This window comes from Xiphias gladius, chromosome 16 (assembly GCF_016859285.1).
Source record: "Xiphias gladius isolate SHS-SW01 ecotype Sanya breed wild chromosome 16, ASM1685928v1, whole genome shotgun sequence".
In the NCBI taxonomy this organism is placed as follows: domain Eukaryota; kingdom Metazoa; phylum Chordata; class Actinopteri; order Istiophoriformes; family Xiphiidae; genus Xiphias; species Xiphias gladius.
The window spans coordinates 2925027-3210000 of NC_053415.1; the positions used below are offsets into that span (position 1 = coordinate 2925027).

Here is a 284974-nt window from a genome sequence, read left to right on the forward strand (position 1 = left end):
ACGGACATAAATGCTCTATGAATGAAAACGACTTGGAAGTGCCTCCCAAAGTCTTCGCTGCAGAAGAAGGAGAAACACCGGTGTCACAAAATGTCTTGAGCTCAAACTGACTGAAAAAAGCGAAAAGCCAAAGAAAATCATTTGGGCCACTTCCAAGAGCTTGATAGAAGAGTGTGGGAGTATGTGACTGATAAACAGGATGAAGAAGTAGCTGTCCTTGAGAACATAAGTGGACAATTTACACAAATCTGGGATTTATGCCTTGCTTTAATGGAGTTATTTCATGTTTCACTTTTTCAAGAGAAAAGGCTTCAGAGATGAGGACTTGCCAATCCTTAGAGTCCTTGTATTTTTGGGGGAAACCTTCTCAGCCGGACTAGTTTGATCAATTGTTTTCCACATTCAGGAAGAAGTTTTTCCAAAAACAAGTGTCAAAAAATCATGGTGGTCTCATGTTCAGGCCAATACATTACTTTCTGTTGCTCAGCCCAGCTCAGGTAAAAGTGCCTTCAAACAACTGCAAAGCTGCAACACTCACACATTACATCTTACTGTATTTAACATATGTAGAAATTGAAAAAAAGAACCTTTGGTTTAACAAGCAGCAGGTCTATGGTTAGAAGATATTTGCTGACCATCAAGTTGCTAGGTTAGGAACTTGGTGACCTCGCAGCACTCCTAAAGTTAAGTTTGAACCAAACCCAGCTGATTTGTGACTGCAGGATTACCAGTGGCTAGCTGGCAGCTAAGAAGACAAAATATATAATTAAGACAACTTTGAAATTACCAGAGAGCGCATTCTTCCACTTTTGATGGAGGTTAACTTGCACTTTTAAGCCAAAAGAACATGCCAACATGTTCTGCATGCATCCATCCACTGAACAGAGACCAAGCTGTTATCAACCCAACAATCCACCTCATAATAAGACAATAAACTAGCTGACCCCTAAAATATTAATGCATAGGAGAGTTTTTGGGATTTGTAAATGTAATGTATTAACTTAATTTCAAATTCTGCTCCCTTACTCTACTTATTACCTCCAACAAGGACATATTTTCACCTGCATTTTTTTGTTGGTTTGTTTGTCAGCAGGATTATGCAAAAAGTACTGAACTGATTTGCACCGAACTTGGTGTAGGGACGGGGCATGGGAAATTAATTTTGGGTGAAATCGGGATCATTACCATCAGATTAAATTTTTTTCTCTGAAGTCTGGTGATTGTTGTTTGACACTGGCTTTGGTAGAGGTCTACGCGCTTTGTGCTGTAGTGCCCCTCTAGTTTGTTTATTGTCAGCAGGATTGTGCAAAAACTACTGAACCGGTATGCACCAAACTTGGTGGAGGGATGGGGCATGGGCCAGGGATGAACCGATTAAATTTTGGTGCAGATCAGGTTAAAGGGGCGGATCCAGGAATCTTTTTATCACTTTCCGTAAAATTGTGTGAGATGGCATTTTTCGACATTTTCGTCAATATTTGGCCTTTGTGGAGGTATGCACTCTACTTACTGCCATTCTTGTTAATGAAAAAAACGAATCACATTGCTGTAGTACATTACTCAGTGGTCAATTGTTCACTGTCCAACAACCCATATAACCATTCCAAAAACATCCAGGATGAGCATTTTCTGATCTGCTGCCTTTATCGTTAAGGTCAAGCTTATGCAACTGAAAAGTCTCCCAGTAAAGGTTAAGAAAACATTATTTTCATGGTTACAATAAACCAATGTTGACAGCTGGTACAAGATTCAAGATGTGAATTGGTCTTTGACAAAGTAACACACTTAGCTAACCCCAACCCCTGTAACTTCTTTTTGCAATGTCATGTTACTTTTGCCTTTGCTAAAGTAGATAGATAGGACATTAATCACTGTCAAGAGGGCAAGTGGGTTTTTTTTTCAGAAAAACATAAATATCCTGTAAGTTGTTTTAGATATTTGAAAAAATGACCAATGCTGCTGATTTTTGGTAAAGACAGTTTCCTTTTTCCTTGAATTACTCAGACAAAAACATTCTGGACAATAATTACATTCTTTGTGCTTGAGGACTTTTCTTTCCAAGGACCTACCTGAAATCAGATGTTTAGAAGAGCAAACATAAAAGCTTTTGTTAACTATGTAATGATGTATGTGACAGGAAGAGTATAGATAGTCATGTAATACTTAAGAATTTATCACTTCAAATAAACACAATGTTTTTTTTTGGGGCGGGGTGACAACTAAGGTAAACATACATACAGGCAACCAGCGTACACATACATTGCTCCATTCAACCCAATAACTGGAGTAAATCACCAACCTTCATGTTAATACATGGCTGATATCAAATCAGCATGGGGTTGTGGAATGACATGTTTCCCTGAAGTGTTGATGATTGTTTTGACAGCTGTCCCCTTGAAGGAACATCCCAAGGCGTCTGCAGCCTGAAAGCAGCGTCCAGTAAAGGCTTTTTCAGGGATCAGCAGGCAGGACCCTGTAATCTCGCTGAGCAATGGACAGTTACAAATCTGTTCCATGGGGATCTGATGAGGAGGATCTGAAAGGGGACAGACAGACAGTAGGTTGGGGGAAGCCTGGAGGGAAGATGTGTATGGCCTGAGACACAGGACATGTGGTCAAACACCTGCACTGAGACTGGACTGTGGGTTGGGCTGCATGTGTGTGATCTCTTCTTAGGGGATGAGGAATAAATCTCGGCTCTGGACGGACACACTCTGATTGTAAAAAAGTACTGGGGCTCCCAGTGGGAGGTGTGCTGTGGTGGCATAAGTGATAAACTGCGTCATGCTCTTATACAATGACAAGGTGAGATATGGTGTCAGCAGCACAGCATGAGAAAGGTCAGACAAGCTACCTTTAGTTCTGGGTATTATGGGTATTTCTGGGTGTCACTCTACTGACACTTTTACTGAAAATAATTCTCATATTTTATGTGATTATCTACTTTATTTCTGTATTTTTGTTTTTGCTGATTTACTATAGTGCACATTTGTTGCAGCAGCTTCACGAGTTTGTTGAAATCTGTTAAAGCTAGTATGAACAAATCACTCCCACTGAAGGAACATTTGTTTGCGCCACATCTAAACACTTGGTGCACATTTCAGGCAGCACTTTTTCTCAGTCCAAAGTAAAAATATATTACTCCCAACAAATCCAAAACTTATTTACACAATGTGCTATATCTTGTCTCTTTCCCTATCTTGGCTAACCACGTCCTGACTCCAGCTCTGTGCTTAACCCACAGACATGAGATTTAGATCATTGTTCTCCCTTTCAGACAGAAAGCAAATAAGTATTTCCTAAAATGTTGAACTAATCCTTTAAGTGTCATTAAAATCCTGCAGTGAAACACCTACTTGGAATTCAAGCCAAGTATTGTGATTTGTAAACACTGCTATATAGTACAAATGCTCACTAAATCAGAAAAGTAATGTCTGAGATATTGTGTTTAATTTTTCAAAATCTAGCATTGTGATAGGTCAATCAGTGTAACCAAAACACACTGACAGAATATATGTGGTAGTGATGATCAAAATATCAAAATCAGACCAATGTTGTCTATCACAATGGACAATAAGAGATAAATTGACAAACCACAGTGCCCCACACCCATCTGATTTAGCTGTGTAGGACGGGTGTGAAAAGTGCCAATTTAATCAATAAAATGTGAAGCTGAAAAGACTGCCCTTTAAAAAACGAGCCCCTTGGTCTACTGTGCAAGCAGCTTATTATGACCCATAGCTACGTTTTTTTATTACGTGACCCATAGTAAGTATAAGGGGAGCATGACTGGATGGGCTGACAAAACACAGGACTTTGACACGGGAGACCACTGTTTGTTTCCCATTTGAGACCAATAGTCGTCATTGTTTCTTTTATCTATGACCATTCCATAACCTTAACCATTTGTTTATTATTGTAACCATGACAACAAAGGTCCTCTAACCTTACTTTAACCCAAATCACATTTCCCTAAACTTAACCAATTAGTTTTTGTGCCTAAACATAACCAAACCATGACCATTCCATAAGCTTAACCGGATGTTTATTATTGTAACCATGACGATGAATCTCCAGCACGACTGCAACCGAAGGCGTGCTATTTCAGGAGAACCTCCAATGGGTTGTATCACAGGCTAGGGACAAATGAACTACATGGTTGTTCAAGTTGGAGGGCTTGTTGAATGTGACACATCTGTGGTGTGTTTGCTTGTGTGTGTATATGTGTGTGTGTGAACCAGTGTTTCCTCCAGACAGGATGATGACTGACTGTTTCATAACTTCCTGGAATAATCCAAAATATGACTGACTCAAAGCCCAAATTAATAAATAATGAATAAGCTTGAGCCTGAGTCAACTACCCGACTATTCTGCAATATGAACGATGAAATAAGCTTTTTTTCATCAGAAGTAAAACCTGAATCTTTTTTTTTTCAGTTTGGTGATGAGATGTTGTAGATGAGCTCATCTTTAGTATCTTTGACTGTTTCCTCCCTGAAGGAATCCTGATACAATTATCTATTTTCTAAATATACTGTTGCTGCCTTGACTATGTTTGACAAAGCAACCATTGTGAGCTACCTGCTTGACTGAAAATAAACAAGCAGAGGAAAACCGAGATAAAAGAATAGATTGTTTATTCATATTTTGGGATTTCTGTGGGATGATCTGGCACAGTGAGAGCAGTATGGCAGGCTCCTTGAAAGGGTAATCTTATGAAATAACATTTAGGGATTAGCTTTAATTTGAGGTTGTGCCCAGCACACAGCAGTGTCTATCATCAGAGGATTTTCTAGCATTGGCATGAAAGAAGCTTCACATGATCTACACCGTCATTAGATGATGATAACATGCCTGATTTTAGATACTCCTTAACTGACCATGATTCCTTAATACTGGCTGAGGAAAATAATTCTCCACAATGGTAGAATAATATTTTTCTAAAGTATTTTTGTTTTGTTTTTCTTGATATTTTCACAGTCTTCAAACTTCTGTACTTAATGACTACGAATATAAAATAAGAATTAAAAATTCCATCGTCAGTACTAAAGCTACGTCTCACTTTAAAGATTTGTGAAAACTGAAGGCAACTTTTCAGCTTAAAGATGTGATCATTTACATTTACTTGTAGCAGTTGGCAGAGCAGTAACAACTATTTGTTTTACTCTTCAGTAATTAAAATAATTTCCATTGCACAAATAGCAAGCTGCAGCTAGTAGAATATACTCACATATAAGGTGGATAAGATTTATGTTGTGTCAAATGTGGACCTAAGTGCAAACAACTCCATATATGCTATTTATTTAATCTGTACAATGGCCATTGAAAAAACTGATGTTTTGACAGGAGTCCATTAAAATCTTGTAAAAGGTCACCTCAAGCATATTTCTAATCACTTTAAAGGATAAAGTTGGTAATATTCTATGTTTTTATTTAATTTTTTATTTATTTATTGGTATTTCTTATTTACAACAAATTCCACGGGAAGACCAAAACCAGCAATTAATTTATCTTGTTTACAAGAATTGTGCTTGTATCCAAAGTCTGATATATTTTATTCCTCTTTGCCATTGAGCTCCATTGTTTCCAAAAACTATTAAGATCAAATCAATGAGCCACACTGTTGCACTGGGTGACATGTTCCTTCATTGCCATGAACAAATACACTGTAGTTTATTCTAAAAAAATCCCAAACACACCATATAGCTGTTGGTAATATTGTCGTCTAGAGCAACAAATGTGGACTGATATAAAATAAAGAGCGCCCAGCAATGTCAGAAAGTACTGAGTGACAGACTAACACATTGTTGGTTGGATAAGGTTTCACTTACATACAATAAATAAAATGCCCTTTTTTCACTTTATGCCTTTATGCCATTGTTTTAAATTAAGGTACTGTATATTACAGAGGTCCTGCGCACTTAAACATGTGTTTTGAGCTGTAAACTAAATGATATGACTCTACTGTGTTGAAGCACATCGATGCTGGTGTAGATATTGACTTTTCTTACCAAGTTATAAAAATCTGCATTTCATGGGTTGAAAGTTACTCAACACGTCATCTACTGTTTTAAATGATCCTGAACCTTGCAAGGCCAGCGCTGACATGGAGCCAACCCTTGGGGACTCCTTTCCGTCATGAAAGTTATAAAAATAAAAAAAAACAATGTTAACACCATCTAATCAGAGGTGGGTGGCCCACCCTTCCCAGCACCCGTCCTTGAGTGGGAGTCTCTGAAATCAGTTCAAATATATACTGATCGAGACTCATCATTCACAGTAAGTTCAGGAGTTCTATTTTTGGCTAACCCTGGTTCGGACATGTGCTGTAGAAGCACCACTGGACTGTATTCTTTCCCTCCAGACCCTCATATGGATCGCAGTGGTTGAAGATGGCAGCAGGTCCCTCGATAGCAACACATGGCTATGTTCACTTGCAGTCAGCGTTTTTCACGACTGTGCTTCTAACTGCATCTTTGACTCTGAGAGCTCCGGCTTCAGACATTACTGGGGCTGGGGCCAACGGCTGAAACTGATATGGTGCTGGAACACCATGGTCCTCCACCACACTAATGTCCGCCTCAGGGGACTCTGAAGGGGAAAAGACCTCCACCTCAAAGAGCCCTCTAGCATATGTGCCTTGGGATTCTGTGTCACTCTCCATTATTCTCTGGCCTGGGGACGTCACTGAACAACTCCTGCCTCCCACATCCATGACCCCCCCCCAGCCTCTTGCCCACTTTTTAGCATTTTCAAAATTATGGAGTGGGTTAAGTAAGGCTCAGAGCTGAGGGTTTAAAGTCCATGTAACTATGGCAACAAAACTTCAGCTTCAAGCTACGTTACCACTTAAAGATGGCCCGGGGAGTTTTGCCAGAGCCTTGTTTGGAATACATTCAGTGTTACACTCAATGTAGTGAACTTTTTTAATGCATTACCTTCCTCATAAATCATTTGCAAAGGTAATACTTTGATAATTTAGAAATCTACAGTCTTTACATCAGGTAAATTTGCAAGCAGTGTTTTTGTTTCTTGGCATGTTACCAAAGATAAATATGGTGTAGGTAATGCACATCCCATCCGAAAACCTCTATAGGTGCTAGATCGACAAAACAAATTGAAGGCAAAACTTAGACCAAAGGTCTGCATACTGCACAGATAGCTCCCACCAAGTTTCAGTCTAACAGAGATCTTTATCAGGCATTGTCAACTGAACACCACAAAGCAGAACAGGCAAATTATAGATCCAAACACAATAACACTGTCTGATACTCCCACTTCGGGTACAAAGCCTGCCTTTATGGAAAGGGTTAAAATAGAAAAATACATGAAAAAGTATCGTACAAACCATATTAAATCTTGGTGTGTTACAGCCACCTGTGGAACAGTGTGAAACGATTGGCAGGAATGTGTATTGTGTCACCTGCGTCCACAAAACAACAAACAAATCAACAAACAAAACTATGACCCCCTTATAGACATTTTGGTTCCAGCAGTCAAAAACTCGACAGGTTACTTTTAGTGATTTAACCATTGCTCAAACTATTTACAAACTCCTTTCATTAGGTAAGTGTAATAAGACCAATAATGCAGTCTCAAGTGTGCCAATACCAGAAAATACTGCACAGCGCAATACTATTTATAAGGGGGGCATTCAAGATAGAACAAATTTGTTTGATATGGGTGGCCAAAATGGAGCTGCAGAGTAGTTCTTGCACGCACAGTGGTTATTTTAAAATCAGGTTCCATACACCCTCCAACCATGTATGTCCACAATCTATCTCTCACAATAGGTAGTCTTCACTTGTTCTCTGCTGCCTGCTTTTCAGTAATGTAACTCTCTCCATTCATTCATTAAATGTCTGTGTATCGCAGGTTCTGTGTGGAAGTTTGTGAGCTCAGGGAAAGTCTCTGTCAATATTGCTCAGATTGAGCAGAGCCAAACTATCAAACTAAAATGCATATTATTGAAATAAATGGTTAAACCCTCGATGGGATCATCATGGTAGAAATGGGTGAAAAGCAGCATATTGGGTGAATATCAATTACCAAAATGGAGGTTCTTGGTTGTCATTGCATTAAACAGTCGATTAAGTGTCTGAATATACTTGAACAGTTCAACTAAACTGAATAGACATTATTTTCCATGCTGTTTTTGGGTGGTGTGAACCAAACAACCTGACAGAGAATTTTTGAAAGCACAGGTCTCTGTCATACAAATCGACCACATGACTGTGACTGCAGATTTGAGATCAGACATACGTGATTTTAGCAGAATTTAAAAAGCAAAACTACTATTAATCATCTGCTGAATTTAACCTGTTCAGAAATCCATGTAAATCATTTGGTAGCCATGGTAATGCATATGCGTGTCAGCACATGAATTATGGGATTTTCCCCGATATATGAGAGAGTCAAAAGCAGGCAAAACCACACGTGTTGTGTTTGTATCATACTCTATGTATTTTGGCAGTGCATCAAGCCAATTAAAAGGTGTGTGACATAGTGATCCCACAGTCCATGCAGCGTTGGTGGGGTGGTGTGGACCAAACAGGATGACAGTCACCAAACTGTCCATTTAATGACTTACCTGTCAGTCTGTATAACTTAATGTTTTCTCCTCTTTGTTTCTTTGTAAAAAAAAAAAGTAAGTGTAAATGCACAAACCAGACCAGAACTTAAAGGCAACTTTGTAATATTTCCTTCCTTATTCTGGACTAAATGAGCCAAACAACTAGGTGTGAAGGTAACCTGAGTCACCCTTGTTGTAACACAGCTGATGAATGTACATGTCATTGCTCTGTTATTTAGTAGAACACATCAGTAATAAAAATCTATAATTTGTAGCATTTTTTTCAGAGATGCAGGTCTCTGTGTGGTGTGGTGTCACAGTAAAGATCTGTCCTGGGCCTGAAACATATTTCTTCCTGTGTAATTAGTTTAGGTCAATTTTTTGAGCAAAGTCAATTTCACAACACGTTTATCTCCACATGAAATGTTGAGGATAACTGCGACGCTTTGTGCGCAACAGAGGAAAATCCTTGAAGGAAACATGGTACTTTGTCTAAAGATGTCTAATATAATAAAGCAACAGTAAGAGTAATTTACAATATCAGCGCCAACACTTAAAATACTTGAACTGCTGAATGTATAGATGAGTGTGTAAACTGTTCCATCCAGCTAAAGGGCAGTGCGTGAGGTGTTCTCAGAGTGCTCTCTCTGTCTTTATGCCACCCCCAAAGCTATGTAAACAGCCATTACAAAATTACAATCTCCAACCCAAACATTAAGGCCTGTGAATTAAACAGAGAAATCAACTGGAACACACTAAAGCAACACTGCTTTCTCTGTGGGATTTTTTTCCTGTAAACCATAAACTTCATAATAGATGAACATGTTCATAGTAGTGTCGCAATAGAAAAAAAAAACTTGCATGTGTCATCCGAGGCCCATGAGAAATGTCAAGCTTAAATATTTGACACCCAAACTTAGACAAGGCAGTACAGTGTATGTATATGTTTACATATATATATATATATATATGGCACAAATACAAAGCAGACCATTCTTCTTCACCAAAAATTACAACAATTCACTTCTTCAGAGTCCAATTACGATCAAAGGAGACTAAAATATGCTTGTGACATTTTAGTGACATTTGTCACATTCCCGATCTGAATTATGGCCTATGGTGGGGCACATTTGTTTTCTGTTAACACACATAAATATCTTTTATTTAATTTGGCAGTGCTTCTTGTGATACTTGACCTCGATCCCAGAAATGAGGAGTTAAACAATACACACACACACACACACACACACACACACACACACACACACACACACACACACACACACACACACACACACACAGAGCTCTCAAAAACATTAAAGTGAGGGCATGCTCATACATGCACATGAGCGTATAGTACAGTAGCGTGAGAGGTATTTAGGCAATGTTTTTAAAATGTTTTCTAAAAATAAAAATGGAGTTCCACTAAAAGTGGTTTTTAGTTTCATTGTAATTAATTGCAGAAAATATAAAGTATTTTACTGGAATTTAATTGTTTTGTAATTGTTTTTTTGTTTTTTTGTTTTTTTTGTTATCCTAAGGATGTAAGTGTTAAACCAAGGACTTGTGTTTAACAACCCAAAACAGACTTGCAATTGACAGCAGAAACAATCAGTTCACAAAAAAGCAGTAGTGGTCTCTTGGAGCCATTTAATGTCTTCTATGTCAATCACAGGAACATGCCGATTTAAGAGTTGTTATTTCTGTTGACTTAGAACAACCTGTGCACCCACATCGCTCTCATCCATTCTTGTCGCAATTTCTCTCTATCCACTTCTTGATGATGTAAACATTGCTCATTACAAATGTTTAACTACTAGACACAAGATGTGTCCTCCTTCACTGAAAAGTCCATTCTCACTGTATGTGTGTTGGAAGTTTCAAATTTCCAAATCATAATTTGTGGAAGCTGCATAAACTAGTTGTGATGTCACAAAATCCTGTGCGTACATCCACATGATAAAATTTAAGGTGAGCACAGAGGAATTTTCCCTCTTCAGCAGACGAATGCGAAAACAGCCATGTAGTATCCAACTCTGTACATACATCACTGCACAGTAGAGCTCAAACATCCGAGAAAAGTAGCAATAAGTAAAACGTGTTTTTAAGTGGTTGGGGACTTTGACTTGGGGATATTTATATTCCAGAAAGTCTGATTTTTTTTTCATGTGGGAAGATAAGTCGAGGTATTTCAGCAGAGTTTTCAACTTTGCATGATTCAAAATCACCCGAGAGGACACAAACCAGTCTCCACCAGTTTATCCTCAATGTTTCAGCTAGAGCCCTAATGACAGAGAGACAAGTTCACTTCACCCCTACACATATAGTAGCTCATCAGTAAAGGAGAGGTCTATAGTCAAATTAAGGTAGCTCTATCCTTAGTCCTGCAGCTATGTAGTAATCATGTATAAACCCTTATTACAGCATATGTCATTAAGGTGTGGTGATGTTGTTTTAGATGTTTATTATAACAAAGACCCAGATGTGACGCTATAGGGGTTCCTTTAAAGTTGAAGGTTTTTAGTCTAGGGCTGTTTTCCAATTGCATTGCCTTTTTATGAACTTTCTGTCTCTTCCTCCTTGCGCAGGAGGGCACACTTTATCTGTCGCCATCTCTTGCAATTTTCACACAGTGTTATACAGTGTTGCTGTAGCTGCTTAGAAAAATATGTAGTTTTGACTTCTGTTGTAAACATTGATTAATTGGTCTTTAGTATTGTAGTTTTTTAAAGAAAATTAGTAATAGTTGGTACAGAAATTGCTATAGTGATTTACACAAAAATCTTTAACAGTAGTATGACATCATTAAGCATATACAAGAACTTTCTCTGAGTACCCCCATATTTGGTTGCCCTTCTCATTGTCCTTTTGAGAAATTTGGGTCTTTATAATAACTCTGCAAAAGTTCCATCCTTGTACTGTACTGGCATATTACAAGGAAACAGCATTAAATTTTGATGAGAGAACAACGTTTTTATTTCCCTTTGTACATATCATGGCATAGTAACAATAAATACTTTCACTCAACTGCTGACTTGAGCAAAAGCATTTTTGATTACTGGTCAGTACCTATTTGAAACACATTGCTGTTTTAGCAAGTTTGAATTTCTAAGCACTCATCACTTCCTAAGTGCAAAACACCCATATCTTAGTATTATTATAAACGTGGGGTTTTTTTTAACATTTGTAAACACTGAGCAAAAGGAGGACAGTGGTAAAAGATTCAGAGAGAACATTCAGCCTTAGGGATTCTCTCACTTGGCAGGAGCTGCGCTGCCTGGGAGATAGTCCACAGGGAGACATAAACCGCACAGAGGAGAACAAAGGTCACGACTCAGAGACCAAGGTCTAAGCCCCCCACACTATTCAGCCATGGTCATCATCTTGCTCACTCTTTGGCACCCACTGATCCCAACAAGCTCCCAGCTACAAGGTCGAAAAGCCAGAAAGTGCACACCATCCTGCTGTGGTGTTCTTCCCAGCGTAACTAAAAACTTCCAACGTAGGCTACGCCCTTCATGTGTCACCGGCTGGGCCCTAAGTGGTGTACATATGCCAAATGTTCGTCTTTAATGGTGGGTAATTTATAGACACTGACAGGAGCAAATTTGGACTTGTGGCCAGAGGTGTTGATTACCCTTTTTATCTGGCCGTTTGTTTGGGAGCATGATCAAAGCCATCACCCATTGGCCATCATGTGCTATTCTTCCCCCCTCTGCCCCCTGCTAAAACATTGGCACACAGCCATGCATTAGCCTACTTTTCTTTGTTTTATTACTTCAAAAGGTTGCGCCTCACTCCATTCATCACAGCGCTCCCATCAAAGCTGTAACAGAGTCAGATTGTTCAGGCATTTGGGCATCTAACAAAGCACGGTTAGCATCTGTAAATCTGATGTAATTCAAGGAGGGATAATTCAACACGCTGGGAGTCATCTTTGATCTGTGATCTGTACAATATCTGCACTCACACCCATGGTTCATTTTATCATGCATTATTATGCCTTTGATATTTCATCTCAACAAGCCCATTTGAACGTATAACCTCAAATTAGCATTGTGATATGGGCAGATATTTGTTTACTGTTTATGCTCATTTCTGTTTTGAAGAGCTCATTTTATCACAGATAGAACAAAGAATGGAAAATATCCAGAAAGGTTCATGACAGGGTGTAGAGTTCAGTTTTAATATGTTTGTTACAGAAAATACCAGCTGGGTCTCTAAACTTCTGGTGACACATCTCCAACCTTCAGATAACTCTGTTTTTGAAATATCATTAACAAGTGTGTCCGTTCCTTCAGGGTTGCTTTCAAGCAGGGCTCTGGCTGGATGGATTTGAGCATATGTATCTTCCTGTTCTGCCCTTATTTGTGCAAATGCTGGCTGTGAAGGAAAGGCACATGAGGCAGAAGAAGCCACACCGGCGCTTTCTGAGGCACCCTGCCCCTATCTTGAAGCTTAATCCGATGAGCTCACACTCAGCATGTTCCTCTCGTGAGTTCTGCATGACTTGCGCTGCCCCCAGAGATAAAGGACGGATGGGGTGCTTCTGTCCTCCTGGATAGGCGGGTGGAGAGTGTGTGTGCGTGTGTGTGTGGGGGGGGCTTACGAAGAGGTGGGAGGGAATGGGTGAAGAGTTGGGGTATGGTTGTGGGCTAAGGGGCATAAAGGGGACATACTAAGACCTCTGAGTGCATGTGTGGGGGAGTCGCATCATCCACCACCTCTCCCGCCCTTAGACACTGACCTCTTTGTAGGATTCATATTAAAAACTCCGGCCCTGTGAAGATGACCCCCCGAGACTAATCCTGTGACCTCTAGCGCATTAAAGTGACCGTTAGTGGACATGGCAAGGACAGTCTGTCATTTCAGAGTCCCAGTGGAATGATAGTGGTGTGTGCGTGTGGTCAATGTTTGTATGTGAGCAAGTGCAAGGTGGGGTGCAGGGTCTTTTATCGGAGTGGGGTATTGCAAGCAGCATAGATTTAGTGTTTTTAAGTCTCATCTTTGCTGAGTTTGCTGTGTTTTGGAAAATAGCAGGGCAAGAATTCTGATTCGTCCAATATGTCTTTAATTTTATGCTCTTTGACTACTTAAGCCAACTTCCACATTCATATTTGTAATATAAAATATACTGGAAAAGTTCCAAATATTTAATTGAGTCAAGTTCATCAAAATGTTGTAACTCAGTTTATCAAAACTAGTTTTGTCTGCTTAAAGAACTTCCCAAAATAATCTGAACTAACTGGTTAACCACAGAGTCATCCATAAATGTGACTTTATTTTTCAACTATTTATAATCAGCAATAGAAAAACCCTTAGTATCTGCAGTTAGTTTCTTAGTAGATGGCTTACAGGCTTTTTGAACAGTGCTCAGACCTGAGTGACTCCTTTATAGCTTTTGAAGTCTGTAACCAGCCAGCCATTTGGTTGGTTATGTTCAATGACAGCTCAAAGCACCGACTTGTTGTCTCTAGGACCTGTGGATATCTTCTGAAGCTATTGGAGGCCACTTTATGTGGTGATAAAAAAAGGGCCCAATAAAGCCTTCTCACCAGCGGCAGATCCTCCCAGCGCAGCAGTCCTTGTTAATCACAGCAAACAGTTGGAGATCCTGTCAAAGGGGATTATATCAGGGTCAGGAGCATTTGGACCTTAATTACCCTTGACATAATGTTTGACCATTCTGTTACCATTGGGGAGGGCAACACTTATTAAGGGGACATGGGACTAGGGGTCAGAAGGGTTACTCAGGTCAACACTGCAAGCACAGCCCACCCCAATACCCCAGGAAACTTCCCTCACATTTGAATGACTGAGTCCAGCTATGGATCTCTGAGCCTATACTCCAACAATAGTGATGTGTGATGAGCCCAGAGAAGGAATCTGGTTAGTTTAAGAGCTGAAGGGTTTGGACACTGTGTTGTTATCATATTGAAGACCATCAGCTGGGATGGATCTCGGACAGCTGGGCTCAGCCATAATGTGCAGACACATGATTTGGAGGCAACTGCATGCAAAGGGTTAGAGGTCACTGCTTCTAATCCTCAGACTAGAAAGATACATCTGTACTTGAAAGCACCATATCTTCGTTTCAGTTGCAACTTTCTCAGTTTACAATTAGAAAATCACACATACCTCACTTTTTACATACAAAGCAGATTTACTGTTCTTATATTGTGAAGTGTATCTGCTATTGGTGCAATGTTAAAGAAATGTATTCAAATGTATTTCAAGTTCCGCTTTACTGTCCGTCATCCTTCATGTATCAGTGCATCAGTATCACTTATTAGGAGACATAGGAAATCATTGCAGTCTGAGTCGACAGAAAACATTTAAATTTAGCATGTAACATTTATTAACCTGAAATCCTGATGTATTTCTCTTTGAAAAGAAGAAAGAGCACTAATGATAACTGAGGAACCCCACTGTAAAATCACTATGAAATGCACTTTGTAGAGTCAATCTAAATCCTAGAGCAAGACATAAAATATTTAAACTCACTACAGGCAACTTCATACTGGCCACATGTCGGCAACTGCCCAAATCCGGCCCAAAATAAATGACAGACTGCACAGACTTGACGCACTTAAAAATGTGTCGAACGGCTCAACATACATCAGGGCCCTTATTTTGTTTCTGCCAAGGAGCTGGGTAATCGGCTTTTCTCTGTACAGTAACTCAAACAATGAGAAAATTTCACTCAGAATCAAGAAGAGATTTTTATATTGTCGTCAGTATGCAGCATTTATGGACAGAAGAGAGTGAGACATTTACAAAGTGGGTGCAGTATACAGATGGGAATGAAGTCGACCAGTTGAAAGGGCCTCCTCCACTATCATGTTTTCTTTTTGATCCCCATTCTCTATAAGACACCTTCATTTTGTCAAACATCTAATAAGAGCCTCTTTTCCGAGTGTCCTAATAAATTTCCTCGAAAATCCTCAGAAATCTGTAAAATATAACTATTTCCAAGTCTAATCACCAAACAATGACGCAAAAGACCAGCTACCAGTCTGATATCTCAAAACGCACAACGGATGACACAAAAAAAAGAATTAAGCTAATGCAATTGCAAGCTTATATCTCACAGGGTGTTGAGTATAAAGCATATACACATAGATAGACACAGCCAAAATATGATGCAGATAATATAAAACAAGAGGATAGATGGTATGTATTCCAAACGTCCAATCTGCGGGTGGCTACTTAATGTTTACATTCTGTCAAGGTCATCTACAGACTGGAGCACATTCCCATGTAAACACAGCACAATATTGTGCTGTGTATCATGGGAGCTTTTAGCTGCTCTGTTGCAGTTTTTTAAAGAAATATACACCAATGAGCCCGAACATTATGACGACACACAGATGAAGCGGATAACATTGAGTATCTCGTAATAACGGTGCATGTAAAGGTCTAGGATATATTAGATGGTAAGTGAACACCAGTCAGTGCCCATGCTAATCCCTGTTCATTGCCAAAAGTTCCTACAATTACCACAGAAGCATCGAAACTTGACCTTGGAGCAATGGAATAAGGTTGCCCAGTCTTGGAACTTAAAGGACTTTAAAGATCTGCTGCTAACATTCTGCTGCCAGGCACCTATAGAGGTCTTATACAGTCCTTGCCTCAGTGGTTTGGAGCTGTTTTGGCAGCATGCGCAGGACCACCAGGGTATTAAGCAGGTTGTCATGTTTAGCTTATCAGTGTAAATATCTGGGGCCACCTGAAATGAGACAAAAAATCTGTGACATGGGTGGTGTTGGTAGTGGCGGTCCTATTTTGCTGCTACATTTGCTCTAAAGTTTTAAATTTAAAGTTATTTGCAGTCAATACAGCTTTTTTCTTAATCAAATCACTCTGTACCTATCTGTACTACAGTCCTGGCTGACATTATTGGTTCCCCTGAATTTTTTGTACAGAATTTAGAATATCTTCAGAAATAATTGCAAATTAACCATTGTTGTATAATCAAAATATTTTAATAAAATGTCAACAAATTAAAAAAAAAAAAACTTGCATAAAAGTGAAATAATGCAAATGCAAAATGTACCTCAGACATAATTATTGGCACCCTTTACTAATATTTGGTTGCAGAAACATTGGCAACAATGACAGCCTCCTAACGTTTCTTGTAACTGGGGGGGTTGAGAAAGGATTATGGAAAGGTGGGGAGGGCGGGAAGGAGGAGAAGGCGGGGGGGTAATCCGTAATTAGTTTATAATTGCATCTTAAATGTTTCAAATTGCCGTTATGCTATGATCCATGACAGATAGAGGACATGAATCAACTTAGTGACATATGGTTTTCACCTCAACATGGAAAAAAACCGTGACACATAATACAAGACCCATTAAGAGCCATCATTTTACAACTGCTTTTGAGTTTCCATAATAATTAACATGAATACACGACTGCTTTTATTTACTCTGTTTATTTTAATGCCTATTTATTTCAACTTTAACAACTTAAATGTTTTCATGGTCAAACTTATAAACACAAAGCTTTAACACAGTGAAAGAGTACAAACAAACACTGCCAGCAATCGGATGAGGGTGTACCTAATGCTATTTACATCTGCAGGCAAGGCATCTTGGTCTTATTCCAGAAATTCCTCAAAACTCAACAACAGATTACATTATTTCTCACTGCACTCAAAAGAAGATCCATTCGAGTGTTTTCTTTACTTACTTGAAAAGGTTAGGGAAAGATTTTGGTTTAAGTTAAAAACAATTATTTTGTTAATTTTGGGGAGTGTTTGTCAACATGGTTAATTTATAAACTATTAGGTCATTTTTAGGAAGCAATAGTGCTCAGGCTTACAGGATTATTTCAACTTGGCTTGTATTTTTGTAACTCTGGCCATTTGTTCACACATTTTATTATTATTATTATTACTGTTATTATTATTATTATTATTATAACTATTATTATAACTATTATTGTTTATTATCATTATTATTACTATCCAATAAAAGTGTCTAGATCTCAGAAACTTTGAGACTTATAGACACCAAACTTGGCAGATACGTTCAAAAAGTTTACCACTAATCAAGCAACCAAACTCACATCAACTGACCTGATGGTGACACTAAACTTCTGAACCACACAAGCTGGAGACAAAATTCTTTTTCCCCTGGATTTGAATTTTGCAACTTTTGTTACTCGAATGATGACTCACCCTCTCTGATCTCATGATTTATGCATGAGCTATGTCTAAAACCTTTAAAAGATTTCACAGTTTTGAGATTTGATTTAATCCTCCCCATATTTCACACATGAAAAGTTGGGACGGAGATGTACAAAAGTTATCACTTTTTATTTTGATACTCCATTCCTTTTTGAGTTGTACATTTTTAAAATTGTGTTGTTAGTTTCATATACGAAACATTCATCCATCCATCTATTATACCATCTACTATACCCCTTAGTATTTGAAGGTTGCTGTGACGAGGGTCACAGGCCAATCCCGGGGTACGCCCTTGCACAGGTCTCCAATTTAAAGTCACCAATTAACACAACCTGCATGTCTTTGGAGAACATGCAAACTCCACACAGAAAGGCCGTGGCTGAACCGGGGCGCGGACCCAGAGCCTTCTTGCTGTGAAGTGACAACTATGCACCACCGTGTCGCCCCATATACTTAGATATACATATATTTAACATAAATTAAATTTGGTTTAAGCTAATGTTATCAAATTTGGTGTACATTTTGGGAACCTAGCCCTGGTCTTGGGACATTTCGCATCACAACTTCAAAAAGTTATATATTTCGTAATTTATTGCGTGTATTTCTTCTGAATCTAATATGCCATGATCATGATCATGTTGGCATGTGAATTCTGGTTTCGACTGATCAAAGAAAGAGGGATATATAAGCAAGTGTTCAAAAGTTTAGCCATACAGCACTCAAAATTGAGGCACAGATCGTTTAGAGTCTGGAGAAGAAATGTGGCAAAAAGTTCTGTTTAAAAACTGAGGAGTCTGTCAGGTCTTTATCTGTAAAATTTAAATTTTGATGAATATTTAAATTTCCACTGCATTAATTTTCATCGTCTCCTGGTGTTTTTAATTTTCAGGTTATGAAAACAAAAGACCAAGTTAATAGCTGATAGTCTAGTGGTGAGGGTGCTGACTATGAAGCACAAGGCCCCGGGTTCAAATCCAGAGGGAGTGTTACCACTCCACTCTATCCCTTGATTCCTGCTGCTGTCCACAGGGTGTTAAAGGTGTAAGAGGCCACTAAAATAATTGACCAATTTCCAAACTCAGTGTGACATACTGATCACAGCACAATACTTCATCAGGTCATTAGGTTATTCACTCTATTTGACTTTGGTTTCATTACTGATTGTATCTAGAATTATTTGAATGTTTAGTGTCCATTGTTGTCAATGTAAACTGTCTTGTCCTGATGGTCTAGTGATCTAGACACATGCCTTATAATACTAAGTCATATGTCATGTAATACAAAGTTATATGCTTTCTTTGGAAAGGCTTTATCACAAATAAAAAATAACTGACAAAATAATAGAAATACAGATCAATAGAGATTATGCTATGGCAGCCCACCAACACAAAACAATTATAACTCCTACTAGTGGATAGGCCAGAAGTTTTAGACACATTGCAGTCATTTACCAGCATGTAACACTATAGCAACTCAAAATAATAAATTATCTGCCTTACTAATTAGTATATCACCTTTGCCTTTTCCAATATCAGCCACATGAGTTGAGACAGTTATAAGCCACAACAGAAGCTTACAGGCACAGTCACAATACCCTTTTAGAGTAGGAGTTATGGAAGAAGTTTTTATCTGTTGTCACACGAAGGTCATCATCTTTCAACAATGCAATGGCATTGTATTTTAGGGAGCTCCTCTTTCGCAAGTTTTTGCTTTATTTTATCCATCACTCACTGCTAGCTCACGGGGCTAATGCATTGGGTACACTCTGTCTGTCTTCCTGTATTGTGCATCTTCTCGCAACACATGACAAACATTAATGCAGAACGGTTGGCAGAGTCAAGATATGGAAAGATTCAGGTTGCTGAGCTCAGCAACAGAATGGTCAAGGTTAGGTAAAGATCATAGTTAAGGCAAAGAAACTATGGTTAAAATGTGCTTACACTCAGGCAACTGAAAGACTTGGTTGATGTTAGGAAGAGATAGATGTGATGGTTTCTAAAAAGGAGGACTAATTGAAGGTGAGTCACTGAGAGTCGCTGCCTGCCTAACCTTAGTTAAATATAAATGTAGCACACACTAAGCATTTGACAAATAATTAATACTGTCGTTTTTCCTTGGACAGCAGTCTCCATGTTCTCATAAGAAGTCAGGCCTTAGTGTCACATCTTGATTCTTACATGAACAAGCTGCCCTTTCATCGTAAAGAATAATTAATTGAGAGTGCCCAGTTTGACCTTGAGTGACACAGAGTACTGTGTCTGGCTAATTTCTGAGAAGGACACAGTCGGGCCGGAGCAGCATCCAAGATTAATATGTGTAAATAAGTGCTGGAACATACTGCAAACAACACATTTCAATATGAAAGCTGACCGTAGTTTAAGAAGCTATAATAGTGGCATGATGCTGTAACGGCCTGTCAGACATTTGTCAGGGAATCAAAATGAATAAACGTTTGTATTAACCAAGCAATCAGAGACGGGAAAACACTTGTAACTTTTATGATGGTGCCACAAGGGAAATTGACAACATACAAGTCATTCATCGGAGTCTCGGGAGTGGTTGCAGAAAAACATTTTCCCCTAATGAAAATGACAAAAGTGCTAAATGTGTACAGTGAGGTGCTGTTTTAGAAGCTGCTTTATGGCCTCCATTGAATTTTACATGAGACATGGTGGCTAGAGTGCAGAAGGAAATAATGAACAGATACTGGGGCTGCATTTAAACCAAAGCCTTTTTTCCACATGCTGCCAGAACAAGAAGAGTGGAGCTTTGACTCTTGTCCTCATAAATCTTTCACTGGATCTGTTAAGTGATCCTAAAGCAGGCATAGGGGCTTTTGTTTGTTTTTTGGTGTGCTTTATAGTCGTTGATGTTGCTAGCAAGTGGCAATTTGAGAGTGGGGTAAATTAAGGATTTTATGCACTCTGGTCTACGTGGTTTTATTGCAACAGTGAAAATAAGCATGGTAATGTTTCCAGTGGCACATTCCTTACAAGTTCACAATGGAACAAACCACATTACAAATATTAATCTGTGTATTAATGAATTCCCAGTGGGTTCTGGGAGAGCTAAAGAGGCAAGGACAAAATCACATTTTTTCATCAAGTTTTCCATGTAAGTTCACAGGCCAAGAAAAATTAGGAGAGTGAAGGAAAATGAACATATTGTCTACCTGCTTGGAACCGGTAGCAACTAAATCTTTGTGGGGAAAATCCCTCTTATGGTAAAATTCAACACTTGTTGTAAGTAAAACGCTGAAAAGCTAACAGTTGCTGCAGTGGATACTGTAAAAGGCTACTACTTTGTATGTAACAAAGGCCTGAGCATAATGCAACTCTGCAAGATCAAATCATCACATTATCTGGCTATTGTACTGTACAGAACCAATATACAATACCTGACATACTTTCATCTGCTCTTTATTTATACGCTTGTCAGAGTTAAAAGCACAGTAATGGCTCTTTCATGCAAGCACACGCAAGAGCACATGTGTCCATACATATTACAAAATGCAGTACATTTAAGTACATTTAACTAAATACAATTTTTGTCCTTGATCCAATATATACTGATTATCCAGCTGGTGCCATTTTTAATAATTTTGGGTATTTCTTTGTGCTTATATATATATAGATATTATTATTATTATTATTTCATATTGATACATATTTTCCATAAATATATTAATACATTTAACATATTCTTTAAATCATTCATACGTTTTCATAGCAGTAATTCCACACAAAATTTTATTGCTTTATAGTGCAAAAACACCTTAACAGCAGTGTTCCAGGCACACTGCTCTTTGTCAGACTAAAATGTCATTGTTTGCGTATCCCAAAATGCATCCACAGTCTGTCTTGAATGCAGTGTGCATTCTATTCGTCTTTTTCATGTCATTTTCATGTCATGTCATTTCATGTCCCTCTTCTGTCAGCAAACATCGTAAAACACGCCTGTGTGCTGTGGATCTTCATTACTGTTAATGACATTATTTCGGGATGTCACAAACATCAAAAACTCACTCACTGGGCAAATGCTGAGAGATGAAAAATTTTGTCCACCAGCTCAGACTCTAATTTCTCCAAATTCTCTCTATATGTAAGCTAAGACAGAGGTCTTGCAATCAAACATTTGAGCTCTTGCAATATGAGACGCAGTTGGTTTTTTTTGTTTGTTTGTTTTTTTTCCCTCACACTGCTAAGATCTGTGTGCATCAAAGAGGAACTGCTGTCACAAGCTTAAACAGACCAACAAGTTCTTTTTATGTCTGTTTAACAAGACATAAATTGCTAATTGTCATACCACATAGTGACAGTGTTTCCAATGGTGATTCAGTTCCTTTAAAGTTTGTCTTTTAAGTCCCTGTTTACTTTCTAGATACTTTCTTTGAAAACATTGGCAACATTTTCCACTACTATCTGGAAAACACCACTATCTTATGACTAATTAATAGCGAAAGACCTCAAAGAGGCTTCTACATTATTAACAACATATACTGTGTCTTCATAAAATATCCGTTGATACAGTAGCCAACTGACAGTCTGTATTGTTTCAAATACTGCACTGTCCTCCTGTTTCTAACTGACAACGACAGATCTGAGAACACTCTGATCCTGACAGCCAACTATTTGACAAAGTCTACAACATGTCACATCAGGCACAGGTGAGCCATGATACAAAAGGCCAGGGAGGAATTAAGAATCGGGAAGTGAGCAGGAAATAGGGAGAGACTGAGAGAAAGCCCTATTTTTCTTTCTATGGTTTTCATAAAGGCAAGCTCTCTGATTGCCAGTGTCAAAGTGACAGGGTCTTTTATGAGCACTTGGCGGGTCCCCGCCCTGGTTTGTGTAGCCAGGCAGTGATAGCAGTGCCCATTGTTGGGCTACAGAGAGAGGAGCTGCCCTGTGCTATTGAGAGGGGAGGGGCCCAGCCCTGCTTGCCCGCCCTTTGCAGTGTGTTGGCTGAATAGGCAGCTAAGGTGTCCATGCCCCCCAGTGCCCTTCAGTGTGGGAAAGCTGGTGCAGAAAGCACCTGCAGCATATTGACAGCGGCTGACAGAGGATTGCGTGCTAGCTAAAGACGCACAGGCCACCGTGAGGTGACGGTCCATGCTGACGGGTACAGTAGGAGTGTCAAACTCCCATGCTGTATTAACATCTCCTATCTGAGATCAAACAGATTAAGTTCACATGCACTGTAAAGTACAGTACATGCTACATTGTGCAAGCAGGCACTGTGCATGCTGAGATATGGATTATTGTGTATAAAGTGCACTGACTGTGTAATATGATACTCTGTACAATACATACACAAATGCCACACATGTACTTACATAATCATATCAGTGTACATGTATACATGTTATACAACTACAAATTACAGTACATAATGTTTCATGCCTCTAATGCTTAGGGAAACTAACACACACACACACACACACACACACACACACATACACAAATCAGATAAGACGCTACCTGTTTAAAAAGCTCTTGGGAAAAATATGCTCTACTGGTGAAAAGTTTTAGAACACCTCAATTTTTCCAGATGTTACTGAAATTTACAGTGTAATGTCTCAGTGTACTATGCATTTAAACCATAAAACAAATAAATAATAAAGATGTTTTTGTTTTTTAAAAAAGGAATCATGGAATCTTAAATCCTGAATTTAATCTAAATTGTTGACTCATTCAGCAGCTGAACACAATCGTGGTGTTCTTTCTACAATGCAAATCAAATATTGCTCAGAAGGTTCGTTCCAACGCTGTTGCAGAAGTTCCCACAAATAGTTTGCATTTGTAGTTTGCTCTGCTTTCACCTTCTGTCCAGTTAATCCCAAACCAGCTCCATGGGGTTCAGGTCTGGAGACTGTGGTGTTCTTCCTCATGTGAAGCAACCATCTGGTTCTTTTCTTGTAATGTTCTGGTTCATTATCTTGCTGTAGGTGAAGCCCTGACCAACCAGTCTGTCTTCCTTTGTTATTTGCCCTTTTTCTCTCCATTCTGATACCAGTATACCAGTAACTACTTCCTGCAGTACAGTGGTATCCTAATGATACATCAGAGGGTGTAGTAACACAGTTTGTTCCAAGGCTGCCTTTGTACAGAGGGTTTGTATGTAATCAACAAAAGTTGGGGCACATGTAGGAATTTTTTTCTGTAAGTTATCCAATTTCTTCATCTCTGAAAAAAGTACTGTTGAAATGTACATGATTTGTCAGTTTTTTGGCGACCTAAACCTTTTTACCTTGAGCAGTATATCACTGACCTTTGTATCATTTAAGGTTATTCATTAGACTTGAACTGCTGAAATTTCAATAAAACGTTCTAAAACTTTTGACCAGTAGTGTAAACTATATTTCCAAAAAAAACCATTTCAGCATTAAATGATCCTTAATATTACCAATATTTTTCAATATTTATAATCTATAGTAATGTTGTCAGCATGTAAACCTGTGACCAGGGTCAGCAACTGAGAAAAATTCCATCACCACTGTTTAATATTGACTTGCTGCATCAATCAGTCTCTCATTTATTGCTTGGCATGTCCCAAGTGATGCGTCTGTGTTACAATGTTCCCATTCCTGGCATTCCTCCCTGGAACGCACAAATAGGACCCCACAGAATGGGATCGAGACAGCAAAACAAGACAACATTCCTGAGGCAAGTTTTAACAAAAAAATACTCTGCTGCTTTATATACTGCAAGTAACACATGGAAGAGAGATGGATGTCTTTGAGGGATTGTTCCTGTTGCAGACGCGTTTTGATTTTTATAGGGGGAAGAAAGCTCCCTTTGTTTTCTTTTTAGTTATCTTTTACAACCAGTATTTGTCTTCTTTGTCACACATTCCCCTTGCAATGATTCTCTGATAGTTGGTCAAGAAATGATTGCACATAAAGCTGTCATAAAGGGCATGTAAGGTAATAACTTTTTCCAGCGTGTGGACAAAAAAATCTGAAATGTTTCAGTTGATATTTATAATGTTTCAGTGTCTTTGGAAGGATTAATATTATCGGTCAATCTCTGAAATGACTCCTGATTAGCATTGATTGGTCACAGCTTTTTGCTGGGGCAACAAGTGAGTGGCAAAGCTACTTGACACATGACAAGCAGCTTGAACTAACTTGTTTTCTAAGGGAGGAACTCAACTGGGTTCACCACAGTATGGCTGTTGTTCCAGCGCCCAAAGATTACAATTAACCAGCCACTCCTGTTGGGGCTTAATGACCAAACACTGCAAAAGCCAGCAGCAGGGACACTTCCTGAACAGTGCCGGGTTAGCCCTAATTGGTTCTGGCAAAGCAATCCTTGCTGATTATCTCAAAGCCAGCTGAGAAAAATCACCTGTGAAGTGTGAATCAAAACATGTTGATTGCAGGAAATTCAGATTGAGCAACATACCTGATGAAAAGGCTTCTTGTTATGGTATCATACTCGGTCACAGTTCCTTGATTTTGTGCTCCTGTCCTTCATGAGGTCTAACTGCTTAATTGCTGTTGTGACTATATAAATGAGATGCAGGATTATATTAACAAATCCAGTCTTCCTGGAGTGATCCTTTGTTTCAATGCTAGTTTTGCCTTATACAAGGCTTTGAAAATAAATAAATAAATACACACATACATACACACATACATACATACATACATAATAAACAATAACATTTGAAGAAATCATGGAATCTCCTTGTTTTTAATAGGACCAAGCCAACACATGTCCAATCTCAGAGTCAAATGGGGCAGGGGGGGTTTGGATGGGAGGTCCAGAGGATTTGGGTAAACCATCTGTTGACCAAAGCTTTTGGGAAAGAGCACTAATATGGATTTAGGATATTATTCTCTCTGCAGGTGGGATGGTCAAAACCCCTGTGGATTTCTCTGGGAGGAGTGGGTGAGCCTTTGGAATAAAAAAAAAAAAAAAAAAAAAGATTTCTAAAGAGGGACAGGGCAAAATAGACTGGACAAAGATGGTGTATTATTGAGCTTTTCCCTAATCCCCACAACTCATTCGTAACTCAGCGGAGTCAGGTATGAGGGTTCAACAATGGGACAGAACAGAAAAGGAAAAACTCATGAGAGGATCAATACGATTTTTCACTGCAAATATCCACACATATATAAGGTGGGGTTTCCTTCCTGCCACAGTCCTCACACAGTCAGAACAATAACAACAGGAGTTGTAGGACCTGGGTGGCTCTCCACATGAACCGAAACAGCACGCAGGGTGGACTTGGGGAAGCCCAGAGACTGACCCTTGTGTCAGGTAGAGAAAGAGGGATTCTGGATTTAAGAGCACTCTTTGGTTCTCTAGCCGCTGTGGGTTATCCCAACAGCAGCCGTCTTTACTGGGCTTAACAGTGATTTGCCCTCTTTTGCTTACTTGTTTGTTTATCAGGATTGTACAATCAAGCTTTAAGGCACCAGGTGCTTTCACTATATCATGGGGGGAAGATGCACAGCTGCAGAGGACTATATTCTCTGTGGACACAAATAGGCAGGATGGCTCGTACAAGTTTTTAATAAAATCATAATCTGCTTAAACTCCCAGACTAGACTGACTTCCCTGTGACCGCCTAGATATCAGTTCAATCTGCTACCTACAGCATGTATGCCAAAACAAACCATCAATGGTATTTTAGAGAAAAATGCATTTCTTATTGGGCAGATTTTCCATTCTTTCATGTCATATGATGCCCAGCAATTGCCCAACAAAAGCAACTGGGACTTTGTATGTAGTCAAGTAAGGAGTGTCCAGACAGAAAGGTAAGTCATCTTCAAGACTATGCCACAAAGCAAGTCCAGTTGCTTTTTTTAGCCTGAGACAGATGCTTAGCAACTGTGAAATAATGAAGACCCAGAATGCCAGGTTGTCAAATGCACAGTACTGTACATTATCTTTAAAGTCCAGCATTTCTATGAATTCAAAATTAGAAGTTAAATAAGAGAAGTACCAGAGTTCCATACCCTGAGGGCGATCACCCGAGAAAGAGGTGGTGATGATGCGAAGCTCTTTCACAGCTTCCAGTCAGTAAATTACATCTTCCCGCTAATCCGGCTCTGATCCCAACCTCCCCCCTCTGCCGCATCCCCCCTTCCACCAAGCCATTTCCCAATCTGAGACACTGAGTGAATTGATTCCAGGAAATGTCTATTTCGAGGAACAGATTGTGGTATTGTTGTTGACACAATGCATTAACATGGAAATGGGAATGGTAATGGCTAAACCACAGGATTAAGTCAGTATACATCACACAGAAACTGTCTGAAATGTTGCCTTCCCTATTCTGATCTGTCATCTTTAAATACAAAATATATTTCAATCACACCTGCAAAAATAGATTTCTCAAGTGTATCAAGTGATTTTCAAATGATTTTCAAGTTTTCAAGTGTAACATCATCATTGTGGTGTTCCAAACTGTAATGGGCTCATTACTGCCCCCTGAGGCTAGAGTTAAGCTTGATCACATGTTAACATTTGCTAATTAGCACATGTACATCTGAGGCGTATGGGAATGTCCTTACTTTTACAGATATTAGGTCAGAGTTTCGGACAAATTAAAATTTTGTCCTAAAGATGATGCAAGATGACAAGTCAGAGGATCACCATAATTATTACAGTTCATGACGGAGGAGCATGGATATCAGTTCCAAATTCTAATAGTTGTTGAGACATTACACTCAGATCTACAAGTCACCTCACAGTGGTGCCAAAGTCAGACAGATTCATCCTTTAGAGACCATGAATATTTAACGGCAATCCACTCGATAGTTGTAGATATTTCAGCCTGGACCAAAGTGGGGGACCGACCACCTGACAGACTGACATTGCCAATCCCTTGAGGCACACTGCTAGCATGGCTAAAAATAGAGAAAATTTAAAAATTAAAACAAAAGATCCATGTGGTTTACAATTTCACTTGTTGAAAGAAAGCTCGTAGACAGATTAATTGCTCATCATTAAGCCATTATACGTCCATCTCTTTCAAGTTATTTGTGGGGGTCCTTAGAATTAATTCATGGTCTATAAAGACAACTTAAAGCCTGATTAGTGGACTTTGTACCTATTAGATACAGGATCTAGCTGGGGTGATCCCATGCGTAAGGATATGTGAATCCGGCCACTTAAGGGGCTCTGTGGTTTTGGGTTGATTAGTTTCACGGATGTCCTTCCTGATGCTGTTGGGATATCCTGCTGATTTCTGGTAAACTACACATCTCTGGTGGTACAATGCAAGAAAAAAGTCCCTCCCCAGTAAGCAGTTTAATCAGAGCCATGTATGATTTTTTTTTGATCTCTTAGTCAACTTAATTTTGTATTCCACATTTGATTTTTGGCAAATGGCCAGTTTGAATATTTGGAAATCTCCTTGTTAGCCATTAAAGACAGAAGGACACGTCAAAGTAAAATGCAAGCTTGATGAACCAGGAGAGCCGTGTTGATGAGGGACACATGGGACATAAGTCCTATTGAGCATGCAGCTCCCACTGAAACAAGACAAGGAAATACAGTCTCTAAAACTGTAATTCATTATAATAGGCTAACTTCCTCCAGGGATGGTTCTTTTTGACTTGTTTAATTGTTTGCAGACATGTGGGTGAAGTAACTGGAATCTGGTTAGATTTTTCTCCCGGGGATTAATGAGGAGCACGTTGGGAGGAAACATAAGAAGGGTTTTAGAATCTGGACAGAGTAACAGCTTGTCATTACAACAGAAAAATGGTTGATTGGCATCTTGTGGGACTGCAGAATATAGGCACTATATTGATGTCTAACTGATTGATCTATTGTTTTTCCCTCTGAAAAAAATCTAACATTTAATCCACTTTTAGCACTGAGATCAGCCATAAGCATCATACAATGTACTATAAAAGAATGTATTGTTGAGATTTTTAAAATTGCCATTGTCCAATTTAGATACTTAATTTTAATCCTAATTATTTGACTCTGTTTTATTGTGGCGATATCTCTGGTGAAAACTGTTTTGAACTGAATGTGCCAGCCCTCGCTTGGAAACCAAGTATCCATTATAGTGTATATGTCAATGTCAATATTTATATAAAACAATACTTGAAAAAACTGCCACTCCTCACACTCCATAACTATACTCCCTGCACATTCAGTCAGGTCCCATAATGAGGTTACTCAAAATAGTAGTCAAAATAGTCTTTTTTTAAAGGCCCCTTACTTTCTCAAATAGGTGATTACTGTGATTAATTGGCTCCTACGTGAATACAGAATAAACTGCAAAAGTTATTTCACATATTCAGATGTTTTTTTCTGTGCTCTTCTCACTATTTTGAGGTGGGCAGGACTCTGTAAAGAAAATGGCAATGTCATACACTTTGGTGCAGCAATCAGAATTTAGCAAAATTTGCATCAAAATGTGATGAGAGTTGTGAGATTTTTTTTGGCTTATGTTTCCAGGACACAATAAATGAAATCAAATCAAAACTACACCCACACGCTCCTGATAAGGCCGATTATTACCTTGAGTTGTTTGAGTGTTTGAGATTTTTGAGTGTTGAATTTTTGATAATAATACCAAAAAAAAAACTTAAGATTTGTATTGTTTGTATTGATTTGTTTGTTCTGTATAATACAAAAAATAGTGGGTTCCAACCAAACAAACACAAGCAAATGCAGGGATACTGCGAATTATTTACTCATTATTTAAATCATTATTATTTTCAGTGGTACATGGAAACATATCACATGGACTTGAGTGAGTCCAAGTGTTTTCCATGAGGACATCACCTGGGATCAGAGTGTTCTTTGACAGGACGTGTTCGCACACGTAGGCTATCCACTGAGTTTTGGTTACGCCCATACAGCTCTATCTGGAAGTGTTTCCTAGCTTTGAGCTCTCTGGGAGTAAACAGCCAAATGTACAGTTTGTGAAAAAAAGACAGAGGACACCAAAACACAGTGCTGGGAGCTTATTTTGTCATATGATGAAAATGATAGAACCCAGCCTTGGGGCTCTACATTCTGGTTGAAAAAATATTCTAAAACAGTAAATGTTGCTGCTTGACTACAAACAACCACACTTCCAAGCAACACTGAAAGATAAATATTTGCTATGCACAAGGTATTTGATGTATGTGTTATGTACGTACTGCTGGAATTAAGCTGACCAAAATATTAAGGCCCCAGAGAGCAAATATGAGACACACTACGCTGTTTCATCACAACCCACACAATCAAACTCCTCATTATATACCACACAACTGACCGCACGTGAATTATACATCCCGAAATGTTGCTGGCTGCAGCTACTGTATATCTGTGTCATGGGTTACTTGAGAAGCTGTGATGTGACACTGGATATAGAGTAGAATGTGAATATTGAATATTGCTGTCAGCCACATAGTGTCCATGACCATTTTCATGTCAAAGGTTCTTTCACCAGTGGTTTATGGGCCGCCATTCAGGAAAATGTCAGACCATTTCAAACAGACACTGGCTGTTCGCTCTTCTTGCTCCTGTAGCACCAACTCTGTATCAAACTGTCTTTGCTGAACAGTTTAAAGGATAAGGTTCTATACTTTTCCTGTTGTCAATAAATCCTGCGAAAAACATTTAGCAACAATGGATTGATCCTAATAACAAGTATCATCTGCGTAGTTAAAACTTGGTACATCTTATTCCTCTGTGCCTTAGAGCTCCATTGTTGTCCAAATAACTGTTAAAAACACATAAATGAGCTGCACTGTTGCACTGGGTGACATGTTCTTTCTCGACCAAATAGTCCCCAACAAATGCACTATTTACTCCCATTATTCTCTATTTTTCGTACAACAACAAATTCTATGAAGAGACCAAAACCAACACTCAATTGATCCTAGTAAGTATTACCTGTTTAGTCAAAGCCCAGCATAGCTTATTCCTCTGTGCCACAGAGCTCAAATGTTGTATAAAATCAATTCATTAGGGCTTCCTCTCAATAATTTCAGGCTTCCCTATTCTTTCTGTGGTGCACAACACAAAGAGCACTAGATATAAATCTTTAAAAATGGGTCACAAATGTATAGTCTCATTTTTAGAAGGGCTCAGTAATTTCCTAAAACAGTGGGCAATGTAGTTTTTAGCAAATGTTACTTAAACTGGGGGAAATTGTGCATTTGTTTGGGATTTTTTAGCTGTGGATTCATACACATTGGGTACTCTATTCAGTACTTAATGGGGCAGAAAATTGCTTGTGGGACTGAATCAAAATAAACTACAGTGTTTGTGTTCATAGTAATAAGGGAGTACGTCACCCAGTGTAGCTCATTGATGTTTTTAATATATATTTTTTTAATAGTTAGAAGAATATTTCTTGGATTTTTTTTTGTGGGTTTTTTTTTCTTTTTTTTTGGTCTCTTCATGGGGTTTGTTTGTAATAAGAATATTATAAAATACTGCCAGTCTTCTGCACTTGGTACCATTGAAATGAAATTGGCATCTCTTTCAATCTCCTGCATGAACTGAACAGTCAAGCTAAACACTTCAAAATTTAAATGAACAACTCAAAACATGCTTTAAATTGCTCCATAGCTCTTTTCCCCTAATACACATGTACACACAAACAAAACACTATTTGCTATGAGTGTATGTTTCAACCTGAGCAGGTTTTCTCACATTATCCTCGTTGATCTTGGGTTTTTACACACCTCACACCTGGAGATACTGTTTTATTATTAACAGTAAAGAGTGCAGAAATAATTCAGCACATAATATATTTCTGTCATATTTCAGCCAACAGATGGCAACAGATGGAATTCTGGGGAATTCTCACCCTTCTCCTGTGAAAGATATGTAGCATGTGTGTGCTTGTGTGTCTGGATCAACTTTATCTGCGGTGGATTACATTTCTCCAATTTCTTTTCATGCTAAATGGAAAAACACAAGAATACTAGAATAGAAACAGAATAAGTATGAACAAAGCACAGTAAAACAAGATCTATACAGGTGGTTCAGTGAGTAGCCTCCCAGGAAATCCCAGGAAATCTTTCAACCTTAAGTCTCAATTAAACTCCTCTGTGGAAGCGCACATGGACAGCTGTGGACACCACAGACTTTTAGTTGTTCTTATCATATTACTTTCTAGTGCACTTGGAGTCCACTTGGTGCAGACCATCAGTGCCCTCGTAATGGAAGTGGAAGTGTCACAAAAAATTGGAGGGTACAAGGACGTCTGCACAGAGCCCTGTGTACACTAGCCTTAGTGTATAGTGATCCTGACACAGAACAGAAATGCCTGATCAGTTAATGATTGCATGCTATAGCTGAGGGATTTTACCTGGTGAATGCTGAAACATTCAAGGGTCTACAGCTATGTTCGCAGCTCTGTTAGGCTGTATTTTGGCACAGTGGCGCTTTGAGCTAAATGCAATGCTCACATGACAATGGGAATATGCTGATTTGGGGGTACAATGTTTACCATGTTTGCCATCATATTTTAGCATGTTAGCATGTTAACATTTCCTTATTAGCACTAAACACGAACTACAGCAGAGGCAGATAAGAATGTCATTAGTTTTGCGGGAATCTGGTCATAAAGTATTAGGCAAATGGAATTTTTGAACTGATAATGGAACTAGGTGAAAGATTAAGGGATCGCTAAAGTCATTGCATTTCATCCTAAGTGGAACATGTCTGTACCAAATTTAGTCGCAATCCATCCAACAGTTAATGAGACATTTCACTCAAAACTTTAAAACTCAACCTGCTGGTGGTGCTAATGAAAAGTCAGATGATCAACAAAATCATTAGTCAAGGCACCATGGATATATGCTCCAAATTTCATGGCAATCTGTCGAAAAGTTGTCAGACAAGTCACTGAAAATAAAAGATGTCAACTTGCTGATTTCACCAGAAGAAAAGTCAGTCATTTGGATTCATCCTCTGGGGACCATGAACGGGTGTATAAAATTTTAATAGTTTTTCAATAGTTTTTGCAATATTTCTGTCTGGATCAAAGTGGCTGACGAGCAGACGGACACACCCTCCATTCATACCGCTTAATTATGTCATCTCATTGCATCCTCTGTAGTAGTGGACGGAAACACAAATAAATTAGCATTTTCTTCTGCCAAATTTCCATTTGGAAATTGAGCAAATTTGACAAGGTAAGATTTCTTAGTCAGTTCGTTCCTTATTGTTAAGTTAGTTTTTCCTGTTTTCTGAATACATTGGAATTTTTTACACTAGGCATATGACTATTGAAACTATTTCATCGGAAGTGTACAGCGCTGCACCATCTTTTCCTGGCACCACTAAGGTCACAAGTTCAGCGCATGCTGTCGCTTTGACAAATACTTTCCGCACTGGCAACAGTCCAGAACATGCTTGAGTAAGGAATTTTTTGAATTCCCAAACTCAATCACCTAGGGTTTTTACAGGTAAACTCATAAACAAAAGCCAGTTCATAACTTATAAGCCTAAATACCGCTGCTCCTCTTATTCTCCCTCAAAGCTTACATTTATGACTATGCAATTAATTTCCTGAGGTTAGATTTTCCCTCTGCTTTGAAGTAGGAAACAATATAATTTTTTGTACATTCTTAATACCATCACTTCTAGTTTGGTGAATTTACATAAAAGGTATTTGTGTAAACAGCACTGTGTGGCAGGAGGCCATTTTTACAGTGGAATAAAGCAGTGCTGGCTGTTTTTTTTTTTTTTTTTTTTTACAGTTGAGGAGGCTGATCCTGAACCCCTGTGTTTCAAAGCTTCTGGAGCCCTGCACAATCCTCTACCCTGCAAAACCCCCACCCCCGCTCCTGTGTAGAGCTGCCTACAATAGGCCCTCATTCACCCTATCTGCTTTTAAACACCAATAAAATCTTTTACATTTCCTGACCAGGCAGTTAAAATTTGGCTGACTACTGTGCATTCCCCATGCACCCTGCAGAATCCCTCCATGTTTGCATGTTTGCATGTTTGCGTTGTTGTCTTGTTGATGTTGTTCCCTGATTTCACATTTCATTACCCTTGCTTTAACTCTAGCTAACCTTGAGAACATAACACAAGAGAAAAAGAAGCTTATTTTAGGGTGCCTTGTTTGTTTTCCCAGCTCACCTTTTGGCGCTGAGGCGATACGTTTTGACATATGAGAAGGCTGCCAGGCCTTACGTATTTCACAGCTGGGCGGCCATTTGTACAAGCTGTTATGAGCACACTTTCTGACTGCATGAAAGTGTTCCGATCTCATCCTTGCTCTCTCAGCCTTGATTCCTTTCATCGTCCATTTTTCCTCCTCCTTTGTCATGCCCATCTTCCCATCTGCCTGCTCCTCCTTACTCTTTTTCCTTCACACTATCCACTCTCGTTTATCTCTTTGTTGTCCCATCTGCCTTGCGTCCTTTTTCCGAAGCCCTCCTTGCTTCTTTCCTTCCCTTCCCATCTTTTTTTGTTCTGTTGCCTTTATCCTATACTTCCTTCTCCATTCCACAACTATACTCTTCTTGGCCTGTGGCCTCTTCCTTTTTTCTATGGCTCCATGCCACCTTCACTATTCTTCCCCATCCCTTCCTTCTTTCTTTCCCCTCCTAATTCCCCTCTTCAGTTCATTTTTTATTCCAGACCTTCTCCCTATTGCCTGTATATCCCCTTGGTTTCTTTTACTTACTCTTCGGTCTCCCTCCCTCTCTCTCTTTCTTTTCCCCTTCTTTATACTTCCCTTCCTTTCCCTATTTCTTCTCTGTATTATCGGATGTGTTCAATCATTACCTCTACCCCTAAGCCCCCCACTCCTTCCTTCCTTCCAGCCTTCTCGGTCCACGTGGCCCACATCATGAGAAAACCCTCATGACAGTACACTCTGCCAGCTCTGCCATGCGGACAGTTACAACTCATAAACAAGGAACTGTTTTTGCACTGAGCTCCTCGGGCAGGATTTGTCCCCTAACCCCAGTTAACTGTGAAAAATTTATAGCTTGTTTCCTCTGCAGGAACTTTTCCATGAACGCAAGAAGCTTTTTTAGGACCTCAGGAACCTTAGCTGCACTTTGACCAGAGGACCCAGGATCTTAATTTATCCCCTGTTAAGTTCAACAAGTCTTCCGAATTAAACAAAATAAGTTGATTGTGCCCTTCAGAAAGACACATAAAAGCATTTTCTGATTTGATGTCTCTATCATCAGGACCACATCATTTGTCTATGCCATCATGACAATGGAGGGCTACCATTCACACATTTCAAGGCATTATCCGCCCAGTTATACTCAGGTATTAAGAGTATCAAGGGTATTATGAGTACAAGTTCCGACAATAGTTTTGTCAAAGGTCTGACAGAATTTGATACAACACTGTTCAGATGCATGGGTGTTAACCATTGCACACCATGAGGCATTTCTAAAATGAATGTAGCCTACCATTAGCCTCGCAGTGAAGATAATACAGCTTCCTCTTTCCACATGTTAGAACCTGAGAGCCAATAGGAGCCATAAAAGTCCACAAAGTTCCCATAGCCAGCCGTTCACACCTGGCAGACTGCTGTTAATGTTAATGAGGTGTGATGGCAGGCTGCTTGGTTGTCAAGGTCAAGGCTAGCATAGCTAACAGCACTGAGAAGGACCTAGGTTGAAGACAAGTGGCCCTGCACCTCAGCGCTGCTATTACAAAGCAGAAAGGAAGAGAGTTTTTGTCCTTGTATTTTGCCTGGTTAAAATCTGTGGATCATAGGAAAAAGGAAAAGAGATTTACTACTTTAACTAAATCTATATGATAAAGAAAGATAAAAAAAATCTTGCATACATATATACTGTGTGCAGATGGGCCACATCAGCAGAAGACCACATTAGTTTCCACTCCTGTCAACCAAGAACAGAAATCTGAGGCTGCAGTGGGCACAGGCTCACCAAAACTGGACAGTTGAAGATTGGAAAAACGTAGTTTGGTCTGATGGATCAGGATTTCTGCTCAGGCACACAGGTGGTAGGGTCAGAATTTGATATCAACAGCATGAATCCATGGACCCAATCTGCCTTGTGTCAACAGTCCATGCTGGTGCTGGTGCTGTAATGGTGAAGGGGAATATTTTCTTAGCTCACTTTGGGCCCCTTAATACCAATCAATCACGGTTTGAATGCCATGGTTGTCTTTGTATTGCAGCTGACCATGTGCATCCCTTTATGGCCACAATTTACCATCTCCTAATGGCTACTTCCAGCATGATAATGCTCCATGTCAATAGCAAAAGTCGTCTCAAACTGGTTTCATGAACATGACAATGACTGCAGTGTACTTCAGTGACCTCCCCAGTCACCAGATCTGAATCCAATAGAAAACCTTTGGGATGTGGTAGAACAGGAGACTGGCAGCATGAATGTGCAGCTGACAAATCTGCAGAGATAATGTGAAGCAATCATGTCAACATGGACCAGAATTTCAGGGAGGGAAGAGCAGTACCACCAATAACAGGATGCGAAGCAGCAATCCTTGAAAAATGATGCTACACACAATTCACTATTTAAGTAACCTCATATTGAAAAACAGATGGGTAAGGCCTTCTGACTTGGCACAAGGATTATCCGTGGAAATCTGTGTTTCAGTGACTGATCAGACAGTACGAAGGACATTGCATGAAGTCAGCCTCTATGGACAGCGTCCAAGAAGAAAACCATTAGGCCCAAAACGGCAGATTAAACTTTGCCAAAGAATATGAAAAGAGGCCCGATGAATATTGGCAGCACATTCTTTGGTCAGATGAAACCAACATTAATTTGTTTGGATTAGACAGGGTCCAGCATGTTTGGCGTGGACAACTACAGTGACTGCATATTGTGGACCGTGAAACATAGAGATGGGAGTGTGCTGATATGGGGCTGCATGACTGCAAAAGTTCTGGGGGAGAGGACATTTATAAATGGCACTATGAATGCAAGTTTGATTACCTGACTACTGAATGAAAAGATGACTCCCAGTGTCAAGAAGTCTGGCAGGAAAGGAATTTTCCAACACGACAATGATCCCAAAACACTGAAAAAGATCACACAAGAGATTTTAAAATAGAAAAGAGTGATAAGTATGAGCTGGAAAATTGTGTCCCCTGACTTGAATCCAACAGAACGCCTTTGGAGTATTTTAAGTGGAAGGCAGAGCAACAAAATCCCTCCAGCAAAGAGCAGCTGAAAAGAATCATCTGTCAAGATGATCTCTCCACAGATTTGTGCAAGACTGGTCTCATCAATGCCCCAGAAGATCAAATCTGTCATCAAAAATGAAGGTGGACATACAAAATATTAAAAAAAAAAAAAGACTGGAATTTCACTGGTGAAGGGTGTACTAATTTTTGTTGCAGTTGGTTCTTTAATATGGGTCTTTCATTATAGTTTAATTGGTAACATTTCTGTTTTCCAAATGAATTGGCTTCATTCGTCTTGGGCTTTGGCTAAAAACAATTACAATTGAATTAAATGGACAGGATTGTAAGTGGCAAAGTGAAATTATGCCACTTACAATTTCTCTAAGCTCAAGGTTTTAGTTTTGAGTCCATAACCTAGACATCAGTTTATTGTCATATAACACAAAGAAAAGCAGTGAATCTTCACATATTACAAAGCTGGAAAAGGGGAATATTTGGCATTTTAAGCTTGAGAAAATTGGAGAAACTTTGAATCGATTACAAAACAGTTGAAGACTACTTTTCTATAGATTGACTAATCAATTAATCAACTAATCGCTGCAGCTCTAAAAGTATGGAATAGTCTGGTATTTTTTCATCTTTCAGGAAACAGTGAATTAAGGAAAAGTTATTAATCACAGGTCTCACAGTATGTTAATAAAAGAAGAGACAAATGGAAAGAGAGAGAGACAGAGGCAGGGTTATGAGCCATATGGGGGAAGCATTTCAACTGCTGTTTACACAAATTCACTCACACAAATTCAATAAATAGTGTGGAAGTTCTACAACAGACATATTTTATGTGTATAAATACACAGTCAACACAGTCCAGGTTCTGTACATAATGGCTGAATTCAGAAAATTAGAGTGACCCAGCAGTGAGGCAGGTTCTTATCTTTTGTCATGATAATCCCACAGGAGATCCTAACAAGGTCAGGTCACATATTTGACCTTTGACCCCCGCACCACCTCTGAGGGGGTCTGCCAGGAGAAGCCACAGTCTGGGTCCAGAAGGGAGAAGAGAAAGGGAGAGAAAACATGGAGACAGGGAGAGAGTGTGTGTTTATGTCAGAGTAAGTACAATGTAAACAGCTTGGATGCTGTCTGTCACCACAGCCCAGTAACACGGTTGTCCTGTTTTCACTGTCCCATTTACAGCTGTTATGAAACTTCTTTTAGGGGCAGGGGTTATGAAAGCATCCCATATACTGAAGCTGCACCCAACGGTTTTTCCTCTCTTTGTAAAAAGGAACAAACTGTGCATGCTAAGGTTTGCCAGAGGTTAGAAAATCTCCAAACCGATGGGATATGTTCTTGCACCTAAAGTAAAGTTATCCCTGGGTCTTCCATCGCTGGCCAGTGAGAAACTGCTCTTCAGGAGGTGCTCAGTCACCAAAACTCTCCTTTGATTCTTCAGGCTGTACACTGTATACCATGCAAAAGATTAGGCTTTTCTACACCAGTTCTCAAATATATACATATTCTGAAATGTCATATGAACTAAAGGCAACAGCACTGACAAACTCAAATTCCCACTTTTCCCCAGGATAAACTAGAATAGCAAGTGGATTTTGAGTGTCTATCAGAAGGCCAACAAGCTATCCAATGAAGAGAGTAAATAAGAACATTATAACCGTCTATGTATGAATTACAAGTAGCATTAATGATGCAGATATGGCAACATTTCTATCAATCCTTAAAAGGGTACACCAGTAATTTTAATAAAGCACTTGCATAAAGTTGGGGGAGTTTGCGAAAGACACTTTAGAAAAAGAATGGTCAGAATCAAAGTAGCAGAGGCTGAACCTGAGTTTTAATCCCTAGTAAGGGTCTATCCCAATACCCCTGGATTCTACATTTCCCAAAATGCAACTCTGAACCATCTTTTTGTCAGACCCTCTGCCTTGTAAATGCTCACATCTTTGATATTATTATTCAGTTTGTAACAGACTTTCTGTAAAAAAAAAAAAAAAAAAAAAAATTTCCAACCTTAAAATGAAGAGAAGCCTACAAGCCAGTTCATGCAGTCAATTTGAGTCCTTCACTACTAACTACACTCAACTACTACTCAAAGGGGAATACTTGTTGGGGAGTACAACTGCATATGTGAAAAAAGTTTTATAGAGTCTTTTGTGTCTCCAAACGGAGCCCTGTGAAGTCAGAAATGATGTCAGACCACAAGTTTTAAAATGAAAAAAATCTAACCACATTAGCTACTACTAGCATAACACACACACATCTCTGACCAAACTGTTGGCGTCTGAGTCGCACTGTTTAATGTAAGTGTCAGGTTTTGACAAGGAGGAAGAATGCATGGAATAAAAAAGACATCACTGGTATCGCTGAATTGAAACGTGGAAGGTGGAGCACCCTTTTTAGCCTTCAGTGGTTTGCTTGTTCTTTTTCTGCCACTCCTGTTGCCACCTGAAAGCTCATCTGAAAGCTATGATATTGTCACTTGCTAAAAATGCTTAATGCAGTGGTGGATTATACTTTGGAGTACTATGACAACAAGTCATTTCACTGTGGCGGTTGCATGTATTTATCAGAACCAGAGTAAACGGACAAGCAGCTAAATCAAACATGGAGAAAGGCAACTGGACCATCCTGAAAGACAACATACCTTGGAAAACAGGTGGTGTTCCTGCAGTCACTGCTCTCCACAGCCTACTTGAGAGGGAAAACTTTTGCTTCAGAGAGTGGGAAATGTTGATAATAGTAATTCCAGCAGTGTCTCTACAAGAAATGATTTTGCAGTGCTTATCAACATTGCCAACTGGAGACTTATATTTTACCTCCCCAAAATCCACTGAAGAAAACACAGGGGCCGGCTGGACTAATGCTCAGCTCTCCACATGGTGAGAGAAGGAATTACAACATGTAAAACGCTAAGTGAGGGATTACATTATGTATGTCCCACCAGTAAAAAACACCAGCATCTGGTTACATTCCTGTACCCACTATGAGCTGAAATTACAATGGAAGCCAAGAGGAAACGGTCACAATGGTGTTCAATAATTAGAAAATAAAAATAACAAAAAATCTCAAAATATAAAGAATGTGAAATCTCAGAGCAGTGATATGAAGGGTGATTAGATCAGCCAGCCCAGATTCCTATAAATTAGCATTATGACCGTTCCTAGCAGTTACATTCTGTGGTTACTTTCATTCAGACAGCAAATGTGGACATCCATAGATCACAAGTAACCAACCAAATACTCAACCCTTTAACCAACAAGCAAACTCAACCAATCCATCATTCAGTCAATTCATAAGCTAATCAAACCAACCGAAACCTCTTAAAAAGCGTTAGTAAGTGGTCCATGTAGATTATCCAGTCAGGCCAAACACAGTTATTCCCCACTGCACATTCCATTTTAAAGTCCAGGCAACAGTCAAAGCACCCAGGCAATTACAGTGCAGCCACCTGCGTCACATTTTTGTTTACTTCCTAAATGTTCAGAAGTCTGTGGGCCTTTTGAAGTCATTTCGTTGTTTTTGGAGGCTCCTCTTTTCTCTGAGGGGAAGAAACTAGCCGTGAGCAATGTGCACAAGTCCAGCTGTATGCCATATTACCAACTTAATCACAAATAGTACGGTCTCCATTACTTTCACCTTGGCAGAGGAATCGCACAATATGCTGGCTGTGTACCAGTTTCAGAAAAGTTGATTTTATTATATTACAATATAGGGTATAGTAAATCATAATTTAGAGTATTATGGCAAAGGTTTGTTCTTCTTTAGTATATACAGTTTAACTGATCTTCACCTCAAAATTTGACTTTTTAAATGGTCCAGATTGACTTTAAGTGTTTTTCACCCATAGTTATGAATAATTTACAGAAGATTTGGGGCTTAAAAAAAAAAAAAATGCAGTTGACCTGTTAATTGTCCACTAGCATAATTTAGGTAATGGAAAAAAGCAATGAATGGTTTTACTACAGAGAGTTTGCATTATGAAAGGTCATGTCCTGCACACCTACGCAGGTGTTCTGAGTATTCTGTTTGTCCTTGTCCTCAGAATAAAGATAGTCGGAGCTGGCAGTTTGCTGAGGGCACCATACAGTATTTTCAAAAGATTCTTAAAGGTATAAATTGTCCTGGCTGAACAGATGTATGGATTTGTTAATCAAGCAGAGTCTGTGCACACTTACACAGTCCATGGAAGAAGTCTAATCAGCCAAGTGAAATCACAACAGAATGCTTGCTTTTTAGATTTTTCAAATCGGATCTGAACCCACAAATAAAATCCTAGATGTTCTTTCATTTTTTAATTAAACTAGAAATAATGAGTCTGACTAACTATTGCTTGTTACTGGCCTCTAAGTTCCCAGCAGTAAACTGTCTAGAATTTACTTTACATTATCAGTGATAAATGAGTATAAGTGAAATGACATGTTCTGTTATCAAATTTTTTGAACCATGTACAAGGTGTTATTTAGGCTATAAAGAAGAGATTTATCAAAGAAAGTTATGTTATCCAGCCATTTTCCTTTCATTTCTATTTGTGGATCACAATGGTTGCAGGCTCAGCACGGGAGCCTAGATGTCCTCCCCAGCCACCTCCTCCAGCTCCCTCTGGGTGATAACAAGGGATTCTCAGACCAGGCAGAATATGTAATCCTTTTAGCATATTTTGGGTCTGCTCTGGCATCTTCCTCAGTGAGGCTGCCAGGAGGCATCCTGATCAGATGCCTGAACCTCCTCAAATGGTCAATTTCTATGCAAAGAAGCGTGCATTCTGAATTCCATTCTGATAATCTTTTCTAAATGTGAACGCAAACAGCCTGTGAATGAATCTGATTTATCTTATTCTTCTGGTCACCAATCAGAGCTTATCACAATAAATGAAGACTGTTCCATTTTTAACCCAAATCATGTAACCTTTCCATGCCTATTGCACATGTGCAGGACACATAGATGTGCACTAACACCCCAGGTAGAAAAGCACAGATATCTGTTCTCTGCCTTGCTGTATTCTGAAATTTTCATGTATATCAGGAACTTTTTCTGAACAAGACCAAAGGTACTTGAAATCTTGGGGCAGAAACTTGCGCGCTTTCAACAAAAAGCAGCCACATCCATTTTCCCGCAACTTATTTGTGTCAAGTAAGGCAGCCCATACGTCTCTCTCCCCGGTGCCATCTACCAGCCCTTCCTAGGCGATCCTGAGGCGTTCCCAGGCCAGATGGGATGTCCAATATATTATATATATATATATATATAATGCGTCCTGGGTTTGCCCCAGGGTCTCCTCCCAGTTGAGATGTGCCCAGAATACCTCCAGAGGTAGGTATCCAGTATGTATCCTAAAAGATCCAAAACCACCTCAACTGGCTCACTCCAAGGTGAATATATACAGTGAAAGTTTTGATTAAACAAAATTTTGATTAAATAAACATATAAATTAAACATATAAAATGTGAATATATTGAGGCATGTTATGAGATGCCTCAAAGGCGACTTTGAAATCACAACACTCAGAAAGGAGACAGTGTTATTTTCTACAGATGAGTGGCACAGTAACTGATAAAGAAAACCCATTTTTCAAGTGGATCTGTTATTAAAACAGAGACAAAAATCCTTTGTATGTTTACAGATCTCTGCTGCAGGAAATGTTTTCTGCCATGATAATTCCCCTTCTTTATCTGTGGAGCAACCGAAACTGCCTGTGTCATAAAAGCTTTGTTGAGTTTAGGGCCTATAGGAAGCCCCGGGCCCTCAGCCAATTCAAGCAAGCTGCTCCCAGCAAGTGAAACCAGAGAAATGGCAATGCTCATGGGAGCAGGGATAGTGATTCAAAGACACCCATTCAGCAGCCAAACACTCTTCCCAGGGGTGTAAGCCATACAAGCAGGACTTTACAAGGATCACACATTCTCTGTTGTTACCTAAATGGAGTTATTAATCCATAATTTTAAGTGTTCATTCTAGCAAATTCAGCAAATTGTTATTACACAATCTTTGACCTTTATCAACTTTTGAGAGGTTGGACTTTGGTCAAAAACAGAGTTTACGCTGATCAACAACCACATCAGCATAAGGAAATATTATAATTATTTCGACTGTCATATAAACATTTAAGTGTTAAGTAATCAATAAGTATGTCTGATTTACAGACCTTAGATACTAGTTAGTTTTTAAATTTATGCTTTATGTATAACATAGTCTGGCTGTAGACAGTAATATTATTATTATAGTTGGCATTTATTCAAAAAGTGTGTGGTTATGATTAGCAGTCATGGGACAATACAACCCACTTTTTGGGCCAACAGTTAATTGTAAGCCTCTTTCAATAAAACCATATGCCAAATTAATGTAATTGGATTCAATTGTTCAGAATGCAACAAAGATCAGTAATATAGCTTGTAGTAAAGCTATAATCCTTAAAGGTACCTTTATGGAGTTTTCTTGTGTCTCACCAAACATATCACCATTGTAAAGCATGTGTCCTTGAGGCTGAAAAATTGTTGGCAATTTTCAGCCATGATAGCGGCATCGCTTTAGGGATGGCAATGTTGGTCTGTTAGTCAGTCGGTCCACCACTTTGGTCCAGATTGAAATATGTCCACAACTGTTGGACAACCTACCATACATTTTGCTTAACAATAAAAAAGTAAGTGTGGGTCATAATAAGCTGCTTGCACAGACGACATATGGGGTCGATTTTTACAGGGGGGCAATCTCGAACTAGCATCACTGTAGACTGAGGGCATTTTTTTACCTTTAAAGTGCAATGACAAGCACAAGGTGCTAGATCTTGTGTGCACAGACAGTGTGGGCATCTCCAAGTGCACCTGCTATTTATTTCCATGTAGGTACAGAAGCACAAAGTACAGAAGGCTGGCTGAGATAGAGATATAAATCGGAGGGTGTGATCTTATTGCTCTCAAACAGCTGTGGCAGTCACAGTACCCCATGATGACAACAGATACAGAAATGTAAACAGGATTCTCCGGGAAATTATATTGATGTGTGGATGGTGCAGAACATCATGATCTGAACACACAGCATCTCAAATCAGCAGCCAGAGGCAAATGGTGTCTGTCTTGTGCAATGATGATGGAAATAAATAATAACAAATGTTGATGAAGCCGTTTCTCTGACCACATCAAACTCACGCTATCTAAGTTTTATTTCCACTGTATCTCACATCATTAATGGTTACATCAAAGTGTAAAATTAGACACAACAGCGTTGGCACCGTAATACATTTCAAGAATAAAACGTGAAATTCTACATGTGCCAAAAAGAAAGTTGGAAAGGAGGCACTGACACACAGGATTGATGAGCCGCTGTCATCCACATCTCCCACTTCAACAACAGAATACAGAGTCATAACTGACCAGTCTGATGTGAGTAGTATTGTATAGGGTTACTCTGCAGCAGCCAGGTGTTATTTAAAAGTGATTTAATGAAGGTCAACACAGTAGACAGCCGTGCGTCAGGGCACTGTGCTCTGGAACGGCACTTCTCAAATCAGAGGGTGCAGGTTTATCGACATGTGTGTCCTGCTGCCTTCAGATGCTGCAGGGATTTAATGAAATGAAGGAGAAGCTTTTCATACATTTTAGAACAGCTGTGGAAGATGATACTGGAAGAATAACTCCTAATTTACAGCAAGTTCCTGCTTTAAAAACATTAATGTTATGTTTTTGTGCTGGTTTAAATGATTCTAGATGCGTTGGAGTGATTTATTAAAATGGTTTATACACATTTTAAGTATTATTCCATCATGCTGCGTATTTTCTCCCGGTATTTAGTTTGCTTTTGTTGATAAAGTCACCAACATGGCAGCAGATTGATGCTGAAACATTTTTAACCAGATTTGGAAAGGAAGCAACAGCTCGCTTTGAGCTGCCTAAATTGGCTGAACGTCCCGCCTGTTTGCGCTTCTCCTCCCAACTGTGCACCGTGTGCTCTGCACTTGGTCCCAAGTTCTAAGGTCAGGAAAATTACCACAGTATCAGAGCACCACTTGTGCTGGCCGTTTGCACTGCCAGGAAAATAGCGTCTGTAATCTTGTTTGAATATGTCAGAACATGTTCGCTAGCAAGCAGTCTCCTTCTTCCCTGTCTTTTGCTGATGTATTTCTATGTTACTAAGCATCTAATTGCCACCAACTTTCAATTTTTGGATCTTTTGTAGGATCCTCTCAAAGAAATGGTGCTCCATAGCACTAATAGTAGCATAAACTTCAGTGAGGAACCCTTAAGCTGTCAGTCCTTGTTTATTCGCCAACATCTGCATTTACTGGTGGTAAAGGGAACAGAGTTTTTATTATACAGGTCCCTGAGTTCCATTCAGAATAACACATGTATCGGCCTCTGGAGCAGCAATCATGCCTTGAGTGGCTTTGTCAGCAGTGCAACAGGAAATGAGCAATTTGTGTATCTGTTCACAATGCATCCAAATTAACTATGAACTGAGCGGATTCAGTGTCATTGCTAAAAAAAAAAAGCCAACAGTGTTTTTTAACTCAATTATCTCAAATTGAATAATCAAATTTCTTACACATCATGGTATATGAATATGAATACTCTGCTGAAATGTTAGACCAGTGGGCTAGTAACAGGTCAGTAATTACACAGTGTGAAACACAGTGCTATTGCTGAAAAAACACAAAAAATGGGTTTAATATAGTAGAACGCTTAAGGATTCTAACTTTAAGGTTTTTTAAGTTCAATTTTCACATTACAATCCTATTTCTTGTTTCTATGTTCCCTTTTGTTGGGGTTACTGCAAATTATGTAAAAGCCTTAAATCTAGCTTTTACCATAATCTGGATAATAATTCACAGTAATCACATTGTTTTTGAATGCTCTGTGTGAATATTGCTTTCAAGTATTATGTGACTCATATTTGACTGAAATAACCCTGCTACCCACTGCCCTCCCAACAGAACATCACACACTAATCAATCTGAATCTTAAAACACTGTAATCTGTCTGCGCGGCTTTCTCTGGGTGCAGGGGAAAAAAGTCCAATACCCAGGTCTCCGTGCCCTACACCTCACACAGGCTGTGTGAGTCATTTGTACACATATAGCACATTAAACAATTAGGCTCTGAAAAGAACCCAACCCCCCCCCCCCCCCCCGGTTCAACAATGGGACTACACATACAGTATGTGCATTCAGGCTGACAAGAGAGGGACAACGCGCTGATCAAAACCATGCACATGTGAAAATGAATAGATAACCTGTACATGCCAGCCTAAAACAAAACGTGACTGTCTGAGTGTTTGCTCGGGTGTGCATCAAATGCGAAATGTAAAGAGTGGGTTAGGTGGGAATAAGTAACAAGGGTGTGGGTGAGGACGGGGGTGATCACTGTTTGGAGTTTTGGTGGGGGCAAAAGCAGCAGAGAGGGTTTAGCAGCAGCTGCCCAGAGAGTGACGAGTGTCCAAGAGCAAGGGAAGGAGGAATGGAGGGAGGGACAATGGAGAGAGGGAAAACCATGGGGGGAACAGGAGGTAGGAAGGGGACGATACTTAGCTGGCAATTGAGAAGAGGGAGGAGGAGCTGATGGTACTCTCCAAAAAAACAAAAAAAAAGTGAGGGAGCTTCATGTTTAAAAGTATAAAGGTCTTAGATTTCTTTTTAAAGTTCAAGAAAACAAATGGCTACATAAAATACAATGTATCTGTCTCTTTTCAAATACTAGCTGGGTGTGCCAGCTTTACAATCCTTTCCTGTTTATTTTCAGGAAAAGTGTGTAGCTGTTTTGTGATAAACTTACTTAATAATATAACTTTTTTGCAGCATGCATGGTTTCCATGCTCCCGATCCCACCAGCTGCCAGGAGTGTCACAGGGTTAGTGGGGCCTTGAGCCACACAGATAATCAGCTTTATTAGTGCTGCTGCTAAAACCAATTTAAGAGCAGACTACAGGGATCAGACGGGCCAGCTGTCCACACCAGCGCCGTGGCAGGAACCCTGGCCCCGGCCCACACAAAACACCAAAACAACAACGAGCCAACTGTGTGCGGTGCCAATTAAACTGTGAGCAAGCTTATTTCCATTTCTCAAACACTAGCCCAGAGAATGAAAATAAAACACAGCAATTACAAAATGTATTTTCATTGATGCATTTGAGATGATTCATGTAAAGATTATGGAAATAATGTTTAAGGTTAATTTAAAGTAGACTTGTTGGTGTATTTTTAATTTTGACCCATGATTTTTTTTTTTTCCTGTGTTGAGTCCAAATCCAACCACTTTCTATTCTTTCCACAGGTCAACTAACTCAATACAGTCAAAGTATCCTTGCTTCATTAACAAGTCTCTGACCCTGACAGTGACCCAACACCAGCCCGTGACCTCATGGCTTTTCCTTCCCACGTCCCACGTCTTCGAGCCTACCTCCACTACTAATTACAGAGTGACGAAAGGAGGCTAACTCCATATTAGCCAGGACAAGTGTGCAACACTTAGCTTCAGGCACAGCTTCAACCTTATGTCACGGCTGTGTCTGGGAGGAGAGCGAGACAGTGGGAAGGACCGACAAAATTAATCTCGGTCACAGCCGCATCCTTTACACAGTGCCAGGTCTCGTCCACTCAGACAGAGATTTCAAGACCAGATAAGCCAGGAAAGGGCAAGTGAAAAACAGGACACAGTAATAACTTGGCCCTTCAAAATGCTGTCTGAATACCTATGTATATTCTTTTGATATACATTGAGGTAAAACCTTTTTTCACCAAACTCTCCAATGTGGATAGAAAAGGGTTGCACCATGTCGAAGAATAGGCAACCCCTCAAGCTCATGGTCAGATTTGTGCACATGAGGATTGTGCAGTGAAAAAGAGTTGACATATGATGAGTTAATGAGTGGTTGATACAGAATATACAGCATGTTTTTTGCTCTACTTAGGTCAAGATAAAATTTTCCACTGCTGACCGGAAAGCCCAACATGACAATTAAACAATTCTGTATCTCCCAAAAACTCCAGTCACACAAAACTAATTTGCTGAAAATTGGAAATGCCACCCGGTTTACATTTTTTATCATGTGGAAACATTTTTGCTCTTTCCCTCTAATATGTAATGAAGTGGCACTTCAGTGTTCTTCCCCGCTAATATCCTTTCCTGAGAGCGAAGCATAATTAAATGATTTTTTGGCTTTTTAACATGCTTTGTGCAAGCTGAGCCAAAGATCATTAGTGAGGGACAAGAAACACCACAGTGTAACGCCACTCATAAGTGGACTTTGCGTTTACATTGTTTAGATTATATATGTAAACCTCTGAACCATTGAATTTTATTCATTTAAACCTTCACTTAAAAATGTTGAAATCTAAATCTAATAAGATTTGATAAGGGATTTGAAAGGATTCAGATTAGATAAAAATATTTTATATTGGATTGGGATCAATGAAATGCTGCGATTTTGAACCTAAACTCTACTCCTGCCTATATTGGCCATGAAGCAATCCCAACTTCATACTAGTCTGATGATTAGGCTGAATTACCATTTTGTTTTACTTCATTCATTTATCCTGACATTTTTATTATTTTGTCCTGATATTTTATTTCTTACTTTTCTCTACTATTACTACTACTACTGTTTTGTTTTGCCCTAATCAATCAGTAGCAAAGGACATATCTGTCCCACCAAAGTCATTTTCAGTCCACACAGAATGGTTTTTAGGAGTAGTTCACATTTTTCATAATGATGAATTAATTATATTGATTTCAGAGATGTTATTTCTGTAAGTCCACAAACAGCAAGCACATACAGGTGCATCAATCTCATTCAAGCTTGTCACCATTTTCTGTTACTTTTTTTCATGAATGTAGAGAGGTAGCTAACTAGCTAACAAGGAAGAGGACATCCCCATTCTTATTCCTGGGCTTTGACTGAGCCAAGGCAGCACATGTCTCTCTATTTTGGGAAAAGAACTGTCAGCAAGCACAGCACAAGACTATTTGAATGAATGAACCTTTTGTGTTTACCAATTCCAAATTTTAATTGTAATTAAACATTGTAATTAAATGTAAAGTTGGCTATAGATTATTATATTTCTTTTAAGTAAATGCTGCACAATCATCTGAGCCACTGTATGGCAGGTCTGTATGATTTGTGTATGATTTAATACTGTAAGCTACCATTTCAGTCTCCCTGTTGAAATCTTGGGTCATCAAATTGGGAGTAGTTCAGGTCAGCTCCATCTTAGGAAATGTGGTTGAGGAAATGGGTCCATTGTGTAAAATGAGTTTGAGAAAGTATGAAAAAAACACTGATGGTTTTCCTATATTTTGTTGAGATAAGATGCAAGATAATACTTTTGTCTATGAGGTGACAAACTTTCAGTATCCGCCTAATCCCAAATATCTTCCCTATTAGATACATTAACAATACATCAGGGAGCCATTAGAATCCAAAATTTGGGTTACACATGATGGGCCAGGCCTAAACTCCAGCAGTAATGCTCAAGGTGAACACAGGGGTGCTAGGAATCGTGTGAATGATCTACATGTTTGTGTCCATGCACACACGTAGCAGCTTATTCTTCAGATGTCCGCGTGTGATTATGTATGTCCATGCCATGTACATACATAATCACGTGTGTGTCTCTGTCAACATGTCTATATCATTCATGCATCTGTGTGTGCATGACTGCTGACTTGTAAATTCATGTGTGCTTGGGTGAGTGTGCGTGTGCTTGTTCCAATGCGCTTGCATGCTCTTATTTGTGTATGTGTGTGTATGCAGGATTTGAACGGCAGATTCTTCGAAGCCCGGGGCACAGATCTCATTTAATCTGCAGTTAATGGCTGTTTAAACAACCTCCATAAATGTTCAGCGGTGCTGCCCATACCGTATTGAATGGAAGGCATTTTACCTCGTGCAAAAACAGGCCACCAGGGGCCTCAAGGGCCCCCCTGACTTGCATTTAATGTGTGTAAGAAGGCAGCCATTATCAGTCTTACAATGACACAATTCACTCTGCCTGTGTGTCTGCTATCCCATTTGGTTTGTAGCAGGGCCCCAGTCCTGCTGATGGCTATCTAATTGTAAGAGTTAATCAAGAGCTAATGTCATGAATTGATGCGTTCACGTTTTCCAGTCTAGACTGTTTCCTCTGGTAATGCTTCATATAAAAGATTTGATGAAGCAGAGTTAGATAGATGATATTATGTACAGGCTGTAAAAAGTAGGTGATTGGTCACAACAAGAATGAGAATTTGTTATGTTTTTTTATCTTTGGTGGTGCTCTTTATTTGGTCTAAGTTGAATTCACATTTTATTACAAAATTTGTGTTGCAGATGGTTTTTTCTTTTTTCTTTTCCATATTAACTCAAAGCTATTCTTATTACATGAAACAGTGAAAATAATATATTGAAATTTGAAATTATTATACAAATCTTTTGCAGGATCAAATTACATTAAAAGCTTTGATAAAACTTTGATTATAATGTAATATTTCCTATTACTAAAACATCAGTTATTAAATTGAGCTTTGTTTTCAATTTTAATAGATTAAAAAAAAAAACATGATGGGACAATGTTTTAAGCTGAAGCACCATACTGCCTTGTCCCTTTTTCTGCTGTATTTCCATGTGTATCTGCCTGGAAGTTGTTACTGGTACTGTGTATTGTGTGTAAGTCCATTCAATCAGTCAAATTCCTTCTATGCTCAAACATACTTGGCCAATTAAAGCTTATTTTGATTCTGATCTGAACTGAAAACAAATATGTAAGTATACAAAAGCATACATATATATATATATATATATATTTTTTTTTTTTTTTTTTTTTTTTACAAGATTCTGGTTAGTCTGACTTTTGGGAAATATGCATATTCACTTTCTTGCCAATTGTTAGGTGTAAAGATGTAAACAGCTCTCATAACTTATCTGAACTTAGCTAACCACTAGCCACAGGCTGACCGCAAGTTGTGGTTTTACAGACTGTTATGTTGCTAATTCCATTTCTTAGCCAGGGGCAGTGACTACGCACACACATAGTACGTGCATGATTATATGGATCACATTCATCATAACCCCTGATCATTGGACATCTTATTCTTAAGGGGACCTTTAAACATAAAAACGGTAAGAAATGGGGCCTCTGCTACTGGTACTACTGAACACACACACAGAGAGAGAGAGAGAGAGAGAGAGAGAGAGAGAGGAGAGTGGTGAGTGTAGAATGGTGACCAGTGCATTTAAGAGGGCATTACTCCTTCCACTCACCGCTCTAGGGGAGCACAGTGATTTACTGTTCCTCTCAGCAGTGTTATAAACGCTGCTCCGGTCCTTAATGAGCCTCTGACATGCTGCATGTTTCCAACGTGTTTTCATTTGGCTCAGTGGCGACGACTGCCTGATTGCTGTCCCCATTAAGAGGGCATTCCCACTGACACCAGCGCACGCCTTCAGCCCTATGCACTCAGGCATTACAAGCAATCAACTAAGGCTAGGTAATAAGGGGATATATACAGCACCTGCTGTGCTACTGGTCAAGCCGAGAGGATATTTATGATATTTTTTTAAAAAGTATGACAGACAGTTTAGTGTTTTTGTCCAATAACAGCATCTTATTCTGTGTGTGTTCCAATCATAAGAGGCTAGAAAAGTCTTAGACGTGCAACAGTAAGCAGCTTATATCTCCTATAATGTGATTATTTGGCCTCTCATTCCTATAATTTCCCTGCAGTATCAAGGTAGTGGCTACATGAGTACATACTCATGCAAACACATTGCAATACTAAACCCTGATTATGAAAAATCTGACTTACATTTAGTGCCACAGCAGTAGTAACAACAAACACAAGCAAGTCTTAGACAATTATATCATGCAAGAATATTACAATGTTAAAGGACAATCTACTGGGATACTTTCACGTTCAGCCTAATGGGTTTTAGATTGTGCTATTTTTGTCAGTTATAAATAAACACTTTTCAGAGACTGGACATGTTGTTGGCTAATGAATTCCACTCACCACAGATATGTGTTGGACATGTACATGCTGGTGCTCCAATGATTCTCCTAATCCATGGAAGTTGAAGAATACATTTTTAAAAATCATCCTTTTGAAATCTGGTGTTCCAGTCATGTAAAGTATATAACCTGTCCCCACACTCACAGTCCAAAGACCTGCCACACAGCCAGTATAGAAGCCAATCCAGCACAAAGGCAGGTGGTGGCTAACTGACAGCTGCCAGCACAACAACTGATACCCAGTATCTGCACACAACCAGCTGCAGCTGGACTAATGGGTCGTAGCAGTAACCATCGCTGGGTCAATCACGACTTATTCAATAAGTCCCAGACTCCACTCTGAGGACCATGGATCCCAGTGTGCCCCAGTTTCCCACTGCTGCCTGACCAAATCCCCTCTCTAGGTCTGTCTGGACCTGCCGTGCAGAGCTGCCAGTCCCAAGGATGCTGTCCAGACGACATACGACGCCTGCACTCTCTCTCCTCACAAGGCTGGATTACTCTTTAACCACCTGGACATCAGCAGGAATCACAATGACCAAGTTTGAGAACAGTTCACTTTAAATTCCATTCAGAAAGTACATTTTCTTTTAAATTTGAAAGACATCTGAAATCTTAGCATGCTTTTTTGTGAGATCATTAGTATATGAATTAGCATTTTGTGTTCTATGTATGAATATAAGAATATATAAATTATCATCTTGTGTACTGCTTTGTGATCTATGCACATTATTTATGCATGTGCATATTAAAGGTTTTGCAAGTATTACAAGGCATTTGCTTTTTGCTTGACACTTTTATCCAAAGAACCTGTAGCTTTTCTATCATACACCCGCCTGGATCATCTTCTTAATACATATTTACAATCTATCTATAATTTTCTTATCGTGATTTTTTTTTTTTTTTTTACTGTAATTTTGTTATTTTTGGTCTTTTCTATACATTTAACATCTATAGCATCTATCTTTTCCTCTGCTGAAGGGTTCTTCTGGGGGGAGTTTTTCCTTATCCGAATCAGGGGTCTAAAGATAGAGGGTGCCATATGCTGTATGGATTGTAAAGCCCCTTATGGCATTCTGTGACTTGACTACCTGCAACTAACAAAAGATCATAAGATAAATGATTTGCAGATATTTTTATTGTTTTTTTTCTCCAGGTTTTGAGATGTTTTTCCCTGCATATTCTGTGGAGATAAATGGAAGTGTGTTTTCATGCTCTCAAAGTATTGCAAATCGACATAAAAAATTCAAAATCAAGATCTCTTTTCAAAATCGAGGTCCTCTTACTCTGGTTAATCCAGAAAAAATGTTGTCTATTGTTTTCATGGGAACTATTTCTTCAGTAGAACGTTGTAGAAAGTGTTCCTGGAAACACACGTTGCTGCTGAACTTTTTCAATGAAGGTTCAGAGTAGAATTAGGTCTAGGTTAGGGTAAGGGTTTGGGTTAGTTATTTATATGTTATGGTGAGCTAGGGAATACATTATGTCAATGAATGTCCTCACAAAGATAGAAGTACAAGTATGTCTGTGTGTGTGTGTGTGTGTGTGTGTGTGTGTGTGTGTGTGTGTGTGTGTGTGTGTGTGTGTGTGTGTGTGTGTGTGTGTGTGTGCGTGCGTGCGTGCGTGTGTGTGTGTGTGTGTGCGCCCATGCATACATGTTGGTGTATATGAGTGAATACAATGAAAGCGTGCATGCATGAGTCTGTGTTTGTGTGTGTGAAAACTTATACCTGCCTTTCCTCAGGGGGGTAATACACACTACCATGACACATCCCTCTGAGGAGTTGCTGTATATTGAAATCTGAAATATGTGTCGCATCATGACCAAAACACAGAACAATGCCTTTATAATTCACATGTTATTGATACTACAGAGGGACACAAGTAACAAGGAGCCAAATTATCACATTATAGGAGAAATAAGCTGAGCACTGTTTCACAACAGAGACCTTTCTGGCTTCTCACACGAGTGGAACAAAGACACAGAATGTATTGCTTTTGGAAAAAAAACAATGCACTCTAACAAAGAATTAAAAAACAAAAAATCATATTTTCATATTGATTGGCATACATATCTTAATTTTATCCGTGAGGATTTTGCCTCTGGCAAGATGAAAAGTCATGTATCCATAATGGATGGGACTGTCACCTAAAATCTCTTTAAATAACCACTCTTAACAAGAGGATACCACAAGGGCCCCCATTATAATTTTCAACCAAACCTCATAGGTTCCAAAAAGTACTAGCCTAGGGCAAAAATGACTGTGGTGGAGAAACAACGCTGCATTGCCCCAGAGTCACCAGCACAGAGCCAATAGATAGCAGGTGAAGGATGAGAAAGAGCTATGCCAACACTGCAATTGGAGCGCTCCTTTGGCAGGCCTCCAGATATGCTTAGCACTTCAAATCAAGTGGTACTTCAGTGCTCTGCAACATGTGCATGTGGAGAGAGACCACTGAGGGATGTCCAAGCCCTTCATCTGGCTTTTGGTCAGCCGTCTCGTGTGGAGCAAAAGATTATGTGTATGCAGAATTTTAACTGGTATTTGGCATCTAGGCCATCACCTTGTCACTCCCTGCAAAAATACACCAAATTCAGTCCAGCAAAGACTGGGAAGTAACGATAATAATTACACTCTAGGTGGATGTTGGGGTGGAGGTGGAGCTAATGGCATGCTATTTCAACAGCAGCAGCAGTTGCAGCAGTAGCAGCAAGTGATTATAGTAGTTAAAGTAGAGTTTTCAAGTGGGGAGTGCAGCAGGAAGCAGGACACATTAAGGGAATGAACACAAAGAACTGAGGTCTTAAATACACCACCCTTGCAAAGTGTGTGTTGGATACATGGTACAATGACTAAAGTATTTCATTTTTGGGCATAGAAGTGCAACCAGGTTGTCTACCTGAACTAACTTGCTTCTTTAGTACAACACTCCAAAACATAGGTGCATGTGAAAGGGCTTTTCTAAGATACAGTGGGGGTCAAGAGGCACTACTGGGCTCCTCCGTTAAAGAAAATATTCAACAGGTCTCCAAAGGTTATCTATGGTAGAGAAACCATAGATTACTATCAGCAATCTTTTGGTGGAGGAACAAAAGGCTCCTGTGTAGAAAGATTGGGTCTACCCTTTAATATCCAGTAGCATCAGTTGTAAACTGCTGTATCTAGACTACTGTTCTGATACAGTGTTTTTTTGTGAAAATAACAGTGGATGGTAGCATGTTAACAGCGCAAATGTATTGGACAAAAGACATACTGAGGATTTTGTGTGTTTGGACTATATAGGAAGCAAACTGTATACATGGTGCAAATGCATATAAAGCTGAAAGAAAGATGCTAGTAGGCACAAATTGAAGCACGTTTGCTCTAGGTATGGAGAATTGAGGTGAACACATTAAAACTGTTTACCTTGAGCAAAAATTTGCACTCATTCTAATGCTAAAGAAAAAGGAGAAAGACTGAAGGGTAATAACAACTGGAATTCCTTGAGAGTTCTGACATCAGTTATTGGCTACGTACAAAAACACACACAGACACAGTCTACACATGGAGTCTGTGCGCACATTGCTAGCTAGCTACTCTACATTTGGTACTTTCGTTGTTTGGGAAAAATAAACACAAGCTGCAAAAACTAGAGCCAAAATTTTGCATAGCGTTGAGTCTGAACACACCTTAAAGGTAAAATATGATCTATCATAGCAACACACCAACAGTTAGCACCGCTTTATTTGGTGGTAAAACCAAAAGTAACCACTGTCATTATGTAAATAATCCTTCATTGCACTCATAAATTTCGAGTGGTATGTATGGTTGGTCAAAGTTAACCCTGGACACTGTCTCGATGTTTATGATCGACAACTTTACCATTCTCCTGTGGCTAACCTGGGGGTTTGTTCATGTGTTTCTTTAGCTGTTGGACCTATTTAAGTGATGTCACTGTGTTATGAGATCTCAGCAATTCCATTGGTGAGTACAGTGTTATAATGACAAATAGAACCAGCCATGGGGTCATAATTTTAAATATCTTGGATGTAACCAAAGGTTTTCAAAATACCAGGAACCAAAGTGTCTCTCAGTTGAAAACTTTGACCTGATGGTATTCAGGGGTCACAAAAATTATAAGAATAGTTCTTTGTGGACCATGAACACACAAGTGTGGCCAGTAGCTGTGATGATATCGTGTTCTGAACCAAAGTGTGGACTTAATGACCAACACATCAACCTACAAACATCATAATCCTCATGCCCCACGTCCAGCAGAGCAAAAACTGGAGTATCATATCCATTTTATAAATGAGTACATAAGCTCTGCAATTGATTGATGTTTTACATCAGATATTAGACCCTCTCTCTGAGGACACTTTGTCATTGGTATTGTTTTTACTTGTGCTACATTTTTCACTGTAGTGGTGCTGATGCCCTCCATTTAAGGACAGCGGCATCCTCATCATTGATGAAAACACACAAGGACATGTCAACTCATGTTCATGATGACAGTTTTAACTTCAGTTTTGCATAGAAAATCCAGAAAAACATTTTCATCTGCCTGTGCTACAAATACAATGTGTCCCTGTGCGCTCTAATCCACGTGTTTGTCTGGAACATGTCCTGCCTCATAAAGTAGACTATTAAGCACAATCAATCTACTTTGATGAGAAATAAGAGGGCATACTGCTAGGATATGGAGGGGGAAAGTTGAAAAGCAAAACAGAGTCGGTAAATGAATGCAAACCATGGACATACACAATAAAATTCAGCTTAGTGAGACAGTTTCCACTCATTCATCTCTTATGCTTTATTTTTAGAGAGATCAAAAATCCTCTGTCCACGCTGTCCTTTATCATGTAGGGTTATGCTGTGGTTTGATTTTGGTGGACTTTTGGATGGGGGTTAGCTGTGTGTGGTCGTGTGTGTGTGTGTGTGTGTGTGTGAGTGTGTGAGTGTGTGTGTGTGTGTGTGTGTGTGGTGGCAATAACCTCTGGGCTTCTGTTTGTACGTGTGGGAAAAATAGAATGGTATATAATACACTGATTTCATTATGAGTAGAAAGTTTAAAGAACTGCAGAGATCACGCTGTCTAGACTCTGGTAGTGCTATAATTGGATTCAGTCAGATTACTGTGATTACACTTGTAGTTCTAATACAGGGCAGCTTTCTGGGTAGCAAGAGGGCTTCGGTTTCATTCACTTGCGTGCCATGTTGAATTATTCAGTGGCTCAGATCCATCCTACTTACAGGGAGGACTTTGCATTTTCTAACTAATGTTGGTGTGCCCTTGAGAGAGTCATCTTCTGACACCCAGTTCCACCAGTACAGTATGTGAAAGGTCCCCATTCTGTATTACCATTTAAATCTTTCCTTTTGACGATATCCTCAGCGGTACTTAACGTAGGAATACGAGACTCTCCTGAACAACGTAACAATCATATACAGTAGGTTTATGCTTTGGCCCCCCATTAATGATTAATTAGGATTTAAACTTTCTTTCCCAGAACTCATGTTTTGTCTATCCTTTTGGTGTGGCAGATGGCTCTAAATACTTCCCCCAATGAGCCTCAGCAGCCCTTGCCAAATTCAAAAATCGCGCAGTTATCATCAGATGCAGTTGTCAAACCATGTGCATTGTGTCATAATTCCTGAATTCAAATTAGAAAATGACCCAGAAATCAAAAGTGAACTGATTTGAGCTTCAGATTGTATCCTCAGTTATTTCAGCACTGTAATCTTCAGCTTCCATCCGCCATAAGCGGCACACATTACAGATTTTAAGCTTGGTGTTTGGATGTTTCTTATATACAGCAAATATACCTTGAGAGTAATAGCTAACTTCTCCCCTGAAGTTTTTATGTCCACATTTTAAACCTTTGACTTTTTAATCAAAGAAACACATTTTTTAACGCAGTTGTTTATCCTTTGGACTAATGTTTCAACCAGAGTTCCATCCCAATCCAAGTCGCAGACCTGCTCAGATTGTGAGTCACGTTACATTGTCTACAGGAAAAATGAATGGAACTTTTACTCTTACTTACTACCAGAGTAAAAAGAAACCAGAGTAGCTCCTCCTTCTTTGTAACTCTGTTCACCCAAATAACAAAAACACATACTTTGTGACTTACCTCTAGTGGTATCTAGCCATGCAGAAAGTTTAGATTTGATCTCTCTTCTAGGTTTTGATATATTTGTCTCTAAGCTTTCTTCTCCCTAACCTATACAATGGAGTTGAATGGAACTGATGTTCTTCTCTGTGAAATTGTGCTCACAGAATTATAAAGACCATGTAACTTTTAAAAGAAAATAAATTGGAACATCCCTCTTACAAATGAAAAGTTCTATTCATAAGCAATGAAACACACCTTTTGTCAATTCAACAGACTGAGAAGTTTTGCTGCTACAACTTCACTTGGTCTGGTATGACCAGAAGCTAATGGTGGCTAATGTTAGCTAATGTTAGCGAGCTTTAGATAGATATTGCTGTGTAACAAACATTACAGTCAGTTTGCTAACTACATTTAAGCATGTTACAGATGAACTGTTTAATGGATTTAAAGTAAAACAAGATGGAAACACAGTGTACCTCTCCAGGAGTCGTACTTTTTGTTTCCTGATTGCGGTCCCATTCCACTCACTCACAGCCAGGTCGTCTAAAGCTTATCTCTTTAAAGCAACTGACAATAATAATCTTAGGAAATTCATTCGAGAGATTCAAGAGAATCTTGAGTGAATTCAGAAAAAGTTAGAAAAAAAAAAGAAACATTTTAAAAATTCATCAGTAACATGGCCCTGGAGAAAAGATGTTCATGCTACACTGAATATTCCTCAGATGTACAGTTTTCATTGAAATTACTTTCTACTGATGAAATAAACTGTTGACAGCTGGGCTGTGTATTATTCAGAATAACAGGGAAATCGTATCTGAAAAGACATACCACTGTTAGATTTTTTAAATGTAGTATTTCAATGCTGTGAGGTCCATAAATAAGATTCTATTCACCTCCATTGTACTGGAGTGGTGGGAGAAATATCACAGACAGATATCTCAATACCTGTGCAATAAAATCTGCATGGCTACATATCATGAGAGGAAACTGGTGGAATACTGGTCCTTTAAAGCTTAAATAAAACATGAGATAGGATAGGCATCAAGCCATTGGCACACACACACACACACACACACACACACACACACACACACACACACACACACACACACACCACTCAGGTGAGCGACTTTAAGTGAATCCTGCCAAGTGAAGGTGTTAAGATTCTTAAATTAGGGCATCCAGCGTCCCATGTCCCTCCTGCATGCTTAGTGGACAGTTGTCTGCCACTGTAGAGACAAGGTAAACAGGGTTAAGATAGTTGAGACGGTCACTTAGGGAATAACATGAAGTCCCAGACAGTGCCCCAGTCTGGCTGACTCACATTAGAGATGCCTATGGCCTACAGGTCATGTTATGGTGTAAGACCTGTTTACTCAGTTTCAATAGCTGCCCCTACACTTTAGCTTCATGTTTTAAAGCGAATAACATGTCTTTGCTTTCTAAAGCAACTGCTTCAGGACTATAAAAGATCTTTTGTTCTCAGTTCTTGTCCTTAAAATACCTAGTGACACACAACACAGTATATGTGGGATTAGGTAATGTGATAGGAGGCTTCTGTTTGCTTTGTGGATATGTATCAATAGGGAGTGCTTCAGTCACTGCAGGGTGATCTCTCTCAGCTATCAATCACACGTGTTTTTTCCACCTATGTACTTCAAATGTGTATGTTTCCCAGACAACATTAGTTAAGTAACGTCTCTATGCAGGCATAAACATTTGATACATAAGACACTGTGTGACATTAAAGATGGTCACCTGGGACTTTGACTCTGGAGGTTTTAAGTGCGCTCTTGAAGCAAATCCCATTTGTTACTCCTTCAGATACCAAAAAATGTTTTTACAGTAGGTCTGAAACTGGCCTTCAGACCTACTGTAAAAACATTTTTTGGTTGAAAGACAACAGCCTCAGGACAATGCAGAGGCTGTTGTCTTTCATCATCATTCACCTGTCTGAGAAAGATACTGTACCAACTACCCACCACCCCATTGCCCTGTCACTTGTAAGCTCATTTAATGGTACATCAAAGCACCTTTTCCTGAATCACCAAAGCTGCAGTGAGACACGACAACAAAAGCAAGGAACAGAGGGGGAAACTCCCCAACTTCTGACTTTTTTCTCTTATTAGACTCCTCATGAATAATCAAAGTTCTCAGATGTGGTACACATGAACCCCTTATTTCAATCCCCAGCCCCCACCTACCCCATAAGCTTTGGTTGCATTTAACTTTAGCCAAGGTGAGGTCAGTAATGGCAACTGACTCATATCTGAGAGAGAACAAGCGGATCCCCTGGAGACCACAAAATGCAGATTTCAGAGAAAAGTAGGAAGCAGAGAGTCCAAGTTCAATTTCCTTGTCTGTCTTAGCATTTGAGGTTCTCAGATGGTTTGGTCATATGAGAAAAACAGCCAGGTCTTTCACTTGAGAGGATTCATCAAGCTGGCCAGTCATGGAGGTTGCTGTGTAATATATCACAGGTCAACTATAATGAACAGAGGGAGGAAGGTATGTCAAAAAAGAATGGCCTTGATCTCATACGTCTGCATAGTGTTTAGGTAACACCATTTGGACAGGTGTCTGAAAGCTCTCAGATGAAGTTCAGATTGGAAAAGTAGACACTACTAGGCTTACAATGCTACAAGAATACACTTTGGTATTAAAGATGAGCTATTTTTGTAGCAGCAATGTTTTACTGCTAAACTCCAAATCATGAAATAAAATAGAGCTGGAAACAATGGTAGAAAGTAATTAAGTGCTTTTACATAAGTATAGTACTTATGTACAGTTTTAAGGTACTTATACTTTACTTGAATATTTCCATTTTATAGTACATTTACATTTACATTTCATGGGTAAATATTTTACTTTATAAACTACATTTACATGATAACTCTAATTTACAGATGAAGATTATAGAAATTAAACACATGAACAACTTCTAAAATATGATGCATTTTTACAGATTAAACCATAGGATGTAAAAAAAAAAAAAAAAAAAAGGATTATACTTTCCAACAGCATATAAAGCGTTACAATTAGCTCCACCTGAACAAGCTACAACATTTAAATGCTGGTTAAGTGTTTCTTGCATCAAACGTAACAGTCAAATAATGTGATAATGTATATATAATAATGTAATACGGACAGGGGCCATTCTGCATTTACTTGCTTTATGTATGTTTTTATTTTCTAACTATACTTTTTTTTTTAACTTAGTAAATTTCTTGTAATGCAAGACTCTTGTGAAAGGGAATCTTTACATTATGGCATTTTACTTTTACTGCAGTTAATGATTTAAGTAGAGCCTGAAATATTAATCCAATAATTGACCAACCCAAAATTAAAAACTTTTGATAACTGATTTGTTGTTTAAATAATTTTTCATGCAAGAATACCAAAAGTTTTTCTGTTTAAGCTTCTCAGATATGGGCAGTGGGTGTTTTTCTCTGTTTTTTCTTCATTGTAAACTAGATCTCTTTGGGTTTTGGAGTGATGGTTGGACCAAAAAATAAATTTGAAGAGCCAGGGGTAAACAGAGAGCCGAAAGAGTTACAGAAAGGAACACTGAAAGCAAGCAACATGGGCAAGAGATGGAGAGATGAGGGACAGTTTATTCCTTTCCTCTCATCTGCTGTCCTTTTATTCTCCGAGGCCCAAACCAGTGATGTCTATCTAGATCTCGCCTGCATATTTTGGCCTGATCCTTCCCTGGGGTTCCTCAAACTGGCCCTCTGTGTTTGGGCAAGCTTGAAAGAGAGCTGATAGTATTCAAAGTACCATGACAAGAGAGTGACGCACACAGTCACTGAGTTTTATCTCAACATCGGCAGCTGGGAGCACAGCTTCAACGCATGCCCGAGATCTCACGTCTCTGCAGCAGCAGTACCAGATGCAAAACGGGCCATGAAAGGTGCTTTATAGGTCAATGACTAGGTGATTTATGAGACAGTGAAGTACAACACGATGATGAAAATACACAGCATGGTGTCACCTGAAGAGATGCATTGAAGGTCTTGAAATTTCATCAGCTGTATCTCTTTTAAATCTCTCTAAATCTTGCAGAAACCCTTGAAGACCAGTCAACTGATAAGTTAATTATGTTAATGTGCCAAAGTGGTTAGTGTAATTTCAAACAGATTGTTCTACTCAAAGAACAACAGGATGTTGTAATTTAGACCAACCAAGATGCTTTCCTGCATTGCTGTCAGGAAAATTGGCAAACAACCACAGCAAAAATCAAAATCTAAGAACTGAGCGGATGTTGCTAAAATGGCCTTAGGTGAAGATGTGTGTCTTTCTTTTCCTCATTCATATCAGCACCAGAGATCACTGAAGATTGCTTGGAGGTCTCTCACATACAAGGCAGGTCATTCTCTACTGGCTGCAGTTTGATCAACAATGATTGTGTTTGTTTGATATCCTCATCTGCTGTTAAGTTCAGTGACAAGGCAATTTATATCTATCTCTAGATATTTCAGTAATCTTGTTAAAGAAGGTCTAAAATAAAACTCCTCATCAAATGTAATTAATGCTCTATTCTGATATGTATTCTAACTGAATGTGACAAAAGAGGTCATTATAAATACAGACACATATGTTACGGAGACAAAGAGAGGATGATTTCGAAAAAGTATTAAGGACACTGTGGTGTAGTTTTGGGAATATGCCAGGGCCCCAGTTGATTTTTGGTAATTAATTAATTGCAAACTTGGCTGGTCATATGCACCACTGAGGCCATGGGCAGATTATGAGACAATGGGCCCGTGGGCACAGACATGTAAAAGCATCTCTTTGTTCTACGTATCTATGTGGTTGTTTTTTGTCTCTTTGTGATTGATTTGCATCTATTCTTAATGATTTTGCTTTGTGGTTGTTTTGTTTCTCTTTGAAGTCATTTTTCCTCTCTTTGTAATCCTTTTGTGTCTCTGTGATTGTTTTGCACTTATTTTTAGTCATTTTGAATGTGTTTGTGGTCACTTTGTGCATCTTTGTAGTCATTTTGTGTCTCTTTGTGGTTGGTTTGAGTATATTTGTAGCTGCTGCCATCAACATGGGAAAGGTGTGGTAGAAGGGGTCTGATTCTGTTCGACCATCTGACAAGAATTTTTTCTGCTGAAGTATGCTGACATCCTTGAGGCAGTTCTTCCAACAGACTGATATGTACATATCAAACTAGGGCAAATAGTATTATTCCAGCAAAGGAATACTGGTTGGTTTCTTGGCCTTAAGGCAAAATATAATGAGTGTAGCCTGCTTTGTGAATTGTGCTTCTTGAGTACTTACAGGTAACAGGGTACATACACAACTAACAAAGAGTGGAAGTAATGAGGGGATCAATAACAGTGCATGGATCAATTTAGCCCAGGATAGCAGGTTAACCCAGCCCTGGTAACTCACAAAGCTTTCATTAGCAAAGACTGAGAAACATTGCAGACTGGTTGTGTCAAATTACACAGTCTGTACAGTTACAATCAACCTCCTACAGGATACTGTAGTACATGGCCTATAGGTCAAATATGTTTACGATATAACAGCAGTTCGAATCCCAGTTTGAGTTCTGCCCATTACTTTTGTTGCATGTCATCCCCCTTTCTCTCTCTCTGAAGGAATGTTGTGTCATCACTGATTTGGAAGGAATATGTACAGTGTCTGTATTTTAGCAAAAACAAAGTATATAGGATGTCTTTATCTATACTGGCTAGAAAAATCACTAGAATATCAAAGCAACACACAGAAAAGAATTTTCTATTCGTGGTTTTAAAAAGTTGTCCTGACCACTGGCAAAAATAGATCACTGGTACCTCCTAGTGCTAAGTACAGGTAATGCACCTGACACAAATCTAAGTGAGAATCTAAACTCAGAACAAACAGTAAAAGAACATTTATTACTTCTATAAAATAAAACACTGGCTCCAGCTGTAAACCTTTCTCTAATGTGTGATTTTGTTACTCCTCTTTACCGTAACAGCAGGGGAAACTTTTTACTGGATCATTTGGAGACATCACAAAACTCCCTCACTGATTCCTCCCCTGAGAGAGACTGTTAGTGTGTGATTAGTGGTCCGGGTATGTTGACGTCTGATGCTCTTCCATAGGCTCTGTGTCGCACACTACCGTGACTCTGAGAGCCAGACTGGGCCGTGAGTCAGAAAAGCCAGGGCATTTGTGGCTTACTATACTGCCAGCTCACTCAGCAAGCTGTTGCTGTTGCAGGGAGGTTTTGGCTGAGGACAGCCACTGTATCTGCTGCAATCTCCGGTCACCAGTCTGGGCCTCAAGTGACCAGGGCTACGTTCTGATGGTCCTCAGAGGGGAGATGAAGGAAAGCCCAAGACAAAGTCATCACAGAGACAAGCAGCCTTGTAATTCTTCCTGCACTATGGTATGGAGAGTAAAATTAGGGATAGGAGCAGTTCAGTTCGGATCTGAAGTCTTAAAGACTTTTTCCCACCTGCTGAATTCTCAAACCTCAATAATGACAACATCTTGATCACATCTCCCAGTTAAGCCAACAAAATGCCTGGGCCGGATGTTATAGACCGGGTCCTTTGAGGTTGACCGTGAGTCACTGAAAGGAGACAACACCCTCCTTCCCCCCTCTTTCGGTCCCCTCCCACAGCTTTGAAGTGGTGGCAGATTGTGCACAAACAACATAAACCTCCCTGCAACAAACACTGTGATTTACCACCCAAGGCAAGGAAATGGCCACTAAGACAGTTCTATTCAGTTTATAGGGCTATTTTGTAGCTTTCGTACCTCCGGACGGATGCTCTTTTGTGATGGCCACTTTGAGAATGCTGGTAATGAGGATTCCCAAAGAGGAGCCAGAACAAATGTCTGGCCAGAAGCCTAACTGAAGCTTACAAGCTCAGGACAATTTTGTCACAACAAAACTCACACTCTCACTGCTGTGGTCAAGACATCGAAGGGCCAATTGTCACTGAATTCTGGGGTTAGATGCTGCTCTTTCAGTTTCAGGATTCACTGAACTCAACTGTAAAACTGTATGGCTCCTAGATCATTGGAAATATTTTGAACTTTTTACCACTGTAGTCCACTAAAGTTGGAGCTGATTTACCCAGAGTCCAGTTAAAGGATATAAATTTTAATCCAATCCCATAAATTAGAAATCTTTGGTCACAAAAAAATATGTCGAAAAGTAACAATTAGGTGGGTGTAGTGTTTTTTGTCATTAAAATTCATATGCAGTACTGTGGAAAAGTTTTTGGCACTTTTGAAAAAATGCTGTAATTTGAGGATGCTTTAAAAAACAGTGCCATGAATGTTTTTTATTTATCAGTTAACTTCACGCAGAATGCAGTAAACAGAAAAGAAACCAAATCAAATCTGTCTTGATATTATTATAATTATTGTTGTTGTTGTTGTTGTTGTTGTTAGTGGTAGTATTAATATTATGAATTGATGCTGCTATCATTGCTGCTGTTGTTGTTAATAACATTATAAGACCTATACATATCACTGTTATATATAACAACCGGTCTGACAGAGCTTAAATACAACAGAATATACAGCTGTTCCTGGTCTCTCTCTCTCTTCTCTCTACCCCTCTCTCCCCTTTCTCCTCTATCCCCTACTTCTCTCGTCTCAACCGGTTCCGGCAGAAAACGGGCCACCCTGAGTCTGGTTCTGTTGGAGGTCTCTTCCTGTTAAAAGGGAGTTTTTCCTCTCCACTGTTGCCAAGTGCTTGCTCATGGTAGGAACTGTTGGGTTACTCTCTATAGTAATGTAAAGTCTTCATCTTACTATGTAAACTATAATGTATGCTGTGATTTGCCGCTGTAAAAATAAATTTGAATTGAACTGAATTTGGTGAGATCACCCTTTGCCTTTAAAACAGCGCCAGTTCTCCTCCGTTCACCTGCGCACAGTTTCCCAGGTACTTGGCAGGTAGGTTGTTCCAAGCATCTTGGAGAACCTGCCACAGTTCTTCTGTGGATTTTGGCTGTCTTAGTGTCTTCTGTCTCTTCATGTGATCCCAGACTGATTCCATGATGTTGAGATCAGGGCTCTGTGGGGGCCAGACATCTGTTGCAGGACTCCTAGTTCTCCTTGTGTCTGACGATAGTTCTTTATGATTGTATGTTTCAGGTCACTGTCACGCTGCAGAATGAATTTGGGACCGATCTTACTGCTCCCTGGTGGTATTGCTTGATGGTGAGAATCTAAAACATCTGAAGTTTGATTTCACTAATTGTGTAATACAGACATGTCACATAGATGTTTTCTTTTTTGTATATTTAAAAAGGCCAGAAAGAACATTATCCTGCCCAGTGGAATGCAACTAAGTAGTATAGTACTATAGTATGTGAGTACTTGGTACTTGAGTACCTCTATTACTATTTACTGAGTCACAGTTCAAAGAACCCTGACCACATTTTATAAATAATAAGGTTCTCTAATCACATATGTAGATTATGTGAATCTATGGAGAAACAGATTTATCTGTAAACTGCATATGCATCCTGCTTAAAATTGCAAGTGACAGTAAAAAGATAATATGCACACAGGATTGTTTAATGTGTATATTATTCTTTAATATATATATATATATATATATTATGACATGAACATACCGCAAAATGATTTGGTATTGCAGGGTTATTACAGTGGATACGTTTTAAACCAAAGGGTAGCCTCACTTCCAAAGTTTCCTATGATTCCCAAACTGGTTGACAGGTCTTTACTATCACTATTAAACTCTAAGATGCTTAAAAGGTTGCAAACACGATAGTAAATACGCTTTTATTTTGGTTAGGATCAGATGAGAAATATAATTATTTTGATCTAGAAGCAAAACTCTTCAAATACTTAGACTGTGTGAGAAAACTTTTCATTTTGATAGAAAATGTACTGATGGAGCCTTTAATTTCAATCACTGCAATATTTTGAATCAGCATTAGAGGGCAGCATTTTCTAATAAATTCATGCCATGGCTTCCTTTCAGGTAGCATACTGTAACTGATTGAATTTATTCCTTTTTAGCTGAATAAGTTGGTTGTTGAAAGTACTTTTTAAAAATAATAGCACTATGATATGGTATCGCACATTGGTTCACGACCTGGTGGTTTGGATTCCTTAAGGGGTCCCAAGAAAAAAAACGAGGGCTCACCAGACACTTCTGTGACACGTTTTTCTCACCCTAATTTTAGCTTTTTGTGAAATACTAAATACTGGGAACAAACAACCTGAGAGGTAAAACTCACTCTTTGGTTCAACTGCTCCACATTAAACCCAAAACCTGTAATGAGGGGCCATAAACCATATGACTGTCCTTTAAGGGTCACAGGCCAAAAAGGTTGTGAACTGCTGGTATAGTATACCATGCTGTACTATTCTATGGTACTGTAGGGTATTGTGAAATAGTATAAGTTACCCTAATAGTAGTAAAAAAGGGAGAATAACGGGCAGACACATAACCCATTTCACTTAAAGCAATGTCACTAGTCAAAATTTAAATCACATAGTTACATTTTTACAATACTCAATTATTATTTTATGTTTACATTACTTATTGGACCATTTAAAATGAAATGTTTAACATACTGTCTTTTTGCCCTTTATTTCCCAACTCAAAACTCATGTTTTACCACTCATTTATACAACCTGAACCTTTTCACTGTGCCTGTAAGACACAGGTAGAGGATAACCCCCAAGAAAACAGTGCAATGCCATCAAGGGCACAGAGAGTTTGCGTGAATGGACTGTCAGGGGCTCCGAGATGGGCAGATACGAGGACAAAGTCGCTACTGTGCTCCACTAGAGGGCTGTCTCACGTACCTCATTTATTACTCATCCACTCTACATGGATGTGAGTGAAGTCAGTCTTACTTTATCGAGGGTCTAAGGACAGAGGGTGCTGTATGTGATACAGATTGTAGAACCCTCTGAGGCAAATTTGTGATGTGGGGCTGAAAAAAAAACAAAAAAACTTGACTTGGCTTTTAATACCCCATGTTACCACAGTGATAGTTTGTCTTTCAGAACAGTGCTTTCTAACTATTTCATCTCCATGTGTATCAAACATACATAATAACAAAATAATCAGTAGACAGCTTTTATGTTTTGTACTTGTCACTTTTGCTGACACTGTGTCAGTAATAGTGGAAGATAATACAGCATATTTATGACAACTTAGTGTAAGAATTGGCTAATAGATTGTATATCCTATACTTTTATGTGGAAATATTTCACTCATCCAGTGTCTGCAGATATTTTTCAGTTATAGGCATGAAAAACATGTTAAAACCCCTTTGTGCATCAAAAATTGCACTAAAGAAGCAGCATTAAACTGATTTGTATTTAGGCCTCAGAAAAAACATTTAGGTCATCCTTAAACACTGACCCTCAAACACTCGCCCTTAAGATAAAGAATAAATTTCAATAAATATAGTTAGAAGTGCTAAACAAGTGAATGATTAAATGGGCAAAGAGATACATTTTGATTACAAATATGCTGGTACATTCATCATATTAACATGGCTCAAGAATAGATATTGATCTCTAACCTATCAATATATCAGTCAAAACTACATAAATTGTAAAGACATAAATTGATTGACCATAACTGACATCTTGACCACGAGATCACATTTGAATTTTTTCAGATTATCCACTAACATGGGCGTTGAGATTATTTAAACAATATGTACCCCATAAACATTTGGATGAATAATGAGTTGCACCATCGCAGACTGCAGATGTTTTCACAAAAGAATGCATGAGGTAATATGATCAAACCATAATCTTACGATCTCTTATGGTCCTATCAAACTTCAACTAATGGCCTCTCTTCTCCTCACTTCTTCAACTTTATTCCTTTTCCTCCTCTTCCTTCTTTGATTCTCTGTCCAACAGTACTGTCAGTACTTTGCAAGTTACATTCCTGTATTCCAATCAGAAAAGCCCAACCAGCTCATTAAAATTCCTGCTTGTAAGACCATAGTAGCACGGGAGAGAAGGCCAGTGAGCCCGACACTGGCATTAACTCTCTTTTGAGGCCTTGCACAAGCCCAGAGGCACAGGGAACTACAGAGGCCGCTCATGTGCACAGGCTGGTGTTGAGAGTGGGCACTCAAGCGTGCAACCGTAGAGAGAGACAATAGATGGCAGCACCTTGAGCCCTAAACAACAACCAGGCCTGAAAATCCGTCTGTGACTACGTGTCTTTTCAACCTCCCCATCTATCCACCTCTTTTCCTATCATGTCTCTGCTGTGGAGCTGAACAGCAGCTCAGAAGATTGTACTGCTCTCTCTCATGAATCAATGACCAAAGAGCTTGATTTCCATGTTTGAGTCAGTTTCTTCCACATCTCTCAAATACCAGTCAGGTCGCTTTGAGATGTTAAACTGTCTCTTAAGAGTTCCTGTTTTTACTTGTATGTGTGGGTTTTAGTACTTGTGATTCATGGATAACCTAACACCATGACAGCCTAAACACAGAGAGGAGCAAGTAGCAGAGAAAAAATGAAAGAGTCTGAAGGCCACCAAGGGATGAGGCTTCATAATGACAACTTGTACAGCATTGTTTCATTTCAGCTCTACTTCCCAGTTACCAGTGGTGGAAAGAAAGGAGGGATTACCTCAACTGCTGTACATGTGTACAACTTGTACAGCAGTTTACTTTATAGTTTACTTTAGTAACTTGAGTTTACTTTATACTGCTATTTCACAGCATTTCAGGGGAAAATATTGTACTGTTTGCTCCACTGCGTTCACCAAGCAAAACAAGCAAGAGTTTATTATATAAGATGCATTTTTATGAAGTACCAAACAGTATATAAAACACTTAAAATAGACCACCTACAACACTAAAATGTAATTTATTTTTATATTATTTTTATTTATACTAACATAAAACACCTGAAATGGGCTAGTACCTTTATTTTTGATACTTTAAGTACAACTCTTAAACAAGGTAGGCTTTGTCAGTTATGCGAGTAAAATAAAATAGAAAGATTTGAAAGATGCTGAAATAATTAAAAATACACTAAAAATATATTAAAATGTGTTTTACTCTGTTTGCTTTGGTTTAGGGCCATATGCTGTAGAGTATAGTATGTTACATATAGCAACGATTTGTCTTTCTTTGGGACTTGACTGTCAGCTGTTGGAAGTCTGTGGTATTGACAGTTGTGGTGTTGATATGGCTGGATTACCAGACCTGTGACTCTAGAACACCAAAGGCCCCCAAAGTGCTGTCATTATGGTGCATATCACACATGACTAAATTACACAGTACTGCATGGACACCATGCTGACAACAGGCACTCGATTCATTGGAAGTAAACTCAGTACCCACAATCCTTTAGTCTTATAGGTCTATAGTCAACTACAACATCCACTGTATTAGATATAATACAGTTATAAGATGTACAATGGCTGGGGTTGAGTGCCCAGTTGCATGGTGCAGAATAGTCGGTGTTGTCCTACAAGCACAAAGACATTGTGCTATTACAATTGAAGAAAATATGATAACTACTATCCATTACTTGAATTCATCAATTAGACAAAGATAAACCTGCAGATTAGTCTAACTTGCCCTCACGTCTGGTTAAACCGGGCCTGACTGAGTCCCATCTTTTGATGTGGAACATAAGGTATATTTGCTCAAATACTATACTTAAGTAGAAATTTGAGGACCTTTTTCCTTACTTGAGTATTTCCATTTTCTATTCTATTCATATTGCACATTTAACTCCTCTACAAAAATGCCTGTACTTACTGGTTCCTTTGCAGATTAAGATCTTATTTAAAACATATGGCCATTTTATAAATTATGATGCATTATCATACCTTGAACTACCCAAAGGTATTTAAATTCTTCACCATGACCTGCTACAACACCGAAGTCCTGTTTGCACAGAAATGTATCAGCATTAATAATCAACATAATAAATAATTAAACTGATGGGGCCATTTTTTCTGGATAATGAGAAATTTTACTTTAAATACTGTAAGTACATTTTGCTGATAAAACTTCTGCGCTTAAACCAAAGTGGGATTCTGAATTCAGGACTTTTACTGATAATGGAGTAGTTTTATATTGTGGTATTGATGCTTTTACTCAAGTAAAGGATCTGAATCCACCCCTTTCATGATTTTTTTTCGTCTCTTTACTTTCCTCAAAACTAACCATTACTTATAAACTAAATGAGCATTTAAATGCACAGTCAAGAACAGGGTGACTTTAGGTGAAGTCCACATGAATCACATGATAAATGCTGTTTGTCCGCAACACATCACTGCCTACTGCAGGACTGGCCCTGCTGCACTGCTGAATCAAAGGTTCCAGCTAAGATGAAAAGCCTGGATCCGAATAAACAAAGCACGAATTATGAAGATTGTTTGCTGTCTACTTTTGAAATCAACAAGCTATGGCTTTAACCATAGGGTTTGGATGTATTTGTTGGTAAATGTGAGTTTGGTTTGTTCAAGATCAGAGGATGCTTTGATTATCCGTCTCCCCCACCCCAAAAAATCATTGCTCCTAAAGAAAAAATACAATTAGAGCCCCGAGAGCTCCAACTGAAAGAAACTTGATGTAATGCTGTCAACAAGCGCACTGGTTTCTCGAGCACTACCGCTGGAATTTCAATTTGTGTTTTCCAACTGTGGTAGCTCAACTGTAAAACCCGGACAAAACTGGTTCCAACAGACATTCATAACTATAAAGTCCGTGGAAAAAACAATCGAGCAATAAATGAAACTTTATCTAACTTTTCCCCCGTCTACAACTGCTGGATTGAGTTAGCCCGGCCCATCTGGTGCAGCAAATGGCCCAACTCACCAGGGAGCAAGGCGAGTGAGAGAGGAGGAGATGGTAAAGGGGTGTGTGTGTGGGTCTGTGTGTGTGTGTGTGTGTGTGTGTGTGTGTGTGTGTGGGGGGGGGTGAAAACAGATCAGCAGCTTGAAGATCTCAACACCACCGCATGTTTCTGCAACAACTGCCCAGTGAAGCCAAACCGCTTTTGAATCCCAAACTTTTATGAGCAGGCGACGCGAGAGAAAAACCGATCCTTTAGGCATCATGTTAGTTTGCTGAGGAAGCGCGCAAAGCACGCACGCAAGAGCGCACCTCTTGGAGAAGATGGATTGTAAGAAAAAGTTAAACGCGACTTCTGCTCCGCACTGAACAGAAGGGGTGGTAATGCCCTGCAAACTTTGCGTGTTTCCAAACTTTTCTTAACTCGGTTCATGGAGTTTCGCGTCAAGTCCGCAGAGGCTTGTTTGCGCTTTTTGCGTTCAATGGTGGTGCCAGCTTAGTCCTAGTTTACGGGAATCCGACTCCAGGCAAAGTTTTCCTCGGACAGAAAGACTGAGTGGAAGAGCTTCGGTTTCGACGTGAAAAGAGAGGGCAGAGACGGTAAGGACACTTTGTGGTGATGCTGACAGCAGTGGAGTTGGGGAGACGTTGCTTTAATTTTGCTTGTATGTTCTGTGTTTTCTATGTCTTTTATGTCCATTCTGCAAGGCTGTGAAAAAGTGCTGGACTTTTGATTTTCTCCCCCTCTCCTCCTTTTCTGTTGCCTTGCGTGTCAACGGCAGATGCGGCTTAGGGCAGCTTCACATCTCATTTGCACTTTGAACTTATCTGACACAGGAATCCAAAAAATTTTTCTCCTGCAACTTGATCCGTATGGGAAGAGATGTGATCAGAAAGCTCGGCGCCAATCCCTCTACATGGCTTTTAATAGTTTTACAGAAACGACTGCGGTGCTTTCCATTGAAGTCTCTGAACTGTAAAGCTGCTGGATTTTGATGCTTAAATCTCAGATAAAAATCCGGTGAAACTACCCTACAAATTAAGAAGAAAACACCTTTCTTTGCTTTTTTCACAGGGTTTCAGCTTTGTATCCTCAGAATGAAAACAATTACAATGTCACCCACTGCACTACTGCAGTCACCCACACACTCTTTCCTCACTTTTGGAGCACTTTACTTTTTAATCTCTTAATGCCACTAAGCAAAGAAACAAACCATCAGGCAGAAAGTGTCAGGAATGCAGTAGCAGCATGGACACCTACTGCCTCTGACAGGGCTGTGGGAGATGTGTACTTATTGATGAAAGATTCAAGGTTTACTATTTGCTCTCCTGGCTGAGCAGTCAACAAACACTTGACGCCTTTGTGGGCCCCTTAACCAGCTATATTTGCCATTGGCTTTTACCCCTATCTAACAGGCGCTGCTAATGATCTCCAAACTCATGTGTGGACTTTCGAGTCCCACTTTTTTGTTCTTTGTTTTGACCTGCATATTAGTGCAAAAGAAAATATGTGTTTTTTGTAAAAGCTTTTTCCATATAAGTCACATTTGAAAATCAAATGGGTCCTGCATGCTGATGAGACACAGACCTAGAGAGTTTGGAAGATCGTTGGGGTATAAGATCAAGAAAAGGAGCTTTAGGAATAATTCAAGTGTTTGTTCTTTTTTTAAAGAATGAATGTGTAAAGTTTTAAATAATACAACATTTGTGATCTTTTTTAAAATTGAGTAAGAATACATGTGTGTGTGTTTTCCGCTTCACATGATGTAAAACCCAGGCAGGGCTGAGGTGATTTGCATGAGAAAAAAAGAAAAAGTTTTAGTGCATTTGCCTATTGTAAGGGATGAAGAGTTCCAACAGTTAGGGCCTACGGAGAGTGAAAGGAGTAAAGAATGGATGAGCCTATTCAGCTCATTCAGCCTCAGTTCGGGGGCTCTGCTCTGCAGCGTTCAGAGACCCATAGTGGCCATGTCACTTTCATCTCCACAACCCCAGCCCCTGTGTGCTGTTGTATGCATGCTGCTGTAGCCCCCGTTTTCACACATCGCCTCTGTGCACAGGCCCCACTTTATTGATCTAGTTTCTTTTTTGCCTCTTTTCTGGAAATCCACAGAAAATTTAATGAATCAAATACTGGAAGAGGAGCGACCGGGTTGTGTGTTTGTGTGTGGTGTGTGTGTGTGTTGGAGGGGTATATGGGGGGGGCTTTTTTTAAAGCGAATACCGATGAAGTCTAGCGTACAGGGACAGAGAGGAGGGTTGGAGGAGAGGGTGAGGAGGGCGAAGTCTGACTGACTCTAAGGAGGGGGAGGAGCCCCCCACCACCACCCTCCTCCTCCTCCTCCACCACAACCACCCACTCCTACTGAGTAAACTCAGAAGTCGGAGAAGAAAAAAAGAGAATGCCTTCAACCCCAACTCATCCCACTCTGACCCTCATTTCACTGAGCTAAGACACTGTACTGTACCAATGAAGCCATTCAACAGCCTGTCACCTCATGATGGGGATGCATTAGGTATGGTGGGGTAGAGGGAGGCTTGTGGGGCCTCGGTGGTTTGGCTGAAAAATATTTGCACTGGAATTCAGTGGCTGTCGATAAAGGGTAGCTGCTGCCTTTCCCTTAAGCACTGTATACATCTCTGACCTGCTGCTGAATATACTATAGTTAAGAGTCAGCACAAAGTTTTCCACAATATCTGACTGACTGCAAATCTTTTTGTACATTAACGTTTAGTAAGTACCCTCGTCAATGTGTTCTCAATGTGTTTCTGAAGTTATTTTGGGATGAACTGTTGTTTTGGTTTACGAACTTACCTCATTCACTTCAATTAGTTGATTTCCTACATTTCCCACACCTTTATACAGCCCAGAGAGTATGGATGTTTGGATGCTTGACTGTGGGTGGTGGAGTTACAGAGTTATACAGCAAGAGGTTTTTCAAGCTGAAAAAACCTGAGGGGATGCTGCAGCATATCTTGTGCCTGCAGCACAGTCTGGTCTATTGAAGACGTATAAATTAGTTTCTCTGCTTGTTCTCTGAAGGCGTCTATCGTTCTAACTGATGAACGTAATGTAGGCTAAAAATGGTGAAACTTGCTCTTTGATCCTGAGGGACTGACACAAACACCTTGCATTATCCATTAATGTTTTAGATAGCTAACACTGTGGATTTCTCCTTAAGGTCAGTCAAAACCATCTTGCGTTTTTTGAGCCCAATTTAATTTTTAGGCACAGGAAACAGGAAATCATAATAACAGTATCAGGAAATATCAAACTTTCTTGAAAGGTTTTGTTGTCCCTTTTCTTTTAAGAAAAACACACACACATGCTATTCTTCAATATATCATTCACGCAGATGTACTTTAAGTGAGATCATATACTTGCCACAGAGCAGGTTGTGTGCCATGACTAGGCACTATATTAGTTTTGAGTATCAGTGTTAGGCTGCAAGTAATCATTAAATGTATTGATACGTTCTCCTGTTAAGCCTATTAGTAATGTAGTCAATAATGGAGCTGCAACTAAAAATTACCATACCATAAATTAATCTGTTTTTTGAAATTAATTGTTTAGTCTGAAAAAAATGAATTTCATACATTACATACATCGGAACCGCTAATTAGCCAGACCAATAATTGGTCTACCCCGAGCCCAGAGAGGTAGGGTGTGCTGTTGATTGCTAAGACTTTCATGGCTATTTAGGGGGCTGTAAAAGGCAGCTACGTGTTGAGCAATGCCACGACAAAACCGCGATCGTTCACAGTCTGCACTTCAGAAGCCGGAAGAAGTGGAAGAACGAGAGAGATGCTTGCCTACATTGATCTGTAGAGCCCTTCACTTAATCCATTGCTTCTGGAATAAGGACAGCACAGGACAGTCTCTGCTTGTTTTAACGCCTGTTGTTTCATCCTGTCGAGGTGTCCTGTTCATTCTCCCTCAAGTGTGTGAGGTTAAATAGGCTCACATCTTGCCCAGGTTGGAGGGTGAGGTTTGGAAGTGGGGGCTAGCACATTTCACCCCCACACCCTGCGCTTCCCTAGCTTTATACTAGAGCAGCTATGAGTGGACTCTCGAATCCCAGCACAAAACCCGAGGTCATGGTGGATTGTAGCGCTGCCGTCAAAATAACACGTTCACATCGTATGGCCTCTAAAAACACACGTCAGTGGAAAACAGAGTGGAGGCTGATGTGTGTTTAACAAGCCATTTTAAGAGCTGTACGGTAAAATAACTGACAAGCTCATTACAGGCCGATTGACCTCATCAGTCACTCGAGGCACTCTCCTTCATCTAAAGCAGGAATGCACATTTGCAGTGGAAACACAGTAGATTTACTCAGGAAAACTATTTTTAAGTCATGCAACTAGGCCCTAACAACCCTATTCCTATTTGTGTACCTCTGTGTTGTAATGCTTAAACTGCAGAAGAAGAAGAAACACAAGACCATAGCCAGCTCCATTATCTCCAAAAAGGGAGGAAAACTTAAACAGATTCAGTCTTGTATACAGTGAACCCCACGTGATGCATGATGTGTCATCGCTAGCACAGTACAAAGATCTTCCCATTATGTGCTGGCCGAGCTGTTCACACACTCCTTAACTCACATTCTGACTCATCGGAAACTGAATTTCCCAAAAGCATTTTAGCAGTAACATCATCATTGTCTATCGGCCTACAACAGAACAATGGTGGTTGTAGCTCTGGTCTTCTGGGGGAGCCCTGCCCAGGTCACAGGAGGTCAGTCAACTTGTGGGAGGGGGATGGTGAGACTGATTTCATTATCTCAAAACAAGATAAACTCTCTGGACAATGGAAAGGGACAGGTTGTTTTTTTTTTTTTTTTTTTTTTTTACCCCAACACTTTGATTCTTTTTTATTTGCCTTCAAGTTTGAAAGTGTATTTAGTCTCGATGTAATGTTTAATTTACTGCTGTTATGTGTTTACATGAATGTCATTAAAATGGTCTAAAAATGTAAGGATTCATGCCAAGCAAACGGAGAAACATTTGATGCAAAATGTGTATCTGTCCATTTTCCTCTTAGCAATAAATGGCTTGACTTTATTTGAAAAAGTGACAAAATCAATTTAAAAAAAAAAAATCAATCATTTTGCCTGTATGACTAAACAAATACCAGCAGTTTAGGAAGAAAGGAAGGTGGGAGATAGGTAAAAAGAGGGCAATAGACCTTATTAAACACCAACTAATTAATGACAAAAAAAGTTAATTCATATTGAAATCATCAAAGTTTTTGATATTTTTATCAAGGTCTTGGGGAGTACTACTACTTATATAAAAAAAAATATAAAGCCTTTTGTGGCTCCAGAGGGAGCTGCATGAAAGCTGATAAATTTTGCACAACTCCCATCACTTGAGGCCAAAAACTACAAGTTTGAAAATGAAAAAAATCTGGGGGTATAGAGTTAGAAAGAGAGAAGCTTATCAGACCACTCCTCAACTCTGTTTGAGGCTAGCAGCGGTCAAGTTGCATTGTGGGCAAGGTAGGCACCAGGTTAAAAAATAAACAATAAAAAATAAATAAAAAAGGTGATAGTCATGGTTCTGCTGCATCGATTTTGATCCTTTTTTTTTTTTTTTAAACTGGCCAATTGTGAGTCTGACAACTTTATAGGAGTGCAATGTTAAATTGTGGGGAGTACTACTTCAATTAAACGGAATTAAACATTTGATTGATTGATTGCTTTTTCTTTTTAGTTTAATGTAATTGTTTTTTAATAATTTTTGGTTTTGCTGGTGACGGGTCTTGGATCGTCATACTGTACCTAGGATCATCTTTTGACCACTATCTCCTAGAACCTTGATATTTTAGTCATTCAGAGCTTTGTTTTGTCTCATATACTCATAAAATTCTATGGAAACAATGTTGAAAATAAAAACTCACTGGATGGTAGGCAATCTTCTTAGAGACTTTTAAGTAGAGAAAACTAATGTCAGTCGAGCGAAAAGCAACAAGAATGGTGTGGTGAAATGAAGACAACAACTAATTTCAAACCATCAACGATGGCGTGGGATTTCTTTTTCTCTTACCGACTGGAGCGCTACTCAGATGTGGTGCGCCCGATGCTGCCACTATCAATCATCTTTGATTTTAAATAGTTTGTATTAAATTTAGTCTAAGAGACATTTTTCTGTCAGCATTATTTAATTTTTTTTTACTTTAAACCCATCTCATGCAGTGGTTTTCACCTTAAATTTCACTAGGAAGATTGCCTACCACGCTGTGAGGTCATACTCTCCACATTCTTCCCCAATTTTTTGATCAACTGTGTGACTGAAACCCCCAGATTCCATAATATAGCCATCCAGGATCCAGGTGATAGATACTGTTATGAGAATCAGGGCTAGCCATTGTTTGGTCAGAAAAGGCAATTTTAAGACACCACTTCTGCAAATAATGACAAGAATTTGTTATTACTTTAAGTAAGTGATACCTAAAGAGGCCTATTTGGTGGCATACGAGAGCTCTTGTATGCTTGCCTCACTCCATCCTGAAGTAAATTAACTTCTTGCTGGCTGATGTAAAAAGATGATGAGCTGTTACTGCCATCAGGCATATAACTGCAAGAGGGGAAAAGATCATAATTTCTCTTCACTGTATCATTATCATGTCCTCGTAAAACACCCAACGGGCTTTTCTATGTAACTGTGAGCTATTGAGATAGACTCACACAGGCTCGCAGACAAAGGCGTATTGTCTGCGATGTTTGCCACAGGCCCTAATCTGATGCAGAGGCAGAGATGCGATTCTATGCAGAGGCCACTGACAACAAAATCAAGCCAACATACAGAGAAAAAAAGAGGAGGGGAGTGGGATGTGTTTGTGCTGCTAAGTCTGGGGTTGATGTTGGGAGGGGAGAGGGCAAAGTGTTTGTAAGTTATGATTTACACTAGGCCTACTAACGTTTCCATATGATAGGAGATATTAGATGCCAAATCGACTCAGTGCCAGGCCACAGTCTCCTCTCAAATAGAAGCCGGAGACAAGACACGGGCAGACAGAGAGAGTCAGAGCTGAGCTTCGATATAGAGACATGTGCTTGTCTTTAGCAACCAGCTCAGTAACCTCTTCCTCCTCCCTCACAACATGTCTGTTGCTGCCATCATCTCCTAACTCTTCTCTCTCTGTCTCTCACTCTGGCTCTGGGCCAAAATGAGGTTTGCTCATGTTTTGTAACCAGCTCATTAGAGAGAAAGTGGGATGAAAACCGCGCTGGTTACGTGGAGGACCATCTTTGCGCTCAGTTGTTTCACATGCAAGACTTCACAACATCAGGTTGCTCTCAGAGTGAACTCAGCAGTGTCAACAGTTGGTCATAGTGTAGCAAAGCGTTCCAGGAAAAAAAGTGGGTGAAGACAGCAGACAATCTACATACTCTCATATGCTAAGTGTGGAAAGCTGCATGTGTGTTGTTGTTTTTTTATCAGTAAATTACACATTACTGTTTAAACAGAACTAGAGTTTGGAAGTCATGTTACATGTAAAAGAAGGCAACAATATTAAAAAGGATATATTACCTTCTTTTTGAAGTGGTTATAATGCAGCTTTTGGCGAATTTCAATAATGTCAGCTTGAGACAAATATTTATTACTTTTAGAGTCTGAAGTTATCTAAGTAAGAAGACACAATTAAAGGGACAGGCCACTGACTTTACACATAAAGCTAGACCCTGATGATGTCATCAGGGTCTAGCTTGGGCTTGGAGTATGCAGTGTTTTTACAGAAATCCCACGTTACAAACTGGGCTAGCGAAATTTCAAAGATGTGGGCATTTACAAGCCAGTGAGGGTGTAATGAAAAATGCTGTTGGTTGAATTGTGGGAAAATTAGGATTCAATGCCTTTCCCATTCTCAGGAATAAATGTGAAGATGTCTCAGTCTCTGCTTCTTTGATTAAGACCATGCTTTTTGTTTCTTGTGAGTGAGCCGACTTTATTGAAGTGCATAGTAACTCGTTGGAGTACTGCTTTGATGTTTGAAAATGATGCGCGCTCACACTGGTCTCCATCCACAAACAGTGTCTAAAAAATTGCAAATTGCCTATAAAAAATTTTTTTTATACACCTGAACTCACAATTTAGTAGTTCTTATTTACAACAAACACAAATTGCAATTTAATCACTGTTAACCAGGCAAACAGTATTTACTCTGCTGCTGTACTTAGACATCGATCATGTCTCTCTATTTTATGATCACAGTGTTGTCTGATAAATGGGAATGCAGGTTATTGATAACACCTGCGTAGTGTAATTGGTGATACAGTTCCTACATTTAAAATAACTGATCCCAGAGTGGGTTAGAGGCAACAGAAAGTAATCTTCCTACCTTTACTGACTCATAGCTCTCAACCTGTCTGAGCAAGCTTATATCATAGTATTCTAAAATCTAATTTCCCCTGTTCACAGTAAAACACAAGCCAGGCACTTTCAGATTTATCCACTCTTGGGACTGATTTCTAAATCCTCAATTTGTTAGTCTGAACAAAATGCAGGCGTAAAAATTACATTTTAGTTAGTAATAATTGTAATTAACCTTGTAGTCAGTCATAATTACAATTAACACCACAAGATTTCCCCTGGTGACGTGCTTTGACAGATGCTACTGATGGGTCCCCGGCCAAAAACACATGTACACTGACAACCCCCGAAATTCAAGGAGAGTCCCCCTCCCGTCACCAAAGGCCTGAGATCTGACTTGGAAGTAGCAGCAGCTGGCTCTGTGGGCCAGCAATGCACAACTATAGACTGTCAACTATCACAAGTACTTCAACCGGAGTGGTGAATTCACCCTAACAATGTTGAGGTTTCACCACAGTGTAACCTGAGTGCAGCAAATGGCAATTTTGATTTGGCCAAATCTTTACTCTCTGGTTTGCAGGCATATCTGCGTGGACACACACACACACACAGGCACACTCACACTCACACACACACACACACACACACACACACACACACACACACACACACACAAACACACGCACGCACGCACACGCACACACACACACACACACACACACACACACACAAAGCCAGTTTTGCTTAAGTAGTTGCCAAGGTTATTGACAGCTGAAGCAGTTGAGAGTGAGTGCTAACAACACATTGAGGATGAATGACCCAGGCCAAATGCTTCAGAGAGGAAGCCGGCTTGACTCAGCAGTGTGCAATGTGGCACAGTCGACAGCTGTGACTTTTACACACAAACCCATCACATCACTTCCATCACATGGATACAGGGTCAGTTTCATTCAGTTGTGGTATGTCAACAATAAAACATTACAGGTTTCAAGTCAAGATTATTTTTACTATCAATTTATCTGGAATATGAAACTCAAAAATAATGAAAAATTCACTTCGCAATTTTGCAGAGCCCAGGCTAACATACTCAAATTGCTTGCTTTTCAGTTTTAGTTTCTGGGTCTGACTCATGGGATGGCAATTCAGTCAGTTGGTCAGTCCATTAATGTAAACCAGACTAAAACATCTCAACAACTATCTGCTGGATTGAATGAAATGTTGTACAGACCTATACTGTATGTTCCCTAGAGGATAAAGTCTACTGAATAATTGATTAATCAACTGTTTCAACTGTTTCTTGTAATGATGTATACCTGTCTGCTAAAGTTAAAGGGGAACTTCACCAATTTTACACATCAGAAAAGTTGTGCCATTTGTGGCTCCAGTGGGAGATGCGGAAAAGCTGATAAAGTCCTCAATTGATGCCATTTGACTCAGTGAGTACAAGTGTGAAAGGTAAAAAAAGAACCTGGGGGTTAGAAGGAAAGTGAGTTAGAAAGAAGTGAGTTTGCCAGACTTCTGTAGCCCGCTCCTCATCTCTGCCAGAGGCCAGAGGCTTGAGGCTACATCAGCTGATACTAGCATAACACACCTGAATCGCTGAATATCTCTGGTTCTCCTGTATCAATTTCGATCCGTTCTTTAAACTGTCCATCATGAACCCAAAAGTGTTATAGGAGTATCATGCTAAATTGGTGGACTACTCTTTAATTTGTAAGTTGATTCTGTGCCCTTGTGTCAGTGTCTGCTCATTGACTTAGTTACTTGATTCTCTTGCAAGTCAAAGGCAAAAACCTAAATTGCATCCATGTAGATTCCTTTTAGGCTTTGAGCTCCACATCTGTTTTCTGTTGGTTGAGGGAAACGAAAAGATCAACCACAGGATATTGCCTTTACTAGCAGGAAAGGTCAGGTTCAGGGGTGGGGTAAGAACTCATCCACAAGGCTTTTGTCTGCTGTTTTAGATGCCTTTGATATTACACCAGTTGTTAGCTTCTCATTATTTTGCATCTTCTGCAGTCCACTGGATGGTTGGGTTTTGGTAAGGGATTTGAGTTCCCCATGTGCACTTTCCAGATAGTAAAAGTAAAAGGAGATTAATAAAAAATAATGGAATGTGGTGTAGAAAATATTTTTAAAAGGCCCAGATATACATGACAACATTATTAAAAAAACTGAATCCACACATTCAAACCATCTTGAAATAGAATTGGAATCATCCAAAGATTAAATTTCCTTCAAAGCAAGTTAAGCACTTAATTCTCACACCATAGAAAACCTACACCTTGTTTTTCGGAGGCAGCTTGTGACAATATTCTCATTCCTGCTTGATTGACCTGAAATCTATACGTGTGCGACAGCCTAAAGTGATGTTGTTTCAACCTCTCAATCAGACTAATGGCTAATGTGTTGCTCTCAGGCCTCAGACCTGAGCTTTACATCCTCACAGGGACATGTTTCTCCAAAGACAAGTGATTCAGCCACAGAGAATGTGCCCTGTCCTAGTCTAAACTTGTCTTCTCCCAGAGGTCTCTGTAGCTAGCTGTCAACTGCAATGTTTCATCCGTCCACAAAAACACTCCTGGTTTGATATTGATATTGTTATTGGGGGCAGTGAGAGTGAACCACAAACAAAGTAAGGTTGTGGGCTATGATGCCAAAACAATGAGCTGAAGGATTCTAAAAAGCTCTGTAGATCTGAAGAGAACTGCAGAGTTAGGTGGTAATTCTCTGTGGGTTTTTTCACAGCAAGTGACTCCTTTCATATTACATGTAGTTGTTTCATCCATTTCTTATTTTGAAAATATTGATTAGAGCTACTTTACTTTAAAGGTTTATTAATTCATCTAAAACTATATTTTATGTCAGGTAAATCTCAATGTTTTGTACAAAACAAGCACATTTAGGTAAAGATTTGGGGATGAGCCCAGTGTATTGGCACTGTTATATCACACACAACTTATGAAAATGAATAGAAACTGCAGACCAATTTTATCGTACTCTGTGAGCTGTGATGAAGTACCAAGAACACGGAGAGGATTAAATGGTCTAATATAGGATATTGGTTTGTAAACAGCTTTGTGATTCACCTAACCATGACCAAAGGGGCCTGTTAATATTTCTTTTTGTCCTGGCCCAAAAAATTCAGAAATCAAAAAGTTAAAACATTTAAATGATGGAAGCTGGCAGGGATACCAATTCTCATGTGGTAAACCAAAGGTGAAAGTTTAAGAATGTGGGTTAAAAATGAGCACCATTTGATTGTAAGGTACTGCGGCAGTCAGGACTAAAAATGAGCTTTGTTGTCTAAAGAAGGAAGTATTTGGTGAGTGAAAAGAGCTCTCACAGAAAGAACATTGGGTAAGTTAAATTAAAGGTTTCTCATGAAATTGTTGCAGAATACTGGAGAAAGTCCAGCCAAGGTGGTTAGGGATGGTCCTGTGAGGGGAAAAACAGCTGTATTATGAAGGAGTTCTCTGGATCCCGATATAGTTACGGTACTGTACAACTGAAGCACAGTGAAAGAAGAAGCCTGTGTGGACTCCTTCACCACCACCTCCCCTGACTTCTACACCTGTCCACCTGTAAATTAGATCTGACGGTTCCAGCATTCCTCTTCACTGTATCATTGTGTTTAGCCTTTTGCCCACGAGTGCAACTGGAGGAAGGGTTAAGAAAAGAAGCAGTGGATAGACTGGATAGCTTTCTGTATATATATATATATATATATATATACAGATAAAAAGACTGTTCCAGTTCCTGGAGTGTTGTTTTTTAATGACTTAATGTGTGCAAGTCCACATCTCCAAAGAATCGGTTAAATACATAACTTCAATTAAAATACTATGAAAATGCACTCAAAATCTGATTTAATGTAGCAACAACCTTTTGCAGTATCATACCTATTCACTATGCTTCCCATTAACTGATATTTCAGATTATTTTCACACAGTTCATGTGAATTCCAGTAACAGTGGTAGATGAAGTACTGAGATCATTTACTTAAACAAAAGTACTGTGTATTCCACTACAAGTAAAAGTCTTGCATTCAAAATGTTACTTCTGTAATTAGCAGGAAAATGTATCAAAAATGTAACTACTCCTCAAGTTAAACTCACCCAACCAGACAACTGAAAGCATTGGTTGTTCGTTCACACACTGATCATGGCCACAAGCAATCACTTACTGACTGTTGTCTGTCACAAGCAAAAGCAGTCGTAGTATGATGTCTGACTTTGATACAAGAGACAATGGCTCGCATCTCGTTATGTACAAACAGCTTCCTTTAACCATGACCATGATCTTTCCTTAAAGGTGCTATATGTACGTTTTTTTTCAATTACTACATAGGAAATATTAGCATTAACAGCTGTTTACTTACCAAGAGCTTCATGTGAAAACAACACAGATGAGAGTGGTGAGAGTGAAGTAAAACAGTAAAGTTGAGGGTCAGCTAACCAAAACAATGAGCTGAAAGAGGCTACAATGCGTCGTAGCATTGAGGGTAATTTACAGCTGGGTGATAATTCTGTGTGGGTTCGTCACAAGAAATCTGTTTCACTATAAACTTCCATTCAAAGTTGAAAATTTGAAACTTCAAAAATCAATTTTCAATACAAAATATTGATTAGAGCAGCTTCAGCCACTAGGTTTAGTTGCCTAAATTTAACCAAATCTTAAACCAGAGAGACACCAGATTAGAGATCATGTGTCACATTTTAGAAGGCAATGACAAAAAACCTATTTTGTCATTTAGCTATTGTGGAGAGTATTAAAGTATTATATTTTTTATGTATTACAATATTAGATTATTATTATCGATGCCTTAATGTATGAGGTGAATTTTATTTTTATAGCTGGTTGTGGTGGAACTAATTATAACTACTGTTTTTATAACAATGCATAATATTTTATAACCTGGTCCTAAACTCTTAATCTGAAAAGTACATTATTGCTGACTGAAATGTAAAAACTAGTGTAAAAATATTTTCATCTAAAATGTATTGGAGTATATAAATACTCCAATACAGTAACGTACAAGTACCTGAAAATTCGAGGTACAGTAAATGAGTAACTTTCTGTCTTACATGCAAAAGCTAATCAAAATACTTGAAGTAGCACGATTTATTCTCAACCAGTTCAGAAAAATAACATTTCAACATCACGTCTGTGATGAAGACACAAAAAATATGTAAAACAAAACCATATTTTGGCTTTTAGTGGTTGTTATGTTAACCCGTATGTGTGTCACCATCAGAAACCGGAGTAGAGAGGTCTGCAGGTGGCATAGGGGCAAGGAGACCTCACCTATCCATCTCTCTTGTGTTTGCCAAGTGAGCAGAGTGTGGGACAGCAGTTGGTTTCTCATTGTGCGTGTGCAAATTTTCTGTGTGCACCCATGTATGTGTGTATGTGTGTGTGTGTGTGTGTGTGTGTGTGTGTGTGTGTGTGTGTGTGTGTGTGTGTGTGTGTGTGTGTGTGTGAGTGTGTGTGTTTGTGCGATGCCAGGAAAGAGAGCCTACCAGCATACGGATTGCATTGACTGAAAGATAGGAAAGAAAAGGAAGAAGAGCAAAGCCTGGAAATCTTCAAAATGAGAGGGGCTCTTTTGATGTGTGTTTGCATTCCTTTCAGTGTTGGTGAAAGGGGAGCTGTTGAACGGTAGTGGAGGAGAGGAACACTTGAAACTGAACAAGGCGCTAAGCAAAACACACACCAGGTCTCATAACAAAAGTCCTGCAAGTCTGAGAAGAGGGGGTAGAAAGGTACATTAACAGCGAGAGGAAGAGCAGTTGAAAAAGAAGAAAAGATGAGGCAGAGAGACTGTTCTCTTTAAATGAGAGGAAATCTGCAAATGGAGCGAGATAATTACTGACTTGAACCGTAAATTCATTGGTCAAGTGAATATTCTGACTTTCTTCTTTCAAGATATCTGCATTGGAACCAAGTTGAATTATCTGTCCCTCTTTTAAGACTGACCTGGGTAGAAGAAAATCAAACAGTGACTTTCCCCATTACCTCAGTCTTTTTCCTGTGTTCCGTGTGGTTAAGTGGCATGTCTGGATGGCCCATCAGAGTCAGGACTGGTAGAGGAAAATCAAGACTACAATCTCTGCTATAAATCTAACTTTTCCCTGACAATAATTCCGTCCTATGCACTAAACCTGCTGAGAAAAAAAGACTTTTTCTGCTGCCTATTTTGGTTATGAATCATTGAATATGAAAATTTGACTTTCATCCAGAACATATTACCAGACTTCCTGTTGTGGTGGACTGTGTTTGAAAATAGCACTGAAGAATTTGTTGAATGTATTAAATACAAGACATATTTCTTGGCATCTGTGTTCATTACTAAAACCACCAACACCAGCAGTCTCGGCTGGGAAAAAAACATACACGAAGACATAGATTGTTCTCTAAACCTCATTTCAGATGTTTGTAAGACAATTCACTAAAGGCAAAGACATTTCTCAATGGAAAAAACATCCAGTTTTGTGGTTGTGTGGCAGGAAGGAACAAGGACAAAAGAGTCTCACTGTAAAACTTAGGGTTTAGGTTTCGGATATGGTTGGTCCTGCCTTACCCGCGTAAAAAGTAGTTTTGCATTGAAACTTACTAAATAAATCATCAAAAGCAGTAATCTGAGAGATTCTTGTTTTTTTTTATTTTGGTGCTAGACAGTCATTGCTATGGTGTTTTTGCTCTGCACTTCCCAGAAATCACTACAGACAATGAAGTTGATACTGGAGCATCTTTTCCCTGTTTTGAGGTGGTCTGTTCAACATCAATTCTTGTGATAGGTCTTCAGGACACCAGATGTAGAAGTTTTTCATTAATATGACAGAGGTGATATCAGACACAGCATAAAATAGAAGATTTATTCATGTAACATTTATTTGCATAATGAGAAATCGACATTTGATATCCAGAGAGTTAGGTGAGTTGTGTGCTTTGGAAGAGGTGGTAATCCTGCCACACTCTGTAAGTCCCCAGCCTGTGATCACATGGCATCAGAGGGTGGGGTAAGGAGAGGGTGGGGAGGGTGGCCCTTATCCTGTTCGTGCCACATCGGACTGCCCAGCCAACCACAAGATGAGAAAAGAAGTGCACCCTTGTTGTTTGTTCACCTTTGGCCCCTGCCATCTGTCCATGTGGCTCCTGACACCTGTACCAGCCTGTCAGAACTGGGCCTCCCTGTCATCTGGGGCAACGCGGGTCTGGCCTGTAGGGAAACACCAAGAAGTGGGGTAAATGTAACAGCTCCAGAGAATTAAGGAAAGTGGTGGTGGTGGTGGTGGTAGCGTGGGGGTTGGGGTTGGCGGGGTCAGGGTGAAAATGGGTTCACTTTTTGAGAAATGAACTCAAATCTAGCAGTTTTACTGAAACTGTTTCTAGATTTAACAGTCATCTAAACTGCACCTAAGGACTTTTTTTATATAGTTAAATTACCTTTACAGGTGCTTGTACCCAAACCTCTTCATCAAAATATTGGCTCGAGGTTCAGAGACAACTAGAAAGCAGATAGTTGGCATGCTGAAAAAGCATGGAAACAGCTATTAATGCAGTGCCAGATGTTCATCAGAGGGTGATGTTAAGGGGAAGGTTCATAGTTATTTTTAAGGGGGAGGCTGCTTAAAAGGCAAACACTGTTGTTGTGAGCACTGGTGTGTTCATGTGCACATCTTTCCTGAGCCAAGAGGGTTCACTACCAAGAGCCTGCTCTCTGGCCAACACTGAATACGATAAAAGCCCACGAAAGAGCACATTAAAATCTATCACGAAGGTGATGTCAGAGTGACGGAGTCCTCCAAGACAAGACAGCTCCCTGGCTAGCTTGAGGACTTTTTGGCACCAGAAAAAAAAAAGAAACAGATGCAGCCTAAACCTGTTAGTCGCCCACCTCTAATCGGCTTACACTGGCTCAGTGACAGGAGACTGGCACCTCCAAAGGGTCACAGACATGGCTGCTAGTACACACGCCTCACAATAAAGGATGACATGTTGCATATCCACATGAAACCAAAAACAGTACTTCACACATTCGGCTAGCAGTAACCAGATCACTGAACAATTATGTTTACCTTCTAATGACAGAATCATTCTTAGCACTCATAACTATGTATTTGCATTTATATATTCTCATACCATCAAGTATTTTAAAGAGCGTGTTTTTAATATGTTCCTTTCATCCTTTAATTTTTTTTTGTGCTCTTTCCTACAGCTACCGTTTGAGCACAAGTCAAGTCATAATCACTTTTGTTTTAAAAGAATTTAGAATGCAAAATTATTTCTTTGATACGTTCATGTGAAGTTTTAATCAACTGACTTTCCACAGCTGCCCACAGGTGTCAGGAGAAAAGTGAAGTGCTTTATTTGGATGCCCCGAAGCATTCAGATGCTGTATTAAAATAATGTTCTGAGTTTTCCAAACCTGCAGACCTTACATGGAAAGATGTCCTTTCCCTTGCAACTGTGAAATACGAAGACACCCCTTCAGATTAAATCCAGTTGTTCTGTCTTGCCATCATCTCAGCAATCTGTCACAGTACACAGAAATTTTTTTCATCAGTGCCTGAAAGCAGGTGGAAAAGTGATGGTCACAAACTAGCTAGAGTGGAATGACTTTTCCTTCCGAGGCCAGAGGACTGGCTCTTGTTTGTTCTTGGCAGAGGATGATCTTGTAGGTCCCAACAAGTCAAACAAGTGGCACTTTGCCAAGTTATCGAGCCATTCACACAGACATGAAGAGGTATTAACACGGCGTTTGCGGCTAAAACCTCAATGCTAAGGGCCACTCATGTTTACAATTGGAACAGAGGGGCCATTGTGAACTCATTGCATCGAACTGAGAAAACCTGTATGTGTGTTTAGGGACTGACTTGACAGAATAAATATATGCACACCTATAGAGAAATAACAGTGACCACATTGTAATATGTCTCAGTTTTTTTCAAATAGCACTGTGTTATACAGTGTCATCATAACTTAGTTTTTTGTAAACCCAACAGCTGTTCCTCCTGCTGTCTAAAGACCTCCACACCATTAAGCCATTTTTCCTGCTGTTCTTGCTGCCATGTTTGATTTGCCACAGCCACTTGAAATGTAAAATGCATTAATTCATTTACAATGCAGGATTTTTTTTTTTCTTTTTTTCATTGTCACAGCCAACATCAGATATTTTACCTAACGTTATTGTCTCTCTTGCCTCTCAGGTTGTGACAGAAATTGAAGAGCAGCATGGAGACTTCAAATCCAACAGCCACTGAGAAGAAGGAGTGTAAGGGCTCAGGTTTGGATGGAAGCAGCTTCTCAGAACTCCCAAAAAAGCCCTCACCCACCACTCTGACCAGAGGTACAACAATTTTCCAATGCTGTTTTCTCACTTACCATTTACACAAGATATTTGACATAGGGTGGACATTGGCAGTTTATTCGGTACACCTTGCTTAAACTAATGCAGTCTAATACAACAGTCCTGCAATAAATCCTACGTGAAGGTTAGAATGATCAGTTTTTATTGAAACAGTTTTAAGAGCGTTGTAGACTCAACTTAATCATTTTGGAGGATGCAGCTTGTGGTGCTTTTGAACTGTGCTATATTACACGGAGAGGGATTTGTATTATTTAGCCTCCCCTCTTTGATATAAATGAGGTGGACAAAATAATAGAAACACCTGTCCCTGTGATGTAATATATTTCAATAGTACCACAGACTGCTGCCTCCAAAATGACAATCAAGTCAAAAACTGAACATTATATCCACAATGAAGCTAGGATTTGTTCCAAGGCTGGTGTATTGGACTCCATTAGTTTTAGCTAGTGTTAGCTACCCAATAAACTAACAGGTGAGTGTAGAGTAGGCATTACACATAATAACTGCAATGTTATATAAGTCATTTAGTAATTCAGTGATAAATTAGGAGTAATTTGGCTCTGTTCATTTTAAACAATAGTATATTACAGCACGCCTGTATCCTAATGTTTTTCTGTAGGATCATGTATGTTCTCTGCAGTGCAGTGAACTGAAATATTATGGCTACTCACATAAGTTGCTTGTTGGCACATGAAAAGAGTTAGACCCAGAGATGGAAGCCGCATGTTTCAGAGATGTCAAAGAATGGGTGATGAAAAAATGTTATAATGAGGTCGAAAGACCTTGTTCTCACCTCCCGAGTGTAAATTTCATGAATTACTAAAAAAGGCTGGCATAGCAGTGGACTACATGGTGTATCAGAGGCCTCAGCTAAAGGCTGGGAGGAGGGAAGGACCTTTGAAATGCTAACAAGATGTCGTATGACATTGTGGCGGTATTTATGCTTAATGATGGGTTTGGTGGCCTGCCACAAGAGGAGCCATGAGCATTAATTGTTTAGGGATGCGGGGTGAGAAACTAGGACATTTCAGAGCGCCCTCCCTGGCACCTCCACAAATAGGCCACAAGTTTTTCAAACCAGCAAAGAAGGAAATATTGCATTTGCCATGAAATGAATTATGCAGTCATTTACACAGTTATGACCATTGTGTGTCATGTAGGCTGTGGGGGTTGAATTTTTATAATCTTCCATTACTGAAAAAAAGTAGTCCCAACCCATCAGGAGTTATTTGTGTTTGTGAGGTCACACAGAGGGTGCAGAGTGTGCAAGACTCCCTCTATAATGGGGTCATAATTAAAAGATGAGAGCTCATGTTTTCATTAGTGAATGTGTGATGAAAACTCCTCATAACGAGGTTGGAGGACCTTGTTCGGGCCTCTGAGGTACAACTGATATAAATTACTAACGCCTGCTGGTGGACACTGAAAGCCCCTAGGAAGACACACTGGCATCATCTGAGGGGCCAGTGCAGAAACACATCATTCAAGTTGTTTTACTGTTTAATGAAGGGCCTGGTGGCCTGCCATCACAAAGCTCGCTTTGTCACAATGGGGAACAGTAAAAGTAGGGCATTAATATGTCATTAGATAGTTTTAAAGTTCTGCTTTTGTTTTCAATTTAATTATTCCTTCTTTTTATTTGAACTGGTTCTCAGATTAGTATGCAGTGCAAACAAAAATACGGGACAAGCATGAAAGAATCAAGTAGCTTGGATACGTTCATGCTTCCTTAAAGGTCTTTGTTTATTCAACTCACTTGTATTTGATTTGGATTTGCAAAGTAATCCAAACCATGTAGGTTACAATATAGTTTTTTAATCTTGAAAATAAAACTGCACAATAAAACTGTGTATAAACATCATGAGGACATCTTGTTCACCCTAATCCGTTGTGTCAGCTGAGCAAAAATCTCATACCTTGTTTAATGAGAGCTCACTTTGCCTGTGTTTCATAGAGACATGCTTTGCCCTGTTGACCTTGACAGTTTCTCTGTGTGAAGATATAATGGAAATGTGTAATGCAGAGTTTGTGTCAGGGTCCAAGGGGAAGTAGAGAAGGTAGGAAAGTGGCCAGGGATGCTGGCACAAACGCAGGTCGGGTTCACTCCAAATGATAGGAATCAGGCTTCTATCTCAGGGCCTTGTTAATGGTTTTAAATGGGCACCCACATTTTGTTTGACAGCCTGCATCTGTCTCACAGCTACAGGGCATGCTTCCACAGGCTCAGCCCTTGCAACCTGACTCCAAGGCCCCGGGATTTACGAGTCTGTGTCAGTTTGTGCCTTACTATGTCAGAGGAACATGTGTTCAGATTAGGTGCCCGCTTCCAGAACTGTAAAACATCTCACAGTTTCAAAGGAATACCTGTGATTGATGCACCCTCTCCTCCCTGCTTCACACAATCTGAGGGTATAGATGCTCAGATGTGCTGTCTTCCTCTGGCCTTAACTGAGAAGGAGCTACAGTTTCAAACACAGACGTGCCAGCTTGTTGTTTTACGGCCCTTATTATATGCGGAGAAAGTTTGCCAAAGAGAATTTTTCCATCATCTCTCACATTGGTGTTGACTTTACAAGGCCAGTGGAGCAGTCATGCTCTGATTTTACCTAACCAGTGTGTTATATTCATCTTTCTTAGATCTTGGCCGTAGCTTGTGAACTCTCACCGAGGATTGATGTTCTTCAGCATGTAAAACACATTGTCTATAGATAATTATTCACTACTATGATGTATCTAAGAAGGGTGCCGATGAGAGGCGCCACAAAAGACTTTATAACCTTTGTCAACACTTGCTGTCTCTAAATAAGAATACAGCATTAAATAACCCCTCTTCCAGTTTTTCCTCAGGAAAATGGATCAGCTGCAAGTCTTACCACTGACTCGGAACATTCACTGTAACGTACATGTATGAAGAATAGAAGTCTAGCATAATTTGTCTTGATGGGAGTAGTGTGTGACTATGCGATAAGGATCTGGGTGATAATCATGGCCATCATGGATAAGTCTCAGATGGAGCTTGAGCCTGAAGGGTCTCCACCAGGGTCTCTGCACTGGTTACTCCCCCCCCCCCAGCAGAGGAAAATGTCCCAGAGAAAAATAGACACCCCCCTTACCCCAATCTAACTCTCTATCCACAGGCCTACTCCAAAGGGAGGACAGCCACTAATCTTCCTGAGAAAGAGATTTCGGCCTTTCTTTCTATGTCCCTAAATGAGGTTCTTACGCTGCTGTGGTTCCACAGACTGGGTGAGAGGCGGAGGGGGGGTGGGGCTGCTCAGTGGCGAGGGTTATGCAGGGATGCCTGCATTCATGCCAAACCCCTATGCCCCCTTTGGGTTTAACTCCTTGGCCCTCCACCTTAGTTGAAAGAATCAGAGAATTAATCTCCTGATAACTGAAGTATTCTACTCAGTGAAAGAAGAAAAATGCAGTTCCTCACAATGCCTATTCTACTCCATAACATCTGGACAAGTGAATTATTCTTTTACCAAAGCAAAGAAACTTGTAGGTTAAGCGTGTAGTACAATGCAACTGTATGTACTGTATCTTACCAATTCAAAGAAATACTGTAGATCGGATTACGTGGCTGTGCACACAAGAAACATCTCCCCTGGCTCCTAAAGCCCCCAAATATGACATGGATTTCATTTTTAACAGCCCAAAGTACATATTCGTATCCCCACTGTTGAGAGGTGTCATATCAGGTGTCATCTACAGTAACATTTTGTTACAGCATTTCAATAATTCCTTCCCTGATACTTGAGAAGACCTCCAAGCAACAAGCTTATAGGAAGGAATATTGACCAAGTCCCAGTGTTGTTTATTTTCCTGTCAGAGTTTATAGCTGCACACAATCGAGAACTCACTGCTGTCCTCCAAGAATGAGTTCAAGAGCGACCGATATTGTTTCTGTCCCGGAATGACTTTCAATTTATGGCCTTTATTTGCAAGCGTATAGCTTCTTCATCTGCAGAATCAGTTTACAACTAGACTTTGTGTCTGATATGTTCAGCATGTTGGGACAGGACACATCTAATGCAGCATTACATTAATTTCTTGTCTTTTACATGTTCACATATTCCCAGCCAGCCAGTATTGATAAATTACTTGCATGGCTGACTGACTATCTGGGTTACAGAGATTGGTGTTTATATTAAATTCATGTGGATTTTATAAACAGTTAACTTGGTTGCTTTCCAAGTCACCCCTCAACTCCCCTTTTAGCTTCCATCCTCGCATCTCTTTCTCTGTCTGTCCCTCTGTCTTATCTAGAGTTTCACTTCGGGGCACCGGCTGGCCAAGACAGGATTTAAAGATTAGATATGCTAAGTGAAAGCACAAGGGGGACATCTTGTTTTTTCATTGGTATTTTTTGGCCTTGCTGATTTCTGTGTTAAAGCCAAAAACATCGGTTTCTGAGGCCTTGAGTAGATGCTGAATTTGCCGACTTTATCATCACTTATTACAGGGCGTTCTCATCACAGAAGTGTTGGCCTACATACTAAGAGAAGAGAACTGCAGTAGGAGGCAGTATGGTTCTCCTCCAGAGAGAAGGGTTTTGCAGCTTAATATGCTATATATATATACAGTATTATCATTATTTCTTTCACATTTTAATTAAAGCTTGATTTATGAATAAGTTCCCTGGCTTCTTTTTATGTTTACTTGAGGTAAATAAGCACAAAAACCCCAAGCTGAATCCAACTACAGAGTTCAGAGGAATTCTTAAGAAGTTAAAAGCGTTATAGAGCCTTGTCTTTTATAGTTTTGAAAAAGAATATCACAAGACAAATGTTTATTTTAGTGAATGCTTAGGAGACAGTCTTAAAGGCTAATATTAAGCAGCCTAGTCTTCCAATTGTAGTTTTGAGCAAATGCCTATCGTATGTTGACTCGATGGTAAACTAACAGCCTTTCGCAGGTCTCTAATGTGGTTATAAAACATAAATCAGGCTCAAATGAGAGGACATTTCTGATATTAGTTGTCTCTTTGGAACGTTCTGCCTCAGCTTCAAAGCCTCCAGAGTTAAAATAGTAACATGGTATGCTTTGGGCAATGTCTGCGAATATAAATCTTTCTCTACCAGAGGCGTCTGCACACGCAGGGCCCAAAGACAACATGTTACATTCCTTGCCGTTTACAAGCAGTGGGAGAGGAGGTGGAGGCAATATATGGATGCTTTAGGGGATTAACCAACACTCTGTCAACCAGCTTTCTCTCCCTATCCCTTGAGTCTCTCCCTTCTCCCTGGCTTGTACTTCCCTTTTTCTTTTTGTGCTTCATCCTCTCTTAAACAGAAAGCTCTTTCCCAGCATGCATGAGTGTAATCCATGCCCCTGCTTCTAAGACACTTCCTGCTTGTTTTGTTTGTTAGACTGATGGGAATCAGCCCAATAAGGTCCTAGCTCTCTCCTCTTCTCTAAGGTGTTGCCTCAGGCAACCGATTTCTTTGGACGGGAAGACGCTGCATACTGTTAAAGAACTCGTTGAAAGTCCATGCCAGTGCATTTCTATGATGTGAACTCTCAATCTCCCTGACCCGGTGTAACCCTCGGTATCCATAGGACTTGAGCCACCAGTTTGCCAGCCAAAGCTACTTTCATCCGCTAATGTAGCCCTAACACTCACAGTTCAAGTGAGGCAAAATAAACATCTGAGGAGTTTAGACATGGTAAAACAAAAATGTGTGCTAGCTGTAAACATGGGCGGGAGGCATTTATGTAAACATGCCTGGTTCATATGGCTGAGTTGGTCTAAAGGCGGACAGTTTGTGGTCAGGCTCTTCCGGTTCGCACTCTCCCCCACCCCCCACCCTCGCCTACAGATACAGCTGTTGCCCGCCCGCACAGAAATGTTGCTGGAGGAAAAGAATCAGTCACAGCGCTGCGCGGAGCAAGGAAGCCCACTCGCCCATGTGGACACATGCATGTCTGCAGTTACTAAGACGTCAGTCGAGAAAAAATAAAACAAAATACGCATTGAAAGGTTTGCATCAACATATAGCTCTCCAAGGAAAATGTGTGCATTGTATTAAATGTTCCAGACTGCTATTCTAAAGACGTCCTATCACTTCAGTTCTGTCTCAGCCCGAGTAAGCCAGTGGAAAATGTGTGTCTTTACAATTAATGCCTGGTGTGATTGTGTTGTAGCCACCCCAGAAAGAAAGAGGAGGAAATTGATTTTTGTCTTCAGTGAAAGTATTCCTGAGCGAATTGCTGGTTTTTGTAATTATAGATATAAGGTTTTGCTGCTGGTGCTCTCCAGCCTCCGTTAGCATTTAGTAATTAGTCTAATCACTGGGAGCTCAGGGGCAGAGTCACATTGAGCCAGACTTGTTCATACATATCACCTGTCAGCCTGTGGGTGAACTACTGTAAGTGAAATGAACTGGGCTAAAACTTTTGAATAAAATGGTCATGGCCAGAAACAATAGCAAACCATCTTACCTACCTAGTCAGTGATATGGTTTGCAGCAGAGGCGGAGGAATTCCATAAACATTTCTAAAAAAAATAAACTTTTACAATATATTTTTATGATCACATCACCAGGAGGGTGAATCTCTTTCCAGATGGAGTGAGCGTTCATAACACCTAATGGCCTCAACCCAGGGGCAGGTCGCAGACGAGTAAACCGTGCAACAAGCAAAATAAGCATTTGAGGTTGCCTAGGTAAATAACATGGACAAAGGTATATCAAATGAACTCTGTCCCTGCATTACAATTCACTGGCCCCTGGACTATGTCCTAAAAAGACAATCAGAGAGGAACGATTGAAAGGCTTCATAAACAAATGTCACATATAATATTTGGTGTCATTTTTGCTTCCTGCAGTTTATTATTGAATTTCTTATTTACTATTCTGGCACAAATTTTACTACATTGAAAGCCTGTTGTACAGGCAAAGGTTAGGAACAGTATGTATGATAAAATGATCTCATTTCAAGGTTGAACATAAGAGATTTCAACTGCATCTTAGTCTTTTTCAGCAAAAGGAGCTGGCTCAGGTTTTTTCACAAGACCAGAGTGTGGAATGTTGGTCACATGGTAACAAGTGGACACCGATGACCATGCTTGAACCGAGACAGATTAAACAAATAGTTCGACCTTTTGGGAAATATGCTCATTCGCTGTCTTTCCAATAGTAAAATTAGAAGATTGATATCAATCTCATCTCTGAGAGTTAGTACAGAGCTGGAGCAAGGAAGTTATAAGCTTAGTTTAGCATACAAATTGAAAGCAAGGGGGAAAAGCTAGCCTGGCTCTGGCCAAAGTTAAGAAATACACGTAGAGAAATGTAGAAAAGTAAATAAACTATTTTTTAACAAGGTTTCAGGTGCAGTTGTAAGTATTTCTTCGCAAGCAAATGTGCGTATTTCCCCAAAAATGTTGGGCTGTTACTTTAAAAACCCTTCTACGAACTTTGGTCACTTGATTAGACACCTGATGAAGACCGTGAGATTTGGTTGAAATTTCTAAAAGAGCTTGTCAATGGACATTTTGTTGAGATTAGAATAGAATAAAATAGAATACTTGAGCAAGGTTCATTAAACTTCATACTTGATCTTTGGCTCAGCTTTAACAGCACTTTCAACCAATTCTAAAGTTCATGCTCCCAGGAAATGGAGCTGGCTCCATTTCCTTGTTATCACCTGACTGACTCATCACACTCATGACTCCTGATACAGACCATGTGATGTGGTTGAAAGCTCAGTTTTTTGTTTTTTTTTTCGAATGAAAGAATCCACTCCATTTCTAGAAACAGGATTTAAATTCTAAATTATCTTCATTTCAATTAACCCAAACATTACATGTGCGCCTTGGCTGATACTTTTACCCAATGTGATTTACAGTGCTGTTTTTAGCTTGTATGGCATCAGAACAGATACAAATCCATGATGGTGGTGGTAAATTTAAGCAAAGTAGAATATAGAAAAAGTGTAATCACAGAAATAAAGTGTCAGAGGAATCAAGTGTCATTCTGACTTCTTTTTTTTTTGTGATTACACTGTAAACCACTAAGGGCATGGGAAGAGGGAAACTCGAAGACGTTTGGAATAATAACACTAGCCAAAACTGAGAAAGACGGTGAAGACATGAGGGATAAATGTCGCTAAGAGAAAATCAGAACTGAGCTGAGAGTAAAAGATACCGTATCCTTCAATAAATCGAACCAGGAGACAGAGAGTTTACAAGAAATGTAAACAGGGGTAATAAATAGCGGAAAGAAACCTCTTCACAAGGCAACACAAGCCAACATGTGATATTTTGGTCCAGTTGCAGATGAACAGAGATTGAAGAGAGATCATAGATACCACCAATGAAAATACCCTAAAACCCTTTTTCTGTTAAATACACATCTATAAATGCTGCATTAAAGTTTTCATCTAAAAAAATATAATTACCTCATTTTGTGATTACTGCAACAACGTTCATCGCTCTTCTTTAGCTTCACTATGTTTATTAAGTGGAAGGAGGCAGCTGTCTAATAAATGGTCTACGAATAAAAAGGGTTTGTTGAATGAAAGCCTGTATGTGTTAGGATAGCGTGTAAGCCTGTTGTGTTTTGTTTGCCAGGTGATTTCCCCAACGGTGTTAGCTAAGCCTGAGAATTCCTGGCTCGGGCTTCAAAGAGCAGCGGGGTCACCCCCTGACAGCAGCGAATACAGACATGTTCATGGCAGACATGGTTATGACGCGTGCACACTGAGAGCAGACTCTTTATCAGCTTGAACACCATGATCTTATATTTTAAGTTTGTCTGATACATAGCAGTTGTTTCAGAAAGACAGTGAATTGTCTTAGTACAGTAATATGTCAGCTGAAATGAAAAACAACCTTAATCCACTCAGACTGTGTATTGTTCCACAAACAAATACACTCGAATAGTGGTGGTATCAGTGGTGGTGATATTTATCAAAGAAAAAATGCCAAACATTCTCTGATTCTACGTGCTGAAATGACAGAACTTGCTTCTTTCCCATTTTTGTCATGGTAATTTCTTTGTCACTGTAACTTTTTTGTGTACAAAACAGGCAATATGAGGACATCAGCTTGGCTCTGGGAAATGGTGTTGGTTATTTTCAGATAAGATTTTCAGATGGGTATTTTTCAGAAAAGACTACTCAATAATGAAAATAACTTAAAAAAATATATATATATATCATTAGCTGCAGCCCCATACTTACATTCATACATGTTTACAGTGTACCCAGTAATACCTTCAAGGAGTTCTGTATTGACACAATTAACTGCTGCAGGTTTTGATTTATATTTCAGTGTTGAATATCAGCTGTTGAATGCACCACTGTAACGCTAAATGGATGTATTTTATGTCATCCAGTCGTACTGTGCTTTAATTCAATTTGTGTGTACATTGTTGCATTCACTTTTTGATACAAGCAACGGTGGGAAGATCCACAGTCTTTCTTACTAAATATGAGAATATTCCATGCAGCCACCATAATTGTGTTCTGACAATCACTACCCTTTAGCTATGCCATAACCCCTGCACAATTGTAAATACATCTTAAGAGGGTTAAATTTAAAATCACCTTTTTTTTTGGTCTTCACTCCATTCCATCCACACGAAGCTGCAGTTTCAGCTGATTTAACCAGAGTCGGTATGTTGGCTGTGATGTATTTTGTTGTTTGCTGACCAAAAAAGAAAAAAGGAAAGAGATTTAACCATCATCCCATTGTTCAGGCCTTTCAGTGTTGACAGAGAGCTTAAGTAAATCAGCTGGCTTAGTGTGGATGTATAGTCTCACAATCACCGCTTGACCCTGTCGGTTTGGTGCAGCCTGTCTCCAGATCGTTGTCTTATCAGAGATTATAAGTTTGGCATCAACTGTCATGATTGTAATGTCTGGCATGTTCTGGCATGGCGCTTCTTCAGCCAGCAAGTACAGCATAGCAGTCAATGAACACCTCCCTGGGGTACTTTTTTTGAAACTTAAACACTTTGAAGACCCACAAAGAGGGTCTGTATACACATTTATTTGTCACCAACCCAATTTCATAAGAAATGTAAATGTGTGTGTGTGTGTGTGTGTGTGTTTGTGTGTGTATCTGTTTATTGTCTTTGTGTGAGTGCAGTGCACATTCTCTGAGTGTTAGCTTTGGCAAAACAGGTTTTAGATGCTTAAGCGATAAAGGTACTGTAAATCCTCTTTATTCAACAGAGTTGTAGTCTTAGAGAGTATCTGGCCCATCTGAAATTCCCACGGAATAAAGAGGGAGGCGGGGAAGGGAGGAAAGGGGGTGACAGAAAGGAAGAGAGACTGAGAGACAGACTGAGAGAGAGAGAGAAAGGGAGAGGGTACTCAGCTGAAGAGAGGGTATTGTTTACATATCAAGACGCTTCCTCTAACTCCCAGGAAAAGCAGTAATTTGCCTTGCACAGTTTTACAGTTTAATTTCTCCATTGTGCAGGGGGATAACCCCTTAATTATAGAGGGGGAAGTAGCCCTAAGCCCCGGACATAGGGTGAGGGCTCAGAGAGAGCATCTGTGAGTTTTGGACCCCCTCTTCCTTCTCCCTCACTCTGAATCTGGGATTCTCACTCTTTCTTTGCTGCGGCCATTTTGCACTTGTAGGATGTCTGGGTGGCTGCCAATTAGAGCTCCGCTCCAGGTAATATTTCCTTCCGTGAGGCCAGACCTGCTCTACTGGTGGAGACTTAAAGGCGTCTGGGACTTGAGGATGTGGGATCAGGGAGGCTGGGGATTGGCAAAAGCTGCCAAAACCATAGAGACCCTTACCCATCAAAGACTAGCAATCACTTCATAAAATCATCCCAAATTTTGGAACATTGAATGCAAAAGCCATCTCATGACAATTAACATTCAAACTGGGTACTTGCACAGTAAGCCATAATAAGAGACATGAGCAAATACTGATCAATGTTATAAATGTTCCAGAAGTATATAGGGTAAAATATATGAATACTGCAAAACTATCCATCAACAGGTCATGAAGTTGTGTATTTAGTCTGACTATATGCATCAAGGGGTTAGGTTTTTCACTTCTTTTAAATGCAGTTAAACATGAAGTGACAAGTGCCCGAATCTTAATGGCAGTTAATTTGTCTCAAGGCACTTTCACGTGATTTAGGGGAAACTAAAACACTTTAGGGGAAGTTAGATGGGCTTTAAAGCAGCTAAAACGATCTCAAACAAATTAGAGCTTACTCTTATATGATTGTAAACTATATCTAATTGGATTTTGGACTGTTAGTCATACAAAACAAACAATCTGAAGAAGTCACCTTGGAGTCTTTTAAAATGTAATGGCCCTTTTTTTTTTTTTTGCTATTTTCAGACATTTGCAGTCCACACAGTTAACTGATTAATCAAGAAATTAATAAACAGATTATTTGATGATGAAAATAATTGTTAGTTACCACCCTAAAACAAATATTGTTCCAGTTTAAAGCAAAGGGTTTCAGATCATCCCTTCATGCTTCACACTAATCCATGCATCGGTACACATGGCTCAATCCCAAATTTACTGAATCAGATCATTCAGAACATGGACATTTTTTGTTCTTGTTTGCATGTCAAAGGGTGAAAAGAAACTTTGTGTGAAAGATTTATTTAGTATATTGTAATGTGTCTTAATGCAAGGAACTGTTAACTTACTTACTCATGCAAAGGAAGCTGCACTGGAGCTATTTTTGCAGGTGTGCATTAACTTAACTCAGCACTAGACTGCTTGTGATTTTGTGAAATTGGCCTTGTGTATACATCTGTGTGTGCGTGTTACCTTGACTGTTTGGTTAGTGTTTAGCTCCAGCAGCTTGTCATAGCTGTAGAGACTGTAATTGCCCCAGACCTTAGCTTTGGAGCAGATGGAGTAACACCAATTATACAAGGTTTTCACTTTGAGTGACTCGCCTCTTCTCTTACCAGGACAGGCAGCCAGAACAGTTTACAAAGTTACGAATATTTATATAATATTTTTTTAATATGTCTTTTACGTTGAAGAGTTTGTGAAATATTATGTTTGTGTTTTAGCTTAACTGTTGCCTATGTTACACACTGGTATCCCAATACTTTTTGCACACTGGCAATTTGTGTTGTCCTTGCCACTCTCAAGAGTCTGCACTGGGAGAAGGAACAGAAGGGGTTCTGTAGGCTTATGTTTAGCAAAAAATGTCCTGAGAAATATTTTCCTTCATAAAATAATTGCTGAAGCTAGCACCTCAGCCTCCTAACTTATTTCACTATTCAGGACTACAAGGTGTCCAATCTTAAAGGCATTTTTAAGTTGTTCTTGGACCTAATTTTAGTGAGGATTAAAATTCCCAAAGCATATAATGCTAAAAATTCATTGTTTCTTTAAAAGCTGTCAATGCAACACTATCCCTACCATGCTTAACATAACAGCTCTGATCTTTGTGAAAGACAAGCATTTGTATGCACCTTCACCTCTGTCTTTCCTTCCAGTCTCTAACTTTTTTTTTCTCTCCTCCTCCTCCCTTCCCTCACTCTACTGCCACACAGTTACTAGCACCATTAAGCTGTCATAACATGGCACATATAACCAGTGGTGATCCCAGGACTGAGTGAATCAAGCTTCCCTGGGGAAAAGGCGCTGCGGCAGCAAAACAGGGTCGCTACCTCAGGGTCTGGGGTGATGGGTACCACATGTAAGCAGAGGCAACCGCTGGCCCTAATAGTAGCTGACAAGTGGCGGTCTGACAGGGGGAGATCAAATGTGACGGGCTGGCCAATTGCTATAGAAACAGAACTCTGTTTCTATAGGCCCTGTTGCAGAGTGGTTTACCTTAAATAGAGACTTTGTACAGAAGAAACACTCAACTCATGGCTCCCCTCCCGCTTGGTCTCTCCAACATTCTAGGTCTACACTAGCTTGTTGTTGGAGTTCATATGGTTCCTCATCATTAACTAAACCTTTCTAATAAATACATAGCAAGGTTTCTTTACTTTCAACAAAACAAAAATTTCTCTGTCATATAAATCTTTTTAAAATGCTAAAAACGTCTGTTTACAGGTGTTGAGGAGTACTACTGCATACGTAAAAGAAGTTTTATAAAGCCTTTTGTGGCTCCAGAGGGAGCTGTGCAAAATCTGATAAACTGCCTCAAGTGATGTCATGGCAGTTAAAATGCTGCATTGTGGGTAAGGTCAGTGCCAGATGTTGACAAGGAAGAAAAATGAGTGGAATAAAAAAGACAAAATCTTTGGTTCTGCTACATCGATTTTGATCAATTCATGTTTTTTTCTGATCTGTTTAAGGTTTGATTAAGTGTAGGCAAAAAAGCTACTTGGTTAAGGATAGGGAAATGTCATGGTTAATAGAAACCAACACTGACTGTTGATTGGAAAAGAACAGAAACAGTCTCCTGTTTCAAAGACACACACATTGCTGACCGATCCATCCAGCCCAACCTCGTCCCTCCGAGGTTTTGTCATGCTATACCACCATCCAGTACTTATGCCTTTGTGTGTGGGTTTACACTGAAAACAGTATTATGTACGATGAATACATTGTGCGCAGCTGGTGTGTTTCGCCCTAAGATCCCCAAACTGCACTTTGCTGCTACAGTCGTGGGGGAAGATTACAGAAAAGACCATGGACTACCTGAGAGATGTAGGGGAAACAACAGTATTGAAGTATTGATGGGTTTAAGGAGATTGGTGGTAACTAGTGGATGCGCACTGGTAATTAATTCTCTCTTCTGGAAAAATTTCACTAATGCTAGATAGCTGAAGTTGACAAAATCCCAACTATCTCTACAACCTTTGATTGAGTCATAATTCATTCCCCCTCGTCAAACCACAGCATACAGTGCAACTTCACATGGTGTTCGTTGTGAGCACTTAATGTGGTACATTTAAAAAGAAGATTAAGAATAATACAGTGGCAGCATGTGGCACCCTTTCCCAACAAGTTGGTTTATGAAGATCACAACTGGGCCACATGTGGATCATTATCAAGAGCCAGACAGAATTGTTAAAACTTCAATGTGCTCTTAGATTGGGGCTTTGAAGAAGGGCAAAGGGAAAATGCTTTCTAATTAAGGCCTTCCAAAAATAAAAGCCACAATGCCCAAACTCAAGAAAGACCATCACCAACTTATGGATCCAGATGGTTTTTGTTTGAATTTTTCTATTAAAAGGAAACCCAAACTAAGTAGTGAAAGAATTATATGAGAAGTCAGTCTGTTGTCATTTGTTTTTTTGGGGGGGGCTTTGTACATAAACTCTGCGCTAAAAAACCCTTTTGGGAATCTTTAAGAGGTATAAAACAACATTTTCTAGATGTAATACATGGAATTTAGTTTTGGAAACAGACTGTAAAGAGAATTTACCAAGTTTTTTCCTTCCTTTTTTGATGGAATCAAGATAAGGGTATAGGACTTCACCCTGGATTTGGTCTGGAGCCTAGAGTTTGGCATGAGTCCACACTGTAATTGTTTCACTATGTGCCGTCACTAACACTGAGATAGCATATGAACTTCTCTCCTATATCAGGGTGTCTTATTTTAGCCCTCCAGAACGTCAAGGTTTGATGAAATCCCACTGTTATCATTACTGTTGTAGTCTGAGTAAGTAATACTTAACTGACAGTCCCTTCAGTTTGTTCCCCAAATGTTTCATATTGTATGCTGATGAAAACTATCTGCCAGTACGTGCAGTAGATGGCAGTCTCTGGCACATGACAAATTTCTGCCTAAATTTGTCATATCCTAACCCAAGTCAAGATGACCTGATGACATCACGATGACATCATCAGGGTTAAGTTTTCACACTTGTCAAAGCTTCTCCAGATCCACAGGACATTATCGAATATACACAGGATTGGCAGTCTCACCATGACTAAGAAACCAATGCTCATGTCTAATATCGTTGGAGTGGCCTTTACCCAATCAATTTTCCATGAAAGACAACTTTGCCTTGTTTTTTTTTTTTCAGGCACCAAAACTTGGCTTCCAACCTTTTTACAAATGAGACCCTCTTCTCTATAATCTCAGTTCAGTCGCCGACTTCCAGGTTACATAGAGACCAGGGATATAGAGAGTTCAGGCCTTCATCAGAACCTGCTTGCGTTAGCTACAATTTCACCTACTTTATTGTATCTTTGTCGTCGCTATTTCCATTCTATTTTTCATTTGCTTTGGAATCTTTTATTTTTTCATTTGTGAGTTTTGACATATTCACTGTAAGGCTCTAAGGGAGTATCTGTGTAGTTTAGAGCAAACACTACACACAATGCAGTCCAGATGCAAATGGAAAGTATACTATAAGCCAACTGGGAATCCAATGGAATAATGTAGAAGTAATTTCCTTTTTACTTGTTCCATATGAACAGCGGAAGCTGTGAAGGCAGACATAACCCTTATGTTTTTGTCGTCATTGACTCGGAGGAGTAATTTCACCTGTCTTTAGTTGTTTAATCAAAAGGTCCCTGGTATGACAGGTAGTTCTTCTGCAATGTTGAACACTGACTAACAGGTTAACCATGGTAACTCCACATTCTTTGTATAATCTTCTGAGAATTTATATGGGCATAGTACATTCACAAAGCATTAATGGCCCAATCTACTAATTATCACAAAATATGATTTTGTAATCAATCTAATTTGGTTTTATTGTGGCATAGAAATCTGTTGCATTTTATAGCTGAATTGTTGTCCTAGATATCTGTGATATGGAGATAGAATGTAACACCATTCAGTCAAAGACACTTATCTAAGATGTCAAAGAACTACCCATTTTTACCAAATGATTATAAAGTTGACAGGAAACGCTCTTTGAAACGCTCTTTTCCCTCAAACGCTCTTTGAGGGAAAAAATAATCTGAGCAGCAAAGAGGAATTCTGCTGGGAGAACTATAACCATCTTAACATTAACTTACATGAACATTACATCTTTGGCTTTTTTGTTAAGCCAAAAGCTTAACCCATATAAAGGAGGCTGGAGCTACCACCCCAACTTCCTCCATATGTGCTGCAGCAGAAAACAGCATTGGTATGAAAGTATCAGCTTAGTGACAGTGACAAGTATCATTGGCTTGTAAATTATCTATTACACTGTCAAGTAAAGGTGCACCTGTATGAATATGAATGGACATTACTATTCAGCAGGTAGCCGAGTGACTGATGAATGAGCCACTGATAATGAAGCATGAATGAAGCAGCAGCTGCCAATCAGGTAGATGGACCTAATGCCAGATCCTTTACCTAAATATAAGTAATAAAAACCACAAGATAAAAATACCACTTTACAAATGAAACTCCTGCATTTTTTTTCTTATATAACTAATTGTAGAGAAATATTATCATCAAAAGTAGAACTAGCAATGATGTAGCAAAATGGCCAATGTCAGTTCTTAAGTTATCATAGACAGTATATTATATTATTCGATCATAACTGATTAATTAACTTGTAAAAACATTTGTTGTAGATGGTTGAGGTAGAGTTAATTTGAACTACTTAATTCCTGTTAGGTAGTTCAATCTATAAAAATGCATTATATATTGTAAGCAAATCATAAGTATATATAATCATAATCTGTTGTGTAACTACTAACTATAGCTATCAATTAATGTAGTGGAGTAACAATAGTATTAATAGAAATAATAGTAGTAAGTATGGTACATGAGTAAATGTACTTAGCTTGCGTCTACCACTGTCCATTAAGTATTTTAACAAAATAAAGTTTTATAAATTATGTTTTTATGTCAAGACGCACATCAGTATCATATTGCTGTAATGCAAGTTTATGTGTTCCAAAGGGTGCATATGTGTTTTAGACATAACCTTAGACCCTGTAAGGTGTTTGTCCTGTCTTAAACCAATATGACCCCTTGTCACCATGGCAGTGTGTTTAAAGGGAGGAGAGACATGGAGGCCGGTATGCCCTCCCTCCACACTCTGACAGTGTTTACTATGCTGTTGAGATTGCTTCAAGGATTGTGTGAACAAATCTTAGCGGAGAAGTCTCAATTGACTCCTGGGCTTTACTCCAAACATGGCCAGCATGGCCCTCTGTGTGCAATCCCATTAGCAATTACAGCTTGGCTGTGGATGTCGTTGCCTGCTTTAAAAATCAAATATGCCTGATAATGTGAAACACAGGGTGCTTTTTTCATATTTGTTATGTTTGTTTCTATTGCCTTTAAGAAGAGGAAATTTAAATGGGAAAAACCTGCCATAATTTCTACCCACTATTTCCAAAGTTATTAAATGCTGTGTTAAATTTTGCTGCTTTAAATCTGCAGGCCTGCTGGAAAAATCTGTGGGGAAGTGATTCCCTACTGCTGAAGTAGTGGGCATAAAGTGGGCAGATTCCCAGTAGAGATGTGTGTAACACATGTAAACAAAGAACTAAGACATGTGAAAAACAGGGTTTACACATGTCAAACTGGACAAGGGACGAAACTAATATCACAAAAATCACATTATACTGACATTTATACTATGCAAGGATATGCATGTTAAAAACCTTTTTTTTTTAGATTTTTTTGTCATTCATTGTTTCCTTTTTTCATCATATATGCCATATAGTGAAACCGAATAATTATTCAGCTCGAATCAAAAGTCTAATAAATAAAAGTTACATTACAAAATTGCAGAGCATTTTCCATACGACTGAGAGCCCTTCCTGACCATATCCATGGAAGTCTCTGTCAGATCAAAGAGATTGCCCCACAGGCTTACCCTGAGGTGACTCAGCTCTCTCAGTGTCACACATGGGAAGCAGCGTGTTGGCTAATTTTATCATGGAAAGCATTCTGTTTGTCAGCACAGCTCCAGTGACAAATGATTCCTTATCTTGAGGGCTGTTGTTTGTTGTTGCTGAGTAATGTCCTTGCCACTCGCTCTCATCTCTGGAGCCTTCAGAGGCTTCAGCTACCCTGCTCTCAGTTGTCAGAAACCACATTCACATTACAGTCGTGTGTGCACGCATCCAAGCACACACAATCAAAGAGGGACGGGATTTCATGTAAAGTTCTGCCGGAAAAAAAACAAACTTTCTTTAATTTGTACACAAACTCAGGTGTCATTTACCCCTTGGCTGACAGTTTTCTGTGTATGCCATTTCTTCTTCACCGTAAGCTTTCCACCATTCTGCTAATTGGCCTTTCCATTAGCCTGCATATAATGTAATGAAGACAGACATGTAGACTAAAACAGAGCAAGCTCCTTTTCTCTGGCAGTGTCACAAATCCCCCTCCTTCATATGAACTGCTGAAAGTGATATGTGTTACTTATAGAGCCCCTTGTTCATTTTACTCATAGTTGCATTAAGGCCGAGTAAACATATCATCTACAAAATGTACGTGTTTGCACCTGTAAAAAAAGACTCAATGAAATGACCTCCCCATAAGTCATCCTGTAAGGGAGAGAACGTGAAAAAAGAACTGTAAGTTTTAAGAAAAAGCATTCTTCTTATGTGTCAGGATCTAACTGAGATCATAATGTTGAAGTAAAAAGAACCTTCTCTGCCTCGGGGTCTTGTGGGAATTTTTTCACACCTCAAGGCAGAGCAGCATTAAAAGCACACGTTCTGTGACCTGGCAGATCCAAGAGGTTGTAGCACTAATAATTCATGTCATTGCTGACTCTGTGCCCTCCTCTTCTTCCTATTTCCTTTCCTCATGGCTTATCTCTGCGTCAGCCGACTCTCTTTACTTCTTCTCACATTCGAGCCTGAAAACAGGGAGTCTTACTTATTGTTTTCCAACCTGAATGACAAGAGACAGGAAGGAAAACTGATGCCGTTTAAATCTATCAATAACCAGTAGCACTGCCTGTTCATGTTTATGTAACTGTCCCTCACTCCAGTAAAGGCACCAAACCTCCACCCTCATTCAAGCCTTCTTCAATACAGGTTCCTCAGCTCCAAAAAACGTCAAAGAACTAAAGGGGGAAATGGGTGCTGAATGGAAAATGTCTCCATGCAAATCTTTATCAAAATGGCCGCGCAGAGTTTGAAACTATAGCAACACAAGGCTTTGGCCGATTAAAATGCTATAAAGTGAAGTTTTTCCTTTTCCCCATTTGAAACCGATAGTCGTAGTTTCTTTTAACCATGACTGTTTGACAGCCTTAACTGCAAGCTGTAACCATTACGACAAAGGTCCTCTGAGCTTAATAAAATTCTTATTTTAAAACTAAACCTAATCAAGCTTTTTTGTGCCTAAACCTAATCAAAATCTGACCTCTCAATAAGTGTAACCGCGTGTTTATTATGGTAACCATGACCACGAAGGTCCGGTACACCAACGCCAGTATACTCTTCGTGATTAGTATTGTAACCATGCTGAAGAACATACCTTTGTCATCATGGCTACAATAAGAGTATTTGATATTTTTTATCAGGTCATGAATAAGTGCATTGGTTCTGAGAAACTTAAGGCTTGGTGCAAGCCATCTTGACAATAATGACTTTCATGGGGAAAGCAAGTCAGATAGTCCAAAGCTTTCATACCCTATTAGCTCTATTGCGTCATTTATTTTATTTAACCTCCTGTTGGAGTAAAAACTGTTTAACAGAAGAGCAGTGGTTTGCAGATGAGTATGAGACAGGAGTTGATGGTACAAATACATCTTTTCATCTGTGTGACCTGTTTGGTTAGCAATCACGCTAAGCTGATGAGCAAAAGATTTTTCTAACTGACTGCTCAGAGAGCTTTATTTTCTCTCTTTAATAACTCAGCAAAAGCAGCAGTGGACATGTTAGAGACATTTTTCTTAGTAAAGAAATTAATTCGGGAAAGGGATTACAGGTCCTCACAAAATATCAAATAACAACCACTATCACCAGCATCTTTATCCTTGTAAAACATGGACCTAAAATGATGGTGTCAAAGGGACCGATGCAGGCAACAGGAGCGAAGACCCAAACCAAGTGACTTAATTTGAAGGTGAAGTGAAACAAAGGCTTACAAGCCAGCAGACAGGTTCAACCAACAGAAACAAAAACACCAGTAAAAGGAATCGCAGCAGAAAACTGGTAGGATGACTAGACGTAAGTTCACAGTGAACATGAGGAACTTGACGACTGACTGAGGAAAAAAGCTGGTATATACACTGTGGGTTGATTAGGGAAAGGTAAATGGCAGAGCAGGTGCGTCTGGGGAGTCAGGTGACTGGGAAAGGCAAGAAAACAGGGGTTAATGCAGGGTAGGTGCAAGACGGAGCCAGGTGATTGAAACAGGTGGGGAACCCTGAAGGCATCTGGTGGACAGATGGAGAACAGTAGGTCTGCAGGTCTGCAAAGGTCCATATAAATGCAGGGGTTTGAGGAAGTGAGAACATGGACAGACTGGGCAAAATTTACAGGACCAGGGGAGGAATAATGACAGAGGGTCACTTTTACAAAGAGAAAGATCAGGGCAGCATTCTCGAACTGAGGGGGAAAAAATTACCTGAGAGCCAATCCAGTTGGTCGGAGGCCCTCTGACCTGCCTCACAGCTGTTTCTTGTTAGTGCTTTAAAACAAATTCCCAGAGTGAGATGGTCTCCATGCTGAATTCTGCCCCGAAGAAAGAGGCCAGACAAGAAGGGGGTTTATAAGACCCTGCTGCTGTGTGAATGCGTCTCTGGTGTGTATATAAACAGCATAGTCTTAATGTTTTATCTTATCGGGATAGATGACCTGAGAGTGCAGCTGACAGCACTTAAGATGCTCTGCCCTGTGTTATGAACACCACTAACAGTCAGCCGAGTTGGTCTTGATTCCTTCCAAATCTATCTCTGCCTTAAAATTATCAACTCTCAACCGAGCTAAAAAAAAAAACATGCAATAGCAAGATGTTTAAAGTCATTCAGTGAGAGTCGGTCTTTGATTCAACTGTTGCTAAGAATAAAAAAGGGTAAGTAAGCCTCATCCTAGATGATGCAGTGTACATATAAAGAGAAACCAGTTTGAGAAAAATTTAATAAAATGCACTCACTCATAGATTCACATGTTTTAGACAGTTTCTTCTCACCTGTCACCAGAATTTCAAAATACTAAGAATTAGTCAGCTTTGTAATGCAAATACACATGAGAAAGAGAAAGTAGAAGGATGTTAGCTGTGACCTACAGTAAAGTCTGAAATGGGCCACATGGTTGTAGGGCTGTTATAAACTTCGCTGCTATTAGTGTCACCCTGAAACTAACAGATATCATTAGTTTATAAAAAACCTGGATTTAAACATTTTTAGGAACATAAATAATTTAGAAAAATGAATCTTTTTAAAGGTCCCTCAGAATTTACCTTCATCTGTGCCTTATATAACATTTGTGTTTTCACTGTTCAAAAAGGGAAAATGTGTATTATTCTGTAAGACCAGAGACACATCTAACAGATTCAGCGTGGCCATTTGACAGAGACCAGGCGAGGTCCATCCAGGAGATACTCGCCAGCCTCCTGCTCTGGTCTGGAGAGCAGTCTCCCTGGGGGGGGGGTGCCTCACCTCAGGGTGACCCCCACTTGAGACAGCTTTAGATTGATGTATGCTGCCTCCCTCTCCCACACACTGTGCTGTTTTGGGTATTTCCTCTGCCTTTCCCTTATTTCCTTTAAAGAAAAAAGCCCTGTTTATGAGTCAAGGAGGGGGAGTGCTGAGCTTGCGCTGAGGATGCCGTCATAGGGTGTTGAGGACGCTCTTTGTGTGAACTGGCAGCTTCTCCATCAGCTGTGTCTGAGAGGTTAAAGGGCTCACAGAAGACAGAGGAAAGCTCTGACTTCCCGCCATTTGAAGTAATTTGACTTTATTGGTGCATTTGCACTAGCCAGAAACTGGCAAGCAAATGCTGTTTTGAGTTGAGAGAACAGATTGATGAAGTCACACCTAAACTACATTTTTTATGAGCTGTTAAGTAACAACAGAAAACACATAATAATGAAAACTCAATATGTCAAGTATGACTCCTCTCAGTGTTCAGCGCATTTACAGCCTGATGAAAACCCCCCAACTTCAACCAAGGTTTGATCTCATTTGTCATCACATCCTCCTAAATTGGCCACCAATTTATGCTTTCCATTGCTGCAACAGTAACAAACCCAGTGCATTAATTACTTGATCAAGCTTATACCTGTGTCTTAAAGGGACCAGACAATAAATCAGAAGTCTGCATAGGAAGCTGATTATCGTGACACCTCATCAGTCCTCACAGAGAGGCCCACTGCCTGCCAGAGGGAGAGGCTTGCTAAGCCAAGCTACCTGTTCGCTAACATCACAAAGGCTACACCTATACCCATACTCCCCCGCTAAACACCCAACATTCAGACCGCGTGATGCATGGCAGTCATTAGGCAATGATCCCTACGTGCTGCTGCTGGACACCAGGGATTATTTCACTGGTGTCCAGCACATTCACTTTCAACTTTTTTGTGTGTTTTTAGTCAGGTTTTGGTCTCGGTGGGCTGAGATAACATTTTGCTGGAGAGCTTTTTGAAAAGAACTACAATTCCAAAAATGCAATAGTCCAAAAGTAACATCATTGAGATTTTTTGAAACTCAAGTGTCTGCCTTCCTGTTTCCCTTGGTACTGAATGGACTTTACAATCACTGGCTAATGGCAACCCAGGTGAGATAAGGTCTACTAGCACTCAGTCTTTAGAACAATTAGGAGAAGCAATGCAGCACCTTGTAGCCCAGGTGATGAATCATACTGGTGGGTTCGCTGGGGTTGACGCTGAGACTAAGGAGTGATTGTCTGAGGCAGGCGTACAGATTTGACAGAGACTAATTGCAGAGGAGAGAAGCCAGCTGGGTCTGAGCAGGTTCTGTAAACACGCCGTGACAGGAACGGAGGCAGCAGAGGCCCGGGTGGCTACACAACAGCCCTGGGAGATGATACAACACATCTGAGGGGATTGGGGTAGGAGGGATGAGGGCGTTATGACGACGAGATATAAACACAGGCCCGAGGCCCTGTTAGTAATCCGCACTCAGATTTTAATCTCACACTTGATCATTAAAAACACATTAATAAATGCAGACCTCCCTTCAAAAAGGCCTAGGTATTATTTGAACATTTGTAAAGCTGCACTAATCAATATTTTTATATTAAGTTATTCAAATGACTAGGTGTAATGTGAAAGGTGTGACTTTTAACAAAGAATGACCTAACTCTACAGTTCCCCTCAGGTTTTAAAAGCATTTTGGCTTTCAGCTTTTTGTTTTGGTTTAATGGCCCATAACTTCACTGTTTTGGTTCACTTTCTCCACTCTCATCAACCTTGTTTCTAGCAGCAAGCAACTGTTCAATTTTTCTGAAAAAAATTACCTGAATGTAGCGGAGCAAGTAGCAAGCCAAAGACCCAGATATTTTTCTCAGGAGTTGGTGGAGAGCTAAAAGGACAGCGAATAATGGACTTCATTTTGTTAGGTTGCCAGAAACACAACTCCAAATTAATGTTAGTGTTGATTCTTTGCTAACATGTTAAGGCGATGAAATGTCAAATGTGTGTTTGCTGTTTAGGTTGTCATGGAGCTGCTGCCAAAAACTGATTAGTGCTGCTTTAATACTAGCACTAATACAGAGTTTTGATGCAATGCAAAACAACTTTTTTTGACTTTTTTTTTTTTTTATACCTGACTTTGATGAATGCAAACATGTTTCCCATTTGATAAAAGAATTAAAGTACAACTTCTCAAATGTTACATTTTATCTAAACCCAGGAAGCCGGGAAAGAACTCTGTCTCGATAAAACAGTCACAATAGCTAAAATGTTTGTTGAAATCAGGAAGTGTCTTAAGCTAAAAAGAGTACAAATCTCAGCATGCATCAAATGTTAATTTTTGCCACCTAACAGTTTTTGAAACTCTGTGCTATGGACACATTTCATTCTGCATTGTAAACCCATATAGGGTCAATACCCAGCCCAGTCCTAGCTACAACTACTGACTCAAGGAAATTTTGATATGTTACATATGAAATATGAGCATCCGATTCCCTGATGCACTATAAATAAGTTACAGGTTTCAATTACAATGCGCTCTTTACAGATGTGACTGTAAACCCCAAACCTCTGGAAAACAACTGTGTTGGTTTGCCCAGGAAGCGATTGTTTCATGTGTACATCATATGCAGACTTTGCACCAGTTCACAGGGACTAATGAATTTCCGCTCAAACAATCTCATGTCATTATGGAGACTATTGGCCTAATCCACTTGCCTTCTGCCCAAAATCCCCCTATCAATAAAAAAGGTATCATTTTACTCTCCCTCAGGGCTGTTAAAAGTAAAGAGCCACTCTGTTAAGACTTCCTTTCATAGATGGCAGTGGCTTTCGTGCTCTCCTGTAAGCCTCTAATCCCTCTGTCGCCATCACTCGCCCATGTACTGCCCTAGAGGAAGCGACATCTTGCAAACTAAACCTGCAGATTTCATGTTGTGTGTGTAGTGCAGGATTCCCAGATTAAGCTAAACATACACTTTTTATTAACCTTTGGCATGACACTTGCTGTAGTGTGACTTTGCAAGCATCTTGAGAGCAAATTCAGTTGTGTGCGTGCGTGCGTGCGTGCATGCGTGCGTGCGTGCGTGCGTGCGTGCGTGTGTATTTAAGGAAGGCATTTCTGTTCAATCTCAAAGTAACATGTTTGTGTTTGTCTCAGTCACTCTTGATGGTTGCTTACTGAGAGTGAACTGCAGAACAAATCAGTGTCTGTGTGTGTGTGTAATTGTGAGTGTGTTTGAGTGTATGCATGCACATGAGCATTTGTGTATAGCCATTGGCACGGCGTTGTGTAGTTAGGACCCAGGCCAACTTTTTCTGCTGGAATTTCCTGTCTGAATCGAGCACCCCCACCTCTCCTACTCTTCTGCTCTTCACTTCTCTCTTTCTTTCTGTGCTTTCCCCCCACTCTCTCTCACTGCCCTTTTCTCTCATAGCGCGACAAAGGCTTTTTTTTTTTTCTAAAAATTATTCCTGGCCTGGCCTGGCCTCTCAGGGCATTATTATTATCATTGAGTACTTCCTCGAAGACATGAGCCTACTTCATTCTCCACTTCAGCGTGGTCCTGATCCTGGGCTTCATTTGGACATAATGAGAGAGTGCTTTTCCTTCTTCTTTCTCTGAGTCATGAAGGGGCCTTTGTTAACATTGAACACCTGGCATTGTCTTTAGTCAGAGATCAAACCAGGGCTTTAAGATGCAAACTAAAAAGGAGAAGAAGATGTGGGGCTGTCCCTGCTGTTTGGCAGGATGTTTGGCACGTCTGGAGCCTCATTATGTGGGGCTAGGGGGCAAAGATACATTCAGTCGTAAAACAAACACGTTATGAAAGATCAGAGCAGATATGGTGCCTGAAAATGACCATCAGTCAAAGGCTCCTGTGGGGTGGATTGATTCATGATATAAGATTACACCAACACAAAGCCCCTCAGTTCACTGTGCATGGTGCACTTAACTGAATTTTGAGCCCTTACCATGGTTTGCAAAATTAGATCCTTGCAGTAAAACATAGTATTGTGTAAGAAGATAAAGATCCAGTGAACGCTTAGTAATAGTCAACATCATTACCTGTCAGAATATGACAAATTCTGTGTCTAGTCATCCTAACTTTAGTACACTGTATACATTGTAGGTATATACACAAAGCTAAACAGTTAACTGTGACCGACCTGAAAGTGAGAAATCTGAAATGATATCAAACATTTTCTGTGTAAATTTGTATCAGTAGTACCTGGAAATAGCAGTATGCTAAAAATATGCAAAGGGCTCTATTGGTGAGGGCATGTTGTTTCAGGTACTGGTGAGATGATGAAATACATTTCAGGACCTCTATTTTGAGTAATAGATATGTGATTTTGAACGCTTACCAGACCCCAAATCACTGCCAAAACGTTCATAGTACTATAAGACAGGATTTTACAACTCTTGGAAAGTTATCACAGTCACCATTTTATCTCTACCTCAATATCACATTTTCTTGTAGTAAAATTTGAGACAAGTTGTGCAAATGTAGGTTTGAGCCCTCCACACTGTTTTTGATATATGAGGCCCAGGGTGGAGTAATCCTTCATGCCAACACCGAAAGGGGACACACAGACAGTAAATCAGAAAACTGAGGTGTGTGAATCGTCCCAGCCATGTACCTGTCAGTATCTGTCCCTCCAGCCTAGGAAACAATGCAGCTTTCTGGGTGATGGAAGGGCCTGCCCAACCCTTATCACCCTCACATCCAGCAACCCAACCTGGGAATCAGCCTCTTGGGGACTTCTGCTTGTTGCTCTTTGTTTTAGTTTGTTTGTCTCAACTTTTACTGAACTCTATTCCTTAATGGATATTTACACAAAAATCAGGGCCTTCAAAATGTCTGACTTTTATTTAAATATAGTGCCACGTTCCATCAACAGTTTTATGTGATAACAGTTCATGGAGGATTTTGCATCTGCCACTCTAAATATTTGATATTAGTCAGGTATCTCTCAGGTAGAGGTATGAGTTAATAGAAGAGGCCACAGCTAATAAAAGGTTGAAGAAAACTTTAGAGCACTACTTGTGTAAATTAAAACTTTATCAAAAGGAAATGCAAGAAAATACAACACAAGTACAATGCAAAATAATGAGCACCTAGCACAAAAAAATGAATTAAAGAAAAAAGAATAGGGTCTTGTAGTTTGGCAGTTTAATGATAAACTCTCCAATACAATATAACACGCTACTGTTCTGGCCTGACTTCCAGTACAACCTGTCTTTGTCATAGTCTAGCCTCCTTGTCCTCTGCTCACCACTGGAGATGTGCCAGGCAGCAGAGGGCACCTCTCAGACAAAGCCTGAACTTCTGGCTCCACTTGTGAAACAAAGCTCAAACTCCTTTTCCCAGCTCTCATTCCCTCTCACTCATTTACTGGGTGCCTCTTTTGGCTTTTGTAAAACACAAGTTGACTCGGAATTGGCCGGCTGTCTCACATACAAAAGCGATGGAGGGTCACTGGCTGAGATCCAGCAGCATAGATCTTGATAGAAACACAAAGCCCTTGGCCATCTGAGCTCAAAGACAAGAGAAGATAAGGAGTGTGGGGCACCAGGCGGATTTTTACACCTCACATTGGCTTAACAGACAATTTCCTTTATTTTGTCTGTGTGTGTGTGTGTTTGCATTGGAATGTTTTGACCTTAAGACTTACTTTACCTGGAGACACCAACTTATTTGTAAAGAATTTCAGGGTATTCATTAATTTCATTGTTGTGAAAATCTGCCGTGTCTATAATTTCTGAAGCACAAATTCCTGCAGAAATGATCCCAGCATGTTCTGAAGACAGACCCTTTGGCAATACTAATCATCTTCTAAGCAGAACTTTAAAAATTGGGTGTTTTATATGGTTAGTGTGTTCTTTCGTTTTCTAGAGAGCCACTTTCTTATTTTCTTTAATGTGAAACAAATGCAGACATTAAAAGAAACAGCAAAGGAAAATTTGACTATTTTGACATGAACAATCGAAGCTAACCATCTTTATAAAATTTTTATCTTAAACAACTCTATCTGTGTCATTTCAGCACATGTCATTATGGCAGTGCAACAGTAATGCCAGGCCCATCCAGACTGAGTTTTCAAAGGAAAAACAATCAATGGCTTGTAGTGCTTCTTCTTAAACACATTCCTCACAAGTCAAATGGTTCACAGTTTAGAGCTGCCTTCGGGGGAACGTTCCTCTTCCAGCCATGTGTAATCCCATCAGAATTAACTAAGAACAAGATGGTACAACGTTATGATGATTGCCTCTATCACAATAACAAAAGCCTCAATCAGGGTTAAGTAGCAGTAATGTCTGTCTTTGTAACTGGCATCACCTAAAAACAACATCCAGCATTCTTTCATAGCCTAAAGGCACAGAGTCCTGTTACACCTTGTTTTCACAGTGCTGGCGAGACCAAATTTGGACCCCTAAGGTGCATCACAAACAGGATACTCACAGAAAACACCATATTATTATTAATTGCTGAGATTACAATGGCAAACACTGGACTGTAATGCAAAAGCTTTGTACTGAAACATATAACACTTTCCAAAAGGGAATTTTCATGCAGATGAAAAAATACTTTAGAACAAGCATTTCTTTAGAACAATCTTATATTAGAGAGGTGTTTGTATTGCATTTCCTCTGTTTTCCAGTTATATAAATTTAAAGCTTCCTCTATGCTTACCAGTTATCTTGATAAATTCAGTATATTGTACATTCTACTCACCACACAAATCTTTTTTTAACAGAATTATGGTTTTTATCCACTCATTATTTAGAGTCACTTCCCCTTCTGCATTTTTTTGTTGTTGTTGTTTTTTTTTTTTATGTGAAACATCAGCAATGATGATTTGATTCAATGACAGTAGTTTAACAGTAAATGAAAAAACACTGCAAAGTGGAATTTAATTCAAAATTAGTGAATGAAACTAGTATTTCTGTCAAAAAATAAACTGAGAGAGGTCAGTATGATATGACTCTATTGTTGTCCTGACTGAATTAGTGCTATGGGAAGGTAGGTTATGCCGAATGTACTTAATATGCTCTCTGTTAATTCTGGCAGCATGTCCTTTGGACTTACACAGCCTCAATATGTTTGCTGATGGCATACTGGCATCACACTGGTGTGAAAAGACGCACCCGTTTCCCCTTTTCACCCACTCTCAGTTGCCCTATCAAATAGAGATTATGATCTGCTCTCACTGAGCTTTGACCTCTAACCTTCGTGGTCTCTGCTCGCAGGTCATCCCAGGTTTCCTGGACCATGGACAGCCAAAGAATCCTAATAGCAACCAGGGATCAACCCGGGAGAACTGAATCGCTTTATGTCCCTCCTTATGTCTCTGTCCCTCCACAAAGTCATTCTCGGTTGCTGTTTTTGGTGGATATCCTGCATTAAATATGTGAAACCCTAACATATGAAACTGGAGAGAATTAGTAGGCCTTTTGACTATGATTAGACCTCCCCTCCTCCTTCAGTCAACATAATAATGTCTCCTACTCACTCATTGTGATGACAGTAATTAATGAAGATATGCTGTGTTGTTCTAATGAGACTTCCCTCGAGCCACCAGACCATTTATGGCAGGAAATGGTGGATTCGTGCATTCTTTGTCTGACACATAAAAACACGTTCATTGTTGTGTAAAACCTGCTTTGGTCTTATTGGATAGAGCTAGCCATTAATGAACTTAATGTTTTGGGGGCAAAAGCCACAGACAGTGTGGAAGGTTTCAATTACTGGTGGATTACAAGAACTGTAAAATGGTACAGTTGCATCTCATGCTGTGTTATGGGCGCTAGTCAGGAACTGTATTTCAGTTTACTATTTGTCTGTCTTGTACTACATTGTTTCAATCCTCTTCCAGACAGCTTTAAGAAATGTTTCATCATTATCATTACCTGCATTTGTTTCACTGTATTTCATTGTTTTTAGTTTGTGACCTTTTCTCTCTTCTTTGCGCTCACAGGTTCCCACCACCTCTTCCCTACGTTTCACGCACCCATCCCAATTGACATGAGACACCACGAGGGGCGGTACCATTATGAGCCACACCCACTTCATGCTATGCATGGGTAAGTATCATTACATTTAAATTCTGAAATAAATTAATAATAAAATATAATTAATAAATTAATTCTGAAATAAATTATTCATGGTGAACATTACAGACAGTGGCCCAACAGTGGGGTGGTCATCATCAAATCTTGCTGTGTAACCAAACATTGTTCAAATTCACAGAACCTAATTTTAAATTCTAGTGAATTTCCCAAAGTTTCTAGAGATACCAATTATATGGGGAAATGTGTATAAAAAATATGCATAAGACAAATAGAACATTCCTGAATAATAAGATGGAATGCTGCATCATATATCTTCGATCAAGAGCTGAGAAAAGGTGATACTGAATATAAAAATACTGTGTATAAATGACAATGTTAGAGAGTGTGGAATGATGTGATTTGTCCAACCTTAAAGCAGCTTAAGGGGAACCAAAATGAGAATTTTTCAACATATTATTTTTCATTAGTGTGCCCTTCATAAGGGACTAACAAGAAAAAAGTCAAGAAAAAGAAGAGAAAAAATGTCATCTCTCTATTATCACTTTTTAATAATGGCATAAAATGCACCCCCAAAAAAGAATAGATCCTCTTATCATGGCCCATACTCAGGAGTAGGGATGAGCCTCTCCTTTGTTGAGAAACTACTTTGTACACTGAAAACAATACATGAATCCTTGTGTCAAATTTACACTTAAAAATTTAGCAATACTTTTACATGGGCAAACAGTATCCGAAACACAATGGAAACAGAACTATTTGAAGATTAGTTTGTCACCTTTCATTGTGTTTTTTCTCACTACTCCTTATTTGTCAGCACCAGTGCTGGAAAAACAGTTCCTATGTCTAAGCTTCAGTGAAAGAGCCTAGTTCAAATACATCAAAGCCAGACAAGATACACAGAGCAAGAGTGAGACAGAAATGAAGAGAGACAAGCCACATTAGCACCAGTACAACAGACTTTTAACATTTCCTGTCCTATCTCCTCTTGTAACATTTCATAGTTTGGGACTTAGAGAACTCTGCCAAGACACATTGTCTCTCATAGAACAGCTCTGCTGAGGGAAAGCCTAGTGAAAGACAATGTTGGAAGAAGAATACAGACGAGTAATAGTGAAACCCTTATGTGTCACACATTTATATATTTCACTTCTGAAAAACATTACATTTTAAAAGCAATAACTGCTTAATGTTGGTTAGCATAAAAAAGTGTGAGTAGTGCTTCGTCTTGCAACTTCTATCCTAACTTGACCTAAAAACAAACAACAATTTATTTACTAACTTTATTAATGTGGCATTACCATAAAAGTCTGGCCCTCTTAACATTGCCAGGCCTTCCTGTGCTTATCTAAAATATTCAAATCCAGGAAGGGAACCCAGGAGTAAGATCAATAGAGGTTTTGTGAGAACTGTGGAGTTACATTTAAATTCAGCTAGATCAGGTGATACACAGGGTAGGCAGAGCTATTCATCACCTGCAAAGTGAGGGGGGGTTGTAGCTGTGCACCCAGTTTGTTTTGATTAATGTGATGTGACTCTGACAGATTGCTCCCACTAATTCATCAAGACCTTGATCTTGCTGTGCTTTCCACAGCCCGCACCAAATTCACCTAATTACTGCAGGGTGTTAGCGCAGGACACTTGGTGGAAGCAATTCATCTGTGGCTAGTTTCTGTATGTCAGGGTTTCACTTTTTGTCTGAAAGATTGTGTTAAATCCAAATGTTAACACAATACAAACACTTACATAAAAACAGTAATGACGGATGCTCCCTCATTACTGTTTGTATGTAACATAATGAGGGCTGGTGGTCATTCTGTCACCGCTGTCATAATGCAGATCCTGCAGTACTCACTTTGTTTCCTGCTGTGCTCCCTGGCTTACAAAGTAAGGAAACAATCTGATGTATTCAATGAGTCAATAGGCCAGTTTACGTTTCTTCATACGTAGTTTTGAGACTAATTGCAACCTTTGTAGCATGTCATTTTCTGACTGTCTTTTCAGTTTCTCACGACTATTGGCCTTTTAATTGAACTAAAAAACTTGGATTTTTACTTTGCATTAGTGGTTTATCTCATTGCATTGGTCTCACTTTGCTTCAAACAAGCTAGGTTGTGTGATGTGTCATCAGACAATATCTGAAGGGCATGTTCGTATCTGTTAGAAATGGCCACTTGGCCAAATCGGACCCTAAGCTCTCTCCAAGTGTTCTGTGTCTTCTGCAGACTTTTGTAGCCTCAGTGCATAAACTGTATGAATAGGAATACAACACATACTTATTCAAAGACAGTAATGATGTCGCACTCAGTTGTACATGAGAAATGACCGAAGTAGTCGCGTAAACAATTAAAAATGAGAACTGGACAGACAAGTGCAAATCCTGACTTGCTTTTTCACCTTTGCCACATGGCCAGTTGCTGTGTAAAGTGGGTGCTGTTAGAAAGTGATTCCAGAAGCTGTTAAACAATCCAAAAAGTGCTTCTTTTTGAGTATTGAGGCCGTAAAGAAGCAGAATATCTCTGGGAAAATTAGAATGGTTAAGGATTCAGTACGCGTGAAACAAAGTCCTTTATAAAACATGTTGTCTCACCATATCTCAAGCCAAAAGTGTTTCAGACACTGTTAGACAATCCAACAAGTACATAGTTTAAGGCATACTGAGAACCTTACATCTTGCTCTGTTCAAAAGCTGTGACACACAGGTTGTCAGACACTAGTGTCCGGCATTACCCAAGGTTGCAGTGGCAGGGGACAGAGCATTTTTGCATATGCATAATTCAGCAGATTTCTAAATTCTTGATCCAGGATTTAAAGTTAGCAACTTTCCGGCTGTGGTCTCCCAGCTTTTCACGAACTTAGCATACCAGAGAGAAGAAACACGCCATATCCGACCTAGCTCTGGAACATATTAGGAAGAGCCTATCGTGGGATGACGGCAAGAACTTAGACGTAGAGACAGCTCTTAAGCGCTTTTGCTGCACACTGTGTAGTCAGGCATCTTCTGTGCGAACCCACAAGCCAGGAAAGCCAGCCACCGTGCCAACATGTTTGACCGGGTAATTAGCATCCAAAATCCAGCCTTCCGTTCCCAGAACCTCAACGACAACGCAACGGATGAGAAAAACAGATCCCCCGCTCATTCCACAGCCCGTATTTATGCTTTTTGGGAAGCAGTCGGGGGGCAAATTGCAGCACTGAAAAGTTGAAATATGCCCAAGGTTTTTGTGTGGCAGAGCTGTGGCCTACACCGCCCCTGTACACAAACAGATGTGGTGTGCTCACCAGGCAGTCAGCCTATTCAAGGCCCGCAACCCCAAAGCACGGAATGTGTTGATTAAATACAGTTTACAGATCAGCCATTTGGATTGATGTAGTTTTTTCCTTTCATTGTTTTGGTTTTGTTAACATGGAAAGGGGGAGGGTGTGGAGACTGAGGGGGAGGGTGGGGGGTCGAATCCGACAATTGATTGTCAGTGGTTTTGACAGACGTGTTGCTATTTTACACTGTTGCTTCTTGGCTCCAGCCCCAGCTCATCGTCATGGCTAATGTTCGAATTTGGATGCTCTGCCGAAGTACAGCCAGGAATGTGCTGCTGAAAAGAAAAGGGACCTATTAATCTAACGACTGTGAAGTTGCAAGTCAATAGCCTGAAATTTTCACGGTTTATCGCATGGTCTCACCATAATTTCCTTGCACTCAAAAAAGACCAAATGGTATGTGACAGCAGTGGAGCTGAATAATGGATAATTACCCTCTGTATAATCCCATCTCATTTAAGTATATTATCCCATCGTCTGACATAGTTCTACTGGGCCCCTCCCTTGTACACAGTCCTTGCTTCTCAGGGAGTACAGTATCAAGTTGTGTCTAAATCCTCAGCATCCTGATCAGGGCCCCAAAAACAACTAAGGCAGGATCTTAGCTTGTCCCCTGTGGGGTAACATGGTGATTTATCTTGATCGCTTTGGCTGCCCAGAAGTACAGAAGGGAGTGTGTCACATCATAATTCATCCCACCCTGAGCCAGTAGGGAAAATGCCAGAGAGGCAAATACTAACTTCTTGGTCAGCTAGGAGGGCAGGGAGGCAGGCAGACAAATAAAAATTGAACTTGAAGTAGGAGTGTGGCTATATTATCTTACCTTGAAAACAGGTTACTTGGGCAGCATCTTGTGGAAGTCAAAATGGATAATTTTCAAAGTCATCATTTGCAAAATGACCTACTTAAACTTTGTTATTTGACAATATAATAAATAAAAATGAAAATTATTATACAGACATTTTAATTTATATTTGTATCTATGCAAAAATATCTTTTCTCTTAAATTTAAGGTCGGGGGGTACTCTTGAAATTACCTAGTTCATATGAAGTGTCACCCGACTCAGATGTCTAAAGGCAAAAGTATTTATGGCTGTTATGAGTAGCCATACTCAAAGGCCTAGAGTTAAAAGCCAACTGTCATATTGGGCAAGATGCAGCAATCAGACAAAGGGAGATAACAATACACACTTTCAGAGCGTTTCCTCTCAAAGAAGACTCTCTTTTCACTTCTTACCCCTGCACACTTGGCCTTTCACTGCAACAAGGTTGGGTTCTCGATGGATTGTCTGTCGGGCGCAGCCCCCAAATTCCACTGATCCGAAGGGTGAGGGTAAAGGGTGTTTCATATACTCACATACACTTTATTTGAAGCTTGCGGACCCCGTTATTCTCTATAAGCCATCTTATGATGATGATATGATTATATTTGCAAATTTTTGTTCGAAAGCTGAAATTACAAAACCTCCAAAGCAAAACTGAAACTATTATGAGATTAAAGAAATGCTTGGACACTTCCCAAAAAACTATTTTTGTCTACTCCATTATTTTAACTATTTGGTTGTGTTTGATGTCGAATTGGTACTGCACTGGCTAAAATGTTAAAAGAGACTTGGAAGGACTGAATTTTTATATCAGATTTTTCTTTAACTCACTGCTAATCATTCTGCAAACCGCCCCTGCCAGCAGTCTAATGTACGTGCACTCTGGTATGCACTTACTCATTGGGTTACTCATATGCTCAACAAGCTGTACCATGTCAAAATCACTTTTTCTCACAGCAGAGCTTTAACAATGGAACAACAGAGAGTATATAATCACACAGTACAGAACACAGAGACAAATAGCAATTACCTCGTTGAAAGCATGTCATCCACTGACTCACATTGGCTTCTTATCCCTCTATCTGTCCCTATTTCCCGTCAAATGTTATCCTCACCAGGACAAAAACTCCTTGCACTTTTTTCCCCATTTCTTAGTCTGTTTCCAACCAGGCAGCCACCCATAGTGTTCAGGTATGAGGGAAGTTTCTTGAAATGGCAGTTGCTGATTAAGAGACAGGGTTGTCCCAGGGCTCTGAGGCCCTTCAAGAGCTTCCCATTCAACCTCTGTGACTGAACCTCTGGAAGACACACAGACTTCAAGTAACATCCTGTCAAAAAAAGGGTGGATCGACAAGGCTTCAATAATGCTAACTGCCAGACGGAGCTATTATTTGCCCTTTCCTGACAGGCAACAGCAGTAAATTCCACCTTATTATCAAGGCCTCATATACACTCTTGCTTGTTTGAGTGATAGACTGCAGCTTGAGCAGTCTGTCGACATGCTGGTTTTGTTATCGGCCAGGAACAAACAACTATTGTTGATGGATATAGGTTTAAAGTAGAATATTGCAAAATGGTTTTGGTAGGTGGAGCATGGAGCAGGGACATGCTGTTTATAATGAAAATTAAATTTATTTATTTTCAAAGCAAGTTCACTCTTGAAGTTCTGATTATATTTTTCTTTCAGTGAACATCTGTGAAGCACACTGACGAAGTTCATCTTATTGCAAAAAATCATAAGACCAATACGCAAGCTATTTGTGTTTTGCTTTAAAAGACGCGGTTGGTGATATTCTATATTTTTTATTATTGTCAGTGAATATTATTAGAATATACAATACTAACAAGTATTGCCTATAGCCAAAGCCGGATCCTACTGTGCTCCATTGTTGTCCAAAAGACATTGATGAATCACATCATTACACTGGCTTACATGTTCCTTAATTATTATGAACATACACACTGTAGCATATTTAAAGTCAATCCCGCGTACACCGTCCTGCCGCTAAAAATACTCTGCAGCTGAAAATAGTACTCAATAAATGCCCTGTTGCCTCCTGTTTGAGGCAAAAAACTACAGTGCCCAGCTTTACCTAGCCTTTTTATGCCTCCACGGCAGCAACAGCCGTGGCTGGAGGCGTTATGTTTTTGGGTTGTCCGTCCGTCCATCCGTCCCATTCTTGTGTACGCAATATATTGAAAACACCTTGAGGGAATTTCTTGAAAATTTGGCACAAACGTTCACTTGGACTCAAAGATGAACTGATTAGATTTTGGAGGTCAAAGGTCAAGGTCACTGTGACCTCACATCCATCCCGTTTTTGTGAACGCGATATCTCAGGAACGCCTGGAGGGAATTTCATTACATCTGGCACAAAAGGATGAACTGATTAGAACTTGGCCGTCAAAGGTCAAGGTCTCTGTTACCTCATAAAACACATTTTTGGCCATAACTCAAGAATTCATACACTAATTATGATAAAACCAAACACAAATGTATAATAGGATAAAATGATGTAATGATGGCTTTTTAAGGTCAAGTTCACTCTGAAATCATACTGTCCTGCAAAAACACGTTTTCTGGCCATTGTTCAATGCCAAAACTCAGGAACAGAAGGTGATATTGTGACCATATATCCTGCAACTCGACGGGTTGGCAAAGGCATAAGACTGCAAGATGGTAATTCTAGTTAAAAACTGAAACTATATGTTAGTGACCAGTCGATTTAGGGGTTCAGTAGGCACCAATGAACTGAGGTGACACAGTAAGTACTGAAGGGTGGACTAACACATCTGGGACTTTTGGTGGTATTCATTGACAATTATATATATATTATTTATACAATTATACAATGATGCCAGCCTTATCCTCTAAAAAGGCAGCATTTTTATGACTATACAAAATATTAGAACCATTCAATATTTTATGAAACTTTAATGATATCTGGTATCCATCATTAAATCAGCATTAATCCAAGATAGAGGTAATGATGAAACATGCTAAACAGATTCCTCCATTACACTATGCAGGTGTTTCTAATATTCTGTTCAATTATGAAACATATTAGATTATATTGCATTATAGTTTCATGATTTACCTAAATGCTGGGAATCCTAGTCTGCAATTACTTTGTTCAGCTTTGAGTCACCCAGTCTGATAAGAGAGCTAGCACCAGTGCCAGTCTACCCAGGTAGTCCTTCAGTGAGGCACCCAAGCACTAATCTGAGGAGGCACTGCCAAGCTCTCTGTATGCTGCTTAGAGGCGGACCAAGAGAAGCGTGTTTTTGTGTATGGAGCGTCTGTTTCTTCTCACTTTTCCGCTCCTGCCCAGAACAGAGGGTTCTTTATGGTTGTTTGTAGGGGAAGAGTGGGCCTGACGGCAGAAAATTGGCCCTCAGACAAGGCCAGCAGTCTGCAGGCACTTACTGGAAATGGAGCGAGGGTCGAGGCTCTGGGTTGGTTGGCTCAGCCTGAGCTGGGCAGGGCTGGTTCGGGTGCAGGTTGGTATCCACACTGAGACAGTGAAAGAGAGACTGAGCAACGAAACTCTGAAGAGAGGATGGGGTGCAGAGGTCCTGCCAAGCATGCTCGCTAGGCATGCTAACTACAACCTGTCAATCCACTCACACTCATTTCCTCAGAGTCAAGTGAATGACACCCTGGACTGATTTTTTTCAGATGTATACTGAAACAGTATCATCATTTCTAAATTTAAGCTTCTTCTGAATGATGACAATCTATGCTGTTTACTGACCCTAATATGTCTTTTTTCAGTATTAATGCTGGTTTGCACTCAGACAGACACAAACTTTGGATGTAACTAAATGTATCATGTATCATGTTGATTCCATTCCTTACAGCCTTTTTCTCATACACACACACACACAAACACACACACGCACGCACACACACACACACACACACACACACACGGACACACACATGGACACACACTGTGTACCCAGCATGCAGTTGATGCTGCCAAGAATCAAAACCAGACATTTAAAAACTCATTTGTTCACAGCTGCAATCGAGTGGCAGCTTCAACAGCATTTTCTCCCAGGAACTCATAAAGACAGCTATTCTGATATTTTTATTACAATATATTATCGTATGCAATTGTCACTGAGGTCATATTTATATTATACTAAGAATAGCTTCCAATTTTCAAATAGATTGAAGTGAAGCAAACAGAGACAGAAGAAAATTAATAGATTATGTTGCTGAGTTTGCTGACATAAAGCACCTAGTGTGTAATCTTTGACAGATTTCAACATGTAAAGTGAGGATAAATATGGGAACAAAATGACCAAAGAGTCCAAAACTATTTAACATCATCATTATTTCTAACTAACATTTTAATCATTTGTTATTCAGGCTACTTGTGTGAGACAGTCCTCTACCCCACTGACAGTAGTATAGTGAGTCATTAGTCTGGTCATTTCTGCTGATGGGAGGACCCATTTGATGATTTATGGCTACTATGCTTCCATGTGGTCACAGAGATTAAAATGCCTGTCATGTGTCCTTGGCACATGTATTGATAACTCGCTGCCACATCCAGTAATCCAGGATTATTAGGACAATTGCTTATTCGGTCCATGTTCATCAGTTGTTGCCTGTTAGCTAATACTTCAATCAACATCAAATACTTCCATCTTATCTCTTAATAAAGTTTTGGATAATTACTTAATTCTAAAGATGCCATCATCTGAACGTTTTTTTTTTTTCCCTTGAGTCAAGTTAACTTGAAAGCCAGGTACAGCTCTGTAACCTACCTGTCTGTTCAACCAGAGCACAGTTTCACCTAAAAGTCCATGTAAATTTGAATCCCTGCAACAGTCTAGATTGACAATTTATCAGTTACTGTTGAAACGGTATTATAACCACACTTTGTCATCACTCTTTTATCAATTAGCCATCATTTCACCTGAGTAAGTGCCTTTCTGACGGCTGAATTTATGCCAGGTGTTCTTACAACACACTAAGGGAACAACAGGCCACTTATCAGAGCTAAAGCGCACCAGGTCGACATAAATAGTAGTGCCCCTTCAAAGGGTTGTGCTACTGCCAGCATCCAGCAAACGTTTTTATCTGGAGTTCAGTCCCTCACGCCTATCAAGAATTACAACAACCACTTGTCTGTGTTTCTGCAAGCAGTGCTGGTAATTACTTCCCAGAGATGACAAATTTATTGTATAGCCATGAGTGACCAGTAGGCTGTCAGAGAACTTCAGGCAAGACTTTTTTTCTTGCTTTCAGTAGCCATAGGCACCCACTTAAAGTTTTAAGCATCATGTTGCACTCTCTTATTATATATCATGTAATACCTGATGTGAGAGACCCTGTAGTTTTGCCCACCCAAACATATAGAGAGTACGCTTTCTCATAGTCTTGCAAGTTGAAAGCCCTTGGTCTCAACTTGTCTGTAGCTCAAGGGGTTAATAGAATAAGGTTAACAAAAGCAGCTTATTATGTATTAGCTATGGGACTGGGGAGGGGAAAGGATGTAAATGGAATGGGAATGCACACTTTTGTGGAATAACAGAAATTAAGGCTCGTCTAAGAACATACCAACGAAGATCACTCATGATAATAACAATACAAGTAATACAAGTAATCAAATTGTCCTCCCAATCCCCACCACCACATCCACCGGCAAAATCTCCCACTATCTGTTTTTTCTCTTTCTGTTTATCTATGATCCTCCCCCCCTTGTTTGTTCATCTCTCTGCATCCCTTAGATTTCTACCTTCTTCCTTGTATCATTTATTTAAATTTGTCTAATTTCTACTCCCTGTCCACAGACCTCCAGGACTGACGGGCAGTCCAGTCATCTCAGATATTTCCCTGATCCGTTTATCACCCCATGCGGCAGCTGGGACGGGTGAGTCACCGTTCAGCCCACCACATCCGTACGTCAGCCCCCACATGGAGCACTACCTACGCTCGGTACATGGTAGCCCCACCCTCTCCATGATCTCAGCTGCCCGGGGACTGAGCCCTGCTGAAGGTGAGATTAACCCCACACACCAGCGTAGGTTTAATATCCATTAATTTGAAGCTGCTAATACCAAAGCCAAAGAAAAACTTCAGCAATAGAAAAAGAGAAATAAATGTAGGGAATCTCAAATAAATCAGTAGTGGACCGTATTATTGAGGCAATTTTTAACTTAGAGAGTGGGGAAACTATCCAGAAACAATCATATCCTGGACCAAGATGCAAACAAGAAAAAAGGTAGTGAGGTAAACTCACATTATAGTAATTCAGACATTCATTATTGCTACCATTTCTGACTCCAACTGTAACAAAGTAACAAACTCTAGAATTTCTTTGATTGCCCTTCTTTGCCCTTCTTTGCTTCTCACTCTGATACCAGGCATGCACCAGGAACCAATAAATCACCAAGCACACGCTGCTGGCAAGTAGTACCTCCCGGCCTTTAAAGAAAAGCAATGCGGAAAAGATGTCACTGATAAAGTGGCAGTGGAAATATGGCACCAAATGGGGGGCACTCTGCAGCTCTGCAGAACAGAAATAAAGTCTGTGGAAGCACAGAGCTCAGTGGAGCATGTGTAAACCTTTAACACAGATACCTGGGTGACAGGCATGTGTTCAGGGTTGTTTGTGAAACCCTAACTGCTTTGGTATACTATACTATTACCTTGATTTCTGCCATAATAACATACTAATTTAATTTAATTAGAACTGCAACATCTGGCGGGTAGTTGTGCGCAACTTTACCTGCCGTATTTCTGCAGCATCTCTGGAGCCCAAACTAGGATGAAAAAATATTGTTGTAAATGGACGGAACATGTTGTAATACCTGTGTATTACACACTATATCTGACTACTAGCAACGATTGTGCTGTCTTGATGCCACTGCATCTTAAACAAAGTGCTCCGTTATGCTTTCGCTTCAGGTGACAGTGCGTAGCAGTTGTTGTACTGTGATTATCCATTTCCAAATTACAGAGTTCGGGTCTCTGTCTAAAATTGTCCCACACTTTAGATGATCCTGTGCCAGGTTTTGGAGCTGTAGCTTGTTTTCCAAGGACTCCATGCTTTGACCGGGCACAGCCATCTTTGCAACATGCCATTGTCTAATCGATGGGCTGCATGAATGAGTCTTCCCAGCCCTAACCGAATGTTGTATAGTGTTTCTCTTTTTATGTTTCTCGAAAACCGCTCATCCAAAAACCTTCACAGTTGACCCTGCACTAACTTGGGCCCTCAACAATACACCATGTGAAGTTTGAAGTCGACTGGATGAGAAGTTGTCGAGAAAATCGAAAGGACAGACAGAGGGAAAAACAGAGATTTTCTACATTGATTAGTAGGATACATGTAGGGAGTAGAGAATGAGTGAACGAGCAAATTAATTTATAAAAGGAGTTGTGTTTGGAAAACATCCCTTCACCAGTGTTACTTGTTGTCAGGTTTTACTGGGACCACTGGGAGTGTAGCTGCTTCCTCTTATCCCTATATGTGTATGTAAGTGAGGTCACACATGCACAAACACTCACATACAAAATGCTACTCTGCGGTGGGGAAACATGATCTGGCAGCCATGGAGAAACCAAAGGAATATGCCCGGATCGCTGCTGCTGCACAAACACACTGCCTGTGCACCGTTACCACAGCCATTGCCTAATAGGTTCTGATGGATCCAGATTTTTGGTTTTTATGTGCACTTATGTGTATGAGTCTGTGTGCGCAGAGGGTGGGGGAGGCTGTGGTTTTGCTTTCTCAATATCCCACTTGGCCCCCACCCACTGGTACCAACCCCCACCTCCATTTCCACCAACATGCATATTAAGCCACTATCGGTCCAAACCCCTGTCCCCTCCACACACCCATACCCGCTGGGGGAAGTCGGGGGAAAGAGCAGGAAATGGCAGAAAGGGGGACACAGGCACAGTAAGAAGAAGGAAAGAGGAAAACCAATCCATCTGTCACCCTTATAGTTTCTGACACTTTTAAATGTGGCTTTACTGGGTGCAGGTGTTAACACATTTTACATCAATATTACCTTTGCACATGCAGCATTTAAGGCTTCCTCAGCATTATGAGTTTATGTGTGTGTGTGTGTGTGTGTGTGTGTGTGTGTGTGTGTGTGTGTGTGTGTGTGTGTGTGTGTGTGTGTGTGTGTGTGTGTGTGTGTGTGTGTGTGTGTGCATCCTTGTGCACCTGCACTTTGTGTATGACTTCAGCCTGTCAAACTTAACGTATACACAAGACCAGAGAAGTGCAGGAATGTGGTATTTCTTCCCTCTGTAGCCCCCCTCTGCCCTGCTCCTTCTCTCCCTCTGCTTCTTTTACTCCCCAGAGATATTTTCCCATAACCCAGCAAGCCTCAAAGACATCAGACATCTTTTATCAAGAGCCTCATGCCCCGGGGCATGCACGCAAGCACAAATCTTCAAATCTGTAAAAGCAGGGCACTCATCTCCTTTGTTAAGTCCTACTCACAGCCCTTCTGTTCTTGTCTTTGTTTTTGTCATTCTGTCAAGGAATATGTCAAATGATGTCTCTGAATATATTTCTTCACTACAGGAAAATAAAATCAAAATGTATTTTGCTCTGCCCCTCTGACTTGTCAAAATGTGTTTCACATCACTTCACGTGGTTATTATGAAAATTTTGATAGAACTTGTCTCCTGATTGGTTAATTCTGAAATATTGTTTTATTGGACAAGAAGACACTGAGGCTTTATTGCTTTGATGTCTATTTCAAGAAGAAAAAGTTAACCTGTTCTCCCTCATCTCCTTTTTTCTGCTTCAGTGACCCATGAACACTTGAAGGACCGTGCCCTGTTTAGTCTCCCCCCTCCTCCACCGGGGGCCAACCCCACAGAGTACTACCATCTGATGGCCAGTGCCAGTCAGCGAAGCCCCTACGGTGACTTGCTGATGCAGAGTGGTGCAGCAGCGGCTGCAGCAGCAGCAGCAGCTGCAGCTCATCTCCCCGATTACATCAACCCCATGGATGGTGAGGAGTAGCATTCTTGCCATTGCCTATACATGTTTTACTGTACATGAACCATTTATGAATTTAGAATTTAATGTATCAGCACATGTGCAGTTATATGTGTCACTAGAACATGAGATTATTAGACTTTAGGGGACATTTTATCGAATCTGAATCCAGTATCCAATTGGGTTATCTTTTGCAAATCCTTTCAAATCTGTTTACATCCCTAATGGAATCCATTTTAGCTTTCACCATTTTACTCCCAGTTGAACACAGCATATTTGGGTTTCACCCGGAGATTGCAACTTCTGAAACAACTTGAACTGCAAAAACACACAGCCAAGTCACAGTAGAGTGGTGTTTGTGAGTGGTACTTCTTTTTCTAATAAACAGTCTTTGGAGAAGTACTGGCTTGCTGAATTTTGGCTAGCCTACACATATGTCTAGTTTTATTTTGCTCTTTTAGCAAGTTAATGGCATTAATGGGAAATACTTGCAGCTGATATAATTTGCCACTACTAATGTTTTTCATTTCAACTGGCAAAAGCAAAGTCATTGCCCATTAAAAGTGAGAGGCCTGCTGTACCTGAATTATTTGCACATCACTCTTTGCAAATAAAAAAGAGAAAGGAGAGACAAAAGATTTAAGAGATTTGTTTGCCTTGGAGATTAGCGAAGCCAATTATTTTATAAACATCAAACCAGATCCAAAACAGAACTTGTAAAAACTTATTAGTTACCAACATGATATGTCAGTCGGATATTTTAATGTCAAAAATATTATCAAACTACCATCTCAGCAATACTAAAGCACATTCATGTCTTTCATCCCTGGTAGAAGAGTAACAGCCAAACTTAACAGCTATCTTGCCCTTTGTTCTGAGCACCAGGCATGTTGATACCATCCTCTTATTCTTCTTGAGGCTTTTTCTTGGAAGAGTTCCCCACATCAAAGCAAGTGGAGCTTTTTGGACTTAAATGTAGCATGGGGGCCACAGCTTGTTGAGGGTGCACAAACATTAAAAGTCCCAGGGCCAGGAGCTTGCAAAAACACATTACCCTAGAGTCTCTCATTTTGGTGGTATTTCAGGTGTGTTTGTACTGTTATTATGAGTAATATCCTACAAAACAAATCCAGAGTAACTGTATAAGGGCAGCATGGGGAGAATTTCGCAGTATGAAGCACTGGAGTGTAACCCTGACACCCTCGGGTCTACTCTGTTTCTGTGTCAGGCTTCTAAGGCAGGGATTAACCTCATGGGCTACATGCACTGTCCACTTAATGGCAGGGATGAGGCAGGCCAAAACGGAGACAGACACATCCACACAGTGGCACACAAAAACTTTAACAGCCAGGAAAATAGGCAGGCAAATGCTCAGAAAAACTCATACATGTGTTTGCACACAAACTCACAGAGACCAGCCTGTTCCCCCATACCAGTGAGAATCTCGGCCCTCTATCAAAATGACGGTCAGGCACCAGAATAGACATTTGATTTCAGCAGCAAAACACATCCAAGAAACTTTCAGCCCTTATGAATGGGGAATAGAAAGTCCACAGAGTGGAAAACTGTCCGTGAAAGTCAGCCTTTTCGATGCCTGATAATCAAATACTCCCCTTGGCACTGACGACCGTGCCTCTCCAGGAGCCTTTGCTATTTCTTTCATCGCATCCAACCACCCACCCAGAAAAAAACTGCCCCACTGCTTTCACCACTACAGTGTCACGCTCTCCAAAGTCACTGCATGATACTAATGAAGGCATCCTCACTCACAGGTAGGAAAACACAACAGAGAGAAAAAAACTGAATCAAATAGGGGATCGCTTTGCAATTAATCTTTTTAATTACCTCAATCACTTAGTTAAACACATCAATGCTGAAAGGGAAGGGTGAGATTGGGTTAGGGACCTTTCAGAAACTGAAGACCACCTCTTTCTCCTCCCTCCTCCTCCCCCTTTTTTTGCTCCAGCCACCTCAGTGACCGCCGCTGTGCTGCATTGCCCACACTTGTTTTGCAAAGTTGTTTGCTCAAATAGCCACAACCCCCACCTTCCTCGCCCCCACCGCCTGCTTAAAAACGCAGCATCCACACTTGCTGCCACCATCCCAGCAGCTTTTATTTAGTGTTCCACCATGCTAGGAGTGATGTGGTCAGGTTTGGGCAACTCTGCCAGTCTGGAGGCTCTTCCATTGCAGCCTCCAGACACAGGGTCCATATTGACCGAGGCAGCCAACTAATGGTCATAGCGGGCAGCCTTGGTCGGAATCAAAGACCTTATTTACTGCCAGAGCGTGGGAGGAGGAGGAGTGGCAGAGGTGGCAAATATGTGCTTCATCCCTTAATGTTAGTTTTGGATGGCAGTGCAGATAAAACCCATAATAAAAATCAATTTATGCACTAGTATTCAGCAGACCCACCGCAAGAACTGTGAGCCCTCAGTGAACCCATAGTATAGCTTCTCACCCACCTCCCTCTCACTCACTGTTTTCCCCTCTGGATAAGTAAATGCAAGGCTTACGGTTGAACCACGAAACACTGAGCACTGCTGTGAGAAGTGTGCTGGTGGAAAAGTTGTGGACACATGCGTCAGTCAAGTATTTTTGACATGGCTGCAGGTCTTACCGGTCCACTTATGAATTTTGGGATTTACTGTTGGGCACACCTCAAGCCAGACACTTAAAACACAAGAGTTTATCTCTAGTACATGAGGAAGATAAGATTTAAAAATGCTGCTGTGACGCCAAAGACTTTGGGGGACCTCTTTTCATTTACCCAATTAAAACACAAACCTACCCAGCAAATTATCATAAGATCCATAAGCTGTTTGCTGGATTTTTCCTCCCATATTGCCATATGACAGTGTGATGGACTGGACTGCTACACAGAATGGTATTGACAGCAGATATAAAGGCCTAGCTGAAATGCATAGCCACTCCTGTAAATCAGTGTTGGTGTCTCTGGTGTGTTTTCACACTGAGACTGAGAGGAGCAGACTGGGTTAAAATAACAGAAATACATTTCCATCCAAAGATACATCCTTTAAAAATATCCACAACAAGTCATTAAATCCAGCATTGTCTTTCTATAATAAGTACAACAGGCCAGTGGTTAAGGATCATTTCAGTTCTTTCTAAGAGAAAAAGTCCTTTGTAGTCTTCTTGATTCACATATGTATGAGACTTGTTTCTAGATGCTAATAGTTGTTTCTAGAAAACTTCTAAAATACATGATTTTTGTACTTATTTTGAAGGTGCTAAAGCTGTTGTCTATGTGAAAACACAGCTAATGTCCTCAAAACTTGCAAAATTCTGTTGTCAGACATGTTCATTTGCAGAAAGTCTTCACCATACAAAAGATGTGAGGATGAACGCCAGGATCAGAATACACAATATTTTGCCTTTCAAGGAGCTCACTTAGTCAGATTAGGTGATCATAGTCACAAATTCTTGCCATGACTTGGCTGAGAGACATGATAGAGACATTACACTGAACCCCAACCAATGATATTCCGCTGTCTTTCAGGAGTTGTATATTGTATATCTACAAAGGATCACATCACAGAAGTTGTAAAACCGGGCAAGAGAAGGCAAAAAAAAATCTGACATGCTAGCCTTTTTGTTTGGATGTCATGAGGCATCCCAGATGCTGTGTCAGTTAAGACACACTACATGGAATAAAACAAGCAACTGTCATTTTCAATGGCCTTCTACATTTCCAGTGCTCCATATATGTCGGATCAGGCCATTATCAGGCTGATATCATTTAATCTGACCCTCTGACTTTTCTCCAAATTGCAACACGTGATAGCTCTGTCCAGAGAAATGTAAAAGCTCTGTCCGTTCGATGAAAATAACTAAAAACCTTATCTATCTATCTGGATCCCCACTTCCCCCTAAGAGAGAGTTTAGCTTTGAGTCCTTGTTAAATTATCTCTGTATTCAAAGGTTTTCTCTTGATGCCATATAAGACAAAAACTATCTTGGCTAAATATAAGAAGAGATTACTATTTTAGATGCCATTTGTTTCTAGTTGCCCCACTCATGTTAGGCAGGGCAGAGGATAAACAAGGACATATTCCCACCACCAGAATAGCAACGTATTGTAAAGTAGTACCAAATCTGTTGCTCATGTGTTACAGTAAGCTGGTCTCAGTCTCTGACCCCAATAAATGGAGACAGAAAAACACTAATTCCATAATTTAAAATCATTTAAGTATGATTAACATTAGCATGGGTACACCATCACTGCCGAAAGTGTAAATAAAGTAACATTATGGTATTTCACATCAGGAGGCATTCAGAAGACTATTTGTATATGAGTGAATAGGTATGTAAGGGGTGGGTGGGCAAGGAAATATCAGAGCGGCTTGCGGGAAAACGTTGAAGCTCCCATGACAAAAGTAGCAGCCAAAGTAAATGTCTGCCATCCTGAGAAAAAAGAGATTTTAGTGTTGATGCAGCAGAAGGAGAGAGAGGGAGATAGATTCGTGTACCGATGTGGTGGTGAGGAGAGAGGAGGTTGCGAGAGGGAGTTTGGTCTGCTCAGACAGCATATACAAACACTTAACTATATGTCGGTTCATGAGCACATTGGTGGAAGTGTGTGCATAAACACACTGACAAACACAACGGCGGCTTTGGGCTGGACACTGGGGGCTCAAAGAAGATTCAGTGCAAGCTCCCTCACTAATAAAATTCACAGTGTTAGTATTAGAGAGATTTAGCAGGGAAAATAAACATTCTCCCACTCCGGCTGGCCCTGGGGGAATGGCCAGGCTGGCTGAAGATATGGAGGTATGGGGCCCTGCTTGCACAAACTCTGTGGTGTGGTGGTAGTGGTGGGGGGGGGGCGCTTCACCCTAGGCAAGGTCAAGGTGGACAAGCCAAAGATTATCCACAAATGGGGTTTCTGCTGACTGAATTTGTCCCCTAAGTAAATAAACATCGATGATTTTTTTTTTTTTTCAGAAGCCATCTTTTTGGAAGACTAATGAAAACCTAAAAAACAGATTCACACCAAAGCCAAAAAATATATATACGTGACATTAGAAAGTTATTGATATACAACTCCACTGTTGTATGTACTTTTATTAAAGTCTATGACACATGATGACCTGTAAAACCACTCTAATTTGGCTCCATACATTAGCAGTGTTGCTAACTAAACTTGCCTGCAAACCCCCCAGCAATAGAAAACATCTCATCACCACCTGGTACCTATTTATTTAACCAGAAAGTAAACAATTCACATTTTTACACATCAAAACACATTGAACAGACCACCTGCTTGTCAAAAGAGCTTGAAACAGTGGGTTTGCTTTATGTTTGTAGTTTTGTGTATGTGTAGTTTTGTGTGTGCATAGTTAGCTAGCTATTAGTTTTTTTAACTATACTTGTCCATTTCATATCCATCCAAAAGTTTGCGTTATGGAAGAACAAAAGGGAAGGGAAGGAACTTTGCCTCCCCATGTTTATCCCGGATGCTGTTTTGGAACGATACACTGCACGGAAGGAGGCACTACCCTTAAGGCTGAAGTCAGGGAACAAAAGTCTCATGTGCACGACTGATTACATAAACGATTGTATCATAATTGGCTGCGGCTTTTCTCCGCAACATGGACACTGATAACACAAAACTGGCTATGTTTAGAAAGGTAGGTATACAGAAAATCTTCCTCCAAAGTTGGGTATGCACTGCACACTTGCAGACAACCAAAATTAAACCATTCAAACTTAAATCCTTTACAAGAACATAAAAGGACGAGAAACTTACTGTATAGTAAACATCTCCAACCCTTAGAATAAAATACCATAAACCTAAAAAAAAAAGAATAAGATTTCATGCGTCCTCTTGGCTTGGCTCTGTTTTCCATGCTCAGACACCGACGATGCTAACATTTTTTCCCATTAAAGTCAAGCACATTCAAGGATGTTACAAGGTTTGCAATTCTCACAACATGTCTGAGGATATATTGGCACTGAGCTGAGTTTCTGGCACTGCTTTCTGTATTCAACTAAGTAGCAGTCCAACTCTGACTGATCATCATTCTGTTATTGGCCTGACTCTACTGTGTCCTTTAGTTCCACTGTTTCCATGAACTCAAAAAGAGGCCACTGAATTCTCAGAGAAGTGAAAACTGCAACCGCTTTCACTCATAGATATGAATAAATCTGAATTTGAAGTTGTAAGTTTAAAAAAAATGCTGTTTTTATGCCTCCGCAACAGCAACAGCCTTGGCTGAAGGCATTATGTTTTCGGGTTGTCCGTCCATATGTCCATCCCATTCTCGTAAAGGCGATATCTCATGAATTCCTTGAGGGAATGTCTTCAAATTTGGCACAAACGTTCACTTGGACGCAAGGATGAACTGATTAGATTTTGGTGGTCAATGGCCAAGGTCACTGTGACCTCACATCCGTCACATTTTTGTGACCGGGGAATTTCATTATACCTGGTACAAATGTCCAATTGGACTCAATCAACAATCAGCAGGTGGTGTTAGGTAAAGTGGCTGAAGAAGTGCGCTCTGTGCATCTGACAACACAGTCGTGTTCACTGCAGCAGTTTTACACACAAAATGTTATGAAAACTAAAATTGTTCTTGCTGATGTATGGACAGTATTAGAAGATATTATTAAAAACTATTGACACTCTATTCTGAAATTCATTAATACTATTTGATATCTTGGATTTCTACAACTGATGATGATTAGTTAGCCCATTTCACGTGGTTGACGTGAATAGGACTAGTATATTCACGCTAATTATTGGGGAAAGGCAGAAGCCAAACTTCCCTGAATCCTGGCACCTGCCACTTCCTGGCATCATCCGAGCATTTCAACAGCTGCGGTGCACTCTACAACTGACCACGAGTGTCAGTAGCATACAGTTCACCCTCTCCTCTGCGCTTTGGTGGGGAGAGTGCGCTGATGAAATATTGAGCGGAATATGATTTGAGATTTGAGTGTGCCTCTATCTCTTAAAATTGAAAGGTGCTTATGGAATAGTTACAGCTCACTAGCACAAGGACAAATAACACTGCTGGTTTGAACATTTATGATAAAGTGAATCTATAAGTAACTTGTGATATGAAGTGAAATTAAATGTGTGAGAGGCGGTATTATAATGATGCTTCTCACTCATTTAATTTTTTACAATCTGGCTTCAGTTCACCACCTCACCATCTGCGGCGCCAATTTCCCGTCTCCAAAATGCTCAACGCATGGGTTAGAGTTTCCGTACAGGTGTGTAAATTCTCCCGTCAAGTTTCTTTTTATAGATCCCAACTTTTGGGAAGTAGCATAACGGTTTTAAATGAGGCCCCACTTCTTTACAGAGCCTTATAGTGACCCTCTACATGCTCGGGGCCAGCACTGAGAGCTAGCTCCTTCTGGGGATTAGCCCAACCCTCAAATTAAAGTGTTTTCATTTTCCACAAAGCCATTTCAATTAAAAAAGCACAGGAAAATACTTAAAATAATCACACACATACACACTCCTTACTCTCATCCTTTTATGCACACACAGACACACACAGGCGTATATATATATATATATATATATATATCTTTTTTTTACTGTATCAATGTGCACTGGAGTGCCTGTAATTATGACTCTCCATATAAAATCCAGATCCCACAATTACAACCAGCCCATGATACAGTCCACAGAGCAATGGCACACACACATACAATAGACGCACACTCACATATATACACGTACCCACACATGCCATATTACCACACACTGCTGTGCCGCCACTGCCTGTGCAACATCTGTTTTCTCACTCCCTGCCGGAACCTGCTCACCCTTTCAATTATAACCACCACCTATAAAACACTACTTTATCAAGTGGTGAGAGTTGTGTATCCATGTGTGTATGTGAAATTGATTTCAAGTAAAATTAGGTTAGACCAAGGACATCCATTGGAACAAAACTGAGCTAAACAAAGCTGGTTTATCCCCCACCTTAGCATTAGAAGACCCGAACATAATAGATGTCTAAGCTTTGTTGCTGGAGGCATTAAGAATTCTTCGGAGCTGAGGTAGATGTATAGATTGAGTGGGTGGTTTGAAGATGGAGGTAGAGGGCGGTGTTTTGGGCCCAGTGCCCAGAAGGGTGAGGCAGGCGCCAGGCTACCAGGCCACAAGGTTGTGAGGCCTGTTTCCTGCTTTATAGAGGGGGATATTAATACACTTATCTCCCATTAAATCTGTTGGCAAGGCAGAAAGTTCACCTCACTGCAAAAACAGCAAACCTTAGCAGCTACACGACCTGTATGGAGCAATGCGTCGTTTATTAGAATGAAGTCCTCATTCATGACAATCTATGTGCCCAAGAAGAGGATTGCCTGCCTCTCCACCCTCTACATTTTTTGCGTTTCTCCCCTCCCTTCCTCCTTTACTCCACTCTCAACCCTCTATGTGGCTAGTGAAAGATGACACATTTAGTTATTAGCCCTAAAGAGGCACATTCCTGAGGATCGTTTGTTGTTTTTGCCAGCTTTTTCATACACGTCTCGATCATCTCCAGCAGTCTTTTTTTTTTTTTTTTTGTCAGACCCCCAACTACTGTTGTCTGCCATCTGAAGTTCCCGGGGGCCTTTTAACTAAGTGCATATGCCTCTACTTTACGACTCGCCACCTCCAAACATAATAGTTTTGGAAGTAAGACTCTGGTTTATGGTTGTAGGTCTGGCATGGTGATTATGGTGGTGCCTGGATTAATTTGGCCTGAGGGTCTATGAGTTTCACCAGCAAAGACCCGGCGATTGGCAACATATTGGCAGCAGGGGAGGTGACATTCAGCGTGCTCGTGTGTATGTGTTGTGATGGGCCTATTAAGAGTTTCCTGCCTCTCACACTTCTGATGATGTCTGCTGTAAGATCTAATCGCATGTGTGCACAAACAAACAGCAGCTCTGCTGTCCCCTCACACAGCAAAACAGCACCTGTTGGTCCCAACAAGTGATCTGTGTGTTGGAGTGGGAGCTAGATGCCTCAAAAATACCTACACAACAAAATAAATACACATGAATGATGGACTGTTGGTATCTATCGAAAAACAAATAGCTTTCTGTTCAAGTTCATGGGAAAGTAGTCTCCCAAATCGTCTCTTGTGATCTTTTCTACAAGAATAAGAAAATAGTGTAACAACCAGGTCTAGTAGGAGGCCATGAACTCTACCTTTATGAGTCAGACTTGTTCTTTTTTAATGGTATTCTGAGATCAATTTGTTTCAATTGCCTCCTTTTAACTCACCCAAGTACGGCGGTCTGAAAGAGATTGCTATCACGGTAATTACTGAGAATGATTGGGGGTGATTCATTATGCATAAGAGGATGCGAATGTTAAATAGGGGAGCTGTGTGTCTGAGAGAGAGAGAGATGCAGGAGATATAGTGTAGCTTAGCATGGCTATGACCTCCACTAGAATGCTTAGGGCTAAATGTTTCTTCTAACATGGTCCAGGATAAATGCTCGTTTTCTATTGAGGCCATGTGGCTATTAAATGGTAATACAGGGAATTTGCACATTAGTTATCCAGTCTAGTTAATGTGAGGCATGACAACATGACAGTGTCTGAAGATTCTAAATACTGCATGTTACATATCATATATACATTTGTTTGCATGCAGTTGATTTCTTTTGAAGTTGTCCATTGAGGTAGCATCCTATTGTGTCTCTGTGTCCAGTATCACGTTTTTCTAGCCCACGGCTGACACCCCGGCTGAGCAGGAAGAGGGCACTGTCCATCTCTCCGCTGTCAGATGCCAGCATTGACCTGCAGACCATGATCCGCACCTCGCCCAACTCCCTAGTGGCCTACATCAACAACTCCCGCTCCAGCTCAGCCGCCAGCAGCTCCTATGGGCACCTTTCAGTCGGAGGGATCAGGTATATCGACGGAGTCCATGCTTACATATCTAGCAAATGCTCACACACAAGAATACACACATTTACAGGCAGATACACATTTGTGCATGCATATTTGAAAGTGTCAGTTTAGATTTTATCTATGACCAAACGTCAGGTCTAATTTTTGCATATTATCCAGTAAAGCAACTTAAGGTATTGTAAATTCCTAAATATCTTGTTTCAGTAACTGTCAGTAAACTAACAATGTGGAATTGCCGTTGACATTGATCATGTTTTTAAAGTAATACTCTTTTTAAATAACCTGCACACATACTGACTTCACCAACACCTCCCAAAAGCGGGAATTACACATTCAGAAGTCCGTTTCCAGCAACAAATGCCACTATACATCAAGCTCCTGAAAAACTTGCAGTTCAGGGTTCTCATTGTTGAACTTTGAAAGTCACTTTGTGTTCAACCAATACAATCAACATTTTTGGAGTGTGTCATTGTCCCATAACCCCTGTTTGTATAATGCTAACAGCTAAGCAGACTGGTTTTCAGTCAACTGTAAAACAAGTAGATGGCATACTTTAAATCACGTTGTTAACGTTAAATCAACATCTAAACAATGTTATATTTGGAGCTTGCTAGTATCTTACCTGCCATCACTTGGCAGCTAGGGCTAATGCAGAAAAAACTTAACATTTAGACTAAATCATATGGAGTTAATAGCGATGTAACTGTTTTTTACTGTGGTTTTATTTGAAGGCTATCAAGCAGACAAAACTCCATTCATATTTTCCACGAGATAACTTTCCTTTTCCCTCTTGCCCAGCCCCTCGTTCAGTTTCCCTCATCCCATCAATCCAGTGGCATACCAGCAGCTTTTGTCCCAGCAGAGGGGTCTCAACGCCTTCGGCCACACGCCTCCTCTCATTCAACCATCACCATCCTCTTTCTCTGTTCGCCAACACCCCCTCACTGCTTCACCTATGTCCACCTCTCACAACAGCTCCAACTCTGAGGCAAACCAGGTAGGAATGTGTGCATTTCTACAAACAAATGTTTCACTTGTATACTAATAACATGTGCACAGATTCACATGCATATACCCTTTTTCTTTCAGTCATTCTTGCCTCGGATCCAATTTATATGGATGCATACATGTGGGTTAGATTAAGGCTTTCTGAAATAACTCCTGCTACCAATCAGATGATTTTTCACTTTCATATAATAGAGGCGATGTGTTCTGATCAATTTGAACAGATGTAAGGTGCATAAATGTTAATCAAAGCCATACAAAAATATGCTAAACTTGATTTCGAGGGCAGGTAACTGCTGAGTAATGTGTAAAAGGGAATCTTGCCAGTGTTGATATGACAATACGTAGAGAAAAACGTAATAGTCATTTACTGGTGACAACTCTTATAACTTTTGTATGACAAATGTGTCCATTTTTGTGGTCATTTCTCTGTTACTAGTTTTCTGGCTGTGGTACAGGGAGAGACGACAACCCCATTTTTAATTCGACTTGTAAAACTCTGATTGTCTTGGTTGTTTTTTCAACCAAAGACACAGCCGTCAATGTCAACGAATCCAGACATATTTAAATCACTGGAAGAATGATGAGATGTTGGGAGCGACTCAGTAATGTTGAGGATCTGAGCTAAATTTGGCTTTAAAAACAATGACACACATCAGTGGAAAAAAATCATGAAATCTCTGACCTATTTTATTGTTTGATTGTGTAAGGACAAAGTCTTTATGGGAGAGTGTTGCCACTCGGCAGCCATCTTGGCAACGCCCCTGGTCAGTTACTTTTGGTTCACAAGAGCAGGCCCCTATCTAAATGAACAGGGAGAGAGCAATAACTTCACTGTCCATGGTCACTGGGACATAAAAACTGCCCCAAAATAAGGTTTAAAAATTATTTTCCAAAGGTTATACTTCTACCACGCATGCCCAAGGTTTCACTTATTTCAGTGCAACAACACGATTGGCTCGATATGTTTCCTGTTCAGCTGTTGTAAAGAAGATGATTGGCTTTTGGGGGGAAGGTGCAGGATATGTGTCCTACAACTGCAATCTTTGGCGTTATGAACTTTTCTATTCAAAATACTTTAAGTGGTTGTCTCCTCTCTTATAAGGACAAGGACAAAATTCAATGACCCATTCTGGAGCTGAAAATTATGTATTTTGCCGCTGTCGCTCTATGCACGCTCTCAGCTCAGGTACAGCCTACAAGTGAACGTTATATGAACGGTCATGTACTATAAGCAACCTTTTAGAGTAGAGCTGAAACTATAATGATTTACAATACTGATTAATTTTATTCATGTAATTGCTAAAGCATGTAGTCTAACAATAATTTGGAATTGATAAATGCAGTTACAAGCTCACAGAACCAAAAGCTGACATCTTTAGATTGCTAATTTTGCAAATTGTCCTAAAAACATAATTTTGAACTGACGGTGATCACGTTTGAGGAGCTGGAACCAGCATGTTAGGCTTGTTCTGTTCCATACATGACTTAATCATTTGATTATCAAAATTTTGTGTTGATCAACTAATCGACTGATTGTTTCGGCATTTATTTGGAATTGATGATGGCTTGTGCAGTAAATGTAGCCTGAATGTACAAGTTCTCGTGAATGAAGTATGTTTTGTAAACTGTATATCAGGTCAGAAATATGCAGGAGACTCCCTCCCAGTTCCATCTGTCCTACTTCCTACTGTCTCCTCTGTCTCTCTTTATCAGCCCACTGTATACACCACATGTAAACTTCCCACTCAGTGAACCACCCCACCTCACACTGCTATCAGCCGCCTCTAGCTCTGTTTCAGAACAGTGTCTACTGACATACACCAACAGTATCCAAGTATCCAGGAGTATATATGTGCACCCATTTGGATACGCTTACACAGATAAAAAACAAACACACACCCCCAATTCATGCACGTACACAAAAACGCAATCTGTTTCATTTCAACAGTGATCACAACCATATTTCCCTTTTGGTTTCAAGCCACTGAATGAATCATCGAGGCTGCCAGAAATGCTCAACTGCACTGTAGCGTCTGGGTGGGATTAGGAGACCCCCCTCTAATATTGGACCCCCTCCAATGAACCTCAATACTCACACACGCACACACACACACACACACACACACACACATTTATATCTTTCCTTTCTTTTCATCTACATTAGAGCTTCAACAGGCCCTCTGAGTCTTTGTCTTTCTGTCTTTTTGAGAATCTGTTGGCAGATCAAAGCCCCTTCCCTCCGCAGCCCCCGACCCCACCCCCACCCCCATTCTGTACAGGGGGTAATAACTCCTCTTCTTTAATATTTTCTTGTGCCTTTGGCGATCATAAAGCAGTCTACTGATTAGTAGACTGATTAGTCTCAGCGACAGGTCCTAGTCTGACTTACGGGCCATGGTGCCTGCCATGACTCCTCACATCTCTTTGCGGCTGTTTGCCAAGCCAAAAACAATCGCATGGTATCTTTGTGACTTGTTTATCTGATTCCCCTTTAGCCGCTCTCTGTTATGACTGTGTGAAAAGTAGTAGAATGTGGCAGTTTAATTAATTGAAAGAGTTATTAAATTAATAGGTGAATAAGTAGCAGGACAAATGGATGCATGGAAAGATGAATGGGTAGGTAGGTGTGCGTAAGGACTAATGGAATGATTCACTGATAGGTGATGAATGAAGGGAATGGCACAGATTGCATGAATGACAAAAGATTTAAATTATTATAGTGCCTCCTTTTCTGCCTCATAAAGGCATCCAGAAAATCATTTCCACTACAGTGCAAGCGTGTCTCTTCAACCCTGTCTCTGGTCTTATCTGTCTTTCAGAATGCCAATGGAGACCCAGCAGTAAGCAGCACAGTCAATCCACTGACCACCAAGAGATCAAAAGTTAAGATGGAAGCAGAAGGTCCACTGCCCATCTCACCGTCCTCTCAGGTAAGAAAATCAAAAAATAGTGGACATAAGTAGAAATATTAGAGATCAGATAGAAAGTAAGTAGAAAAATGCAAATGCAAACGTAGCATTATTCATTTTTGGATCTGTATTGACCTTCAAAAAATCCTAATCAACTGCATAGATTTTTTCTCGCAACTTAGCTATGTCCATCACAGCTTCAGCTTCTTACAGTGGGAAAATAGTCCTCTCTTTAACTGCAGTTGCTAATTTGGCTCCAATTGATTATAGATAGTGAATAAAAATGCAGCTTTAATTAATGACAAAAGGTGTTGTTATGCAGGGAGTTCAAGCAGCAACTCCTTAGGATTAAGAAACAGATAAGATAAGACAGATGCAAAATAGTTCAGAATGCTTCCCTAACATATTGACCACAGATTTAGGTAAAAGACACAGTGTTTGCATGTTTTTATTCTAGTCGTTTAGGTGCACTAATGGATACACACATCTGTACTGTTTGTTAGCCCCTTTCTGACATAAAGTGCCGTCCCCTTTCTCCAGGACCATGGTGGAGGGATCTTGGACTTAAGTGATGATGTGGATAAAGATGAGTGCAAGCAGGAGCCTGAGGCCATATATGAAACCAACTGCCACTGGGAGGGCTGTACCAAGGAGTATGACACCCAGGACCAACTTGTCCATGTGAGTATCAAGCTTATTGTCCTTTTGGTTATTGCGGAGACTTTCTCAGTGACAGACACTGCTGACTTTTTTATTACAGCCCACTAACAGAAAGAGTATATAGACCTCAAAACTGGAAATTCCACTGTATAGCAGCGTGGCTCAGGAGGTAGACATGGTCTAGTAATTGAAAGGTTCCTGGTTTGATCCACAGCTCCTCACAGGAGTGTGTCGAAGTGTCCTTGAGCAAGATACTGAACCCCCCTAACTACCCCTGATTCTGTACCATCAGTGTGTGAATGGGTGAATGAGTGGTTGCTAGAATAGAAAAGTGCTACTTAAGGTGAGACACCACATGCAAAAACATTATTTTTTTCATGTACTGGTCAATTTTGAGATTTTGGGCTATTTTGCTTCCATTACATGTCTTCTTTCAGACTAGTGGAAAGAAAACATACAAAATACACATTTAGGTGTTTATTTTACTACACTTTTTCTATTTTTATCCATAGATTTTAATTACAATACACACCTTTAAAGTCAATTTTCTCAAAATGAGTTTTTTCTCATACGCTGAGCCAGAAATCTCCACTTCTGCCACACTTACATAAACCAAACTTTCCAGTTTTATTCCTGTCTTTATACTTAAGGAGAAAAACAGGTGAAAATTGATTTTTTTTATTGCTGTTGACAGTATTTTCTGATTTATGGAGTGATAAAAAGAGAAATCCCAAATCCCCTCTGTAAAAACCTTTGACTTTAATACATCAACAAATCAAATGTTGAACTTGAATTTGATGCTTTTCTCTGTCATAAATGATGGTAAACTGATTTTGTTGTTTTGGACTGTTGGTTGGACAAAACAAGACATTTGAAGATGTCACCTCACGCTGTGGGAAATAACACAATTAACAGATATTTGTCGCTTTTTTCTGAAATTTTATTGACAGAACTATTAATCAATTAACCGAGAAAGTAGATTAGAAAACAGATTAATCAATAACGAAAATAATTAGTAGTTTCAACCCTATTCCACTGAAAATACAACCTGTGTAATGTCAAATCATTCGCAGACATGTTTCATTTGCTACTCTGGACAACATTCCTGTCATCAGTATTATTAGGTTTCTTTGCTTTAGTGAAAGAAAAGTCCAAACAATGCCATCAGAACTGCTGCACTTTGTTGTGTAGAAAGGGAAAAGTTCAAACAACTCTTCTGCTACTCATTAAATCCATGCTGATTGAGTCCAGTCAGAGAACAGTCCAGTAACTGATCCTTTCCTGTTGGGTCGACACGCGCAACATTAATGAGCCTGCGGGCTCTCGCCAAATTCAGGCCCAAGCCCTGCAGCTGTGCCCCACCACCCCTCAGCCCCATGACCCCTAACCCCTAACCTCTCATTCCCAGCAACACCCCCAACCCCTAAAGCACAGAGGGCTGGTCATAAATCCATCATCATGCCAGCAGCTCTGGAGTTGTGGAACCTCATGCTCCCCCCTTTTCCAGGCCAACTTCTCTTCTTGCTTTCCACTTTCTGACTTGACATCAGTCATCTCAGAGCAGTGGCAGGAGAGGCATGTGTCAGGTCCACAGATGCAGAGACTGATCGGAGTTGGTGTAGCAGGACTCTGATCCTGCTACAAGTAAGTACCAGAGTTAACTTTAAGAACTTTTACCCCAGCTCCAGCTCCCTAGCCACAAACTCTGTGAAAGCTTGCCAGGATTACCGAGTCGACTAGCAGTGGATTGGTGATTTGATCTCGGATGTGGATGGACAGTGTGAGGCCAACACATTCTTAAATTTGCTTTCCATCAACTTTATAAAAAACAGAAAATCTTTGGGGTGTAATAGGCATTCTCTCAACAAAAACTCCTGACAGTATCTCCCTAGACACATCCAGGGTTTCAGTGAAGGTTCTCACCATATCAGCAAAAAAAACACACACCTGTGGGTTTTCCTGGCTTCTGCTTAACCAAAGTAATCCTGTTTCAAGAGCCCCCAAATTATGGATTCACAGTAGAGTGTAACCTGAAAATAGAAGCCTACACTTGGGCCACACACTTGTTTCCATTCCTCCTCCTTCACCCAAAATAGATCTCAGCAGAATCATCAACCACTGAGCTTTTTCACTGGTGAAGAAGTGGCCACATAAGTGGAGCATTGTGGGCCTGGATGTCCTCAGGAAATGAAGTGGTTCCTCTGGGTGTGTGGATATTTGTACATGGTGCATGGGATGAGAGTTTTGAAGTGCGTGTCTCTTCAGAAACATTGTGTGTGTGTGTGTGTGTGTGTGTGTGTGTGTGTGTGTGTGTGTGTGTGTGTGTGTGTGTGTGTGTGTGTGTGTGTGTGTGTGTGTGTGTGTGTCTGCAGTATAAGTCGTTTGAGTTTGATAAACGCCTGTTGTATCTGAGGGTATAATTAAGATAACTGTGAAGGTACTGTGGGTCATTCTGTATGTCATTCTCTTGCATATCTACACAGTGTAGCAGGAGCAACTGACAGCCTCCTCCAAATTAATAATTTTAACAAGACAAGAAATTCTTCAAACATGACGAATTCCTACAAGGTGGAATACATGCTGGAATTACACAGCAATGTAAAATTTTGCAGTGTAGACAGATCATCTCAAAAAGAATGCTCTGAGATTTCACATTTAGGTTTGCAATTTAATTTGTCTGTTTGAAATTACTAGACTACCTAATTCAAAATTTAAGTTTAAGAATCACACAGGAAACTTGATGTAAAGTCAGCAACTTCCTGACCTGTTAAAAGTAAGGAGAATCGAAGATAAATGCAAGGTTGTCACAAAATCCGCTTCCTGATCACTTTTACTGGGATCTGAGGAACTTCCTTTTCCTTTAGAAACTAACACACACAGCCTGAAAAAACAGACAGTGCTTTCAATGTGATTGTCTCTAGTTTACAGATGCATAATAACTGTCATCCATAATGGATGGCACTGTCAATCACAACTTGTGTGTGTGTGTGTGTGTGTGTGTGTGTGTGTGTGTGTGTGTGTGTGTGTGTGTGTCTGCAGTATAAGTCGTTTGAGTTTGATAAACGCCTGTTGTATCTGAGGGTATAATTAAGATAACTGTGAAGGTACTGTGGGTCATTCTGTATGTCATTCTCTTGCATATCTACACAGTGTAGCAGGAGCAACTGACAGCCTCCTCCAAATTAATAATTTTAACAAGACAAGAAATTCTTCAAACATGACGAATTCCTACAAGGTGGAATACATGCTGGAATTACACAGAAATGTAAAATTTTGCAGTGTAGACAGATCATCTCAAAAAGAATGCTCTGAGATTTCACATTTAGGTTTGCAATTTAATTTGTCTGTTTGAAATTACTAGACTACCTAATTCAAAATTTAAGTTTAAGAATCACACAGGAAACTTGATGTAAAGTCAGCAACTTCCTGACCTGTTAAAAGTAAGGAGAATCGAAGATAAATGCAAGGTTGTCACAAAATCCGCTTCCTGATCACTTTTACTGGGATCTGAGGAACTTCCTTTTCCTTTAGAAACTAACACACACAGCCTGAAAAAACAGACAGTGCTTTCAATGTGATTGTCTCTAGTTTACAGATGCATAATAACTGTCATCCATAATGGATGGCACTGTCAATCACAACTTGTGTGTGTGTGTGTGTGTGTGTGTGTGTGTGTGTGTGTGTGTGTGTGTGTGTGTGTGTGTGTGTGTGTGTGTGTGTGTGTGTGTGTGTGTGTGTGTGTGTGTGTGTGTGTGTGTGTGTGTGTGTGTGCATGTATGCACCAGAAGATACACAGGGAGAATCTTCTGGTGGGAAAAAGAATTTGATGTCTCACACACACACTTGGTGTCTAGTCACATTTATATCCCTGTATCACAGGCACATGTTATGATACATTGTGATAATGACTTGAATTGAATTCGACATGCTGTCTCCTCAGCACATCAACAATGACCACATCCATGGTGAGAAGAAGGAGTTTGTGTGTCGCTGGGAGGAGTGTTCACGGGAGCAGAAGCCCTTCAAGGCTCAGTATATGTTGGTGGTCCACATGAGGCGACACACAGGGGAGAAGCCGCATAAATGCACAGTGAGAACCTCCCATCACAATGAAACACTGTAATAAACTGTTTGTGACTAGCTGGTTAACTAACTGAGCACAGGATCACCTGACCCAATGTGTGACTGACTGCTGTGTAAGTGGAACTCCACCAATTTACTATCACACTTTCTTAAAGGTTGGGGACGTGCAAAAGACAGATTAAAAAAGAATAGTCAAAATCGAAGCAACAGAGGCCGAGTCCTGACCCTTAGTCAAAAACAATGGATCCTACATTTATCATGATGCAACCAGCAGTGACTTTGTTTTACCCTCCCTACCTGAATGCCCATATTTTTCTCCACGCCTCCAGTTTGTAATACAGGATTTTTGTTCTAAATTTAAAGTCTCGGAGCCCTAGCAGTTATGTCACCGTTACATCATTTAGGTTACTGTCCCTTTATCTGACTAGTTCACTGGTTAACTAGAAATGGCACTTGGATGTTATTCAGCCACATTAGCAGACATACAGACTCTGTCCTGCAGCCCTTCCCTTTGCCTGAGAAAAAAAGTTTGTGTGATTGTCTTTGTGTTTAGAGCCAGTGATATTTCATTGTCAATAAATAATGGGTGTTTTCTGAAGCCGTCGTTTGCTATGTGAGGATCAAATTAAGGGCCTATTTTCTTGGCTTCAAAGCTCGCTCAAAGACTCTTGTGAATGCATTAAAACAGATGACTTGTAAAGGAGCGAGTTAAGAAAGCTGATTGACAGCGTGGGCATGTAATTAAAATCTGCAGACAAGCAGGGGGCCAAGGGTCCTTATTAAGACCACGCTGTATATTCTCTGTACAAATCCCACATGCATCTTCTCATAACACTCTAACTCCCCATTAGTTTCATCTTTTAAGCAGGAATCTTCTGACTTTTGTATCCCATTTCTGAACTAGTTTAATTTGATTCTCTTTTAATTTTACAGCCAATTACATTCACAATAACTGCTCAGAAGGAATACCAAATTATAGCTTGTATAGTACAAGTGAATACAAAGGCAAAACACAGACTTTTCTTTGTCTCAGCAAAGCACACCAGACAAAGCACTCTACCACACCTCACACTTAGTTTAGATATTTAACATAATAGCCCTTTTTACCAAAGTGTAGCAGGGCTTTGCTTTTGTGTGGCAAACCACAGTAGGTGGGCAAGAGTCCAAGAGCAGATTACATTTGAAAACTGAAACACACAGAGCTTTTTTTTTTTTTTTTGTTGCCCAGCTCTTTTCTCTAACCAGCTGCAGACAAAATTACAGCACTCAGGCAGTCAGACTCACTGTCTATCTGTCCGGCTGTCTGTCTTTCTGTCGGCAGTTTGAGGGCTGCTCCAAAGCTTACTCTCGCCTGGAGAACCTCAAGACCCACCTCAGGTCCCACACCGGAGAGAAGCCGTATGTGTGTGAGCATGAGGGCTGCAACAAGGCCTTCTCCAATGCCTCAGACCGGGCCAAGCACCAGAACCGCACACACTCAAACGAGGTATGTTCTCACACACACACACACACACACACACACACACACACACACACACACACACACACACACACACACACACACACACACACAATGAACATTGCTCATTGTTTTTACTCATTGTTTTTACTCATTGTTTTTTCATATTATACATACTGTACATCTGACACTTTGTAATATAATGTTATATTTACTTCTTTACTACAAAGACCATTGTGTTCTACTGTCAAATCTTTGAGTGATATTTAATTCTAGTGTCTTTTCAAGACAATATTGAAATAAAATATTAACCTAAAAACATAGTTGTCAGTACCATACTTTTATTCCACCCTGAGGAGTCCCCACAGGTATACCACTCAGGCTCCATCCAGCGCCAACAACCTTTTCCAGTAAGGCAGGGCAGTCTGTATGTCACCTGAGCGGCAAAAACCAGGGCACAAAGCTGGCTTTTGCTCCTAAAGCTTACTGCTCGATATCTGTATCCACACAGATCTTCTCTCACCTGCACTATGGTGGCAGGACAGTAAGAGGACAATGTACAGAGACATTAGATACTAAGAAAATCAACATGAAACGTGAAAAGTGAGGGGGGCAAAGTTAGGCTTCTGAAAAGTGAGAAGGGCCATGCCTCCAATCCCCTTGCTATCATTTCTATATGTTTTTTTTATATATGGCATTATAATTGTTCTTTTTGTTGTATGAAAGTTTTAGATGTTGCATAATGCCACCACAAAAACCTATCATTTATATATCCAAATTTCAATTTATGTATGCCTAATATAGGACAAGATGCATTTGAAAAATCAAATCTTCATATGTTGTTGCTTTTCTGTGATGAGCTTTTCTATTGTATACTGTTTTCCATCCACATCTGAGTGAGTCACAATTCCTTCCTACAATAAGAATTGTCTTAAATCCCTCTTGGCAGAAACCATATGTGTGTAAGATCCCAGGTTGTACCAAGCGCTACACGGACCCTAGCTCTCTCAGGAAGCATGTTAAGACAGTACACGGACCAGAAGCCCACGTCACCAAGAAACAACGTAGCGATGCTCCTCCAAGACAGCAGCCACCCAAAGGCAACGGGGAGAATGACGCAAATTCCAGGCACGGTGCAAGAGGCGTGGACGGCAAGATTGAGGCCAACAGCACCTCTAGAGGAGTGGAAGACTGCCTACAAATCAAATCTATCAAGACAGAGACCGCTATGGTTTGTTCTGATCACATCAATCAAAAACGTCACCCCACACATTTCTTTTATAGCTCATGAAAATTTTGTGTGCAGGAAAATCACTGTTACTGAATTAGTCTTTGTGATTACAATGACTGCACCTTGAAGGAATTCTACCACTTGCAGCACTAATCATCTAATTGTCAGTGTCACCTGTTAAAATATGATCTTATAATCGTATGTCTTTCTCTGTTTAAGAACCAACAAAGAGAGACACAGACTTATTTTCCTCACTGTTTTCCATTTTACTAACAATGCCCTGAAGTTAAATGTCTACTGCCAGCACTGCCTGCATTCTTCTTAACTCACCCCTCTGGTTGTTGCTTGAACTTGCTTCTCTCTCTCCCTTATAACCTTCCTAATGGACAGTCTTCCCTGAGGTGAGCATTCAAACTGTCTCTCTGTCTTCTTTCAACTCAGCATGGGAGATAAGCAAATGTTTTCTCATGTTTCATGCCACAAGTTGGATTCTTGTTTGATGTAAAATGGCTATTTGCATGATAATCCATTTTCACGCATTTATAAGAGTTCCTTTCTATATAGGACACACATATATTCATGTGCAGGGACACACGTTCCCACACACTGCCATTAAACTGGATTTTCCTATACACAAAATCAATGGCAGTAGCCTCTGTTGTCGGCCAATGATAAAAGTCATTGTCACATTAATATGCAAAGGCGGGGACTGTTTTAGTATGTGTGCTGAACAAATAGTGCCAGCATCAAGCTGTGATCAAGAATTTAGTTCATTTTGGGCCAGTTTGAATTACTGTTGCTGCTGGATTGTTGCTCACAGAACTCATCTATTATCCACTTGTTTTCTTGTTGTAAATAAATCAAAGCCATCTATAATTGATTAGATTCTGGAACTATAGTCCTACATTAGTTATTACAAAACACCATTACAATCAGAATTTTTAACTGTGGTAATTATTTAATATTGAAGAATACATAATGGACTTCTCTGAACTTGGCATGAGACTGTAGGTTTTATTTATTTATTTTATTCATTTATATTTTTAAATTTCACTTTATTTCACTATTTTTTGTGTTCGTTCACATCATATATGCAGATAGCAAATTCTTATCAGCGTTATCAAGGTTTGGCAGAATATTTATTTACTATGGGAAAATTAAACGACGAACCAATACCATTACCACTACCACTTCTATTGTTTGATTCATTAGACCTATATCAAATTCCTCCCTGCTGTCCTCCTCTAGACATATCAGTCCAGTCCTGGCGGCCACTCGTCATGTAGCAGTGAGCCATCGCCTCTCAGCAGCGCCAACAACAACGACAGTGGGGTAGAGATGGCAATGCACAGCGGGGGCAGCTTCGGGGACCTTAGTGCACAGGATGAGTGCCCGATGGTTGACTCCACTGTTCCCGCTGGGGGACAGCAGGGTGGGGTGGGCCTTCAGTTAAGGAAAACCGCAGGTCATGGTGGCAGGGTCACCATCAAGCTGGAAAACATCAAGAAGGAAAGGCTGAAGACAGTGAGAGACTCCTGCCCCTGGGTCAACTCTGCACCACAGCCACCACAGGGCCAACGCAACAGCATGAAGCTGCCTCCCATACCTGCAGTCGGTAAGTGTGGAAGGTTGAGGAAATGTGTGTTGCCATTTTTAAGGCAAAATGCTTAACTGTGAAGTGAAGGTGCAAGAGGGCATTATTTTTTAGTAGCGTGAGTCCAATATACTCAAACAGCCATACACAATAATGTTCAGCCTATAATAGTAAATAATTGTAAATATGTCATTAGTTGGTGTCATTATGTAATAATACTTCCTGTATCTGCCAGGGTCCCTGCTGGAGAACTCCAATGTGATGAGTAACTTAAGTGGTCTGCACCCCAGCCAACGCATGGGTGACCTGTCTTCATGTGAAATAACACTTTTGAACCAGTTGAATGAGCGGCGTGACAGTACCACCAGCACCACCAGTTCAGCTTACACCTTGAGTCGGCGCTCCTCTGGTATTTCACCCTGCTATTCCAGTCGTCGCTCCAGTGAGGCATCCCAGTTTGGTGCTAATCGCCATAACAATATCAGTTCGGCTGACTCCTATGACCCAATCTCCACTGATCTGTCTCGCCGCTCCAGTGAGGCCAGCCAGTGTGGAGGTGGTGGTGTCAGTGGAGGAGGTGGAGGAGGTCTCCCAAGCCTCCTTAGTCTGACACCTGCTCAGCATTATCGGCTAAAGGCAAAGTACGCTGCTGCCATTGGTGGAGCTCCACCTACTCCTCTCCCTAATATGGATCGAATGAGCCTGAGGACCCGCATGGCATTGTACAGTGAGTCTCATGACGGCTCATCTCATCCATTCCATCAGCTACCCTCTGGAACTGCGCCCCGGCGCTGCAGTGACATTGGATATGGCACCCAGAGCATGATGCCCCATGAGGTACCCACCAACCTTCCACGCCGTGCTAGTGACCCAGTGCGTCGTCCCACACTCGACCATCTCTCCTTTCCAAGGGTCCAGCGCTATAACAGCATGAATAGCATGAGCCCCATGAATGGTCCATCTGCTGCAGAACGCCACCAGGCACTGGCTATGCAGGGCTACACTCGCTCTGATGGTAGCCTTCAACGCTACCCATTTACCCCCAGACCACCTAGCATTTCTGAGAATGTAGCCATGGAGAACATGTCAGTAGATGGGATAATGTATGGGGGAGAGCAGAGTGGGGAGGATGATATGGTGCTCCCAGATGATGTGGTGCAGTATCTCAGATCCCAGAATTCTGGCCTCTCAGGTCACAACTCGGGGCAAGTGGACTATCATTCCAACAATCAGACTCAGGGCTACCAGACAGGCATGCCCCCACCAGCATCATTTTATGCGCAGAGGAGGATGGCCATGGTGGATGCCACCATGACTCAGTCTAATCAGGATCTACCCTTCTCAGCACCATCAGACAACATGAACAAGAATAACATGCCCGTGCAGTGGAATGAGGTGAGCTCAGGGACTGTGGACACCACGACCAAGCTCTCCAGACAGCAGCATCCTCTCAGGGGGAACCTAGCTGTTGTTCAGCAGAGGCACAGTTTTGGATCCTTCAAGGCACAAGGTCAGGGCCCGGGCAGCAACCAGCAGGTAGTGCCTACAAGTCAGAATATATCTATGCAGGGCTATGCGAACCACAACAGCCAGAGGCTTATGAACATTACCCACCAGCAGATTCAGCAACAGAGACAATGCAATAATGTAAACTTTAGTGAGCAAATGAGTCCTCAGCAAGGGTATGGCCAAGAGGCAATCCCAAATTCTATAGCTGGGAGCACTAGCGTGAGAACTACCTGCAACAGTATGGCAGATCCAGAACTGCAAAGTTACAGAGCAAGGACACAGGCTGATGGGTATTCTCATATGAACCAAGTGGATCAGCAGCAAAATTACAATGTTCTCTCCCAGCAGCAGCACAATATACACAATGGAGGCAGAGGAATGTTACAACCCCGGCCTCCCACAGAGCCCAAGTCTAATGCCAGGCATTACACAGGGTCTAGTATGATGCAACCAAGCCGAATACCCAAGTCAACTGATTTGAGCAATGGTAATGACACCTCAGAAGCAAGCCCAAAGAGGCCCAGTGGGTCAGTGGCCCACAACAGCAACTCTGAAAATCCACACTCTGCTGTGTTCTACACAGGTCAGATTCATATGTTTGAGCCAACTTCTGTCAGCTTTGATACCCCCATGTCCCCCTGTGTCAGCCAGGTTCCTGCCAGCAACAACACTGCAGCAGCCAATATGGCTTCACCAGGAGTCAACCAGGTCTCCAGCAGTACAGTGGATTCTTCTACTGGTGGATCTGGTGGCACGGAGCATGCCCAGATTGACTTTGACACCATGCTAGATGATGGAGACCACTCCAGCCTAATGTCGGGCACCCTGAGTCCTGGCCTTCTGCAGAGCCTCTCCCAGAGCTCCTCACGTCTGACAACCCCTCGCAACTCTGTCACCCTCGCATCTGTACCAGCAGGGATTGGCAACATGGCCATCGGTGACATGAACTCCATGCTCACAGCTTTGGCTGAAGAAAGCAAGTTCCTCAACATGATAAGCTGAGAGCAATCAAACACCTCATTATCGACCCATTCTTACCATTTCTACATCAGGAATATATGGACTACAACAGAAAGCACTGATTGAACAATGCAAAACTGGTTATTTCATGCATTTTTTACTTCACTGTTCATAGTAATATGCTTATCTTGTAATATTCGCTTCAGATTATAATATGTTACATTAAAATTGAATAGTAAGTATAGTTAGGGTTAAGGACCATTTTCTATCATCATTTGTTAAAAAGCCATACTTTTTGCTACAAATATATGATAGCGCAGGGTATATAAATGCATCTACAAACAACTGCCATTCAGTATTTGCTGGTGTTAAAGCCCTTTAGAAAGTGGTGCACTGAAAGCAGTTCACATAGTGCCTTGCTGAGGACATCAAGGCTGAGTGTTTGAGTATGACATGAAAACAAAGTTACCAGGAAATGGTTCTGATATGTAGATATCAGATAATATTTTCTCATGAAGACCTTTATGTGCATAGATTATACTGTATGGTACTTGCTTTAAATTATGCTATAGACTTTTGATGTTTGAACTAGGGCTGTCAAAGGTACAGTATAATGAACAACTACTATTAATTCAGAAAGGATTTTTTTTTTTAAATGACACCAGCATTTATGTATGTTTGTTTTTCAGGATTGCAAAACACATCTTCACAAGGCTAAGCTACAGTTTGCTGTACCTTCTATATGCACAATTCAATATGTGAGATATGTGAAGAGACTTGCAGTGCTAACCTGGAACACACACTATAAAAAAAGTTGAATTGAAAATGAAAAAGTTGAAATGAAAATGGAAATGAATAAGAAAGATGAACTTTTTATTTTTGGTCAGATTTAAATCACATGATTCAGAAGGACATCTATAGTAATGTATGTAATCTTTTGCAGGCAAATATCACAGAACTAGAGTGTCTTATCTTTTCACTTCCCTGGCAAGCATGCTGGTACTGAAAGCACTGAAGAAACATAGTCAGAGCCCAACAGCAAATCATGCATGTAGAAATTGATACATACTTATTATGAAAAAAAAACTGAAAACATTAACTGCTTTTACAGTTTATATATGCACTTAATACAAGTATCTTGCAATGAAGTATTACCTTAGCAACATCTCTTGTGCACAACTTTTTTTGTATTGCTGAGTTTCAATTACATCTAGATTTTGGAATAAAGTTTTATTTGTGATTCTGAACACATTTTGCCTACATTAGACATATTGAAAGTATAAGTGTTTTTTTTAAATTTGATGAAAGTCAATGTGCAGCAATACCATTCAAACATAAATTTGTAACTAATTGCTTTTTACAAAATGGAGCATTTGACAGCCCTAGTTCAAACTCGTGGTAGTGCAAAATTATACTGTAGTCAACAGATATTAAGTGCTTTTTGATCATGTTCCGAACTCTTGGGGATGGCACTGATGAACACTGAACGCATTTCCTTCTTTGCCCTCTGGATCAGAGGCATTAACTCCCCATGGTCCCATCTCATAAGGGTAAATAATTGGGAAGGACAAGGATGTGCCTCTGTGTCAGTCGATCAGGGCGCATGAATCCCTGTGTCTGATGAACAGCATTCTCTAAAAGAATATACAAGTACCTCTGTGTGTTCTCAGTAGAGATCCAACCCTAATTAACACATTCATGCACCCTCCCTTCACTCTACCCCATATCTCCCCTGGGTTCTGGATGAACTGCAAAGAGTCAAGGAAGGGACTCCGACTTTGATAATGAAATCCTGCTTCTGACAGGACTGGTGAACTAGCCCTCCAAATTCCTCAGTTTTATTATGTTTGTTGAATTTCTAAGTAGCCCTTCAAATGTTTGTGTGTATGCTATCATTCACTTTACTATGCTCAGTGTGTGTGGGTTTGTATGAGTGTGTATATAGCTTTTGTACATTTCAAATAAACTATCTCCTTTTTTCTGTTTAAATCTATTCGTTGTGTCTTCTTTGAAATCACATGGTCTGTGGTCCCCGGAGGCCACATGAAAGTAAGACTAGTATGCTACAAGTGAAATCATGCTTGGCATGTGCTCAGACTGCTGTTGAATACAGTACTAAGGGCAAGCACCAGTATAATTACTGTAACTCCAGTGGCCGTATGCACAAATAGGGCATACACATACAGTATGATGTGATATGAAAAATAGGTTCTTTGTACTGCAAAAATGCAGTGCCTATATAGGCAAAAATAACCTGTTAAAAAAGACTACCAATGACGATGTCAAATAATTGCAGGTAACCGCTTTACTGCTTTTTTTTTTGTTGCCATTTGGGGGCAGCAGAAACAAGTTGTGACAACAACGTTAACATATCATTACCTTTTAAATTGATATGGTAAACTTGTTAGCAAACAGTTGTTTATTTACACATCCAGCAGTTACGGAGCAACATTATCATTCATTTGGAGCCTTGTTTCTGGCCACCTGATGAATGTCACTTCAATAGTCAAATTCTTAGCTCCATTTTTGGTCTCAACCAACTCCTGAGGGAAATATTTGGCTCTTGAGCTGCTAAATGCTCCACTATGCTCACCAGCTAGTCGCTAACTGTGCTGCTGTTTGATGCTGAGCAGGCAGTGTATAGTGAGTTTTTTTTCACCGAAAACAGCTGCTTGCTGTGGCCAAAAGTGACACTACAAGAGCAGCGAGACTGATAGTCAAGTTGTGGACCACTTAACAATGAGCTGAATCTCACTATAAAGCTGCAGATTCAGGTGATAATCCACAGCAGGTTCATCAGTATGAGTGACCACTTTCACCCGGTGACATTCTGTTCGCATAGTTATTTGATATGTTGTTATTATAAAAATATTGATTATAGCCACTTTGAAGAAAAACTGAGGGATTTTTGGAAATACGTTCTTCCCTTACATTATTAGCTTTGTGGCAGAGTTAGATTAGAAGATCGATACCATTCCCATATCAGTAGAAAAAATGTGAAGTTAATCCTGGAGACAGTTATCTTGACTTAGCATAAAGACTGGAAACGGGGAAACAGCTAGCCTAACTCTGTTTAAAAAAAAAAAAATGCTCACCAGCACTAATAAACGTGTAATGTGTCATTTGGTTAATTTGTACAAAAACAGAAGTGTAAAAACAAGTTGTGGTTTTATGTTGGATCAAATGCTGGATTATTTGGCTAGGGACAGTCAAATTGTGGAGTCTCACATATCCCCCAGTAAAACCACAACTTGTCATTTTTACACTTCAGTTTTACCTTCATATTTAAAGGTCTGAGAGTGGTATTGATCTCATCATCTTGCTATCGGCAGGAATGCGACCAAGCGCATTTTTCAAAATGTCTATAGACTGTTCCTTTAAAGACGTTTAATGACAATGCCAAACCATGTGGAACAGTCATAAGAAACCCACTGTTGATGAAATGTTGAATTTTTAAAAAATGGAAATTAAGCCTTACAATCTATTGTCATTTATAAATTCATGATTTACATTATGATAAGGATCTAGGACTAATCCTTTTGGAGTTCTGTATGTGACTGTTTTTCAGTGCTTTCAGTTTTTAATCATTGTCTGAATATGGAAACAATTTTAAAAAAACTAAAATAAAAGTTTTACAATAAATTTGCATCCTCAACTGAGTCAGCATCATGAGAAGTGAGAAAATTAGACAGGTTGCAAAAAAACCCATCTTTTAACCCCATTTATCCAAATCAAGTTACTGGAGGATAAATGAAAGCAAAAATTAAAAACAATTCCTCAAACTGGTTGTTGTAAATAACTGTTAATTTTTGCACACTCGTTTCTGTTGTCTTAGGGTCATGTCTCTTTAGATTGCTACTCTGTATGATAACTGCAGTTTATATGCATTAATAATGCAGGAGCAACATTTGTTTTGATTTGAAGCTCCATCTTTCCTCTGAATACCTCAGTGTATCTTTTTTGATCCTCCGCTAAATAATAGGCAATGTATAACTCTCAGTAGATGTGCTTTTTATCCATGATTTTTCACACCACATGTAAGAGTAGATCAAGAAAAAAGAAAACCTTCAGTCTGAAAACCCAGGTAAAAAAAGGCTACACCACGCACACAAAACACATACAAAGCAGTTTCTACAGCTAGATGGCATGTTGTCCAAAATTCACAGTGGCAGGCTGGCCCCAAAGAAATACGTCAATGCAGCAATATAAAACAGGAAAGATGACCAAAGAGAAAAAATGGTGCAAGAACGAGGAAAGAAAAATCAGGAGAGAAAGAGAGAGCTAGTGTAGAGAGGAAGACAGCTTTTAAGAGGTGGGAAGCAGGAGAGATACTGGATATAAGGTAATGGGAAGGGGGTATAAGTAAATATAATAATAAAATTAAAAAAAAATAATAATAAAATATGCAGAATTCTAAAAGAAAGAGAACAAATCACCTTTAATTTGACAGCAAATTCAGCTGGGGACTGGTTAAAAGTGAGGCCCACTGATTGCTTTTGCCACTGGAATCTCTTATTCTCTTGGAGAGAGGATGGGAGAAAAACAGCCTCAGGGTAAGGAGTCTCACCAGAGAGAACAAGAGGTTAGTGAGGCAGAAATGGATGGTAAGACAAAGCACACAAATGAGGAGAAATGGTGTACAACTTCATGCTGTAAAAGGGCACAGACATTCAGTACCGTGCATCCAAATGTGAAAAGTGAAGGGATGGACCTCTTTCCTTGACAATACTTAACACAAAATGTACGCATTAAAATAAAGACTGAGTGAAATTTTAACAGGTTGAGACACCCACTCTTAAACCTGCATTTTTTTTAGCTTTAGCTCAAACTAAAAATCACACATTTGTCATTATATGGCCTTTTGATTTTGGTATGGCTTACATGTTAGCAAACAATCGCCTGTTTATGCAGCTAGCAGAGGCAGAGCAACAGTCATTTAGAATTGTTTTTCTGGTAACGTGATCAATGTCAGTCCAGTATTCACTCTCATTTTAGCTCTGTTATGGTCGCCACCAACTTCAAAGATAGATGTCTGTACCTTAAGCTGCTAAATGCTCTACTATGTTTACTTGCTAGTTGCTTACTTTTTCTACCATTTGTTGCAAGGCAGATAATATACAGTGCAGAGCTTTTTCGCTAAAAATGCTGCCTGGTTAAGAGAGCGGTGAGACTGAACCAAATCAAAAGTTGCGGGCTGTAAAACCAAAACAGTGACCTAAAAGAGACTAAAAAGGGAAGCTGCAGAGTTGGGTGATAATCCTTTGTGGGTTTGTCATTATGAGTGACATCTTTCATTTGACAAATAATTATTTGACCAGTTGGTCAAATAACAATATTGATTATTTTAGCTTTACAGAAATATTCAGCTATCTGATCCAGCTATACTCAAAGATTATGCAAAGATTTTACACTGAACAGAGAATATCAGGAGCAAAAACTTAAATCACCCTGTCTGATCTTTAACAATTAGTTTCCATAAACTGGCCTCATCAAGTCTACTACGGATTTTTTTTTTAAATTAAAAACATGTTTTTCCGTTTATATAGCACATCTGTCCAAGTTGGAAAAGTCCATCGAATTTGTTTTTTTTTTTTTATCAGTCTCTGTGATGACAAGGTCTCTGCTTTACCGACCTTAGAGCTACAACATATCATAGATATCCTCATGGAGGACAGAATGACAATTGTAGTCCTAAATAACAGAATGTATTTATTGCGACACGAGCTCTGTTGTTGTAAGTCCTATCCCTTATCAGTGTCATCTTAGATTACAATTGTGTTGTAAATTGCAAGTGTCCCTCTGAATGCACTTCCTATTTAAAGCAGCACGATCATGGAGGTCTCATTGTTATCCAAGATGTCAAAGATGTGGAGAAGAGGGGAAAGGGAAGCATCCTATCTCTATCAGTGGCATCCCCTTCCTCTCAGTTCAGCCGTCCCTAGGTGGGCCAGTATCTCACTATAGGGCTCTGAAGTGCTGATGCCTATTAAGTAGAAGGCATTCAGAGGAAGTCAGCTGTTGGCTGGTGACTTTCGCACCCTGCACCATGGCTGCTACCAGACAAAACAATACTCATCAGAGGTGCAGAGGGGCAGAGGGTCAAGTGGATGAAAGATCCTCAGCTGATCCACATGGAACAAATGCAATCTGGAAAGCTTGGAAATAGCTTCTCCTACAGTAAAGGGCTCATGCTGTAGCTTTAAAGTGCAAGTAGGATTTTCATGGGCCCACAGCACAAGACAATCTACACTACTCTGAAAAAGTTAGTCATGCAGAAGAATGACACAGCATTACTTCGCTGAAATTTCTAGCTTTTTTTTAAAGTCCTTCAAGAAAGTTCATGAAAAAGCAGTAGTATTACAGTCTCATGAACACTATCACCCCCTCATTATTTCACATATTTGTGACAGATCGCTGCTTTAATTATCTTGCATCGCTCTATTTAGCCATGCTAAGTTGCATGGCTCAAGGGATTGTAATGTTGGTTGGATCCTACTGACCTTTGCTTATTTACTGACTTTTCTTAAAGCACTACCATGAAGCTGACACTTTAATTGCCATGAAATTTGATAAGGTTCCTACAGTATGACTCCTTATAGCTTTAGTTATCCCCTTAGTTTTTTAAGTAGCAGCATCATTAAGTCAAAGTCACTTATCCAGTGAATTATTTTGACATCTACTGGATGGATGGGCACATAATTCTGTAAACATTCAGTTTTCAGAAATGATGAATATTAATGACTTTTGTGATGCCCTTACTTTTTCTATAGCACCACCAGTGGGTTTCGCACTTTTAGTTCAGAGTGCAATTTCTCCAAAACTGTTGCATGGATTGCTGTTGCTGTTCTCAAAAGGACAAGTTGTCATCATTTTTGTGATCCCATGAGTTTTCATCTTTGAACTTTGGTTTCATCTAAACTTGGAACCAAAGTTAAAACTCTACCTCTACCTAGTGACATTTCCTGCCATACATCACCTTAACATTGTTACTGTGAGCATGTTAGCGTGCTGACATTAGCATTTAACTCAAAGCAGCACTGTGCCTAAACACAGCTTCACAAAGCTGACTATACAGCAGGCATTTCAGTCACTTTATTCAGTTGTCCGTCATGTGCATCTAACAGAACAGATACACTTCTATTTAAGTTCATCCAGCTGTCTGCAACTATTTACTTTAGTTACATTTATTTTATAGTTCTTTATAGAGAAAGTTAATCTTTTGCTTTATGTATCTTCACTCATTTATCTATTTTTTCAATCAGATCCATGATGTCCCCTCCTGTAAGTCTTCTTTTCCACTAGAGGGAGAATTTAGTTACTTAGCAGTTCACCGGTTCCCACTGAACCATGAACAGTATTTCATTGTTTGGTTAGACAAACAGGTAAAGACACTTGCAGAAATATAAAAAAATTTATAAGTTTACCAGCTTCAATATCTTTTTGAATGTGTACCTAGTTTAGAGGATGGAAAGCTGTGCCAGTGTGATAATAGGTTAATCAACACTAACTAGACACTTTGTATAACTGTGTATCCACCAATTTGCATTCACTATTCCTTAATGATGCTGCCATGAGTGAATCTAAATTGTTGTTGTTAATCTGTAATAGAATGTGACAAAATTCCACTTGAAATGTATACTGAATGAACGCATTTGAAGAAGTACTGCAGTGCGTCACAATTTGCTCTTTGACCTCTGAGGGCAGGTCATCATAATAAAGCGATTCACTGGCTGGGGCTGTTGTGCCTTTCTCCCCTGGCTCGGCTCAGGTTTTCATCAAAGGCTTCCTGCTTTGAGATCCGTGCCTACTGAGATCAGAGGGACATAACCTGTGTCTGAGTCAGGTTACCTACTGCTCCAGTAGAGCTTTGGCCCATCCTGCTGCTGCTGGCCCAAGGGCAGAATGTGCCCCACTAAACTCTGGAAGTGCAAGAATTATGATCAACTCACACAGAGCCTAGGGGATGTCTGTTATGAAGGCCAGCATTGTGGCCTTCCTTGGGGTATAAGAGTCCAGGGTAAGTCCCAAACCGGGATCATGACCTTTCCTAGGTTATCCCCTATTGACAGCCAGTCTAGAGGTCAGATGCTCTGAGAGCTTCGTCATGAGTAGGCCGTTGAGGAATGCCATCATTTGATTGAAGTCGGAGGATCTTCTGATTAAAAGCTCATGTGAGTGACAGAGAGTGTAGGGAGTGGATGACCGTGTCTTAGCTTTTGGTCATCAGCATTTTGAGCTTCTCTTTTATGCTTTTTAGACTTTTCCCTTTCCTGTTGTAACTGGTTCAAAGAATGTACACCCACTGCATTTTCCCTTTGAAATGAATGGTGTGTCAGTACTCACAAGGCATTCTGATTATCAAAGCATAATTGTGCATTCAGTTTGGTCTGCTACCATTGCTGACATTTAAAAATCTTTAACATTCCTCCATGCATTAAAAAATTATGGATAGAAATGTGATTTTGGAAAAGAAAAACATACTGGGTAAAGACCACAGGGAGTATGGGCAGTTCAGTTTTTACTAATGTTCCTTTTGTTTGGCTCACTCACATTTTCTGCAGGCCACATTTACCGGAGCGCCACCTCCTCCCAACAATGTACAAAACCTTTCGTCGTAGCATTTTTGCCTCTTCTGAACATACTAATAGGCCACAGGAGTTTTCCCACCCAAAACCTGAACCCTTGACCTCATGTAGTGGTTGGGGGAACTGAGTTGTAGCTGATGTTGATGGACTAGTATTTTTACATCCACAACACTAGTAATTATGTAGTGGAAATGCCTACTAGAACTACAGTTTGAATAGCTGGGCACAGCTGAGAGGCAATGGAATGAGTGGGCTTCAAAAAAAGCCTTACATGTAAATTTGCCCTCACAACCTTGCAAACAGATATTTTAGCGTGTTTGTTTTTCTTAACCACATAGGTATGGAATCCTTCAAAAAGGCTTAACACTGAGATAATATTCATACCATCATAAATCAATGGAACAAAGAGGATGTTGGTGCCATAAGGCATGTCAGAGAAACCAACCACAGTATATAAGGCTCTGGGATCAGTTACCTTTAAGTCCCAGCTTGTGACTTGAGTTTAACATCAGGCCTGACCATCTCACAAGTATCATATATTCACCCCTTCTTCTCTCCCGGGCTGGCAGGAAAGGGGGGCCTGATGCAGCAAAAAAAGGAAAAAAAAAACTGCCCAGACAAAACACAGATTGTTTCCTTCCATACAATGCATAATGGCCGACTGGCCAAATAAAGTTCCTCTTAGCACACACAGCAGGTCTGTGTAGAATGGTAAACCAATGTGGCACTCTTCAGAGGAAGGAAGAAGTGTTGCATATATCCTGGACATGATGCAAACATGTGGGATGTTGTCTATTTTGAGGAGCTACTGCTTCCCTCTTTCTTTCTCTGTCATCTTCTTGAGTCATTTTAAAGGACCGTAATTTGGTTAAACTACATCTAAAAATGAAATGAAATTTTCCTGTCACGGTCTACGCAAAGGTCTTCTGGTGTTGCTTAATAGATGGTTCAGGCTGATCTAATTTTTCATAGATGGTAAACATTAAATGTTCACACATGAAAGGATCGACAATTGCCAAAAAACCCTCATCATCTCACTTCAGCAGATCAGGTGTTTTAAAATTAAGTCATTATAGTTTCCCAGGTGATATACAGTTGTTTGCAAAGGTTTGGCCATCTCTGCGATAGAGCTCCATTGTTGTCCAAAAATTTTAAAAAAACATCAACGAGCCACACTGTTGAACTTTGTGACATTGTTTCTTCACTACAAACACGCACTAGTCAATGCCACATACATGGTCCTGTCACCATAAATACTAGTACAATGAATATGTATTAATCCATGACTGAAAGTATCCCAAACAAATGCATTACTTACTCCTGTTTTAATAACATTTACTAAAAACTGCAGTGCCTAGCTTTTTAGGAAATGACTGACCCTTTTTTGAAAAGTATATATTTGTGACCTGTTTTTAAACCTGCAGTAATTAATTGTTTGGCCAATTGGGGGCAGTATAACACAGTATAACCACAACATTGAAACACAATATTATCAACTAATAAGTTGATACGGTCAACATGTTAGCAAATACTTTCCTATTTACACATCCAGCAGTTATAGAACAACATTATCATCCATTTGGAGTTGTGTTTCTGTCCACCCAATGAATCTAAGTCCAATATTTACTCTCATTTTAGCTGTTTATGGTCTCCACTAACTCTTGAGAGACATAAGTCACTCTTTTTCTTTTTGCTCGGGTTGGGTTGGTGGCGGTTGAAACTAGGTTGCAATTGGCCAGTGAGCCAAGTCCCAGAACACGCACACAGCACACTGTGATGTGCAATCCCAATAGACAGTAACACACAGAAAGGGACGGTAAAGAGACAGAGAGGACCGCCCACCAATGTGATGGCCCAACAGAATTTGTCCCATACACCCAATGGCCAGTCCGACCCTGTCAGTAGGAGCCAAATCGACTTGAGGCTGAATCCTACAGACAGGACAGGAAGTTGGAAAGTTTTGAGAGACAGAAAGAGAGATGGACTAACACAATATCGGTTTTGTTTTTTCAACAAATTTGCTGACAAGAGAAAACATTTTTAAAAATAAATAAATAAATGTCAGACATTATACATTTAAATACAATGAAAGAAATATTAAATGATTGACCATCTTATGCACAATGCCATCACAACATTGGAGGTTCCCTCCTTCTGCCTCAGTCTCAAATATCATCTTTGACAGTAATCCAATTTCATTAACATGAAGACATTGATACAGTAGTTGGTTCATAGCAAGAGTTTGAAAGCTCAGTCCCTTTGTCTCCTGTTGCAGTGGAGCATTCACAATTTTGTTAGGCTTCTCCCTCTATTATATTATACACTTCAAATGAAAATATTCTTATATATATATCCACTATATATTTACTCTTAAAGCATTTTAAATGTCCTCATGCACCTTGAACATGTCTCAGTTGATAATCACTTTAACAATATAAACAAGACCACATGAGTACCAAGTGTTCTTAGTACTCATGTACTAAGAACACCATTTTACAAATCTATGGCCACTAAATAAATGATTGGGTTATGTTACTGTATACCATTTATCAGGAGTGGTGCAGTATGTACTGTAGACAAACATTTTGTTGTATATACTATTATGTGCAGATAAATTTGAAAATTAATCATGGAACCCCAACAATCTGGTGCCATATTAAGTTAAAAAAAAATGAAAATTGAAAATTTTATTAGATGCCTTTCTGATGGTAATTTTCATATGTATGTGCATACAATTAAGATACAGCATGGAACACAGTTGTTTCTGTGTTTCTATTCATTAAATCAAACAACAAACCAAACATGGGATCTGTTCCTCCATAGATGACTACCATAAATGTATTTAGTTGCCTTTTTACCAAAGTACTGAAGAAAACACACTCACTACTTGGCTTTTAGGTACACTTAGGTACAGTGCTAAAGTCCTCACTGATATCTTGGCTTTTAGCACTCCAAAGTGTCAAAACATCCCATTTTAGGTGACAAAGCATTATCACACATCTAATCTCTTTGGCTACATGGGTAGGGGTGACTAAGAGCATCATTTTGACTGACAGCAGGACACTCCTGCTAAATGCTTGTATATCCAACTTACAGCTGCACTGCTATTCTGAGACAACCATCACCCTTGACAGATTTGAATGTGCATTAGAGTACACTGATCTAAACATCAATCTCTAATGCAAAAGCATTTAGTTTTCTACTCATACTAAATCCATCATTATCATCCTGCACTTATGCATAATCATTATATATCCAGGAAACCAGCCATTATATTCTCCAACAATTTTGGTCCCAGTGGGCAATGTTGGTCTTGAAATAGGCTCCTCCTGACTCTCCAGTCTCTTGAGGATGTCAGATGTGTCTAACACACTTCTCTGATGTATAAACCAAATACAGTAGGTCTTAAACTGTAAGCTGTTTGGGACACTGTACTTTACTGCACTATACATTTTTGCCGCACTGACCTCTTCCCTATTGTATTAAAAGGTCCTCCACAACCAGCAGCCTCTATATCAGACAGCCATGTCAGAACTGTCGTGGTCTATTCAATTCAATGGCTGGGGGGAAAAAAAGCAAGAGTGGAGGATCAATTTTCAAAGTACAACCTTTTTGACAAAAATATTTTCCCACACTGGCCTCACTACCTTCTTTTTGCTAGTTATGTCAACACATACTGTATGTGGCTTTTCACATCTTGCCAGCCAGGAAGAAGCTTTTGTAAAAAATTTAGAGTCAGATTTTGAATTAATCTTGGACCCATTACTTCAGAAGGCAGCAGCAGACTACTTTAACAGATCTTACTTTCCATTTCTAAAATGAATTGATTGCTTTTTTAGTCTATGGATGGCAAAGTTAATCGGTTGGACAAATGATCCGTCACCACTTTGGTCCAGGCTAAAATATCTCAGATATCCCAACTATTAAATGGATTGCCATGAAATTTCGTACAGACAGTCATTGTCCACGGGGGCAGCTGTCTCCTATAAATGACGTTTATATACTACTAAACTTTTTTCCCCATTACGTTGTGGTGACAAACAGAATCACAGGGGGGATTATATTATGCACTTTGGGTAAGGTTAGGGAAAGATTGCGGTTTCAGTAATATGTTAATGAACATGTTGTGTCTGCAGTCACTGCAGACACAACTGATCACGATCTTTCTCTAACCTTAACCAGGTGCTGCCAGTGCTCAGCACAGTCTCAGCCAGTAGCATGGCCACAGACTTAAGAGTGGATGACAGGCAGATCCTGGTCTGATCTTTTCTTCTAAATCCACTGTTTGAGCAAAGTCTCAAGGGAGAGAAGGCTTTTTGTCCTAAGCCAGTTACGTTTTAAATGCATAAGAATGTCATGAGTATTTTACACACACAACACAGAATATCTTTGTAAAGAACATGATTTTCCACAAAACCTTATGTAATTTCAGGAGTAGTTCAACTGATTGTGTACAGTGCACCAGTCACCTAATTCCCTGCAATGACTGATCGAACCTAAAAAAAAAAAAAAACACTTGGAGCTTGCATTCTTCTCCTTTATCTTATTCTTAACCAAAACGTAAAACAAAGCTAACAAATAATCAGAATACTATGTGCATTTTCCTCTGTCAGGTTAGCCTTGTTTATAAATACACCACCAGGGTATGAAAGCCACTGACTGACACTCTTGATGGAGATGTCATATGAGCTGGCAGCAGTGAAAGGCCCCTGAGTGTAAAAGCTGTTCACTGTGTTCAGTGAAAACCCTGCTTTGTGCTGAATCAAAAAGCCCTTGCTGGTTTTCCTATTCTCCTCTGGCTGCCTATCTCTGTGACAGCAGTTCCAGGAGCCAGATCCTTGCCACCACTGCACCTCCCAACCCCCCCCCCCCCCCCATTTCTGTCCATTAGCAATCCAGAGGGGGAGGTTTTGCTGAAAACAAATAACAACAAACAAAAGACCAAAGTGGGGCGAGGAATGCGGAAGGGGGTGCAGAGGGAGAACTTCTGTGTGAAATAATTGCAAGGAACAATTTCAAACAGATGTCTGTTTGGACTTGGCCCTGGGCTCGTGTCCCCGTTAAATATAGTGATTTGATTGGAAAACAAGCAGTGTGAGATGGGCTGTTGGCCAGCCGCACCATTCGGGGGCTCTCTAATGACCCCCGAGGGTTGAGGGGTCATCGGAGTAAAAGCAGATCAGAGAGGATGTGGGGCCGGCGGCCAAGACAGGGCCCATAAATCTAGCCCATTCTCAGAGGAAGCTATCTTTTTTCACTTCACCATCAGAATTAAAATACAATCACAATCGTAACATTGTGCTCCTATCAGTGTGCAAAGGTCATAATTCAAAGCTTCTAGACATAGTTGGGAGGATGGGTTGGGTGGTAGTGAACTTTTGGGAGGAAGGCCAACAGGGTCGTGTATTTTGGGCTTGATGAGAACTGCTGCTCGGGGGTTGTGGGAAAATGTCCTATAGATCCATGTATTAAAATCTCTAATCACTATGATTTAGCTGAAAACGCTTGAGATTATTCATAAGACCAAGTGTGGTTCGCTGTTGTCTGCTATTCTGAAATTTACAAAAATTATGTCCCATCTGTTAAGTCCAGTTTATGATGACTGCAATAATGTATCATGAATGGGATGCATTATTGTAGTGGGAACAGCGCTTGTGAAGGCTTAATCTCTGATGGCATAGCTGACTGTGAGTTTTTCTTCCAATTTTCAGCCAGCTCAGTTTTTCACAGATGTGGTCATGTAGGATGGACAGCTGCATTTTATGACAGAATGGTGCAAGATGATGAGGATCATTTTCTTCCCCACTGACCACTGAAGGAACACATGCTTTTCACTTCATCAAATATAATAACCCCATCAGGCTGCCAAAGAAAGAGAAAAAGACTAAAGAGATTTTTTTTTTTTTCCCACAACAAAGGGCTTAGTTGGACTGGACTGAGCTGAGATCACTGTTGCACAGCTCTGGTACGCTCTCTACAGGGTAGGAAGAAGTATGTCAAAATCACTCTGACACACATAGACCAAAGCTTGTACATGCAAAGTTTTTAAGTATGAGAAATTCCATAACTATTTCAGAAAATAATAATGAAATAATTCTCTCAAGTTTGTTCTTAAATTCAACCACACCATATGAATAATAAGAAGAAGTTGGTAGTACTGTCTGGCTTTGTCAACCATTCTGAAAATTGAATAAATTGCCCAGAACAGATTTTGCAGCATATTTAAATATTAAATTCAATAATGATGGGAAAAGTACTGTTTTATGATTATTACCTTTACATAAAAAATGGGTAAGAATAACTCCTGAAGATTTGACCCTTCTTTCATGTAGGTATAAAGCCGCCAATATTTTTGTTATTGTCAACAAATCCCATGATATAACTATGTGTTAGCCTTTCTCTCAACTTTTCAGCTAGTGCAATACTGCATTTGTTAGGGACTATATTCAGCTGCGGATTAACACACACTTGATGCGCTAGTGAGTCTTTATGTGATCAGGAGTGTGTACGTGGGATTAACTCAAAATGAACCACAGTGTGTATTCATAGTAATGAAGGAACATGTCATCCAGTTACAGTTTGTGGACAAAAGTTTAGCTCTATGGCACAGAGGAATAGCATAAATCAGGCATTGGACATTTTTTACAAGGATCAGTTGTTTGTTCATATTGATCTTATTTTAAGTATTGTATATTGTATATATCTGTTGACAGTGAGAAAATATAAATATCACCAGCTTTATTTCTTAAATTATTGCTACTGAATTACATTGAAAAGTGTAATCTTTTACTACCCCTCCTATGGAACTGAAAAATACTAAGATGCCAACCTGTAATATTATAGCACAAAAATTTCAATGTAATTTGCAAACTGACTGGATTTTTACTGGAACTTCAACTTTTTGCTTTAACATATCTTCCGATCAAAATGTACCTTCTGGCGAAACACAGCAAGATGACTAACTAACATACTGTACTTGCTTTTACTTTCCAAACCATATGGAAGGAGGAAGATGGAGTACTTCTGTTCTCCAACAGGTATAAGCAGGTGCAATGTTTCACTCTGTCATTTCAGGACCTTGTTGACCCTCTTTGCCAAAAATGCAAGTTTCACTCTTGTAAGGGTGGCAGCAAACCCCAGTGAAATAGCACTGGCATACCATTAGACATCTAAATGCATCTCTGTGTTTCATTTCTCACTGACCAACGACAATCACTAAATGTCTAACAGATGACAGTAATGGAAAGTAACAATTTCATATACTTGTATGCACTTCAGGTTAACTTTCTTTGAGTACTGAAAGGGACATGTCTTCTCCTGAATCTAAACCTACGTCTGGTTCACAGAGCTCCTTTTCACTACAATATGCTATAGAAAGGACACACTTACTACCAGAATGGCTTTTTGACCCCCAAAAGATGACCACCTGGAGATTGCTTTCAGCCATATGTTGCAGTACCACAGATACTTAGGACGTCCGATTCAGCCCACCTTGACTGAAAAGGCAGAAAGACAGCAACACTGCATACTAATGACCAAATTAGCTTGTTTTTGACATTTTGTGAACCGACGTACTGGGGACTTCACAGAAGAAATGTCATGGAGACATTTGCTGCCTTGTGCTATCTCCTTAGGTTGAGAACCTGCACTCGGAAGACCCAGAAAGCAAAATAAATATTCAGTAACAGTTACTACACCTCACTTATTATCATGACCCATATGGTAACAAAGCATCTGTAGCACCTCTACAGGAGTTTGTGTGTTTGTGTGTGCAAGTCTGTATAGCATAGAAATAGTTCAATGGAAAAGAGAAAAAGAGGGCAGCATTGCCCTGTTGACCATGCAAGCCTCAGATGACACCACAAGTCAGACTGTCCATCATCCAGGGAGGAGGGAGTTCTTCTGTGTGGTGACCCAGTGACTGTCTATTTCCTGCCACAGAGACGCACCATTCTCCTCCACCCTCGACTTCTCTTGCAACTGTCTGTCTTTTGCTATTATGCACCTAAAATGAGGAGATCCTAAAATGCATTAGCAACCTATGTATGGCTGTTAAGCCTTAGGTCTGTATACATTTTGGTTTTCAGGATATCAACCTATAATGCTTTAGAATAATCATGTACTGTATGTTTAAATATGTTAAACTCAGTTTTCCTATTATTTTCACTTTTAATGCAGTGGTACATTCTGTATGATTAGTCAATTGGATTTGTGACATGAATTCAGGTTTGCTTTAACATGATTTTTCTGAAATGTAACCAGCTATTACCAGCTTGTTTGTTGCCCTTGGACGCTGGAGTACAAAACACAATTCAATATTGTATCTCTTAAATTGTATTTTGGGCAACAACAGACTCTGTTGTACAAATAACCCAAGGGTTTTATCATTTCTGAACCTCTGGCGCCCCCTTGTGTGTGATACAGAACACAATGAACCACTGCACTTATTCCAAATGCGTGTATACTTGATGTGTGTTTCTTTATTTTATTTTCTATAATTATATTACCGACTATGACATGCAAACAAAATGAAACACTATAGTACAATGGACCGTGAATACTCATTTTTAGGATAATGGCATGTTTTGGAAAGCATGGGAAACAGGCGAGCAGGTGGCTCTGAGAACAGAAAGAAAGTTTAGGGACATCTGGTGGGCAGATGGAGAATGGCAGGACTTAGAACAGTTTGGACTAAATCACTTCAGCTTGTGTGCATGCTGCAGTAATTTTTAAATAACTCCTTACATAGTAATGTTGCAGTACATCTTTATTAGAAAGTAAAGGTATTGCAACACTCAATGTTCATCTCTGTTTTTCATGGAATGCAAAAAAAATGCTGTTTGAACAAAATCAACAATGTAATACATAATGACAAAAGATAAAAGCTATAGTATTTCAAACAGATAAGTTCATGAATCAACACTAAAAAATTATAATATTCAACATTTAGAAATAGAAGTACATGAGACATAACATTTAGGATAAAAGATACTATACTGTAAAATATTGCAAATTTTCGCATAGATGTTAAAGTACACCATTTTCATTCAAAAGTAAATTTATTATAATATTTATGATGCAGGTTATTTAATTTCGTGGAACAATGTAAAATGGCTCCATAACACATTTAATCAGTTAATGTAGAGCATGTCAAAAGATAATAATTGAACTTCTTATCAAATGTTAGATAAGTTCATCACGGAAAGCACAACATTTTCATTTTCATTTTCAAAAATGACCTATATTTACAGTAACTTGTGAGCTATATTAAAAAATTTTAATAGAATACATTTTTTAAGAGGTTTGATTTACGCATACACAAAAAATGCAACAAAGCATCGCAATTAAGTTACAACCAACTCAATCACTTTATAAGTACACAAGGCTGAATAAAACTGATAGATCCAGAATGACTAGCTAAAAATACTAATCAATACAAATACAAATACAAATGGGATAGGGTGTTTTTAAGGTTTACTTAATGTCAAGTGAAAGAGGGCCTTTCATCGAGAAACCTGTAAAGAATGACACTTTTGACCCCTCAGCATGCCCACTAAGCTGACTTCTAAACACTGGAGTGACTCCGACCTTCAGATCTGGGATACAAGACTCTGCCAGTATCAAGTCGTTCTTCACCTCGCCTGTCACCCTGCAAAGCAGCTCCTCCACCTTCTTCTCTTCCCATATTTTACCATTTTCCCACATGGAGGCAAACTGTTCCTGCCCGGCATTGATGCATCTTTTGATTTTCCCAAGGGGTACCAGTCGTTCGTAACCCTGCTTCTTCCCCAAGAAGAAATGGACAATGGGCGTCTTGCCATCGTACACTTCCTTCATCACCGTATGATAAGAGGTTTTCATCTGTGAGATGTGCTTTCCCAGACTTCTTCATTCTGGACAGTCCTGCTGTGGCCACAACAGCAAAACTGCGATGAAGCGCATTCACTTAATCGAATTTGCTCACACAGATCGTGGCAAAGGAAATTAAATTTCTGGTTTGTAGTTTCTGGTATGGCCAAAGGTATTACGATTCTAGTTTGATACAACTCAATAAGAGGCGGACATAAATGAAGTTAATTTTCTCCTTCACAGTTGGATTATCATCACAAACAAAATTATACTGTCTGGCAATCTTCTCAATCATTTCAGCTGAGCTGTCATGTGAGAGATAATTCAGAATCCCAGAGAAGGGATCAGCTTTTTGCATCTCCAGGGACTGTCTTACCTTGTGTGGTTTCAGCATGGCATGCATCATGGAATCTGTCTTGCAGTAAAGCTTGGCACTCTGTTTGAAACATCTGAAAAGCTGTTTTTGGGCTACTTGTTCACGATTGTCTTTCATTCCAAATCTGGAGCCCAGGTTCACATAAAAATTGTCAAGGAAGTCAAAGTTAAACTTAATTCTGTCTTTGAGGTTGTAAAGTACATCCTCAAACTGTCTGAGAATGACATAGTAGGGTCTGTGTTTGTAGTGCCATTGATCATATCTCTGAACATCCTGAAAGAACCTGACTCGTTATGTCATGGCAGACATTCTCCCTCCAAAATATGGGGGTGTTTACCAGCACTTCAATGACAAGTAGTCCAACCTGAACTTCTCTCAGGCCCCCTGATATATTGAAAGGACAGTGTTCTGTCTTGATTTTGAATCGCTGAATTGACTCATCCTTTGCAAGGCTCTGTGTTTCCTTGAATGTATCTATTGCTGACTGAGCCATTTTCAGAAACAAGTGTGATTTCTCTAAAGAGAGGTATGCACCGGTTATCATCTGACTTAATCTAGAGCCTTGAGTACTGCTTTTGATCACACTGAGGTGTTTCTCTTCAGCTTTTTTTTGGAGTTTTGACCGTAGTTCCATACTGTCAACAAACTTGTTGTGCTCCTCCATAGGTTTGGCAGACATGGTTGGTGCAAGGAGTTCCCTGCTGCTAGTTACCTTCTGCTTTTTTCTTGTTTTTATGTGTGTCCATGTTTAAATTGTTGTAGATGTTTTCCTCACAAATTGTAGAGACAGGAACTATGTCAACTTCTATCATATATTTGTGAGATGATGTCATATTCTTATTGAGAACCCCAAAAAATCGCGGAGGTTTGATGCCAATTTGTGTTTGTACTCAAAACAATGATTGACGGCAGATTTTAATGTATTTGCATAAAAATGTATAGTGCCATTGGTGAGGCTATTCATTCATGCAGCTGCAAAGCAAATGGCCTCATATGTGAACTTACTCATTTTAGTTTCATCTGTTGTATTGATAAATTCTTTAGACTCATGAGAGGGTTCAATCAAGTCTGAGGCACCTGATTCTGTAATATCAAGAATACTGCTCTTCATGTATCTATATGTATCATGGTACCTACAAAACGGATAAGGCTTGCATGGTCTTCCAGGCTGATTTGTAGAGCTTGTTGGCCCCTCTTTCTTTAATTTCACTTCCTCAACTCTGGCATGAATGATAAGTTTTGCTGGTCCAAAAGTCACACCCATTTTGTTTAAGTCTTTTATATCTAAAAGCAAAAGACTTTTTTACGCCCACTAATGTCCTGCTGAAAAAATATTCTTTCAACAGCGTCATCCACACCATCCAACTTGAGAGCCCATTCTCTCACTTGTCGTTTAATCCTTGATGTCATTTGACAGATCCTTCTGACTCTAAAAAAGAAAGTGCTGTTAGTTTAATTTTCAACTAATATTACTGCATACTTAATTATTTATTGATAATTAGATATTGATATTTAGCATTGAATAATTAGTTGTGTTAATGCATAATGCATAATCTTTAAGTACATTTGGAACTAGTGTAAAACCTCTTTTATAGTAGCTGACAGTTCAATGGTTTCAGAGCATCTTACCCTAAAATGCTGATTATGTTAACTATTATTTACCTTCATTTTTCCTCGTTGCGTTGCTTTCTTCTTCACAATCGTAACCACTTCACTTAATGCTAGAAAAATAATTTAAAATGTTAAATTGACAATAGATGACTAGACACTGAACTGGTAACAACATAAAATGTCATGGATTTCAGCCTTACCTTCATTTTTCCAGGTCACCCATGATATATATGGCTCACTTTTCACAAATCTTGACCATTAATGCTGCAAAAGAAAGTATAAATATTAACTAATTGATGTACAAAACATATGTCTGACCATATTTAGGCCTTGGTATTGAACCTCAATACTTTGACCACCGAAACTGTCTGTAGCTCTGAGATTCAAGAACTCACCAAATTGCTATAGACCTTTGTCGTTTATCATTTTGACCTGTCAGTCACAAATGTAAATAACATTAGCAATGATTCCATTCTATTGACGAGATGTGCTAGGTCCAGAGTCATGGTACTGAGCGTGCTAGCTTACCGACAGAGCTTTCTGTCATTTGTCAATTTATGTCAAATATTAGCCTGCCTAAAGGAGATGCCAAGGGAGTGAGAGTGGAGGCAAGTGACATGCTGCTGCAAATGGAACTCTTCTTGTGGAAAACCATGATGGACTGATAACCCTAATTTCTGAATTATTTTGGTTTAGTTTCTATTTATTAACCTAAATGAACTGAAGCCATTGTCGAGCTCCTTGCATGACATGAGAAGAGCACTGGAGCAGACTTGAACAAGCTGGCCTGACCTCATGGTCAAGTACTGTTGATGTTAGCTCAAGGGACACATGACCAGTCGGGGCCTGGGTTTACCAGAGTGTTGAAATGTGTTAGGGAAATGAATTATGTTAATAGCACTCCTGAACCATGAATTTATGTTCTTAGTACCCCTGAACTTGTACTTCTGAATTGTGTGTGTTAATCTATCAAAGATATGTAAAGGTCGTCAGACTGCAGTGTGATGCACAGTGCCTTAAATGGTGGATGAAGAGGAGATTGACCCTGGTCATTCTGCCAGGCTGATGGTTGATGTCTGCCCTGAAGTGTTTTGGGTCATTCCCCGTCACAGTGGGAGACCTGTGCATGCAACTGATGTAGGAGATGAAGCTCCTATGAAAGAGCATCCATACTGGTTTCCACAACATGAGAGAAAAAAGTAATTCATAAGGAGTTAGAGTAGATGCTCCAAAGTGGAGTTAGTGAACCTACTGATATTCCTATGAGTTCACCTGTTGTGTCTTTAGGAAGATGAACAATGTGAAAAAGGTGGATGCTTTTACCATTTCTCCTTAACATTGTGATCGGGATTAATCTCCTTAAAGGGTTTTTTAAAGTATCAATAATTGAAAGAGCTAGGGAGATCGAAACCTTGATGGTCTTTTAAATCGAAATTTGGTGTGACCACCCTTTGCCTTTAAAGCAGTACCAATACCCTTAATCCTGAGCTTCTCTCCATCTCCTCCCCTCCTGCCAAACCTGAAGAAGCTTTCTGACCCACCCTTTCATTTCCTCATTCATACATTCAATATCAAAGTGCATATCTAAGCGCCTTCATTTGCAGAAGGTTATGTCGCTGAAGCTCAATATCAAAATCTCAATTGGATAGTATTAGTATTAGTATTAGTATTAGTATTAGTATTAGTATTAGTATTAGTATTAGTATTAGTATTAGTATTAGTATTAGTCTGTTACCCAAGGACTATCTTTAGCTACTAATGCTACTGCTTTTAGGATCAGTCATCACTGTGAGGACAGAAAGAGGAATCTCACATTCAAATATGTTTTTGAATGTTTTTTTTTTAAAGTGCTAAGCTTTATACACATAGTAAGACACTGATCAATGAACAATCATTTCTCATGTTATTGGAACATTCCTATCATAGTTACCATATCATATTGGATATTATGTGAATATTTCTGAGTAAGGATGATTGTCATGCAGCTGATGAAACTTAGCATTTTAAAATTGGACTAAATGTAGTTCAAAAGTGAGTTTTTGAATATAGGCTACATACAGTTGTAACTTGTTTTAACAACATTTAGGTTAATATGTTTTAATTTACCACATGTTTAAATATAACAGTACAAAATATATACATTATGCTGTTGAGCAAGATTTTTTGATTGTAAAACAAGATCTGTAAAAATGTATGCTCATTTCCAACCAAGACGCTTTTTCAACTGCAAATCCCCAAAATTATTAGGCTATTACTGGGTCGGCATACAGGTTATTGTCATAGGTGTGTAAATGAACTTATGGCTCATCTGTTTGAATTTATCGTCTGCTGCCACTTTCTCAAAATTAGATTAAAGCGGAATACATATATTTAAAAAAATTATGTAACAAACAGTAGGAGGCCAGCTTTGTCATCCATTAAGGAAATAAATGTCTGCTAAATAATTAATTAATGGACAATGCAGAATAAAACCCCTTGCATTTTACACAGAGTGAACATACTCAGAGCTGACAGAAGTAACCCTGATCAGCTGTTATGGACTTTCCCATCTCAAGCTTAGTCAACTCAGAGTCCAGGGTTAACTTTAGAGTTTGTTAAACCTGCTTTCTGAAATAGGCCCCTGTTTTCTTAGGGTATATTTCATAACATTTTGGAAAATTACATTGGCCAAATTCACTATTACTATGCTCAAGTTATCGTCACTTTTACCAACTGCTTCCAGCAACATTCACATCATTTGTTTTATTCACCTTTTGCATAATTTCCCTGCCAGGCTCTGGTTCTACATTCATATATTCATTCACTGTAGCATCATTGAATGTGTAGTTAGCACTTTGTTGTGTTAATGTTGTGTCGTGTGTTGTCAGTAGTGTTTGTAATAAATGTTTTACGTATTAAGTGGTTGCCTATGTTTTGCTTAACTTGCTTTCTGTCATTTTACACATCCGATTCTTTGTTGCTTCAAGTTAAATCTTTCCTTAAGTTAATTTGTACATTGTATTCACTCTTGACTGATCACAGAGAGAGTATTAGTTTTATTATGCTGGCTCTGAGACTATATCACTGGATGAATAATTAAAGAGGTTCAGTGTAATAATTGTGACTAATGCCATATCTCCTGTGTTTTGTATTTTATATCTTGTAGTTTGAGTTTTGTGTTTTGTACTTAAATTTATGCATAAATTGTTGAGTTCTGTGTTTTATGCTATCCCAGTTATATTGTACTGTGGAGTTTTATATATCTCAAAGGCCCACCTACAGATGGGCATTGCAAACTAGCTTAGGTTATAAATACTGTGGTAAGTGGCAGTGGTTCAATCTATATGTGCACCACCAGCATTGCTTAAAGCTAAATTTTTGTCACACAGTACTCAAGGGAATTTGTAACACTATTTAAGGTTGTATATGCTTCCATTTATACAGTTGGCAGTTCATTTGATGACATGTAAAAGCAAAGTAGGCGGAAGTCGAAAGAATTTGTCTTGTGGGATTTGAGAGTGCAGAATATGGCTATTTTCTGGAGCCAGTATGTACCAGTCCACACCCGGTACATCATGACCTGGCAGAAGTACCAGCAAAAAGTGTTTATTCATTTTTGGCCAGCACTAGTTTGCAATAATAATTGTCTTGCCAAACAAAATAAACATAAACATGGTAAAATGTTTTGGCTCAGATCTAGGGGATTTACTGTATTGGTCCAATTATAAGACAATTTTTTTCTTCTGAAAATTATGTTTGAAAATGTGGGGTTTGTCTTATATTTGAGGACTAGAAAATAATGTGTTCGTAACATCATTTATTCTTTTGGAATAGAGAGTGTACCAGTGTAACTTTGTTTAATCTTTACAAAGCTTGTTGCATTATGGGTTGTTTGTAGCCTTAGTGTTGTTAGGCTAGCAAGCATTTTCAAGTCTGTTTATAGTGAGTCTTGCAGTCAGTCATAAATTCATGAAAACTAACAGCAAGTTCTTAGCATCTGCCTCCGACCTTTATTGCAGAAATGAAACAGGGAGAAAATCGGTTACAAAGTCAAGATTAATGGCTAACATGGATAATGAACTCAAAAAGCAAGTCTGAAAAATGCTAATGCTGTCAGTGAAAATGATTTTGACCACTTCCAACAGCCTGAGAGACTGAGACTATGTGACTGATTACCGTACTTCATGTGTCACTTGTATGAGAAAAGGCTCCAGTGATGAGGACTGTCTTCTCCTTGCATTAGTGGTATCTCTGGGAAACTAGTGTTGTGTCATTCACGAACGATTAGTTCAAATACAGAATCTTTTTGGTGAACAAACTGAACGGAATTACGTCTTGAAATGATCCGTTCATTTCTCAGTTCAGCTGAGCTTTCAGTCAGTTGCGGCGAACGTGGAGAGATACACTCACTCACTGAGTGAGTGATTTAAGTTATTTGTTCAGAGAGATAGACTCACATGGAGTCCATTCCTTCTCAAAGCTAACGGCTAATGTAGCAGGAGTTAGCACAAGATGATCAATGGCCAAACTTCTCACGTGGTTACATTGACAAAGCCAAATGAACACAAAACGCACACCTGCAAGTTTCCCATTGTTTTAACAAACTTCCCCAATTTACACAAACATAAAATGGCTGGCCCATATGAGAGGAGAGTGTATAGACTCACCGGTGCTGCTGCAGCTGAGATGAGAGGAAAAGACTTGAGGGAATGGTGCATGTTCAGAGATCCATCCACTGAATGTACTACACAGTGAATGTGAGCCCTGAGTGATAGTCAGTGGCTCGAACTGTCGGAATCATGCCCAGTAAGTTCAAGAGTAATGCCTAACTGTACATCAATAAAAAGCGTAAAAGTCTTTCAAGACTAGCTTTCATGACCAATACTCAGAGCTGACAGAAGTAACCCTGATCAGCTGTTATGGACTTTCCCATCTCAAGCTTAGTCAACTCAGAGTCCAGGGTTAACTTTAGAGTTTGTTAAACCTGCTTTCTGAAATAGGCCCCTGTTTTCTTAGGGTATATTTCATAACATTTTGGAAAATTACATTGGCCAAATTCACTATTACTATGCTCAAGTTATCGTCACTTTTACCAACTGCTTCCAGCAACATTCACATCATTTGTTTTATTCACCTTTTGCATAATTTCCCTGCCAGGCTCTGGTTCTACATTCATATATTCATTCACTGTAGCATCATTGAATGTGTAGTTAGCACTTTGTTGTGTTAATGTTGTGTCGTGTGTTGTCAGTAGTGTTTGTAATAAATGTTTTACGTATTAAGTGGTTGCCTATGTTTTGCTTAACTTGCTTTCTGTCACTTTACACATCCGATTCTTTGTTGCTTCAAGTTAAATCTTTCCTTAAGTTAATTTGTACATTGTATTCACTCTTGACTGATCATAGAGAGAGTATTAGTTTTATTATGCTGGCTCTGAGACTATATCACTGGATGAATAATTAAAGAGGTTCAGTGTAATAATTGTGACTAATGCCATATCTCCTGTGTTTTGTATTTTATATCTTGTAGTTTGAGTTTTGTGTTTTGTACTTAAATTTATGCATAAATTGTTGAGTTCTGTGTTTTATGCTATCCCAGTTATATTGTACTGTTGAGTTTTATATATCTCAAAGGCCCACCTACAGATGGGCATTGCAAACTAGCTTAGGTTATAAATACTGTGGTAAGTGGCAGTGGTTCAATCTATATGTGCACCACCAGCATTGCTTAAAGCTAAATTTTTGTCACACAGTACTCAAGGGAATTTGTAACACTATTCAAGGTTGTATATGCTTCCATTTATACAGTTGGCAGTTCATTTGATGACATGTAAAAGCAGAGTAGGCGGAAGTCGAAAGAATTTGTCTTGTGGGATTTGAGAGTGCAGCATATGGCTATTTTCTGGAGCCAGTATGTACCAGTCCACACCCGGTACATCATGACCTGGCAGAAGTACCAGCAAAAAGTGTTTATTCATTTTTGGCCAGCACTAGTTTGCAATAATAATTGTCTTGCCAAACAAAATAAACATAAACATGGTACAATGTTTTGGCTCAGATCTAGGGGATTTACTGTATTGGTCCAATTATAAGACAATGTTTTTCTTCTGAAAATTATGTTTGAAAATGTGGGGTTTGTCTTATATTTGAGGACTAGAAAATAATGTGTTCGTAACATCATTTATTCTTTTGGAATAGAGAGTGTACCAGTGTAACTTTGTTTAATCTTTTACAAAGCTTGTTGCATTATGGGTTGTTTGTAGCCTTAGTGTTGTTAGGCTAGCAAGCATTTTCAAGTCTGTTTATAGTGAGTCTTGCAGTCAGTCATAAATTCATGAAAACTAACAGCAAGTTCTTAGCATCTGCCTCCCGACCTTTATTGCAGAAATGAAACAGGGAGAAAATCTGTTACAAAGTCAAGATTAATGGCTAACATGGATAATGAACTCAAAAAGCAAGTCTGAAAAATGCTAATGCTGTCAGTGAAAATGATTTTGACCACTTCCAACAGCCTGAGAGACTGAGACTATGTGACTGATTACCGTACTTCATGTTTCACTTGTATGAGAGAAAAGGCTCCAGTGATGAGGACTGTCTTCTCCTTGCATTAGTGGTATCTCTGGGAAACTAGTGTTGTGTCATTCACGAACGATTAGTTCAAATACAGAATCTTTTTGGTGAACAAACTGAACGGAATTACTTCTTGAAATGATCCGTTCATTTCTCAGTTCAGCTGAGCTTTCAGTCAGTTGCGAGCGAACGTGGAGAGATACACTCACTCACTGAGTGAGTGATTTAAGTTATTTGTTCAGAGAGATAGACTCACATGGAGTCCATTCCCTTCTCCAAGCTAACGGCTAATGTAGCCGGGAGTTAGCACAAGATGATCAATGGCCAAACTTCTCACGTGGTTACATTGACAAAGCCAAATGAACACAAAACGCACACCTGCAAGTTTCCCATTGTTTTAACAAACTTCCCCAATTTACACAAACATAAAATGGCTGGCCCATATGAGAGGAGAGTGTATAGACTCACCGGTGCTGCTGCAGCTGAGATGAGAGGAAAAGACTTGAGGGAATGGTGCATGTTCAGAGATCCATCCACTGAATGTACTACACAGTGAATGTGAGCCCTGAGTGATAGTCAGTGGCTCGAACTGTCGGAATCATGCCCAGTAAGTTCAAGAGTAATGCCTAACTGTACATCAATAAAAAGACGTAAAAGTCTTTCAAAACTAGCTTTCATGACCAATAATCAGTGCGGACACTTTTAACATATCAAGAATCATAACCAGAGTTTGGCATGTTTGTCAAAGTGTCAGCAATTCTGGTTTCAGAAGCTGGGGATCATGAGGAATATACACTGTTTGGCTATGTTTCTGTTCAGTGAGTGGGACTATGCAGTCAGAGCTCTGGTCAAGCACTAACCACTCATTGAACAAATTGTTTGAAGAAATCTTTTTAATGAACTTGTTCTAGTGATCTGGGACGCTGAAAAGAACTGCTTTGCACATCACTAAGGGATACTTTCCCAACAGGACAAGCGCTTAAGTGTTTCCTGTCATCAGAGATGTTGGAAAAGCAGTGTCATCTTATAATCAGGGTCATCCCCTTACTACTGAACATTGTTGCTCTATCAACCACTAGGAGGCCACAATATGTCTCAATGCCTTGGTTGGCACTCAAGAAAGGATGCAGGGCTTACCTGTTGCAAGTGAGCCAGGCTAGCTGTCCACTGTCCCTTCAGTTGTTTCTTTTAGTTTCACTCACTCGACCGTGTAGCTGGGGCAACTCCACTCGGGTCTGCTCTAATTGACAACCATGCATTGAGCTTGATTGTTTTCAGTTCTAGTTTATTAAACAGATGCAGATAGAAACTAAACCAAAATAGTTAAGGGAAGAGGGTTATCATTCATTGTACATAACAGTCTTAATATAAAGTTGTGCTTTGCATTCATCTGCAGGATGCTAGTGACATAAATTTATACAGTTAATTCAGAAAGTTTTCAGACCCCTTCTCCTTTTTGACATTTTGTCATGCATTTCTTGTTATGCATTTTGTTTGTTTTTTGTGTTCAGCCTTATACTAAATTCATTTTCCCTCATCAATCTAAACTCAATACCCCATAATGACAAGGCGAATAGAGGGACATACAAAGAGACACATACATACACATACATACAAACATCTAAAATACACTAAGCATACTAATGGATGCATGTTGCATGCACAAATTAAGACTTCTCTGACAAAATGCTGTGAACAAAGGAAAGGCGTTGAGGAGGGTCTTCTGGAAATGTTCCATTCAAACCCTTTTTTTCTGCCAGAAGCTATAGGCCCGCTTCAGATAGCTAAACTTTTTTCCTTTCATATGATTAATTTGCAGTCTGACTATATGATATATAATATTCTTGTTAAAGTTCAATTTTAACTCTGAGTCCAAGATTACACCAAGATTTCTGACATGGTTTGTGGTATGACAGTCGAGATGAGTGCTAATGTTCAGCCTTCCTTCTTTTTCATCAAAGAGTATTATTCCACTTCTGTCTGCATTTAGCAGGAAGTTCAGGCCCATCCATTCATTTATTTGTTTAATTCTCTTGCAGAGCGATACATTTGGATGTTGTCTTCAAAATTACAATGGTCGCTATTATTGTTTTGTCTAATTTGGCCTAATGGAAATATGTAAATGTTAAATAGAAGAGGACCAAGGACATGAAGGTCATTCACACTGTTTCAGAGATCAAAACTACATTAAATTGAGAGATGTTTTAAAGGGAGTTTGGAATGACACTCATATACTTGATCTTATTGATCCACTCATAAGTACAGAGCAGTGTTTTCTCTTCTTCAGATTCCAAAATGCATAATCATAGATAACCTACATACCAAAGTCTCCTTTTAGTGAATGAAAGATCCTGAAAACGTGAGGTGTGGTTACTTCAAAGATATTGTAATGAAATCTGATAATACATAAGTTACTGCATGAATATTTTATTGATATTATATCTATATTGTGATGATTGATACTGTACAGGAATGCAAACTATACTAAATTCACTGCAAAGTTACCAATCCCTGTCAAATTTCCTCCAAGGTGCTCACGAGATACATTAGGAATATTAGACAGAATTTGAAATTCTTTTATGTACTTTTATTTCAGTTAATCAGTACAGGAACGTAGGTTTGTGGTGTGCCTTCTGCAACCAAATGATCTTTACAGTTAGTGTAAAGACAGTTTTGTTCCATTCAACAGAGGGGCTTCATGTGCTGAATAGCATCACAATCATTTGTTACCTTTGGACAGAATCCATGCTAGCTATTTCTCCCTATTTTCAGTCTTTGTGCTAAGCTAACTGGCTATTGATATAAAGTTATTTTAATTGTTTATTATTTAAGCATTAATCAAGAAAAAATACTTTCAAGTCATATAAAGCTAAATTTATTCATATATTATATACACTGGCAGCCCGATATCAGTTGCTGGCCTCGCCCAAGGGGTGGTGGGCGGTGTTTGGGGTCGTGGGTTTTGCAGGCTCATGTGAACCAGGGGTGCAGCTGCATCTGCTCCAGAGTGGCACGCTCCGTAGGGTTTAGCGCCAAACACATCCTCAACAAACCCCGGCAGTCTGAGAAGAGAGAGGACACAGAACAGAGCAAATATTAAGATGGAAGCTACAATGATCTGCTGGAACATGGAAGGAAAAAACTCTGCACAGTATTAGGACCAAAACTCAGGTACTGTATTGATGCCATCAATGCCTTACCTCTGGACATTTCACTGTTGAATTTGATTTTCTTGCGGATGAACTTGGAGGTATTAAATCTTTTGTATCCATCCAGCATCTCATAAAGCAGCGCACCCAGCTGCCAGACTGTGGTGGGGCCAGCTTCGTACGACCCAGATATTTGGAACTCTGGAGGGCCGTACGCAGGGGTTCCTACAATATGCAGATGGAGACAGAAAGAAACAAAGGATGATGAGCAGGCTAAGTGTAAAATTGAAGTAATTATTCCAGAGATCAACAGAGGAATGAAGAACATGGCAGAGGCCAGATGTCCTACCAGAGAAGCAGCGGTAAGGCCTCTTTTTTACAATGCAGCCACATCCAAAGTCTATGATCCGCACTCGAGGGACATTGGAGCCAGTTTCAATGAGAATGTTTTCTGACTTGATGTCACGATGGAAGACCCCTTTAGAGTGCATGTTAATGGCTGCCTCCACTAGCTGCTTCATGATGTTCTGAAACAGAGATGGTTTAGAGTGGTGAAGTAGGCTCACTGAGTTGGTACTGATACTTATCAGTTTGGCAGTTTTCCAAAAAAAATATTCCTCAACGTTAAGTTCAGTTCATTGGATTCATGTGGTGAAAACAGTGTCATTTAAACACACACACAAAAAACATGAGTCTATTTCAAGACAACTGACGGTTTGAAAATAACTTCGCATCACAAGGGTGTGTTCAGAAAGGACACTAGTCATTTTTCAGAAGTGCAGCTACTGTATATAAAGCCAATACAAAGATTCGAGTGGACATCAATATGCATCCACCAATGGTTGCAAACACTGGGGCCAAGGAAAACGTTTAAATTCGAGCATAAACTTTGCACTCATTTTGCAGTTTTATAACTCAAACTCATGAAAGTACAGAGACAAAAATAAAGCAGAGTGGTTTGCTAGCAAGCTTAGAGCTGCACACTTCGTACACTGGCTGTTTGGGGTGAATACAGACTGCAAAAACAACCCAGCGGTCAGATGTGTACAAATCATGTGAAGCGAAGCAACAATCAATTTTTCACATGTAACAGCCAGCAGACCCTAATACTAGGTAAACCATTCATAATAACATGCTCCCTTGACTTATGCTCATACTGTATTTCATCATGTTCTTTAAATGCTATGATGGCTAAGCTATGTAAATTTTACAATAATCAGTCAATAAATGAAAAAGTTGTGAATTTATATAAAGACTGATTTTCCTGTAACATATTGTGAACCTAAACACACCAAATACTAAGTTGAGTACCACTTTTTAATAACACTCTTTGTAAAGAGTTTACAAGAGAAAACAATCTCACTACAGTGTCTGTTCAGTAGCTTTCAATTATATCAGGTGACCTTCGAAAACAAGGACAATGAAGACTACTTGTCCATGTTGGTATAAAAAGGGAGTCTTCAAAACTCATTCTTTGTTTTAGAAACAGCAGCTGGAAAAACAATTTCACCTAAATTGTTTTGCTAAATTGTAGCCAATCCATTTAGTAGCTGTTCTGGAGCTTTTGGTCCTTTCACATGATTTCCTGAACAGCTAGTAAACAGACATTGTGTGAGATTATTTTCTCAAATTCAACTACTTTTTCCAAGAGCAAGAGTAAACTTTCAACCTAAGTTTTACAGGTTGGAACTAATGGCTTTATTAATAGTTAAAAATCTTTTTTGGTAGTTATCCTTAGATCACATTTACTAACAATTTATTAAAATGTATGTCTGTAAACTTGTTGGCTTATTTGACTCACATTCATTTATATATTATATTATATTAAGACTTTTTTGTTAAACAAACGAAATGCAATTTTTCCAATCTGACAACCCAGATTTTTTTTTTTTGATGTATGAATGATCTATAGAGCATTGCTATATCATTTCTCATCCAATACAACGTCATTAGTTACAACATAGAAACCTTCTATACAGGGACGATTACTAGAAAGTGGTTTCCAAATAGCTAACCAATGTGAATTTTTAACTTCAGTTTCGACCAGGTGAAACAAGCTGTAGGTGTGATAGTAGCCTACAACTCTACAACTGAAACTGATAAAATTCAAAATGATGGCATTTTCAAAAATAACCAGGGGCAGCTTTCAATAATGAACTGCACCTGGGAAACTGCTTCCACACAGAAATATGCTCCACAAGCATCAGTACCTTAGCCGTGTCCTCATCAAGTGGACCATCATTGTCATCCATGTAGGTCAACAGGTCGACAGAGGAGACTGGTCTCTCCATGACCAGAAGAACCTCCTCATCCAGATCATACCAGTCTAATAATGACACGGCTGCAGATTTTCCCGCCGACGATGGTCCAGCTCCCACTTGCAGCATGAGGAACACTTCCATGGGGATCCTGTATATCTTCCCCTTTAAGACCTTAAGGAAAGCACACAGTATACATAACATGATTAGAGATTTAACAGATGCGGTTTGGAAGTAACAAGTTTAACAGTGATCAGACATCAGATCAAACCACTCACCACTGGTCGACACTCCACATCTACTTTGGGGATGTGTTTGATCGCCACCTACAAGACAGCATCACACGTACTTAGCCTAGTGCAGGGAAGTGTGACTGTGTGTGTATGTGTGAATGAGTATGCATTACTTACTGGTAAATTATCCTTTTTTCTGTTACCAGCATAAACGGATCCAAAGCCTCCCTCACCAAGAATGTCAAACTCGAGGTATTTGGCCTCAAAGTCAGCTACACGCACAAATACAAACACAGATACAGGTTTGACTGTAGTTGTGAGGAACGTCTACTGATTACATCACTACCTCTAACCACCCCTGTTTAATCCAACGTCGGGTGCTATGACTTTTCCAGGACTGTATTACCAATATATAAACTCAAGGTCAATTTACTAATATTTTTAAAAGCTTTCAATCACATCTCAGAGTATCCCTCAATAGATGGAGTTTGTTCAGATGTTGGGGTACTGAAGCTGAAGCTAGAGAAAAAATGAAGATTGAAGTAAGCATAGAGTTGAAATAGTGAAAATGGAACACACAACTCTCACACTCTCTCTCTTCTTAAACCTTTTGACTGAAACCCATTACACCCATTTGCTCCTCCTGTTTGGAGGAGCTCTGGAGACTGGAGCCTCTCTCACTCTCTCTCGTCCCGTCCTGGTCCTGCTGGGGGCTGGCTGGAGCTGTACTGTCCCAGCACTGTCCTCTTATTCCCTGACATTCACCACTGACACCGTGGTGGGTGGTGGGGTTCACTGGATGGTGTCAGGTGTCAGTAACGTTGGTCCACCCTCTCTGCTTCTACTGGGTCTCTGTTTTTGCTGCTGGCCTTTCTCTTGCTGCCCTTTGCTGCTACATCTCCACTGTTACCTCAACATGACAACTACAAGCTGGTCAAGAACACCGCGAATCCATCCACCGCAGTTGAAACCCTGAAACTGTGAAAAGAAAAAAAAAAAAAATGGCAGTTCAGTTATGTTTTTTTGTTTTTTTTTTTTTTGTTGTTGTTTGTTTGTTTTCTTTTCTTATTACTTGAAACTACAGTTTCCAAAGTCAATAATTAACTTTCACTCTGAATCAAATTGATGTTCTGTTGATTCAAATTTATTATTGCCAACAAAATATTGCACAAAATGTGTAAATATCTCTCTTTTGGTGTCTCTTCAAAACAAAATAGCTTCAAATCATAAAAAAAAGGATTTCAATCATATTAAATTGTTGATCATTTGATTTTGTGCCAGAAGTATTTTGTACTATTTGTACTACTATCAGGTTATAATAAGAGCCAACTGAAGACTAGCTAAGCATAGAGTTGAAATAGTGAAGAAAAAGTGAACATCACTCAACACACACTCTCTTTTCTTACCTCCTGGTTTGGGCGTGAAAACCATTTTATTTTCCTTTTTTCCTGTGGAGCTCTGAAGGACTGCTGGAGCTCTGGGTCACTCTCTCTCTCTGTCGTCCGTGGTGGGGGTGGGGTTTCTGCTAGCTAGCTAGCAGCACTGTCCTCCTTCTTATTCTTATTCGCCCTGACATTCACCACTGACACCGTGGTGGGTTCACTGGTGTTGGTGATGGTGTCAGTAACGTTGGGTCCACCCCTCTGCTTCTTACTGGGTGTCTCTGTTTCGGCGCTGGCCTTTCTCTTGCTGCCCTTTGCTGCTACATCCTCCACTGTTACCTCAGTGGGTTCGCAGGCACCCCTCAGCCTTTTTCTGGGTGACTCAAGTAGTATGTTGGCCTCCCTTTTGTTAATGGTTACCCTATAGCCCTCCTCCAAGGTGCTGTTGGGTTCCATGGTGCTATCACTGCTCTATACAAATAATATAAACCCAGTGAAAATCAACTTGTGACTGCTTGTCAGAAATCTTCAAACTTTTCAGCAGATAGACTGTTCATATTAGATGGTTCTGTAAAACTCTGTATTACATTTAATGACATTGTTTTGTAATATTCAACTTTATTTTTTCCTTTTGAAATTATTTGACAATATCTGCACCTGACAACTCTGGTTCAGTGAAGGTTAGGGAAAGTAACCAAGTGCATTTACTCATGTACTGTATTTAAGTACAACTTTGAGGTACTTACAATTTTGGAGTATTTTCATGTTATGCTACCTTGTATTTCTACTCCACTACATTTATTTGACAGCTATAGTTACTACTAGTTACTCTGAAAACTGCAATGCTACATATTATATACTGAACAGTATATACTCTAATTAAAATTAATGTCAACCAGCTGTGACATTAAAATTCTGCTTATGTGTAAATGTAACAGTAGTAATATTCCATTTACATAATATATATAATAAAACAATTTATGGGATTAAACTCTAAGGCAACTTTGACTAAAGAGTATTTTTATTTTTGACACTGTAAATACACATTGCTGATACTTTTGTACTTTAAACAACACATTTACTTGAGCAACTCATTACTAACTTAGCACACAGCCTACCTGTTAAGGCAGAAACCAGTGAAAAAATCGCACAGTGAAGTAATAATATTATAACCTTTTTCCAGTAACAACCGCTGCAGCAAACAAGCAGCTGCAGCTGTGTACCAGGTTTTCATACTGACCTGAATCTTTCTCAGAGGTCGGTAGATAAGGAGTCTTTAACACCTTAGAGACCCTTTTGGTTTGTGAAAGTGTTCTCAGTATGAATATTTGGGAAAATACACCACTGTGAATATACACAACTTTTGTTTCACTCTGGTGATACTGCTTGTGTGTGAGTGAGTGTAATTATAGTGTGTGTGTTCTAAGATTCTTGAGGCTTCTCTTTGATGATGACCTGGGTTCCATTACCTCTCCTGGTTTTGACTGAAAAGGGCGTACACCTGCAAGTTTTCCCCATTGTTTTAACAAACTTCAATTTACACAAACATAAAATGGCTGGCCCATATGAGAGAGAGAGTGTATAGACTCACGATTGCTGCTGCAGCTGAGATGAGAGGAGAAAAGACTTGAGGAATGGTGCATGTTCAGAGATCCATCCACTGAATAGCCACTACACAGTGAATGTGAGCCCTGAGTGATAGTCAGTGGCTTTCGAACTAGCCGAATCATACCCAAATAAGTTCAAGAGTAATCCCTAACTGTACATCAATAAAAAGACATAAATGATTTCATATAGCTTTCATGACCAATAATCAGTGCGGACACTTTTAACATATCAGAATCATAACCAGAGTTTGGCATGTTTGTCAAAGTGTCAGCAATTCTGGTTTCAAGCTGGGGATCATGAGGAATATACACTGTTTGGCTATGTTTCTGTTCAGTGAGTGGGACTATGCAGTCAGAGCTCTGGTCAAGCACTAACCACTCATTGAACAAATTGTTTGAAGAAATCTTTTAATGAACTTGTTCTAGTGATCTGGGACGCTGAAAAGAACTGCTTTGCACATCACTAAGGGATACTTTCCCAACAGGACAAGCGCTTAAGTGTTTCCTGTCATCAGAGATGTTGGAAAAGCAGTGTCATCTTATAATCAGGGTCATCCCCTTACTACTGAACATTGTTGCTCTATCAACCACTAGGAGGCCACAATATGTCTCAATGCCTTGGTTGCCACTCAAGAAAGGATGCAGGGCTTACCTGTTGCAAGTGAGCCAGGCTAGCTGTCCACTGTCCCTTCAGTTGTTTCTTTTAGTTTCACTCACTTTCGACCGTGTAGCTGGGGCAACTCCACTCGGGTCTGCTCTAATTGACAACCATGCATTGAGCTTGATTGTTTTCAGTTCTAGTTTATTAAACAGATGCAGATAGAAACTAAACCAAAATAGTTAAGGGAAGAGGGTTATCATTCATTGTACATAACAGTCTTAATATAAAGTTGTGCTTTGCATTCATCTGCAGGATGCTAGTGACATAAATTTATACAGTTAATTCAGAAAGTTTTCAGACCCCTTCTCCTTTTTGACATTTTGTCATGCATTTCTTGTTATGCATTTTGTTTGTTTTTTGTGTTCAGCCTTATACTAAATTCATTTTCCCTCATCAATCTAAACTCAATACCCCATAATGACAAGGCGAATAGAGGGACATACAAAGAGACACATACATACACATACATACAAACATCTAAAATACACTAAGCATACTAATGGATGCATGTTGCATGCACAAATTAAGACTTCTCTGACAAAATGCTGTGAACAAAGGAAAGGCGTTGAGGAGGGTCTTCTGGAAATGTTCCATTCAAACCCTTTTTTTCTGCCAGAAGCTATAGGCCCGCTTCAGATAGCTAAACTTTTTTCCTTTCATATGATTAATTTGCAGTCTGACTATATGATATATAATATTCTTGTTAAAGTTCAATTTTAACTCTGAGTCCAAGATTACACCAAGATTTCTGACATGGTTTGTGGTATGACAGTCGAGATGAGTGCTAATGTTCAGCCTTCCTTCTTTTTCATCAAAGAGTATTATGCCACTTCTGTCTGCATTTAGCAGGAAGTTCAGGCCCATCCATTCATTTATTTGTTTAATTCTCTTGCAGAGCGATACATTTGGATGTTGTCTTCAAAATTACAATGGTCGCTATTATTGTTTTGTCTAATTTGGCCTAATGGAAATATGTAAATGTTAAATAGAAGAGGACCAAGGACATGAAGGTCATTCACACTGTTTCAGAGATCAAAACTACATTAAATTGAGAGATGTTTTAAAGGGAGTTTGGAATGACACTCATATACTTGATCTTATTGATCCACTCATAAGTACAGAGCAGTGTTTTCTCTTCTTCAGATTCCAAAATGCATAATCATAGATAACCTACATACCAAAGTCTCCTTTTAGTGAATGAAAGATCCTGAAAACGTGAGGTGTGGTTACTTCAAAGATATTGTAATGAAATCTGATAATACATAAGTTACTGCATGAATATTTTATTGATATTATATCTATATTGTGATGATTGATACTGTACAGGAATGCAAACTATACTAAATTCACTGCAAAGTTACCAATCCCTGTCAAATTTCCTCCAAGGTGCTCACGAGATACATTAGGAATATTAGACAGAATTTGAAATTCTTTTATGTACTTTTATTTCAGTTAATCAGTACAGGAACGTAGGTTTGTGGTGTGCCTTCTGCAACCAAATGATCTTTACAGTTAGTGTAAAGACAGTTTTGTTCCATTCAACAGAGGGGCTTCATGTGCTGAATAGCATCACAATCATTTGTTACCTTTGGACAGAATCCATGCTAGCTATTTCTCCCTATTTTCAGTCTTTGTGCTAAGCTAACTGGCTATTGATATAAAGTTATTTTAATTGTTTATTATTTAAGCATTAATCAAGAAAAAATACTTTCAAGTCATATAAAGCTAAATTTATTCATATATTATATACACTGGCAGCCCGATATCAGTTGCTGGCCTCGCCCAAGGGGTGGTGGGCGGTGTTTGGGGTCGTGGGTTTTGCAGGCTCATGTGAACCAGGGGTGCAGCTGCATCTGCTCCAGAGTGGCACGCTCCGTAGGGTTTAGCGCCAAACACATCCTCAACAAACCCCGGCAGTCTGAGAAGAGAGAGGACACAGAACAGAGCAAATATTAAGATGGAAGCTACAATGATCTGCTGGAACATGGAAGGAAAAAACTCTGCACAGTATTAGGACCAAAACTCAGGTACTGTATTGATGCCATCAATGCCTTACCTCTGGACATTTCACTGTTGAATTTGATTTTCTTGCGGATGAACTTGGAGGTATTAAATCTTTTGTATCCATCCAGCATCTCATAAAGCAGCGCACCCAGCTGCCAGACTGTGGTGGGGCCAGCTTCGTACGACCCAGATATTTGGAACTCTGGAGGGCCGTACGCAGGGGTTCCTACAATATGCAGATGGAGACAGAAAGAAACAAAGGATGATGAGCAGGCTAAGTGTAAAATTGAAGTAATTATTCCAGAGATCAACAGAGGAATGAAGAACATGGCAGAGGCCAGATGTCCTACCAGAGAAGCAGCGGTAAGGCCTCTTTTTTACAATGCAGCCACATCCAAAGTCTATGATCCGCACTCGAGGGACATTGGAGCCAGTTTCAATGAGAATGTTTTCTGACTTGATGTCACGATGGAAGACCCCTTTAGAGTGCATGTTAATGGCTGCCTCCACTAGCTGCTTCATGATGTTCTGGAACAGAGATGGTTTAGAGTGGTGAAGTAGGCTCACTGAGTTGGTACTGATACTTATCAGTTTGGCAGTTTTCCAAAAAAAATATTCCTCAACGTTAAGTTCAGTTCATTGGATTCATGTGGTGAAAACAGTGTCATTTAAACACACACACAAAAAAAACATGAGTCTATTTCAAGACAACTGACGGTTTGAAAATAACTTCGCATCACAAGGGTGTGTTCAGAAAGGACACTAGTCATTTTTCAGAAGTGCAGCTACTGTATATAAAGCCAATACAAAGATTCGAGTGGACATCAATATGCATCCACCAATGGTTGCAAACACTGGGGCCAAGGAAAACGTTTAAATTCGAGCATAAACTTTGCACTCATTTTGCAGTTTTATAACTCAAACTCATGAAAGTACAGAGACAAAAATAAAGCAGAGTGGTTTGCTAGCAAGCTTAGAGCTGCACACTTCGTACACTGGCTGTTTGGGGTGAATACAGACTGCAAAAACAACCCAGCGGTCAGATGTGTACAAATCATGTGAAGCGAAGCAACAATCAATTTTTCACATGTAACAGCCAGCAGACCCTAATACTAGGTAAACCATTCATAATAACATGCTCCCTTGACTTATGCTCATACTGTATTTCATCATGTTCTTTAAATGCTATGATGGCTAAGCTATGTAAATTTTACAATAATCAGTCAATAAATGAAAAAGTTGTGAATTTATATAAAGACTGATTTTCCTGTAACATATTGTGAACCTAAACACACCAAATACTAAGTTGAGTACCACTTTTTAATAACACTCTTTGTAAAGAGTTTACAAGAGAAAACAATCTCACTACAGTGTCTGTTCAGTAGCTTTCAATTATATCAGGTGACCTTCGAAAACAAGGACAATGAAGACTACTTGTCCATGTTGGTATAAAAAGGGAGTCTTCAAAACTCATTCTTTGTTTTAGAAACAGCAGCTGGAAAAACAATTTCACCTAAATTGTTTTGCTAAATTGTAGCCAATCCATTTAGTAGCTGTTCTGGAGCTTTTGGTCCTTTCACATGATTTCCTGAACAGCTAGTAAACAGACATTGTGTGAGATTATTTTCTCAAATTCAACTACTTTTTCCAAGAGCAAGAGTAAACTTTCAACCTAAGTTTTACAGGTTGGAACTAATGGCTTTATTAATAGTTAAAAATCTTTTTTGGTAGTTATCCTTAGATCACATTTACTAACAATTTATTAAAATGTATGTCTGTAAACTTGTTGGCTTATTTGACTCACATTCATTTATATATTATATTATATTAAGACTTTTTTGTTAAACAAACGAAATGCAATTTTTCCAATCTGACAACCCAGAATTTTTTTTGATGTGATCTCATCTATAGAGCATTGCTATATCATTTCTCATCATAACGTCATTAGTTACAACATAACATAGAAACCTTCTTAGAAATGACTATATTAGAAAGTGGTTTCCAAATAGCAATGTGATTTTTTTTTTTAACTCAGTTTCGACCAGGTGAAACAAGCTGTAGGTGTGATAGTAGCCTACAACTGCAGCACAAACTGATAAAATTCAAAATGATGGCATTTTCAAAAAACAAACCAGGGCAGCTTTTGCAAATGAACAGCACTGGGAACTTCTTCCACACAGAAATATGCTCCACAAGCATACCTACCTTAGGTCAGTGGTCCTCATCAAGTGGACCATCATTAGGTCGACAGTAGGTCAGGGCAGAGAGCTCATGACCGGTCTCCAGATGACCAGAAGAAATCTCTCTCATCCAGAATAATAAGATCGACAATGACACTGCTGCAGATTTTCTCCGGCCGACGATGGTCCAGCTCCCCACTTGCCTTGGATCCAACACTTCCAGATACCCCCTGTTAGACTTCCCCTAAGACCACATAATAAGATTAATGATATACATAACAAAGTTAGAAGTTTAATAGATAACAGTGATCCAAATATCAGATCAAGTGATCAGACCACTCCACAACCACTCACCACTGGCTCCATACCCATGATACTTTTGGGGATGTGTTGATCAGCCCTACAAGACAGCATGTCGGATTAGCCTAGTGTGCTGGGAAAGTATACTGATTTCTGGTGTGTGAATGGAGTTTGCATTTTACTGGTAAATTATCCTTTTTTTCTATTCACTCTAGCATAAACGGATCCAAAGCCTCCTTTTGGCCTCCAAAGAAACTCTTGGCAACACAAATACAGAAGCACACATACACAAATACAAACACAGATTGATTACGTCTAAGCGAGGAACCACTTTACTACTACATCACTACTAATAACCAATTCTGTTAATCCAACGGGTGTGCAATACTTTTTCCAGGACTGTATTACCAAATAATTTACTCAAGGTTTAAGCTAATATTTTTAAAGCTTTCAATCACATTCAGAGTATCCTCAATGAACAACAATTGTTCCATCAGATACAAACATCAGATAGCTTTCTTCATGCACTAAGCAGAATCCATCCACCGCAGAACACCATGACAAACTGTTGAAAAGGGGAAAGCCTGTAAGGGACTTTTTTTTTTTGTTTGTTTTTTGTTTGTTTTTGTTTATTTGTTTTTCTTATTTGAAGAAACTACAGTTTCCAAAGTCAATAATTAACTTTCACTCTGAATCAAATTGATGTTCAATTGTTCTTCTGTTATTCGTTATTATGCATGTAAACAACAAAATGTAAAAATAGTAGTTTTAAAAGTCTTTAATAACTGTTCATAAAAATCATAAAAGGAACATTTTCACAATTAGGAAAATGTGATCATTTGATTTTGTGCCAGGAGTAAAATGAGTAGATTTGTACTACTATCAGGTTGGTACACTGAAATATGAGCCAACTGCTAGAGCAGAAAGCATATTAGAGAAATGAAAGTGTGATAGGAACAAACACACACTCTCACCTCTCTCTCATTGTCCTGGTTTGACTAAGGGCGCATACCCATTTTCCTGTTTGGAGGTTGAAGGACTGCTGGAGCTCTGGGAGGTCATCTCTCTCTCTCCGCAGTGTCCTGGGGGGGGGTTTCTTCTCGTCTGGTAGCTGGGCAGCACTGTCCTCCTTCTTATTCTTATTCGCCCTGACATTCACCACTGACACCGTGGTGGGTTCACTGGTGGGTGTGAGTAACCGTTGGGTCCACCCCCCACTCTCTTACTGCTTGTCGTCTTGTTTCAAGCGCTTGGCCTTTTCTCTGCTGCTGCTGCTTGTTGCTACATCCTCCACTGTTACCTCAGTCAGGGGTTCGCAGGCACTTTTTTCTGGGTGACTGACTATGTATATTGGCCTCCCTCCCTTTTGTTAATAATATGGCCCTAGCCCCCTCCCAAGGTGTGCTGTTAGGAATGCTATGCTATCAATGCTCTAATAATAATATAAAACCCAAAGTGAAAATCAACTTGTGACTGCTTGTCGGAAAAAACTTTTCATTTAGCAGATAGACTGTTCATATTAGATGGTTCTGGAAAACCCTGTTACATTTTTAATTTTTGTGTTTTGTAATATTATTTTTCCTTTTTTTTTTTTTTGAAAATATTTGACCTGCACCTGACCTGACAACTCTGGTTCAGAAAAGGAGGGGAAAGTAACTCAAGTGCATTATTCATGTACTGTAACTTTGTACAACTTTGAGGTACTTACAATTTTTGGAGTATTTATTGTTATGCTACCTTGTATTTCTACTTCCACTCATATTTATTTGACACTAGTTACTACTACTACTTAAACTGAAATGCTTACATACTATATTATATACTTAAACAGTATATACTTTCATTAAATTCCAACCAGCTGTGACATTAAAATTCTGCTTATGTGTAAATGTAACAGTAATATTCCATTTTCCATTATATATATATATATAATAAAAACAATTTATGGATTAAACTTAAGACAAAAAGTACTTTTTATTTTGACACTGTAAATACACATTGCTGATACTTTTGTGCTTTAAACAACACATTTTTAAACAACATTTATCATTACTAATCACACAGCCTGCCTGTTAAGGCAGAGGCAGTGAAAAAAAAAAAACCAGACAAAAAAATCGGAATAACCTTAACTTTTAACAAACCAAGCAAAGCAGCAATAACCTGCAGCTGTGCCAAGGAAGCTGCAGTTGTAGACAGGTTTTCTCAGAGACCTGAATCTTTCTCACAGAGGTCTTAAGATAAGGGTTCTTTAACACCTTAGGTGTTCCTTTTATGAATATTTTAGGAAAATACACCACTGTGAATAAATACACCACTGTTTGTTTCGCACACTCTGCTTTGTTTTGTGTGAGTGTAAGTGTAATTATAGTGTGTTGTTATAGTGTGAGGTAAGTCTTCTCTTTGATTGATGGCGACCTTTTCCATTCCGTGACATCACAAATAGAATACAGGCTGATATTACCAGAATGAGGAATACGTAGGTTCAAATGCATTGGTTATAAGTAGTGTTAATTTTGTCAGCTATTTTTAGATTTAGTTTTAGTCTTAGTCCTGAGATTTAAAAAAAAAAAAAAAGGTCCATGTTAGTCATATTTAGTCAACCCCCCCTTTTTTTTTTAGTAAGTATTTAGTTGACAAAAACTCTGGACATTTTTGTCTCGTCTTGGTCAAAGAAAAACATAAACATTTTTGGTCTAGTTTTAGTTGGGACCAAGAATGACCATTTTAGTCAAACTTCAGCAAATTGCTTTCAAATAAGATTTCATCCAACTGATTTTAACAATTAAATCTGGGAAGATGTAACGACAATAACAAATCCAATGCAAACTAACTCCTGCAATACACACAATCCAAAACCGCATTGTACACATGTTCTGCAATAAATCCCACCCTTGTAATATTCAGTTTTGTCAGGACTGTGCCAGAAAGGTGTTGATTTTATTCTGTATTTTTGTAGGCCTCGGTGGTAGTGTTGCACAAGATCTAGTTTTACTGTTATAAAAACTTTGAAACACTTTTTGCACATAAAGCAAGTACCATAGCCCCAAAAAATCTTCTACATTATAAACATTTTAATAACCAGTAGAGGTCGCAAAAACTCTACATTTAGCTTTCACAGAGCCATTCAAATTTGTCAAGAGCTGAGATGTGTATGGCAATTAAGTTGCGTGTTCATTCACGTGGATTGCAAGTTCATTACACCAAAACAAAATAACTTGTCTCAAGCAAAAGGTTGGCCAGCGTAACTGACATGGCTTCTGACTTTCAGTGTGACTAAATCCCCATCTGCAAGCAAAGTATCAATGTCCTCTTGTTGTGTGATGCTAACAGATAATGTTACACCACTGCCTTTAGTAGTTGGCTTAATACGACTTTAAGAGTAGAGTAACGTTATCTAATATCTCAACGTTAGGTTCCCCCACTTCTTCTGCGGGGCACCTTAAGGCGTCTTTTCAAGTTTGTGGCTTTCTTCCCAGTGGTTTTGTAGCCAGCGGGATTCTCTGCAGACAATACTACACGCTCATTTTTTTCCCTTGGTGGCGATATATTTGATGTCAACGCGTTTTGTAGCCATCATGCTGGCAGTGCATTCATGGGTACGCTCATGAAAACGCTCAATGTAATTTCATCTCCTCTTTTTTCGTCAACGAAAATATAGAGCAACTTGGCTAAAGTTTTTATTTTTTAAACTACCTTCAGTCTCATCTTTTTGGATATTGCAAGTTGACGGAGTTACAGTTAGTGTTTAAAGACGTCGGTGACGTCTTGTGATCGTCTCGTCTTAGTCATGGACAAACACATTTAGTCATAGTTTCAGAAGTGGAGATTATATTGTCAGTTTTACAGCAGCCACATTTTAATGTAGTTTAAAGTGTTTTGTTACGTTCTACAAGCTTACATATATATATGTAGCTGACTTAGTTGTGAGAACGAGGTCTTCAAGTTTAATTACTGGACAAACACTCAAAAATGGACCTGGCGTCTAAATTTAGAAGAGCTGAGAGCCGGGTTGTGTGTGAGATGCTATGATTAGGGACCTGGTCGACATTATTACAGCAGCTAGGATGGCAGCGGATCAGTGGAGACTGTGGACATTAAGTAAACATTAGTGTTACAGCTCCTTTTGTCCTCCTAAACTTTGTGTAAAAAGCTTAAATAATCATTATTTCCAATGTTTAGTTGTTTGCATCTCAGTGCATGAACTGATGAGTAATTGAAACCAATTGCGAGAATTATAGACCAGTTTTATATTGTTATTGCTGTTTTCTTATATTTGGATGCAACATTGTCAGAGGGTTCAGGGTTTGGGAGACCCTCCTAAAGCTCTTTGCTTCTGGTACAGAGTCCTTAGAGCGAGTTCACCACAGCAGAGCCAACAGTTTAGATGGTTTAGTGCTTTAAGCAGGTTAATAATGGTAGTTGCTGGGGAAGCCTCCACTTGACTTTCATCTCTCTTAACTATTCATCTGAAAACTCTGAATAAAAACAATAAAACATAAGATTTATTTTTTTATAAACATTTTTCCAGAATGTTAAAATATTTTTTCCCCTGCCACACATTCTTTGAAAGAAAAACTGAACTAAACTAAAAAATTGATCAAAATAAAAAACTTAGAATTGACCTCATAACAAGGACTTTAAAGCATCTACTGACAATTGTCCATTCAAAGCGGCTTTTCCTACACTTCATATGTTAAAAGGGAATGAACAGACCATTTGATACAATGTGGGACCAGAAAAAGGTCTGAGGTGCACAGGTCTGATTTATTAATGTGTCAGTCTGCACTCAGCTTGTAAAAGTCTAAGAGTCATCACGGGGGAATGCTCAGCTAGATATAAAGATGTATTTAGGGAATAAATCAAGGACAGTAATTAAGACATTATAATGATCTTAAAGATGCTCTTGAGTTTCCTTGTAAACAAGCAAAAATGGTCACATTCAATATTTCTCACCATAACACATTTGTTAGACCTCAAGGATACACTCTGAGTTCTAACAATTATATGTGTAGAGGACATTTTACTTCCTCATTAAAGATTTGCAAAGCAGATTTGTTGAATATTTTGAAACATGCGCTTTTACGTCCATGATTACATAAAAGATCAGTAATAAGTAATTCTGTTTTTTGGTGTGTTACTGCCACCAATTGTCAATCCGTAGAATAATGTGAAAGTGTTGGCAGGAATGTCTATCGCTACTACTGTAGCTCGGTAAAACTTACGGGTAAATGCAAGTGGAGGTGGTCAGACAAAATGAGAAACTTAAAACGGCAAGATAAAAGGAACCTAATGATCGGTAGAACAAAACACTCATAAGAGTCCTCAATAGAGATTGATCAAAAAGCAAAATAATGAAAAAAAATATAGCAGATTTCAGGTAAACACTTGGAGAAACCAAATCCAGCAGGGATGGATGGTGGGTCCCAGTTGGCCGCGCTGAGGGCCATCGCAGGGGGCAGCGACTGTTTGACATCACAGAGTTACGGAAGTCCTGACGGCTCGTTTGAAGGCACAGTTTCTGAACACGGGCTGTCTGCATTTCTCTTTGGATTGAGCACTTTGATACTTTCACAGTATTTATATTGCACCTAGACCTGCTTTATAATAAAAAAAAGACATGGAAATCTCTCTTTCTACAATAAGGGGACCTTTAAAATTGATTTTTTTAAAAGTATGGCAGAAAGCAACAAGAGAAGTGATATGAGCAGTAGCAGCAGGCAGGTCAGCAGCACTTGTGTCAGTAGCGTTAATGACATTTCAGCTGTGGTCGTAAAGTTATAGAATCGAATAGAACAAAACTTTATTGTCCGCCAACGTGGAAAAGTGTCTTCAGCTCATCTGGCCATTCACTGAAACATTCACACACAGAAGAACACATAACAACACAGGTAGTGTGAATTAAAAACACAATACAGTAATATATAGTAATAATAATACAGTAAAAAAACACAATACACACATTCAGCTGGCAAATTAGGTAGGTAATAAGATTAAAATTCAGTTTCTAAGAACTGAACAACCTGTGGGATAATGACTTCATATGTGCTCTACGTTCTTCTTGTGGCAGAGGCCTCCTGTAGCACCTGGCAGAGTTTAGCTTCTCAAAAGCAGGAGTGCCAAAATGACTCACAACTAATAACAGACTAGAAGTTGCACTTCAAATATTTCTAATAGTTTATTTCAAAACCTTTTTTACAGGGGCTAAACATTCAATATTTTTCAATAAGTAATAATATCTATTCTCCTATTTACAGTATATTTCAGTTTATTTATCTACGATCATTTGAAACTAACCGATATAAACTGCTACTCAGCTCACAGACGTCTCTATCTCAAAAGCCAATCGCCACCACTGCCAAATGCAAAAATGATTAATATGTCTCCTAGCTAAATACCAGGTGTTGCAAACAACTCATTAATTAATACTGTAGGTAAATCAATGCACCAGTCACAAATATAATGTACCAGTCACAGTCTCTCCCTCTGTATTGATAATTAGTAAATGTTTAAATGTTGGCTGCTCATAAATAACCTCTCCTGGAATTGACGCAATGAAAAAAAACAAACGGGGCAGTCTTTATAACAAGGTCATTATAAATGATATTTAATAATAAGTTTTGGCTTAACAGCCATTTGTTGTGATGATGGCCTCAAGCTGGCCTCTAAAAAAAAGACCATATAAGGCCGTAGGTGATGCTGAGCAGATGGTCAGGTTTAGGAGGTTTGCTTCCAAAGGAATTTGTCCCTCTGAAGCTGAGAACAAGCCTGCTCCAAGACAGAAGAAATGACCCTTGTCAGAAAGTTAAACTGTTCCTTTTACATCAAGTTATAGAAAACACTCTGTGGCTGGTGCATATGCATTTGGTTTTGCAGTTGGATTTCTCTTGTTTGAAATCTTGCAGATTGAGAAGAGTCTGCTTCAGCACAGAGGGTCGATATCTCTGTTTGGAGGAACACAGAGTTGCGTTTGAGGATTTCATTCTGCAAAGGTGCTCACACATTTGTTTGACTGATGTAACATTCAAGTCAAGATTCTGTGATGAATTCTTATTTTCCTTATTTTGTATTATTTAGACATTCGGCAGAGAGCCATCATCATCTGCCCACCGGGATGTTCCAGCTGCTCCCACTGGTGCTAGACCCCCAGTACTTTAGTGGTAGCAACATTTCATGAAGGCAGGTGGGCATGCGGGTCTTATATAATATGATACTGGACAAAAGAGTAAAGATGAGAGAGTGGCACGCTGCAGGTAGCGCTGGACTTTTTTTGAGACCACGGTAGAGAATGAGTTAAGTATTCTGATTTAGCTTCTGTTTATTTGTTAACTTAAAGGAACTGAAACCAATGCTAAACTCAGTTCATTGTTGGAAACCCAAGATCATGTTCACAGGGAGCCAGGTAATGCCTGCATCCCTTCCTCTAGTTGGCAATCAAGGCATTCAGTGTATGTTGTTGTCTATTAGTAGTTTTTCCAGACGAAAAGCCATGTGGCAAATAAATCCCCTAAATGAACAACATGACAGGTTAGCTTGGTGAGAAGTCACCTGCGGGTCTTCATCTAGCAGCTCACTGTGGCTGCTGCTCACTGCACGCTGGATTACATGCTGCATCTTTTCCTGGGACTCCCTCCTGCTTATGCAGGCAATCTGAATCAAGCACGGGGAAGGCGGACTCCGCCACTACCAATACAAACTGCTGTATGAAGAGGTAATTACTGAATGAATCTGAATGAATATTAATGAATATTAAAATATATGATAAAATAGAAGTAAACAAGTCCAAATGCGTAAACACTGACAGAAAAAGATATACTGTTTTGGAAGTACTGTGCACCGGGTCCCCGACTGTCAGAGGGTGAATTTAATATGGCTTAATCCCAACTGGTGCTTGAAAATATATGACATGACCTTTTTCTAACTGAGGCCCACCCACTTCCGACCACTGAAAGAGAAAACAGTGCAAAATATTTTATTTTGACTAAAATACACTCAGGATACAACAAGTCAAAATCATAGATCCAAACTGCAGCCCAATGCCCCTTTTTAAACTGTCTACTTTAACATTCAGTACGCCTATGTGCTCAAACATTTGAATAATTTAAAATATTGCATTACACTTCATCGAGAAAATATTCAGCCTTATAGCAATAAAACCAGGCACATCATATGGCACACCACAGCATTTCATATTTAGTACAGGCATAAACGTAGAGCAGGGACATTGGGAGATTAGAATTCCCATTAAAAGAGCATAAAACAGGTTTGTTCATTTGTCTTTTCTATTTTTCTGCATGATGTGTGACATTTACTTTGCTTTATTATCATGAAAGCCATTAACTTGCATTTATACATGGGTTTTTGCCAAAAATGTGTGTACATGTGAATTCACCACTGTTCACCACTAGTTCACCACTAATTACAAGGCTTATCAAACATTAACAAAAATACAAATAAAACAAGAAAATTAATGAAAACTAAGCAAAAACACACAATTAACAGTAAACTGAAAGCTTAACAGAATGTTACTGTACTGTAAATCGTAGTAAATATCGCATATTGTAGTCTAGAAGGATGTATATACAGTCTGTACAATTGCACTGATAAAACAACCTCCTGAGTACCTGCTGGTCATTTCAACATGACGTGATAGCCATCGGTGTTTTCATCTGCATAACAGAAAACAATCCATGAAAAGATCATTCAAAAATACCAGTAGCCAAGAATAGATACTAGATGTCTAATAGTGACTTGTGATATGGAAGGCTGACTATAAAAGTAATTACCCCTTATAGTGCTGATGATGAAGCTCATTTCCTCCCTGAAGTTCTGCACCATCTGAAACGGATAGATTGACCAGTGTAAACAGAGCTGATTTCAATTTCCCAAGTGCTGCATATCAGAATTCATCATCATTCATATAACCCAATCCTCCCTAACAACCATCCATTTACAGGGGTCATCATTTGTTCTGTTTTTTTTTGGGGGGGGGGGTTTCTTTGATGAGGATGATGATCATCGGCCTCACACAACAACACTTACGCCTCACCTGTAAACCTTGTCTGAGCAGCTATGATAGAGAAACCTCTCGTCACTGTCCACTAAGGTCACGAATATTCTCATCCAAACCTATCCAGCTACATGGAGAAGTTTGTGATTCATTTACATTCATGCAGCATCCTCCTGAAACACCCCTAGAAATGACTAGTAATTCTCTATTCCTTTTAGTGGTGGAAGAAATACTTAAATCCTTTATTAAATAAAAAATAATTATACAACAATATGAACATACTATGTTGCAAGTCCTGAATTCAAAATCTTACATAAGTAAAAGAACAGAAGTATTGTCAGCAAAATTTACTTACTGTATCAATAATGAAAAATTAAACTAAAAAGTGTAAAGTGACCCACTTCATAGAGTTATGTACAGAGTATATTATCGTATTATTATTATTATGTTCTATTTAAATCTGTATTCATTTTTGTCTGAGACTGAAGTAGCTGCAGGGAAAGACCTGTAGAAGGATTTATAGTTGTGCAGGGTTACAGCAAGTTTGTGGGGCAGGGGCATGTAGCCTCCATAGCGATCTACGTCAGCAACCGCAACGTACGACTAGAGCCTTCAGACATTTGCCCTGCATTAAAATAAGACAAGGTACTGCGTTGGTGGCGGGGTGTTGTTTACTGCACCAGAGAGACAGTGAAATGTGATCCCAGGGTCCCATTTGGTGGAACAGTCTTGCAAGAATGAGACAGCATCTTGCCGCCTGACGTCACGTCGCGCTGCAGCAAAAGTTGAACCAGTTCAACCTTTTTTGCTTTGCAAACTGGTTCGCAGCTCTTACCTGCCCTAGGCTCTCAATTAGTGCTCATTTGTAAATAGTTCAGAGGTATGAAGAGTGATTGATAGATACCTCGTCAGAGACTAAGACATGGATCCCAGTGGGTTTTTGTCTGTAGATGTGTGTAATTTGCTGTGGAGTGATGCTGTACAACATGGCAATCTTTTCAGATAGGTCCAACAGTGTCAGCTCCTCCAAGTACAGAGCATGGTAGACTGTAGGGAGGACAAAGGAGACAAGGGGGCATGCATGAAAAAACTTCAGGTGCAATTCCACGACTACATTAGATCATATTATCAATGTTCAACATGTTATTCTTTGTCAGTTTTATTGACTTTTTTCCGACTCTGATATTTTCCTGTTTGGTGACTTATTTGTAAAATGCCGATATTGAACAACTTCCACAGCGAATTATACCTGTAAAAACCCTTCTCCATAATATTCCATCATATTCCAGATATAAGAAGGGATAACACTCTTTAAAACATCAAAGCATCCAGGAAAGAGCATTCAAATATGAATGTGGTCAGAATTAATTGCATGACTCGTGCATAGATCTCCTTTCTGGACTCTAATCATACGGAAGAATATTGTCCAACCAGTCGAACTTACACACTGATCTGAAAAACATTGTAGAGTCACTCATCTCGCTTATTCTAAGCGCACATGCATACACAGTATAATATGAATTATATGATAAAGTATGTGCACTCACTGTCTCCACCCCCTGGCTTGATGGGAGGTTGATTTCTGGCCTGCTGCTGACACACATAGATGGTAAGACGGGGCTGTATACACCTGGAAAAGGCGAGTAGAGACTGTAATGCGGATACTTGAAAAATATGCATCAGTAACATGACTCAAGACGGTTTTATTTTTGTCCTCCTGTGTAACTTAACATGAAATTTCAGGACTTAAATGCAGGTATCAGGAAGTTTCTATTTTGTCTTTATCTTTTTTTTTATATAACTTTAGACTACATTGCATCAACTATACCAGTCTGCAATCTATAGGCACCAAAAAGAGACGACTTTGAAGGACATAAACATGTTTCCGGGGAAGACTGATGGGTGTTGTGTCAGCATTATAGCAGCTGCCGGCAACTTCTGCTTTCAAGATACATTTTCATCACGCCAACATTTATGACAGCAAATATCACAGTCAGTGGATTACTGATGTAAACCTACCCCAACTAAATGAGGATTTGGCACTTTAATGTAGTATGCAATATTTTTTATTTCATATTTACTGCGCTGAAGCTCAGAGCCTGAAGAACCAAAAATGTGTAACTGTCCAAATACTTACAGTCTGGACTGTATAGCTTTATACACTCACCAAGCACTTTGTTAGGAACACAATCACACCTGTTTACTTATGCAATCTTCCAATCAGCCGAACATGTGGCAGCAGTGCAAAGCATAAAATCATGCAGATACAGGTCAGGAGCCTCAGTTAATGTTCACATCAAACATCAGAATGGGGAAGAAATGTGTTCTCAGTGACTTTGACCACGGCATGATTGTTGGTGCCAGAGGGGCTGGTTTGAGTATTTCTGAAGCTGCTGATCTCTAAGATTTTCATGCACAACAGTCTCTAGAGTTTACTCAGAATGGTCCCAAAAAGGAAAAACATCCAGTGAGCAACAGTTTTGTGAATTGAATGCATAAAACATGGAATCTTGAGGCAAATGGGCTACAACAGCTGAGAACAGAAATCTGAGGCTGCAGCAGACTGTGCCCGCTGCAGCCTCAGAAATCTGAGGCTGCAGCGGGCACAGTCTGACCAAAACCGGAAAAATGAAGACTTGAAAAACACAGCCTGGTCTGATGAATCTGGAACAGGTGGTAGGGTCAGAATCTGGTGAAAACAGCATGAATCCATGAACCCAACCTGCCTCGTGTCAACAGTCCAGACTGGTGATGGTGGTGTCATGGTGAAGGGGAATATTTTCTTAGCTCACTTTGGGCCCCTTAATACCAATCAATCATGGTTTGAATGCCATGGTCTATCTTTGTATTGCAGGTGACCATGTGCATCCCTTTATGGCCACAGTTTACCATCTTCCAATGGCTACTTCCAGCATAATGATGACCAAAGCAAAAGTCGTCTCAAACTGGTTTCATGAACGTGACAATGAGTTCAGTTCAGATCTGAATCCAGTAGAAAACCATTGGGATGTGGTGGAACGGGAGATTGGCAGCAAGAATGTGCAGCTGACGAAATCTAGAGACATGATGTGATGCAACATAGGTTTTATACACAAAGTCTCTGCAAGTATTCTTTTAAGGTTGCATATAGACCCGACAACCTTCACCATTAAGGGTCTGCAAAGGACTTGCTGCTTGACTGTATGACAATAACTGACGGGGACTCAGATGAGTGTATTAACATTTTTATAAACTTAGATCATCTCTCCTCTGGATTTTTCCAGCTGGACTGAAGGAGGACAATGTTCAGAGAGGTTTTGGTATAAAATCAACCTAAAGCTATAAGAGTGAGAGGAACAAAAATAGGAATTTGAAAAGTGAGGGGTCCCCCCGACTGCCAGTGCAAATAATGCAGACTTCAAATTTGTTGAATGATGACACGCAAATTTGTGTTGTAGAATAAGTATGAATTGGAGACACTGAAAACATATTAATTGAGTCATATCCTCCAATTTCATATAAGCTTGCTCAGCCAAATGAAGCAATTAAAATAGAAGTTTTTTTTATCCTTTTATCAATTTTCCAAGAACAAAACTAGCATCAACCAACGGTAGCCACCAAGCTTCCAGTAACACCTTCAGTGCTTTGAGAGGAGTGCAGATGAATTTGGCTGTGCCCCAACCTCGTGTGACTGAGCACTAAGAAGTGTATTTTAATGTCCCACCTTCCTTTCATGGTGTTAAAGAGGCGAATGCCGTCTGCCGGGCCACATATCTGGATCAGATCATCCCTGCTCATCCTCAACAGATCAGCACCTGCAACAAGAGCAGAAAATCTGGTTCTGCTTTCTGCCCTGCTCTGTGTTGTCTGGTGATCTCATCTGATGCTGGGATAGACAAAGACATCAACAGAAACCACATCTGTCTTAGTTGCAACTCTTACAAAAGCTTTTATAGTTTAAAAGAAGGTCTGGGCCAAAAAACATTCAGTGATTTCTTCAAAAGTTCTTCCTAAGGTTTGTGCTTACTCTTTCTGACAAATGCATTCCAAAATTTGTTTCATGGATTCATGGAGTGTTTTGTGATCTTTACCCCTTTTACCTGAGAAGCTGGAGAAGAGCCTTGAGAAAGGCGAGAACCTGTGACGGTGTAGCCACTGCTGAGTGTTCTGTAGCGAGGTCGATGGCAGAAGGTGCTACATGTCAAAAAGAAGAAGAGCCCTTGAAATGAGTACAGCAGCACAGCATCCACTGTCTCCAAATAATGGCCTAAAAGGAATAAGAGAGCAACATTAACACTTTCAAACTGCACTGTTCAACGTTACTTACATCAGAGCAGCCGGGCACGAGCAGCTCCCCTTCCGGGTTTGGAGAACAGTTGCTACAGAAACGTGCACATGAGGAAGAAAGAACAGATTGGGGTGATTCGTTGAGTAATTTGATCAAAGTTCTCTGGAACACATCGGTCTTTACTGATTAAAAAAAAAAAAAAAGTCAGCTTTTAACTCTATTTATAGTGCACAGGTTGTGGAAGTTCAGGCTTTCCATGTGTTCCTGTGGTCACCTATAGAGGGAGCTATAACTACTGGTAGCATTACACAACTGGTATAGTGGTCAACTCCAGCCTTAGCTGGAGAATTTACAGATTTCACTGCCTTTGGTGTCTGAAAATTGCCAACAAAGCTACTGAAACTCAATCAAACAGTCAACGGGAGCTCTCCTTGAGATTAATCTACAGCTTTCCTCTAGAACTCTAAGAAACAAAATGAACAGGGTTGGTGCAAACCAAAATTGCCGCGCAGTGTGAATGCTGACTCACCCATCTGTGAAGCTACAGGAATTTGGTGAGCTGTGGTAAACTGGTGATGGAGTGCTGCAGCTGCTGTGGGTCGCGAGATTTAGGGCATCCGGCCAAGGGGAACACTTGACAGAGAGAAACAGAGAAAGAAAAAGGAATTTTTTTTCCCTAATTGTTCACCTCGAGTAAATATGTCTATGCACAAAGACTGCAGGAGTAACAATTCCATACTGAAATATTAAAAATGTTATTATATGTTAATGGTAAAGCTACACAGCTTCATATTTTTACATAGACAATGGATCAAATGACCAGGTGTCACGTGAAAGGCGTCCTTTCTTAGCGACCAATCCGCGGAGAATTATCCCCCAACTCTGCTCAGTACTACAGAGACTGTTAACTCTGCCCTCATCAGCCTCCTTTCCAGCAGCAGCAGGCAACTGTTTTTTATTTTATGGCTCGGTCCGAGCCACTTTGTTTATATCCCACTGGAACACTGGATTTTTTGTTCAGTACATGCACAGAACGGAGAGCTAGAGATCCGTAAGGAGATTTTCACTGTACCTGACAAAAACTGTATTGGATTAGAATCACTAAGTAGACTTTGCTGATAAGACTAAGATTTTGAATGCAGGACTTTTATTTGTAATGCAGTATTTTTGCATTGTGGTATTAGTACTTTTACTTAACATACAGTATAATGGTTTCTTGCTTCAGCTCTGATCAGGTTTGTTTTTCATCTGTTGAATAACAAACCAGATTAACACTAAAGCAGAAACTACTGAGTCACTTGATGTTCAAAGACAATAAAGTGACGCACAGAGAGCCCCAATCATTGACAAACCTCAGCAAAAAGCAAGCAGACTTTAAAAAAAATGTCTCAAAAGGGGGAAAGCAACATATTAACCTACAGTGATGTAGTACTGGTTTGAAATGTACTGTGTGCAAGGAAGCAAGGCGAGAGGAGGAAAAAATTTTGACTGGCCGGTGAAGCAAGCAAAAATATAAAGAATGATTGTGTGGGTCAATTGCTGATGAGATTAGATAAATATCCAGATAACACAAGAATGATAAAAATGAAAGCAAACAAAGGGCCATCTCAGACCAGCTCTGTCTGAAGAGAACAGCAGGCCTCACCTCTTTTAGCAGGGTGGTCTCGTGGGACGTTTGATACTTTTCTCTGTCTTGAAGGGTCTTTTTATCAATCTTTTCCTTGTCTGTCTTCAGTTTGCGATCAGCTCCTTTAGGCTGAGGACATTAGAAATGAAGTGAAATGCAAACCTGTCATCGATAAATTAAGTTACGTTTCTAAGGGACCATATTGCCTAGAGATCAGTAAAGCATGACTGTGTAAAACAAAGATGCTGATGGTGGGCAGGCAAGCAGAAAACGTGTGATGGAGAAAGCCTCATACCTTGAAGACTTTGACCTGGCAGCTGGAAGAATGGACATGCTCCATGTATTCCCCGTGTTCATTGGTGGTGAAAGTGTCAACCTGGATACGAAAGGGCACCCCCTTCTCTCCACCATGCTTCCTGGGGGTGAACTCAGTGCTGATGCAGTTGACCTTTCGAAGACAAGAGATGGAAAATGAAATGGGCAGACAAAGCAAAGACACTGACGTCCCCCCAGACATTTGACCAGAATTTATCTGTACCTGGATGAAAACAGAAGCATTCTTGAATGGATCCCAGAGGAACTCAATGGTGTTGAAGTGTAGAGGGTGTGAGCGAGGCTCCAGTACCCCCACTGACAGTGGGATATCTGCAAGTAAAAAGCCAGTCTGTCAGTCTACCTTTGCTTTAAAGGCCCTGAAAACAGGTTCTAATTGAGTTCATTTATTTCACTTCTCTTTGGACTGTATTGTCTGTGCTGTTTTGTCTGTCAGGTTGGCAGAGCTTAGTTGGAAAAAGGTGACACACACTTCCATGCACCCACTAGAATTTGGAAGAATTTGAATCACAATGCGATGACAGTTGTGAGGTTGTTTGCACCCACAGGTTTTTATTAGCCATGCCTGCAGTGGGGCTCCATGGATGGCTATGTTGGTCTGTAGGTCGCTCATCAGAGCATTAGTTTAGTCATCAAAATTGATACAAATAACCAGCCATCCCGTACAGCTTATTGGATAAACGATAATTAGACATCCACGATAAACAAAAGTATCAGCTGAAGTCTCAATGGAGATATCAGTTATCTTTGATCTTTTATGAATCATAGGTCATATATTGGTACAGTCAGTTCACCTATATCCAGGATTCGGTCCCCAGGTCTGTTCCACCTCCATCCCTCCAGCTGCTGGTGCTCCATGTACTGCAGTCGACGGTCATGAAACACCACGCGCACAATGCTCTGTGAATAGGTAGGATGAGGGATTAGGCCAGAGTAACAAATCCAGCTTGTGTCGGGCAGCTCGCACAGAGCCAAACAGCCGGACTGTTGGGCAAAGTGCAAAAAGGCTCCCCTCGTTTATTCATGAAAACACACTGAGGCAGTTTCATTAGGCAAAGGTAGGGAGGTGGAAATTCAGAGCGAATTTCATCACCATTCCTACCCATCACACAGTACACATATTTAAAAAGCACATCCACAAATACCCCATGAGTTAAATGAACTGTCACTGAGCTAGTACATCTGACACCTGTGAGAAGTAGAACGGACAGGGATTTTTTTCACCTGAATATCAGGGCTCCCACAATCACCTGGACAACAAATTTAAAGATCCCATGAAATGGACCCTTGAACTTCCCGGAAAATTGCTAGTTGCTGGAAAACAGTGCCTCATCAGTGGTGACCTCATTTTGCGCTAGTGGATGTAACTGAGAACTCTAGGTGATAAATTCATCACATTTTCAACAATTGTGGCTTCTCGACTGAGACCTCATGATCCTGTCAGGTTGACGAAAAATGCTGAAAACAAAAAGTACTTTTAAGGCCATCTATTAATTTTCCAGTGCATATAAGATTTGTATCCACTAAGGTCACAAATTTGGTGGTAAACATAATTTTCAAGGCATGTGGGAACCCTGATAAAAGACAGCTAATGTTTTAATTCTGCAAACTGCATCGGTTGCAGCATAAATAGTTTTTGTTACTAGCTTATTAAGGCACTTTATCTTATATATTCACAATATTATATATGTATATATATATATATATATATATATATGAAATATTTTATCTTGTCAAAAAAATCTAACAAAAAATAAATAATATTGTTCCTGGCCTATAATTTGGGATTGTATCAAAGCGGCCCTCCTCCATTACTCACTCATCACTACTACTCAGCCTGTGAAAACAGTTGTATAATGTCTCCTGGGGCTTTGAAAGGAGCTTTCTTACATTTAATAAAATAAACTTGATGATGTCATCAGGGTGGTGATGATGTTATCAGGGTTATCCTGGACTGAGTTTGAGACCCACATTTTTTAAAGGAAAGCCTGTGTTATTAACTGGAGGTGTGGGGTTTGAAAGTTGTGGTGTTTAGGCAGCAGTGAGGCTCTAATAAAAGACACTATCCAGTGGTATTATGGAAAATGTTGGATTCTGTGTTTCTGGAGTGAGACCCATTCTTGGGGCCTAATGTCAGGAGATTCCGCCGGCTACTGCTATAACTTTGAGCATTCATTTTTAAATTTGTCTTTTGTGAGTCCCCTCATTTTATGGAAGCGCAACACTAAATGTCTGGGGTGCCTCTTTAACAGCAACCTTTATAAATCCCGCTAGAACATGTCAAAAATCAACAAATTAACAACCTGTAAAAACCATGGGAATATTTATGGAGGGGAGGGAGGCTCATGCATAACTGGATCCGGCACATCATTTGTTTGTATAGATGCCACCTGTCCCATTCTTGTGTTTCTTGGATGCTGAAGCTAACAATACATTCTCAAGCAATGGTAGCCTGACGACAGAGACATGTCAAGTGGATGCACTCATACAGAAATGAAATAAAATGACCTCTCCTTACTCTTAAGTGAGTGTGTTGACAAATGTCTCTGCAATAAATGGAGTTACTTTGGACTTGCATCTGAAATTGAATCAGTTGGTGGCACTTTTGTTTGCCACAACAACCTGTATGATGAAAATGAAAGTGGTATGATAGAAATGATGAGCTGTTAATGGGTTTATTCAGAAAGCAATGGCATCAGGAATATACCACTTTAAAAAAAAAAAAATTAAACTAAACAAACAAACATAACGTTTCCAGAGATAATGTAAGAATATAGATGCCACGTCTTTACAAAAAAAAATTCCAGACGTGAAGACAAATACAGAGTAGCATGTTCAGATGAACCATAGAGAACGTGTGTATGCTGGAAATGTGAGGGTAAGGTGAGTTGTGTGTTTTTAAGGGGCTTAGGTAAAGTTTAGGAAGGAGGAGAGGTAAGATTGGGTGACAGTACCAAGCTCTCCAAGGTCGACACCCCACCCCTGAAGTGGAAGGGAGGGTTGAGGGACCTGTGACAAACCAGGAAATGGATACATGAAAACAGATACAAGAAGAAAGAGGAAGAGGTCACATGAAAGTCAAAAAACAGACAAACACAATACCTTACACCTACCTTTACATATTTGCTGCTTATATCTGTATACTCCACTAGTTTTCTGTTAAGCATACGGATTTCGTAGGACTGACCTACATTTTAAAACATTAAAAAAAAAACCTGATTAAAATTGAAAAATGGGAAATCAGTCAATCAGAAAAGAGGGGCAGTGGAGATAGAAACTGAATCAAATTAGAAACCTTTTAAGCCAGATATCAAGGCCAGCCACTAGGAAACTTTTATATATCTCCATCCTGATCAAATATAATACATTAAGTTTAATATCACAAGAATAGCCAATGAGGGACACTATAAGACTATCTATCAGTGCTTTTTCAGTATAGTAATAAAACTTAGCTTGGAAAAACAAAAATGGCAGTTAGCTTCTAATCAATACATGCCATCTTTACACGGCAGTCTAATTGTTGGCTAAAAGTTGCATGTTACAGCAAGCTCACGTTCATTGTGTTTACTCAAAACAAATTACTTTAGAGCAGACAAGCAGGGCAAACTTGTAGAAACATAAAGGTAATTAAAGCACGAATAAAAATAAAAAAAATGTCACTGAGAAACAATCAGAAGGTTCCAGTGGTTGACAATGATGCAAAGTAAAAAAAGGAAATTACAAACTGGAAAGGAGAAGAGACATTAGAAGATGAGAGTCAGACAAATTAGCAGACACGTAGGAGCTCATGTTGCACGGAGACATCAATGATGGATAGCTTCTGATTTTATATTATTATAATGCCGTTCAAATCTTAATACTGGTACTTACCACTTTCTGTAATTTAGTAATCAAAAGGCTCGGAGGCTTACTGTATGTATTTAATTAACTATACAGTATATCCCATTCATATAGTCCAGGGCAGCCTACTATATATCACTATCAACAACATCACTACGACACAGAAACCTAACGAAGCAAAAAAAGACCACAATAACTTCAGGGTTGTTTTTTTTTTTTTTACCTAATGGTGAAATGTATCCACTTCTAAATAATAAGTCAACATTTAAATACCACAGAATTATAGTATTGAAATACTTTACTTTGAAATCCATCTGTCTGAATGTATGTGGTTTGAATATTATTAATTCAAAAATAAGATTTGAAGGTTTTTATGGGTTCACAAATTCAAATACAAAAATTGAAGCATCCAGCATCCATCATCTATGTATTTATGTATATTATATTTATGTATTTATGTATATATATATATATATATATATATATATATATATATATATATATATATATATGTATGTATGTTGTCAGATTAAAAAAAGTCTGTTTACTTTATATGATTAGTTAAATTCAGACACTACCAAGGAAAACCAGTCAAGCCTGAGAAGAATCGATCAGACCTCTGTCCTGTCAGTCACATGATCCCAGAAAGAAAAGTTTAAATGAGTGACTGGAAACCTCAGACACTGGAATTTTCTGAATTTTTTGCACTCGGAAAAAAAAAAATGTTTTGGAATTGCACCATTTGGGACAACCTTTAAAGAGGGGAACTCACGCCACATAAATCCAGATAGATGGCTTTCAAATTAAAATATTTCAGTGCTTTACATTGAAATTTTAGTATTAAGCATATTTAAATATCAAGTATCTAGTGGGAGTTAAATTTAAGCTGCAATGGTTTGTTGATCAGTCTATTTGTCAAGCAACAGAAAATCAATTGGCGATTATTTTAATAATCAATTATCAAGTAAAATAGAAATAAATAAAAATAAATAATGACCTAAACCTTCTCTGGTTCCAGTCTCTCAAACGTGGTGATTTCCTCTTTTTTGTCGTCATATATGACATTAAATTGAATATCTTAGGGTTTAGGCTGTTAGTCGGACAAAACAAGTCATTTTTTTCACAATGTTTTAATCTTATAGACTAAACAATTAAACAGCAGATGAATCGATAACAAAAACAAAATTCCAGCTCCAATTAAATTTCACTATTAAGTTTACAGTTGCTTAAAATAATTATAATTATTCTGGCCTTTCTTTGCTTCCATAGATCCAGACAAATTATAGTTGATGGCCTGATGTTATCGAAACATAGCAAAGGGAATCTATGCAGGTAAGTTAAATTGGGTTCCCTTCTTCTCTTGTAGAATAAAGCTCATCTGGCAAATAAACCTTTTTGTGCAAAGGTGTGTAAATTAGTTGCAGGGTCCCAAACTGCAGGGACATACATTTAAATCAGTTTAAGTGAACATGGTTTAATTTACCAAGATCTAGCCTAATCTTGAGTCCTAATGTATCAGAAATCCCACAACAGCAGTCCTTAAACTAACCCTGCAGCTGCGGGGATTACACGTGACAAAATGAGCTCCAGTCCTTTTAGTCAACGTGGACAGATAGCTACCTTGGTTGAGATAAGTGAGAGTCTCCTCCTGCTGTTTCACAGCCGGCGAGGTGGCTGCATACAGAACGTACTGGAATGGGGTCCTCTTGACACCATTTTCAGCCATTAGCCTGGCTTCTTCGTTTTTCAAGAAAGGTGCCAAGGCCTCTCTGAAAGAGACCAGAAGGAAAGAGGAAGGGCTGAGCATGGAGATGAGAAAGGTGATTTTCTTTTATATCAAATCAATTTAATCATAGGAACAAAGACGCAAAAGTTCAACGCTGCAAAACAATGTTTGACATCTAGCACAATTCATGTGTATTAATTTGAAAAAAGAGAGAAAAAAGTAGTCCATAGGAGCTGTAGTTGTAGTCTAAATGTGGATTTTGAATGAACCATTGAAGTGCAATTTAAAATTTGAATTTCACATGGCAGGATAATAAAAGACATGTAATCTTGGAGGCAGACTACTGAAAATGTGCACATTTTAAAAATAAATTTTAAGCCCTACGAGCATTTCCAATTCTCTCCATATATTATTCTACAAGTGCATGTCACTGCTTTGCACTGACACTTTGACCTAACCTGTTGCAGTGCCCCAAATCCCCAAGTTTCCGAAGCCTCTCAACATTGGCTGTGCTTTACCTAATGTAACTAGCAGAGTGCTGGTGGTAGGACTCAGGCTGGGAATGGCAGAACAGCATATTTTCCAGTGCAATGTCTTCTTGTATCCCAGGACCACAGGGAAGACGTGGAGACAGACGGAGCTTGCTTTGCGCCTGCTGGCTTCCTCAGATTTTGGCTGAGAGAGGTTTGCAGCCAAACCTCATAGCTTGCCTCTTATACTGTCCGGTGATCATCAGCGTTGCCATTTGCATACCTTGGATAACCTCTGAGAGGTGGAGTGTACAGACACACCTCCCTCAACCAATGTCTAGCTGGGTTGATGCATTAATAGCAGCTTCACTTGAACGGTTGTTGACACTGCCAACGGTATGGCCCTAAAGCTAGACTTTAAACTCACTTAGCGTAATGATGTTCGGAGATAAATTTTGGAAAACAAACATGGTTTTAGGGAACAAAGAGAAGGACGACTAGGTTTCAGATGAACAGCAATAAACTTAATTATCTTGTGTGATTACAAGTCAAGTAGGAAGATCAAGGCTGCATTCATTTAGCAGTAGTTTTACCCTTTATGGCAGCTAATATCACACCAACAAGTAATACTAATTATAATAGTTACAGAAGAAACTACTGTGGATACTAAAGGAAACACACCAGGAGCAAAATCTTCCTTTAAACCAAACAGTTTAATCTCAAAACTCATGTTTGAATTGAATTAAACGTGTGCGAGCAAAGAGCCTGAGAACAGCAGGGTGAGTGCTAGCCCCTGCTGGCCTGTCACTTCAAAGCTCCTCAAAAGGACCAGAGAGTAGGAGCAGGTCGTTTCAAAGTGTGCTCAGGTTAATGTTTACACAGAGCGGCTAAGCACACCTCAGCGCTTGGATGCATGTGCTCGTAAATAGATGGACAACTGGGCAATACTGCTGCCAGTACCCCTGTGGAAGTCAAGGTTCAACCTGAGAGGGAAGAAAAATGGAGAAGACATACAAGCTTTAACTTGCTGTTTAAATCTTACACAAGATTAAGTAACTTGTTAGAAATTGTGAAATCAGGGATGAATAACCAGAAAACATCCAGATCAGCTCTGAGTCTGTTTATTTCTAGAGCAAACAGTTTCTTTACATTGTTGCAAATCTATCACAGGTGGATTTTAACAAAAAAACAAAAAAACAAAAAAAAAAACCCTTCTGTACAGTTTATCATGAGAGAATAAAATAAAATAAGATAAAATAAAATAAAATATATAAATACAGGTATGAATATTACATGACCGATCGAGACAAAAGAAAGACAGTGTACTGCAGAACATGCATAGTGAACAGTTTGCAAGGAATAGCATCTTGTCTGTTTCTGGGACCAGCAATGTGATAAGAGATGCTAGTGACTGGTGGTTTGGTGTCTGGTGAACTTTCCCCTTTTGCCAACTACAGATTTGCTTAACTGGGAGAATCCCCATTAAAAACAAAACCCAGCTGATTAATGGTCTTAAACTGTTGCAGGGATTTGGGTGAAAGTCAGGCAGAGCGCAGAGGAATATTACAGATTGAGCAGGGCGGCATGTCGTTGAAATTATTTTCAGTACCAATACTTAAAAAGTAAATTATAACATATGCAAATTCTGTACATTCATTTACTTAAATACTTAAATAAGCAGAATTGGCCCCTTGTCAGTGGATTCCCTGAACGAAAACACCACTTAACTGAAACATTAACAGCCAAACTGGCCATCCAAGGACTCAAGATGTCCCCAGGTGAAATCAGGAATACTTTTATTTCCTCATCATCATTATCAACATAATGATAATAATAATAATAATAATTATGGGAGTAAATTTGCTAGAAGTTAGCAAATGAGATAACAGAATTTAAAAAAGCAGTATGAGTCTGATCCTTTCCTACAGTAGATTAACTGTACCATGACAAACCAAACCATGTCCAAGAATAAAAATCTGAACGAATGGGGAAACTCTTCCATTCAGGGATCCATGTAGTGTCTCATAGCAGGAATCCAACATTTTAAAGCTTTTTGATACCCTGCCTGAGTACTTCTACCAACTTAACTACACCAAACACATGGTTTTGGTCATGTTGTTGCTCCATTTTGTACCTTTTACATATGAGCATGGCTAATGTGACTACCTCCTCTGAAACATTAGATCAGAGATGAGTAATCTAATGATGTTTCAAGTGCACTTTGACAGCCAAAAACCTGGGCCCTCCAAAACAGCACAAAGTTGACAGGTGCTGCAGATTACATGCAAGCTATTTGGTAACATGCAAAAACGTTGGTCAACCTGTTCACTTTTTTTTCGACATTATGTAAAATTTTGCAAAGCAGTGGTCAAAAACTGTATGTACAAAATACCTTTAATTGTGGATTTAGGGTTATTGCAGAAGCTGTGGTTACATGAAGGGGAACTGAAGGAGATCAGAGGGAACAACTAATACTGTATTTGCTTCATCATCAAAATCGCCACAAGGGTCTGTTTTCCTGCAGATTCACATTTTTTGAGAGCCAAGAGTTACAGTGCTGTCCATGCCATTCACTCTCCCAGCCAAGTCCTAGCCAACAACATTAGCGTGTGTAAAGTGAATAAGGCCTGGTAATGTCTTTTTCACCGTCTCGGATCACTGGTCTCTCTCCCAACTCCAAACAGGGAAAACATCTGTAGTATTTACAAAGGACTTCCTCTTCAGACGGAGTCACTCAGCGTAGATTTGGATGCCACAAATGGCAACAAATGGCATCTTCCGTTTGTGAAAGCATGATAAACAAAAAGCTCTGTTTTTGCACTTAATGCAGAAAGTTCAGTGTGAAAATACAGACAACACAACTTTTCCTGGACTAAACTTCTACTCTGTCTGCCGACTGTGACTTTCACGACAAATTCAGCCATCTTCAATTGTGCAGTTTAACAGCAATTTCATCTTCTGTACCTCAAAATAAAGATATGCACAAAATTTGAAGGATTGTCAGTTCTGTAGCTGAAAAGTTGTCTTTTAGCAACTTGGTACCTTGTGCATCAATTTTGTGAAAAGGGGATTCAATTTATTAAGTGACCCTTAATTACAAATGAGCATTAAAAAAAAAGACTAAAATCGACGCATAGGCCTCTATTAGCCCTGATCTCGATCCATAAACTTAAAACAATAACTACATATGCTCATACAGTACTTTCTTTTTTTGTCTAATTATGCCCTTGCACATTTTGTCTTTCTTGCAATATTTTGTTTTTATGCTCCCAAACCAGTATTCATCCCAAAACCTATAGGCTTATTACCATCATTGGGCCAGCCAAATGACACTTCATTACAAATTGTTGATTTGACAGAAATTTCACTTGTACATTTCTCTACTTTGATGTGAATAATTAATAGTTTTATGTATGAACTCCTTGTGCTACCAAATCTGAGGGCTCGAGGAGAAACGGGATTCCATTGACAAAAGGTGGTGTAGAGGAAGAACCATGGAGGAAGAGAAATTGCATTTCCTAAATCCAAAAACTCCAAACATGTTGATTCCCTCCCCACCAGTCTAAAATCAATCCACAGTTACATTCAAAAGTTTTGAGAGCAGGGGTGGGGAGGACGAAGGAACTACATGACAAATAGGTTGACAACATCCCCCCGAAACAGGAGAAAAGCGCAGTGGAGCTTGCGTTACGATGAGGAGGAGGGGAAGCTCAGAGACGGAAAAGGCTGAAAGAAGCAAGGCTATGCCCTGGAAATCCTAGAACGCCGTTTCCAAAAGAAAACTCGTTCCATTAACTGTGAGAGGAGACGTCCGAGGAACTGCTGCTATTGCTGTTGGTCGTTTGGGCCCGCTTGATGTACAGGTTCAGTAACTTCATCTGCAAACAAGCAAAGACAAGCGATATTAATGTTTACCCCAGCACAATGTAATTTTGTCTGCTGAGGTGCAATATCCACACTTGGTATCCTTTTCAGGTCTGGATATAGTTATGTTCTTTAAGAAACCGTCATTCTGAGGAAGCGAGACTTCCTGATCATGTTGTGTTAAAATGGGCAATGCGGAGCTAAAAATTCACTTTGTCGTGTACGCCGGTGGTACCCAAACATTTTGGCTAGCGCAAACAGTTCGACCATGTAGTGAAGTTCTCCTTTTTGAGTTAAAGAGCTTTTGGACTCCTGAAGAGGTTATATTATTTAGTATTTCACCATAAGCAGCAAAGATTAGTGTTGATGTCAGAAAAAATAAACATAATTTTGCAAAATCTCTATACAATATCGATCAAAAAGGGTTGACTAAAATTAAGTTTAATATAAGAAATATAAGGAAATCTCTCTATATTTTAATTGATAAAAAAGATGAGACAAAATTACACAGTGTTTTTTAAACACTGACGTAATCTAAACATCCTTTTTCGAATGGTTGTGCTGCACGCCTGAATCATCTTAGCTAAAATGTCCAGAGTTTTAGTCGACCAAAAATGGACTAAAATAAAAGGATGAGGTTGACTAAATATCTCTCAAACTAACATGGACTTTTTTTTTTTTTTATCTAAGGACTAAAACTAAATCTAAAAATAGCTGAGAAAATGAACACATTTTGGTTATGATAGACATATGCAACTGTTGATGAGGGTTTGCATATAGATGGTGTGAACCTTTGATGCAGATTAAGCACTGACATGTTATTTCCACACGAGTATAACCACCTGTCTAACTTTACAGGATCTGTTCGAAGGTTTTAATCCGTGACAAAGCTTCAATCAAGGCAACAGTGGAATAATTTGAGATCATCAGCAACAAGGTACCAATTGTGAAAAGGAATACATGGCTCAAAGTTATGGTGTGCTGAAAAGACAGTAAGAGTTACAGTGTGTTACAGTAACAGTTGAGTGCTAAAAAAAGAATGAAAATGGATAAGGACAACTGAACCTATTTACTTTACGGAGGCTCCGAATTGACCGAGTTGACCCAGTGTGGCAGCCATTACAGAAGCTGATTGCTTTCACCAAATGCTGAGGAAATATACGCCCTTATATCACTAGAATGGAAAATATAGACTTGTCCCTTATGAAAGGAAAGAAGATACTGTAATGTCGTACAGTTCTTTGCCCAAATGATGATGAACTAACGGCTTATCTCTTCATTACATGCTCTCAAACACAATGTTGATTTTAATCACGTGCAGAAGAGGTCAAAGGGAAAACCTAAAATTTAAATCCCTATGTCATTCAATCAAAACATGTCTCTCATTGATATCGGCAATGCTGCTTTGGTATGTTTTTGTAATTCTTTGATGTATGCTAAGGATGAATAAGCATTAAATACAAAAACCCGACTGCTGCAGGATTTCATGGCCTAGTGTACGTTCAGTTGGATACTCTTGAATGTGCACTTTCATAACTCCTTATCAATTTGCCTTTTATATCCGATCTAGACAACTCGGGAACGCGACAGTGCTCAGAGGTGGAGGGTGGGAGTGATTAGGGGACAGTCCCTTCATTCAGGTGAACCTGTCCGTTAGACCTCAAGCATTACATAACCCAAGGACACATGTTGAAGTGAAAAGTAGGGCAAATATGACCCTGTGCTTTATAATTGGACAACTGGTTAGAACCAGCTGAGAAATAACAACATGGGAAGATGATAAGGCTCTGGTGTGTGTGTGTGTGTGTGTGTGTGTGTGTGTGTGTGTGTGTGTGTAAGAGAATGTGTGCACGCAAGTCAGTACCTTGCTGCCTGTGAGTTGTGCCAGGTGGGGTTTGAGCTCCTCGCCAATCACAGAGTAGATAGCCACCAGACAGAACACGCTGGCCTTGCGAACGCTGCTCTCTGTGTTGTCATAGCCCTGCAGAGAGAAGAGACAGCATCAGGCACCACGCGCACATGCACACACACATACATACACACACACGAGGGGTCAGCAGGAACGTGGGAGGAGTCGCAAAAAGTGCAGAGTACACGCAAACATTTCCAGGGACAAATAAGGCAAATAATTCCCAGTGTCCAAATATGAATATTGTCCAAATATGCCTTTCTGTAGCTGACAAGTATGTTTCTCCTCTTTCTGTCCCCAAAAACCCCTGCTTTCGTGTTATTTCAGCTGTTTAAATAAGGAAAAGCATTTAACACTCTTGTCTAGCAAACAATGTTTATTCCATTTTTCTTAGAAGTGCATTTTTGTTTATCCTTCCTATGAGTTTGATCAAATTTTGAGGCTGGTCTCTAGTCAGAACTAATGAAAGGAAACAATTTCAGGTTTTCTGAGCAACCGACAGAATCTAATCTAATCCATAAAACAATACAAATCTATATATTTCTTTGAAACCTTGTTTAAAAACTTGCTGTGTCTGAACTGAAAGCTTGTGTCTTGTTTTAGACCTGTAGGAGTCCAGGGATTATGTCGGGCAGCAGCTGTAGTAGCGAGTCCTTGGCAATGCGTTCAATGACTTTGGTTTGCATCTTGATGGCAGCCAGGTTTATGGGGTAGTCGGCTGTCTGCACAATAGGGCACAGCACCTTGATGCACTGCTCCGGGTGGATGGAACCGGCCAGGGTGGACGCCGCCTCCTCAGCTGCACGCACCACCTGAAAGCACACAAACACATACACATTAAGATTAATCATATAATGTGGGAAAACAAGAACGAAATATTGTAGTTGTGTCACTCAGAGAATGGAACAGTGGATGACATATATTGTCTTGTTGGGATTAACAAATTGGCATTTTACATCAAGATGAGTCCTTGTACAAACCTCTTAATGGACTTTGACATCTAAAGCAATTTCTTTACTGGAAAAAATAGTTAAACACTCAATACATATTTTATATTACATATTGACAATTATACACAGTTAAGGACATAACAGTACCCTAACAAAGAAATATCTTTTTAGATCAAGAGGTCCTTATTTGGCCAAGATGGAGCTGCACACCTGCAGAGGAGTCTTTCGGGGCTCTCCCACACTAAGAAATCAACAATTTGGTTATGATGAACAACTGAACCCTTGGAAAAACAATTTTGTATTCTAAATGTTGTATTTTTGATGGATTACTTTAATTTGATGTCTGCTTTTGAGCACAGATTCTTTATCCACAACTGTGGATTATTATTAATCTGGAAGTTTCATCAAAGGGTAGTCTCAGTATTTATTTTGTGAATTTTATGTTTAATTTGTTATTAACATTTGATCTTCGTTTACCTGCTGTTCACCCCACTGCACAACTGACTGTCCTGGTAAAAGAAACTCTCTCTAAGTAACCCTGAGTAACCCCTCGGGTTTCTCCTCTATGTCCCTGAGCTAAGGGTCAAAGGTTGGGTCTATCATTTTCAGCTACTGTTATTGCTTTCATACTGATACAAGATTGTAAAGTCGTAATAATGAGGTGCTAGAGAACCTTTTGAAACCTTTAAAACCAACACTTGTTAATCTTTTGTTTTATATGTCCCAGGCCTGCAACAAATTGGCATGTGTGTGGTGCTACACACGTTCTATTATTTTACTTTTCAAAATAAAAAGTTTGACAAAACTTGAAAGTTTGGTTTGTCCAAGCATTTCATGTGGGATATGTGGGAGCTGTGTACCTCCTTGTGAGAGTCTTTGTGAGCCTCCAGAGTCTTCATGATGGTTAGCTCCGCATAGTTTTTGAAGCGAGCTGGCTGGTTCCTCAGAATTTCTTTCAGAACACGCAGGGCCAGGGCTCGGATGGTGTGCTGGGGAAAACAGTGGCATGGGCAATCCATTAAAAGCAGAGGCATCCTGCTCTTTTATACTTGAGTCACTACTGAATATCCACACATACATCACCTAGATTCTCTCAATTTCTTGAGATTGTGATTTCCAATGATGCCCTTTAAGCTCTGTGGGGATCAATTGCCTCCCAACACATTCACATAATTTTATTGTACGATAACTAGCAAACCTCAATAGGAGCACACGCACTCAAGAGTCACATGCAGAGTCATTACTAAACATACATCTTTATCACCCAGTGTCTCCAGCAGGAGGAGGAGGATGGTTTTAAAGTGTTCGTCCCACACAGCCAGGCTGTCTTCTCGCGTGATCTTCAGCAGCTCCACCAGGGCACCTTTACGCTCCTCAGAACGCTCGTTGTGATTGGACAGTTCCTTAAGCAAGTCGGCTACAAGGTCTGAGTGGTCCTGGCTGACTGCTCGCCAAGAGAGAATAAGAGGAATAAATTAAATGAATGAATCAAAAACCATCCAATCTTAGCGTCATCGATCAGTCATTTAATCTCGCATCAGTGTCCTATTTTTTCAAGACTAGAAGAAAATAGCTATGAGAAATTTTTTACCCGTTTTCAATGCAAAAATAAATTTGCTAGTAGCATACGGGATTGTATAACCAGTCTCAATTTAACATGGAATGCCAAGATGGACATTGTATTGCATTCTGTGTGAGGAATACAGCTCTAAATGCACTGTAAAGATAAAGGATAAGTAGGTGATGAATGCCTAAAGTTGCTGCACAATGGGACTTACATTTGAGAACTGAATTTGGCAGCCAAAATGCTGACATGTATGTGGACAAGTGGATTTTGACATTAAAGGGATTAGAATTTGGCTGTGGCATTAAAAAATAAATGTTTGCATATAGAGTGGAATGATGGTGTGCAGCTCTGTTTTCATGTGTGTTGATGTTCATTTCTTTTTACAACAGCTGTCTTGTGTCAGGTTGGACAAAATTACTCATGCCCTTTATTGCTATAGTGCTATAGATGTTAGTGTGATTACGCTAATATCATGAACTGTGTTCCGCAGCAGCGGATATCTTGATATTGAATTGTTGAGAATATGATGTTATTCATTATGCCATAAGCCGGATCTCTAAAAACTTGTTAGACTTACTAATACAACCAACCAATGAACATTTTGTTCATGACAGAGAATGCCATAACCATTAGTAAAAACATCAACCCGCCAGCTAGTTCTGCGCTAAAAGTACGATAGGTCGTACTTGAACACAAAGGGACAAGGTGAAGTTAAAAGAAGTTAGAAGACCATGAAAAAATGGTGATGGGAATCGAGAGGGCAAATGAGTAATGCAAACACAGACAAAAGGTGAGTGAAGGCACAGTCAGTAAAGTAGTCAGACAGTCGTTCAGTCATCAAGTCTGTCAGTGAGTCTCGTAGACAGTCAGCAAGACAACTCAGGCAGGGGAGGCATCTTTACCAGGAGCAAACACCTTGGGGACCGTCATCTTGTTTTCACCACTTTCCTGACGTCGGCCTGGAGAGGAGGGGGATGGAGGAGGGATGGAGGTGGCGGTGGGGGACAGAGGGGAGACAGGAGGCAAAGGATGTGATGACAACAAGTGACGCACAGACTGGGTTGTGTCTTACAACAGAGGAGCTACAGAATCACACCTTTATGTGGTAAACAAGATGCAGAGAAAGTTTCACCTCTTTGTTCTATATTTTATGTCAACATGTGTTAACTTGTAAAAATACAATGTTTAGCCAACTAACCAAGTAAAAAGTCAAAGCAAACTACAAATAATTATTGCCACATTTGTGGATGAGGTCATTTCTTGTTTCAAGTCTCAACATCACACAGCAGCAGTAACCTTGCAACGTGTCTTCCTTTATGTTGTCAAAACAACATGACATGTTCACATTACACATGGGGGAAGAGTGGATGACAGGTGATAAGGGAAAAGTCAGGATTGCTGGCTTGTGGCCTTGTAATTCTCTTTCACAGATGCACTAAGTGGACAAAACTCCCCTTCCTTTCTGTCACAATCTTTTCACCTTTTTGAATAGAACTATGAAAGGAAAAGGGAAGTTTCAACAAATTAAAGTTAAAACCCTTATATTTTCTTAATTTATTAGTGAACATAAACTGTAAAGATATTGGATAAATGAATGTTAATGAAAACAATACATTTCAGCATCTGTATCTGAGCACCTCAGTGGTACATGGAAGATTTTTCAACAGAGAAAATAAAACACATTATAGTGTTATTTATGAAGGTTATTCAATATTGCATGTGAGAAATTTTGTATAGGGCAGCTGGGAGAGTTTCAAGCGAAGTGTCTAAGAGTAATGTGTTTGTTGAAGCCACAGTTTGAGGAGTGTATGCAAGACGGTTTCAGCAAATGATGTGCATGTGTGAGATGTTAAATGTGTGTAACAAGTCAGGTTTGAGCTCGATCTCATACTGCGTATCGAACAGTGTGGAAGGGACAACACTTTAAAATAAAGCAGTAGATTAAAAAACTCATAATGCATGTGCTTTGTGAAATATTTGTTTACAGCATATTGTGTTACTGATTTCTGTATGCTGCCATAATCAACAGCAACAACCAACACCTTGTTGCAGCTTTGTTATCACATGAACTCACAGTCGCGGAACTGCTCCACGTCATCGTCAAAGACAGCTTCCTTCAGGGCACTCTTGTCATAGGTACAAATGGTATCTCCGTAGCCATAAGGGGCAAACTCACGACTCCGTGGCCCGGAAAAAGAGCGTGGTGATGGTGTGTTGAGTAGTGAGGTTTTGTTGTCCAAGGCAGTGCGACCTCCTTCCACCATGTCCAAGCCCAAGCGAGCATCAGAGCCAGGGGACGATGCTACTCCTTCTCTCCCAGCCTGTAAAACGGTAGGGTCGGTGGAAAGAGGAAGAATATAAACAAGAAATAATTAACAGTTACGTTTTTGGTTATAGTTGTCCGACTCCGCCATCTGTAACAATTTTCTTCTTGTCTAAAAACATTTGTGTTCTATAAACCGGGATTGTAGAACCTTCAAATTAGCTTCGGATAAACTCTGGAATACATTTTTGCGTGGAACAAGGACTGTGGATTATTAGGCATCACTTGAGTTGAAAGCATATTAGAAAGGGATCGCTTAATGGCCAGTATGAACAGTCAGAATGGCTATTCAGTGGATACAAGAGCTCTGTTGCCATACATGGTCATGACATTAGACAGGTGACTTCTTACAAGTATTTAGGGGTCCCCATTGAAAGGGGTCTTAACTGGCACATACATGTGGCAAGTGTCTGTATGAAAATCCATCAGCTCTTCCATTTCCTTCAGAGAAAGAGAGAGAGAGTTTTCGTTGTCTGCAGGAATATTATGTAAATATTTTACATTATGGACTCAGTAGGTCAAGTTTAAACCTCAAATATTTAATCTGGTTAAAACGGAGGGGAACACCCCCACCCCTCACTCCTTAAATCCACTGCTGAGCAGGCGAACAGGATTTTATCTGGCCCTTCCCATGTGTTGAACACTGTGTATGTGCTAATGAACTCTGGAAGGAAGTACAGGGTCCCGTTGTGTAAGCACAACGGCTATAAACATTCCTTTTTACCTCTGTCAGTTAAACTTATCAATGGGCAACTCCTGCAGGACAGACAGAGCAGCAGGGGGGCTCTAAGATAACTGCAGGTTTTATCAGCTGCTGTGTAAAGTGAGAGGTGTTTTACTGTCAGTGTAATGTTTGCAAATGTTTGCAAATGTTTGACCATCTAATGTGTATTTATGTTTTTACTGTGATGTTTCTAATGCTGTTTAATGCAGCAGTTCCCTTAATCCAAGACAATTTTCTCTCATGGAACACAGTAAGGATACCTTTACCTTAAAACTATGGATCTATCCTTTAACATATAGATAGGTAAAGCTGAGCGGCAACTACTTGACTTTTCTGCACATCCAAACTGTAATGACAGTGCTATAGAAATACGATGAAAGACAAGACCTGGGAGCCTGTAAAATTAGGCCTTGTTTAAATTTGAATATAAAGTGGCAATCTCAAAGACTCCAGTCCTGGTTGATTTGGCGACACCAGTAGTTACTGGTGGTAACAGCAAATGCGATTTAATACTACAGGTCACAGAATTCTGGGGGCAGTAAAACAAACTATTGTCGTTTTAATAAATAAACCAGGCAATAATTGGCCTTTTTCCATAATTCTGTGAGCAACCGTGACCTGATTTGATACTGGACATGGCATGAGTCTGCGAACAGCAGGGCACAGTGAAAGGAGTTTGTTAGCTGGCTGAGAGGTTGGAGGTGTGCAGCCTGTTGCCTGCAGCTCTTCATCTACCAGCTCACTGTGGCTGCTCCTTCTTGTTCCATTACTCCCTGGAATATTTCAAACTGATCCACTTTCAAAAATGCTGAAAATGACCTTTGTCTTGTTTCATAGACTCATTTTTGATGAACGATAGAGTTAAGTGTTCAGCTCACCGAAAAACATACTACATTTCCTGTGACTGCTTCATAATAAAGGTCAACTCGTGTTTCGCCAGTTAAATGCTTTTAATGTGAAGCTGCAGCAGAAGGAAATGTTCGGTTTCCATTAGCAAAAACTTAATAACTTAACTGTTTCCAGGAATGTCGCCACCGACACCCGGTTCATCACACTGTAAATATATAAATATCGCAATACTTTCATCAGTGGGCCACAGACTCAGTCACCATTCTGTTGCCTCATTCGGTGACAGACAGGTATTTATTTTAACAAAAATCTTTGAGATTGACACTTTAAATTCAATTCAATTAATTTTAAGCATTGAATTCAAAAAGCAAGGGACTGCTTTCACTAGAATAACTTCTGTCATGTTTAACAGAGGCTTAAAGCATCTGAATTTTCCAAGCAGGAAAATTCAGAAAAATGCTGCTAGATGAAAAGGTTATGACTCACTGCGTCATCCCTCTTGCCCTCCCGTCTGATTGGCTCATTCAGGTCCTCCTGGCTCCGGTAGCTGAAGCTCTGGATGGCCTCTGTCACACCTCGCAGTGAGCTGTAGATCTCTTCAGAGTTCATGTTCTCGGTGTCATACTCCATCATACTACCAGACACACACAGAGAAAGAAATACACACGAGATTTATATAAATTGTTTATCAGAAGCAGATATACAAGTATGAAGTTGTTTTGCCACTAGTAAGTGCTTTAGCATTGCTTTTGTCATACAAACACATTCGTTTTTAGAGAGCAGAGGGTCAGGAGTGATGTAAACCTTAATTGTATGGCTTAGTATGGATTTCACACAAAACATGGCATTAACCACATCACTTAAGCAATGTTGCACGTTTCTTCAATTTTTTAGCGATAATAGAGTAATATGTCTTCAGCAAGAAACTGACATACTAGAAAACTAAAACTCTCAACTGATATGGAAAAGGGAAATGTGGATTATGAAAAGGATCAGGGTCTGGCCTTCTTGTGGGCATCATCTCCTGTGTGTCTAAGCCCACCTCATTACCTGGGTGAATATGCTCTGCGCAGGACCCTTAGGGAGGGGGCAGCAGGGGTGGAGTGAGGCGGAGGAGGAGGAGGAGGGGCAGGAGGGTGCTTTGACAGTCCGTCGACACCCCAACCCCATAACCGACTGTTGCCACAGCGCGGCCGGGAGGGAAGGATGGACAGACAGGAGAGAAAAAGTGGGGAAAGGTAGATGGAAATCAACAACACGAGGAGACCACGAGACAAGACAAGAGAGGGGAGGAGAAAGAGAAAACAAGTGTGCGGAAAGATAAAGAGAAAAGACAAAAAGAAACTAGTCTGAGCTTTAAGGTTAACGGAAAGTGTTAAATTAGAGGAGAGCAGTGGAAAGTAGCAGAATCCCACAAATCCCAAGTCAGCTTTACATCACACAAAAAGTCTTCCCATCATGAGAGACTGGCCATTTTCAATGTAATCTAGCCTGAATGATCTCAACAGAGAGTATTTTGCAAGTTTAACTACTGTAATCACAACCAGGAAAAACGGTATCTCCACTATCAGTATTCATGGGTTTCTGCTTGCAGATACAAGGACCGTACAGTGCTTCAGTTGAATGAGTTGCTCAGCCAAAGAGAATCATACTGTATTTTAGGGAACTGTAATTATCAGTTCCTTTCTCCATTATACTGGCACAAGAGCAAATAATAATGCAAAGGTCCTCCCCCAGTCTTCATTTTATACAACAGCCTTTTATATGACCACTTCAAAGAGCCTGTTATCAATGTTTCACAACTTCAATAGTGTCTCAGGCAGTAAATATGTTATTAATAAGCCACATAGGTAAGAAGTGGTTTGTAAGTTGTATTTGATCTTTATAAAGAAATGATTTGGCTTCTATTCCTACCTAAATATGCTCCAATAAAGGATGTGTTGTAATCTCTCTCTGCAACTCACTTAGTACCTTCTACAAATCTGCCTGTTAAGTTGTGTGTTAGTTCGACTCCAAATGACAGATCATGAGAGCAGCAGTATCCATGATCAAACCATAGCCATGCATTAGCACAGGGAGTGTGTTGTTGATAAAAGCTTAACAACAAAATGGCGTGTTAGTTACCTTGGAGACAGTCCTCCATGGGAACAGTTTGTTGGAGATGTGAGGGGGCTGGTTCTGCTGGGGGTGTGGCGAGGTGGCGTCCGTCCAATGGTATTGCTCGGAGACCCCTGGAAGGCAAGGAAACAATTATGAAATCTGAATATGTCAACCCTGCTGTCTGATAATTGTACTGATTTAAAATGGCCTAGCATTGATACATATTTTTTAATCTGAGTTGGGCTTCTAAATGAATGGCATCAAATACTAAAGTGTTTCACTTTACTTACCACACTGCTGCTGGTATTGCTGGAGTTTTTCAGGTGGTTGTGTAGCAGTTTGGTGGCTCCGTCCTGGAAAGTTTTGGGCAGGGCTCCCAGCAGCATGGTAAACTCTGGGGTGTTGAGCTCAAACAAGGCGATCAGCACCACCTGGGCTGCCTGGAGGCAGCGTAGCACAACAGGTTAAGATGGAGGACACAACAGAGTAGAAAGTTCAGATGGTTTCCTTGGTTTCAGAGGTACCTTGACCATGTGCTTTAAACAGCAATTTCAGAAGAATGTCAGAAGAAATACACTGACATTTTTAAAATATAAAAAAGCACAAAAAGTACAGGTCATGTCTGATTTATGAATTGCTGTAATATCTGACAATTCTCTGGCTGGGCAGCATCTGTAAAACCATGGAAGACCAATTTGATGCAAAGGTTAACGGTAATAAAGGCCAAAACAATTCCGAACCATGGAAACCAACTTTTCAGACCCACAGTGCATTTCTTCGTAGACTAACAAACATTAGCCCGTAGAAAGAAAATTGTTAAAAGGTGAGTGTTCAAAGCTGCATTCAGTGGAAAATTAACAAAGTACATTGTTGTATGTTGTTGCTATATCAATGTTTCAACATGCAAGTGAGTACAGATAAACTAAAGTGGTTTGTAAAAAGTTGTAGTTAGCTGTTGTTGCTGGGGGACAGAAGTTGATTTTTAACAGTACCAAGGTAATGGTTTGGTTCTTCAAAAAGCATTATACTGCATTAAGACAGAAACTAACATCAAACTTGGTCTGAAATGTTAAAACTACAGTATAGGAGACATTCAGTAGAAGCTACAATGACTTGCTAACCCTAAGCTGTTTTTGCTTGGTTTTAAACATCTGTCTTTACAGGCTTATTGGTATAGTCACTACCTATTAAAAAATGGGGTTTGTCCTGTTGGTTTCCTTTTGCCATAATACGTTTTCCATGATAAGTTTTGACATTGCCAACAGGCTTCCAATCATGCTTCAATTAATGGAAATTTTGGTGAATCTACACCATGAAAAGTCATGCTTCATTAGCAGTTCCTGATTGTTGTAACCATGGATGTGCAGACAACAATCACCTAGATTACTTTTAACCATACCAGGGGCAAAATCTGAGGCTATAAGACCTATCGATTTTAAGTGATTTCCCCGTGGATTTCTGGATCTTAATACTTAACAAACTTTCTAGTGATAGCATAGATTACTAATATCACTGAAAAGAGCACGTTCTCCTGATTCCAGCAGTATGTGCCTGATGTCTGTGTGTTCTGGTATTACAAAGGTATGACTCAGATAATAATTAAAAGATTGATTGACGGACAATCTAATTTTGCACATACTGCATTTATACCCGGCCTGCAAAATCAAGTGGGATGAACAGTGTGAGAGAATATATATTTCATAGCGATAAAAAAACGTGACTTAAGTTTTCTTCATTCGTATTATACTTCGGACAAAAAATGTAATGTAAGCATATATAGCTTTAGTTATACTGTAGCTATGGCTAGTACACTATACACAAAGATTAAAAAAAAAAAACTACTATAAGAATGAGTCAAATGTTCAATACAGATTTAGAAAGTCTTATGAATCTCTATTACTGTAGAAAAATAAAATGTTAACATCATGCAGGTATGCGGGTGGATGAGAGGTTGTTAGGATGATTCAAACAGACAAAATGTGTTAGTAATGCTACTTTTCTACTACTGGGTGCCTATCAATGTTTAGCAATAAAACGGACTTAAAAGTCCATTCATACAAAGCAACAAGCCTTTCCTGTAAACTGGAAAAATACCAAAATAAGTTGTATCTAGTTGCACAACAAGCTTCACCTATTTAGTGACTGATCAAATTGCAAGGCACAGACTGATTTTTAGGTTGTTACCGCAAAACAGCTGGAGCATAAATGGTAGAGGTGAGTGAGAAATGCCACACTAAAGTTTCACAGTCTTGAAAGTTGGTGGTTAGGCACCAGGCAGGCAGGGCATTGCGTGCTTGTCGTGTTGTGATTGGCTGTTGAAGCGGGCTCTACCTGCTTACACCTTTCTTCCTGGTTGCCCTCAGTAGACAGTAAGGCTGCAGTACTGGACCTGCAAGTTAGTTCCTCGCTCACCCAGTTATGAAGGGTCTGGGGCACAGTGGCAAGGCAGAATGGGAATTACAGCATGACACAGGTCCTCCACCATCAGATTTGGCAATACTGTACCAATCTTTTATAACAACTTGGCACAGACCATTACAGCGTGGATCCTTCTTCCCAGATATTTGTACTCACGAAAACATACTAAATTTAGGATTGCTTTTAACTATTCTATTCTTGCAGATTATTTTCAGCTTCCTGGAAATCAGGCCCTGATTGGAAACCAGGTGAGGATTTCACTTGGAAGAACAGCAATGGAAAAACAAACAGAAGGGGACACAGAGGGAGAACATATGACACGCATCAGACAAGGGGAACATAATGGGCCATTGATCCAAGGCTATCCATGCAGAGTACCTATAATCAACATTTATAACTGCTTCTAAAAAAAAAACACTATGCACTGAAGAATTCAAATGAAAAAAAAGGGGGGGAGGTATACAACATGCCACCAGCTGCGGCGTAAATACTCCGATTAATTGTCATACAAATGTTATTATTTGTGGAAGGCAGATCTGTTCTGCAAATAAATATTCAAAAATCAATTAAATATTTACATCTTGTTTCAAACAATTTTATAATAAAGTGTACAAGCAATTAGTTTTCCAAGAAGCTTGCTCACCTACTTTATTGTTGTCATAACAGTTTAGTATGGCATAACTTCCTATGGAGATTATATATCCATAGTAATTGGTGTTGAGGCAAAGAAAAAAATCATAAAAGAAAACATGGCTTTGATGTGAGATCTAATGTGTCCCCTTTTCATTAAGATGGAAGCATAAGAATAAAGTTATGAGCCCTAAATTTCCTTGAATTAGAACTATGACATTGCAACATAAGTATTAATGTGCAAATTATGTCCTGTATCACACCTTGTTTGACCTAAAACTAAATTAACACATTCATATTCTTCAATCACTCTAATGATAAAGATCTAAATGGCAAAGTTAAAAACACGTATTAAATTATGCCTCCCTACTTATAATATGAATATAAAATTAAGAAGGGAAAAGGGAATAAAGAAAGACCCAAGCAATATTCTGGAGGTAAATTCATTTTTAAGGTTTTTGTTTAAGCAAAAACATTTACATTATAAGTGTTAAAACTAGCCTAAACCAAATAGGTTGTGAGGTCGTCCTGAGATTTGATCCCTGATCAGATTTGTACCGAATAGCTGGCCTACCTTCCTGACATCAGAGCTTTTGGGTTCAGTGGTCCAGGTGATGATGCGCGATACAGCCAAGCGTGTCTCACTGGAGTTGACAAAATCCGTCGGGTCCATCTGTCGAGCCAGGGACTCGATGTACTTTAAAATGGCCACCTTTACCTGACGAGTCAACAAACATTTGTTCACATCTTTCTAAAACTGTATTAATCACACTGACCAATCAAAATCAACTTGCCTTCATAAAGAATCAGTGTTTCTCATTTTACTTTACCTTGAGGTTTGGTGTCTGAGTCTGATCAACGATAAACCTCATCAGAATGTTGAACTGTTGGTCAAATGGGAAAGACTCCCTAACACAGACAAAAGGAAGTTAAGGTTTTCCTTGATATTAGACTGTGTATTGTTTGATGAAACATTAGTGAACAAGCTGGATTTCATGAGGTTGTACCAGCCAGCACAATGATAAGATACAGTGACTACTGACTGAGCAGCTTGGGAGGTAATATGTCTTTCAAACAGATTTCACTCAGGTTTTTATTTGTGATGAAATATTAATGATTAATTAATAATATAATTGAAAGGGTGTTGCTAACTGTTGACCTATTGTCATAGTTAACAACAAACTGACAAAAACACACCCACGGACACGGACACGGACATGGACACACACACGCACACACATACAAAATGGCAATCTCTCTCCCCAAATTAACACTAGTTAGGGTTTCACTGAATTACATAAATTTTCATTCCATACTAACAGATTGGATCAACTAATTTCCAATAGTGTGAACTGTCCCCTCATCCACTGGAAAAGCACAACAACCGGTTATCTTAGCTATCCCCTTTCTGTGACCTCAACTGGCATGGGTTTCAGACCTTGTGACATCCAGGGCCTTCTGGACTTTGGCTTGGACGGAACCAAGTAGGTCTGCCCCCATTTTCTTCAGCAGCTGAGTGAGCAGGACAAAAAGCCAGTCCTGCAGGTCCTCCCTATGTACTGTGACGAAGTCCACAAGAGTCTCCAGGAACATGCTAAACACCTGCGATCATGTGCATAGTTCAAACATTTATTACACGGAACTGCTAACTTTAAGAAAATTGGATTAAATGCTTATTTTTAGTCAGATTTAGGTTAATGCATTTATGTGTAGTATTATGGACTCAAAAGCATACTTACTCTCTGTTGTTAAATCCACAGCAAGGCAGACCATGCGACAGAAGACACTCCATTAGTATCAGACATGTCAGACAAGTATTTTGTAGACAAACTCCTGCATTTATTGATGTTTTGGATACCATGCATTTACACAAAAGTCATTATTAGACATTTGTTTAATTAGTAAAAAATTATCTTCTATACCTTGCTATGGGGATCTGCAAACATCCTTGTGAAGATCTCACAAAGTCGTTTCAGTTCCACTCGGCTGCAGTAAAGAAAAAGAACCGAACAAGAAATCAGGGCATTCACCAAATAATATGCATCTTATGACAGCAGGTTAAAATACAGATATCATGTCATTGAACACCTGCCACTACTCCTCAAAAGCAGAGCTTGATATTTACAGTCTTTCATTTGTTTAAAGAGTTTAGGAAGTTGTTATCTATTATTTACTCCTTCAAAATTCAATTAAAGCTCAGATAATCGTAAAACCCACAGTAGTTCAGCCCCTACAGCACCATCTCAGGCATTTCCTAAACTCAGTCTCAGTGAGACTGTGCCACAAGGGAGACACTGTTATAGTCCCTTTGTACTTATCCACGCAGAATTGTTCAAGGAAGTTATGGAGTTGCTTCAGTGGTTCATCCCATGCTCATGTCATATGAGATGGAAGGTGGTGATGCTTAAGATTCACATGTTTGAGGTTTAGAACAAAAGCTCTATTGGAACTGGATTTTAACATTACCTGTGCTGATTGTCTTACCGTATTATTTACCGTTCAGAGATATTACATCATAACAGCCCCTTTCACTATTAAGCGGATGATACACATTATAGTCAGTTATAGGCTTTGGTACTGTACAGTCAGCTTGTTCAAGTGTGAAAGCTCACGTTTCTATTCTGGCACTTCATATTTCCAGTTTGGGATTATGTTTGTCACCTGGGTCAAGACGCATGAGCTCAATCCCACCTTAGTATTCTTTGGCTCTTGAGGAGATTCTGCAGGCCAAGTAGGCCTTCCTTCCGCTCTGACCAGTTGGAGCTGGCACAATGGTTGAGGACCTCTGCGACATCCTCTGTCTGGCGCAGGTAATGGGGTATGCCTCCATTTCGTGAACCGTATGAGCGCTCCGAGCAGGCGCTAGATGCGTCACTGTTGGCATCATCATCAGAGTACATCCCTGGTGATTCGTACCTCCGCCTCAATGGCTTCCTCTATGGGAGAAAGAATAACATGAAGGAAAGGTAAGACACACAGTATGATACCTAATGGTTGACCAAGCTCCTAAGGGAAATGCTTAGGCAAATAAACTCAGCCATAGACAGTCACCAGTTGAATCAAGTAGCCATGCAGTTTGCTGTACTGTTGTGTAAAATGTACATCCCGTGTTTTGTTCTGTTGATGTTACTTTTAACTTTAAGGGTAAATTTGTACCTACACAGTTATTGTGTGCGATTCCTCAGGTAAAAACTAAACAAATATGTTTTTTGTTTTAAATTAACATCAAAAGCCAGTCAAGCAGTGCCACAAGTAAGCAAATGTCTTAACTACAAATGCAGTGCAGAGGGGAATGCTTGAAAAAGTAGAGGAGCGCATTTAATTTCATGGACTTTTGAAAAAATACACATTTACCAAAATAATGAGGTTCAACACATTAATATGACAATGTGAAAAATAATCTTTGCTAGGGTACCATGGATGCACAAATCTGAGATGCGATGGACAAAAACATTCAGGGGAAAACTAAATTAAAAATAAATAAATAAATAAAAGGGATTAGGGTGGAGGGGTGTCATGAGCCAATATAATGAGCCAAGCTGCATTATTATTCTCTGAAATTGATTAGTGCGTGATGGCATGGATATAGAAACAGTATGTAAAATGACCAACTACCTTATTCCTGGAGTCTCCTAATAGCTGAAATGGTTACAAACAACCAAGAGGGAAAGAGGAGAGAGGGAAAGTTTAAAGGAATAACAAAGACTAAGTACAGTTATTCTTGGTATGCAAGAGAAGACAAGACTACACATTTAATAATGAGAGTTTATGGATCAGATACTCTCATAAACATCAGATTAAAGGAACATATGGACATCTTGACCAATTTCTTAGGCTTGGTGATATGCAGGCCATTATAACCTATGAACAGGAAATTCTTTCCTATTTTTGAGGGTTACAGAAAAGAACCTTTAAAACTCCACCCATCCATCCATTAGCTATACAGCTTATCCTGTAACGGGTCGTGGGGGGGGCTGGAGCCAATCCTAGGGGACATCGGGCAAGAGGTGAGGTACACCCTGGACAAATCGCCAGTCTATCACAGGGCTGACATCCAGTCACGCTCACGTGACAACCAGTCACGCTCAAATTTACACCTATGGGTGATTTAGAGTTGCCAGTTAACCTAACCTGCATGTCTCTGGACTCTGGGAGGAAGCCTGAGTACCCAGAGAAAACCCAAGCAGGAACAGGGAGAACATACAAATTCCAAACAGAAGGGTGCCAGCCGAACAAGAGTTCAAACCCAAAACCTTCTCGCTGTGAGGCAACAGTTCTAACCACTGGACCACCATGCCATGTTCCTCTAGCTTATTGGACTGCAATCAATATTTGTGAAGAATTACAGACTCCTGAAATCAGTGATCTAAGACTATAAACTTATAAAACTATACTATGTTTGGCGTACCCAGTTTCCATTACAGGATTAAAGTCAGGAAAACATTCACTCAAAATCCCCTGAGCTTGACCGGTATGTGTAAGGACAACAATACAAACTGTGGGAGATTGGTTAAATGACACTGTATGTCTCAGTGCCTTTTTAAAACTCTTGAACTTTGAACTAAGCAACTAACTTAACTATGTCTTATAGATATAAAAGAAATCATGATTCTGGAAATTGATTTTGGTAGAGTCATAGTAATGGGACATTTTGGCAACATTTCAGCCACAGCCACCTTGTTTTTCCACATTTGAAAATGAGTAGCAAAAATCAGTGCTAGACCAGCGAATAGCGTGTTCAACCAGTCATTGTACTAAAGGTTGATATACAGTTAGGTCCATTAGTATTTGGAGAATTACACAATTCTGATAATTTTGCCTCTGTACACCACCACAATGGATTTGAAATTACGCGCTTAAGATGTGACTGAAGTGTAGACTTTCAGCTTTACTTGAAGGGGTTTCAAAAAATATTGCATTAATTGGACATTTTACTGACAGTCATTTCATTTCATGTCAGGTGTGGCCTATTCCCTTGTTATTTCATGACAAATTAAGCAGATAAAAGGTCTGGAGTTTATTCCAACTGCTGAATTTGCATTTGGTAGCCGTTTATGGGAACCCGTCAATATGTGGTCCAAAGAGGTGTCGATGCAAGTGAAGGAGGCCATCATTAGGCTGAATAGACAGATGGCAGAAACTTTAGGAGTGGCCAAATCAACAATCTGGTACATTCTTAAAAAGAAGGAATGCACTGGTGAGCTCAGCAATTCCAAAAGGCCTGGAAGACCACAGAAGACCACTAAAGTCGATGATCGCAGAATTCTTCCCTTAGTGAAGAAAAACCCCTTCACAGCATCTAGCCAGGTCATGAACACTCTGGAGGGGGTAGGCGTATCATTGTCAAAGTCTAAAATCAAGAGATGCCTTCATGAATGTAAATACAGAGGGTTTTACCACAAGGTGCAAACCACTGGTAACACTCAAGAACAGAGAGGCCAGATTAGATTTTGACAGAAAACCTCTAAAAAAAAAACCTGCCCAGTTCTGGAACAAGATTCTTTGGTAAAACCAAGATGAACTTGAACCAGCATGATGGGAAGAGAAGAATATGGAGAAGGGAAGGAACAGCTCATGTAGCAGGATGAATTCTGAAGTGTACAGGGCTTTACTATCTGATCAGATTCAGCCAAATGCTGCAAAACTGATGGGACGGTGCTTCACAGTACAGATGGATAATGACCCACAACATACTGTGAAAGCAACACAAGAGCTTCTCAAGGCAAAGAAATGGAATATTCTTCGATGGCCAAGTCAGTCACCTGACCTCAACCTAACTGAGCACCTTTTCACTTACTGAAGACATAACTGAAGACTACAAACAAGCAACAACTGAAGGTGGCTGCAGTAAAGTCCTGTCAAAAAATCTCAAGGGAGGAAACTCAGCATCCCAGACTTCAGGCAGTCATTTACTGCAAAGGATTTTCATCCAAGTATTAAAAATGATCCTTCTATTTATAATTGTTAGTCTGTCCATTTATTTTCTGAGCTTCTGAAAATGAATGACTATGTATAAAAACAGTTAATGTGATATTTTAGTTAAACCCCTTGAATTAAAGCTGAAAGTCTCTCTCTGAAACCTTCACTGGTGTATTTTAAATAAGGTCCGTCCCAGGAAAATGTCCATTATGCTGCGTCAGAAGTCAGTCAGCAAAGCAAAAATTGGGGTTTAGCTTTACAAGGCTGTTTTTAAGCAGCAGTGGGAAGCTTTGCACACTAATAACCTAAACCCAACCACTTAACATGAAGTTAGTGGTCTCAGTTAGCATGGATGAGGCACTTGCAACCCAACTCTAAGAAAGCAGTTAAATACTTTAAAACACTTTTTTCAGTGTTTACATGAAAACCTTGCCTTGTGTTTGTTTTTAAAACATTACCCTGTCAAAAACAACAGACTGAATAAAAAATGTCTGTCCTGAAGTCAGAATTCCACAGCAACTTACCAGAGCATCAGCAACTGCCGCCTCCACCTCAGTGCCAGTATTAAGGACCCTCATGGCATTGACTGATGCAGAGATTCTCGCTTGATGAATCAAACCATATCGGTCTGAACAGGAAGTGTGAAAAGAAACGGGTAAAGGAAGAAAGAGAGATGGTGAGTGAAGCTTAGCAACAAAGTAAAGTAGTCTCTGTAGCTTACCTGAATAAACAAAAGCAAACTTTGCTTTTTTTAGACAGCTTACGGAGCAACTATTTCTTTTGGGCACATTTGAATATAAAGCAATATACTGTAAAGGAATGAGCTGAAAAGATCACTAGAGGGGACTGTTCTCAATTATCCTACCACAAAAAGCAAAATGAAAAACAAACATGATACAAAAGAAAAACCCAAATACAGGATGACCAGGCCCTTGGGCGAAAGCACAGGCATACATTCCAGCTATGGTGTTTCCCTGAAATATAGCACCAACAATCACCAAAGAAGAAAAAACATAAAGATGAGTTTATATGTTAAAAATGAAAAGAACAGAGGCACAATTAACAAAGTTCAAAGGATGACAAAACCAGATGGCAGCAGATATAGCACTTAAAGGTAACAAAACAGGCTCCTCCAGGGCAAAAAAATACAACTTTTTAAATACAAATCTACTTCAACAATAAACAAACCACAGAGTACCAAAAAACACATGACTGAAAAATGAAAAGACAATCAAAGTTGCAAGTAACACAAAGAGAGCTAAACTGAGTCAGCATATCAAAGCCTGTAGATGACAATTCCACGAAAATCACAGCTAAAACGAAAAAGGTATGTCTAAGGCACTAAAGATGTAAAGTGGTGATTAAGGGACAAGCAGATGAAAATGTGTTTCCCTTAACATGCTAAACAAATGCACCTTCTCTTTTTTGTCTCTTCTTGTTTTACCTTTCCTGTTTGCATAAATACTAAATAAAATGTTCAAAGATAATATAAATGGAGGGAAAATAAAGTAATTGAATGATGGATGCTGCCTATAGTCACATCACTGAATGCAACCGCAGGGGCATGCTGGTATAGTAGGCTTTATTGCCTCTAAGATAGGTAATTTGGGGGGAAACATGAGGGACTGGGAGGTTGGGAGGTCTGAGCATGTAGATCACCTGACTGGCTGTGGGGATCGGCTGTGGAGAGCGCGCTGGTTGAACGGGAGTGACGTCGGGAGGCTGCAGGGGACAGGAGAGGTGGGCAACATCCAGACCAGGGGGTTAGTGACACACACAACAGGTTGAATACCAACCTCTAATGTAAGACTCAGAAGCCATTTTCACACTGCTGCACTGACCATCACATAGCACTGGCCTTTGCTTTTATGTTTTTGTTCTTTTTTCAATAAAATATTAAGGTCTGGGTTGATATTTATGATGTTCTGTTTTTTTTTTTTTTAGGAATTAATGTGTTTTTCTGACATGACATTAAATTTAAAGGAGGATTAATAATACACCTGCTCATTACATGATCAAGATGGATGCTTTTTTTTAAATCAAAACTTTTTATGATGGGGCTTGATTCTGCCTTAAAAGAGATTCTGTTTAGTTCTACAATGTGAAAAAGGTCACATCTAGATGAATTACAGTTGGATATACAAAAGGGGGTGGCCCATTATTCTTGACCTGTACCTACATTTATTTCCACCCCTTTGCTCCTCATGATAAATAAGAAATCTAAAATAAGGAGAGGGGAAAACAGCATGTCACTGTTCAGACTAAAATACAGCCAAACTTAAAAAATGAGCAATCTCAAGTATACTTTAAGTCTGAAAAGGATTAAAAAAATTAAAAGATTTCCATCAAATAGACTAATGGTGTATAGAAACAACAAAAATAGCAACAAAAAAGCAGATAACCTATGCTATGCTAACAGCACTGACAGCCCTTAAGTTTGGTTCCAAAGCACTGACCCACTGAGTCGTGACATACTTTTCCACACCTGCCTTATAGATTCCTTGATGATAAAGCTATGGGCACAGAGTTATGGCATCACTTCCCAGGATGTCACAGCACACGAACTACAGTAGTAGCTTCTGTACTTCACATTGGCTGCAGCGCACTGTCAGCTATGAATACTGACTGAATGACTGCTTGCTGTTTCTGCTGCTTCTACTTCTTTCTCTATGTTTTTCCAGTCTTTGGCACTTATACATAAAACCACAACATATGTACACACGTTCATTCAGAAACAATTCAAACACATCAGTCTAACCTTAAACAGTCCAAAACAGAGAAGGTAAATTTGGTACTTGATGTTACTGATGTCATTTATACCATGTTCGCAAGGAAAAAAAAAAAAAAAAAAAAAAAAAAACAGGATTCAGAGAAGAAAAAATTAAGTTGTGTCCACCTTGTACAACAGTAATCTTCCCTAAACCCACAAAGACACAGTTAGTGCATGCACAAAGAGAGACGGGCAAAGTTAGATTGGCCATACTACATGGAACACCAAGAACAGACAGTAGACGGGTTGAGAGGTTCATGTAAGCATTCTGGTAAAGATTGTCTGGTTGGGACTCTCCGGGCTGGAACAGCTATTCCAGGACAGCTATTAGCTCAGCAGTACTCACCCAGAGGAGTGAAGCCCCGAGCAGGGCTGGTGTCACGGCTGCTCTCGCGACTGGTGTCGCGACTGCAACCTTGACTCATGCTGGGGCGGGGAATGCGGCTCCGGGCTAGCGTGCGGTAGGGAAGAGCAGCAGGAAGAAGAGCTTTACCACACAGGCTGGCTGTCAGGACAACAAGTTAGGTAGGAATGTCAGTATGCATTCATGGGGGAATGTGGGGGTGAGAGTCAGAGATGAGAAAAAGAAGAGGGGTAGAGTTTATGAGAAAAGACGACTGAAAGTATAAAGCCCTGCAGTTGCCCCCCAAAGGATACAATGTTCATTTCCTGAAATAATATTAAACTTTGGAATGAACCAACAAAAAAATGGGGACTTTGCTGTTCTAAAACCCTTCCTATGATGGTGCTAAAATGGCACTGGTGACTAAAAAAAGGATATAAGGTCATTAACATCAAAAAGGTTTATTTCTTTAAAGACAGGAATATGCTCAACAAATTTTATGGCAATTTGTCCATTAGTTTATGAGACAATACAGCATGTTGGCCTGAAGGCTGAGGCAACAGCAATATGATAGTCTGTCCAAAATTCATAGGTTTCATTTTTTGGGAGGCATGAATATGCTCAACAAAATTCATGGTAATTATATTTTGATGTTTTTTTAATAAATGCAAATTTTATGCTTACAGCAGCACTACACAGGAGTTTGGGCAGTTACCAAAATTATTAGAAATGATTCGCCGGGGATCCTGACTAGCAAAACCAATTTCTTAGCAACCCTGCCAGTAGTTGTTGAAATATTTTGTTCTGAATAAAAATGTGAAGGGTCGTACAGCCAATTGACTGACTGACAGATTGATATCGTCAGCCTAGGACCCTACCACTAATGGGGCTAAAATATATAGAAAGACAAAGAGAGATAAAGGACTGAGCGATAATAAAGAATTAAAATGAATAGAGGAAGGGAAAAGAATGACAGTAAAGCAGGAAGAAGCAGTGGCTGAGCAGAGTGCTGGTGAGTGAGTTGGTGAAAAAGCATACTGCTAGTTAAGGTTAGTCAGTCTGGACACCCCAAAGAACAACTCAAGATTCCAACTTGGGACAAAGATTAGATACATAAAAAGCATTATTGGGTTTGTAACACATCAAGATGAATTGGGTTGCTAAAAAAAGAGCAATATAGAAACATGAACAGTATCTTATCTCTATCAAATAAACCTCTAAATATAAGTAATCAAATTCTTTTGACTTAAGACAAATTTAACAAAACTGAAGTATCTGCAATTGATCAGGAACATTCAGCATCACCTCTCATTAAAACTAATTTTTACTTAACCTAGAATTACCACCTCATGGTTTTATGCCTTCGCCAACCAGTCAAGTTGCAGTTGACAGCCATATCTGTCCAGACTCACATAATATATGTAGTGAAGACTTTGAAGGAATTTAATTTAAGGTAGTAAGTGTATTTTGTATTTTTTTTGTATTTTGTTCTTTAAGTCCAAGAAGACATTTGTGCTAATATATATGTTTGATGTTTGATGTAATAAAATTCCCTCCAGGCGTTCCTGATATATCACGTTCATGAGAATGGGGCAGACATGTGGTCACAGTGACCTTGACCTGTCACCTTTGACCCCCAAAATCTAATCGGTTGTGTTTCTGAGATATTGTGTTCACAATATGGACAGGCGGACGGACAACCCAAAAATATAATGCCTTGAGCCGCAGCTGTCACTGGCGCAGAGGCAAAAATACAGTAGACTGGCTGCTCTTTGTATCTATTAGAGATGATCATCAACCCAACCCTGACAGATGAGGAAAAGGATATGGAAGCAGACTGTCAGGAAAGGCATGACTCAGCCTGGTATCAACATCAAATGCTGAGTTCTACAGAGCAAGATAGTCAATGTTACCCAGCAATGCAATTTAACCATAATAGTGATGAATGGCACTAGTAACAGTTATTTTTCTACTTGACAGAATTTCACTGTGTCTGTAATTTCAACCTCAGTTTCAATAAAGGTTTTTTACCACTGGGCACAGATGTTTTTGTGCCAACTACTACAAAACCCATAACCATCGCTCTCTCTTAACAAATCATACATCAAACTACATCTGTGAGGAATGATTAGTTAGGACAAAAACTACACATGAATAGCGCACACGTTCGTCCTGATGAAAAAAGGAGGAGCAGAAGACTGAAAGGAACAATGTTTTTCTTTCACCAAGGACATGTAGGCAAATTCATGCATAATTTAAAACTTTAGATTTAAGATGAGATTAAAGTTTGTTTAAAAAAGAAGTATGGCTTAAAAAACAGGAGCAAGTTTTGACTTCCAACAGCTTTCGTAAGATTTTGTAAGTCCTAGTAATTCACAATTCCAGACTTATAACACATAAACAGTAGTCCTGCAGAAACACAGGAGCTTGTTTCTAAAGAAAGAGAGTGAATTGTGTGAGCTGTGTGTGGCTGAGTCCTGGCCTTACCAAGACCCAATCGGCTGGGACTCGTCTCTCGGCTGCAGCCCTGGCTGCGAGGGATCCTGCTGCGCTTGTCAGCTGGCGTGGTAGAGGCTGACGCCGTGGCTCGAGGGATCCGGCCATAGCTGCTGTGGCCAAGCAGTTTCCCTGGGGAGCTGGAGCGACTGCCAGCTGTTGGGAGAGAGGAAACAAACAAAAAAACAAAACAATTTATTACAGTTAGACAACATTCAGAGTGGCTGGGATAAGGTTAGGGGAGTGGTACAACCTTTAATAACATGCTTGGGCTTCTTAACCCTGTGCCAACAGACCCAATGTTATGGGGACAGTGCAGCAACAAAAAAGACAATGTAAAATATTATAATGTATTCTTCTACTTCTGTGTAGTTGTAAACCTGTGCCGGGTACTTCATGGATTTAGTCATATTTGAAAGTGAATGAATACTATTTTAGTGACACCACAGAAGTGTGAAGCAACCAGAACTTCATAGAAAATTGAATTAGAATCTTTGAATGAACAGACACAGATGTGAAAGCCTAGACACACAAAGGGTGAAGGGCTGGATCTATGTTCTAGCTAACTCTGCTGTGGGGAGACATTTACTGTGGCACCAGTCATCAGTGGGAACTTACAACGTTTCAACTGTGAAAACAAAGACAACAAAGACAACAAAATGGTTGACGGCAGACATTTCTAACTCCAAACAGCTTCTCAAACTGTGAGGGGGAAAGTAATCAGAAATAAAAATCTGAATGTAATGAGTGGAGCATGCTGCTACTATATGTGGTGAAATAAACATAAAAGTCTAAAATAATGGGACAATGTGCTAAACTCTGTGTGCTCGAGGGACAGTGCTTAGGGATGAGGCGTCTGTCTTGTGATTGGATGAAGCTGAGGCCTTACCACTGATGGGATTGGCTGATCTGGATCCTGGGAGATGGAAGCAATAGGCAGGACAGGGTGGAGATTGAGAACGGTCAAATGAGACAGAGGAGGGTTATGTTTATTGAAATTACCCAGCATGCACTCTGGACGGCTGTCAACATGTTAGTGTGTACTGACCACTCAGATCTCAAGAATATACAGAGAATCCAAAACACACACATATAGAGTATTACTTAAAACACAAACACACATACTGTGCATGCATGGAGGCACGTGTAAAAATACATAAGATTTGTGAGTGATGAAGTTTTTTTTCAGGATGCTGCACCACATGAGAAACATTACACACACAAACAAGAAACAGCAAGAAATTTAGTATGATCTCAAAGCCAATGCAGACAAAGATCATACTTAAATATTAGAGTGACAGATTGGTATGCAGTATGCACACTCATAGCTATGAAATGCTGAATGTGTATAACGGGATTGAAGAGATTCTGACCTTGATGAGAACATGTGCGAGGTGTGTATACATACGCTGGGACTGGGAGACCACTTTGGCTCGGCTTCGTCCCCTGCTGTCCACCACAGAAGTACTGGCTCCACCCACACTGCCGGAGCTCTGTCTCCTGGTACGAACACGACCTGGATGAAAAAGGAAAGAGCAAGAGAGTGGAGCGAAGACAGGGAGAGGAATAAGTTTAATGAATCTGAATGAGTTATCAATCTTCACCCCAACCCTGGACAGAGATGCTGTAGAAGAAAAAGTCTGGGGAGACAGAATGACAAGGGGACAGAGCCCCTTTGAAAACACATAGGGGAAAACAGACAAATCCGGGTCTATTAATATTTGTGAATAATTCTCAGTGTTTGTTTTAGCCTGCAAACCGAGCTCAAGATTGAGATTAAGGATTGCCTGTAAACACAGTTATTCTACTGCTAGCTAAAACATGAAACACAGAAAAGCACAAGTTAAGGGACTTTTAAGTATGTGTGTCATATCCAACTTATGTGCCTTCATGGGCTAAAACAGACCATAAGAAATATTGGCAAACTTTTTGACCCAGGTCTGGAGAGAGACAAACACTGACAATCCTCTGTAGCTGCCTATATCCTAAGTTTGAAAAAGAACCTGCAAATATAAGAAAAACTCTGGTATATTGAATTTATTCACATTTTCACAATAACAACATTCTACAGTGAGGAGAAAAATATTCTTTATTAGACATTTAGTAAAAAAAGGTTTGTCAGCATTGTTAGCCTTCCTAAATCAGACCAAGAGGTACTGCTAGCAGCAAGCTAAAAGGCTAACTTAAGGCCAGATGTGCCCATTACTTAAAGCAAGAAATGCTAACAATGCTAACTGGTTGTTTTTTAGGGTAGCAGCATAACACTGACAGACACTTTTCCCCCAAATAGAAAGTAGTGTCTAGTGTAAGTGTATAACACCACAATTTAGCAAGTTATCGCTACGCAAGAAATGTAGTAGGTCAGAAGTTGTTTGTTATACAGAAGAAGCAACTTCATCAGTGTAACCCCACACAACTCAAACTGGAATAAATTTGATTATAAAACTCAAAGAACACTAATTTCTATAGGCCAATTATAAAATGTGCGGTGTGATAAAAATGCAATCAGTGAGTTCATTGGAGGATTCTTTGACAAGTTGGGGTCAAATTCCATCACACCTAGAGCATCTAGTGTATCCTGATACATAACATGTCAAGAATAGTGCCTTGAAAATGGTGACTTTGATAACAAGAATTACTCTGCAAGCTGAAAATAAAATTCCCAGACAGAGAACCATAATGAACTTCTGGACAGAAGTGTTAGTTTGGGATTATATTGTGTGCAATGATCTCCTAAGCAGTTTACCAACATTTACCAGATTGATTTTAAAGTACACCTGATCTTCTAATCAGTTCTTCCTACTCAGTTTCCATAGTGTCTAACCTACAGTTAAACAGCGGATAAGCATCTTTTGTTCAACCCTGAGGATTGCTACATCTGGTCAAAGTCCACATTACAAGGACAGTTAAAAGCTTGGGTCAAATGTTAAATTTGGCACCCATTTAGTTCGTGAAACGCAAGTGCACCGTTCGTTACAGTGGCACATCAATTTCTGAGAAGAAAGAAAGAAATCCATAAAGAAAGATGAAAACAACCTTTTCTATCAACTAAAAAAAAACCTGTAGAAAAAAACCTAGGGTATAAAACATTGCCGTCGGACTATATCGCTGTGTAAGTAACAGAACTGACGGACACAGTTGTTAGGGTACAGTCAGACAATAAAATCCATGCAGACATTCCATGCAGAGTTCCACATAACTGACGACCACTTGGGGGGGTAAGGAGAAGAAAAGCGGGCACAGGTGAAAAGGAAAAGGATGTAAATATGTAGCCCATGACAGCTGACAGAAAGACACACTCATACGTTTTCTCTTTCTTGCATTCACAAACAGACACAAGAGTCTTACCATCACTTTTACCGGGAGTGCCATCTTTTGGGGATTAAAGAAAGGCGGTGCAGCAGTGAATGGAAGGAGAGGTATAGAGGAAGACATTAGTAGCAATTGAAGCAAGAGCAGGAGTGAGTGGGTAAGCAAGGGCCTCTTCATCATTAGTATCGGCCATTATCGAGCCACGGGGACTCATTGAAGGAGAAAAGAGGGGGGAAAGAAGTTGCTGCATGGGAAAAAATTTACAGTAAGTTTTATTGGCGGAGGATGTCTTAAACATACCCCATTAGCTTAAAATGTTAGTGAAAACATCCTTAAAAAGTCTCAGTGGCTTTCATCACACTAGAGGGTTACTCATCCTCAACACATTGATTTGTCAAAAGTGTCAGCGTAGGATTTAAACAGTTCCTGCTGACAGAACAATCTAATGACGACCTTAGTAGTCATTAATAATCCCAGTCAGGTCCATAAAAGCCAGTGACTACGAGAGAAAATGTTGTAATACTTCATGATGACAGGACACTTTGAAGAATAATTACTTGAGTTGGCCACTGAGAGAGGCTAACTAAGATTTGCTAAAATCCTGTATAGTGGCTCATTCCTGAATAAATCTCTTCAAACGCAACATTGCAGTGTTTATTCTGAGGGTTTTTGTCTTTTCTTAAGTAATTCAAGGTTACAGTGTAGCTAAATTAAATCACAGGTTTTTTAGCCTAGCTTTTCATCACTGCTTCCAGTTTTTTCTAGCGTTTTCCTCCAACTACTTGCACTGATTCTCTTAACATTGTGCCAGTGTGTTTGTATTAACAATTCAGCATGTTCATTTTTTGCTGAATGATAAGACTTTTTTCTATACAATAAACTGAAGTTGCCATACAGAGGTTTGTTTTTTTGATATTAGATAGATAGAAGGAGATGACTGGCGTGTTACCTAATGAGGCGTAGGACCCTGGGGGAAGGGCAGCTGCAGAGCTGAACGGTGAAGAGGCGGGGACGGTGGACAGACGTGACTTGGCATTAGAGGCAGCGTTTACATCAATGTCACTACGGGAACGCTGGAGGGAACCCGATGTAGTAGGCACCCTGGCGCTCACCAGCTTACCTGCAACAGCACAGAGATTAGAAGCAAATAGTCAAATGAAGCAGTTTATTTTAAGTGCCTAATGAATTATTTACATCTACTTCTTAGCTTTTTACTTTACGCTTCCACCCAAGTGCAAGACAGAGCTTTTCTGCGTATGTATAGGTCTGTGCAAAAGTTTTGGGCATCTTAGATATTTAGAGCCTTATCTATCACACAATACCATCAGGGAGGAGTCTGATTGGTCCCAAATTCATACTGCAGCCAGAGTCATAAAAAAATCTATCTTCAGTGACAAGAAGAACAAGGAGTTCTGCAACAGATGGTCTTGTCCCCCCAGAGACCTGGTCTTAACATCATGGACTGTTTGCAAAGTCTGATTACATGAAGAGACAGAAGACACTAAGACAGCCTAAATCCACGCAAGTTCTCCAAGTTGCTGGAACAAGTACTTTCAAATATCAGTGCACAGGTGTACTGATGAGAACTAGTGCTGTTTTAAAGGAAAGGGGTCGTCACAGCAAATACTAATTTGATTTAGGTTTATTGTATTTACTGCACTTAGTATGAAGTGAAGTGACAAATACCTCAGCGTTAATTTTGAAACAAGTGCGTAAAACTTTTGCAAAGTACTGTACAGCAAAGCACAGCTATGTACAAATGTACATGAGCATGTACTGTATATGTCATATACATGCACAAAACACCGTATTAATACTGGGTAGTTTCTCCCTTTGCTCTCAAAACAGCTTAAGTTCTTCGTGACATGGATTCCACAAGATGTTGGAAACATGCATTTGAGATTCTGGTCCATACTGACATGATTGCATCGCATAATTTCTGCAGATTTGTCCGCAGCACATCCACGCTGCTAATCTCCTGTTCTACCACACCTCAAAAGGTGTAATATTGGATTCAGATCATGTTCATGAAACCAGTTTGAGACGACTTTTGCTTTGTGACATGGAATATTATCCTGCTGGAAGTAGCCATTAGAAGATGGAAAACTGTGGCCATGATGGGATGCACATGGTCAGCAATAATACTCAAAGAGCTGTGGCATTCAAACCATGATTGACTGGTATTAGAAAACATTCCCCACACCATTACACCAACACCAGCCTGGAGTCTTACACAAGGCAGGTTGGTTCCATGGATTCATACTGTTTGATGCCAGATTCTGACCCTACCATCTGTTCTCTCAGCAGAAATCCACAGCAGACCAGGCTGCGTTTTTCCAGTCTTCAACTCTCCAGTTTTGGTGAGCCTGTGCCCACTGAAGCCTCAGATTTCTTTTCTTTGCTGACAGGAGTGGAACAAGACGTGGTCAGTCTTCTGCTGTTGTAGTGTGCACAATGGTCAGTGTGCTGTGCATTCTGAGATGCTTTTCTGCTCACCACAGTTGTAAAGAGTGTTTATCTGGGTTACTGTAGCCTTTCTGTCAGCTCCAAACAGTCTGACCATTCTCCTCTGACCTCTCTCATCAACAAGGTGTTTCTGTCCACAGAACGGCTGTTCACTGGATGCACACCAACATAATTATAAATAGAAGGATTATTTTTTATACTTGGATGAAAATCCTTTGCAGTCAGTGGCTGCCTAAAGTCTAGAACCCATGGACATCACCAAATTCATCTGCCCAAAGAATATTCTACCAGAACTGGGCAGGATTTTTTAGATGTTTTCTGGCAAAGTCTAGTCCGGCCTTTCTGTTCTTGAGTGTTACCAGTGGTTTGCTCCTTGTGGTAAAACCCTCTGTATTTACATTCATGAAGGCATCTCTTGATTGTAGACTTTGACAATGATATGCCTACCCCCTCCAGAGTGTTCTTGACCTGGCTAGATGTTGTGAAGGGGTTTTTCTTCACTAAGGAAAGAATTCTGTGATCAGACACTTTAGTTGTCTTCCGTGGTCTTCCAGGCCTTTTGGAATTGCTGAGCTCACCAGTGCATTCATCCTTTTTAAGAATGTACCTAATTGTTGATTTGGCCACTCCTCCCGTTTTTCCATCTAATGATGGCCTCCTTCATTTGCATCAATATCTCTTTGGACCACATATTGAGAGTTCCCATGAACAGCTACCAAATGCAAATTCAGCAGTTGGAATAATGTCCAGACCTTTTATCTGCTTAATTTGTCATGATATAACAAGGGAACAGGCCACAACTGGCATGAAACTGACTGTCAGTCAACTGTCCAAATACTTTTGAGCTACTAAAAAATGAGGGACTATGTATAAAAATGGTTGTAATTCCTAAATGGTTAATGTGATATTTTTGTTAAACCCCTTGGATTAAAGCTGAAAGTCTCCACTTCAATCACATTTTGAAGGCTTTGTTTCGGATCCATGTGGATCCATTGTACAGAGGTAAAATAACAAAAAATGTGTCACTGTCCGAATACTTATGTATCTAACTGTATATAAGGTCTTGATCAAGGGAGCATTAGCAAGGTTATAGACCTCAATATTCTTAACTGCTTTCCCTGTACTAACTTCACCACACTTCAGATTAACTTTATATAATTGTTACTTCTGGGGAAAAACTGCATACAAAGTGATAGTACAGAAAATGAAAGTGGCTTACTCCTTGTTATGCTCCCTCCAATGACACTCTTCACAGACAATGGCCGGCTGAAGAAACATGAGGAATAGAGAGACACTTTTTAAACTTTATATGCATCACAATTTTACCCATTGAGCATCTGTAAAACAATTGACAAGTATTATATATTATGAATTAGAACAGTTAATATGGTATTATTTATATAAAATGTATGGATAAAATGTATTGGACAGCAAATTAAATAAAAATAATAATGATAAATGACACATGAACACAATGTTTCTTTACAGCTCAATGTGTAGATTTAAAACTGATAGGCTCTGGAGTTCTATTCAACATGTTAGTTTCTGGTTAAGAAATCATTTGCATCAGATTGAAAACCTTCCTGTGAGAAGAAGAAAAATTAAAAAACAAAATAAAATTAGGTCATTAGACAACACACTCCAAAGGGAATCTATAAACCTGTCACCTCTCTGCAGCCCATCTGACCATAATTAGCAATGTTTTTGCAATCATAAATAAGATGCATTGGCGGTTTTCCAGTCAATTACAGCAAATAGACATGCAAAAGCTGTGTGAAAAAAAAAAAAAAAAAAAAGTAGGGGACATCTCAAGGTGAAGTAAAGCAACTGAAAAAAAGGGAATAGGGATGGGAATCTAGTAAAAGAGTAAGGACAGAAGGAAGAAACTTAGTGAGTAAACACCGGAAGGACATCATGGTTCTTACTTAAGACTCTCTTGGGAAGACGATGAGGAACGGTCAGACTGGGGTAGAGACACAATGCTGTCAGAGCTCTTTAGGTGAGACTGGAGGGCCTTCTGATAGGTGGACTCTAGCGCCTGGAACAGATGCTCTGCCTCCCGGCTGTAGTGTCCATGGAAACCCCAATAGCACCTATAGGTCAGGACAAAGAAAAGCAGAAGATGAGACAAAAGATTTTCAGTTTAGCCAGAAAAAAAATTGGTGAATACTTGGCTTTCTCATAAAACAAAGACATAGCAAAGTTCAGGGGCAAAACCCTTAAACAACACTTACTTTCTAGCAATGGATCTGGCCTCAGAGTCAGCATCGTGTATGCCTTTCCTGATGGTCTCAGTCAGAACAGCCACATGTCTGGGATAGTAAGGGAACATGGTGAAGAGGACACAAACGGTTAAGCTCACGCCAAAATAAAACCAGTACTGACAGATGACTTCTGTAATCTTACACCTCAAAATGCTAAAAAACAAAAACTCCCAGTGTATTTTTTTCCTTTCTCCTTTTCTGTTTTCAGTTTTATTCCTCTGGTGGTCCATAGGGAAAGTGGGCACCCACAGGATTTTTCGCAAGCTTTTTAAAGTCTCTGCTGCAGTTGTCATGGTTACAGGGATGGAAAGTTGCCTTATCGCTCGATGCCTTGATGACGGCTCTCTCAGGACTCATCAATTTAATAGGCCTCATCAGTGGCGCACCCAGCCAACACTGAGCTAACTTAAATGTTAGCAAATTCTAATGCCATCATGTGAGAGGAGGGAGGAGAAGCAGCAGTATCTTTGTCTCATCTCCACCGCACATGAACATCTACTCATCTACTCAACATATACTCAATAAGTGTGTTCTGCTCAAACACACACATACGCTATACTACCTTATCCATTTGACACACACTATATACACACACTCGCCAAGTGTTTGGTACTTTTGGAGGAAACAACAGATATACTTTCTACTCAAGAGATTCAGCTTACCTTTCCAGTGTATTAGAGGGCCACTCTTGTAACATGAGGTCTAGGAACTCATAACAGCGCCTGGAAAGGGGACGAAATTAAACATCTGTCAAGTTTGCAATACCATGACATAGGATACTTAACATATGAACAAAAAATATATCTGGAGGGAGTTATTGAGAGCTGTACAACCAAAAGCCCTACTGTAAAAACACTTATGTACAAAATATGACGTTATGTCAATTAAAGCAAATGCGACACAAACAATATACATTAAAACCATAATCTGCATTTGATTTGAGGGGAGAATTTAAAAGATATAATTGTCTTGAAAATAATTATAGACTGAATGTAAAATATCAATCAGTGCTTGATAAAAATTAATGTAATCTAAATCAATCATACAGCTTTTGACTTTTGACCTGCAGTAACCGTATTAATAGATGTTAATAAGGTCTTCTTACCTTCTTACTGCTACGGATTTGGAGGCGCAGTTACTGGTTATGATGGGGATCAAACGTGGGTAGTGTGTGTGCTGGAGGGGAAAGACAAAAACATTAAGTGTATTCCATAAGTCCAAAAGAAGGGTTTCCTTATTCCTTGTGACAATTATTTCAGTATTATCACATGATGTAGTGTGTTGTCGAAAAACAAAGTAACAGAAGTTTAAAATGTAAATTTAGACTGATAAAAATATTTCCAAACATCTTGAGCAACCACATCAACCCTCCTCTCTAGATGTCTTACCCTGAGGATGAGGCGGATGGTGGCCATTCCTGATGTGGCCATGATTTTGGCACTGTTGGGCACAAGGTTCAGCAGTATGGGCATGACACTCTCTGCTCCATGGTCAAACTTGTTACCCAGAATTGATGACAAATATCTGAAAGAGGGGAAAAAGAGGGTAGAACATGGCGTTGGAGAACAAATGTAAACTCTATCAGATGATCCATTCATGGTGATGTGTTATTCTTCTTTTTGATAATACAAAGATGACTGTGGCTAGTGTGTTAAATAGCAGTTGGGTTGATGTCCCTTTTTGGAAAGAACCCTTCAAAAGAGGGAAACTAAGAGACAGGTGGAAAAAAGACAGGAAGGAAACAAAAATAGAGGAAATACTTCACTCGCAAAAATCAATAGATGCCTCTTAGCTTTTTAAGAGTTTAAAAAAATGGGGGGAAATCAATTTCTGATCTACCTAAGGTGGAGAATGTCTGTGCTGGATTGAGAGGCAGGCTGCGATGGTGACATTACAAGGGATGACAGGATCCATGTAGCTCCTGTCCATTCATTCATCAACCTACTGCTCTTTAAGTGCAGCTCTGTTCTGTTCCACCTCATTACGGTTGTATTAACATTTAGATGACAGATGTTTTTGGGTATGGAGCACACTGCTCGTTTGATATACAAGCAGGGTCATTTTCATTAGCTTAAGTATGTGGAAAGAAAATACTTTAGCATGCTACTTATCTTGTACCGTCCAATCAGTTACAGATTCCAGTTAATATCACTGCTGCCAATCAAAGCCATTATGGCTATCTTGACAGGGCAACTGACACTGATGATTACCACTATATTAGGTTTCTTGTGTCATTACTGATATAATCAAATTCTGTTAATTAAATATGAAATATTTTACATAGATAATCTAAGACTGAGCTGTTAATTGTGTGATCATGCGACAGGGCCTACCCAGGCCTGCCATGTACACTGATGCTTACACATAATGTTTCTCACACTTTCAGTGACCTAACACAATGACAATAAGACAATCCTGAGAGACAGACTATGTACTTCACTATGAAATATTTTTGTCAGTATCAAATAATACTATGTGGAATGTGCTTAAATGGGTTTAAAACCCAAATGAACACTTCAACACTTAAAGCGTATGTTATAAAATATTAAGATTATAATATTTAGAAATCAAAGAAAGAGGAAATGGGCTAACCATGTCAAACTGGATACTCCAACAATTTCAAGTATATCACTCTTATAGTGCTGTTTAAAAGACAATTTTATTTTGCTCCTAAGTTTTGATTTACCTCATTCATTACCATCTTTACCATAATTTAACATAACAATGCCAGAACTTTAAGTTTTGGAACATGCAGAGTCAGTGGGAATGAGAAAAGTCATCTCTAATGTTTCCTCCCTTTATGATTACGACTAATGTCTGAAAATGTGTGCAAATGGTGAAAATATGCAATTGTCTAGCAAAGTATTGTATCATTATTATTTGTTAAGGAAAGGGAATTTATTGGGTAGTTCTAATAAAGAGAACCAGACTTCAGCTACTGTAAAATGGTACCTGACTGTTATTATCATTTAGAGATCTGGGAGGGATAGTATATCATCCACAGCTTGTGATCTTACCCCAGTGTGATGCAGGCCTCGCGGACCACCTGGGAGCGCAGGTCCTTAGCTGATAGCTTGAATGGAGCCTCCAGGAGACGCAGCTGCTGAGGGAAACCATCATACTCAGCGGCCCCAGCCAACATGAGCGAACGGATCTTCTTCAGCTGGAGAGGAACAAGAAAGAGGAGAATGAGACAAATGCATATTTTGGTATAACATCATTAAGTTCCTGCACTTGTACCCTACGTACATGTGTGAAAGAGTATACATTTGGTTTCCGAGTCTTACCGCCACCACTCGATGCTCCCAGTCATGTTTTTCATCAGACAACACTTCTCTGATCTTGGTCAGCTGGTCCTCTAGCTCCCTGTTAGAGTAGATCTGGATATAGAAAGACATTAAGAAAGACATCATTATCATTAAAAACAGTAATCAATTATGTTGCACATCTATGATGTTTAAGATTGTGATTCTGACATTCTCTCTGTTACGCCAATTCCTAAACTTTCTGTCTTATCTAAGATTTTAGAAAAGGTCGTTTTTAAACAGATTCTGTCCTTTTAAACCAAATCAGTGTTTCTTAGAAATTCCAGTCATGCTTCTCTGAACACCACAGCACAGAGACAGCACTCCTTTGTGACAAGTGACCTCCTCTGTGCTGCAGATGCTGGTAATCACTCTTCTTAATTCTTCTACAGCTCAGTGCAGCTTTCGACACTGTTGATCACATGATTCTCCTGGATTTCCTGACACGCTGTTTTGGCATTTCTCCACCCTTGATTTGTTCCACTTTTACCTTTCCAAAAGATGCTTCACTGTTTCCATTGGCAGTTCCTCATCCGCACCTGCAAACATTTCAATTGGGGTTCTGCAGGGTTCAGTTTTAGGTCCGCTTCTTTCCTGTCTTTACATGCCCCCAAGAATCATCCAAACTCATAACATCTCTTTTCAATGCTATGCAGATGATACTCAGACCTACCTCCCCCTCAATTCCATAAATCTGGCCAATCTAACTCAACTACAAAACTGTCTCTGAGATATTAAAGACTGGTTGGCTCAAAGGACAAGACAGAGATCCTACTCTTTGTTGCTTGAGATCATACCACTGCTACTGCCCAGAATGGCAATCACCTTTCCACCTTCTTCAGACCACATGCACCTGGGTGTTACATTTGACGCTTTTTTAAGTTTCAACAGGCAGGTTAATGCCATTGTCAGGTCCAGCATTTTCCAACTCAGAACCATCGTCAAAATCAGGCATTTTTTATCACCCTCTGATCTAGAAAGAGTAATTCATGCACTAATATCATCCAGGATGGACCACTGTAACTCCCTCTACCTAGGCATCTCTCAGGCTACCATCAACCTGTTCACAACTACTCCGAAACGCTGCTGCCCGGTCCAAGATATGAGACCACATCACCTCTATCCTTGCATCCTTACACTGGTATCCCGTTCCTTTCAGGATAAACTTCAAAATCCTCCTAATTGTTTAGAAGTTTTTCCATGGTCTGATCCCTACATATTTCAGAACTTCTCACCCCTTACAGCACCACCAGACACTCAGATCCTCCTACCGTGGCATGTTGTCTGTGCCATGTTTGTGGAAAAAAAAAAACAGGAACATGGTGTTTTCTGTAGAGGCTCCTCGGCTCTGGAATAGCCTGCCAGAGGCCATTAGACAGTCTGAGTCTGTTGATGTTTTTAAGACACACATTAAAACCCACTTTTATTCTCAGGCTTTTAACTGTGTTTAAACATTTTCTATTTTTATCTGATTCATTGGGTTTTAAGCTTGTTTCTTGTTTCTTTCTTGTGTTATTTACAAAACATCTGCTATGCACATATATCTGTTTATGCTTGTACGTGTAAACATATATTGTATGTCTGTTTTTGTGAGGAACATTGGTGCAAACCCATTTGCTTTTTAAAGTGCTATATATATATGAAATAAAATCTTCCCCGCTGTGTTGTATTTTACACCTAATAATTAATAACTTAGTAATGAAGGACTAAATGTTTACGTCCATGCCAGTGGCTCAATGAAGCTGTATTTAGGTACAGCAGGGCTTTTAGCTAACTGCTAATGTCAGCATGCTAACATGCACACAATAACAATACTAATATGCTGATGCTAATAAAGCATAATGCTTACTGTGTTCACCGTTTTAGTTTGGAGTCATTTGCTAACCCTCATACTCAGTGAGGCTTTGCTAATTAGCAAAGTACAGCTGAGGCTAATGGGGATGTCGTTAGTTTTCCAGGTATGTAGTCATAAGCCAAAGTATTGGACAAATTGAGTATATTAATTGAGTATTGGTATAATTTTAACATGCTAATGACACTAGATGAAAAGTTATGTGATCGACAGAATTCAGTAGGATTCATCCTAAGGGGGACATGACTGGTGGTGCAAAAGTTCATGGTAATCCATCTAATAAATGTGGAGACATTTCTATCAAAACTGTAAATGTCAACCTCACCGTGGCATTAGAGGAAAAATTAGTGGATAACCAAAGTCACCAAGATACATCGTCTGGTAACCATAAATTTCTGTACAAAATGTTGTGCCAGTTCATCAAGTAGATGTAGAGATATTTCAGTTGATAAATGAAAGCTTTGACCTGGTGGTGCTCAATAAAAAAGTCAGAAGATCAACAAAAATCATTTGGATTCATCATCTCGGCAGAATGGATGTCTGTAGCAAATCTGTGTTGAGATATATCCATACAAAAAAACAACAACAAACAAACAAAAAAAAAAACATGTCGACCTCTGGTGGCACCATATGATAAGTCAGGGGATCACAAAACTCAATGTGAGTTATCTCCTGGGGACCACGAATGTCTGTAGAAATATTTTATGGCAAACTATCCATCTAATAGATGTTGAGATACTTCAGTCTGGACCAAAGTGCTGACCAACCAACAGCAAGATATTACCATCCCTAGAGCCATGCAAGTAGTATGGCTAAACACTGAACCACCGTAACACGCAGCTGAAAGACATACGGTGTCCATACAACACAAAGAGAAATTTTTCAACAGTGTCTTTTGACATTGACAAAACTGGACTCAATAAACCTGGACTGAGGGCACGTCTTCAAAAGCTTTGATGAAATCCTCTTCATCAACAGCACCAGCACCTGCTTCTTTACCTTTGAAAAGAATGTGAAAAAGATTCAGCATTTTTATAGGATTATCTCAGCACCACGAAAGGCATAGCTCATTTTAGTGAAAGTTATAGTTGTAATACGGGCAAATTTACTATAACTAATGTTGAAACCAGTCAAGTACAGTATACACTCATGGAGCACTTCATTAGGAACTACTGTACACCGGCTTATTCATGGAATTATTTAAAACAGCCAATCATGTGGCAGCAGTGCAATGCATAAATCATGCAGATATAGGTCAGGAGCTTCGGTTAATGGTTCACATCAAATATCAGAGTGGGGAAACAATGTGATCTCAGTGACTTTGACCATGGCATGATTGTTGGTGTCAGACAGGCTGGTTTGAGTATTTCTGAAACTGCTGATCTCCTGGGATTTTCATGCACAACAGTATCTTGATTTTACTCACAATGGTGCAAAAAAAAAAAAAAAAAATCCTCCAGTGAGCGGCAATTCTGCCAACAGAAATGCCTTGTTGATGAGAGAGGTCAGAGGAGAAGGGTCAGACTGGTTGGAACTGACGTGGGCTACAACAGCAGAAGACCACTTCGGGTTCTACTCCTGTCAGCCAAGAACAGAAAACTGAAGCTGCAGTGGGGACAGGCTCACCAAAACAGCTTAAGAGTGTAAGAGTGGAACTTACTGCCCTGTGGTTGTATGCCTCCATCAACTAAATTAGAGATTACATCCAGGTCTGTCCAGGCTCACATAGTATATGTAGTGAAGACTTTGAAGGAATTTAATAAAAGGTATTAAGTGTATTCAACATATTTACAAACAATTCTTTAGTTAAGGCCAAAAACGTGTTTTGTGAGGTCACAGTGACCTTGCAAACTCTAATCAGTTCATCCTCGAGTCCAAGAGAACGTTTGTACTAAATTTTAAGAAATTCCCTCCATATATTCCTGAGATATCACGTTCAGGAGAATGGGATGGAGGGACAACCCGAAAACGTCATGTCTCTGGCCACGGCTGTTGCTGGCACGAAGGCATAAAAAAGTAGCCTGGTCTGATGAATCTGGATTATTGCTGAGGCACACAGGAGATAGGGTCAGAATTTGGCGTTAATGGCGTTAACAACGTGGATCCATGAATGCAACCTGCCTTGTGTTAACAGTTCAGACTGGTGGCGGTGGTGTAATGGTGTAGGGAGTGTTTTCTTGGCACACTTTGGGCCCCTTAATACCAATCAATCATGGTTTGAATGCCACAGCTTATTTGAGTATTGTTGCTGACCATGTGTATCCCTTCATGGCCACAATTTACCATCTTCCAATGACTACTTCCAGCATGATAATACATGATGTCACAAAGCAAAGTCATCTCAAATTGGTTTCATTAACATGACAATGAGTTCATTTATGATCTGAAACCAATAGAACAGCTATTGATCTGGTGGAACGGGAGATTGGCAGCAAGAATGAGCAGCTGACAGATCTGCAGAAATGATGTGATGCAATCATGTCAACATGGACCAGAAACTTAAATGAATGTCTCCAAAATCTTGTGGAATCCAGGCCACAAAGAACTGAGGCTGTTTTCAGAGCAAAGGGGGGCCCTACCCATTATTAGAATGTTTTTTATACATATACTGTATATGCTCAGGTACATTTGTACATAGCTTTGCTTTGCTGCACAGTACTGTGCAAACGTTTTAGGTATTTGTTTCAAAATTAATGCTGAGGTATTTACCATCCAGTATGAGTATATTGTTCCTAATAAAGTGCTCAGTGAGTGTATATCACAGCTGGATGTTTCTTAGCAGACATTAAACCATTCCTTACCTGTGGCCTTAGCTGGGGTGGCTGAGCTGGGTCTCCTAACAGCACTCATTACAGTCCTCCTGCCACTGGGGGGTGCTTTTGAGGATGATGAGGAGGAGGACCGGCCTCCATCCATGGAGTCCTCATCCTCAAAGTTCTTATCTACAACAACAAAGGAAGAAAAGAGAACTGTGGAAAATTCTCTCCTCAGGATAATGGTAAATGTAAATGTCATTCACATGGTGGCTCGCTGACTGAATGAGAGATATTCCTCATAAGGATCAATAAATCCTTATTCACTCATCATTCAGGGACACATCGCTTTCCTCAAAGGTCACTGTTACCACACAGTGTTCTTCATGGTTAGTATTAGGTTCCATGGTGAAATTCATTATCACTCTCCTTTCATCAGTCTGCCTACAGTAAGACCTGAGTCATCTCTGCAATCTATGACCTCTTCCCACCTCAGGGGAGAGTGCAATGCAGTTGAATGGATACATAGACATAACCTGTCAGGATGTGTGTATGTATCCATTCAACCTTTATCTATCCATCCATCTGACTTTAATCTGGTTTGACAGCCATGCATGGATACATGGCCCCTTGTCACCTGCCCAACGTGACTATTCACACGAGGGATTAGCCCAGGGCTGATGTGACGGTGCTGGGAGGTTGCTCCCAGCTGAGGCATTGCGACACGGGAATGTTTGCAGCTAAATCATGTCTAGTTCCAAGGACATTTAGTGCTTTTACAAGTATTTATTTTAAAAACAATGTATCAATCCATTTATCAGAAAGAATATGTTCTTATGGACAGGCTTACAATACCTGTTGTTCAGGAAATAAGCCCACCACTTTCAGCTGCACATAAACAGTGCTTTCATTAGTGGAGCCAGATCACATTAACTGAGGTAAATGGGGGGGAAAAAAAAAAGAAAAAAAAAATCAGAACAATGATCAGGCTCACACACAAAAAACAGCCCTCTGAATGTCCATGCTGCTAAGATTATAACCATGACACTGCATCTATGACAGGCAAACATAAAAATACAAAAACAGTGGAAGACAGGGAGAAAAGGCAACAGGTTCAGAGAGGGGGGGATAAGGTGGAGAGGAGGAAGATAAAGATGTACAGGCAGAGAAAGATGAGAAAGACAAAATACCAAGAAAGACAGGGAGCAATACCGAGTGAGGAGAGAACAGAGAAGAAAAATAGGAGAGATAAAAGGCATCATTCTTACGAGCGCAGATTTTCTTGCACACCAGCTTCCTCAGCATGTCTCTGCTGCACCCTCTAACACGCTCTGTTTTTCATCAGGCATCTCTGTCCACAGAGTCCGTGTGTTTGGGTATGGGTGTGTGTGTGTGTGTGTGTGTGTGTGTTGCTCTGCATGTGCCTCTGTTGCATGCTGGGCTCTGACAAATTGCCAGACTAACCGCCCCTTAAACCTTCCTCTGTGAGTTCAGTTATCAGTGCGTGTGCGTTGATGTACGAGCGTGTGTGTGTCACAGTACCATCATGATGCTGTTGGTGTGTAGAGACTCTTGTGGGGAAAAGAGGGAGCGGTCTATTGTTGTGAGATAAGCCTTTTTGTGCTTACCGAGTACACCCACTCTTTCAACACAAACAACAGCAGCAGTAGCAACAACAAGAAAATATTATCACTGTGTATTAAAGTAATATTAGTACTGTATACAGAATTTTGTAGCAATACAAAAGGACAGAGCATGAACAATAGGCTTTAGTAATATACAGTGTTTAACTAGTGCAATGTATACACCTCAGTATTTAATATTCAGTGGTTCTGCCACAGAAGTGCAAAAATACTTTAAGGTTTTTGATACAAAGGCGGAAATCTATGGCTACAATTATTTTTATCTATTATTTAGTATTATTTCTAGTTTCTAAGCCCAAAGCCTCGGTACCAACCCCTAGAGGTATGTTCTTAAAATTCAATTAGACCACTGTTTGACAGAATAATTGACACTTCTATTTTTACAGCCCTGCGCTTGTGCAAACAAGGCTAAAAGCTCAGAAAAACAGAAAAACTGTTACGGAATGGATTTTCAATCCCCTGTACATCCACATAGCTGTTGTCAATGCCTAAGGGTGATTACACCTCTAGTCAGGTTGAAGTTAGGTGGAGCTATGCTGGGAATAAATTGATGCAAACTAACTCTATGCACTAATAACAGTGGGTGGCTCTCCAAAACCCAGCAGGCACAGTGCTGGGTAGAGCCAGTTGGGTGTGGTTTATACTCTATTTCAATCAGTACACAAAATGGCTCATGCTGACGTCAATTAAAGTCTCTGTGCGGTACACATTAATTAAAGATTACAGTCTCACTACCTGCTGCTGTTTGATTAACAGCTGATAGAAACTGAACATTATACCTGCCACCTCATATAAACTGCACTCCATTTAACCAGGTTTCCCGAACCTTGCGGCTTAAGTAACGAGCAGCACACCAGTTTGACTTCACGGGGTGCAGTCATTGTTAACTGTAAATTCTCCCACCCTTACATCACTCATCTATGTGCGCATCAGTATATTAACTTATTGCAGGTATATTAGTAACAAGAAATTATGATACATTATTGCCCAACAAATAAGGTATTTTAGAAACAGTGTCATAGTAGTTTTTCCAAATAGAGAACACTAACAAGTTTTAAGTGTCAGCTTTACAGTGTACCACTCAGTACAGTACTTGATCACTATAGGGTTTTTTTTTTTAAATTTATTTTCACAGCAGACATTTTGACTTGTCACCTGGAAAAGCACAGATGTTACTAATAACATTAACAATGACTTTGTTCTATTCAAATATAGCAGTAAGCCATAACAGTGAGCCAGAATGCACAATACCAGAACCATGAAACTGAAGCAGCTAAATGGAATTCAGCCATGATTAATTTTATCCATTACACCTGTGCTTTTTCTATTCTGACATGTCCAAATGTCGAATTTGCAAAAGGCCTTTTTAGTTTTATGAGATCCTTATCAAAACTGCATGTTTATTTATTAAATCTACATATTGTACTGGCCACAAAAACTTGGTATTGGTCAGGCTATTGTTTAAAATCTAGTTTAAAATTTGTAAAGGTCACAAGGCCACTATGGCAATGCAGTATAGTGGTGCAGTCTTGGTGAGAAAATTTTTGCTAAACAGCAAAGAGTACATTATAAAAAAAAAAAAACAATACAAGTAGCTGGGAACCAAAAGGCTTGGCACAACAACCCCAGAGCTTGTCACACAATTTTCCCCTATGACACACTGCTTGGCTCACGCAATCCTTTACACCTTAAACCGCTTGACTACTTCCAGTGGTTCTGTGCAGCACACAAGTCAATGCAAAAGCCAGCTGACTTTACAAGCCTATAAACACTGGTCAATTACCAGATGACAAGACCAGCTCCATTTTTCTCCTCCTAAAAAAAAAACAAAAACTGTATAATATAAGGAACATTTGTTTAACTTGCCGTCACACTGCAGCTGTATTGGAGTAGATTTCAAAGTGACTCGATATTACCAGACTCAAAGGCTGGCTTTGCCAAATGTTCTCCGGTTCGTTTCAGGCAAACTATAAAGTGGAAAAATCCAGACCTAAAAAGTCCAAAAAATGTATATGAGCTCACCCTACCTGATCACCACTGCTACATAGAGGCTAACAGCTGGAGCACCTTAAGAGAAAGCGCAGTATCCTGCCCCACTTCATGAAGCATTGTTCACAGCTGTCAGAGTGACTGATCTCACCAATGCTGACACAAATGTAGAGGAGGTTTATCTGTGTGTCAGTGGAGCAATTAGAGCTGCGTGCAACACACAATAAACAATTCAAACACAGATACACACGAACACACAGAAAACCATCAAAACACACACACAGAGGAATGTTTGCTGCAGCCTGAAGCAGTTCATTATAGTTTCACTCGATGTACCGTCAGCTGTCTGACGGTACATCGAGTGGTGACAGTAGCAGTGATCCCACAGGCCTCCTGACATCACCACTGCCTCTCTGAAAAGGTTTAATCACTGATAACTGGTCTACAGAGAGGGTATGAGTGAAGTCAGTAGCTTATTGCTTATATGAGATGCATCCTTTGCATGCTTTTTATGAATATATAACAGCATAAAGAGGCCATGACTTTTAATAGTCTGTAATAGTCTCCTACATTGACCACACCCATTTCCAAATGCAGGGGTGTATGGTACAATCATATACACAGGAAGTACTCCACAACTGAGGGGCAGGAAAAGACAAGGATAGCAGAGAAAGGACAGAGAATATTACAGTTTCCAACATCCTCTGAGGGGGAACAGGATCCATTATAAAGCCTCAATATTCTTTGATTGTGACTTGAAACAATAATTAAGTCGAAACTTATTCAGTTAAAGTTGACTGATTTCTTTTTTTAGCAATTCTTCACATTTAGTTACTCACTTGAGAGAAGCACAGAACAAGGAAAGTCTGCGGTTGGTGTGGCTGGGGTTAATTTGTGTATTTATTTAACCTTTATTTAACCAGGCGGTCTCTTGAGATACATTATCCCTTTTACGAGAGCGACTTGGCCAAAATGTATAAGGACAAGTTCACTCCAAAACACCTTGACACTGAGAAACAGACTTAAGAGTCAGATTGCCTTTCTTGGCCAATTTTTGTCATTTGATGGTTATTTTCTCACTCCAGTGGATGTAGGAGAGGGCAATATCAATAAAATCATCTACCACAGCAAATTTAACTCTATAATGCTATAGTGACGTTTATCATGCTATGAAAAAATTTTCAATAAACTAACTTTAGAAACTATTAATAGATACAATCTGATCAGACCAGACATTTGATGCCTGCTTTCAGCCCAGCCCTATACATTTCAGGTAGGGTTACCTACCAATAAAGTGTAAACAAATTCTGTGTAAAAATAAATAAATAAATAAATAAAATATAAAGTGGCATGCTGGCAAAACAATGGTAATACGTTTTATCCTGCAGTCTGCTGGTATCACAGTGCTTTGCCTCGGCCATGTTGAGTAGATAACTTTAGGCTTGCTTCTAGACTCTGTTATTGATCATAGAGGGTAAAATCCAACATGACAGAAGTGATGACTTCTTTGCCACTAACAATGGCCTTGATAGACCATAATGTAATGCAGATATGTATGAGTGGGTGGAAGGAGGGTAAGTTGATAAAAAGCAGGCAGACCAGAGAGGCAATGCTTGGAATGCATCGCACTTTGTAAACTGATGATATACTGTATAACTGTGTGAAACTGTCTGAGGATGGATTATTCCTTTAAGTGCAAATTTATGCCCGCTGCCTGCAAGTTTGGTATCTTGAATCATGTGCAAGTACACCACTTGTGACCTATTGGCTACTATCTCCTCGCCATATTATGTTGTCAGCGAATGTGACAAGCAAGACAAAGGAAGAAAGGACAACCGCATGCAATGTGAAACTGATAAGAAAACTGGCTTAATATTAAAGTGTGTTTCCTGTGAGGGAGAAAGACTGATGATAAAAATAACAATAAAAACCGTTTTATGACATTGACCTTCCACTAACCAAGAATTGTGGGCGGATCAATTTAAGTGAAACATAATCCCAAATACTGAGTCATTATTTGGGAATCTGGGAGAAGTTCCCAGCTAGAGCACAAACATGTATCATTGTTATTTAACCGTAAAAAAATAAATAAATAAACATACACAATAATTTATGGTCGGGTCTGATTCAGGAATTAAGGATGCGCTACCTTTTATGTCCACTAGGTGTCAGGATACACTGTGAACAACACATTGAATTACAACACATTGAGGTACTCAAAGTTGCTGAAGCTGCATTGGCATTAGCAGAGTCACCAGTAATCTGCCTCTGAACCACAGACTTATATAATAGAGGGGATTTTCTCTTCCCTCACTGTACTCTGTAGAAAAAGAATAAAAGCCCAAAGGCATGAGGGATTAAGAGAAAGTTCCTGAAAGTTAAGTTCTTAGAATGGGGGAGTCAACTAATAATGTTCTGTACTGCCTGGCAGGAAGGGGTGAGAAACAGGTTTTTCTCATACAGTCTCCCTTTTACTGCTGTCTCCTTTTAACCTCTTCCCTTTCTTTAGTTTTCCTTTCCCTGTCATTATCCCCCAATCTCTCTCTCTCAAGTCTCATTATTTTCTGTCCCATTTTCTTTTTCTGTCACTCTCTTTCAGTCACTCAGTCCATACCATCTGTCCCCCCCCGGTTCTCCCTGGACCTCAGGGGAAACTAATGGGTTTCCATCGGGCTCACACAGACCACGGTTTAGTCAGCACCCTGTGGTGTTATATAAGAGACAGATGACTGGTGATCAGCGTTATGTCATAACAGAGATGTCTCGTTTTGCTGACAAACCACAGAGGCTGCTGGCAGGGCAGAAAATTAGCCTTCGGTGTTCAAGTTATGGTTTAATAAAATCCAATATTTACCACCCTCTGAATACTTTGCTTTGTGTTGTCTCTCATTTGATTTTCTCCCACACCAAATAAACCATGTGAGTTTTCCCCCTGACAAATCTTGCCTCTGTCAGATATCTAGCTCCACTGCAAAACAGTAGTTCTGGTCTTTGGCTTTATGAGAGAGGTGTAATGTTATAATGAGACACTCTTCTGATCTCAGTCAGGACTCAGGAACAATGTCTTCCTGCTTACTCTCATTGAAAGCCATAGCGCCAGGGTGAATTTTAACTGCATTAACAGCCCTATGTTCCTCGTTAACTTGTAGTCTTCAACCCTCATAAATCTTCAAAAAAGAACAATGTCAGAAGACATGCTTTGTTTCATTCATCTTTGTTAGAAAACACAGGTTGATCTTCTGTAGTTGGAATTTGACCTGTTCTGACAGGCGCTGCTCTGAAGCCTCAAAGGCCCCGGTCATTAAAATGTAACCATTCGCTTGGCTAAAAAAGAGACAGGGAAGAACAGATGTTGTAGGGAAGTGTTGAATGTCACAGCAAAGCATCTCTACCAGTGAGATATGTAATACTTCAGCCTCTTTGCTGTTAGTTGATGTGTTTGCTGAGTGGAAAGATAATGACAAAGTGAGCAAAAAGAATCAACACTGTGTCAAAAGCGTTCATCGACAACCTTATGTATCTGCCCATCTAAAACTAAACCAGATGTAAACCAACTGTTAACAGTCGAAGTGAAACAACAACAATAGATTAATACATAGAACTGCCGATTCTGAATATGGTGTCCTAACTTTAACAGCAACACTGATGACACCGCAGTAACTACTGGAGATCCCCCCCCCCCAAATCGACCACTGCGCTTTTTTTTTTTTTTTTTCAAATTAAAAGTATTTGTCCTTTGGACTGTAAAATGTGTTTATTCCTCCACAACATCAGCAAATGTTGTCAAATTTCTTGTTTTGTTTTACCAACAGTCTAAAATTCAAAGATATTCAATTAACAGAGACTAAAAAGAGAATATATATTTGAGAAGCTGAAACCTGAGAATGTTTGGCATTTTCACTTGATAAATGACTTAAACGATTAACTGATTATCAAAACTGTGTAAATCAGCTGGTCAATCAACTAAATGTTTCAGTAGTAGATAAAAACCTCAAGCATCCAGTTGTTTTAGATACAAAAGGGGACTATAAAATGCTTTCCACCAACAGTCTGATCATACAGTGTCAGCCCGCATATGAAAAAATGTGAATGAAGAATTTTCTCCAAAGTGCAATGTCTCAAACATAAAACTGAAGAAAAAACCCATTCAGCGTGGGAGTGATGTTATCACAGTACACAGACAGAGCAGAAACACATTATTGTAGCCTGGGCTGCTCTGAGGACAATGAGCTGCCTGTCCCAGTCAGACTCTATAATCAACTGAAGAAATGTAGAACAGAAGCAGAGAAGACACTTGTTGATTTCAAAGTGGCCATGTAAGGCTACCAGGCTAACTGCTGATTCCTATACCACATGTGAATTTACATGAATGAAACCGGGCTTGGATGTGTGCTACTGCTTTTTATGAGTTGGATTTAGGCACAGTCATTACTCTGTCAGAATATTTGCTTTAATGGTTCAGCATCATAAAATCTAGGTGTACTCAGCCTTGAGCCAGCCTTGCTCATGAGCTGTCACTGCTGACACCTAGGATTATTACTGAGGTCTTCTGTTCTTTATTTTTTTTTGGGATATTGGTGTTATGTTATATAAATGAGAAAAAAACTGCTGGAGAAGCACAGAGCAGACAATATCAGCCATTGAGTGTTTATGAATTCCTACACAAATGAAATCTTCAAAGGTCAGGTTTGCAAAATCATGCAACATTTTGTCTTTTAACAGCAGATAACATACTTGTATATATAATCCTATTCATATATCAGGATATATGATAGACAGAGGAGTGGAGGAATAAAATGGTTGTATGTCAACAAAGGCACTGCAACAGCTGCGTCTGTCTCAATAACAAGAAATATGATTCACTGCAAAACAAGGCAGCATTGTAGTCAAACAATTGTCATGGTGTTTATTTTCCACCACACTAACTCAAGTGCTAATGATTGGCTTGTGAGAGCCATTTGATGACAATCTGTCATTTTATCACAGGCACCTTCTGTCAATCAAGATTGCCTGGAAGCAGTATTGTGAGGTTTTCCAATTAGGCTAAAAAGCCTGAATTTTTGCCAATCTAGTCCTCTGTATGAATCATTTCTATTCCATTAAGAGTCTGTGATCCTCCTGGGAGTGGCACTGTTAGTCAGATGGTACATATCAACATCCTCTTTATGTATTGTCATTAGGCTTCAATGATTTTCGATTGATGTGGGAACATTAAATAGTCAACAAGCTCGTCAGAGAGGGAAAAAACACTGAGGCTGGTTTTTTTACCAATTTGTACAGATACTCAGGCTAGTTGGTGTAGATAACCCCAGCTTGTGTCCTGGCAGAGGGGCCACTGCTATGGTGGTCTCATTATGCCCATCAAAGACTCCCTTTAAGTCCCAGAGTCACATGGACAGAGGGTTTGTTGCCCATTTCACTTGGCAAAGCACATAAGGAAGACAATCACATAACTGAGAGGGTTGGCATCAGTTTATACTCTCATCTTGTCTCTCTCCGTCTCTCTCCATCTTTGTTGCATGTCACCACAACCCCCAGTCCCCCCACATAAATGGATATCTGCATTGCCTGATCTTTAAAAGAATTTCAGAGGTACATTAAACTTAACAAGTTAAACTAATGAGCTGATTTATAATGAATACATTCATGAGCACATTTTTCTCTGTTGGTTTGTCTCAGACCTAACACACTGATCGTGTTAAAGGATAAGACCAAATAAAGTCTATATTTTTGTAATTTGTTAGCAAATCCCATGAAAAGACCCAAGCCAACAATGAACTGATTTTACTAACAAGAAATGTGGGTATCCAATGCCTGGTACATCTTATTCCACTGTGCCATAGAGCTCCATTGTTGTCCAAAAACTATTAAAAAGACATCAATGAGCCACACTGTTACACTGGGTGACATGTTTCTTCATTACCATGAACACATGCACTGTGGTTAATTTGAGACAGTCCCACAAACACCATCCTACCAGAAATACTCACAAGAGAAAAAAATCTGTATTCACCCACAGAGGGAAATTGTTTTGTCGTGTTTCAGTAACATTTACTAAAAACTTTAGTGCCCAGCTGTTTAGGCAAAGTACTAAATTTTTTTTTTAAATTGAAACTATGCATTTGTGAGCTACTTTTCAAAGGGTTATGGCTTCAGCAGGAACTTATGGGCTTGGGGTAGGAAGGTCAGAAAGTATTGAGAGATGGACTAAAACATAGCTGGTTTTGATCTTTTCATGAAATCTGTTGAAAATAAGAAAAATATAGAACGGCACAAGCTTAATCCCTTATCCTTTATTATCAATTTACTTAGCAGTTACCTAGCAGTTACAGAGCAAAATTAGCATTCATTTAGAGGTGTGTTTCTGGCCGCCTGGTTAATGTAAGTCCAGTATTCACTCTCTTTTAGCTCTGTTTTTGGTTTCTACCTAACTCCTGCGTAAAATATCTGGCTCTTGGGCTGCTGAATGTTTCACTATGTTCACCAGCTCGTCTGTGTCTTTACCTGTCTTTAACTTTAACTGTCTGCTGTTTAGTGCTAAGCAGGAAGAGTACCTGTGGTTTTACAACTTTTTCTCTGAAAACAGCTGCTGTGGTCAAAAATGACGTTATGAGAGTGAGGGGAGTGAACTGAAATAGTACGGGTGCAGGCCAAACAGCTGAACAATGAGTTGAAATGCGCTATAAAGCTCTGTAAAGGCAAGGGGGGTGCAGATTCAGCTGATAATTTATGTGGGTTAATCACTACAACACTACGACCCCTTTCAAACTGTCTTATCGCTGTTTTCACATTTTTATTTGATACATAAATAATGATTACAGCCACTTTAAAAACACTAAAATGTTAAAACAATCGCCAGGATGCAATGCTGCGTTTGATAACAAATAATGAGGGAACACTTCAAAATATCTATTTGAGCCTATTTCCAAAATATTCCCTCTTAAAAAGAAAAACTGAATGCATCACAAACAATGCAAAAAAAAAAAAAAAAAAAAAAAAATTCCAAATATAGAAAAGGTCTTTCTCCTGTGCTTTTTAAGCCAGAACCTCCTCCACAATATTCAAAAGCCAATAGCAGCAGATACACAGGCACACGCACAAGCACGCACACACCCACACACAATCCATACACGCATAAGAAATCAAATTACGCTCTTTACAAAACTGTGCATTCACTCTGTGTGTGTTTGTGTGTGTTTATGTGTGTGTGGGATTATCAAAAGGACTTCCTTAGAAAAGTATTCCTTCTTCTGTATTCATCCCTCCTTTTTCCTGTTCACCCACTGGTGTTAACTATTTCCTACATGGTGCAACACATAATACTGCACACACAAGCAGAGACACACTTGCATGCGCACAGTGCTCAAGCACCTATGCAGCACTCCCAAATCCATGAGACTAGCAGGCATATCTGACACATGAACTGGGCTCTAACAGTCTTAAAACCCCAGGGACCAGGAAGCCTGTAATTTCTCCTTTTATAGATGGATCTTAATGTGGTATCATGTAAATCAAAAATGACCAAAAAGCATTTGTATTAACCTGCATTAAGTATAGTGGCTGGGGAGGTGTACCACTGCAGATACTGACATGATGGGGTTGATGGTTAGCAGTGCAGATCTGCTATGCTCTCAGTTTGCTGCTCATCACAGCTGAACTTTGGGGAAAAGACAGACTTGCAGTGTCCACAATGTTTATGTAACAGCAATGCACTAGAATTGAGGACAATGAAGGCAGCTCAAGCGTGCGTGTGCTCGCGCACAGACACACACACACACACACACACACACACACACACACACACACACACACACACACACACACACACACACGCAAAGCCTCAGGGATTAAGCTAATTACAAAGATTGTGTTGAAGAAACTGAGTACCAACTGGCTTGTGTACCATAGTTACAACAATCCACCTATATATACACAGTTTTCCCTGTTTTAAGACGAAACTTCAGGTTGACTGTCTTCTCTGTGGTTAGAGATAATGCCTCTATTTGAAGCTTCAGTTTGCATTATGCATTAATCTGCTATAGATGGGCCCGTATAGAACAAGATTGTGACAGCCATAGACACTTGACAGTTCCTTTGAAAAAAAAAGAAGTCAGTTGCAGTAATCAGACCTCTGTTATTTAAGAGACATGACCAAATAAGGCATACTTTTCAGAGTGAGCTATGTCTATTGTTAGTGGTCAAGCTGTTGAAAACTTGGTCAGATAAAACGAAGACATTTGAAAACATCACCATGGGCTCTAGGGTACACTTTTTAAATATTTGATGACATTTTAGAGACCAAACCATTCATTGATTAACCGATAATGACAATAATCATTAGTTGCCTTGCCTTTTAAGCCTCAGTACTGCACCCTACGTGCTGACCAAGCACTGTAATCAGCACTGATGCTCCTTACTACTCAGAATTTAATTCATTTGTCTGTTTCAGATTGCACCAATTATTTTGTGTACTGACAAACTTTTGTGGTGGGGTAATTCTTTACAGTCAGTAAAGATTATTAAAAAGTAGAATGCATGTTCTCCCTGATTAGCATTTATTTATTTAACTGTTGAATTCCCTTCTATACTTCTGATATCAGCATGAATAAGTATTCTAATAAATCCTCTGATCAATGTGCTGCATCAGTTCAACTTAATGAAGTGAACTTTTAATTTTAGGTTTGTAGCTGTACTACACTGCACTACAGTGAGAGGCTCATAGTGAGCGCAATTCTTTGCGAGAATAATCTTAAACAACAGTTGAAAACAATTAATTCAGCAGTAAGAAGAAAAAGTTCAGATTCAGAGAGTCCTGACAACAGATGTTGCAAAATGCATTCCTGATGTTAAATTTAAATAGGTCCAAAAAGCATATAAAAGCTGTATATTTGCCATTTTCTCCAAAAACCGCCAGTGATGTTAGAGTCTAATTGGAAGTAATTCAGTATGAATAATCTGACCTCTATAACCCTGCATCAAGCACAGAAAGTTTAAAAAAAAAAAAAGCACATTAAAAAATGTGATACTTATTTACTTACTCAGATGCATTTTGAGGAAAAGAAGTATTATTTTGACATTATTTTATGTCACATACAGTAACTGTAGTTGATACTAAATGGCAGTGAATTGAGAACTTTTTTACGTTTTATATGAAAATTCTGGAGGCAAATTATTCCCATGAAAGTGAAGGTAGAGTAATCCAAAATTAACCTGATTAAATGAATGAATAGGGATTTAATGCATTGCATAACAAATTATGCAAATTATAGACAGCCATATGTAACAGTACATACTGACAGTAACTGCCTCAGCTCTCATCATCTTGGCCAGCACTGGACCAATATGACACAAGTGTTGGGTTGCTGTAGGCAAGCTACTGCTCAGGGTGTGGAGAGGAAACTGAACACAAGACACAGTAGAGATAAACAAGAGACATGAAATGTAACATTTCACTGCTGTGCTGGAAAGACGGCAAAAACATCCACCTATAGTGAATTCACTTCAGAGGCAATGGAGTCTCCTATGACTTAAGTTATCGATAAGAAAAGTTCAGTAGGTGCTTCCTTCTTCACCAACAACCAGCTTTATTACTTAACGGGACTGAGTCAAAATACAGCTTGCAGCAGAAAAAAGAAGGTTACATAAGAGAGTTAAAACTGTTAATTTCTCCTTATCGAACAAATGCTCTCTCACCACTCCACATGCAGGGAGATGGATAATCTATATGCTTAGTAAAGTGAAAACCCATTCTTTCCAGTCCTACCTTCTCCAGCTGTCATGGTGGAAAGCTGTCCTCAGCACTGAAGCCAGAGAGGAATGATGCTACACAGCTGATAGCTCAGCTCTCCCTCTGCACAATATTTCTCACCCACTGTTTCCCTCTTGGTCGTGCTGCAGAAATGGCTGCTTTGTTTTGCCCTGTATCCCTCCTACCCTCCCTCTCATCTGTCTTTCCCTCTACAATATCTCTGCTCTCTACCCCTACCTCTCACTCTCCTTCTCCCTCTCTTCTGTCTTCCCCCTTGCCAACACCACAGCAAAGCCAAGCCCCTACGCCTCCTTCTCTCTCTTGAGTAAATTTGCATACATATTACAAGTATGTGAGACAAGACAGGATTTGGGAATTTTGTGTCAAAACCTTCACAATTTAAATCCCTTGCAAAAGAAGTAGTTCAATGTGGGTGTTTTTATTATACTATGTAGATATAGATGTCCGGATAAATTTGGCCATATAGTGCAACTTTCAGCACTTGCTCATGACTTTTACTGTACACAATCCCTCCTTCTTCGCCAGTACTTCTCTCTCTTCTGTAAATTGAGTTTATTTTGGAGCTGTTAGCGCAACTGTCAAACCAGGCTGAAAGCCTGTATGTATGACAGCGCAGCTCATTCCCTGTCCACATTAACACCAAACATTCTTCTCAACTCTGAGGCAAATGGATTTAAATTAAAATGAACCATCATCTGCAGTTACAAAGTCAATGTCAGTGCAGCTGTGAAAGAGACGTCAAGCCAAGCAGCTGATCATGATGAATATGATGAGTGACTATCTAATAACTGCTAAGATGAGTCATGTTTGATTATTTCTCTTAGCTTTGCAAATGAACTTCCAGCAACTGTGCATCAGACAAAATCAAAACAAACAGAGATGACCAGGAGGGACTGCTTGGCAAAAAGGTCCAATCATTTATGGATTTGTTTTATATACTGAAAGACAAAGAAATTAAAGTCATTTGTTCATTATGTAATTTACTGGATTTTTTTGCTCTGAGAGTATCTGATTTAGTGATAAAATAATTAGTGATAACTATGGCCCTGCCTTAAAGGGGTAACTCTGGTTATTTAGTGTTGCCCTTTTATAAAGTTGCAGGAGACACAAAGAAAAAGAGACTAGTCAAAATCAATGCAGCACAGGCCCTGATATCCTGATTTAAGGCCCTAGTATGGGTCAAGCTCCAAAAACACTTGATTCTATATTTCCTATTATGCAACTCAGTAGGGTCGTTTGTTAGACCCTGCCTGCCTGGTGAATGCCCATGTCTTTCAGCTCCACACAATAACAGTTGTTCTTTGTGAAGTGCAGTTTAATCCAGTACAAAAATCGTGCTCACACAAAAAATGTATGCAGCCATTCAGTTCAAAACTCTTGCCATCATCCCCAAAGAAACACAAAGACAGAAAACGCTGGTATTAACCACTATTAGCCCATGGAGTCGGCATAAGGCACAAAGTTTTCCTCAGTGTTGTGAGTGGCATGATTAAGTAAGTTGTCTTGGTTGTAAAATCTCTTCAAAACAAAGAGATTTGTTCTGGAGTGGTAGCTAGGAGGGATTGTAGCAGACTGTTTAGAAATGCTGAGCCCTGTCTAAACGTGTTCTCCTCAGCTCAGCTGTTCTCCCTGTAAATGGACAGAGACAGAGTCAGCAGTAAGGGTGTTGGAGAAATTCCACCTGCACAGAGGTGCCACTCTACTCTCTGCTAAGACATACAACACCCAAAAGTGGACAAATAGAGAACTTTGTGTCTGCCTTTTTATTGTAAGCGTGTCTCTTTTCTGTTTTGTTCTGTTTCTTTTTATAGATGTATACATTTTAGAGGGATTCCTCTGGAAGTCTGTTTTGCTCTTTGGCTCAACAGATGGACATATGAAAGCTCCAATGGATGTCCACCTTCTGTAGAGAAAACTCATCCACTCAAGGTCCCGTCTGGCCTGCAAACATTCTTTCTTCCTCCACACATACAGCATTTCACTCACACCCTCAACATGCAAAATACAGTACCCAAATGGAGTGTGACGGAAAGATGTATGGTGATACAGGAGGAGATAGCTGGATAAAAGGCAGTGAAAATTTGAAAATGAAGAAGCCTGCTATTTCACTCATCATAGAAAAAAAGTTCTGCCATCACAGGTAACTCTTGAATTGTGACTACGGAGCTGCTCCAGATCCATAAAACTGTCTGATACTGAGACTATAAAAGCCCTGATTTTCATGGTGCATCTGCTCATCATTTCCCACTGTGCTCGATGTTAGTGTGGAGGAAAACAACGACAATGACGTAAGCATGAGATGATAACTACCCAGCAGTGAATTTAAAAAAAATAAAAACATTCCACATTATGGCTACCTTAAGACTATTTCTGAATGAGATCAACAAATGTTTGATTTTAAACTGTGGATATATTTTGTTCATGGATGCATATCAAAAGGTCAAAGAGGCATCTGGATACAACATAAGAAACAAGGGCAACGGTTAAAGTCAAAAGCAAGCAGAAGCTAGAACAGCAAGCTGAAATAATGACACACAGAGGGAGTGTACTCACCTGAGCCAGAGGATGAGATCATGTTTCCGGATCTTTGGACTTCATCGAATTTGCTGAAGATTACATTCAACCTAGAAACCAGACAGAGTAAGAATTTTTTCTTTTTTTAAATTGCAAACAAGTGATGATTGATATGTAGGAAAGGACATGAAATAATAGAAAATAAAATAATAGAAAAAATAAAAGGGGAGTAAAAACAAAGTTTCATAAAACTGAATCAGAGAGAACAGAGGATAGTAAAATAACCCTGGACCTGCTGACTGCAACATCCATCAGTTCAGAGGAGGAAAGCTCTCCCTATGCTCTGTGCAGCCCGGATGGCCAAGACCAAAATAGACAGCGACATAGATGACTAACTGGCACTAGGGCCAGGGAGAGAAGGAGGAGAGTGTGATGGTGGCATGCAGAGACATATGGTCAAGCGTCAAAAAGGATAAATAAGAGAAAATAACAGTAACAGGGTAACAGAAAAAAACTGTACGTTTGCTGGAATTTGCTCTAAATAAGCAATGAGAAAGAACGGCTCTCACATGTGCATCACTAAATGCAGGTGGATTTTATTTTACTGCAAGGGTTGTGTGTTGTTTTGTAAAACCAGCTTGAGAAATGTTGACAATGCCAGTTAGGTTAGCTAAGGTTACAAGAACCTGATCTGACACCTTATTGGCACTTTTGGTCAAGAAACATATAATATATTTTAGAAGATGCATGTTTTGTTAAACAGCAGTGTATTGTAATCCCTTATGTTTACAGTAAAGCAGTTAGATTTTGGTTTGTGAGATGGAGCTATAGGAGAAATGTTAAGATGAGAGTTGTACAGAAGGTTTTTATCATTTTGGTGAGTCCCAAACTTCTAAAATATAATGAAAATAAGCATGTCCTTTTCCCCTATGTAACTGTCACATGGGCATACAGTACTCGATCCTTCCTCACTCCTTGATCCTCACTTGACCCTGAAATCAGTCCAGTCCTCCATCTTGAAAGCCATCCCAAAGCTCTTTTTTTCTGCTCTGAGGAGCAAGGATTGAGAAGAAAGAAGGGATCTCAGAAGATTTATGAGCGAGGATACACAGGACCATCCTTCATGGAAGTCTTTTAACAGACAGAAATGACTTTTTATTGGAAATGAAACATACAGTAAATCTCCCTTGTCATCTTAGTGTTCTAAAGCTGTAGTACCTAGCCACTAGGGGTAGAACTATGTCTGGAATGTTGTAGGCTGCAGCCTCTTTGCGTCTGAACATGGGAGGAAATCTTCCTCTCAGCCCTTTACATTACTGTCCCATATATACTGATGTGTTTTTGTGTATGTATTGAAAGAGTGAGAAATAATTTTTTTTAAAACAAACAAACAAAAAAAACCCCAGGAAAATCAGTAAAAAAAGAAAAGGATGAAAGGAGGGGGTAGATATATGGAGACAGTCAGTGACAGGTTGGCAACCTCCTGTTGTCATACCGTGACTGTGGCAGGCCTTTCTTGCTGAGATCCATCCTCACCCTCTCACCCACATGTCTGTAGATCTCTACCAAGCAGCTCATAGCTCCATCACGTACCTGAAAACCACAATATCACATAAAATCATTTACAACTTAATTAAATCTCGGTCTCTCTTTCAATTGTTTCTTTACTCATTTTTTACTCTGACCTTGTTAAGAGATGTAATTTTTTTCTTTGCAAAAGAGTCATTAGGTTTGGACCTTGATCCAACTGTGAATGTTTCTGACTGGTAATACTGTACTAAAGTTGCACTACTTAATTTTTCCCCTTTGCGGGGGACTGGAGTGTTGAAGCCTGAAGCCTCTTTGGGGTCTGAACATGAAAGGAAACCTACCTCTCATCAGATGCCCTAAAACACTCCCTGTTATGAAATTAAGAGTGATATCACATTTGAGAGGTTGCAACCAGCAAACGTTACGTTACATTACATTTATCTAATAAAACAGTATTTTTACTTGATAAATTTCTTAAATGAAATGAATGACACTACTGTGTCAATCAACTCATCTGTTAATCTACTAATAATTTTAGCTCCAGACGTTAAAAAAACTTTAAAAAAAACCAAAAAAAACCTGACAGCACAAAATTTCCACAAACTACTTTGAGGTCTCTAAATCTAAGAATGAAATACATTTCACAACTGTAGCAAAGTAGATATAGAGAAAGTAAGATCGGCCATACCTGACTTGTGGGGTCCCCCAAGAGGTTACATATGTGGGGAACAATTTTACTGAGGGTCAGGCCTTGAGCTCCATATCTGGAAGACAAAATTAAAAATAACTCAGCCAGTGAAGGGGATATAAAACACTTTATTGTGTTGTAGATTTATTTTTAAAATGATAAAACTGCCATTTTTGCACATCAGTCTACACTCAATAACCCAATGACAAAGTGAAAATATGTTTTTAGAAATTTTTGCATTTTTATTAAAAATCAGAAACTAAATCTCTTATTTACAAATGTATTCAGACTCTAGAACTTGACTTGATTCCACTTGTGGCAAACTGAATTGACGAAAAAATAGTTTAGAATAGCACACACCTGTGTATATAAGCAATGCAAGTCCGGACAAAAATCAAGCCATTAAGTCCAAGGAACTCTCGGTAGACCTCCGCAATAAAATTGTGGCGAGGCATAGATCAGAGAAAGGAAATAAAACCATTGCTAAAGCTTTGATTTTTCCCAGGAGCACAGTGGCCTCAATAACCGTGGAATGGAAGAACTTTGGAACCACCAGAGATGAGAAGGTAATCCCATCTCTGCAAGGAGCTTCTGGCTGGAGGGACAACTATCTCAGCAGCACTCCATCAATCAGGTTTTTATGGTAGAGTGGCTAGACTGAAGCCACCTTGACCAACAGGCATATGACAGCCTGCCTGGAGTTTGTCTGGCAACATTTAAAGGACTCTGAGAGCATGAGGAAAAAGATTTTCTGGTCTGATGAGACAAAAATTGAACTCCAAACACTACGTCTGGCAAACACCAGGCACTGCTCATCGCCTGGATAATACAATCCCTACTGTGAAGCATGGTGGTGGTAGAACAGAGGGGTTCTTGAAGAAAACCTGCTCCAGAGTGCATGCAACCTGACACTGGGGTGACAGTTCTCTTTCAACAGGACAATGACCTGAAGCATACAACCAAGAGAACACTTGAATGGTGAAAATCCCTTTCTGTCCTTGATTGGCCCAGCCAAAGCCCAGACTTAAGCCCTGCAGAACATCCGTGGAGAGACCGTAAGATGGCAGTTTACAGACACTGACCACTGAAAGAAGAGTTATGGCTCAATCCCCATTAGGGGGGATTGAAAGGAAAACTATAACCAGAAATAACTGGCCAATGGCATTACCAAGATGGCTGCCGAGTGACTTGCCCATAAGGACTTTGGTAAAACTTAACCATTATGAAGTATTGTGCTGGTGATCAGTACATGACAGTGAGTTTGGAAAATGGTCAATTATTTTAGTGGCCTCTTACGCCTTTAACACCCTGTGGACAGCAGCAGGAGGCAAGGGATAGAGTGGAGTGGTAACACTCCCTCTGGATTTGAACCTGGGGCCTTGTGCTTCATAGTCAGCACCTTCACCCCTAGACTATCAGCTTGGTCTTTTGTTTTCATAACCTGAAAATTTAAAACCCCAGGAGACGATGACAATTAATGCAGTGGAAATTTAAATAATCATCAAAATTTAAATTTTTAAGACCTGAAAGAAAAATCATTTGATTGTGATCAACTATGAAATAAAGTTTGATCACACATTGGGCAAGGTGGGATGTGTTGTTTATACACTACATATCAGGCTGAAACATTTATTGTCACTGTGTCCTATTGTCACTTTTTAACCACATTTATTCTCCAGACTCTAAACAATCTGTGCCTCAATTATGCTAGCCTTTGAACAAATACTTTATGCAAGTAGAGTGATGGACTTCATAATTGACAATTGGTTGCAGTGAAGCAATGTTTCTTCATATATTGCAAGATGTGTTGCAAAAAGAACAAAGTTTCTATAACCTTCTGGTAATCTATGGTAATTTTTTGTAGTTTTGAGTTCTGTATCAAAATTCTGAACAAACTTTGATCAATCAAAATTAAATTGTACCTGTTGAATGGGACATGACAACAGATGATGTCATATTAAGTTTAGGAAAAAAAGCAGAGTCTTTTACAGCATATAAACTTTTTAAAGTTTTTGACATCCCCTAGAGGTGAAATGTCCCAAGACTGTATCTTGAAGCTCGGAGCTAGGTTCTGAACATGTACACTACATTTGGTTACAATCGATATCCAAATTTGGTGAAGATTAAATCAAACTTGAAGGTTGCAAAAACATTTAATAGTTTTGAACATAGTTTAAAGGGGAGATATGTAAGTTTTTGCTACTCCTACATAGCCAACGTTAGCATTAACAGCTGTTTACTTACCAGTGTAGAAGAAACGTTGCAAGTTCAGCATCAAACTTAATTTCTTTACTCACCAAGAGCTGTCTCCAGCGGTGGAAAGCAACGCCAGTGTTAACTCTTCTTTTGCTTCTATTTCTGTCCCTTCTTTATTCTACTGAAGTTAGCATGCTAACCAGCTGGCCCGCCTTGTCACTTACGATAGTGAGTAATTCTAGCGTCCAGTCTGCCCTCAGTTCAGCACGAGAGAATGAAGAAGTAGCGCTGCTCAGAGAGCATATTCTAACCTCGTGTTGTAAACGCAACAATGGCTGAATCTCCTGGCAAGCATCCACCACCACTACCCACTCCCAGCAAGAAAACCACGTTTGGCGGAAGAGACAAATTACATATAACCCCTTTAAATATCAGAAAATAATGCTATCAGAGAAGTTGGGTTCCCGTATGATGCAAGATCATT

General features: G+C 39.6%; 5 protein-coding genes, 1 long non-coding RNA gene and 1 pseudogene across 30 annotated transcripts in view; 2 read left to right on the top strand and 5 right to left on the bottom strand.

Moving 5' to 3' along the window:
• The first annotated feature begins 71953 nt into the window (after positions 1-71953).
• On the top strand, positions 71954-159255 carry gli2a (GLI family zinc finger 2a). 2 transcript variants are annotated; one of them, XM_040149377.1, is made up of 14 exons: positions 71954-72312; positions 89241-89380; positions 118813-118918; positions 128854-129059; positions 131833-132039; positions 141719-141920; positions 142720-142918; positions 145749-145859; positions 146379-146519; positions 150439-150588; positions 151903-152067; positions 152990-153271; positions 154520-154886; positions 155101-159255. In XM_040149377.1, the coding sequence occupies exons 2-14, from the start codon at positions 89266-89268 to the stop codon at positions 157374-157376; spliced, it is 4527 nt and encodes a 1508-aa protein (XP_040005311.1). In that variant the 5' UTR covers positions 71954-72312; positions 89241-89265; the 3' UTR covers positions 157377-159255. The 2 variants fall into 2 exon arrangements, with proteins under 2 accessions (XP_040005311.1, XP_040005312.1); XM_040149378.1 differs by lacking the exons at positions 71954-72312; positions 89241-89380 and adding an exon at positions 109887-109980.
• A 16138-nt stretch (positions 159256-175393) lies between these two features.
• Positions 175394-177554, bottom strand: LOC120801607 (annotated as a pseudogene).
• Positions 177555-187255: 9701 nt separating this feature from the next.
• On the bottom strand, positions 187256-191781 carry LOC120801608 (serine/threonine-protein kinase pim-2-like). The gene is made up of 7 exons (XM_040148761.1): positions 191487-191781; positions 190121-190215; positions 189989-190036; positions 189651-189884; positions 187802-187967; positions 187504-187677; positions 187256-187365 (listed from the first exon to the last, which is right to left on the bottom strand). The coding sequence occupies exons 1-7, from the start codon at positions 191779-191781 to the stop codon at positions 187274-187276; spliced, it is 1104 nt and encodes a 367-aa protein (XP_040004695.1). The 3' UTR covers positions 187256-187273.
• Positions 191782-195401: 3620 nt separating this feature from the next.
• Positions 195402-203524, bottom strand: LOC120801610 (serine/threonine-protein kinase pim-2-like). Its single transcript, XM_040148762.1, has 5 exons — positions 203463-203524; positions 199090-199258; positions 195948-196125; positions 195650-195823; positions 195402-195511 (listed from the first exon to the last, which is right to left on the bottom strand). The coding sequence occupies exons 1-5, from the start codon at positions 203522-203524 to the stop codon at positions 195420-195422; spliced, it is 675 nt and encodes a 224-aa protein (XP_040004696.1). The 3' UTR covers positions 195402-195419.
• A 2528-nt stretch (positions 203525-206052) lies between these two features.
• tfcp2l1 (transcription factor CP2-like 1) lies at positions 206053-220035 on the bottom strand. 10 transcript variants are annotated; one of them, XM_040147995.1, is made up of 16 exons: positions 219396-220035; positions 218772-218920; positions 216425-216498; positions 216266-216320; positions 215830-215933; positions 214106-214211; positions 213517-213623; positions 213274-213426; positions 212997-213107; positions 211881-211984; positions 211391-211442; positions 211164-211257; positions 210788-210878; positions 208632-208714; positions 207989-208131; positions 206750-206912 (listed from the first exon to the last, which is right to left on the bottom strand). In XM_040147995.1, the coding sequence occupies exons 1-16, from the start codon at positions 219452-219454 to the stop codon at positions 206778-206780; spliced, it is 1620 nt and encodes a 539-aa protein (XP_040003929.1). In that variant the 5' UTR covers positions 219455-220035; the 3' UTR covers positions 206750-206777. The 10 variants fall into 10 exon arrangements, 9 of the variants coding, with proteins under 9 accessions (XP_040003932.1, XP_040003930.1, XP_040003929.1 ...); XM_040147998.1 differs by lacking the exons at positions 215830-215933; positions 216266-216320 and adding an exon at positions 206053-206743 and having other exon boundaries at positions 206861-206912; XM_040147996.1 differs by lacking the exon at positions 215830-215933 and adding an exon at positions 206053-206743 and having other exon boundaries at positions 206861-206912; positions 216266-216498.
• On the top strand, positions 218802-225823 carry LOC120801260. Its single transcript, XR_005709078.1, has 3 exons — positions 218802-218971; positions 224070-224148; positions 225724-225823. It is a non-coding gene; the product is annotated as an uncharacterized LOC120801260 (long non-coding RNA).
• clasp1a (cytoplasmic linker associated protein 1a) overlaps positions 220488-284974 on the bottom strand; it is a 105246-nt gene continuing 40759 nt past the window's right edge. The window contains exons 7-45 of one of the 15 annotated variants that reach the window (XM_040147979.1): positions 282295-282370; positions 281572-281669; positions 280116-280186; positions 264210-264350; positions 262334-262407; positions 259539-259631; positions 259269-259414; positions 257640-257775; positions 257357-257427; positions 256914-256973; positions 256222-256299; positions 255913-256080; positions 255207-255253; positions 252471-252641; positions 249618-249725; positions 249099-249125; positions 248201-248365; positions 245717-245821; positions 244260-244322; positions 243125-243228; positions 240297-240320; positions 239373-239617; positions 238604-238667; positions 238421-238423; positions 238120-238283; positions 237512-237590; positions 237256-237399; positions 235965-236060; positions 233924-234073; positions 233658-233764; positions 232584-232709; positions 232020-232167; positions 229712-229958; positions 228540-228596; positions 227324-227514; positions 226931-227059; positions 225726-225932; positions 225076-225192; positions 220488-223225 (exon numbers count right to left, since the gene is read on the bottom strand). In XM_040147979.1, coding sequence (XP_040003913.1) covers positions 223139-223225; positions 225076-225192; positions 225726-225932; positions 226931-227059; positions 227324-227514; positions 228540-228596; positions 229712-229958; positions 232020-232167; positions 232584-232709; positions 233658-233764; positions 233924-234073; positions 235965-236060; positions 237256-237399; positions 237512-237590; positions 238120-238283; positions 238421-238423; positions 238604-238667; positions 239373-239617; positions 240297-240320; positions 243125-243228; positions 244260-244322; positions 245717-245821; positions 248201-248365; positions 249099-249125; positions 249618-249725; positions 252471-252641; positions 255207-255253; positions 255913-256080; positions 256222-256299; positions 256914-256973; positions 257357-257427; positions 257640-257775; positions 259269-259414; positions 259539-259631; positions 262334-262407; positions 264210-264350; positions 280116-280186; positions 281572-281669; positions 282295-282370 — 4387 coding nt within the window. In that variant the 3' untranslated portion in view covers positions 220488-223138. Of the gene's footprint in view, positions 223226-225075; positions 225193-225725; positions 225933-226930; positions 227060-227323; positions 227515-228539; positions 228597-229711; positions 229959-232019; positions 232168-232583; positions 232710-233657; positions 233765-233923; positions 234074-235964; positions 236061-237255; positions 237400-237511; positions 237591-238119; positions 238284-238420; positions 238424-238603; positions 238668-239372; positions 239618-240296; positions 240321-243124; positions 243229-244259; positions 244323-245716; positions 245876-248200; positions 248366-249098; positions 249126-249617; positions 249726-252470; positions 252642-255206; positions 255254-255912; positions 256081-256221; positions 256300-256913; positions 256974-257356; positions 257428-257639; positions 257776-259268; positions 259415-259538; positions 259632-262333; positions 262408-264209; positions 264351-280115; positions 280187-281571; positions 281670-282294; positions 282371-284974 lie in introns of all 15 variants that reach the window. The other 14 variants (XM_040147978.1, XM_040147980.1, XM_040147981.1 and 11 more) reach the window with 14 other exon arrangements.

Bases quoted from the DNA above. Each gene is read 5' to 3' on its own strand.
- LOC120801610 (XM_040148762.1), bottom strand. From the start codon at position 203,524: ATGGCCCTCAGCGCGGCCAACTGGGACCCACCATCCATCCCTGCTGGA. The intron at 199,259-203,462 runs GTGTTTACCTGA...CACACCCACCAG, and splicing joins GCTGGATTTGGTTTCTCCAA to TGAACCCACCACGGTGTCAG. The intron at 195,512-195,649 runs GTAAGGCATTGA...CTCTCTTCTCAG, and splicing joins CAACAGTGAAATGTCCAGAG to ACTGCCGGGGTTTGTTGAGG.
- tfcp2l1 (XM_040147995.1), bottom strand. From the start codon at position 219,454: ATGCTGTTCTGCCATTCCCAGCCTGAGTCCTACCACCAGCACTCTGCT. The intron at 216,321-216,424 runs GTAGGTGTAAGG...GGTTTGTCACAG, and splicing joins TAAGCAGCAAATATGTAAAG to GTCCCTCAACCCTCCCTTCC. The intron at 208,715-210,787 runs GTGGGACATTAA...CGCCTTTTCCAG, and splicing joins TTTAACACCATGAAAGGAAG to GTGTATACAGCCCCGTCTTA.
- LOC120801608 (XM_040148761.1), bottom strand. From the start codon at position 191,781: ATGGAACCCAACAGCACCTTGGAGGAGGGCTATAGGGTAACCATTAAC. The intron at 189,885-189,988 runs GTGAGTGGTTTG...GCTTTCCTTAAG, and splicing joins ATGTGGAGTGTCGACCAGTG to GTCTTAAAGGGGAAGATATA. The intron at 187,366-187,503 runs GTAAGGCATTGA...CTCTCTTCTCAG, and splicing joins CAACAGTGAAATGTCCAGAG to ACTGCCGGGGTTTGTTGAGG.
- gli2a (XM_040149377.1), top strand. From the start codon at position 89,266: ATGGAGACTTCAAATCCAACAGCCACTGAGAAGAAGGAGTGTAAGGGC. The intron at 89,381-118,812 runs GTACAACAATTT...TTGCGCTCACAG, and splicing joins ACCCACCACTCTGACCAGAG to GTTCCCACCACCTCTTCCCT. The intron at 129,060-131,832 runs GTGAGATTAACC...TTTCTGCTTCAG, and splicing joins GGGACTGAGCCCTGCTGAAG to TGACCCATGAACACTTGAAG.